General features: G+C 40.0%; 13 protein-coding genes and 1 long non-coding RNA gene across 16 annotated transcripts; 6 read left to right on the top strand and 8 right to left on the bottom strand.

Annotated features, from left to right (window-relative positions):
• Positions 1-8,205: 8,205 nt before the first annotated feature.
• On the top strand, positions 8,206-30,608 carry LOC124143023 (cytochrome P450 3A24-like). Its single transcript, XM_046511805.2, has 14 exons — positions 8,206-8,541; positions 13,296-13,392; positions 14,798-14,847; positions 15,126-15,222; positions 17,215-17,331; positions 19,091-19,179; positions 20,902-21,053; positions 21,565-21,701; positions 22,647-22,728; positions 24,791-24,948; positions 27,821-27,909; positions 29,075-29,212; positions 29,768-29,924; positions 30,387-30,608. Exons 1-14 carry the CDS (start codon positions 8,471-8,473, stop codon positions 30,462-30,464), a joined length of 1,512 nt encoding a protein of 503 aa, XP_046367761.1. The 5' UTR covers positions 8,206-8,470; the 3' UTR covers positions 30,465-30,608.
• Positions 30,609-33,255: 2,647 nt separating this feature from the next.
• Positions 33,256-43,013, bottom strand: LOC124143026. Its single transcript, XM_046511808.2, has 5 exons — positions 42,877-43,013; positions 38,654-38,819; positions 35,583-35,716; positions 34,539-34,671; positions 33,256-33,649 (listed from the first exon to the last, which is right to left on the bottom strand). Exons 1-5 carry the CDS (start codon positions 42,920-42,922, stop codon positions 33,460-33,462), a joined length of 669 nt encoding a protein of 222 aa, XP_046367764.2. The 5' UTR covers positions 42,923-43,013; the 3' UTR covers positions 33,256-33,459.
• A 2,810-nt stretch (positions 43,014-45,823) lies between these two features.
• LOC124143063 (nematocyst expressed protein 4-like) lies at positions 45,824-50,269 on the top strand. Its single transcript, XM_046511858.2, has 2 exons — positions 45,824-45,957; positions 49,616-50,269. The coding sequence occupies exons 1-2, from the start codon at positions 45,915-45,917 to the stop codon at positions 50,146-50,148; spliced, it is 576 nt and encodes a 191-aa protein (XP_046367814.2). The 5' UTR covers positions 45,824-45,914; the 3' UTR covers positions 50,149-50,269.
• Positions 50,270-71,237: 20,968 nt separating this feature from the next.
• On the top strand, positions 71,238-73,814 carry LOC124143062. The gene is made up of 3 exons (XM_046511857.2): positions 71,238-71,331; positions 72,347-72,724; positions 73,356-73,814. The coding sequence occupies exons 1-3, from the start codon at positions 71,307-71,309 to the stop codon at positions 73,508-73,510; spliced, it is 558 nt and encodes a 185-aa protein (XP_046367813.1). The 5' UTR covers positions 71,238-71,306; the 3' UTR covers positions 73,511-73,814.
• A 2,567-nt stretch (positions 73,815-76,381) lies between these two features.
• Positions 76,382-81,512, bottom strand: LOC124143021. Its single transcript, XR_006862238.2, has 4 exons — positions 81,433-81,512; positions 81,299-81,324; positions 77,647-77,702; positions 76,382-77,139 (listed from the first exon to the last, which is right to left on the bottom strand). It is a non-coding gene; the product is annotated as an uncharacterized LOC124143021 (long non-coding RNA).
• Positions 81,513-83,507: 1,995 nt separating this feature from the next.
• Positions 83,508-106,835, top strand: LOC124143020 (transcription initiation factor TFIID subunit 5-like). Its single transcript, XM_046511803.2, has 19 exons — positions 83,508-83,627; positions 84,885-84,997; positions 87,166-87,244; positions 88,450-88,528; positions 89,236-89,359; positions 89,801-89,919; positions 91,285-91,362; positions 93,318-93,421; positions 93,724-93,815; positions 94,045-94,164; positions 96,539-96,684; positions 97,427-97,564; positions 99,949-100,030; positions 100,876-100,987; positions 101,858-101,971; positions 102,198-102,252; positions 104,047-104,169; positions 104,820-104,916; positions 105,446-106,835. The coding sequence occupies exons 1-19, from the start codon at positions 83,529-83,531 to the stop codon at positions 105,561-105,563; spliced, it is 1,992 nt and encodes a 663-aa protein (XP_046367759.1). The 5' UTR covers positions 83,508-83,528; the 3' UTR covers positions 105,564-106,835.
• Positions 106,836-108,189: 1,354 nt separating this feature from the next.
• LOC124143072 lies at positions 108,190-110,096 on the bottom strand. Its single transcript, XM_046511865.2, has 4 exons — positions 109,905-110,096; positions 109,600-109,716; positions 109,300-109,348; positions 108,190-109,054 (listed from the first exon to the last, which is right to left on the bottom strand). Exons 2-4 carry the CDS (start codon positions 109,706-109,708, stop codon positions 108,409-108,411), a joined length of 804 nt encoding a protein of 267 aa, XP_046367821.2. The 5' UTR covers positions 109,709-109,716; positions 109,905-110,096; the 3' UTR covers positions 108,190-108,408.
• A 6,045-nt stretch (positions 110,097-116,141) lies between these two features.
• LOC124143061 lies at positions 116,142-120,664 on the top strand. The gene is made up of 2 exons (XM_046511856.2): positions 116,142-116,666; positions 120,224-120,664. The coding sequence occupies exons 1-2, from the start codon at positions 116,405-116,407 to the stop codon at positions 120,589-120,591; spliced, it is 630 nt and encodes a 209-aa protein (XP_046367812.2). The 5' UTR covers positions 116,142-116,404; the 3' UTR covers positions 120,592-120,664.
• An 11,411-nt stretch (positions 120,665-132,075) lies between these two features.
• On the top strand, positions 132,076-162,166 carry LOC124143059. The gene is made up of 21 exons (XM_046511855.2): positions 132,076-132,182; positions 132,987-133,092; positions 133,724-133,862; positions 138,707-138,902; positions 139,637-139,715; positions 140,080-140,206; positions 144,200-144,395; positions 144,848-144,923; positions 145,163-145,295; positions 146,712-146,907; positions 149,556-149,643; positions 150,835-150,973; positions 152,531-152,732; positions 153,704-153,779; positions 154,171-154,309; positions 154,938-155,133; positions 157,920-157,995; positions 158,727-158,865; positions 159,484-159,673; positions 160,705-160,794; positions 162,058-162,166. The coding sequence occupies exons 1-21, from the start codon at positions 132,099-132,101 to the stop codon at positions 162,109-162,111; spliced, it is 2,721 nt and encodes a 906-aa protein (XP_046367811.2). The 5' UTR covers positions 132,076-132,098; the 3' UTR covers positions 162,112-162,166.
• Positions 162,167-168,167: 6,001 nt separating this feature from the next.
• Positions 168,168-176,607, bottom strand: LOC124143019 (N-lysine methyltransferase KMT5A-like). Its single transcript, XM_046511801.2, has 5 exons — positions 176,286-176,607; positions 174,900-175,008; positions 173,444-173,582; positions 170,928-171,123; positions 168,168-169,244 (listed from the first exon to the last, which is right to left on the bottom strand). The coding sequence occupies exons 1-5, from the start codon at positions 176,397-176,399 to the stop codon at positions 169,209-169,211; spliced, it is 594 nt and encodes a 197-aa protein (XP_046367757.2). The 5' UTR covers positions 176,400-176,607; the 3' UTR covers positions 168,168-169,208.
• A 1,806-nt stretch (positions 176,608-178,413) lies between these two features.
• LOC124143018 (N-lysine methyltransferase KMT5A-like) lies at positions 178,414-184,511 on the bottom strand. Its single transcript, XM_046511799.2, has 5 exons — positions 184,113-184,511; positions 181,540-181,648; positions 180,967-181,105; positions 180,299-180,497; positions 178,414-178,930 (listed from the first exon to the last, which is right to left on the bottom strand). Exons 1-5 carry the CDS (start codon positions 184,191-184,193, stop codon positions 178,919-178,921), a joined length of 540 nt encoding a protein of 179 aa, XP_046367755.2. The 5' UTR covers positions 184,194-184,511; the 3' UTR covers positions 178,414-178,918.
• Positions 184,512-186,712: 2,201 nt separating this feature from the next.
• On the bottom strand, positions 186,713-193,977 carry LOC124143016. 3 transcript variants are annotated; one of them, XM_046511797.2, is made up of 9 exons: positions 193,835-193,977; positions 191,374-191,467; positions 190,532-190,676; positions 189,934-190,129; positions 189,647-189,743; positions 188,801-188,945; positions 188,360-188,555; positions 188,127-188,204; positions 186,713-187,355 (listed from the first exon to the last, which is right to left on the bottom strand). In XM_046511797.2, exons 1-9 carry the CDS (start codon positions 193,913-193,915, stop codon positions 187,248-187,250), a joined length of 1,140 nt encoding a protein of 379 aa, XP_046367753.2. In that variant the 5' UTR covers positions 193,916-193,977; the 3' UTR covers positions 186,713-187,247. The 3 variants fall into 3 exon arrangements, 2 of the variants coding, with proteins under 2 accessions (XP_046367753.2, XP_046367754.2); XM_046511798.2 differs by having other exon boundaries at positions 188,127-188,201; XR_006862237.2 differs by having other exon boundaries at positions 187,298-187,355; positions 188,343-188,555.
• A 29,796-nt stretch (positions 193,978-223,773) lies between these two features.
• Positions 223,774-231,722, bottom strand: LOC124143057 (N-lysine methyltransferase KMT5A-like). Its single transcript, XM_046511854.2, has 5 exons — positions 231,629-231,722; positions 227,622-227,718; positions 226,706-226,838; positions 226,097-226,289; positions 223,774-223,872 (listed from the first exon to the last, which is right to left on the bottom strand). The coding sequence occupies exons 1-5, from the start codon at positions 231,707-231,709 to the stop codon at positions 223,774-223,776; spliced, it is 603 nt and encodes a 200-aa protein (XP_046367810.2). The 5' UTR covers positions 231,710-231,722.
• A 15,003-nt stretch (positions 231,723-246,725) lies between these two features.
• LOC125371618 (N-lysine methyltransferase KMT5A-like) lies at positions 246,726-260,715 on the bottom strand. Its single transcript, XM_046511853.2, has 5 exons — positions 260,593-260,715; positions 250,812-250,908; positions 249,913-250,045; positions 249,321-249,513; positions 246,726-246,872 (listed from the first exon to the last, which is right to left on the bottom strand). Exons 1-5 carry the CDS (start codon positions 260,671-260,673, stop codon positions 246,774-246,776), a joined length of 603 nt encoding a protein of 200 aa, XP_046367809.2. The 5' UTR covers positions 260,674-260,715; the 3' UTR covers positions 246,726-246,773.
• Positions 260,716-262,433: the final 1,718 nt, after the last annotated feature.

Raw genomic sequence — 262,433 nt, 5'->3', positions numbered from 1 at the left:
CTTCAATATGCCTAAGGGGGCACGGGTGGCCCAGTCGACTAAGGCGCCGCGATTCGCTGTGCAGAGTTGCGTCCTTTGGGCACGCCAGAAACCTATGATTGTGGGTTCGAATCCAGGTTCGCCCCAATTATGTTTCTAGGTTTGTCAGCACCATACCCGTGCTCGTGGGTTTCACCGAAGTGGTAAACGTCTTAGACCTGCATCACTTCGGGCTTTCCTCCAACATAAAGCTGACACGCTGCGATATAACTGGAATACTGTTAAAAGCGGCGTTAAACCCAACTCACTCACTCACTCACTCCAAAGATTAAGTATCTCGGTGAAGCTCCGAGGTGGATGGCAATGGGCCTAATTTTCTTTCGGGGATGATTGATAAGTTCTGAGCCTCACATAGAAAAACATTGCGGGATAGTGAAACCGTTTGTCATTATATACTGAACAGCATTGAAAACGCACCAGCAATAAATCTTGAAATATTACAAAAACAACTTGAGCAATGATCGATTTTAATTAGAACAGACATAGAAGGATTATTAAGAAAGACGACAAAGGAAACAGGAATACCACACAGTAATTACATTTACGTCATCAGTGTGAGGAAGACACAAAGGGTTAAAATGAAAAGTCAATACCTGGTATGTCCGCCATTTGCAGCAACACAGGCCATGCAACGTCTTTTCATTGATCGAATAAGTCTGCGAATAGTGTTCTGTGGGATAGCATTCCACTCTTGACGTAGTGTATCTTCAAGTTCTCTCAGGTTCCGTACTTGCGGACTACGTGAGAGGCGTTGACCCAGGTAATCACATAGATGTTCAATTGGCAATAGATCGGGTGACAGGGCTGGCCATGGAAGCAGAGGCACATTATTGTTCGCTAGGTACTGTGTTGAAACACGTGCCGCGTGCGCTCTTGCATTATCTTGCTGGAAGGTGTGCATATCCTGGTGCTGATGAAAGAATGGGATGACGTGATTTGGCAATATGTTATTCCTGTAGTAAAGGGCATTAACTCTTCCACGACAAACATGGAGCTCTGTTCGATGGTTATGACACTGATGCCGCCCCACACCATGACACCCCCCCACCCCCACCCACCCCCACCACCCCCCCCCCCCCCCCCACCCCCCACCCCCATCGATCTGTCTGTACAATGCAGTCATTGTGGTAACGTTCTCCACGTCGACGCCACACTCGCAGTCGACCGTCAGCATTCCGTAAATGAAAACGGGACTCATCAGAGAACAGCACACCATGCCACTGCCGCAATCTCCAATGACGATGCCTTTCGGCCTAACGCAGACGTTCATTTCGATGTCGATCAGTGAGTATGGGTCCAACATATGGACGTCGAGCACGTAGACCAGCTGAGCGGAGACGTCGATGTACGGTGTCAACGCTGATCAAACCCCGTCGGCCTTTCACGGTTGCTGCAGTCCTGGGAACCGGAAGTGTACGATCACGAAGATGCCAACGAACAATATGGCGATCCTGACGTGGTGTAGTTACACGACGTTGACCCGGACGTGGTCCATCTCTGGTGGTTCCTGTCTGCTGGTATCTGCTCAGTAGCCTGAGGACTGTTGAATGATGGCATTGAAACCGTTGTGCAACGACTCTACTTGACGTACCAACTTGAAGCATGCCCAAGGCACGTTCACGTTCCTCTGCTGTTAATCTTGGCATTTCTTGTGTCGGTACCCTTTACGTCTGCAGCAAAAAGTGATGTGGCTTTTAAAAGTATGTCTTTTATAGCCCTATTCTGCATGCTTCCCGTGAAACAAAACACGTTTTCCATGATGCGCACGCAATTTGTTGCGTTTTGGCGTTGTCGCTCACAAAACAATTAGGAATGTGGTTTGACGAGCTGTTCTTCTTCATGCTTCGTCCAGAACGTCGTATATTACTCATTCAATTATATAGTTTCATATGACATAAGCCCGGATAAAAATACATCCATTTTCATGGTGGTGCGTTTTCAATGCTGTTCAGTATATGATGTCATATAGGTATATCCACAAACACGTGAGTCAGTTGAACAAATTGTTAGGTTGATAAAAGTCAGTAAATAAGCGGGGTTTTGTGACCTTTGGAAAACGAACACACTTGGGGAACTTGCACTGACCAAGTACTTGCTGAAAAACAGCTTAATACCAAAAGCCACCCACGAAGATATGAGTACAACACAGAGTTTAGGCGTGGAAGGGAGTGCCTTGAAGACGACCCCGTCATGGAAGGCCATTTACGACAGCAATACCAGAAATAATCCAGAGATTCCACGATATAGTGATGACTAACCGGCGAATGACTGAGCATCATATTGCCAGTTCAGTAGGCATTTCCAGGTAGAACGTATATTTCATTATCACAGAAACTTTGGCAGTGAATCAACACTTTGGGTTCCAAACGCACCAGGCACAACAAGTTTCGTGTTATTCTGGCTCTGTTTAAAGCTGATCCAGAAAGGTTCTTGCAACGATTTGTGACTGTGGATGAAACCTGGCTTCACCACTTCCAGCCCAAGTGGTCCAACCAACAGTGGAAGCCTGTGTAATCCCAACCACTTCACAAAGGCAAAGCCTGTCCCATCAGCTGTAAACAGATATGGACTCTGTGTTCTGACATGTAGGGAATGTCATCACTTGGGCGATCTTCCAAAAAGCCAGTTAATAAACGGAGCATTTTATGCCGCACTATTCGTGCAATTACTGTATGACGTGGGAAGCTGTGAAAAGATGTGCACTTCCATCAGGACCTTGCCCTTGAGTGCTACAATCTACGAGTGTTGCTTTGAACTCCTTCATCACCCACTTTATGCTCATCACATTCCCATCTGTTCCCAAACGTGAAGGGAGCTCTAGCAGGAATCCATGTCGACTCGAACGTTAACATCATAGGAGCTGTGGCGAACATTTTGGACAGCCACAAGAAGGACTCCTAGGAAACAAGGAAAGCGTCCTTCCAACATATTTGGTAAACGTTTATCAATGTGGGGAGGATTATGTGAGGCTGATAACTTATGAATCTCTTCCCTCTTCGATCACTCAATCGACTGCTTCTTCAATACAAATCATTTTGTCAATACTAACATAGGTTACCACATGTAGCATTGGAAAAAGTTAGTGGAAGGTCAGGCCTTTACGTACTTAGGTGCAGGTTAGGGACAAACTCTAGAATGATGGAGTTCAGAGCTGAACGTCAAGATAAACTCAAAGCCATAAATACTTATGCTGTACCCGTCCTTTCATATTCTTTTGGTGTTGCTGTTTGGATGAAACAAGAAATTCAGGGTATTGACAAACTAACACGAATTATCATGTCAGACAATAGATCCCTCCACCCTCGCTTTTCACTCAATTGCTTATATTTACCAATCATAATTGGAGAACGTGGAGGCTCTTCATGATAGCCTTGTATGGTGCACTTTTGCACACACTTATTTGTCTGATGATCCTCTTGTGAGGCATGTAAAGACTCATGATGAAAACAAGGCATTCCACAATTTCCTTAAACGAGCCAATGATGAAGGACATAATGTCAATGTTGATTTTGTTGATGGGTCTGTAGTGCTGGACGGTACAGAAATGAGCGTCAACCAAGCGAAGTGCCATATCAAATCGGCCCAGTCTTTCAAGGAGAGGCTATCTGAACGACCACTGCATCGAGTTTATGTGCAGTGTGTTAAGAAGTCAAGCTACTCTGCAGATTCCTTCGCTTGGATAATTTAGGCGGGCCTGAAAAGTGAAGCAAAAGACTTTCTGTTTGCTACTCAGGAGCAGTCACTTCCCACTTGAAACCGTCAATGTGTGATTTTGTATCAAAATGTAAATATGACATGTAGAATATGCAATGAATTTAATGAGACTGTCCAACACATTGTCAGTGGATTCCCAGCTTTGGCACAAACACAACATCCTAAGCGACATGATGGAGTGACTCGATCCTTTTATTACCGTCTTTGCCATGCTTGTGGCACACCGGCGTATGCTCTTAGCGTACACAAATTGCAGGACTGGCGATATCAGTTTACTATGAAAGCGCTTTGAACCAGAACGTTAGAGTCAAAGGGGATAGCACTGGAAGTGAAGTGTTTTAAGCTCAGACTTGAATGACTGAAGTGTTGGTGCTGATTGCAGTATGAGAGGGAGTGAGTTCCACGAGGAAGCGACAGCAACGCTGAAGGATCTGGAGCTGAAGGTCTCTTTGAATTTGAACCTTGAATTTGGAACATGCAGCAGGAATGAACCCATAGACAATGAGCACAGATGAACCAATCTGTAGCAATGTTTAAATATTTTCATATTTTATAAAAATCCATTCTTGAACCGAAATGATTACGATCACAAATGACAATACATTGTCAGCAGCAGCATATAACATATCCTGTATTACATGTCAGTGCACTCACGAATGTCCAGTATTTGTCACGTCCAATATCTTGAAACATGACTGTCTCTGTTCCAGAATCAGGGATAATGTTTTGCAGTTGGCAGGAAGTCGGTGTTTTTAGACAAATATCCCGTCCGCACTTGGAAAGTCAGGTCGTAAACAAATATGTCTTCAGGTCTCAGAGTCAAATCTGATGCATGGTTAAAGCTGATGTCTTACTCACTTCACATACTGGCATTGTTTGATATATCACTAACACCAAGTTCTTCAGCTGTCTGTTTTGCCCTCTGTCTGATTGTGGGTTAAATAAGTTGCAGCAGCAGTATATAACATATTCTTTATTATATGTCAGTGCGCTCACGAATGTCCAGTGTTTGTCACTGTCCAATATCTTGAAACATGGCTGTCTCTGTTCTATAAGTTGGAAGGAAGTCGGTGATTTCAGACAGATATCCCGTCCGCACTTGGACAGAGCTCGAATGGTTCTCGTGTCGCTATGATACAGCTACAGTCAGCTTTATTAATACGAACCAAAGCACCCTTGCTTTATTATTTGATGGTGAAGACATTTCTTCGAACAGATGTGTACGTCATAGGGAAGGAACACTGTAGAACATTCAACTATCATATCGTGCCAACGTAACTATTATCGGAAGAAATAAGTAGTCCCAGAAAATGCTAGAAAAAATTATTATCTGTTGAACAATAACAGAACTTGTCTGCCACAAAACATGCATTGTTCAAGATGGGTGCTGTTTTGCCTCAAAACAATATACGCTCATGAATGTAATTAATTTTTATTTATTTTTGCAGCTGCAGCTGAAGAATCATCTTTTTTTTCCATACAAATAATTTCAAAACAAATGAATAATTGTTTCAACTGATATATGGGTTTCTGTTCATTCATTGCGAAACCCTTATTGTTCCTCTAGATGTTCAATAGTTTAGGACTATTTTTTTCAATATTTGTCATATACACCTTCTCTCGGGCCTGATTTTGTCATTCGTTTAAGCACCGCTGTTAATTGTAACACACATGTCTTGGTACCCTCACCACTGAAATGACTGTGGTCAAAGACTGCTGTTACTTGTAACCAATGTACCTTGCTACCCACATCACTGAACTGCCTGTGGTTAAACACCGCTGTTACTTGCAACGTATATGTCTTGCTACCCACACCCATGAACTGTATGTACTTAAAACAACGCTGTTACTTATAACATACATGTCTTGATGCCCTCACCACTGAACTGTCTGTAGTTAAACACCGCTGTTACGTGTAACATATATGTGTTGATGCCCTCACCACTGAACTGTCTGTAGTTAAACACCGCTGTTACGTGTAACATATATGTGTTGATGCCCTCACCACTGAACTGTCTATAGTTAAACACCGCTGTTACGTGTAACATATATGTGTTGATGCCCTCACCACTGAACTGTCTGTAGTTAAACACCGCTGTTACGTGTAACATATATGTGTTGATGCCCTCACCACTGAACTGTCTGTAGTTAAACACCGCTGTTACGTGTAAGATATATGTATTGATGCCCTCACCACTGAACTGTCTGTAGTTAAACACCGCTGTTACGTGTAAGATATATGTGTTGATGCCCTCACCACTGAACTGTCTGTAGTTAAACACCGCTGTTACGTGTAACATATATGTCTTGATGCCCTCGCCACTGAACTGTCTGTAGTTAAACACCGCTGTTACTTGTAACATATATGTGTTGATGCCCTCACCACTGAACTGTCTGTAGTTAAACACCGCTGTTACTTGTAACATATATGTATTGATGCCCTCACCACTGAACTGTCTGCAGTTAAACACCGCTGTTACTTGTAACATATATGTGTTGATGCCCTCACCACTGAACTGTCTGTAGTTAAACACCGCTGTTACGTGTAACATATATGTGTTGATGCCCTCACCACTGAACTGTCGATAGTTAAACACCGCTGTTACTTGCAACATATATATCTTGCTACCCTCACCACTGAACTGTCTGTAGTTAAACACCGCTGTTCCTAATAACATATATGTATTGATGCCCTCACCACTGAACTGTCTGTAGTTAAACACCGCTGTTACTTGCAACATATATGCCTTGCTACCTTCACCACTGAACTTTCTGTAGTTAAACAACGCTGTTACTTGCAACATATATGTCTTGATGCCCTCACCACTGAACTGTCTGTAGTTAAACACCGCTGTTCCTAATAACATATATGTATTGATGCCCTCACCACTGAACTGTCTGTAGTTAAACACCGCTGTTACTTGTAAGGATGTAGTATTGTTTACTTTTTCATCATTTCAAGTGACATTGTTCTCTTAACTGTATCATTAAAGATATATTACAGCCGTTTTAATCAGCACCACCAACCAATGTTTCACAACTGACTCCCATGATAGGATTTATCTTCCTGAAAGTGAAACAACCAACGTCCGAGAATTGTTATGATGTTCTATTACTGAATAGTTGTTTGAGGAATTAGCTGATAGTGACATTACAGAATAGTTGTTTGAGGAATTAGCTGATAGTGACATTACTGAATAGTTGTTTGAGGAATTAGCTGATAGTGACATAACTGAATAGTTGTTGGGGGAATTAGTTGAAAGTGACATTACTGAATAGTTGTTTGAGGAATTAGTTGATAGTGACATTACTGAATAGTTGTTGGGGGAATAAGTTGATAGTGACATAACGGCAGCTACACATAGATTATCGGATATCGTTTTCTACTGTGGCAGTGAAATGTTTCTGCAAGACAAGAAGAAGCGTTACTTTTGGACAACAACCTATGTGGTTTGATGAACAGTGCGATATAGAAAAGAGGGTAAACTATAGGCACTTAAATCAATACAGGAAATACGAATGTATTAACAATTTACAGAAATACTTCCATGCAAAAACCAACATGAAGGAGTGTTGTAAACATGAAACATGTAAACAGGAAGGGAAAACACACGGTATTAACTCCACTCGCCTCGAATTCTTTGTGTGAATATAAAGAAAGTGAGACAGGGACTTGGTGGTACATTCGCTAGACCCAGCAATATCGCTCACTCAGTAAGGATGTTTATGGAGCTGTGGAATCCAGTACAGGAGATGAATGGACATGTGTTCAAGTCTTAGAGTTAAGTGTGATGCATGGTTTAGGCTGATTTCTTACTCAGTTCACATACTGGCATTGTTTGATATGTCACTAACACCAAGTTCTCCAGCTGTCTTTTTTTGCCCACGGTCTGATTGTAATACCCTGTACAGAACGTGTGAAACGTGTTTAAATGCGTTTCATTGTAATATTACAATGACAATCAGCTTATGATACACACAGGAAGATATATGTTTAATATTTAGTTTAAGAAATAAATTGCGTATTGTGTTGATTTGCTGGAGCAGGAACACATTTGAACCGTGCAAGTGAACAAAGCGTTCATGCTCCAGTAAACCAGCACAATATAAAATTTATGGGTTTTTTAAATTAAGGGGATGCCAAGTTTAACGTCACACACAATTTATGCGATTTACGTTACCAGTTTCATTGGAATGCTGTGACCCAGTTGCGGGAATATTTTTCAAACTTATGCAATACACGATCGCGGTAAACAAGGGATTCCCCATGAAAAGTAGTTCCATTCAAAATCACGTAAACGTCAAAAGGTGATGTGTTATCTTTGTAAACGTCACTTTAGATGAACGTATTACATAAAACGCACAAATACAGTTTTGAGACGACCCCTAAAATTCAGTCGACAGGGACAAAGGCGGATTCACAGCGAAAGATTTACTCAGCATTGTCAGCCTGCCAGCCACCACACACTCACCGCATACAAGGTGACTTTGTTAGTGAAGCCATTCTCAGTCTGGACTGATCTATCTCACCTCACATTAACTTTTACAAAGGCTTTACACTGTGTTTTCATAACATACATAGTTAAAGTTTTGAGACGACCCCTTAAAGGTCAGTCGACAGAGCCAGGACGGGTTCACAGCCACAGTCAGCGGAAGGTCCGTCGCACTTCGGATTTACTTAGCCGTGAGGACAGTAGACAACCACACATTCACCACAATGGAGCTTCTGGGTGTTGACCTATCACTGACCCTGACTCTACTCGCAGGATTCCTGGCCTTGGTCTACATGTAAGTCGCCTCGTCATGCAACACTGATACGTCCAAGATATACACATGTAGCTTTTTCGGCGGTATCGTCTTCGTCAAGAATAAGGTCAAGTGTAGCCTGCAATGCTGTGCCTGGATTTAGTTGTTGATTACGATATCGCACAGTCGTTTGATAAATATTTTTTGTTGATTATGAAAAGTTTATTATTTTGCTTTATTTCAATATGTCCTAGAAAATTTATAGACTTCTCGGTAAAAAAAATAATCTTGTTCTCTTAGTTTTAGTATCATCGGCTTTGGTGAATGCAGCATGTATTCAAGGCTGGGCTGAATAAAAAAGTGTACACTCGAGGCCGAGTTATAGTGTCATGTATTCAAGGCTGGGCTGTTTAAAAAGTGTACACTCGAGGTCAAGTTAAAGTGTCATGTTTTCAAGGCTAAGCTGATTGTAGTGTATAACTGAGGTCGGATTATAGAGTCCTGTATTCAGATTCAGATTCTTTATTACAGTATAAAGGCCAAAGGCCCATAATACATGCTTGATTTTATATTTTTTTGTAGTGTACAATTGAGGCCGGGTTATAGTGTCCTGTTTTCAAGGCTGAGCTGATTGTAGTGTTCAACTGAGGCCAAGTTTTAGTGTCATGTATTCAAGGCGGGGCTGGTTGTAGTGTATAACTGAGGTCGGGTTATAGTGTCATGTATTCAAGGCTGAGCTGATTGTAGTGTACAACTGAGGCCGGGTTATAGTGTCCTGTATTCAAGGCTGAACTGATTGTAGTGTATAACTGAGGTCGGGTTATAGTGTCCTGTATTCAAGGCTGAGCTGGTTGTAGTTAATAACTGAGGTCGGGTTATAGTGTCATGTATTCAAGGCTGAGATGATTGTAGTGTACAACTGAGGCCGGGTTATAGTGTCATGTATTCAAGGCTGAACTGATTGTAGTGTATAACTGAGGTCGGGTTATAGTGTCCTGTATTCAAGGCTGAGCTGGTTGTAGTTAATAACTGAGGTCGGGTTATAGTGTCCTGTATTCAAAGCTTAGCTGGTTGTAGTGTACAACTGAGGCCGGGTTATAGTGTCCTGTATTCAAGGCTGAACTGATTGTAGTGTATAACTGAGGTCGGGTTATAGTGTCCTGTATTCAAGGCTGAGCTGGTTGTAGTGTATAACTGAGGTCGGGTTATAGTGTCATGTATTCAAGGCTGAGCTGATTGTAGTGTACAACTGAGGCCGGGTTATAGTGTCCTGTATTCAAGGCTGAACTGATTGTAGTGTATAACTGAGGTCGGGTTATAGTGTCCTGTATTCAAGGCTGAGCTGGTTGTAGTTAATAACTGAGGTCGGGTTATAGTGTCATGTATTCAAGGCTGAGATGATTGTAGTGTACAACTGAGGCCGGGTTATAGTGTCATGTATTCAAGGCTGAACTGATTGTAGTGTATAACTGAGGTCGGGTTATAGTGTCCTGTATTCAAGGCTGAGCTGGTTGTAGTTAATAACTGAGGTCGGGTTATAGTGTCCTGTATTCAAAGCTTAGCTGGTTGTAGTGTATAACTAAGGTCGGATCATAGTGTCCTGTATTCAGATTCAGATTCTTTATTACAGTATAAAGGCCAAAGGCCCATAATACATGCTTGATTTTATTAACATGTACTGCGCTTACGCTAATATAAAGGCAGATGTACAATCATATGCAAGAAAGCGGGTACATGTTTCAAATGTTGCCAACAGTTGTTTAACATTTAGACATTATGTTTCATTGAACTATAAGTATCACTCATCATTTAAGAGTGCAGTTCCGTGTTTATAAACTTTATGTAAATACTGACAAGTATCATGAATAACATAATTATCTGATGACCTAATACTTTTGCAAGAAAGTGTGGTACATGCTGTTTAACATTATAAATAGTGTGTTAGAATGAACTATAAATATCACACATCCTTTAAAAGTGCAGTTCTGTGCTTATAAACTTTATGTAAATACTGACAAGTATCATGAATAACATAATTATCTGATGACCTAATACTTTTGCAAGAAAATGTGGTACATGTTTCAAATATTGCCAACAGTTGTTTAACATTATAAATATTATGTTTGAATGAACTATAAATATCACTCATCCTTTAAGAGTACAGTTCTGTTTTTATTAACTTTATGTAAATACTGACAAATATCAATAATAACATTATAGTTATCTGATGACTTAATATTTTTGCAAGAAAGTGTGGTACATGTTTCAAATAATACCAACAGTTGTTTAACATTATAAATAGTATGTTTGAGTGAACTGTACATGAATAACATAATTATATGATGACAGAATACTTATGCAAGAAAGTGTGGTACATGTTTCAAATGTTGACAACAGTTGTTTAACATTGATCATTATGTTAAAATTAACTATAAATATCACTCTTTCTTTAAGAATGCAATTCTGTGTTTATAAACATTATGTAAATACTGACAAGTATCATGAATAACATTATAATTATCTGATGACATAATACTTATAAACGCCTGTAATGTGGCTGAGCTAAAGTGCCTAACAATGTACATACTTCTTAAGGTATCATACCGTTTACACACAAGTAATACATGATGTTCATCTTCAGTAGATGAAATGCCTTCCTTGAGACAAAAAGGGCACAATAGTATTAAGTATTCAATATTATTATAACGTCCCGTTTCTATTGCAAGTCCATAATTACCACATCTAAATCTTGACATGGTTGTCCTGATAGATAAAGGTAGATTATAGGATAGATTCAAGGCTGAGCTGATTGTAGTGTATAACTGAGGCCGGGTTATAGTGTCCTGTATTCAAAGCTGAGCTGATTGTGGTGTACGACTGAGGCCGAGTTATATTGTCATGTATTCAAGGCTAGGCTGGTTGTAGTGTTCAACTGAGGCCGGGTTACAGTGTCCTGTATTCAAGGCTGAGCTGATTGTAGTGTATAACTGAGGCCGGGTTATTGTGTCCTTTATTCAAGGCTAGGCTGGTTGTAGTGTACAACTGAGGCCGGATTATTGTGTCCTGTATTCAAGGCTAGGCTGGTTGTAGTGTTCAACTGAGGCCGAGGTGTAGTGCCATGTCTTCAAGGCTGAGCTATTTGCAATGTACACCCAAGGCCAAGATATAGTGTCATGCATTCAAGTTTTGGCCGGTTGTAGTGTACACTAGAGGAATTGTTATATTGACGTGTATTTAAGGTTGTTCTTGGGTTTGTGTAACTTGGGCGTCATACGGCTTTTTCAGGTGAAGAATTGATTAGCTTTAGCATGTGTTTGAGACGTCTTTTGTCGCTTCTATTGTAGTGTAGAGGCCAGTGGTCAAGTATTCAAGGCCAGGTACACATTGGTGGCTTGAAATACTGTGTCAAGTCTACTGGTAGCTACTCATATGTAAATGGTACCAGACAAATGTGTACATTGACCTGTTTGTTTGTTGTTTAGATTGCAAGTCTTGCAACTGTCACCAAATAACTCTATGTGAACAAAGATGATTGCATATGTGATGTCTATATTATTATGTGGACGGCGGGGTAGCTTTGTGGGTAAGTGTTCGCTCGTCACGCCGAAGGCCTGGGTTCGATGAATACGGTGTGTGAGACCCATTGCTGTTGTCTCACATTGTGATGGAATATTGTAAAACTTCACTCATTCACTCACTGATTAATTATGAAAAGAATTAAAGAAAACAGTAATATGCAATATTGTACAATACTACTAAAAGTTTGCTAAGGATCACCACTTTAATATCTTGAAATAGCCAAAGACAATATTATGTGAAGATATGTTTAATGAACAAAAGTCATGTGCCACACAATGCCAACAAACAACATGTGCCAATAATTAGTCAGATCACCTGTCAACATGAGAGTATCTGACCATTCTGAAACGTCAACAATTCACGAAAACAAATTGATTGTCCGATAAACACCCCAGTAGCGAATATATGCTTCACGTGAAGCGATCACAGCCTGTCACCTTCGGCTCCTGCTCTCAATAAGTGTTAGGATGGTTGCCTAGGGATGACTGTTCCACTCTTCAGTGAGATCATTGCCGGGTTGCGGGAAGTATAGGGCGTCGTGGTCTCGACAATGGTCTCCTGCTTTAAGTAGGCATCAACGATCGTGGCACGAGGAGATATTGCGTTTTCGGCAATGAGGATGAAATCCGGTCCGGTTTCACCAGCATAGGTCTCACGTACACATCCAGAGTGGTATCCCTTTAGCGCACACCTGTCATCGTGCCCCGCTATTGGACATAGAGCTCTACTGATACCACCACAAATCATGATTGAACACCCTCCATAGCAGTCATGTTCGGCTAATTTGGGATCCTGAAATCTTTCTCCTTGTCTACGCCAAATTCGGGCACGACGATATGTGAAGTCCAGGCAGTATTTTGAATCATCAGTGAAAGGTACTGGAGCCCAGTCCTCGTATGCCTAATTGTCGTGACCTTTAGCCCAATCCAAACGTGCCCGCATGTGATGTCGGGTCAGTGGGAGTAGAAACGTTAATGCAAACGGCGTTCCACAGGTCATTTCTGAGAGTGATGGCAGTCACGAAGTGATGACGTCTTGCTGCAATGAGGAGAAACCTGTCTTCCCGCTGTGCGGTGGAACGCTGTCGACCACCTGCAAGTCGCTGGGTAGCTGATCCAAACGTCTGGTATTGATTCCATACCCTACTGATCACATTTTCGCTGATACCAAACCCGCTGATCCCCTGCGCTGATACTGATCCTTCTTGTTTTCTCCAGATATGGTAAATGGCGGTTCCGCTTGATGAAAGACGCTGGTATTCCAGGCCCAGAACCCGATGTCTACCTCGGAGATTTTCGGCACGTTATAAGAGATGTAGGTAATAAGACATTGCTCTTCGGTCTGGCGACAATATCAAGACCAGGTCTCTTCGTTGTTATAAATGTGTGAACTGTGTGACATTTTATATGTAGAAGTAGGGCTGTTAAGTAGGTCATCAACGTGTCGTCCATTCATCGGACCTCCAATGTAAACATTTGTTTTGAGACAGCTGTAATTCATCTGCCTACAGGAATGGGCAACATTTTATCAAGAGGTACGAAAACACACAATTACAACCACCCCGCTTATACTTCAAAGCCAATTAATAACCCAAAGAGCGTCCATCCTCCATTGAGGAGCGTCAAAGGGTCTTATTATGATCAGCACTCTCAATTCAAAACCCGTGTTCTATTGTACTTGGTTCCAAAGGTCCATAAACTCAGTACAAAGAGACATATGTTGCAAGGTCCAGCAAAGGTACCACCAAATCCTTGTCTTAAAGATTAACCATAATCCTTAATCCAATCAAGGAAGGACTTTCTTTATCCACACATAAGGTATTTATTAGGTATTAGGTAAGACACAGGCATCCCCATGAGCGCCTACTGTTATATTGTGCATATGAATCAGAACTTCTGCTCGGATTGGCAAAATCCCCGAAAAAGGAATTGGCCAAGAAGTTTATCTTAGACTTCAAGCGTATCAATGATCTGATATCGTTCAATATTGGTTGAATAGCCTATAAGCTGCGACTGATTACAACCATAACTAGAAATACAAGAGACCAGTGAGCCAGCCTCATCTATGTCATACTTAGGTTTGTGCTTACAAATTCAGAGTGACAGAAGACTATCCACAAGTCTGTATGACGAAAGGGATGACCTCAAGTTTCCAATAGTAAACTTTCCCTTTATGTCGAGCAACATTTTACTGTTTGATAGTGATTCATAAACATATGTATGTATATGATATAGTCGGAACACTGGAGTCTGCGTTCAGTAAGGATTTCCTACAATTATTGAAATGGTTTTGCTGCTTAAATTTCCATATGACATTTTCGAAATTTATCGCTTAACTCAACGGCGTTGCAAACAGATCACCAAAAAGCAAAATATGTGTGGGCTCTTCATACTGAATTTTACTTCAGTGTACATAATATACCTGCATTTTGATCAGTGTAGCATATCTCGATTTAACCTCCCTATGATCAGAGAATGAACCAGACTGTTAAAATTATATCCTTTGATATTGGAACTTTTCGATTAGACGGTCCTTAGTGGGTGTACATTATTCACAAGCATTTACTGCACTTACCCGTTCAGTAGAGTGGCGAATTAGCGTTGATGGCAAACTATTGGTTATCAGTTTTACAGCATTTGTCAATTAATGTTAAATTAACATTTCTATTTTTTATATGCATATACGTTCTTGCTCATTGCAATTGTTATTTTATATTCAGGGTATAGATCTTAACAACAAGATGGGCAAGCAGTATGGAGACGTATTTGGGTATTGTATCAATTGTTAATCATAAATGAAATTCATATACTGTATATTAATCTACAGTTCCTGTGTGATTTGACATTGAGTGAAAAGGAATGGTACATAAAATGTAAAGATAAGATAATTAATACTAATTCTTTCATGATACCTATATTACCTATAAAATGCTTAAAACGCTTTAATCATTGTGATGGTTATTTCATATGATACGATGATTTCGATTCGAGAAACGAATGCATTTGTAGATAGTAGGTCAGGTGAAATGATACTGATGATTCTTTCAGAACGTGGCTGGGGGGTATTCCCATAGTGAATGTGTTTGACGTCGACATCATTAAGGAGGTTCTGATAAAAGACTTTAAGAACTTCACTGACAGACTGGTAAGTGGCTGACATTCGGTGCCAAATTTCAAAAGCAAATTGAAGAAGTCTCTTTAGATAGAGACCATGTGTCGTGACAAATAATAATTTTGTCGGTATATTTAGCAGCTATATTTAGCAATTACATAATAGCATCGCTCCATATATACTGACACACTATAAACACAAGTTTTGTTCAGGATATTTTTTTCGACATGTAACAAATGTTAATGAGCATCTGAAAAGCAAAATCAGGCCGGGCCCGTTATCTGAGTTCAAATCCCGTTTGGTGTTTCTGGAAGCGGACAAGATCACGAACACATCATCCCTCATCAAAATTGCCAGAGCAAACTGTTCCTCAAAGTGCAAATACACTGCAATCCAAGGAGTCGAGTGCATAAATGACATGGGCATCAAGATGACAGCAATGATTTGGAACGATGAAGTGTCTGAGTTGACAAGAAAGAGAACTTTCTCTTTGGCTGCTCGAGACAGGAACTTTGCAGACAGCCGTTGCCAGATGGCTCCACGTCAACCAGTCAACCCTAAGCCGTCCCTTTAGTCGCAACAAGCAACAAGAAGTGTTGCGGAGCGACCTCGACCTGGACAACTTCTGGTTACAACAGCCATACAAGACCGACAGATTCGATTGGCACAGCTCCGAGATCGGTTCAGAACGGCACAGTCAGTAGACATGGGAACAAATTCACTCAATTACAATCATTCTACGTCTGAGACAAGCTGGGATACGCTGATGACGTCCTTACCGTGGTCTAGTGTTGCAGCCCCGACACAGTCAAGCCCGACGTTAATTTGCCCAACAGTATGGACGACAAACACAGCTCTTCTTCAGTAGAATTGTGTTTTCTGAAGAGTCACGATATTGCATTTAACTTGTGGATGTTACAAAACGTGTGTATCCACGACGTCGTGAACGTTGCACCAATGCATGTGTCATACAGTGAGATTGGTGGCAGTGTCATGGTTTGGGGAGCAATAAACGCATGTTTCAGGAGTGACATTTCATGTAATTGATGGTAATCTCACAGCACAGCGCTTTTTAGACGAAATTCTAAGGCATGAAGTCGTTCCATTGTTGCGACGTCAGCCTAACCCCAACATCCTAATGCACGTCCCCGTGCATCAGGAGTGACACAGGCCTTCACGCAACAAGCTGGAATCAGTGTGATGGACTGGCCGGCCTATTCACCAGATTTGAACCCCATTGAACATTTGTTGGATGACCTCGGCCTTGCAGCAAGTGTGGAGGAACATTTCTATGGCATTTACCACTCGTCTCTCTGGCTCTATGCCCAAACGTATCCATGCCTGTGCCAGGGCCGATGGAGGCCACACAAGATACTGACTGTGCACCCATTTTGGTCTCTTGTTCTTTTTCTTCCACACCAAAATAGATTATCTATCCCATAAGAAAGAAATACGTAAGCTTGTGGACTTGCATATTCCATCGTTGAATTCGAGTTTAAATGAGTGCTATGCGAGTTGTAAATTTCTTTTTTTTTCTAATTTGATGAAATCATCGGGGAAGAATGAATAAGTTAGCATGGTTTAACGCTTCTTTGAACAATGTTTCAGTTACGACCAAACAATGCCCTTTGGAAATTGGTGAAATGTAACATATGTTATATGTTGATGTACACTTTCATAGTAAAGTACTAATTTGAGTCATGTTTTAGTTCCATCAAGGCGTGCCGGCTTGATGTGGGAGGGAAGGCTAAGGTGATGCCCCTCTTAGACGTGTACCACTTTGGTGAAACCAAAGAGCAATGGTGTAGTCCTTGAACATAATCAGTGGGCACCATGGATTCGAACTCACGACTCTAGGTTTCTGGCCACCAGTGCCCCTCTAGGATCGGGGGAAATACATCAACATAGTGGTCATATGAGTTGTTCATGTGTCAGTTGTAGCAACTGACATCGTGCATACCAATTTCCTTGCCTGCATATACCCCATAAATAGGATATATATTTTATATTATTATGTCCTTTCAGGTTTTTGAACTCGACGACTTCCCCTTCTCCACCAATCTTTTCAATTCGAGGGGGGAAACATGGAGGAGACTACGAAACATCATAAGCCCTACCTTCAGCGGTGTCAAGCTCCGACGGGTACGTCACAACACTACATGAATCAACAGTTCTGGTATTAATTGATGACACAAGGTCACGAACAGTCAAAAGTGTCGAAGTCTTACTGACTAGGATATTCAAGGAACGCTTTCAGTAATAACTCATTTCTAAATTGGTATTTGCAAGGCGAGTGGCACTTGATCCCTTTAACTGATTGTTTGCTTCTTTGTTTTAAAAACAACACAAGTATGCAAGATTCTATCATGGTTGAGGCGAGATCAAATGCACCGTCCATCTTAAATAAGACAACAGGCAACGGTGCCATATTTTGTTGGGTGAACAAGCCCCTCAGTAAGAGCGTGATCAGGGACATATTTATCGCAGCGGGAAACAGATATCAGTGTTCGAACACTTACTTCTGGCACTATCATGAACATGTGTTTATGAATCACTATCAAATAGTGATGATACCAGGTGTTCGCTAACAGGTAATCGTATTCTGCTCCACCGGGGCACCCGCCACAATCACATGCAGAGCAAAGTCAATTGTACATCTGTAAAAAATACGTGAACATATATTGCAAGTCAAAATAGGGAATTGCGTCGGACATCATTCTTTTTTTACTGATGCGTCAAATTTGAAAATGTCCTCCACATGTCTAAGATGAAACCTGTTGATGTTGTAACCTTGATCAAACAACTTCTGAGCTAGAGAAGTATGAAATCTTGGTAGGTAGAGCATGCTCGACTGTACCTCAAAAGTTGTGAAATGTAGACACCAAGGGCTGGAGTTGTAGGAATATTGCTCAGCATGTAGGGAAAATTGACTATTTGAAAGTTGATGTCATCCCTCTTGTCATACAGTCTTGTGGAGAGTGTTTTGTCCCTCTGAATATGTATGCATAGATCTAAATATGAAACAGATGAAACGGTCTCACTGGTCTCCTTCATTTCTAGTTCAGGTAGGTAGGGTGGAAGAGATTTGGCTGTTTGATGGTTATTGAACGATATCAGATACGCCTGAAGCTGAGGTGAAACGTCTAAGCCAGATTACCCTTTTTTGACTTTGCCAATCCGAGCAGAAAATCCGGTTTTTTATCCACAAAGAAACAGATCCGCAAGAAGGAGAGCACAACTGGTGCCCAAGGGTATGCCTGCTTCTTGCCTAAATTACTAACCCCACCTTTTACCAAGTTATTTGATCAAACAATTAATGTAGTAAATAATGTAGCTTACATATTATAGTTATGTTATTTGAGGCCTTGTAAATAAGCACATACATATGATTGCAGCATTTGTAAGTATTCTGTATTTGTGGAAAATTATAAAATTTACCTCAGGTTTTACCATCCAAAAACTAATTACATGGAAGGCATCTTTGAGACACCTGCTCGTGGCTATTTTGAGTAATTTTAGAATTGGGTTAGTTTGGTTAACGCAACTGTGAACAGTATTTTAGATATATCACTAGTGTCAGCTTGATGTGGGAGGATCGCCAACCGAGTCCCTATCAAAAAACATGTTGATCTTATTCTCTATATAATGACTGAAGATTCAACCCTCGTTACTAGCCTTAGCTCATATGATTTATCTGTAACTAAATCAGTTGGGAATCGTTTAGTTTGCGCTATCTGTGTCTGAACCATTGTGGTGTAGTAGCAGGTAAATTTGAAGCTACGTCTTCTTGTGTTAACAGTTCGTCCTCACAATTTGACTGTGTGTACATTTGTTCGAGTCGTATGCGTCATATCATGTACTTTTGATTTGGACTAATAGTTCGAAATATATTTCGTTTCAGATGTGTGAGGGACTTAACACATGTGCTGGAAAACTAACGGAGAACTTTGCTGGTGCTGCTGAGAAAGGAGAAATTGTAGTCGTGGAAGAGTAAGACATTAATCCGAGCGTCTTAAGGAACGTTTAATACAGAAAGATCTATTTTTGTCCCAATTTAAAAGTGACAATCTGACCTTCGTTCACAAAGGGAGGTTATATGGTAATCGCCAATTTAGGTTATCAATCATCGAACTAACCACCAGTTAACATGAACATACTGATGGGGTTGTATATCTTTTAAAACGGGTTGCCTGGAGGAGGAGCGACATAACTAACATTGCCAAATGACGTTCGGCTTTCTGACAGCATCACAATGGGTCGTTTTCAGCAGCTCCATAGTCTATATTTTGGGCTGGTGAGCCCTGTTGTTTACAATTGCCTTTATGGTCTACATAGTGTCAAGTGTCTAAATCTTGAGTAAGAAAAACTATTTATTATTTCACACTTTTTATATGCAAAAATATTTTATGTCTTATATAGAAAGTGTAAAAGTACCAAATGAATTTTGAAGTAAACATTATCAATTAAACGTTTACCGTGAAAAATGGGATTTAGAAGAAAAAAACCAGGGAATTTTGAACAATTTTCAACATATGTTAAGGTTTAACGACGGTTAAAACCGCATGGGGACCTCATTTATTATGTCATTTCTGATATCGCGCTACGCTCGACAAACGGAGGTAGGATAATATCCAGGGCCCACTTGGAATGTCAAATGTGAAATATTGGTATGATAAATATCAGACATGTTCAAATGGCTGACAACCAGGCGTGTATTGGCTGACCTGACTGAAAGTCGACACTTCAAATACAATAACACTGGACTACCTGGGGTATTCAAAGGCCACATGTCGTAGCGGTTGTCCGTCCTTCTGTCCTTAACCGACATCTCAATGGAGCTGAAACATACTATCGATCATTCCAGCAGCGGTGTCTCTAAGACGTTGCTAACAAAATACCAATCCAATTAAAAACGTGGCCGCTATGGCGGCCATATTGAAAATGTCATTTTGCCCATTCCTCTGCCATTTCTGCATGTATCATCATAACACACCCAGTATGTGGAATCTACGTTATAACATAATTACTATGCCCTTATTTGGAATATTTGGATTTTTCATCAAGCCTTTGAGTTCAAGATTAGATAATTTTCAGCTACAGCTACAAAACCAGATATTTTTGTTACTAAAAAATATTAACCTGAATGGTTTTTTGAAAAACACTTTGCAACAATGTAGTTTTTGTGGCAGGCAATTTCATTTTTTTTCAACAGTCTGAAGCATAATTGATTTTGTTCGTTAAATTCACAGCACACTACTGCAGCATAAGGGCTCCAAATGAAGTGACAAATATGGAGACCATAACTGTTTGGTACTTTGAGGTTCTTTGCACTGTTCCTATTATACAATTGTCCGGCTGTCCGTTCGCCCGTATTGATAGTTTATCATGTATATTTGCACTGACATGTACATCGGCCGATGGCCTATACACACTGAATAAAACATCCACATATAGCTGAATAATACAGAGGTTAAACCTTGTTCTCAGTTTTACACGCAATCATACATTCTTCACTGGATCTTGCCTTTTTTCTGAGACATAATGTAATGGGACCAAAACAGGTGATATGCTCTACCTTTTGGAGTACAACGTGTATGATTACAATACCACTTTCGTGAACTTGTCCAGTGGTTTCATGCAGCCATTTGTCTAAAGGCTACTATAATAACCACCTCAGTGCCACATATGTCTTTGTGTATATTATTGTTCCAGTTACTTTGGTGCTTTCACCATGGACTCCATCGCCAACACTGCTTTTGGCATCGACACCGACTCCCAAAATGACTTTGAGAACAATTTCATTACAGAAGTCAAGAAATTATTTGATAAAAATATTATCGGAAACCCCGTGTTGTTCCTCATACGTGAGTTTCACAATATTCAATGTTTCGATAATAAGTATATTGCTAAATTTATTTAAGAAGAAAATCCCAATGAATATTCAAGTACTAGAATTATAGCTTGTCTGGTATTGTATACTAACTGTACAAATGAACCACGCGTCTTTTAGTTGTTATTACATCAGTATTCTATGGTGATGTGCTGAATTGCTTCCCTTAATTACCAGTATCCTCTGATCTTGGCTTCGCCCTGATTATGATCCTCAGTTACTATAAGGATAAATGTCTACGACCTGCGCCATGTATGGCCATCCTCTCACATAAACCTGAAACCCATTGATGAAACTGACATATTATTCTTAGGAGTCTATACTCCAACTCCCAAACAAGATATGCTTACCTTTTTGCGAACACCTGGTGTCATCAATGATTTTCAGTGATCAATTCATATAATTGTCGCCGCTATTTTACCTTTAACGGATAATCGAGACTGGCTATTCTCTGGCGTTGACGTTTTAAATTCACTCAATTTCAGTGCTTTTCCCTAGTTTGCAACCACTAGTTACGAAACTAGGGTTTTCAACAATACCGCGGTCAGCCAAAACGTTTTTTGAGAACTGTGTGAAGGAGATGATAAAACAAAGGAGGGAAGAACCGGATGCTGATCGACAGGTAGGTGACATGAAACTTCCGGTTCTCCGAGGTGTATATAATATTCAGCCGGTGCTCCCTGGATGTAAGGCACACATAATCACCGAGCCTGGTGGTAAGTTGTAAGTTGTAAGTCTGAGAGGGGGTGCAGAGCAAGGTGTGACTGTGTTGTGAAACATTTGACTAGTGCACCACTTTGCAAATGTAATCACATTTAATTGTCACAAGCTAACCAAAACATTAGCCATGTATACAAATTCGTTCTTTAAATATTCTGTTATTTACCAAATGAGTATACAATATTGGTATAGTTAATTGGCATTAATGCTGTATGTCTTAAAGATATGCCGAAAAAGTAAGAAATGCATATTCTTTTCATTTTGTTCACACTTTAGGATTATCTAAATCACAACAAATAGTCTACTAAATTATGGTTATTTTCTTTTAAGATTTAGTGTCGGGTAAATACATTCCAAAGTGTTCATTTTTCTTTATATATTTATAGATTGGGTCATATTCAAACGAGATATACCAGAATTTCATTCCTCCATGGCAGCCATATTGCATTTGGCAGCCATATAGGATGTTTTTAGGTGGCACCATATCTGAAAAAATTTGGAATGTCGTTACATTCATTTTAGTTTTAAGCTTTTATCACAAAGTGCACAATTTTTCACGAAACGTCTTCACTACACGGCAATTGTAGCGCTAAGGTCGCTTTGTTGAACGGGCCCTGGTCACAGTAATCTTAGTATATTATCAGGAGATAAAGATACCGCCGTATGCAAATAACGTTCGGATTCGCCTTAAATTGTTGTCAGAGGCAGTACCATGGTAGTCTGACATTGCCCGTATGTCCACCTAACGTATTGGTCACTCGTCCTCCGTCTCTTACTGACAATCGACCTCCGTCTGTACTGACAATCGGCAACACAGTTCTTGACTTTCCTTTCTCATCCCTTGCAGCGGAGGGGAGACTTCCTCCAGCTGCTGCTGAACGCTGAGAATGACGTCACGCAAGACGGAAACAGTGACCAATCACATAAGAGTATGTACATGGCCTTGACGAATTTATATATGAGTATGTTAATGTGTAGGATTTAGATGTAAATAGATATAACTAACCACCAGCATAATGAATGCACCAGGTGTCCATTGCATTGTGTAAGAAATTGTTTATATACAATACAGGAGTGAGTAAGTTGCCTGATAGCTGGTTCGGCTGCCAGGTTCATCCAACTTATGAACTGTTAAATCCAAAGAAATGATATACGCCATAATGGAATCCAGCTGATGTAGATTTGCCCAGGTTACCTCTGTGTGTGGTAGGGGGCACGGGTGGCCCAGTCGTCTAAGGCGCCGCGATTCGCTGTGCAGAGTTGCGTCCCTTGGGCACGCCAGAAACCTATGATTGTGGGTTCGAATCCCGGTTCGCCCCGATTATGTTTCTAGGTTTTTCAGCACCATACCCGTGCTCCTGGGTTTCACCGAAGTGGTAAACGTCTGAGACCTGCATCACTTCGGACTTTCCTCCCACATTAAACTGACACGCCGTGATATAACTGGAATACTGTTAAAAGCGGCGTAAAACCCAACTCACTCACTCACACTGAAGGATGTGTGGAGGTATAGACATATCTATTCGTTTTGATCTATTTCTCAAATAGTAACCATAGCCCTTAATGCAATCAATAAGGACTTTCGTTTTATTCACAGAAAGTTTTTTAGAAGGATTTGATTAAATGTTTGCAATCTCAATAAAGAACCAAAAAATACTTATGTCGTAACATTTGATGTTTCGACTTTGTACACCTCTATCCCACATGACAAACTCAAAGAACAACGTCGTTCCTTGGTCCATGGGGAATTTTGTCACTTAGTGTGGTAACCATATTATATCGTTGCATTGCGGCCTTTTCGTGATATGACACGAATACTGTTCAAAGCGGCGTTAAACCCAACTCCCTCACTCCCCATCGATAACATATATGCGAAATTTGGGGGTAAGACATTTAAGGCAAGACGTAGGCATCCCCACGGACACAAATCGTGCTCCTCTTCTTGTTGATTCGGTTTCTTTATACATATGAATCGGAAATTCTCCTCGGATTGGTAAAGTCAAAACAATGGCATGTGGCCAGGGAGTTTAACGACAATCTGATGTCGTTCAATAACCGACAAATAGCCAATTCCCTTCAATTGATTTACCCACCTGAACTAGAAGTAAAACTGGCCACTGAAACCGCCTCAACTATTTTATATTCATATCTATGCATAAAGATTCAGAGTGACAAAAGACGAGAGGGATGAACTTCAAACAGTCAACTTTCCCTATATGTTGAGTAATATTCTAGCAATTCCAGCCTTTGATGTCAACATTTGAGGTACAATCGAGTATACTCTTTCTCAAAAAGCGTCATATGACATCTTGCTCAAACGTTGTTTTGAGCAGGGTTGCACCATTCAAGGCCTTAGGAAATATTTCTAAATATTTCATGGTAGGTATGCGCAGGACAATTCGAATTTTGACATATCAGTGACAAGAATAACGCTTTGCACATGGCCCTGGGTGGTGTGGAAGTATGCGCAATATAAATAGCCTATTATTTCAGAATGTGTCCGATGCAATTCCCTGTTTTGATTTGTACCATATGTTCCCGTGAATGTTCCATATGTTTCAGCTGAACAATTGACTTTACTTTGCATGTGTTTGCAACGGATTATGGAAATATTTTTTGTTGCTTTCATTTACCGATATCTTTGCTGGGATGTATTGTTTAGCCTCGATATTCTAGGTAGCCAGTGGCATATGTGTCGCTTGATATTACCGTATGACATATGACCAAGATAATAAGCAACTAAAACAAAAACAATTTTTACATTTTAAAGAGGTTCTGTTGTACAACGCTGACATACATCTACCTGTTTACATAGATTCGGTCCATGGATTGAATGCGCTCCTCGTATTTGAAATAAATACGTTGGCTTATTGTTAATCTGCAGCAGAACTGCAACTGCATGTTTTAAATAGCTTTACGATGTATCTGTTCAGAATGGTATTTAGAATATATTTCCCAACTTTTTTCTTTTCTTTCTTAAACCTTTTCAAGGAATGTCAATCGATGAAGTTGTTGGCCAAGCATTCGTCTTCTTTCTGGCCGGATATGGGACTACCGCGAACACCCTCCAGTACCTTGCACACGTTCTGGCAACTCACCCCGACATTCAGCAGAAGCTGTCTGAAGAGATAGATTCAGTCCTTGGGGATGTATGTGTATTATGTCATCATTTTGCCTTTATGTTATCATCAGGTAACTTTTTACATGACGCATAATTAACCTTTTAAGATTGTTTTGGTATGTTAAAGTTTTTTTTAAATTTGGTATTATACCATTACAGTTACGGAAAGAAGGGAGTGCATGTATCAGTTATATCTGTTAAAACAGATTTTTCAACTTTGTACACCACTATCCCACATGATAATTGATCCACTGGTCTTTTGTTACAAAATGTGGTGTACACAGATATAGTTACGTATCTGTATTCAGACATTTCGGACAATTTGTGAAAAATGAAAGCAAATGCCATCTCATGTTTACTGAGAAAACACTTTGTGAAATGAGGGACTTCCTCACTGAAAACATCTACCTAAAATTGGGGGATGGGCATTAGGCAGGAAGTATGCATCCCCATGGAAACCAATTGCGCTCACCTTCTCGTGGATCTGTTTCTTTATGCATATGACATGGAATTTTTGTTTGGATTGGCAAAGTCAAAACAAAGTAATTTGATCAAGAAGTTTAACTTGAGCTTCAGGTATATCGATGATCTGATATCATTCAATAACAATCAAATAGCCAATTCACTTCCACTGCTTTACCCACCTGTACTGGACATAAAGTAGAGCAGTGGGACCGCCTCATCTCTTTCATATTTAGATATATGCATAGAGATTCAGAGTGACAAAACACTCTCCACTAAACTGTATGACAAGAGGGATGACATCAACTTTCCAATAGTCAACTTTACCTTCATGTCGAGCAATATTCCTGCAGCTCCAGCCCTTGGTGTTTACATTTCACAACATTTGAGATATAATCGAGCATGCTCTCTCTACCAAGATTTCAAAGAGCGTCATACGACGCTTGCTCGGGAGTTGTATGATCAAGGTTACAACATTCAAGGCCTCAGTAAAGCTTTCAAAAACTTTTATGGTAGACATGTGGAGGATATGTCCAAATTTGACGCATCAGTGACAAAAATGTCCTATGCAATTCCCTATTTTGACTTGTACCACGTGTTCCCGTGTTTTTTTCCGTTGAGCAATTGACTTGCATTTGCATGTGTTTGTGACGGGTGCCACCCGTGGGACAGGATACGCTCACCTTTTCGCAAACACCTGGTATCATTAGATATGGAGAGGGTTTTGTCGCTAGATAGAAATAACGAAGCGCATAAAAGGAAATCCTCTTATCTGATCATCAAAGCAAATTACCGTATTTCTTTATTGAGAGTCAGCACCTTCAGTCTAATTCTTGTATCGGTCCATAGTGGAGGTCGGTTCTTAGTAAAGGTTTTGTTCCGTTTGTATTTGTGACACGAAGGGTGTCTTAGTTTAGTAAAATTAAAGGCATTCATATTCAAATTTTTAGCTGCAGCTGATCCGGCCAGTATTAGAAACTCATCTCATATGTCAAAACCTACCACAATACTCGACCCTAAAGAGTCGGTACTTATCATAAACAGTAACAATTAAAGTAGTTTTGTTATTCTTATTTCATTTAAGTGATCAATATGTATGACCTAGAATTTGTAAGAACAACTAACCCCATTGTCAACAATAGACAGTTCAGTGACGGGACACTGTTTATCTGCGAGTGAATATTGCAGCTATGCCACGGCGTGTCAGCTTAATGTCTGAGGAAAACCTTATATAATGCAGGTCTTAGACATTTACCACATTGGTGACACCCAAGAGCACGGCTATGGCGCTGACAAACCTGGAAACATCATCAGGGCGAATAACGTGTGTTTATTCATGTATGGGAGGCCATAGGCCCATGTACATTTCAGTTATATATAGTAATATACAATTGAGACAATTTACATTGCAAACAATCTTAAGGGTATAATATTAGGACTTGGTACGTAATAATAGGGCTTCCTTCACATACTTAGCTAAATTTCTGAGTATACAGTCATTTTTGCTATTTAAGAGATTACTAAAAGTCTTAATACATGGATTGTTATAGAATCTTACAGGAATATACTTTTGTCTTATTGTTGCGTAAAACGGGCAGACAAACACAAAATGGACTTCGTCCTCAATACAAACCATTGTTACATAGCCGACAAAAGCGTTGTGAAGAATCAATATCCTCTCTTCTGCCCAGATTACTCCGTATAGGCAATTCACTTAATCGCAACAGGCACATCATACGTCTATGGTCTCTATTTCTGAAAGCTGTAACATAATATTCCATATCCAATAATATCTTGACGTTTGAATAATACCTTAATTTACGAGACTCATAAATTTTCATCTGTATACTCTGTTTGTTGCAATCCAACAAACGTTGTCTAAATAGCTGCAAGAAACACTTAACATCACCAATATTCTGTTCGTACCACACATTACCAAATCAGGGAATCGAACCCACGAATGTCACTGGGCATAGTATCAGCGACTTTCGCATACCGCATATATTGGGTATTTCCCAGAGGGGAACATAGAAAGGTAAAGGACTTGACACGATTGTATCAAATGTATCCATTAACGTGGCACCAAACCTCTATAATTTCATATGGCATTAGATTGAGCTGTATCAATATTTTAATGACCTTGGGTTTATTAACTGATCATTAACTAAACACATGTTCAATAGTCATATGGCTACAAACGTAATGGTTGAACTCAAAGGAACACGTGAAGGCGTTAGAATTGATGATGGACTTTCATACAGCCGTTCCTAAAATGTCATTTACTTATGATGAATTAAGAATGTAATGAACTGTAACAGTTTGATATAGCCATTAGTTACAGATGGTTTGATACAACCGTGGTTCTGGTTATGTAGAAAGGTCATGGTACAATAGCTGAGCATATATGGATATTTCAATGCTTACTCTTTAATTTTTAGAAAGACCCGGACTATGACAGCATCCATGAATTGGTGTACATGGATCTCGTGGTCACAGAGACGCTGAGACTGTACCCAATTGTACCGGAGTAGGTTATTCTCTGCTTTTCCGTTCGAATTTGCTTCAACGTAAAACACAGTTTCATTCGGGAAAGCTCGATCCATCCTGAGTGAAAAACGTTAATAGTAGTTTTACATGCTCGCTTTTACTATGTTCAGTGCCCCATCCAAAACCATGCTCGCCTTTACTATGCTCAGTGTTCCATCCCAAACAAAGCTCGCCTTTACTATGCTCAGTGTCCCATCTCAAACCATGCTCGCCTTTACTATGCTCAATGTTCCATCCCAAACAATGCTCGCCTTAACTATGCTCAGTGTCCCATCCCAAACCATGCTCGCCTTTACTATGTTCAGTGCCCCATCCCAAACAATGTTCGCCTTTACTATGTTCACTGCCCCATCCCAAACCATGCTCGCCTTTACTATGTTCAGTGCCCCATCTCAAACTATGTTCGCCTTTACTATGTTCAGTGCCCCATCTCAAACCATGCTCGCCTTTACTATGTTCAGTGCCCCATCTCAAACCATACTCGCCTTTACTATGCTCAGTGTCCCATCCCAAACCATGCTCGCCTTTACTATGTTCACTGCCCCATCCCAAACCATGCTCGCCTTTACTATGTTCAGTGCCCCATTCCAAACCATGCTCGCCTTTCCTATGTTCAGTGCCCCATCTCAAACCATGCTCGCCTTTAATTTGTTCAGTGCCCCATCTCAAACCATGCTCGCCTTTACTATGTTCAGTGCCCCATCTCAAACCATGCTCGCCTTTACTATGCTCAGTGCTCCATCTTAAACCATGCTCGCCTTTACTATGTTCAGTGCCCCATCCCAAACCATGCTCGCCTTTACTATGTTCAGTGCCCCATCCCAAACCATGCTCGCCTTTACTATGTTCAGTGCCCCATCTTAAACCATGCTCGCCTTTACTATGTTCAGTGCCCCATCTCAAACCATGCTCGCCTTTACTATGTTCAGTACTCGATCTCAAACCATGCTCGCCTATACTATGCTCAGAACTCGATATCAAACCATGCTAGCCTTTACTGTGCTCAGTACTCGATCCCAAACCATGCTCGCCTTTACTATGCTCAGTACTTGATCCCAAACCATTCTCGCCTTTACTATGCTCAGTATTCCATCTCAAACCTTGCTCTCCGGGACTATCACTATCACTGTTTATATTGTTTGCAGTATAACTCGCTACGTGTCTGAAACAACAACGATCAAAGGATGGACGTTCCCTAAGGGTGTCTACATCGACATCCCCGTTGTCAAACTGCACAGGAACCCTGACATTTACCCAGAACCCTTGAAGTTCAAACCTGAAAGGTCCGGTTACGTCTTTGTTAGCTCTGCAGGAACGTATAAGCAGCATATAATATCTACATATTGCATGTATATATCTTCGTTTATATTTTGTTAAAAGTTGGTTGGTATGACCATGGTAGCAGTTGTTAGTGTTCACGATTTTCAAAGTAATGCAAAGTGCATTCAAAACATGCACTACTCGTCAAAACAAACTTCCCTTCGATCGCGAGGCAATAAGTTAATCAAAGTAACCGTCAATACGATTCTACGACTGTAAGACACATCTCGCTAGATGACGATATTATCAATGGGTTAACAATCATATTGCCCATTCAGGTGTGTACATGATGTAACATCAGTTATGTAATCAAACCGAAGATAATTGCCTGTTCATTTATCCAATGAAAACGCCAGGTGACCCGGTCATTATATAATCCTCTCCAGATGACATGTTTCAATTATTCATTTTTTATTCGTTTTGCATTGTTCACTGAAATGTATCATTGTTCATCGGAATTCAAACGGCAAAAAAACACCAAAAACATCATAAAGTATATGATTTACGTATATTTACAGATGGGAGAAGAAATCGGAAATCAACCCGATGTATTATTTGCCATTCGGCCATGGTCCACGTCATTGTGTGGGAATGAGGCTTGCCCTGGTGGAGATCAAGGTCGCACTGGCTCACCTGCTCAAGAAACTCCACTTTGTTCGACTGGCTGATACCCCGGTAGGATTACAAGTGATGAGCTCATAACACTTGCATGGTATAATCACCAAACCGTTACTGGAGGACTTTAACTAGAACCGTTAATATAGGAAAAAACTGTACTGTTCTGCAATACAAGGTTTTATCTTACACGACAGTATTTCAGTTGTAGCAGGGCTTAGCTTGATGAGGGAGGAAAGTTAGAAACGATGGCGGCCATAGATCTTTACCACTTTAAACCCACGGGTATGGTGCTGACAAACCTCGAAACGATTACTGGTTTCTGGCACGCCTAAGGGACGCAACTCTTCACAACGACATGCAGATCCTTGGACTACTGGGCCTCATCACCCGGATGTAACCAAACTTGATGAAACAAGCACTTCGACGCAAAATAACTGTGATCATCTACTCATTATAGAATTCAATACGTTTCTTAAATTGACGTAAATAGTGTTATGATTTGTAATTTCTCTTTTATAGGATGTGCTGACGGAGTTCAAGATCTTGGATGTGTTTGTGCCGAAGAAGCCGATTCAGTTGAAAGTGAAATTCCGTTGAGTGAAAAGACATGTGCGATTGAAGATGAAATCTGTAGAAGACTGCAACGCACAGGTGTATGTGTGTTCGGTGGTCCTGAAGCCACCTGTATACATTTATGTAATCATTGTGCTTATACCTGGATTGTGTTACGGATGCAGAGTTTAGTCACCAAGAGAAAATATTATTGGTTTAGTTCAGGGGTCTGCCGTGAGAAAATACTGAAACAGTTCATGTCATCAATCAATCCCGATAGCAATACTTCCAGGGAGCAAAATAATGAACTGATTGTGGTCTAAAAGATATTGTTCACGAACAAATTCCAAAAGATATTGAAGTTCGGGATATAAGAAAGGCGTAGTGCTTATTTTTTTCCAGTTGTATAGATTAAATAGTAACATTAACCTCTCTTATTTAATTCCAACTCCATAAAGGTCCCGAAAGTGACCAATGATGTATTCCCATTCACTTCATTATGACATACCGATGCACACAAGTGGTGCGTAAAGTAAATAGACAGCTATATTCATCGGCATGGAAATACTATAAAGAAATTTGTGTAACTAAATCACAGCATTATCGATCAGTTTGGGAAGGAAAACTTGTGTCTTCTTTAGGAATAAGTAATAATAAGATATTTTGGTCTTTAGTCTCAAAAAGGACTTGTGCCCCTTTGAAACATATATATGTTAATCACTGGATTAAACATTTGGAGTCAGTGTTTCAAGGTAGCCGAGAAGGTGCAGATTTTGTAAATTGATAAATTTGTAGATGACTGTGTCAACTCCATTGATGATGAGTTGATAGATAATACAGTAGCTCCCGAAAGTGAGCTAGACCCTGTAATTACTTTAGAGGAATTAATACGAGCCCTTTTGATATGAAGTTTGCTATAGCTCCTGGTTATAGTGTGATAGAGGATTTCTTTATAGAATGCCCCGACAAAAAGTCTGGACATGTTATTACAATTATTTAATGCAGTATTCACAAGTGGCTCTTATCCAGATCAGTGGTCTTATGGCGTTATACTTCCTATCTTTAACTAACGAGCAAGCGGGTTTTAGAAAGGGTTTCCAATCTGCCGACAATATCTTTATTGTTAATACTTTATCAGATAAATATCTGTCTAAAAACGTGGCAGGATGTATGGTGCCTTTATAGTTTTGAAAGGGGTGTTAGACTGTGTATAGTAATGGCTTACTCTTTAATTTGTGGAAAGGAGGTATTAATGGTCGAATGTTTAGATTAATTCTAAAAATATTTAGATCTGTAAAGTTCTGTATTCCTCCAGAAGGCGGATATACACAGTTCACGAGTGCTACTCTGGTGTTAGACAGGGATGCCAACTGTTGCCTTTTTTGTTCTCATGTCTATCAATGATATTGTGTAATTTTTTAATTGTGAGGGAGCTCATGAGTGAGTGTGTAACTTTAAGTCCATTGGAATTATTTATTTCATTGTTTGCAGATGACATAATCTTGTTAGATGTAACAGCTAATGGCCTACAAAAACGTCTTGGCCAACACTCTTTATATTGTGATACGGAAATTGACTAATAATATTAAAAAAAGCTAAGTGATTGTATTCAGGAATGGAGGCAAACTTAGATCTTATGAAAAGTTTAGGATTGGAGATTCTGTCATTGAAATAGCCACTAGTTATAAATATCTAGGTGTGCAGTTATCATCCTCTAGTTCTTGGTATCTTGCTCAAAAGACTTTGGTACAACATGCATGGAAAGTAGTTTGAATACTACTATCAACACTGGGAAAATTCTGTTTTCTTATTTTTTATGTAAAAGTATTGCCAATATTAAATTATGGAGCAGAGGTTTGGGGATTTCATCCTTCACCCGATACTGAAAATGTACACGATCGTTTCTGTAAACTTGTTCTGAGCTTGAATAGAAACACCCCTAACATAATTGCAAGAGGTATTGTTAATAGAACGTCAATAGGTTTTGCATTATATAAAAGTTATAAAATTCTGGTTAAGGTAATTGTCACAAGAGGTTAATGTTATTATGAAAGGTTCTTATGATCTCAGTATAGAAGGGCAGAAAATGGTATAGCCTGTTGGGCTACTAATGTTAAATCTTTGCTGTATACATATGGTTTTGGCGAAGTTTGGTTACAGCAGGGTGTTGGAAATATGTGGTATAAATTGTGTTTTAAGCAAAGATGTAAAGATATCTGCCAAAAAACATGGAATAAAATTCTAGAATGTTATTCTCAGTTGGAATACTTTTGCTCTGTCAAAGAAAATTTTAATTATGACCATCTGACCAATTGCATTGATGTAGCCATCTATCAAACAACACTTGTTAGGTTTATCTGTTCTGGTCATACTTTATAGGTAGAAGCAGGTAGGCATTATAAAGAACCAAGGCCAGAACGCCTATGCCCCTTTTGTGCCCTTTATAAAAGCTGAATTCCACTTTTGTCTCGAGTGCCCATTCTGCTCAAATTTGAGGGGACATGTACTTCCTAAATATTATTACATATGTCCAACTCTTGATAAACCTAAACAATTATATAGCTGCAACCTCTATGTTATAAGAAGATTTGCAAAGTATGTATTTCTCGCTCTCAAGAAAAGGAACACCCCTTCTTATAGATGTGCCAGTTTTGTAGTACTATGCCATTGTAACAATGTGAGACTGATTGTTGCCACTGTGTGTAACATGTGTTGGGACCCGATACACGGGGTGTCGGTAGGTTATGATCGGTCTCAGTAACCGTTTGTGCATCCTTCTCAGCACTCCGATGAGTGGATGAGGAATCGACTATGTAATGTTTAATCTATTTCGCAATGATATTTTGTATCGTCTTTAATAACAAAAGATTTGATCATGTGTACATTAAAAAGTGAAAATTAAAATGTTTAAACTGGACAGGAAATTTTGTTGGCTTGGTTTTTCTTTTTATATACAAAGTCGATTGCGGGAGACAATTATAATTATGTAAAGATATGTGCACACAACGCTTGTGTACTGTTATTTGCCTGGTGTGGCTCCTTAGGGTTGTGACTTGATGTAGGTGGTAGCTAGGTCCACCTTTGGTCGTTCCTTCAGGATCCTATAGAGGGTCAAGTGGTCACATGTTGTCGGCATCAGCATCTCAACAAAGGAGTAATATCTCTCCCCTGTTGATACCGGACAGCCGGACAGCGCTTTTTTCATACATTTCATCTCCTCCTTCAGAAACCTACAAAAAAATATCGGAACATTCTTCAATGCTATTTGTGTTGAACAACATTGTTAAAGAATTAGCGCTAATGCTGAACAACAAGCAGATCCAAGCTGGACTTGGGGCACAATTTTACATAACAAGTTAGAAATTTTCTTCACAATGTAACAATCTAAAAATGGATGGAAGTTAAGTGACGTTGTGTCAAGCTGATTGGAAATCGTGTTGCCATCTCTTCCCATGAATCCTGACAAAACCTTTTCTGCCCCACAATCCTCACGAGACCCTTACTGCCAAGGAATCCATGAAGGACCTGTTCTGCTCTGGAATCCAGACGGGATCTATTCTGCTCCAAAATCCATAAGGTATGCTATTCTACTATATTGAACCGGAATACATAATGGACTTATTTGTCTCCGGAATCCACAAACGTCCTATTCTGATCCGGATTTCATAAGGTCCTTTTTCTTCTCCGGAACCCATGAGGGATCCATTCTGCTCCAGAATCCATTAGGGGCTTATTCTGCTCCGGAATCCATTAGGGACATATTCTTCATCGGGATCCATAACGTCACGCCGAAAACACGGGTTCGATTCCCCATATGGGTACAATGTGTAAAGCCAATGTCTGGTGTCCACCGCCGTGATTTTGCTGGAATGTGGCTAAAAGCGGCGTTAAATGATAATCACTGACTCACTCGGACCTATTCGTCTCTGGAATCCACCAATATCCCATTCTGATCCGGATTCCAATGGGATCAATTCTGCTCCAGAATCCAAAACGGACCCTTTTCTTTTCCGGAGTCAATAAAGGGACTATACTGCTCCGGAATCTATTAGGGGCCTATTCTGCTTCAGATTCAAGAAGGGGAGCATGGTAAACCTTAGGAAATATTGAGTCCCCTACCCGCACATCTCTTCCTCTGTACTCTTCCTCTGCACTTCCCCTGTGAGGATCTTGAGACTCCTTTCCTGTTCCTTCTTTATATAGCAAACCAAAGTGTCTTTGTCTACGTCCTTCACACAGGAGTCATTCAGTGCTGAAGAAGAAGTACGGGTGTATTTTCATTAATATAACAGCCATTAAGGGTGATTTGTATGTTGGTGTCATCAACATTTAAACTAAAATAATTTCAAATAAAACGCACATCTTCATGCTGCAGCTTCTGATCTCCTTGATATCCAATAAGCGTGACTTATTTGCACAACGAAAGGCACCGAGTGATAGAATAGCATGTCTAGAATCGTTCAATACATCGTTTTTTTATTCATTCTTACAGTGAACAGAGATTGTTCATAATCAACAGACACACCTAACAGAACACGTTCTAAGAACACCATGCACGCATTTACTGTATTTACATTTACTGTTGGGTGTTGAAAGTACCCACAGAGGCCCTATATGCATGTCCACATTGGGCACAACGAGTATTGGGCGTTATTGAGGCTGACATGACGGCAACGCGAGTGGCGAGAGGTGTTCAGGCTCTTCATACAACGATCTACCATCTTATTGCTCTAATGCAGAGACAAGCAGTGCGCAGGATCGCCCAACAAGACTTAGCGTGACGATGTTACTGGGTTATCGTCAGTTCTTAGCCGCGCCAACGCCACCTACCATGGTATACCACGTACAACAACTGGATATTATCATATATGTACAACTTTACAAGATTGTATGTCTGCCATACTCACTTTAGGAAACAAGTTTTAGGATTGCAATAGTTGCAACACTATAACACACACACTTAGCTATCCCCATTCTATTAGCGTAAATACCCTGGACTCAATCGCCCCCACCATAGCCTCGTTTTGAACCGGTTCGAATTCACCACCAAAAGTGACTACTGTCTTGGTGTACGACTCGCCCAGCTGCTTGCCTCTCAATACAACTGGGAACGCCGGGTAGGCGGAGATGTCAGGGTTTTGTCAGTTAGAACTTTTATCTTACCGTCTTCGTCCTGACAGGCGAACACTAAGGCCTTTTTAATCTGAGGATAACTTGCAAACATTCGTCTTATGTTCAGGCAGGTTCCATAGAAGTCAAACATGCAGTTGATACCATATGCCATGTCATCTGTGTGGCTGGAAGAAAGAGTAGACTGGTTGGTTTGATGTAATGACGACTGTTGATTCATTAATGTTGTCCTTACGTGATATAGCGAGTGGGTGTGTGGAGCTGGAATAAGCCGCTATAAGCAGTGATACAATCGAAATACTGCCTACAGCTGTTCCACTGACTCACGTTTCTTGTGGTACGAACTTCCGCGGTTCCGTTTCAAGTTCCCTCTAGTTTTCAGTAAGGGTATCAAGAACTACCCTATGGTGTTCAGGAAGGACATCAATAACTACCCTATGGTTTCAGTAAGGACATCAAGAACGTCACTTTGGTGTTCAGTAAGGGTATCAAGAACGTCACTATGGTGTTCTGTAAAGGGTATCAAGAACGTCACTATGGTGTTCAGTAAGGGTATCAAGAACGTCATTATGGTGTTCAGTAAGGGTATCAAGAACTACATAATGGTGTTCAGTAAGGGTATCAAGAACGTCACTATGGTGTTCAGTAAGGGTATCAAGAACGTCACAATGGTGTTCAGTAAGGGGTATCAAGAACGTCACTATGGTGTTCAGTAAGGGTATCAAGAACGTCATTATGGTGTTCAGTAAGGGTATCAAGAACTACATAATGTTGTTCAGTAAGGGTATCAAGAACGTCACTATGGTGTTCTGTAAAGGGTATCAAGAACGTCACTATGGTGTTCAGTAAGGATGTCAAGAACGTCACTATGGTGTTCAGTTAGGGTATCAAGAACGTCACTGTCGTGTTCAGTAAGGGTATCAAGCACGTCACTATGGTGTTCAGTAAGGGTATCAAGAACGTCACTATGGTGTTCTGTAAAGGGTATCAAGAACGTCACTATGGTGTTCTGTAAAGGGTTTCAAGAACGTCAGTATGGTGTTCTGTAAAGGGTATCAAGAACGTCACTGTCGTGTTCAGTAAGGGTATCAAGAACGTCATTATGGTGCTCAGTAAGGGGTATCAAGAACGTCACTATGGTGTTCAGTAAGGGTATCAAGAACGTCATTATGGTGTTCAGTAAGGGTATCAAGAACTACATAATGGTGTTCAGTAAGGGTATCAAGAACGTCACAATGGTGTTCAGTAAGGGTATCAAGAACGTCACTATGGTGTTCAGTAAGGGTATCAAGAACGTCATTATGGTGTTCAGTAAGGGTATCAAGAACTACATAATGTTGTTCAGTAAGGGTATCAAGAACGTCACTATGGTGTTCTGTAAAGGGTATCAAGAACGTCACTATGGTGTTCAGTAAGGATGTCAAGAACGTCACTATGGTGTTCAGTTAGGGTATCAAGAACGTCACTGTCGTGTTCAGTAAGGGTATCAAGCACGTCACTATGGTGTTCAGTAAGGGTATCAAGAACGTCACTATGGTGTTCTGTAAAGGGTATCAAGAACGTCACTATGGTTTTCTGTAAAGGGTTTCAAGAACGTCAGTATGGTGTTCTGTAAAGGGTATCAAGAACGTCACTATGGTGTTCAGTAAGGGTAACAAGAACGTCATTATGGTGTTCAGTAAGGGGTATCAAGAACGTCAATATGGTGTTCAGTAAGGGTATCACGAACGTCATTATGATGTTCAGTAAGGGTATCAAGAACGTCACTATGGTGTTCAGAAAGGGTATCAAGAACGTCATTATGGTGTTCTGTAAAGGGTATCAAGAACGTCACTATGGTGTTCTGTAAAGGGTATCAAGAACGTCACTATGGTGTTCAGTAAGGGTATCAAGAACGTCACTATGGTGTTCAGAAAGTGTATCAAGTACGTCACTATGGTGTTCTGTAAAGGGTATCAAGAACTACATAATGGTGTTCAGTAAGGGGTATCAAGAACGTCACTATGGTGTTCAGAAAGTGTATCAAGTACGTCACTATGGTGTTCTGTAAAGGGTATCAAGAACTACATAATGGTGTTCAGTAAGGGGTATCAAGAACGTCACTATGGTGTTCAGTAAGGGGTATCAAGAACGTCACTATGGTGTTCAGTAAGGTGTATCAAGAACGCCACCATGGTGTTCAGTAAGGACATCAAGAACTACACTATGGTGTTCAGTAAGGGGTATCAAGAACGTCACTATGGTGTTCAGTAAGGGTATCAAGAACGTCACTATGGTGTTCAGTAAGGGGTATCAAGAACGTCACTATGGTGTTCAGTAAGGGGTATCAAGAACGTCACTATGGTGTTCAGTAAGGACATCAAGAACTACACTATGGTGTTCAGTAAGGGGTATCAAGAACGTCACTATGGTGTTCAGTAAGGACATCAAGAACTACACTATGGTGTTCAGTAAGGGGTATCAAGAACGTCACTATGGTGTTCAGTAAGGGGTATCAAGAACGTCACTATGGTGTTCAGTAAGGACATCAAGAACTACACTATGGTGTTCAGTAAGGACATCAAGAACGTCACTATGGTGTTCAGTAAGGACATCAAGAAATACACTATGGTGTTCAGTAAAGGGTATCAAGAACGTCACTATGGTGTTCAGTAAGGGTATCAAGAACGTCACTATGGTGTTCAGGAAGGGGTATCAAGAACGTCACTATGGTGTTCAGTAAGGGTATCAAGAACGTCACTATGGTCTTAAGCGTTGGTTTCAAGTAATAATCATGATGCTGGTCGTCAGGGCACTGGTAGCCCAGTTTTATATGTCTCTTTCGCTATACACAGTTGCCTCCCCTATGCGTGTCAGAAACATATGACCGTTGTTCGAGAGTTTCACAAAATAAGGCGGCGTAAGACACTCACTCTGTACTGGTTGGGTTTTTAAAGGTCATATAATTTCCAGTGTCCAGAGGTTGGATTTCAACCACGGACCTTCTAATCCGATGTCGGAAGCCTTGTCCACTTGACCAGAGGTATTCCCCGTTAGCAAGGCACAATGTAGGTAAATCTTTGAAGCAGATCAATCGTTATTTCCCTGTCATATTTATAACTCACCTGCATACGTTTGGCCCTGAGAAAAACTTTGACATTTGACCTAGTGACCCCCCTTGTTTTGTTGGGTCAAGGTTGATCAAGTTCTCCCGTCCCAAGCCGGCAAAACACTCCCTCGTCTTCCTTGCAACAACATCAGCCTGCATGCACGGAAGTCCAATGTCAGCAGCTGAAATGATGATATGGTCATCTGCAAACGTTACTGTATAAATGGGTCAGTCTCCGAACGTCATACGGGGAAAATGCAAATACCCCCATAAGTGCGAGTGTGGGTGCGTGTCTGTGTGAGTGAGTGAGCGTGCGTGCGAGTGTGGGTGCGTGTCTGTGTGAGTGAGCGTGCGTGCGTGCGTGCGTGCGTGCGTGCGTGCGTGCGTGCGTGCGTGCGTGCGTGCGTGCGTGTGAATAATCGAGTCTGGGCCAGACAATCCAGTGATTGGTTAAAATGCAATGCAAGACCAGACCGTATTCATTATGCAGTATGATTATTCATCCACCTCTGTAGCTGTATTCATCAACATGTTCAAGCTTAGACTTTATGACTGCAAATATTAACTCAACCATTTTGCCTTTTAAAATGTCTTGTTTTTCACTATTTGACTATTTTATTATGTAAATGTATGCTGCGCGGGGAAAGTTGGGGAGCCCCCGAATCTTTCTTGTGACTTTGGTTGATCCGTCATGCCATGACATAGTGACTATAGTCTTCATGTGTTGCTTGTTATAATTAATGTGGTCTCTCCGGTGAATTTAAGTTAAAGTTTAAGGTCATATTCTTTGAGAGAAAGTACCATAGGCGAACGCATTTCGCCTACATTTTTTGGGGGTGAACAAGGTGCTTTGGGACAGCATGTGTTCAGGATGCAACAGGGGAATTAAATTCCAAATGAAGTTAAGGGGAGTGTATTCGTCGGTGCGTCGCGTGATCTGCCCACGAACAAGTCTGTGCTTACCGCGCGGATTATAGAGATCCGCGGTTACGAGTGTCAGGTTCAGCAGTTGCCGCTCATTTACTTCACCTCTTGCTAACGTTCAACATTTACTGTTGTCATAACGCTGACAAACATCATTGTCACGGTCGCTTACCACTGAGGTGGTCGAGAGGATCACCACCTGCTTATGTCATTAAAGAATGTGTCGGGTATCTGAGTGATTATAAGAGGGGTGTTCATTAAAGATTTTCCCTGACCCACTTCCGAGTGGAATGAAACTTGGCATAGGTATTAGTCTTTCTCCACAGAGGAACCACCAAGAGTTACACACTTCTCCCATCGTTTTATGCCACTATGGAGACCTCGCTTGTAAAAGCCATCATTTTGCGTCTCAAACCAGGACTTGACTTCAGAAATCAGTGTTGCATCATCTGTGAAACGTTTTCCCTTCAAAAATGACTTCATGGTTGGAAGATGGAGCAAGTCAGATGGTGCAAGGTCAGGAGAGTAAGGAGGATGTGGAAGGATTTCATAGCCACAGGACCGCGCTTCTGTCTGGGCAACATGAGAGTTGTGTACTGGAGCATTGTCTTGCAGGATACGGACACCCTTGGTCAGCATGCCACGACTCCTAAGCTTGATAGCGTCCCGCAATTTCCGCAGCAGTGAAGCATAATAAGCTCCTGTAATTGTGGTACCCTTTGCCAAGTAATCCATCATCACTACTCCGTGCTGGTCCCAAAACACCGTGAGCATGACCTTGCCTGCAGAGGGTTGGACACGTGCCTTCTTTGGGGGTGGTGACTCCACATGCTTCAATTGGATCCACTGAACTTTAGTCTCAGGATCATAGTGATGGACCCATATTTCATCCTGTGTGATAAGTCTGTCAATAAAGTTTGCCTGTTTTTTTTGGCACATGTCCAAAAGATCCTTTGAGCAATTGACTCGTTCCTGTTTTTGGAAAGGTGTGAGCAACCCGGGAATCCATCGTGCAGACACCTTATGCATGTTCAAATTGTCATGGATGATTTTTTCCACAGACCCTACACTGATCTTGACATGTTGTGCTAACTGGCGAACAGTTATACGTCGGTCTGCCAAGATGGCGGTCTCCACTTGATGGATAGTGTCCTGATGGAGAACGTGCACTCCCTGGATCCCTATGAGAATTTTAGCCATAAATTATCTTCTCCAGACTTATCGAGAACAGTAACGTCAAATAATTTCAAGGACTCTTTTTTGTCGAAAATACCCACTCCGCCAGAACCCCTCTTTGCATTCATATGTCTACTGAATCTGTTTCTGCCATGCCAAATAAAATCATTGGGACATCATCATTACTTAAAAAAGTTTCACATACAGCAAATACATCACAGTAAAGATTGTTAAGAAAGCTTAGCCTAAAATTAGAGTTGTCATTGTCTTTCCGTGAAAAACCTCCCACGTTCCAAAACCCTAGACGGGCACACCTATAACTTTTCTGTCGGCTCTCATTGCTTAGTTTTTCTTTCTGCCTTGCAGAGTGAAGTTTTTGTCTTTTCCGATTTCCTTCAAAACTGTTCTCCATTTTGCGTCAGCCTTGCGTTTGTCACTAAGAATGGCATGTTCAATGTATACACCGTTCTAATGTTTACAGTCTTTCAACTTAAGCTTACTTTCCATCCTCTTCGTTCCCGGAACAGCCGATTGTAGAGTTACAATAACCACCCCAGGGTAGTTTCCATGCTTGATCTTCCTTGAATCTTGAGTTACAAACACATCTTTCAAGTGGCGCTCGTCTCTAAGAAGGCTGATTTCTTTGCCTTTTGTGACAGAACTGTCTGGTTGCTCTCTGAGGTCCTCGCTTAAGTTCTGCTTTTCCCGCCATTTTCATAACATCAGAGTAAGAGGTCTCCATCTTGGATATGTTAGCGGATTTTTTTTGTCGTTCACTGTCTTGAACATGACTCTCATATCAGCCGACAAGAAATTAAACAAGTTCAGGGCCTCAAGTACTTTAAACACATTATTTTCGATTGTATCGACAGAAACGTTCTCATAACCCACATTGTCCTGCATGGTTGAGTGATCAATGTCTGAGCGTCTCGCTCTAATTGCGCAAACACCTCGGCTTCAGCATACTAATCCCTAAGTTTTATCTCACTGCTAAACTCGCCTTTGTCGCCCCAACTACGTATTCTGCGAGTATCCGCATTCATATTTCACTTTAAAACAGTAAAAAGTTGCGATCGGTTTCTTAAGACACGTTTAAAAGTCAGTTGTTTGTTACAGTCAAGTCCCGTTAATCCGACTTGGGTGGTTACATTTGGTTACATGTAGAAAACTGAAATGCGCATACTTGCTGAAGGACCCATACAATTAGTATACATGTGGCCATAGGCCCATGGGGAAAATAACCTTCCCAACCAATATCTTGGTGTACTGACGAGGCATTGTTTTTGTAGATTATCCTGGTGATGACTCAAGAACACCGTGTTGTTTTCTGTAGTATTCCCCAGGGTATTCTGTAGGAATGCCCGAATTTCCCAGAGGTTGCATATTTGATAACATCTTTTTAAAATGTATCCAAGAATGATTTTTAGTTCGTTAGAAAATACAATTTGTTTCACATGAAAATTCCAACTAGCTTATATAACTAAACATGATATTGATATCGCAGGTTCCATAAAGCATCAATATCATGTTTAGTTATATAAGCTAGTTGCCACTCCTCCTCGGGCCTTTACACATGCTCAGACACAAACGAAGAACGTTTTTTAGCCGACACTAAGGTTCCTGATGACGTCTCGTAACTTGATTGGGTAGATTTTGTTTTCAATATTATTCTAAAAACAATACTTTATCAATATTTAAACTGTTATTGTGAGTGGGAGTGAAAACATATTTAATGAAAATGTAACTTGTTATTTCGGTACCTAAATCTATTTTTGTCTTTTTTTTCAGGTGACTTGAGAAGCCAACTGTAACAGGCAGTACAAGAGTTACCTCCCTTTTACTCACTTGCCAGATAATTCTCAACACCTATCAAAGTCATTTTTACCGGAATGCGTGTACATTTTGATATATGTTTTAAATGAAACCTTTTTGCAACGGTAGATCTACTAATGTTTCTCATATTATTCTTCAGCAGGAAACTCTAAACAATCGTCTAGGATCCCTAACCTCACAACTTCAGACATTTGCTTCACTGGGTGTGTTCTGTACTTCGGCTGTCGCGGTTAGAACGATGACTTAGAACAGGTTAGCTTACATAGTAACTATGTCATATCATGGTACTATAGATCTCCAACTCACCCGCCACAGCAACCAGAAGGGCTGCAACAAATAAACAAGACGCCATGTTGGTATTCCCGTACAAGACAAGACGAACCCGGATATCCGGGATCTATTTCGGGTAAACGCAGAAGGGTGTGCTTTTTGTTTGTGTGTGAGTGTGTGTGGTACCGAGCATTCGATGGCTTAGACGGGGTCAGGAGTTATGTCCCTTACCTGCAGCCAGGCGTTTTCATGCCCGTTTGATGTTGTGTTGTACCTGTACACATGTACCTGTGTGTAGTATTGTACCTGTACACATGTACCTGTGTGTAGTGTTGTACCTGTACACATGTACCTGTGTGTGTAGTGTTGTACCTGTACACGTGTTTCTGTGTGTTGTGTTATACCTGTACACATGTACCTGTGTGTTGTGTTGTACCTGTGTGTTGTGCTGTACCTGTACACATGTACCTGTTTGTTGTGTTGTACCTGTACACCTGTACCTGTGTGTGTGGTGTTGTACCTGTACACGTGTACCTGTGTGTTGTACCTGTACACATGTACCTGTGTGTGTTGTGTTGTACCTGTACACATGTACCTGTGTGTGGTGTTGTACCTGTACACATGTACCTGTGTGTAGTGTTGTACCTGTACACATGTACCTGTGTTTGGTGTTGTACCTGTATACATGTACCTGTGTGTAGTGTTGTACCTGTACACATGTACCTGTGTGTTGTGTTGTACCTGTACACATGTACCTGTGTGTGTGGTGTTGTACCCGTACACGTGTACCTGTGTGTGTGGTGTTGTACCTGTACACATGTCCCTGTGTGTGTGGTGTTGTACCTGTACACGTGTACCTGTGTGTGTGGTGTTGTACCTGTACACATGTCCCTGTGTGTGTGGTGTTGTACCTGTACACATGTACCTGTGTGTGTGGTGTTGTACCTGTGTGTGTGGTGTTGTACCTGTACACGTGTTTCTGTGTGTTGTGTTGTACCTGTACACATGTACATGTGTGTTTGGTGTTGTACCTGTACACATGTACCTGTGTGTGTGGTGTTGTACCTGTACACGTGTACCTGTGTGTTGTGTTATACCTGTACCTGTGTGTGTTGTGTTGTACCTCTACACATGTACATGTGTGTGTGGTGTTGTACCTGTACACATGTACCTGTGTTTGGTGTTGTACCTGTACACATGTACCTGTGTGTGTGGTGTTGTACCTGTACACATGTACCTGTGTGTGTAGTGTTGTACCTGTACACATGTACCTGTGTGTGTTGTGTTGTACCTGTACACATGTACCTGTGTGTGTGGTGTTGTACCTGTACACCTGTACCTGTGTGTGTAGTGTTGTACCTGTACACGTGTACCTGTGTGTTGTGTTATACCTGTACACATGTACCTGTGTGTGGTGTTGTACCTGTACACTTGTACCTGTGTGTTGTGTTGTACCTGTACACATGTACCTGTGTGTAGTGTTGTACCTGTACACTTGTACCTGTGTGTTGTGTTGTACCTGTACACATGTTCCTGTGTGTGTTGTGTTGTACCTGTACACATGTACCTGTGTGTTGTGTTGTTCCTGTACACGTGTACCTGTGTGTGGTGTTGTACCTGTACACATATACTTGTGTGTGTTGTGTTGTACCTGTACACATGTACATGTGTGTTGTGTTGTACCTGTACACATGTACCTGTGTGTGGTGTTGTACCTGTACACATATACTTGTGTGTGTGGTGTTGTACCTGTACACATGTACCTGTGTGTTGTGTTGTACCTGTACACATGTCCCTGTGTGTGTGGTGTTGTACCTGTACACATATACTTGTGTGTGTTGTGTTGTACCTGTACACATGTTCATGTGTGTGTAGTGTTGTACCCGTACACGTGTGCCTGTGTGTTGTACCTGTACACATGTACCTGTGTGTGTAGTGTTGTACCTGTACACTTGTACCTGTGTGTTGTGTTGTACCTGTACACATGTACCTGTGTGTGGTGTTGTACCTGTACACTTGTACCTGTGTGTTGTGTTGTACCTGTACACATGTACCTGTGTGTAGTGTTGTACCTGTACACTTGTACCTGTGTGTTGTGTTGTACCTGTACACATGTACCTGTGTGTGGTGTTGTACCTGTACACTTGTACCTGTGTGTTGTGTTGTACCTGTACACATGTACCTGTGTTGTGTTGTACCTGTACACATGTACCTGTTTGTTGTGTCGTTCCTGTATACATGTAATTTATGATCAGTTGGTGATGACGCTAATGAGAGAAAGCCCTACAGAATGTCAGACACCTAAGGAATACTGAGCCCCCGGTACCCGCTTTGTTATCACGAAACTTGATAAAATAACTTTTCATTGTGTCCCGACCCGTGAAGATCCGGGGTAGAATAGGTCTTTAGCAACCCATGCTTGCCGAAAAGGCGACTATGCTTGTTGTAAGAGGCGACTAAAGGGATCAAGTGGTCAGGTTCGCTGACTTGATGCATGTCATCGTATCCCAAATGCGTGGATCGATGTTCATGATGTCAGTCACTGGATTGTCTGGTTCAGACTCGATTATTTACAGACCGCCGTCATATAGCTGGAATATTGCTGAGTGCGGCGTTAAACAACAAACACAGAAGACATTGTGTATCGACCCTCCAAATAAATGTCCTAAAACCATGTGAAGGCGCACGTCTATTGCCGCGCTGACCGATACACATGCGCCGTCCTCTCCTGCGTTTCAAGTGCAAGTCATCTGAATTAAGAGACAATTTCGTTCACTTTCGAGATCTATTGTGAAGTGTCACAATGACAGTCGACTGGTCCCTCGGGCGTACCGGAAATGGCAGCCATGTTATCAACAATGAGTCCGTGACTAGTGACTAGTTAACGCTTCAGTTTAAATGTGTTGGTTTTGTTCCACACGTGTTTGGAGACGAGTTACGATTACCAGACGGCCCGTACGCATGTAAATGTTTTGTAAACAAGTTCCTGTTTGGCGCAATATATAGAAGAGCTCTGTCCGACAGAGGCCATAAAAATATTTTATGGTTTCTGGTCCGACGAATAGTACATTAATATGACCATGGAAGTCTACCTTGTGCTGGTGTTGGCACTGACTGGTAAGTACATTTGGTTCTTCAGTTTATGTTTTAGTAGGCGTAAGGGGTCGATGATTTAATATTCTGCTCCGAAATATTGGAGGAAAAGATCATTTGGCCTCCAGTTTTTCTCCCGAAAAGTATAACGTTCCTTGGAAGTGTTGGAGTGAGTGAGTTAAGTTTTAAGTCACATCGGCAATATTTCAGCCATATCGTGACTATCAATGGTGAAGTATAATACATATATTGAAGCTTATGTAAAAACCTGCCAATGAGGGACAGTAAAATAACTAGACTTATCACAGAAATAAATGTAAAACTAGTATTTAATCATAAAATCAATAGCACTATACAAAACATGACAGTATAAAAACGGGCTATAGATCGCCAGCAACTGAAGGGAGACCACCATGCTAGGGTCCATGGGGACTTACAGTACTTTTGCTACCTGCATGGACCCCAGCCGGATTGACATCATCCCTTCAGCTGTTGGCGATTATGACAAATTTAGCCAATGGTAAACGAACATATATACTACTATTAAAAATGTGGCCAATATAAATATACTTTGAAAGACGTGGTCTTACATACCCTCTCAGGGGGTGGAAGTGTTGGATGTTCTGAAACACATTGTCCAAACATTCAGAGAGAAAAATGGTAGACCTTGAAACAATATTATGTCTTACACGTAGTCGTAGGAGAAGTTGTGGAAAAGGCATGTAGTACTAATGGTAGTATTAGTGGTACTTGTGGTAGAAGTACTAGTAGTAGTAATGGTGTTGCTGTAGTAGTAGTAGAAGTAGTAGTGGTTGCCGTCCTCCTTTTCTTTGACATCTGATGAAATATGTGTGTTGGGGAGGGGAGGGGGGACCTTGTGGTTCGCTCGTCACACCATAGACCCATGTTCGATGCCCTGTATGTGAAACCCTTTCTTGGTTCCCCGAAGTAATGAAGTAATATGGCTGAAATACTACTGAAAGCGGCGTCAAACTATACTCAATCACACGTGACCCTTATCCTTTCAGTCCGATGTAATTAGATTTCCCATTATTCAGTGAGCGAGTGAGTGAGTATGGTTTTACGCCGCTTTTAGCAATATTCCAGCAATATCACGGCGGGGGACACCAGACATGGGCTTCACACATTGTACCCATGTCGGGAATCGAATCCGGGTCTTCGGCGTGACGAGCTAACGCTTTAACCACTAGGCTACCCGACCGCCCCCATTATTCAGACTATACTGAACAACAAAAGTTCCTGTGACTTTGAATAAGATTTAATGCTAAAGTTATGTTTTTTACCAAATCTGAAACAATTTCGGTTAACAACAGATAATAGACTCCTGTAAGTGTTCAAATGGTTTCTTTTACCATACTGACTTCAGAAAATGCGTGATTTCATAAAAAAAAACATAAACATGCCAAAATGTCAATTTACAAATCAATAGCGTGTGTGTCCACCTCTGGGTGCGATGCAAGCAACAAATTTTCGTCTCATGGAATGTCCTCTGGGATATCTGTCCATATCTGATGGAGCATGTTTCGAAGTTCCTGGAGTGTCTGTGGAACACGTGGTTGACGTCGAAGGCGCCGATCCATCTCATCCCACATGTGCTCGATTGGTGAGAGATCAGGGGAGCGAGCCGGCCAGGGGATGACATTCACGTTGTTTTGTCGAAGAGAATCCTGAACAAGTCGAGCAATATGAGGCCGGGCGTTGTCATGTTGAAAGGTAATGCCTGGGCCATGACGACGCAAAACGGTAGAACAAGAGGGCCGGTTATCTCGTCGCGGTAGCGCTGTCCATTGAGATTTCCCTCTACCACTATCAAACGGGTCCTCTGTCTTGCTGTAATCCCACCCTATACCATAACGCTGCCGCCCCCGAACCGATCTTCTTCCATGACACAATGATTGACGTAACGTTCACTTCGACGTTGGTACACTCGAATCCGTCAATCGTTGTGGCTGAGGTGACAACGAGACTCGTCAGTGAATATAACTTGTCCCCACTGCATGGCCGTCCACTGTAGACGTGCTTGACGGTGGTTTCCTGTCAAAATGGGACGTCTGGCGGGTCTCCTGGCGACAATCCCTTCACATCTGAGGGGACGTCGTACGGTTTGTGAAGATATTCGTCGAAGACCAGGGATGCTTCTTGCAATCACTGTTGTTGACTGGAATCGATTTCGTAGGTGTGATGTTCGAATCCAGTTGTCTTGTCGATTATTGGTTACGCGTGGCCTGCCACTCCGAGGATGGTCTCTGACTGCATTCATCTGTTGCCAACGTTGCCGTAAACACCAAATGGTGTTTCTGTGGACGTTAAATTGTCTTGCAACATCACGTTGACTCGATCCTGCTTCATGCTTACCAATGGCTCACAGACGCTCATTTTCGGACAGGCGTGGCATTTCGTAATGTTGTATAATTGCGTAATTTTGTTGATTTTCTGAGTGGTTGTTGTCAGCACGATGCTAAACAATGCATATCGAAACCCGTTAACGCACTTGTTTTTATACCCATTCTTGAGTAGTGAAATGCATGGGGCTTGCATAAAAGTCAACTTTTGCATGGAATGCATGCTTTTCTGTAGCAGTTGCGTTTTTGTGACTTGATTCCATACATGTACTACAATATTGAAAACCAAACTTTACTTGTTTGAAAAATACACTAAAGTATTGGTGTCACAGGAACTTTTGTTGTTGAGTATATTTACTATTATTGTAAATAACACTGGGCTCTTTAACGATTTTCTGGCTGGGAAGGGATTTCACAAGAAGATTTAATGTTACCAGGATCCTTTTCCTCCGGCACATCACTCATATATACTCATAAACAAAGTAAAACACATGCGGATTTTTATTCTCTGAAATACTAGTATATAAATACATGAATGTCACCAAACAACTTGAGGAATTAGCACAGGGGTTAACACGGGACGAAATGGCACCGGTGTCCATGCTAGGGGAACTGGAACGGGTGTGAGCACAGATGTCAGTTTCCACCCTGCCGAACAACTTGGCTGGAATTTCGTGGCTCGGTCGTAGCGCCACCAGTGGTTATTATGAGTTATGTCCCTTCTCATGACCAGTCAGATTTCATCTCTCATATCCCTTGCATTTGTTTCACACAAAATGGCGGCGACCAGTCAAGACGATCTGATCGATAATGAAAATCGTCCAAAAAAAGGGTCTTATCTCGCGAAGTGCATCAAATCATTTGAACACTTTGATTCAAATCATGAAAAGATTTCGAACATATTTGTCGACGCCCAGTTGACGGTGCACATACATTGCAAAACCTGCAATCGACCGAAATCTGCAGGTCAGTCTTCGTGCTATTTTCATTGCACGTTTGTAATTGGACTATGCAAAGACTCGTTAGTCCAACCAAAACTCCAAAATTCCAGTCTAGTTCGGCAAAGGTGGAAAGTGGACTTTTATATTCAGTTAACTGACTTGCCTCAGGAAGATGGATTGAACAATGTACGTTTCACAATGTATTGGTCAGTTTGTGGTTCACGAACAATGTATTTTACACTTGATTTAGATTATTGTGCATATGTTCTTATATGTGTGGTGAATAACATTCCGCTTATGCTTAACGTTTGGTTATGAGAATATATAGTTTGAATCGAATAGATAAGAAGCTTAACTCTTGTGTTTCTTGTGTTTCAGTGTTTCAGTCATGTTCTGCTTTTCGCTGTCCGATGCCCACCGGGAACTTCCCCATGATAGAGTCGGAGAGCTGTGAGGTGTACTGGCAGTGCAGGAACGGCATGCTGGTGGCCGCTCAGTGCGCAGGCGCACATCAGTTCCACTACAAGGCGCGCAAATGTCTGCATGGGAGCATCGTCAGTTGTATCATGCAGAGAAAGCAGTACAAACAAGCCCACATGCCACACAGGGCCATGCCACACAAACCAATGCCTATGCCGATGCCCATGCCGATGACTCCAAAACCGAGACCACCAAAACCCATCTACATTCCGTTTCCCGTACCTGTTCATCCTCAACATCCGGTTCCGCCTTGCGCAGCGCCACCATGTGGGAAACCGATTCCGGTTCCTGCTTCGCCGCCATGTGACATTCCTTCGTGCGGGAAACCGGTTGCAGTGCCAGGAAAACCTGGATTAATCCCCTTCCCCCAAAACGGACAGATACCGCCTTATATAGTACAGATGTGGCGGAATGTTTTCGGACGGGGATGAATGACTGAAATTAATTAACTTGAGTTAAAGTTTGATTGATAACAAATCGTGAAGCTGCATAATGACTGTAACATCTGTAGTATGGTAATAAAATAATTATGGGACTATGAAGCATGCTCCAATTAATGGAATTATCCAGTTACCTTACTGTTAAAGGTAGCCATCGATCGTTTGTTCAGATCGCTGCTTAATCCCACAACGGTGCTCACATTATCTCAATTTTATGCATCACTGGTTTTACAAATACATGAGTCGTGTCTGGTAGTACTTATGTCGTGTGCTGAAAGGGGATTCCATTGTGACGTTTTAAGTGCATTATTGGATCTTTCAGTCTTATCGTTGGATGTCTTTCTTTAAAACATATCACCACGTCATCCGGAAAGTGTTAGTCACCACATCAGTTGCATTATCTGATTTGCCACTGCCCAAAATATACCCGTCTGAACAGTTAACGCCCGATATATTTTGGATTTGAAGCCACGATTCGTCGCGATAATGATTCTTGGTTTGCAAGGACCTGACTCGTGCTCTTTGGTTTTCGAAAAATCTCTCACCTGCAGAACAATTAGTAGTTTTCAGATACAGCTGACTTCCACTTTACATGGGCGCTATACCCAACATACATCGTCTAGATGTGTAGAGACCTGGCAGTCTTGTGTGTCTATTTACATGGGCGCTACACCCACCATGAACGACCCGCTCATTTTATATCGTGTCACTGTGTTGGAGGCGATGGCAGGTCAGAGGACAGTTGCGTTATCTTGGTGTTCAGAAGCCGAGATCAAGGCTTCGAGTCCAAGAGTCGCCCTGACTCGGTTTCCATGGTCGTCACCAACAGCTCGTGGGTTTCACCAAAGTGGGACATTTCGAACACCGGCCAACTGCCAGCCCACATCAAGCTGACACGCGGTCATGCAGCTGAAATACTGTTTAAAGCGGCGTTAAACGAAACCCACTCACGGACCCGTCCGACCATCAGATCAACGCGATGACGCCGTTTCCGGCCAACCGGTACCCGCCGGTATACTGCGTTCCTGAAAAAACAATTCTAAGAGTTAGTATAAGGTATTATAGCAACCTTAAAATGGCCAAGGAAACCACATTATACATTGTACCAATGTTAGGAATCGAACGGCGTGACGAGCGAGCATTTGAACTACTGACATATATACTTTATTTTCCTTGAAAGTATTAGAAGCTGTTCAAGTATAGTGGCCGAGTCAGCATTATATAAGAACACAGAAGCTGTGGTTCATGTCTGAAGGGTTACAAAAACAGATACACCCCAGTAAACTTGAGAGAAAAGATGGCTTTTTCCTGTTCGTTGTTTACGCCGTAATCATTAGTTTTCCAGCTATATGATAGCGGTCTGTAAATAATTGAGCCTGGACCTGACAATGTAGTTACAAACATCATGAGCATCGTATACGATGACATGCATCAATTAAGTCCGTAAGCCTGACTACCCAACCCCATTAGTGGCCTATTTTCGACAAGCATAGGCTGCTGAAGACCAATTCTAACCCGGATCTTCACGGGGGCCAAGCCTGGGCTGCTGAAGACCAGTTCTAACCCGGATCTTCACGGGGGACAAGCCTGGGCTGCTGAAGACCAATTCTAACCCGGATCTTCATTGGGGGCAAACACGTGTTGCTGAAGACCGATTCTAACCCGGATCTTCATTGGGGGCAAACACGTGTTGCTGAAGACCAATTCTAACCCGGATCTTCATTGGGGGCAAACACGTGTTGCTGAAGACCGATTCTAACCCGGATCGTCATGGGGGGCAAACACGTGTTGCTGAAGACCGATTCTAACCCGGATCTTCATTGGGGGCAAACACGTGTTGCTGAAGACCGATTCTAACCCGGATCGTCATGGGGGGCAAACACGTGTTGCTGAAGACCGATTCTAACCCGGATCGTCATGGGGGGCAAACACGTGTTGCTGAAGACCGATTCTAACCCGGATCTTCATTGGGGGCAAACACGTGTTGCTAAAGACCAATTCTAACCCGGATCGTCATGGGGGGCAAACACGTGTTGCTGAAGACCGATTCTAACCCGGATCGTCATGGGGGGCAAACACGTGTTGCTGAAGACCGATTCTAACCCGGATCGTCATGGGGGGCAAACACGTGTTGCTGAAGACCGATTCTAACCCGGATCGTCATGGGGGGCAAACACGTGTTGCTGAAGACCGATTCTAACCCGGATCGTCATTGGGGGCAAACACGTGTTGCTGAAGACCGATTCTAACCCGGATCTTCATTGGGGGCAAACACGTGTTGCTGAAGACCGATTCTAACCCGGATCTTCATGGGGGGCAAACACGTGTTGCTGAAGACCGATTCTAACCCGGATCGTCATGGGGGGCAAACACGTGTTGCTGAAGACCGATTCTAACCCGGATCTTCATTGGGGGCAAACACGTGTTGCTGAAGACCAATTCTAACCCGGATCGTCATGGGGGGCAAACACGTGTTGCTGAAGACCGATTCTAACCCGGATCGTCATGGGGGGCAAACACGTGTTGCTGAAGACCGATTCTAACCCGGATCGTCATGGGGGGCAAACACGTGTTGCTGAAGACCGATTCTAACCCGGATCGTCATTGGGGGCAAACACGTGTTGCTGAAGACCGATTCTAACCCGGATCGTCATGGGGGGCAAACACGTGTTGCTGAAGACCGATTCTAACCCGGATCTTCATGGGGGGCAAACACGTGTTGCTGAAGACCGATTCTAACCCGGATCTTCATGGGGGGCAAACACGTGTTGCTGAAGACCGATTCTAACCCGGATCGTCATGGGGGGCAAACACGTGTTGCTGAAGACCGATTCTAACCCGGATCTTCATGGGGGGCAAACACGTGTTGCTGAAGACCGGTTCTAACCCGGATCGTCATGGGGGGCAAACACGTGTTGCTGAAGACCAATTCTAACCCGGATCTTCATGGGGGGCAAACACGTGTTGCTGAAGACCGGTTCTAACCTGTCGTATCAGGTCAATGTAAACAGTTACATAAAAACACTTGCAAACCCGAGAGTGAGTGAGTTGGGTTTTACGCCGCTTTTAACAATATTCTAGTAATATCGCGGCGTGTCAGCTTAATGTGGAAGGAAAGCCCGAAGTGATGCAGGTCTCAGACGTTTACCACTTCGGTGAAACCCACGAGCACGGGTATGGTGCTGACAAGCTTAGAAACATAATCGGGGCGAACCGGGATTCGAACCCACAATCCTAGGTTTCTGACGTGTCCAAGGGACGCAACTCTGCACAGCGAATCGCGGCGCCTTCGACGAGTGGGCCACCCGTGCCCCCTGCAAACCTATGAGATATAATGGAAGAACTATCAGAGTTGTAACAACCAATACTGACAATATCAACACAAATTCGGATATGACACAACATCACAATAAGCATCGCTACAAACAATGGTGAAGTAGTTGTAATCAACAGTTTGGTATAACGGACTGATCTCATATTTGCTCGCTGACACCCGGAGTTAAATCGGCAAGATATGTTAATCACGTGTGTAAGTCGCTAAGATTTGTTAAAAAATGGTAAGATGCGGGCAATAATGATTCTGATAGTACAAGAAATAAAATCACTAGCTTCTGTTTTGTTTGTGACTATGGCCTGTGATGCTTACACGTGTATATATACTACTCAAAAGAAGTTAAGGACCGCCCTGTCAATGTATGACAGATAACATAGTAATAGGAAATAATAGGGTTGGTCCTTAACCTCTTTTGAGCAGTATATCATCTTCCCGAGGCAAGAGAGTTAACTGACTTTAAAAGTCCAGTTTCCACCCTTGCCGAACTAGACTGGAATTCCTGGGCTCGATCGTAGCGCCACCAGTGGCTACTACCAGTTACGTCCCTTCTAAGCCTCTCCTATGGACCAATCAGATGCCACCTCTCGTATCACTTGCGTTTGCTTTAAACCAAATGGCGGCTCATAGTCCAAACGAGCTGATCGATCAAGATCTATATTGTGATAAAACGGGTCTCACCTAGCGAAGTTCATCAAATCACGTGAGCACCTTGATTAAAAACATGAAAAGACTCGAAAAGAATCTGTTGACAACGAGTTGGCGGTGCTTTGCAAATCCTGCAATCGACAGAAATCTGCACGACATTTTACGAACCGGATTTCGATTTCGGTGCGCGATTTTGATTGGACTATGCATAGACTCGTTAGTCCAGCCAAACTGTAACTCCATAATACCAGCCTAGTTCGGCAAGGGTAGAAACTGGACTTTTATAGTCAGTTAACACTCTTGTCACGGGAAGATGGCAGTATATATGAGAGAGTAAGTATGTGGTATTACAGCAACATTCCCTCAATAATAGGGCTAGGGAAACAACGATAGGTGTTCTACAATGTACCTATGTTGGGACCGCCTCCGTGGTCTTGTGGTAGAGCGTCCGCCCGGAGAGCGGAAGGTCCGGGGTTCGATCCCGGGCCGCGTCATACAAAAAGACGTTAAAAGATTGTACTTGTTGTTACCCTGTCTGGCGCTCGGCATTAAGGGGCTAAAACAAGGACTGGTCGGCTCGGAGTCAGTATACTGTGTCTGAGTGGGGTATTCATGTTAAACTGCGGCATGGTATCTCAGTGAGCTAGCACTATAAATCGGCATCAGTCCGGACTAGTACAAGCAGCCACACACACGCATACACGTGCATGCACTTCGCTATATAAGTGCAATAATCTTGGACGCGACGTTAAACCCAATTTCACCTCACCTCACCTATGTTGGGATCATAAATATGTATAACAATCATTACCTACTACTTGCTGGAGATTTCAATGCAAGGATGCGTACATTTCTGGATTATATCCCAGCTGATGATCTCAACTTCATTCATGAGAACAGTGAGGACTATCCAACTGATGGGTTCGATATTCCCCGTAAAACAAAGGATAACACTCGATACAACAGTTATGGTGTCAAACTAGCAGAATTATGTTGCACACATGATGTCCATGTACTAAACGGGCGGCTATTTGATTATATGGATGGGAACTTTACTTGTATCACTCACAATGGTGCCAGTGTGGTGGACTATTTTCTGGCAAGTACAGATTTATTTCCACATTTTAGCTCCTTTGGTGTTCATGAGAGAGATGAATTTAATCACTTCCCTCTTTACTGTACTATTGACTTTCCACTTAATTATTCTGAGGAATCCAACAGCAACCCCAATGTTTTTTAATAATAGTCATATTGGTAATGAAGCCTATCAAGATTCAGCTCAGCAAGAAAGATGGACCAAGAATACATGGTGCCCATATAACAGTCAATCATTTATGATGAATTTCGAAGGTCTCTTTTTAACATATTGTGACAGTTTATACAAACAGATTGAAGAAAATGTAGAAGACAGTGTAGATACTTCAACAGACCTTTACCATAGTGCTGCAGAAGAGTTTTATAAAGTGTACAAAGGTAGTAAGTTAACTGACATATCACCACAGCCACCTTGGTGGGATGATCAGCTGGAAGTATTAAAACAAAAGAAATATACAGCTCTAAGGCTCCATAGGAAATATGGACAGGTTATTGCTATATATATAGAATGTAAAAGGAAATTTAAAGAAACATTATATTTGAAAAAGGAAGATTATTGCCATAAACAGAGGGAAATTCTCAGTGCATCCAGACATGATTCAAAATCTTTTTGGAAAGTGTAAAAATCCTGCAGAGTAAATCATAAGAATCCTTCCAACAGAACAGTAGATCAGTGGTTTGAACATTTTAATAACCTGTTGAACTGTAATTCTGACTGCAGCTATGATTACAGTGACCGAATATGGGAATACACAGATGCAGATGACAGTGACTATTTATGTGAATTAAATTACCCTTTTACACAAGAGGAAATTAATGCGAGTTTGAAATTGCTCAAAACAAGCAAATCTCCTGGCCCAGATGGCATAGTTAACGAATTCTTTAAAGCAACTAAGAACTATATCTCACCATTATTAAAAAACTGTTCAATAAACTTTATGACAGTGGTATATTTCCTAGTAGCAGGGGCAAGAGTATTATTTGTCCCCTACACAAATCAGGCAGCTTCTCAGACCCAAATAATTACAGAGGCATTTCCTTGATAAATTCACTGTGTAAAGTTCTTACAACAGTAGTTAACAACAGACTTCAACATTGGTGTGATAAAAACAATATTATATCTGAATTTCAAGCTGGCTTCAGAAAACAATATTCCACTATTGACCAGATATTTACCCTACAAGCTATGGTCAACAAATATTTATCAAAGAGAAATGGAAGGTTTTATTGTCTTTTTATAGACTTTTTAAAAGCTTTTGACAGTGTGAACCACAAAATGTTATTTAACAGACTCATTCAACTGGGAGTTAAAGGTAAATTTCTCAAGTTTGTAATTTTTTGATGCTATGATTTCACCAATCCTATGTTATGGATCAGAGATCTGGGGAACCAGCTACTGTAACATTATTGAGAGTGTCCATAACAGATTCTGCAAATCCTTTTTTAAAGTAAATAAGTTCACCAACAACAACATGGTTCTAGGAGACTGTGGTAGGATCCCCCTACAGTATAACTACATGTCAAGGGCAGTCAAGTACTGGTGCAGACTAATTCAGATGGAACAACACAGGCTACCCATCCAAGCTTATTATATACTAAAATCTCTTGATGATAATGGTAAAATTACATGGGCATCACATATTAGAATGATTTTATTCCAGTTTGGATTTGGTTTTGTTTGGCTAAGCCAAGACATTGGTAATATTCAACATTTCATGACAGATTTTAAACGAAGATTTTACGACTGCCTCACTCAAAATTGGCACTTTTCCCTGACATCATCAACGAAATGCAATTACTACTCACAGTTCAAGTCATTACTAAATGTGGAATCATATATTACTTGTGATATGTCTTCTTACCAACGTAGACTTATAGCCATGTTCCGGTGTAATAATTACAGACTTGCTGTTGAATTGGGGCGTCACAACAACATCCCATATAATGAACGTGTCTGCACTGTCTGTTTTTCAAAGGGACATAACCATGTTGAAGTTGAATTCCATGTTCTTATGATTTGTGACCAGTATTCTAGAGCAAGAAGAAACTCTAAGACTTATGTCAGCTGAAAACGAACAAATTATAAAAGGCTTAGGTAAATTTCTCTCCCAAGTCATTAACATCGAACGGAAACACAGAGTTGAATGGTGATTTATTATTAAATCTACTCAGCATGCAAATATATATACCGTATATTTCCATTGTATTATGGGCCGGTGGCCTGAAGTACCGAATAAATTTGTCTGTCTGTCTGTCTGTCCTATGTTGAGAATGGAACTACTCAGCTACCCTACTTTGTCCGAATGTTTTAGTGAGTGAGTATGGTTTTACGCCGCTTTTAGCAATATTCCAGCAATATCACGGCGGGGGACACCAGAAATGGGCTTCACACATTGTACCCATGTCGGGAATCGAACCCGGGTCTTCGGCGTCACGAGCGAACGCTAACCCCCCCCCCCCCCCCCCCCCCCCCCCCCGGAAAGTTTTAGAGTAAGTGAGTATGGTTTTACGCATCTTTTAGCATCTTTTTTCGGCGGGGGACATGGGAGAGAGGCTTTAACTGATTGTACCCATGTGGGGAATCGAAACCGGGCCTCCGCGTGACGGTATTAGAGGCAGTTCAAGTATAGTGGTCGATTCAGCATTATTTAGAACACAGAAACTGGGGTCCATGTTTGAAGGTTTATGGTAATGTTTACCTGGCAATTCTTCAGCTAATCAAACGTGTACTTACATGTTACAGATGCAGGTGACAACGTCCTGGCAGAGAGGAAAATGAGGACGCCCCCTCCTCCTCAACACATACAGATGCCCCAGTGCAGTGCCTCGTGGCTTCTGTTCAGTCTTCTCAGATTGTTTGTTTGCTTGTTGGTTGTCTAACGCCGCACTTAGCAATGTTCCAGCTTTATGACAGCGGTCTGTGTAAATAATCGAGTCTGGACCAGACAATCCGGTTATTGACAGCATGAGCATCGATCTACGCAATTGTGATACGATGACATATCAATCAAGTCTGACTACCCGATCCCGTTAGTCGCCTCTTACGACAAGCACAGTAGCCGTTTAAGGCAAGCATGGGTTGCTGAAGACCTAGTCTAACCTGGATCTTCACGGGTACTTCTCAGATTGACGCTTCGTTTGACAATGCGCCTGCTGCAGGCGTGTTTCATGCGATGTCTCAACGAATTCACAACGTCGGGTGACATCGACGAAATTGACAGCTTCTCCTGGATGGCCCTGTGTTTTTCGCGCCTCTCTTCTACCAAACTATGGAATATACTGAGCTAGCCGAACCCGCTTTCACGAAAGTCACAAAAGTAATGAAATTTTTATCACTATTCTTACTTGTGAATAACACGTCCTGTGAACTTGTGAAAGTGTACGCTTACAGCGTGGACCGATACACGTTTACGTGGCTCTTTCATCCATTTCTGTTAAGCGAGGACAAAAGACCTATGTGATTCTGAATTAAGAAGCAACTTGTTTGGATTTTTGTTGATTTTTTAATTTGTTTGTTGTTGAAAGCCGCACTCGGCAATATCCTAGCTATTAGACGGCGGTCTGTAAATAAGGAGCAGCTTCGTGCACTCTGTAAAGCGTGGCAACGCCATCTAGATCATCCCTCAGGCCTACCGGAAATGGCAGTCATGTTATCAACAATGAGTCCGTGACTAGTGACTAGTTAACGCTTCTGTCTAAATGTGTTGGTTTTGTTCAACACATGATTGGAAACGTTAACCAGGAGGCTCATATGCATGTAATTGTTTTGTGACATCTTTCTGTCTGGGGCAATAAATAGAAGAGCGTCTGTGCGAAGCATCATACAAGAACATGACCATGAACGTCTATGTTGTACTGGTCTTGGCATTGACTGGTAAGTACCTGTTGTTCGTCAATAACGCTTTTGTAGGCGTAATGGGTTGATCATTAATATTCTGTTCCCGAAATACTTGGGAAACAGGTCATTTGTCATCGGGTTTTCCTTTTTTGACATAAGATGAAATATATGTCACCATTGCGGGAGGTGGTGGAACCTCGTGGTTCGCTCCGTGATCCCGTGTTCGAAGCCCTGTGTGAGAAACACCTCCTTGGTGTCACCTTAAGTTATATGGCTGTAATATTGCTGAAATATGGCTGTAATATTGCTGAAAGCGGTGTCGAACTCCACTCAATCACTAACTTGATTTAAGTGTAATTAAGTGCCCCTTCATTTTGATAACCTTACTATCATTGCAAATAAACATTTGACTTTTTAACGGTTTCTATGGTGGGATGGGTTTTCACTGGACGAATACATGTTACAAGAATATTTCTCCTCACACACCATATATTCATAACTCATACTCTTACCTCATGACCAAAACTTAAGAAAAGGAAGACATTCATCCCCAGAAATATATAAATACATGTCGCACAAATACACTGGAGGAACTTGGCCCGTGAAGATCTGGGGTAGAATAGGTCTTCAGCAACCCATGCTTGTCGTAAAAGGCGACTATGCTTGTCCTCGGAGGCGACTAACGGGATCGGGTGGTCAGACTCGCTGACTTGGTTGATGCATGTTATGACATCTCAATAACATCGATCGATGCTCATGATATCAATCACTGGATTGTTTGGTCCAGATTCGATTATTTACAGACCGCCGTCAAATAGCTGGAATATTGCTGAGTGCAGCGTTAAACAACAAACAAACAAACTGGAGGAACTGGTACACTTTTCGTACTGTTACGTGAAGATCGTGCATGATTGAACAATGTTTCTCAAAGTACTGGTCAGTGTTTGGATCATGAACAATGAAATTTACATACAGCACATGTTTTTGATTACTGTGTAAATGTTTTCACAGTGGTGATTGAAAGTCCGCCTCAGCTTAACATTTGGTTATAAGTGATGTACACTGAGGGAAAGACGAACTATACCTCTCCGTTTATTGTATCATAGTTTACAACATTTCAAACATAGTGTGAGTCATGTGGTTGCAAATACATTTCTTACACCAGTCTTCATTGAAGCAATTTTATTTTTACAACAAATTACCCAGGATCAGATAAATTTTAACAAACAGATGGAGGAATGGGTGATGTTAAATAGACATAATCAATTTTAACAACAGTTTTTCCAGTTAAACTACATAAAAACAAACTCGGTATACTTTCTTACATCTTCCCGAGGCAAGGGAGTTAACTGACTGTAAAAGTCCAGTTTCCACCCTTGCCAAACTAGGCGTGATTCGATCGTAGCGCCCCCAGTGGCTATTCCGAGTTATGCCCCTTCTATGTCTCTCCTATTGACCAATCAGATTCCACCTCTCATATCACTTGTATTTGCTTTAAACAAAATGGCGGCGCCCAGCCAAGACGATTAGATCGATAATCAACATCTATATTGAAATAAAACGGGTCTTTCTTTGCGACGTGCATCAAATCACGTGAGCACTTTGATAAGAAACACGGAAGGATTTGGAAAATATCTGTTGGCGATTCACTTGTTTTACAAATCCTGCAATCGACAGAAATCTGCACGGCAGCTGACGCACCGGATGTCGATTTCGTTAAGCGATGCTGACTGGACTGTCCATACATTCGTAAATCCAGCCAAAATATCCAAAATATCCAAAATTTTCGCCTAGTTCGGCAAGAGTGGGAACTGGACTTTCTTAGTCAGTTAATTCCCTTGCCTCTGGAAGATGACTATCTTAATTTTGCTCCTCAGTTTAGTTTGAATCGACTCGGCTGGTGTAGATAAGAAGCTAAACCCTTGTGTTGTTTCAGTGTTTCAGTGTTCCGCTTTTCGCTGTCCGATACCCAACGGAAACTTCCCCATGATAGAGTCGGAGAGCTGTGAGGTGTACTGGCAGTGCAGGAACGGCATCCTGGTGGCCGCCCAGTGCGCAGGCGCACATCAGTTCCACTACAAGGAGCGCAAATGTCTGCATGGGAGCATCGTCAGTTGTATCGCGCAGAGAAAGCAATACATTGCGGAAATATTGAAACATGTTTAGCTTCTGAATGTGAATTCTTACCTTCAGGACATCGGCTACATTTGACGAAAACGGGAACAAACATACTTTACCAGTCATTCATACCTATTACTGTTAATATACGCAATCAGGATTACATGTACACCTTAACGAATTAATTACCTGCCTATCAACTATTGTATAAAATGTTATCAAATACTCTGTGATATATATCTATTATGTATTGTATTAATCATGTTTTGTTTATTCGCTTCTGAGATTCTTGTGATAGAAGACCGAATTCCCTCGGGATAATAAAGTCTTATCCTTACTTTTCTTATCTTATCTTACACCAGCACCACCAAAACCATCTACATTCCGTTTCCCTTACCTGTTAGTCCTCAACTTCGTGTTCCGACCTGTGCAGCGCCACCATGTGGGAAACCGAATCCGGTTCCTCGATCGACGCCATTTGACACTCCTTCGAGCGGAAACCGGTTGCAGTGCAAGGAAAACCTGGATTTTTACACTTCCCCCAACATGGACAAATTCCGCCATATACAGTACATGTGTGGCGGAATGTGGATGTTGGACGAATGCCCGAAATTTATAAACTTGAGTTTGATTGATAACAAATCGTGAAGCTGCATAATGACTGTAACATCTGTAGTATGGTAATAAATTAATTATGGGACTATGAAGCATGCTCCAATTAATGAAATTATCCAGTCACCTTACTGTTAAAGGTAGCAATCGACCGTTGGTTCCGATCGCTGCTTAATCCCACAACGGTGCTCACATTATCGTCCTATGTTCTGAGTCACTGGTTTTGTGGAGTTCTAACTGGTAGCACGTGTGCCGTGTGCAGAAAGGGGGTTCCATTGTGATGTTTCAGTCATGTGCATCTTTAGGTCTTCCTTTCTTATCGTTCGATGGCTTCTATTAAACATAGCACCGCGTAGTACAAACTTTGCTTGTCACAGCAGTTGCATTATCAGATCAGCCACTGCCTAACATTTACAAACTGGCATCGTATTTGTCTGAACAGTTAACGTGCGGTAGATTTTGAGTTTGAATCCAAGACTCGTCCCGATTATGACCCTTGCAAGGACATGACTCGTGCTCTTTGGTTTTAAAATTTTCTGAAACTGACTTCCATATTTACATGGGCGCTATACCTACATGAACGACCCGCTCATTTCATATGATGTCACCGTGTAAGAGACCCAGGTAGGCCTTGTATGTCAACCGACCCACATGGAGCGGGGCAATGTACAGAAGTGATGTGGACTCAAGCCTGCAACACAGAGGTATATCAATCACAGGTGTATACTCCATTCACTCAACCTGGTTTTGAAAAGAAAATGCATTGAATAACCTTAATAAGTCAGACTGGCACATGTATAGCCCAGTCGTCCTAAAGAGGCGGAATTTGTTGTGCAGAGTTGTGTCCCTTATGCATTTCTTCAAAACTTATTTCGTATACACTCAGTCGGTGTCGTTTTCATGAATCAAGATTTTGATTTATTCCGGTTATCAACAGCTAAATGAGGGAGCAAGGTTGGCAAATCGCAAAGGGGGCAAGTCCCGATTGCGTCACCTTCGCGTTTCAGAAACCTAGACCATGGCTTCGAATTCGCACTGATAATGTTTCCATGTTTGTCATCAACATGTCCGTGCTCGTGGTTCAATTGTATGACATGTTGTTATACAATTGAAATTGTTTGTTTGTTTGTTGTTTAACGCCGCACTCAGCAATATTCCAGCTATATGACGGCGGTCTGTAAATACAGATGCAGGTGACAACGTCCTGGCAGAGAGGAAAATGAGGACGCCCCCTCCTCCTCAACACATACAGATGCCCCAGTGCAGTGCCTAGTGGCTTCTGTTCAGTCTTCTCGGGTTGTTTGTTTGCTTGTTGGTTGTCTAACGCCGCACTTAGCAATATTCCAGCTTTATGACAGCGGTCTGTGTAAATAATCGAGTCTGGGCCAGGCAATCCATTGATTGATATCATGAGCATCGATATATGCAGTTGGGATACGATGATATGCATCAACAGAGCCTGACCGACAAGCATGGGTTGCTGAAGACAGTTTATCGCGGCGTAAATCCAAAACCACTCCCTAACTCATTCGAATATATTTATATACTTTTATTCCTCCCTAGTCCTGAGGATTACCAGGTTTAGCATTAAGAATAATTACATGATATATAAACAGTATATAACAAAATATAACTATTTCCGCCTCTGCAACAGTCAGTCGTGACAACTCGATTTATTCCGGGACAAGCCGAGGTTGCATGCGGAAAGGTGTGAGTGGTGCTGTGTATACGCCAGTAAGCCAGGAAGTCAGCCGGACAACACGTACACGCGCGTACACTGAGTGTTTGTTGTTTAACGCCGCACTCAGCAACATACCAGCTATATGACGGTGGTCTGTGAACAATCGAGTCTGGGCCAGACAACCCAGTGGCTGACATACCTACGCAATTGGGATACAATGACGCATCAACCAAGTCAGCGAGCTTGACCATCCGCGCAGCAGTGTCATAAAAACTAATTTAAACAATAAAAGTGATATATATAACACAACAATAATCATTGGTACAAGTGGTTGTAGCAAACTTAACGTGAGGCATATTTAAAGGGGTTTGCTGTGACCCGGAGTTGGTTCTTAAATCGGTAAGATGTGTTACTTGCTAAGATACGTAAAGTAATACGATGTGTAATTCACTAAGATGTGTTACTTGCTAAGATACGTAAAGTAATACGATGTGTAATTAACTAAGATGTGTAATTCACTAAGATGTGTTACTTGCTAAGATACGTAAAGTAATACGATGTGTAATTAACTAAGATGTGTAATTCACTAAGATGTGTTACTTGCTAAGATACGTAAAGAAATACGATGTGCAATTAACTAAGATGTGTAATTCACTAAGATGTATTACTTGCTAAGATACGTAAAGTAATACGATGTGTAATTAACTAAGATGTGTAATTAACTAAGATATGTTACTTGCTAAGATACGTAAAGTAATACGATGTGTAATTAACTAAGATGTGTTACTTGCTAAGATACGTAAAGTAATACGATGTGTAATTAACTAAGGTGTGTCATTAACTAAGATGTGTTACTTGCTAAGATACGTAAAGTAATACGATGTGTAATTCACTAAGATGTGTTACTTGCTAAGATACGTAAAGTAATACGATGTGTAATTAACTAAGGTGTGTAATTCACTAAGTTGTGTTACTTGCAAAGATACGTAAAGTAATACGATGTGTAATTAACTAAGATGTGTAATTCACTAAGATGTGTTACTTGCAAAGATACGTAAAGTAATACGATGTGTAATTCACTAAGATGTGTTACTTGCTAAGATACGTAAAGTAATACGATGTGTAATTAACTAAGATGTGTAATTCACTAAGATGTGTTACTTGCTAAGATACGTAAAGTAATACGATGTGTAATTAACTAAGATGTGTAATTCACTAAGATGTGTTACTTGCTAAGATACGTAAAGTAATACGATGTGTAATTAACTAAGATGTGTAATTCACTAAGATGTGTTACTTGCTAAGATACGTAAAGTAATACGATGTGTAATTAACTAAGATGTGTTACTTGCTAAGATACGTAAAGTAATACGATGTGTAATTAACTAAGATGTGTAATTCACTAAGATGTGTTACTTGCTAAGATACGTAAAGAAATACGATGTGTAATTAACTAAGATGTGTAATTCACTGAGATGTGTTACTTGCTCAGATACGTAAAGTAATACGATGTGTAATTAACTAAGGTGTGTCATTAACTAAGATGTGTTACTTGGTAAGATACGTAAAGTAATACGATATGTAATTCACTAAGATGTGTTACTTGCTAAGATACGTAAAGTAATACGATGTGTAATTAACTAAGATGTGTAATTCACTAAGATGTGTTACTTGCTAAGATACGTAAAGTAATACGATGTGTAATTAACTAAGATGTGTAATTCACTAAGATGTGTTACTTGCTAAGATACGTAAAGTAATACGATGTGTAATTCACTAAGATGTGTTACTTGCTAAGATACGTAAAGTAATACGATGTGTAATTAACTAAGATGTGTAATTCACTAAGATGTGTTACTTGCTAAGATACGTAAAGTAATACGATGTGTAATTAACTAAGATGTGTAATTCACTAAGATGTGTTACTTGCTAAGATACGTAAAGTAATACGATGTGTAATTAACTAAGATGTGTAATTCACTAAGATGTGTTACTTGCTAAGATACGTAAAGTAATACGATGTGTAATTAACTAAGATGTGTTACTTGCTAAGATACGTAAAGTAATACGATGTGTAATTAACTAAGATGTGTAATTCACTAAGATGTGTTACTTGCTAAGATACGTAAAGTAATACGATGTGTAATTAACTAAGATGTGTAATTCACTAAGATGTGTTACTTGCTAAGATACGTAAAGAAATACGATGTGTAATTAACTAAGATGTGTAATTCACTAAGATGTATTACTTGTTAAGATACGTAAAGTAATACGATGTGTAATTAACTAAGATGTGTAATTAACTAAGATATGTTACTTGCTAAGATACGTAAAGTAATACGATGTGTAATTAACTAAGATGTGTTACTTGCTAAGATACGTAAAGTAATACGATGTGTAATTAACTAAGGTGTGTCATTAACTAAGATGTGTTACTTGCTAAGATACGTAAAGTAATACGATGTGTAATTCACTAAGATGTGTTACTTGCTAAGATACGTAAAGTAATACGATGTGTAATTAACTAAGGTGTGTAATTCACTAAGTTGTGTTACTTGCAAAGATACGTAAAGTAATACGATGTGTAATTAACTAAGATGTGTAATTCACTAAGATGTGTTACTTGCAAAGATACGTAAAGTAATACGATGTGTAATTCACTAAGATGTGTTACTTGCTAAGATACGTAAAGTAATACGATGTGTAATTAACTAAGATGTGTAATTCACTAAGATGTGTTACTTGCTAAGATACGTAAAGTAATACGATGTGTAATTAACTAAGATGTGTAATTCACTAAGATGTGTTACTTGCTAAGATACGTAAAGTAATACGATGTGTAATTAACTAAGATGTGTAATTCACTAAGATGTGTTACTTGCTAAGATACGTAAAGTAATACGATGTGTAATTAACTAAGATGTGTTACTTGCTAAGATACGTAAAGTAATACGATGTGTAATTAACTAAGATGTGTAATTCACTAAGATGTGTTACTTGCTAAGATACGTAAAGAAATACGATGTGTAATTAACTAAGATGTGTAATTCACTGAGATGTGTTACTTGCTCAGATACGTAAAGTAATACGATGTGTAATTAACTAAGGTGTGTCATTAACTAAGATGTGTTACTTGCTAAGATACGTAAAGTAATACGATATGTAATTCACTAAGATGTGTTACTTGCTAAGATACGTAAAGTAATACGATGTGTAATTAACTAAGATGTGTAATTCACTAAGATGTGTTACTTGCTAAGATACGTAAAGTAATACGATGTGTAATTAACTAAGATGTGTAATTCACTAAGATGTGTTACTTGCTAAGATACGTAAAGTAATACGATGTGTAATTCACTAAGATGTGTTACTTGCTAAGATACGTAAAGTAATACGATGTGTAATTAACTAAGATGTGTAATTCACTAAGATGTGTTACTTGCTAAGATACGTAAAGTAATACGATGTGTAATTAACTAAGATGTGTAATTCACTAAGATGTGTTACTTGCTAAGATACGTAAAGTAATACGATGTGTAATTAACTAAGATGTGTAATTCACTAAGATGTGTTACTTGCTAAGATACGTAAAGTAATACGATGTGTAATTAACTAAGATGTGTTACTTGCTAAGATACGTAAAGTAATACGATGTGTAATTAACTAAGATGTGTAATTCACTAAGATGTGTTACTTGCTAAGATACGTAAAGTAATACGATGTGTAATTAACTAAGATGTGTAATTCACTAAGATGTGTTACTTGCTAAGATACGTAAAGAAATACGATGTGTAATTAACTAAGATGTGTAATTCACTAAGATGTATTACTTGCTAAGATACGTAAAGTAATACGATGTGTAATTAACTAAGATGTGTAATTAACTAAGATATGTTACTTGCTAAGATACGTAAAGTAATACGATGTGTAATTAACTAAGATGTGTTACTTGCTAAGATACGTAAAGTAATACGATGTGTAATTAACTAAGGTGTGTCATTAACTAAGATGTGTTACTTGCTAAGATACGTAAAGTAATACGATGTGTAATTCACTAAGATGTGTTACTTGCTAAGATACGTAAAGTAATACGATGTGTAATTAACTAAGGTGTGTAATTCACTAAGTTGTGTTACTTGCAAAGATACGTAAAGTAATACGATGTGTAATTAACTAAGATGTGTAATTCACTAAGATGTGTTACTTGCAAAGATACGTAAAGTAATACGATGTGTAATTCACTAAGATGTGTTACTTGCTAAGATACGTAAAGTAATACGATGTGTAATTAACTAAGATGTGTAATTCACTAAGATGTGTTACTTGCTAAGATACGTAAAGTAATACGATGTGTAATTAACTAAGATGTGTAATTCACTAAGATGTGTTACTTGCTAAGATACGTAAAGTAATACGATGTGTAATTAACTAAGATGTGTAATTCACTAAGATGTGTTACTTGCTAAGATACGTAAAGTAATACGATGTGTAATTAACTAAGATGTGTTACTTGCTAAGATACGTAAAGTAATACGATGTGTAATTAACTAAGGTGTGTCATTAACTAAGATGTGTTACTGCTAAGATACGTAAAGTAATACGATGTGTAATTCACTAAGAAGTGTTACTTGCTAAGATACGTAAAGTAATACGATGTGTAATTAACTACGGTGTGTAATTCACTGAGATGTGTTACTTGCTAAGATACGTAAAGTAATACGATGTGTAATTAACTAAGATGTGTAATTCACTAAGATGTGTTACTTGCTAAGATACGTAAAGTAATACGATGTGTAATTAACTAAGATGTGTAATTCACTAAGATGTGTTACTTGCAAAGATACGTAAAGTAATACAATGTGTAATTAACTAAGATGTGTAATTAACTGAGATGTGTTACTTGCTAAGATACGTAAAGTAATACGATGTGTAATTAACTAAGATGTGTTAATTGCTAAAATACGTAAAGTAATACGATCTGTAATTAACTAAGATGTGTAATTCACTAAGATGTGTAATTCACTAAGATGTGTTACTTGATAAGATACGTAAAGTAATACGATGTGTTATTCACTAAGATGTGTTACTTGCTAAGATACGTAAAGTTATACGATGTGTAATTAACTAAGGTGTGTAATTCACTAAGATGTGTTACTTGCTAAGATACGTAAAGTAATACGATGTGTAATTAACTAAGGTGTGTAATTCACTAAGATGTGTTACTTGCTAAGATACGTAAAGTAATACGATGTGTAATTAACTAAGATGTGTAATTCACTGAGATGTGTTACTTGCTAAGATACGTAAAGTAATACGATGTGTAATTAACTAAGATGTGTTACTTGCTAAAATACGTAAAGTAATGCGATGTGTAATTAACTAAGATGTGTAATTCAACTGAGATGTGTAATTAACTAAGATGTGTAATTAACTACGATGTGTAATTAACTAAGATGTGTAATTAACTGAGATGTGTTACTTGCAAAGATACGTAAAGTAATACGATGTGTAATTAACTAAGATGTGTTACTTGCTAAAATACGTAAAGTAATGCGATGTGTAATTAACTAAGATGTGTAATTCACTGAGATGTGTAATTAACTAAGATGCGTAATTCACTGAGATGTGTTACTTGCTAAGATACGTAAAGTGATACGATGTGTAATTAACTAAGATGTGTAATTAACTTAGATGTGTTACTTGCTAAGATACGTAAAGTAATACGATGTGTAATTAACTAAGATGTGTTACTTGCTAAAATACGTAAAGTAATGCGATGTGTAATTAACTAAGATGTGTAATTCACTGAGATGTGTAATTAACTAAGATGTGTAATTAACTAAGATGTGTTACTTGCTAAGATACGTAAAGTAATACGATGTGTAATTAACTAAGATGTGTAATTCACTGAGATGTGTTACTTGCTAAGATACGTAAAGTAATACGATGTGTAATTAACTAAGATGTGTAATTCACTGAGATGTGTTACTTGCTAAGATACGTAAAGTGATACGATGTGTAATTTACTAAGATGTGTAATTAACTAAGATGTTCTATTTGCTAAAATGCGTCAATTGTTAAGATGTGTAATTTGCGCAGATAAACTGAATTGCAAAAGACAGCATACAGTTTTTATTCAATTGAAAATTGAAAGAACTATCAAATTTAATTGTGTCCATCAGTCAATCCTGTAACAGTTTGTAAACACGGGTTGCCCAGTCGTCTCAGGCGCCGCGAGGTGCAGAGTTGCGTCCCTTGGGCACGCCAGAAACATATGCTTTTGGGTTCGAATCCCGGTTCGCCCCGATTATGTTTCTAGGTTTGTCAGCAACATACACGTGCTAATGGGTTTCACCGAAGTGGTAAACGTCTGAGACCTGCATCACTTCAGGCTTTCCTCCAACATTAAGCTGACACGCCGTGATATGACTGGAATACTGTTAAAAACGGTGTTTAAAACCCAACTCAATTGTAATTGCCTGGGTAATTTCGTTGGACAATAAATTGGTTAAATGAAGACCGGGGTAAGAAGCGAATTTGCAACGACATGACCTCTACCATGTTTGAAATGTAAATTTACATGTACATGTACATTTGTACAGAAAACACACATTTATAGGTTTTCAATGATATGTTTTCTACAGATACCATCAGCAGTAGTGTATTGATTGATACACGTTTCAAATCAAATTGTTATTAAAAAAATGTACGACTTGTTCTTTGACTGCTGACAAAGCGACTGTACATTACATTGTTTGGAGATAATGTCATCTCTATACAATTTCAATTGAAAAATCAAACATATGGTAAAACCAACTGAGAGGCATAGTTTCCTTTTCTCTTCAGTTTATGTGAATTGCTGAGATGTGTAGGTCGGTAGGATGTGTGCTATAATGATTGCGATCGTATAAGACAAGTAATCACCAAGCCCCCGAGCGAGCAGTAGCAGTGATATATTCTGTATTTTCTGTGGCTATGACGTGTGATGCTTACACGTGTATACATATATATGAGAGAGTAAGTATGTGGTATTACAGCAACATTCCCTCAACAATAGGGCTAAGGAAACTACGACAGGTGTTCTACAATGTACCTATGTTGGGAATGGAACTACTCAGCTACCCTTCTGTCCCTCAAAGTATTAGAAGAAGTTCAAGTATAGAGGCCAAGTTAGCGGCTATCCATGTTTGAAGGTTTACGGTAGTGTTTACCCAGCACAATCTTCGGCTAACGAACGTGGACTTACATGTCACAGATGCTGGTGAGAAACGTCCTGGCTGGGGGGAAAATGAGGACGCCCATCCTGATGAAAACAGTTGCCCCGGTGCAGTGCCCCGTGGTTCCTGTCCAGTCTTCTCAGATTGACGTTCGTTTGACCATGCGCCTGCTGCAGGCGTGTTTAACCGCCGGAATTGGATTATTACATCTGTTTGTTCCACGCCGCGTGATTCTGTTGGTGTCATTATAATCTCCTTTGTTTCCTTGATAATCGTCTCTCGATACATGACCTATGGCAGTACTGCAACGTTTAGAAAAATGTCTGTTTCCTACTTACACTAGAAATATACATTTACGCAACATTTGAACCCCACAACGCCTACTTCGATTGCTCAGTTTCCTTGATACGATACGAGGAAATGCCACCGATGTAGGGAAGAGCCTGATGCATCAAACGCCGTTCTCCAGGTGCAGTCATGATTGCGGTTTGTCAAGTATTCAATTCCGTGTTCACTTTTTTTACATCAAGCTAAGTATATATACACGGTAAATGTGACGTTAAGTCAGTATTCCCTGACCAGTGGCTGAAGTGGATATCAAAGAGGAACATGATTGCTAAAGTTCTGTTTGCAGGTACGGTACAGTTGAAATTCCTGTTGTTTAGAGTTAGTGGAAAATTTATTACTTAAGATTACTGACAGAGGGATGTTCTTCGTTCATGTGGCCATGCAGCCAAGAGTGCAAGAGCGCCATACAGATGCACTATTTGAATATATGTATTGTACATGAATTATTATTAAGTGATTAAGGTTTTTGTGGATATGAATTTCGCTTAATCGTTTATGAAGGTTGCATGATATGGTTTATCCTATCTACATTACGACCCGTGAAGCTCCAGGTTAGAATAGGTCTTCGGCCCATGCTTGCCTTAAGAGGTGACTATGCTTGTCGTAAGAGGCGACTAACGGGATCGGGTGGTCAGACTCGCTGACTTGGTTGATGTATGTCATCGTATCCCAAATGCGTAGATCGATGCTCATGATATCAATCACTGGATTGTCTAGTCCAGATTTAATTATTTACAGACCCCCGTTATATAACTTTAGTTGGAATAGTGCAGGGTCTTGCGTTGAACAACAAACAAACAAAACCATCTATGTAACTGTAACAACACGAAGTGAAGAATATGTGGGCGTGCGGATAGCCAAGAGGTTAAAGTATTAGTTCGCCGAAGGCCGAGGTTCGATTCCCCACATTGTTACAATGTGTGAAGCCCATTTATGGTGTCCCAAACATGAATGCGCGCTAATTGATTGCAAATGTTTTTGTTCTTTGCCCTTTTCTTTTGCTTAGGGTGTCATAAAAATAAACAAACCTAATTTACAACGTATGATATCTCAATTCAATACGCCCTAGTACTGCGAAATGGGTTAAGTTGAATCTTACCTGTATCTGTATACAAATGTACATATTGTCTGTTAAAACACATTTCATTGTAATTTATATAGCTCTAAAGCTCTAAAATTCGCTGGGTCTCTAGCCATTCTCTTCTTTAAATAACAAGTGTCGCGTTGTCATATATGGTACTGCGACATGGTGTATTCTTAGAGTCATCCGAATGTTCAAAATGTCTCCTTTTTTTATCCAGTTGGCGTAATGGCCTCTTTGGCCTGTGGACAAAACGTCACCAGTAGTCCCTACGCGTGTACAACAGCCAACGGCACCGCCCCTGACATCACCGACAACGACTGCACACGTTACTGGTCATGCCTTGACTTTAACATCACGCTTCTCACATGCCCGGATGGCGAGGCATATAGCTGGTTCAATGGCACATGCGTCAACGAGAGTCGGGTACCGTGCGAGGCTCAGAACGAGGCTTTCAACCAGACGCTGGCCAATTACACACAAGCTGGGCGACAGAAGAGAGCTGCCACGTATGGTCTCCCGCAGTTTCTTGCTCCGTCGTCTGGCAACGCAACCAGCAACAGCTCAAACACATCAGAAGTTCAGATTGGAACGCTAGGTAAGTAGACACACAGTGGTGAAATTAAAGCGGTTCTTTTTAACAAAAAAATTATTTGCAGATAGATAGCCACGATATACACATGTAAACCCTAGATCGGTACATGACCAGGGGATGTTGGAAATTTTTCAATCATTTGAAATAGAATTAGGCGATATTATACATTATTAAAAAGAGGGGGAAAATTATAGTTTATAGGACCTCATTTTAACTTCATTTAATTAAAAATTTGGTTTCAAAATTTAATAACTAACGTCAGTACAATTAACCCTTTTGGGAAAATATCCCTACAGTATTGCCCTTGTCTTTGATCCATGTTGGCCCAATGTCGTTGAATTACTTCCCTTAACTAACCAGGATCCGCTGATCATGGGTTTGAATGCAAGATTTGCCTCGATTATGATCTTTGTTCTTTCTGTGGGTTTCACCAAAACCGTAATAGTGTTGTTGGGTGCATTGTACATCAAGTTTATTCGTCATTATAATCACTTGGAGACGGGGAATTACGGCACCTTAGACTAGGACCCCTTTCCACATAACAACAAATAGTAAGATATAGCCTCAGAGAAGTACCTGCTTCAGTAAAAGCCTCATTTCAAGATACATGAATATGTCTTCTTTTGTTTCACAGAACCAATCACTGTGACCCTTGGCCGGGAAACTTGCAGCCACATCGGTAACAACATCCGCGCCGCTGAGAGGGTGGTGAACAACGCCCTTCATTTGTTTACCCATTGTGTATTTGACCGCTGTAATATTGAGCCGCTCCAGTTCGTGTGTCCCTAGAGACTATAGGAGTAATCAGCAGCATCTGTACCATCATAAAACTGTTATATATAGCTGTAGACTACACGTGTATATACTTAAAAGATGCTGATTTCTGTCGTGACAGATCTGCCTTTTATCTTTTCGCTGCTAGTTCGTGTCTGCTTGTGCTCGGTTTCATGACTTTATATACCTGTCGAGTATGTTAAGATTTGCCATATCTATAGCTGATAACGAGACGCCTCTATGAAATAATGTCTTTCATGCCTTTCAAATGTTCACTGTATTTTTGTAGAAAAGCAAATAAATCCGTCCTAGACTGAAAGAATGTGTTGCTGTTTACATGAGAACGTGGACGAGACTGTTTCTGGATTCAGTTCCTTTGTGGGCGGTGGGGTAGCTCAGTGATTATAGCGTTCGCTCGTCCCGGGTTCCATTCCCTACATGTACAATGTGAGAAGCCCATTTCTGGTGTCGACCGCCGTGATATTCCTGGAATATTATTAAAAGCGGAGTAAAAGCATACTGACTCACTCAGTTCCTTTGTCAGAGAGACTGTAGACCGATGGGTCAGAATTGGTCCCCAGCATCCCAAATGTGGATGAAAATGAGGATTTGCCCACCACACACTGACATTGCTACTTGTGCCCTCCTGACTGATGTGCGAAATGTTGCTGATGCCACTGCTTGTCCCACATTATGTACAGGCAGCCCTGAAATCGCTGCATTGTAGACCGCGGCGTTAAACTTCAGTCACTAACTATGTTGATGAAAACGGCTGGATTTTATTAAAAAAACCATTTGATTGTTGCAATGTGGGTTTTTTAGAAAACTATATTTTGGCTCATTGTCTAAATATATAAAAAATATCTGGTTGCGCAGCTGTCGTTGACAAAATATCGGGTCTCAATACAAAATCCCATCCCTCCTCCCTATTTCCTGATATAATTGCCTCCTGTGTACAGCGGCTTTGTGCTAACGTCCCATCAGATATCATGAGACTTGTAGAAGCACAAAATCGGTGCCATATGTTGACATTTTCGAACAATACACGGTTCCAATGATTTGATTGGATTGGATTGTTGTTGGTTGGTGTGTTGTTTTACGCCGCACTCAGCAATATTCCAGCTATATGACGGCGGTCTGTAAATAATCGAGTCTGGACCAGACAATCCAGTGATTAATATCATGAGCATCGATCCACGCAATTGGGATCGATGGCATGCATCAACCAAGTCAGCGAGCCTGACCACCCGATCCCGTTAGTCGCCTTTTACGACAAGCATGGGTTGCTGAAGACCTATTCTACCCCGGAATACGGTTCCAATGACCACAAGCATGAAATACTCCTATATCCCACCAATATATGTTATGTCCGGTTGTGTGCAGGGCAAGAAATACTGTACGGTTTTCTAGGAAACTAGCACTATCGACATTTTCAGTCTATGTCAAAGTCGTTACTGTGAAAACTCGAAAAAAAATTTTTTTTAAATCCCAAACTATCAACGGCATCAGTTCACCACAAGGGCTATCTATATGCCAAGTTTGGTGAAGAAATAATTTACGGTTTTCAATATCTGCTCGGGAGAGGAGCACTACCGCAATTTTCAGTCTAAGTCAGCTGTTGCCATGGAAACCCCTATAAATATTTATTTTTTTAAAACCTTAACTATCAAAAGGCACCAGTCCACCGCTAGACCTATTTATATGCCACCACGCGAGCGACCGACGGACGGGCTGCACCCATTTCTATATCCCCCTTCCACTTCGTGGCGGGGATAAAAAAAATCTTGGTGCTGAACATTGTGTATATAAACTGGAGGATAAGTAACCGATTAGGATCTATGTGATGTTCAGAACTTTCCCTGGAAGGATACTTGTGTTTTAATTGGGTTGAAGACTGAACCAAAGGTGTTTTTTCATTCAAAGACAAATTGAAACATTCACTTTGTGCCTCTCACAGAAGCAACTTGAAACGGCAGTTAAATGTCGCGTTATTTCATTCCCCATTAGAACTTTTCAGTATATATCTGCAGGAATCAATGTTCTATTGTAGAAACTTGCAATACAGAACTGTCGAGTAGATTTTACAGTTTCTACACTGAGCGTCAAACTTGGAGAATATTTTACTAATGCAATACACATTTCGAGCAATGTCAAAAAGGCCATAATCTTAAATATAGCAAAAACATGTGGAGCCTCACTACCGACTACGTCTACCAAATTTCATTTCATTTTGATGACAAAAACGGTTGAAAAAGTGTCCTAAGTTCAAAGCTTTCCGCATGGTCTGAGTGGGACCAAGTCTAAAATATGGCCCAAAACTGAGCATACACTGATCCCACTATTCTAACTACAAATGTACCAACTTTACTTATAATTTGTACACAAATGTCAAGAAGTTTTTCAACCAAGTCTGCCACATCAAAATCCCTTGAATAAATTTGGGCGTCATCGATGGTACAAGCATGTTAAGTTGTTTTCTTTAAGTCCACTGGTGTCAAAGGAGACGAACGAGTTACAGTAAAAGTCACTTTGACTTTCCGTCAGGTGAGCTAAAAAGAGCAAACAGATCTGAATCCAGAATCGATTTCTAGGGACTAACCATTTGATTTTCTATTTTAAAACCATGAGCCTGAATATTTTAAAACAAACACCTTGCCAGCATGCAATTTCATATTTTTTCAACAGTGTGAAGCATAATTATATGTATCAAAGATATTCAGCAACAATTTCTTTTGGATACAATCCTGTCCTTTTGATGGATTGTGAAAATTGGGTCACCGGCGTCACAATGACAATAGATATCTAAAATATATGTGGTATGACGCTCTGGTGTAGCCAGACAAAACATGTTGAGCTGGTCCCGTAACAAACCAAAACAAGAGAAACTGCACAGATTTAACATTTATTTTAGCTAGTATCTGTACATGTTTTTTTTTCCCTGATGCAACCACACAAACTCCCTGCAATGATGAATAATCACAAAACTGAGTTCCAAACAATTGTGAATAGAGGGGGTGTCATGCCTGCCAGTCATACAACCAACACGCACTGACATTCATCATCATCATCATCATCATCATCAAAGTGTACCCCTCTATCCACAAGGCCCCTGGACTACAAGCTAAAGTGTCTCCTTGGCAACGGGAGCCTATGCTGAACCTGGGGAGTCACTCCCACGCTCAAACACCCTAGACTGATGGTATTGTCCTTCACAAGCAGAATCAAGCCATGCTCCTTCAGAGCCCAGTCTTCCTCCAGTGACAATCTCATTTCTCTGGCCCCGTAGCTACAGAGACGTGTTGTTGCTGTTGCTGTTTTCTGTTGCTGCTGATGCTGTAGAGGTAAGGGAAGTCACTTGTAGAACAGGGGCCAGTGCTGGACCTGTACAAGAATATCTGCACACGCCACAACACCAAGATGCAAAACCTGGAGAATGTCCACGCTTTAACATAATCTTCTTCCTCTTCTCGTCTCTTCCTCTCCCGCTGCCCTGCTCCATTCAAGATGGAGTCAGAAGCTGATATGATAGTCTGGTGGTGTCAGTCTGGAACCCAGTAGTGCGACGTGGAGATGAAGGGTGGTCGATGGGACACTGATGGAAGTCTGTACAGCCATCAGGGCAGGATGAGGGCATCTACTTTGACCTGAAACATTGTTGGTGGATTAGAAAACCAATTCGGAGTTGTTGACACATAGGTATTTCAAGAAAAAAACATGAAAATAAAGGCCTATCTGCAACACCCCCTTGTCAATACTTAATGGGTTCTTGTACACAGTTCATTCTCCTTTTAACATATCACCACTTTACAGCGCAATCCCAAATAATTCAAGCAAGAGGGAAGCAAAGAGTACGATGACCAATAAGCATTCAGATTATATTGATGAACTGGTTTCTTGATTGACATGTGTCACAATGTTACTGCTGTCTATACACACTGCATCAATGGGAATGCTCAGTAAAAACATTTTCATTTCATAGCCTACTACAAATTGACACACACTGCCAACACTGCATAGCAGGTCTCCATGAGTGACGATTCAATGGAATGCACATGACGCCTTGAAGATTGACATGGAGGCCTAGTCTGATCCTGAGATTTCATACCCTGCTTCAAACTTTGTCAGTCAAAATATTAACAGTAAGTCCATACCTTGCCCTCATCTTCCTCCTTTTACGCTTGAGCCTTCGCATACGCTTCTTTCTCCACTGTAAATTGAAAGAAGAAATATAGATAAACCATTGCAAACCAGCCTGATTAACTAGTTAATGCATGTTTGTGGGCATACGACATCTCAGTTTATAGTAAAGATCACAGACAATCATTCCGCTGAATTGCCATCATTGATGTCGGTTGTATTTCAACATGCAAATAGAAGCAACTTCATTTTCATTGAAAGCTTTAATAAGTCATGAACAGTATAATTTTACTTTGGCTTCAGACAATTTTCTACAGTATCAGAATGAACTAAACTGTTCAGCCAAATGCCAACACTATGTTTTGTAACTAGGACAAGGAGCTAGAGTTAGGATTGACAGTATTTCAGTTGTCAAAGCATCCCAGTCTAATGTTGGGGAAAACCAAGTGATGCAGGTATTGCACTTCTCTTGTTAAATCGATAAGAACTTAGTATATGGCATCTCCGACTACTAGCCACACTGGTGACTAATGGGATAAAGAAAGCCTGCAGCAAGTTCTAACCACTAAGATATGTACAAATGCATAAGGACAGGTCACTAGTTATCATGAAATCAATACACAGTTAAACAGTTGAGATGGCAACAGTTATACTTTGATCAGATAGTTATTAAAAAGACAGCATTATCTGAGGAATCAAGTCAAACTTGGTGATCAGTTCGTGAATAAGGATATAAACAACATCTCAGTTGACTGTTTGATATCACAGAAAATCATTCCGCTGAATTACACATCATTGATGTCTGCCTTATGCTTTTCGAGTTTGATTGCAATGGGGTTTCCTCCGATGCTTGGAAATTGCCGGCCTCGAGATATTCTTTATATTTTTACATTACAAGCTGATTGACATAGGGGTTTACCTTAATTGACATTGCATGTTGATCTGATTACCCCTGACAAGAAGAGTCCCAGAGCGAGACTGTTCAGCCATCAATTACTGACCATCAAGACTAGATGGGAGTGCATGGACTGTCCATAACTGTGCATACCTATTTCCCTGTCTGAAAATCAGACTGATATAGGACCCCTAGTAATTGACCTTATTTAACTTCTCTGTGCTGAGTTAGGCAGTAATTGAGCTGTATTTGGGTTTTTTACATCATGAGCATCCCTTTTCAAAATTGTTCTTAAATCAAATTATTCAAATTTAATCCCATTATGATTATTGTTATTGTACTGTTTGGCTGTACCATTTCATAACTATTCGCAGAAGAATGTGTGAATTAAGTTCAATGTTTGCATCAATCAAGATTAAGATGCTTCGAACTAATGTATTTTTTTCAATGACAAACTTTTCAAAGTTTCATAAGCCACAAGACATATGGTTAGCACAAGTGTTCAACAAGACATTAATCAGCAACCAATCTTAGGTTACCGTTGTTTACCAAAATGTTTAAATCCGAGTTGACCAGTTTGAAGATCTCAGCAAATAGGTTTGATTTCAGTGGAAATCATAACGAGGAGATACCATCACAGATCATCAACATGATGTAACCTTTTTAAGGGTAGATTCACATGGGCTGTGGCACATGTAAAGTGCCTCTTGTCTGCCTCTAAAGAACTTGATCCATTTTCCCATACTGTTCACCCACTGCGACACAAGTTAACAATAATTTTGTCCACTGAACATTCAAAACAACTACTGTTGGTTTGCAATCATTTTAAGGTCAAAGTATTTAAAGCGATCAATTAAGTTAAGATGAAAGAGAAGCAAATATCACTGCATAATGAAGTACGTTTAGCATGTTCAAATTTTAGTGTACTTGACATGTAGTTAAAAGCCATTGCGGGGAAATCTACACCAAAGTGTAAAAAGTATTTCAGTTGTCAAAGCATCCCAGTCTAATATTGGGTAAAACCAAGTGATGCAGGTATTGCACTTCACTCTTGTTAAATCGATAAGAACTTAGTATATGGCATCTCCGACTACTAGCCACACTGGTGACTAATGGGATAAAGAAAGCCTGCAGCAAGTTCTAACCACTAAGATATGTACAAATGCATAAGGACAGGTCACTAGTTATCGTGAAATCAATAAACAGTTAAACTAACAGTTGAGATGGCAACAGTTTTACTTTGATCAGATTGTTATTAAAATAACAACATTATCTGAGAAATCCAGTCAAACATGGAGATCAGTTTGTGAATACGGAAAAAAACGACATCTCAGTTGACTGTTTGATATCACAGAAAATCATTCCGCTGAATTACACATCATTGATGTCGTTGCCTTATGCTTTTTTAGTTTGATTGCAATGGGGTTCCCTCCGATGCTTGGAAATCGTCGGCCTCGAGATATTCTTTATATTTTTACATTACACGCTGATTTGACGTAGGGGTATACCTTAATTGACATTGCATGTTGATCTGTTTTCCCCTGACAATAAGAGTCCCAGAGTGAGACTGTTCAGCCATCAATTACTGACCATCAAGACTACATTGGGAGTGTATGGACTGTCCATAACTGTGCATACCTATTTTCCTGTCTGAAAATCAGACTGATATAGGACCCCTAGTAATTGACCTTATTTAACGCTGTGCTGAGTTAGGCAGTAATTGAGTTGTATTTGGGTTTTTTACATCATGAGCATCCCTTTTCAAAATTGTTCTTAAATCAAATTATTCAAATTTAATCCCATTATGATTATGGTTATTGTACTGTTTGGCTGTAACATTCATAACTATTCGCAGAAGTGTGAATTAAGTTCAATGTTTGCATCAATCAAGATTAGGATGCTTCGAACTAATGTATTTTTTCAATGACAAACTTTTCAAAGTTTCATAAGCCTCAAGACATATGGTTAGCACAAGTGTTCAACAAGACAATCAGCAACCAATCTTAGGTTACCGTTGTTTACCAAAATATTTAAATCTGAGTTGACCAGTATGAAGATCTCAGCAAATAGGTTTGATTTCAGTGGAAATCATAACGAGGAGATACCATCACAGATCTTCAACATGATGTAACCTTTTGAAGGGGAGATTCACATGGGCCGTGGCACAAGTAAAGTGCCTCTTGCCTGCCTCTAAAGAACTTGATCCATTTTCCTATTTTCCCATACTGTTCGACCACTGCGACAAGTTTACAATAAGTTTGTCCACTGAACATTCAAAACTACTGTTGGTTTGCAATCATTTTAAGGTCAAAGTATTTAAAGGGATCAATTAAGTTAAGATGAAAGAGAAGCAAATATCACTGCATCATGGAGCACGTTTTGCATGTTCCAATTTTAGTGTACTTGACGTAGTTAAAAACCATTGCGGAGAAAACATCACCAAAGTGTAAAAGGGAATAGAATTATTATATTCCTTTTATATAGCCACTAATAACAATAAATTGTCTCATGTCTGCATGGTCTGAGCATACACGTTTTGACAAGGCTGCGCACATCTCACGAAGATCAGACTTTCATACGCTAAATTTCAGAAAAAGCCAACAAAGTGCACACTGTATAATGAAGTAATTGAAACTCCTGCATAACTACTTAACTGTGTCATGATAGGCCACATGGGTAGATCAACTGCTAAAGTTTCTAACCTCGTGTTGACAAATGTCCACTAAAGAACATGTACAATATTCATCTTAAATGCTTGAAAACAAAATTACCTTGGCTCTCATCGTGGAAGAAAAGTCTGAAAAGACATAAAGAATTAACTTTATTTACATGTCACTACAAAATAATGCAAGATTGATCAGATATTGAACGGATTTTACGATGAGTGCACAAAAAGACATGCTACCTTCTTAGATGCTGCAAAGGAAAGAGGAAGTGACGTAGCGGATTTTCTCCGCGTGAGCGAAATATACTGCATTCTATACAACTAGTATTGCATGAAGTTCATGTCAACTGATTTTAACCGTTTTAAAGTCCCTGAGGGATGAAAACATGAACTGTTAAAAATTAATGTAAATGCATCCATTCTACTTATTTAGTCATGCTCACGTCGAGATGAAACTAAATCGGCACCTTATTTGGTTGGAGAGAACGGCACTCGGCCACAAATGTTACAGGATATATATATAAATAATATATTTATGAGGCGCCGTTTTACTATTTTTTCACATTTTATTATATCCGAAATTCATTTATTCATATCACAAAGTAGATTTTGATTTACAGATACCACACAATTCATATTTGAGATACCAGTTAATATACCGATACATTTTTAGATATCACTATTAAATAAAGTTTGAGATACAAAACATTTATTGATATTTGAATTCGATTTTACGATAGCATAATATACTTTTAAGATATTACAAAAAAACAACATTTTAGATATCAAAGATATGTTTAGTCATATGTAAAAATCGGACATGAGATATTAATGCATAGTTTATGAAATAAAATCGAATTATTTCATTCATTTATTATGACACAAGCTACAACCATCTCTGTCACAAGAGAAATTCATTCATTTTAGTATAAAACAGTTTTCTTTATACAGTTTCAGTAACAAACATTAGAATATTTATTCTCAGCTTACACAGTCCAAACCTTAAAAGGCGACTATGCTTGTCGTAAGAGGCGACTAACGGGATCGGGTGGTCAGGCTCACTGACTTGGCTGATGCAGGTCATCGATCCAATTTGCGTAGATGGATGCTCATGATATTAATCAATGGATTGTCTGGTCCAGATTCGACCGCCGTCATATAGCTTGAATATTCCTGAGTGCGGCGTTAAACAACAAACCAACCAGCCAACCAACTACACAGTCCAAAGGCCTCTCTCGTACGAATACTTTCCTGTGGCTGGTTGTATGTAGGTAGATGTCCCATAAATATATCTTGTATATCATTTCTATGTTTTTCCACAAACAAGCTATCTCTCTCTCTCTCTCTCTCTCTCTCTCTCTCTCTCTCTCTCTCTTTTAAACAAGCCAACAAGGTAAAATAAATGACATACCAAACAAAACAAATATATATTGTTTTGAAATGCACCTACAAACACAACTCCAGTCCCCCCACACGTCTCCACATTACATATTGAATAACGCTATGGTGCTTCCTTCATTCATCCGGGACATGGGTGGCCCAGTAGAACAAGGCCCCGCACAGTCGATGTGCAGAGTTGCGTCTCTTAGACGTGCCAGAAACCTGTGATCGTGGGTTCGAATCTGAGATTATGTTTCTTGGTTTGTCAGCACCATTCACCCACAGGAACTCGTTATTGGTCAGTAAATAAAAATATATACCCCCTCTATGTAAGAAGGGAATAGGGGGTATATATTTTTATTTACCGACCAATAACGAGTTCCCGTGCATTCACACCCTCCCCAACAACGGTCGGTGTTTAAGTATAATCTCAAAAACTAAAACGATCCTTTCACACAACCAGAGATCAGTTATGGTATGGGACAACTTGTGGCAATTTGCTGACCTATAAGTTTTAGTGATTTAGATTTCACGCTTGATGTACAGACATTTGAGTTTTATCCCGGTGTGGAAGGGAAATCCAAAGTAACTCAAATCATCCCCAACACTAACAAACAAAGAATCGTAATCAACCTTTAAATAATAAATCCTGACACGACAACTGTTCCATCCATCGATTTGTAACTCAGGATTGTTTGTATATACAGAGACCATATACCGATATATCGGTAAATGGTCTCTGGTATATATAATAGTATGTGTTTGGAAAATATGATATCCAATTTCCAGCGTTTATTTTTGGAATTTTAAAAAACTTGAAATAATCACTACGTCCATTTAGTTTATTTAAAATAGGCAATGCAGATATTAGGATGGCAATTCTATTCGCCCTCAAATACAAACACGCACGTTTGTATTTACTCCGTACCGACCGGAAGTAAAAGAGTGCTTACCAAATGGCGGACCCGGCAAGTATGGAGGACGCTAAAGTTGATATATCCGAAAAACAGACGTTACTCGCAGTGTTGCAATTTCTCAAGAAACACAATCTAAAGGTATATATTATCTTTCAAATGTTAGGTATTTTTTTGCATGCTCTGTTTACCATTATGTGCCCGTAAGAGCAAGTTACATTCGCTAATATGTAGCCTACTTCCGACAAAACACCAGTCTTTTGAGAACAAGGACACTATGATCAGCTGACATGTCGAGGTTGTGGCGCGCATACAACGGAATAAATGTTGATGTCGGGTATGACAGCTTTCTAAACTGTTATGCTGTCTATCAGACTCATTTATGTGCTATGTGGTCCCATCTTGCGACTGTCATGTCGATAATCCTTATTAATCATAATGATTTTATGTCTATGATCAAGTCGGGACGCCACACTAGATTTCAATGCTGCACTCAGAGTACTGGGCGTTTGTCATGTGTACCGCTACTGTCTTGTATCGTAATGATTTGCTATTGGTTTTGAACACGTCCATACAACTTGTATATCGACAAAACATCTCAAAGTTTTTCACCTAATGTAGTTTGGAATTCATTGACATGAACATGATGAAAGGATCTAACCCACTCGGCCAAAAGCTATGGGAGCCGTGCCCATTTACAATTGTCAGAGGGGTACACAAAGTCTGTGATCTAGACTACCAGTTGTCAGACTTTCACTTTTGTGGAAGCCTCGGTGACTGATGGTTTAGATCACTGACTTTGTGTGCTGGTGATTAGGTGTCTCACTCTGGAGTGTGGGTCTAATCCTGAAAGGGACTCAACCTGAAACGTACTACAATCTGTACTTTACTAAGAAAGTTTAATCCCAAATATAGCATTTGTTACATTTGACCACTGTTTATAGGTTGTTTCAATAATAGAACATTGCCCAATTTCACAAAGTGATTGTAGTTCCACAAATGGGCTCACTCTAATACCCTACATAGATCTGCCACAGTCGTAGAGCTGCTACTGCTATGGTCACTTTGTGAAACAGGTCCAGTACTACATACACCAGTAGTCCTTATGCAAAGATAACTTCATGATATATTATGTTTAATATAACTATTCATTTGTGAGGCATTGATATCCAGTTAACATGGTTAACTAGTGCTTTGTTAACTAGTGTAATCAGTGCTTTGAGTCTGAGTAATGTCATGACAGACAAATTGATCAAATCTCTCCACGTCATAGGCCTACTCAAAAAGATGTGTTTTCAGTTTATTCTTAGAGTTTGCAAGTTCCTGAATTGAGCAAATATTCAAAGGTAGATTATTCCACAGATATGGGTTGGGTATCTAATTTATGTCTTGTTCTAGGAAACAGAGACTTTGCTAAAGAAAGAAGCCAAAGTCAGTGATGAAGAGTACAAGACAGAAGACAGTGGGCCAAGCGCTTCAGAAGTCTCTCATGCTTTAGCAGCTTACAAGAGGTTGGTAGTTTTTTCCATTCATTCATTTCAAATTTGTATGTGCTATACCAATATATGTACAGTTTAGTCTCTCTTAAAACGTGTACATAATACGTGATCAGTTTGATATAGTATTAAGCATGCTGATAGGAACTGTGTTGACAATTCTCGCTATTCCATCAATGATCATACTTCACTTGAAGCAACTGATGACATTGTGTCAGTGTATAGTTTTTAAGTTTGAGTGATTTGCCTTCATGCTGAACTTTTAAGTAACACTATCCATGATCGTGATAGTAACTGTGTTTACAGTTTGTTTTAATGGGATAGAAATAGGTTTTAAACCAACATGCATTATTATCAAAATGTAGAATATAGATGGGAATGTCGGACACTGTCACACAGTCATTGAAGGAAATACTGGTTCAGTCGTGCCCCGCTTATACAGTCTTCAGATATCCGGATTTTCATTTCAAAATGAAATAATTACTATATAAATTTACCCGTATATATACGGAAATTCAGTTTCCGGAACCGGATGGTCATTTTCATACACAAAACACTGAAATGCACACAAAACTGTCTCACTTACCCGGACAATACACTTCCGCTGGTGGTAATCCTTCCGCTGGTTGAATCCTTTGATTCGTGAGAAGTCAATTAACCAAGTGACACTGAGTTACGTTTGAGACGAGCTTGTTTATTGTACATGTAATCCCTTTCGATAAATATGGCGTCTGTGGAGGTCAGAGGTCAAAGTTGTGACTTCAAATTGTGAGTATGGCCTGTCAACCAGCGAAACGTAAGTTACAGCACACGAAAAAAGGGAAATTTGTCTGTTTAAGGAAAAACACCCGTCAGCAAGTTTTGAAACCATCAGTAAGCATTATGGCACTGAATTTGGACATACCATAGGAAAATCGACAATTGGTGACATTTTAAAAGACAAACAGAAGTGGCTAAATCTCCCGGAAAATTCAAATGACTTATCACGAACCCATGTAGCAAAACACCAGAAGATGGAAGATGCATTATATCTTTGGTTGTGTGACATGACAAGTCGTAATGTCCCCGTTAATGAATAAAGATTGAGTGGATGTATCTGTTTGCTCTGTCATCTGTCATGAGTTGCATAATTGAAGGGAAGTAACTCTTCCAGTAAGAAGCTGGTTTCAGTTATATGGAAATTCGTTTATACGGATGAATTGTGAAATGACGCAAGTGTCCGTATAAACGAGGCACGACTGTATAATCATTCCCTTAAAGGCCCAAGTAATTCACCCATGGGAGAATATTGTTAGCCTAGCCCATGCCTACCAAGTGGAGGGGTGACTGCAATAGGAGCCTGGTAGAGATCTGTGCTTTGGCCATGTGGCTGTGTAGGCATGTGCCGTTTGTCATCGAATGGCACTTCTAATGTAAGTTTAGTGGAGTAAAGAAATGATAAAAAAATTGTGCAGGATATTTTCCTAACAATGGTTGAAAAAACATTCAAATAATTGGATATTGTCAATAACTACAAAATATCTACATTACACTCTAACAATAAACTTTGAGTATGTATTTTCTTTTACTATATCAAATCTGCTTTAGAATCCCAGTATTTGAATGTTGAATCTATTTAACTTCTATTACATTCTTTTCATTTCTTCATTTTTATAACTATCTTGCATGCATTCTGTATATTAATGTAGGACATCTGTCTACATTACCCTCCAAGACACGGCTGTGTTTACAGTCCTTGGCTACATCCTTCACCCCTCCCAACTTTTATTGATGGACTCGTCAAACATCAGAAAGTTTGAATTTCTTGAGAAATTTCAAATTACTTTTCAATATATCTATTCATGATTGCTATTTGAAAATTCTACTTATAGGCTGATTTACTCTCTGAAATCCCTGGAATAAATGATGCAGTTTAATCAGTTTTGTTTTGCTTCGCATACTAGCATCTCAAAGGGCATATATAAACATCCTTAGGAGCTCCCTATGGCACACTTGAAAAAAACTACTTGTCTCTCCCTGTGATGATATTTATCCTAGTGATGACGATCCCAGCATCTATGAAGATCTGTACACTCATGTTACATTTGATGATGTAAATTACTTGTTTTAGTGATGACGATCCCAGCATCTATGAAGATCTGTACACTCATGTTACATTTGATGATGTAAATTACTTGTTTCAGTGATGACGATCCCAGCATCTATGAAGATCTGTACACTGATATCAAAGCCTTCATTGATTCTTGTCTTGATGTACACAAGGTAACATTCTGCTGTTAGTTTCGTGGGATTACTGTAAATCTTGAAATGAATGCATCTCCAAATGAATGCGACCACCCAGCCAGCCCCAGTGGAATTACTAGTGTATATAGAGGAAATGGCTTCTGTGCTGTTTACAGAATCCTTACCTTAATCCAACCTAATCCCATCCTTACCTTAATTCAATCAAACAGCTGATAGCACCGCTTGTTAGCGCTGTGTATAGTACTTCCGTAAAAACAATACATAGTGTTTTCCTAACAGATAATTTTTTGTTAATTCTGACTGGCATTAAGGAAGTTAAAGGGACATAACTCTTGACCCCAGCAGTGACAATTCACAGGTTGTCCATTATGTAAGTTCTAGTGTTTCAATGGCATTGTTATATACTTGTTACAAGTGAAGTGAGGCCGTCTTATTGTTTCATAGTCATTTTGAGATATAAATGGGATGTTTAATCAACGCGAGCAAAGACCACTCACTTTTTTCGCACTTAATTCACCTCACAGTATTTGTTTCATTTGGGTCATTATTTGGGGGTCAGTTTTCTTTTAGTGAAATCATGCAGGTTGTTGGAGAGGATTTGGACATTGTCCCAGATGATATTGTGATTAGGACAGTTGCTGATATGGTCCCAGATGACTGATTTACTGTCTGATTTGATGGCTGTCAAGGCTATTTCATCCCATCCGCCTGCTAAGAACTCATTAAGCAATAATCACTTATCCTGTTTAATTGGCTTCCACCTATGTGTTCTCTGTCCATCGTGTTGTGACAGTATTATCCTTCTGTTGTCATTACCTACTCATGTTATCCCACTCATGTATACAATTGTTGTTATTGTTAATCCTCTACTGTTAATAATCAACCTACTATAAATGTTCTGTACAATGTCCCTCATTCAACCTTGCTTGACAACGGTATAAGGATCTGTACTGAAACGTTGCTATTACAGTATTAAAGAAGTTGTTATCCATAAATTGTGTCTACTCTGTCGTCCTTCAACTTCTTACTAATGCCTATCAAACAATTCATTCACAAAGTGTGTAAGAATTATGTATTACCCTCACTCTCTCTTGGGAAATACAAGAATTCTATCACTCGTTTCGTACAATCAGAATGACACACATGCGAGTGTAATAAGCTCTTTCTTTATATGTCCATAATGTCTGCAGTGTTTTTTAGTTGCTGTATGTTTATGTTTTCAGGTGGAGTTGGCAACCATCTTGTATCCAGTATTTGTACACATGTATCTGGAGCTTGTCTACAATGACCATGAACGTTTGGGTAGGCTTGTGGTTATCTCCCCTTAGTTTAACTGGCAAATTGCAGCTGTGTCGGTTGTGGTTCAGTCTCATTAAAATCAGGTCTTAGTTATCGCTAACGCTAAACAAAGAACTGAGGATGTCCAATCTTTCCATTACGGGTCACGCCAGAGTGGTAAAAATCTATGACCTGAGACACAGTCAGCTTCCCTGATACATCAACTAAAACACTGTTATAGGTGCCTTAACACTTGTCGTTAATGATAGCTGACTACTGATGTCCTTGGCCCTATCCCACAAACCGATATTAGCGTGAACAGCTATACTTTAACATCAATTTATAGCAGTTGTAGTGCCACGATCACTTTGTGGAACAGGGCCTAGTACCACTGTTTGAGGGATCAGCTTCTAGTACATGAACAGAAGCATGATCTGTATTTGCCTCTTAACCTTATCTTAATCCACTGTTTAAGATCCAGGTTAGAATAGGTCTTCAGCAGCCCATGCTTGCTGTAAGAGATGACCATGCTGGTTGTAAGAGGCAACTAATGGGATCAGGCAGTCAGACCCCCTGACTTGATTGATTGTATCTCATTTGCGTGGGTCGATGCTTACGATATCAATCACTTTATTGTCTGGTCCAGCCTCAATTATTTACAGACCAACATTGTTGAGATTGGCCTTATACAACAAACAAACAACCTAATTGGAAATATCTTTGTAATTCAGCGAAGAACTTCTTTGGAAAGTTCTCGCTGGACCAGGAGGAGTATTACAAGGAGGACCTGATGAAGCTGTCTACTGTGTACAAGAAGGAGCACATGGCCGGCAACCAGCTGATGGATAACTTCAAGTATGTTGCCGGCCTCCATTTTATGTGTTGTACAGTTTTATTTGTAAACTTGTAAGGGTGTGACCATCATATCCAGGTTAGAACAGGCCCTTGCATTCTACGTTGGTCCTAGGAGGCAGCCTGATAATTCAGGTGTTCAGACTCTTTGACTTTGTTGATGGAGTGTCGTATTGGCCCCGTCGGCAAGGATCGTTGCTCATAATGTCAATCACTGGATTGTCTGGCCCAAACTTAATTATTTCCAGGCCACTGTCATATAGCTTGAATATTGCTGAGTATGGCATTAAACAACAAGTAAAGATAGATAGTGTCTATACCAAATGTATGGCTAAATGGTTACTTGGTTGGTGGTTATATGTGCCTTCAAATATTACCAGGCTTAGAAGTTTAACAAAAATGCAAATTCATTTGTAAATGAGATGTTGCAAATGTGTGACACAGATCCAGCAAGTTCGTCATCCGGATGTCACGTGACTCCTACACACACCTCAAGCGCCACCTACAGGAGAAACAACTCTCTCGGCTTCTCAACATCATCCAGGAACATCTCTTCATAGACGGTCAGCTACCTACCTTCTGTTCTGGCTAAATATTTGACAAAACACCATTAAAGGGGGACTAGGCACAGTGGATGTCAAGCAAGTTTCATTCAAGTCATTCAAACATCACTTTCGTTGTTGTCATGAACATTTTTAATTATGGGATGTAAATCAATCTAGCTGAATCTTATTACAAGGAGAAAATGTCTGAATTCCACACCCGGCTCTAATTACAACATCTTGACCTGGACTTCAGATTGAATCAGAGCATGGGGCATTGTCAATATCAAGTGTCTGACCAAATGGAAATACTGTAAATCATGAAATAAGTGCAAGCATGAAATTTATACAAAATGTGTGAGTGTCCCTTGTTAGCATAAATAAAGTGACACAGTATTATCTGGACATATTGGAGTTTATGATCACATCAAGTTCCCTCAACATGTCGGAAACACTGACTTTCTTAACAAAGCTCCCAGTAATGTTTTTGAGCTCTAGATTTAGTGCTTCTAACCAAATATTTCTTTAATTGTGGTAAGTTTGTGATATATGTTGATCAAGCAGTTTATACATTTATTAATATAAGATGTAGATCCATCTCATTCTACCGTAACCGTGTAGGACGACATCTGTCTTGGTAACCTTATAATTACAAGCATAACAATACACTGCTCGCCCCTGTAGTAAACATGCCCGGTACAGTAACAGCAGTTGAGGTGAATACAATAAACTGCTCAGTTATGTTCAGAGGATTGTGTGAAATCAAGCAGGAGAACTTAAGCTTGTGGAGAAAACAAACAATATTATTCAATCAAACTGTAACACTTTAAACAGGAAGACATGTATTTACAACTGCCAATAAATTTTGAAAATGTTGACAAATTCTGACATGCAGCGCACCAAGCAAGCAAGATGGTTAATGAAAATGTGCTTATTTAGTGCTTTTGCTATACTTTTGTATTTTTTCTGATTGAAGAATTATTGTCTATAGATCCCTGAACATGCTGATTGTTAATCTCACTGTCATGGTTATTACTTAACACTTCACATATTCAATGATGAAGGTTCTTCAATTATTTTGTTATTTATTGAAATTGTGATAGCTAAAGCTCTACCATTTATCTTAAGTAATTTAGTCATTTCCCTCAAAGTGATGATTTTGAGTTTTTAGGGGATTTATGACAGAAGTATTTCATCTGCAGAAGTGATGTTCTCAAGGTTAAGAAATCGGAATAAGCTTGAAGAAGGGAGACAACTCATGCTGGCTAAAGTTGACTGTTGATCTCTTCATGACAAAAAATATGTAGAACTTGTGTGGAGGTGCTCACGATCAGCCAGAGTGATGTTATTGTTGTCGACAGTGTATGATTTACTGCCTTGTTTCAGTGTTTGATGGGATCCCCCGCAACAAGCAGCAGATTGATGCGTCCAGTGGGGGTCTGCTGGGGGAGTCGGACCGGGAAGGTTGGTCATTCTCACTGTACTGATACTCACAAATGGGATGAATCCAACATGTATTCAGTAACAGTAACCCCAGGGGATTCCAGGAGCAGATGGGTGCTCATGCAGTCGACCACCATGTTCATAATTACATTGAAACCTTTTTAAACTTGAACCCTGTTAACTTGATGTTCAAGACAATGCAACCTTTGTAACAAATTTTATCTTGTATGTATAACTCACTGTGTTTTGATGGCCCAAATGATTTCTAGTTTTCTCTGCACTGTATAGGGGCGGTCGGGTAGCCTAGTGGTTAAAGCGTTCGCTCGTCACGCCGAAAACCCGGGTTCGATTCCCGATATGGGTACAATGTGTGAAGCCCATTTCTGGTGTCCCCCGCCGTGATATTGCTGGAATATTGCTAAAAGCGTATCATGTATCACTGTATCATGATGTGAACACTGTATCAAGACGTTGACACTGCTAAAAGCGGCGTAAAACCATACTCACTCACTCACTCTCCACTGTATCTTGATGTTATCACTGTGTCTTGATGTTAACACTGTATCATGACGTTGACACTGTATCATGATGTCAGCACTGTATCTTGATGTTAACACTGTATCAAGACGTTGACACTGTATCATGATGTCAGCACTGTATCTTGATGTTAACACTGTATCAAGACGTTGACAATGTATCTTGATGTTAACACTGTATCAAGACATTGAGACAGTATCATGATGTCAGCACTGTATCTTGATGGTAACACTGTGTCTTGATGTTAACACTGTATCATGACGTTGACACTGTATCATGATGTCAGCACTGTATCTTGATGTTAACACTGTATCAAGACGTTGACACTGTATCATGATGTCAGCACTGTATCTTGATGTTAACACTGTATGTTGATGGTAACACTGTATCAAGACGTTGACACTGTATCATGATGTCAGCACTGTATCTTGATGTTAACACTGTATCGTGATGTCAGCACTGTATCCAGATGTCAGCACTGTATCTTGATGTTAATACTGTACCAAGATGTTGACACTGTGTCATGATGTCAGCACTGTATCTTGATGTTAGCACTGTATCTTGATGTTAATACTGTACCAAGATGTTGACACTGTGTCATGATGTCAGCACTGTATCTTGATGTTAATACTGTACCAAGATGTTGACACTGTGTCATGATGTCAGCACTGTATCTTGATGTCAGGACTGTATCTTGATGTCAGCACTGTATCTTGATGTTAACACTGTATCAAGACGTTGACACTGTATCATGATGTCAGCACTGTATCTTGATGTTAACACTGTATGTTGATGGTAACACTGTATCAAGACGTTGACACTGTATCATGATGTCAGCACTGTATCCAGATGTCAGCACTGTATCTTGATGTTAATACTGTACCAAGATGTTGACACTGTGTCATGATATCAGCACTGTATCTTGATGTCAGCACTGTATCTTGATGTCAGCACTGTATCTTGATGTTAATACTGTACCAAGATGTTGACACTGTGTCATGATATCAGCACTGTATCTTGATGTCAGCACTGTATCTTGATGTTAATACTGTACCAAGATGTTGACACTGTGTCATGATATCAGCACTGTATCTTGATGTCAGCACTGTATCTTGATGTTAATACTGTACCAAGATGTTGACACTGTGTCATGATATCAGCACTGTATCTTGATGTCAGCACTGTATCTTGATGTTAATACTGTACCAAGATGTTGACACTGTATCATGATGTCAGCACTGTTCCTTGATGTTAATACTGTACCAAGATGTTGACACTGTATCATGATGTCAGCACTGTATCTTGATGTCAGCACTGTATCTTGATGTTAATACTGTACCAAGATGTTGACACTGTATCTTGATGTCAGCACTGTATCTTGATGTTAATACTGTACCAAGATGTCGACACTGTGTCATTACTCCCCTCTGATGCTCCAGCCAACAAGGTCAAGGTGTACTATGGGTTGCTGAAGGAGCCAGATCTCAACATCCCCCTGGAAGAGGACGAGGACACCACAGAGGGGGAGGGGGACAAGCCAAAGGTAGGATGCATACATTCTTTGTTTTGTATAACTCTTATAATCATTATAAGGCTGCATCCGATTGGTTGTCTTGTAACTTTTAGGGCATGTGGGAAACACAGCACATTGATCTATTAAACCCTGTACTCTTAGTGCAGCAATTGCATCATGCCAGTAAAGAATTCCTGTACCTCGGGCTTGTATTCAAGATTTACCCTCATTACGATCAACTGTATATATGTCAGCGCTTTACCAGCGTGTTACAGTTTTATTCTGAAATTCATGTAAGATGTGAAACTTAAAGGGATTATTCATTTTTTCAGAAAAAGAAACCAAAAAAAGACCCTCTGTTGATGAAGAAGTCCAAAAATGATCCCAATGCTCCATCCAACACAAGAATACCACTGCCCGAACTGTAAGTTTAATGTTACGTAAACCTTCATTTTTGCCTACTTCCTTTTAGTTATTTTCAGTTCCGTGATAAAAGAGTATAAACCTTTTGATCATGTTGATACATTTGAATCATATATTTTTTATATATACAGAGAGTTATGAGCTGTTTGTCAGGATATGTATGAATCTGGTGTTGTTGGTGATAAGAAAAAAATAAGAAAAAGATGTGACTTTGTGTTTCTCTCTTTCAGAAAAGACATGGATAAGATCGAGAAAATCAATGCATTCCGAGAAGCCATGAAGAGAGTGAAAGTAGATCGAGACCATATGCCGTCAGTGTGTTTCTATACACTGCTCAACTCCTGTCAGGGGTAAGTGACCTCCTAGCCCAGTAGTACAGCCGGACACAGTAGGAAGTAGATCTAGGCAATGTTGGTATAACATGTGATGTAATGATATAGAGAAACTCACCCAAGTGTCTTTTTACATTAAATATATCAACGTGAGTCAATAAAAGAGGTTTGCTGAGGAGTTTAAGACTTTTACCAATGACTGTTGATATATTGCACATAAAAAAAGAGACACCTGTGTGAGATTATGTTTATCATCCAAAATCATTCCTTTTCAATCAACTTTTTCAGTTTGTAAACTGTAAGAATCAGTGTCTTGGTTGTAAAAACTACAGCTAACCAGCTTCAGTGGCAGAAAGATGAGTAATGTAATTTGATAATGACGTCATGGTAACCGAGGTATCACTTGATATTACTCAAGCTGTATTTCCTGTTGAAGCCAGTTTGGAATGGTAATGATAAGTACCATGCATCCGGAAGACTGGGGGGATTCAGGGTTTTGAAGATTTGAAGGTTTTTACAAGGGGGTCGCCTTACAGGTGGGGTGCTCTATAGACGACGATATACAGTACCTTGTGTTTGCGTAAGAGTCAAGTAACATAAGGTTCTAGTGGTGATGTTCTGTGACCTGTTTGGTTGTAAAGTGTGATTGCTTGTTTCCATGCTTCTACTTCCAGTAATTGGTTGGCCTTGCCCAGTTGTGAAATGTCTGACTATGGTGTTAGCAGCATTCACAAACACACACCTGGACAACAGTAGCCCAACAAGCGCACCCTTTGCAATGTTCGAAATAAGAAGGAAAGTCAATGTGTCATTGAAATAGGCCTAAGGCTTAGACTAAAAAAGTAATTTAATGGGTTCCTAGATTCAAATATAGCCGGGTGGTCCAGAACCCTAGCGTCCCCCTTGAATTTTCTCCTGTTGGGATTCTAGGTTAGAATGGTGTGTTATACAATGTGACTTGATGGATCGGGTGGTCAGGCTGGCTTACTTTGTTGATTGCATATACTCGCTCCCCGACTACGTGGTTATTTACAGCCTACAGACATGAAGTCTGAATATGTTGTGTGTGATGTAAAACAACAGACAAGACTTATCTTTGTGTACACCCAGGGTGTAATGACATCAACTACTGCATGTGCATATTCCCCATTGCCTTGTGAGTTGTCAGTTCAACCATGTCCCAGTTTGTAATGATAACATCAGTAAATATAAGGTGTAGGGCTAACACCCAAGAGTAATCTCTATTAGCAGTGACTAGTTTCGAGCTGGATCACTCTCATCAGACTCTTGTGTAAACAAGACGGCACTTCTGCATTAGACTCAAAGAACACTTTGCCGACATCAACTACCAAAGAGACAAATCTGTCGCTAATCATTTCAACTCATTAGGACACTCCACTACAATATCAAATAGAGACCTACAATATCAAAAAGAGACCTACAATATCAAATAGAGACCTACAATATCAAATAGAGACCAACAATATCAAATAGAGACCAACAATATCAAATAGTGACCAACAATATCAAATAGAGACCTACAATATCAAATAGAGACCTACAATATCAAATAGAGACCAACAATATCAAATAGAGACCTACAATATCAAATAGGGACCTACAATATCAAATAGAGGCCTACAATATCAAATAGAGACCAACAATATCAAATAGAGACCTACAATATCAAATAGGGACCTACAATATCAAATAGAGGCCTACAATATCAAATAGAGACCTACAATATCAAATACAGACCTACAATATCAAATAGAGACCAACAATATCAAATAGAGACCAACAATATCAAATAGAAACCAACAATATCAAATAGAGACCTACAATATCAAATAGAGGCCTACAATATCAATTCCTACAACAGCTGAAAACGGACCCTGAGTCAGATCTGAGCCAGCTAGATGCTGATCCACCGAACTAAAATGGTTCTTTGATCTCAAAACTATCCACCCACTCTTTCACTGTGCATGCTTTTAGTAAGTTAAACTTGTTCGACTGCTTGTTTGGACAGTGTGAGCTTTGTGTTTTTAGCCAACAGGCGGAAGACACAAAATAAGGTACAGTCCTTAATTATAAATATCAGAAAACATGCCTACATCTCAAGAGTTTGGGGCGATACAATTATTACAAACTTCTCTGGTGTTTGTACTCTTTTAGTTTGGCAAGAGTGATTCTACTCTTACAAACAAAATATTGCACAGTTTGATTTGGTATAATGCTGAGGACAAATTAATACTACTGTAAATTGTTTACTGTTCAGTGTTGTCCAATCACAGCTTTCAACCACTGTTTGTCTAATCATTTAGGCAGACAGGGTCCCAGTCAGTGTGTCAGTATACTCTGTGTGTATGCTTGTCATCCCTGTGTTGTGCAGTGTGACGTGTATTGAGGTGTCAGAAGACTCCAGTCTCATCAGTGTGGGCTTCAATGATTCCTTCATCCGAGTTTGGTCCATCACGCCTGACAAACTCCGCTCTCTGAAGACTCCCACGGAACTCGAGATCATAGACAAGGAGGCTGGTAAGTGGGGAATGGAATTATAATAATTTATTTAAAACTGTTTGATTTAGCCCTTATTTGTTTGTATGTAGCTCATTTCTTTGTAGAGGATCTAGAAACAGGCTTTCATCCCTCACTCCATATGTCTATCATGTTCTTTCCAGAGCTTGAACTGGTGCCTTTTGTTAATCAGGATGGTTTGTAATTATTTTTTTTGTGTTTCCAAGGAAACAAATTGGACTTGGGTTCAAACAAGGGCTGAGTTTGTTACCATGCTCTAACTCTTAAACCGTTCTATATGTATTGATTCAGTGGATTGTCTTCTCCAGACTCAATTACTTCAGGCTGCCATACCGGTAATATAGCTGAAACATTGCTTAGTGCTTTGTTAATTAACATACAAACATATTTAAAAGAGGTGTGGATGTCAATGACTTTATCATCTTGCTTTTACATTGGTTTGGAATGGTTTAAATGAAGGTCATTGTCATATTTATAATTTAGAAAAATTACATTTGGAATTCTATTTTCATCTATTGAGGATGATAATTTTTATTTAATTGACTTGATAATTAAGTTTGAGGTTGAGTTTGTTTTGTCAAATGCATAAAGGTTAATTTGTTCTTGAAATTTTGAGCTTTATCATTCAATTTTTGAGTAGCCTATCTTTCATCTATAATTAGCAGCATCTTTTATACATGCTGGGTAGGTTTCTGAATGTACCGTTTAGTTGTGTATGTGACCATGCTGTGTGTTTGTACAGATGATGTGCTGGAACGTATGATGGACGAGCGGTCAGCGACAGAGATCAAGACCCTATGTGGTCACAATGGCCCTGTCTACTCCATCAGCTTCAGCCCAGACAAACACAACCTTGTCTCCGCCTCTGCTGATGGAACCAGTGAGTACCCCCAACCCCTTCCCTGCCAGCTCTTGCAGCTGATTGTAGCAGGAAGTAACACAAGTACAGACACACCCACACCCACACCCACACCCACACCCACACCCACACCCACACCCACACCCACACCCACACACAACCTTGTCTCCGCCTCTGCTGATGGAACCAGTGAGTACCCCCAACCCCCTCCCTGCCAGCTCTTGCAGCTGATTGTAGCAGGAAGTAACACAAGTACAGACACACCCACACCCACACCCACACCCACACCCACACCCACACCCACACACAACCTTGTCTCCGCCTCTGCTGATAAACCAGTGAGTACCCCCAACCCCCTCCCTGCCAGCTCTTGCAGCTGATTGTAGCAGGAAGTAACACAAGTACAGACACACCCACACCCACACCCACACCCACACCCACACACAACCTTGTCTCCGCCTCTGCTGATGGAACCAGTGAGTACCCCCAACCCCCTCCCTGCCAGCTCTTGCAGCTGATTGTAGCAGGAAGTAACACAAGTACAGACACACCCACACCCACACACAACCTTGTCTCCGCCTCTGCTGATGGAACCAGTGAGTACCCCAAACCCCTTCCCTGCCAGCCCTTGCAGCTGATTGTAGCAGGAAGTAACACAAGTACAGACACACCCACACACAGCTTGTCTCCACCTCTGCTGATGGAACCAGTGAGTACCCCAAACCCCTTCCCTGCCAGCCCTTGCAGCTGATTGTAGCAGGAAGTAACACAAGTACAGACACACCCACACACAGCTTGTCTCCGCCTCTGCTGATGGAACCAGTGTGCACCCCAACCGCTTTCTCTGCCAGCCCTTGCAGATGATTGTAGCAGGAAGTGACACAAACACAGACACACCCACACACACCCACACACCCACCCACCCACACACAGCTTGTCTACTTCCAAGTTTATTGTATAGATTCAGTTTGTTTCTATGGTTCTAAGTTTGCTGAAATACTACTTATTACACCCTTACTTTACTTGGATTCATTTTATGTAGATGCCCTGTACTTACTGCATCCTCAATATCTCTGTGAAGATCTGGTATAGAATTTGTCTTCATCAACCCATGCTTGTCTCTTTCCGTGAAGATCTGGGTTAGAGATTGGTCTTCACCAACCCATGCTGGTCTCTTTCCGTGAAGATCTGGTATAGAATTTGTCTTCATCAACCCATGCTTGTCTCTTTCCGTGAAGATCTGGTATAGAATTTGTCTTCATCAACCCATGCTTGTCTCTTTCCGTGAAGATCTGGGTTAGAGATTGGTCTTCACCAACCCATGCTGGTCTCTTTCCGTGAAGATCTGGTATAGAATTTGTCTTCATCAACCCATGCTTGTCTCTTTCCGTGAAGATCTGGTATAGAATTTGTCTTCATCAACCCATGCTTGTCTCTTTCCGTGAAGATCTGGGTTAGAGATTGGTCTTCACCAACCCATGCTGGTCTCTTTCCGTGAAGATCCTGGTTAGAGATTGGTCTTCACCAACTCATACTTGTCTCTTTCCGTGAAGATCCGGGTTAGAATTGGTCTTCACCAACCCATGCTTGTCTCTTTCCGTGAAGATCCTGGTTAGAGATTGGTCTTCACCAACCCATGCTGGTCTCTTTCCGTGAAGATCCTGGTTAGAGATTGGTCTTCACCAACCCATGCTGGTCTCTTTCCGTGAAGATCCGGGTTAGAGATTGGTCTTCACCAACCCATGCTGGTCTCTTTCCGTGAAGATCCTGGTTAGAGATTGGTCTTCACCAACCCATGCTGGTCTCTTTCCGTGAAGATCCTGGTTAGAGATTGGTCTTCACCAACCCATGCTGGTCTCTTTCCGTGAAGATCCGGGTTAGAGATTGGTCTTCACCAACCCATGCTGGTCTCTTTCCGTGAAGATCCTGGTTAGAGATTGGTCTTCACCAACCCATGCTGGTCTCTTTCCGTGAAGATCCTGGTTAGAGATTGGTCTTCACCAACCCATGCTGGTCTCTTTCCGTGAAGATCCGGGTTAGAGATTGGTCTTCACCAACCCATGTTTGTTGTAAGTGGCGACCTACAAGATCGGGTGGTCAGGCTCGCTGACATCGTTGATGCATGACATCATATTCAAATTGCGTGGATCAATGCTCATGATGTCTATCACTTGATTGTCTGGTCCATACTTGATTGTTTGCAGATTGACAGCCTTTGGCTGGAATATCGCTGGGTGTGGCGTTGGAACAACAAACAAACAAACAAACAAAACATCTTTCTGTACTTGAATTCATTTTATGTAATTGGATAGCTACAACAAAGTAGAATTTGTCATCTTTTGCAATAAATACATTATATATTTACATTATACATTATATGCATGTTGTTGCACTACCATTTTCAGTTCGCCTGTGGAGTTTGCAGACATGGACCAACCTGGTGTGTTACAAGGGCCACAACTACCCTGTGTGGGATGTGAAGTTCAGGTAGGCAATCTGCTCACATTCACCTGTAATGGTATTTAACCTCTAGCACAATGCCAAAGTAAATTGTCAAATCTGCTGATGAAATCTTAACTTCACAAGAAATATTTTCCACAGAAATATGTTGGCAATAATTTTGAAATAACAAGAGTCAACATGACTATGCCTTATGAACTTATAACAGTGTATAATTTGTATAGTTTGTCGTTTAGCACTGCACAGCAGAATGATGTCAGACCGTAAATAATCCACAACTGTGAACAGTGATCAACAACTGACCACCCAATCCATGAAATGCCTCTTTTGATCAACATAGGTTGCTAGGAACCAATTCTAACCCAGAAAGTTTTCAAAAATTGTCGCCTATTGTTGTGACACATTCTAAGTTAATAATGCACAGTTATGTTGACTGGGGATTTGTTTTAGGTAAAACAATATGCATTGTAAAGAATACCTGGGACATTTATGAAGATCATTCAAGTACACAGTCAGAAACCAACCCCACCCAATGGGGACCAGGGGTAGAATGTGGATTACAGGGTCATAATCAGTCCCCAGCACCCTATGCTGGTCGTAAGAGGCGACTTTATGATTCGGGTGGTCAGACTTGGTGAATTGGTGAAGTGTGTGCAAACTACCCCAATGGTGTGGATCATTGCTCATGATATCAATGACTGGATGTTTCTGGATTAAAACAGGCTGTTGTCAAGTTGCTGGAAGAATGCTTAGTGCAGAGCTGAACACACACATACATGAGAACACATATGGTCCAGTTGCTGGAATATTGATCTTTATTTATGCTTCCTGTTTTGTGTTTTGTCTGACAGTGTTGGTGTTTTGTTTTCCAGTCCCCATGGCCACTACTTCGTGTCCTGTGGACATGACCGGACAGCCAGGCTCTGGTCAACTGACCACTACCAGCCTCTCAGGGTATTCGCAGGCCACCTCTCTGATGTGGATGTAAGATCAGCTTGCTTGCTTGTATACACTAGATATGAGTGTCTATACAGGCATTAATGCACCAAGACGTGGGGTCATAGAGATCCTGCAGATAACAACCTAAAATGGCATTTGACCTATTGCACACATCTCATATGGTGAATAAAATGTTATTTATCCAGTCAAGTAAATCTATATTTCAAGTTTTCATTGGTTCAAAACTCTTACAATTACGCTACATTTTGTAGAATAGTCCAATAGTTACCTTGGTGCATCACTGTCAGTGTTTGAAATGAAAGTTAAGCATGTAAAGGGGTCCTTTTCTTTACCCTAATGTTAACAGTTAAGATTTCGGGGTCCTAGATTCAAATACCATGAGAGACCACAAGGACCCCAGGACTCTGACTCTGAGAGACCCGTGAAGGTCCAGGGTAGAATAGGTCTTCACCCAAACCCATGCTTGCTGTAATAGGGGACTATGCTTGTCGTAAGAGGCGACTAACGGGATCGGTAGGTCAGGCTCGCTGACTTAGTTGATGCATGTCATATCCCAATTGCGTGGATCAATGCTCATGATGTCAATCACTGGATTGTCTGGTCCAGACTCGATTATTTTCAAACCAATCTGACTCGGAAAAGAGCCATTGTGTTTGTTACAGTAACTGGAGAAAAAAAAGGTTCCCAATACCCAGTAGTTGTGTAAAGGGTGTTTAAGATCAGTTTTGAGTGATCAACATGGTGGCTCTCATGTTTCCTGTCTGATTCTGTGTCACTGTGCTCTGTTGCTCTCACTATCATCCACTTGTTGGTGTGGCCAGTGTGGTACAGGCCACATGATGTCCCTGTATTATCGCCAACAACATTCTCTCACTTCCATGCTGACTATTACAGAGTGTCCAGTTTCACCCAAACTCCAACTACGTTGCCACGGGCAGCAGTGACAAGATGGTGCGGCTCTGGGACGTCCAGAGTGGAAACTGTGTCAGAGTCATGTCAGGCCACAAGGTAAGCACAATCTGTCTCTCTGTCTCAGTCTAATATATAACTGTTGTCTTGATAAACCGTCACAGAAAATAGTTTTGATACTCTTGTGGACAACAGCTCTTGGATTTAGTGTGCAGTACCTTTTACCAGTATTAGTTTGTAATAAGTGCCTTGGTACCGTTTATTAATTCATTGCACTCATATGAAAGTTTTGTGTACAAGATCCCGGTCTGTTTTCTCGTTCCAGGGAGCAGTGCATTGCCTGTGTTTCTCCCCTGATGGTCGCACTTTGGCTTCATCAGGTAAGCAAATAGAACATTACAGCAAAAATTCTTCTCGATTAATTTCTGCATTCTCGAACTATGCGAATGGCAGTCGGAGGAAACATGTCTCCAATACAGTGTTTGAGATTGCTGCCCACCATCTTCTTTTCCACCTTATGTCACTTTATTATTGAAGCTGTGTGTGCTCATCTACATTTTTGCATTGATTCCAAATCTGTCCTTGCTTCATTGTGAGGCTTGAAATATCATGCATCTGACGCTTCCTTCATTTTAAACATCATTGTGAAGCAACCATGCCCAACTTTACAATCCCTACAACGGACAAGGGATCATGTGTTTGGTCACATTGAGAGTACAACTTTGAAATATTGGTATTAATGTTATGAGACATGTTCAATGTGTTCAAATGCCTGACAGATGTACATGGCTGTAACCATGGTAATGAGTGAAGAAGGCAGTTGTGTCCATCAAGATGAAATCTAGCTATAAGGAAATCTGTGATCCAAGCTGAGTTGTTCACCATGTGTTTGTTGATTCCCAAGTTGACATGCTAAGGTTAACCCAGAAATCAGTACGAACAGAACTATATTGTGAAATCAGTAAACAACCTCACGTGATCAATGGATAATTAAGACATTTTTATTTAAACACACTAGATCAGGTCAAACATGTGCCAGCAGCAATGTGTAACAGGCTCTGTTACAAAAGTCAGTACACACACGAATGTCCAGAGTTTGTCACGGTCGAATGTCTTGAATGAGACATGTGCTCTGTTCTTGAATCCAGTAAACGTCTGAAAACCGTCAAAATGATTTGTTACAGTTTTGTTCATTTCTTAAATTATGAATATTGTGTGTGGCAAAAATCGCCCTTGTCATACCTTGTCCCAACTGTACACCTCCTTTGTAGATGAGAGTAGTTATTTCTTTACCATGAAGGATTCTGGATGGGAACAGAGACTAAGCACCATCTAGACCTGCTCAGAGGCCGATGTCTGCAGCAATGTCTGCAGCAAATATTATTTAGAATTCCCAAATTGTAATGACAAAAATCCTGTTATTGTAGTGATATCACTAATAATTGGTATTATGGTTTAACAGGGGAGACTTGTATTTCACTGATAACTTTTGTTTTTTGATTTATGCCACACTGAGCAATATTCTACCTTTATGGCAGTAATTGAGTCTGGACCTTACGATGTAGTGATTATCCTTCTAAGCACTTGGGATGCACTGACATGAGGCAACCAAGTCAGCAAGCTTGACCACCCGATCCCATTAGTCTCCTCTTACAAGCATGGATTGCAAAAGACCAATTCTTACCTGGATCTTCATAAGGCCACTGATAACTGGGCTAATAAATATGATGAAGAGGAATTACAGACTATTGAATCGAATGCAATGTTAAAATACCTCTGAATTTAAGAATATATTATAAAATATCCAGTTCATAAACAACATAGCGTCGACTGATTTTGGTCGACTGCAGGATTTGCAGAGCATGTGAGCCGTCAACTGGGCATCGACAGATATTTTTCAAATATTTTCATGTCTTTAATAAAGGTGCTTAAGTTGATGCACTTCATGAGATAAGACCCATTGTAGAATGATAACAGTCTTGAATATCGATCAGATCGTCTTGACAGGGTGCCGCCATCCTGTTTGAACCTGATTGGCCATTAGGAAGAACATAGAAGGGACATAACTCATCCTAATAACCCTAGTTCGGTAAGGGTGGAAACTGGACTTTTACAGTCAGTTAACGACCTTGCCTCGGGAAGATGGATCAATCCCTGACCTTTGTGTGTTGTAGGTGTGGACCAGGTGGTGACACTGTGGGAGCTGGCTAGTGGCACGATGCTGGCACAGATGAAGGGGCACACAGACAGTGTGTATTGCCTCTGCTTCAGCAGGGACGGGGGCATCCTCTCATCAGGTGAGTTGTGGAGAAAATATGCTGTATCAGGAACTTCCTGTCTGTGCTTTTTGTGTGCACTGGTGTGACCACTGGTGACCATAGGTTCATAAAACAAACATGGCAACACCAGTGTTAGATGACCTGCCACAGTGTTTACCTCTACCGAATGGTAATAGTGGTCATCCACAAAGAATCTCGTCTGTCCTTCCTAAATTGTACTATCAGATTTATGTTCATTTCAAATTGACCATACTATATAAGTCATCATGATATGAACAGTTAGAGTCTGTGTGTAAGCTCTCTTGTTGGGGGCACGGGTGGCCCAGGTGTCTAAGACGCCACAATTTGGTGTGCAGATTTACGTCCTTTGGGCATGCCAGAAAGCTATGATTGTGGGTTTGAATCCGGGGTTTGCCCCAAAATGTTTCTAGGTTTGTCAGCTCCTGCCTGTGCCTGGTAAATGTCAAAGACCTGCATCACTTCGGGTCTTCCTCCCACATTACGCTGACACATCGTGATATAACTGGAATATTGTTAAAAGCGTCTAACACACTCACACAAACTCTCATGCTCTTCCCAGTAGGTGCTCCTGTTCTTATTCTAAGCCAGATTCATAACATAGTATCTCTATGTGCTGCTCCGTGGTAACATGATGATGTTATTTGCAGGTAGTCTAGACAACACTGTACGAGTGTGGGACATCAAGAAGGTCTACGAGGAGCTGGACTCTGACTCAGACGCTAACATTCCAAGCACATTGCATGTGTACGTCCCACTTCAATACCAATTTTTTGATACAGTATATATTTATACACACAACTTTCCAAACAGAGATTAATTTACTTGTCCTATTAGCAGTTTATTTTCCCAATAACATGTTGAAGTTGTAATAGATTATCTCATAAACTGTGACCCTTGTTGTCTGATAACTTTGATAAATGTTGATCGATTTGGACCTCCATAATTCCAATTTACCTGTTACCACAGCTCATTGTTAATGATGTGATCACCTTTTTGAGCAGGATATCCTCTATTGAGACCATTTAACTGTCATATACCTTTTTGTTGCTGTGCAGCCTTAGCCTTGAATGTGCCAATTTTGAATTAGAAGTTTTGGGATGGTAGGGTAGCCTTGGGATTAAAGTGTTCGTTTGTCTCCTCGGAAACCCTTGTGTACAATGTGTGAAGCCTCCTCGTGTTGTGACCTGCTGTGATATTGAGGGAATATTACTGAAAGCTGTTAATCTCTCACAAGTACTCACTCACTCACTCTCTCTCTCACTCTCTGTTTCAGCAATGACAGCCCAAGTCTACTTATAACTACCTACAAGACAAAGAGCACACCCGTGTTGACCCTCCACTTCACTCGACGCAACTTGCTGCTAGGCAGTGGGGCATTCTCCATCACTTGAACCTGGGCACACAAGGGTCTTCTGATGTCTCATGATGGAGGATTGTCTGATTGCTACTGTGATGGTCTGGTAAAATAGGGCTCCACAAGAGTCAACCCAAAGAATCAGTTGGTCAAACTCAGTGACTTGGTTGATTTCATGGATCATAACCGATAGCATGGATCATTGCTCACAATATGGATCAATGGATTGTCTGCTTCAGACTTGATTACATACAGGCTGCATCATATAGCTAGAAATATTGCTCACTGCAGCGTTAAACAACAGACAAATACTTTGATGGCTATTCGTTGAGCAGTCTTTGTCTTGGATCGGAATAAAAACCAAAGTAGATAGAAGGAGGAATCATCACAGGATCTGTCACCTGAACACAGCTGGAGATGCTGGTCATCTCTTGCATGGTCTCCGAGGTAGCCAAGTGGGTCAAGCGTTCACTCATTTAGCATTTAGCTAATGGTGTGGGTTCTATTCCCATAATAGGTAGAATGTGTGAAGCCAATATTGAAATTTCACTTACTAAGCTGATAGTGCTGGTTCTATTCCCATAATGGGTAGAATTTGTGAAGTCCATGTTGTTGCAAAAGGGGCACAACTTGAATGGATGCAATGTATGTGTTGTCACTCACTCTCACGCTGTTGACTCAAAAATAGAATCATCCCAGGCCCTGAGAAGGGGTGTAGAATGTATGGTCTGAAAGTCTGAATGGTTACGCATGGGAAGTGCTATTTCATGTAGATCGACTGAAAGAATGCAAGGACTGTTGTGTATGATGAACTATTTGATGCTGAAGTGTTGAGGATCTCCAGGCTGCACACTTCCAGGTACATTTTACAAGAAGGAACATTGAGGAACGTGTAGTGCTGCTTCACCAGCAACAGAGATTGTTTGTGGGTTGGAAAATTTCTGTGAAATTATTCAATCTACCTTGTGACCTGAGATCCTCCACTGTCATTTCAACTAAGCAGTCTTGGTGCTGAGATGATCGTATTTTAACATAGACTTACGGGGAAACATTGATCTTCGTAGCACGAAGATCATTTTGCGGAACAGTGCTCTAATATGTTTCAACATTTGTCACCTCGGTACCAAGCAATATTGTAATGCAGTAGGAAATCAACAGGACTTCCTTAAGTTCGCGATGATTGTGTGTATCTCCACATTATGGCCTGATGTAGAATGTCTGGGAGATATTGCCATACCCTCATTGTTCATGTGAAGTACATATATTGGTGAAACTGCCTATTGACATACGAATAAATATTTATATAAAATCTTGTTTTGTATCATTGATACCAGCATACATTTGTGGTTCATGGTAAGAAAAAATGTCCATTTTACAATTCTGGTCTAAAACCCGGATTACGTGGGAAGATCATGTGGACACTCCTGCACTGTCTGCTCCAGGGCCCATCGGTCCCCAACGAAGTCTGCGGGCAAATTATCAACATTCTACGGTAAAATGACCAAAATTCTGAGGCTAAAATGTCAAAACTCTACTGATAAATACATGACCATTTCCCCCTCAAAATACGAACTCACTTTTTGAAAAGTTGAATCCAAGTGCAAAATTCGATAGAAAAGCGATTATACCAATAATGAAAATTAGTGTATTGACTCATAAAAAGGGGCAAATTCCGCAATTTTTCTGCAATTCTGCGGTAACATTTGTGAAAATCTTTCTGAGATCGCAGTTTAATTGCTGTTGGCATCTTATAACATCTGTTATCTGATATTTTGAGAAAGTAAGAGTTGCTAAATGTGTAAAACCCCACACCTATGTCTAATAAAAGAGGCCATGGAGTGTTACCGGAAGGCTGGACTACCTAAAGTAACGTGTGACTTGAATATGTCACAGAGGAATGGTCTTTTAGCACTCGACACACAGTGTTATAACTACCACTAAAACACCTTGCTTGATTCAATGCAAATCTCTCAAAGCATTAACTTCTGGGTAGTAATCTCTTACATTAAAAAAGTACAGAAATAAATGTCTCCGCTTGCAGAAAGCAGTGCTTGGAATGATTGCTCGATGATTTTTACTCCCCAGCTTTAGTCTAACATTTAGTCCCAGAAAAAAAGTTTTCTAATTTAAATATATATATATACAAGATATAAAAAAAATCAAAATGAAGCCCAGAACAATCCTTCAATAATGTCAAGAGCTGAGGCAATCTGGACTTGCCAGATCATCATGATCACTCTAGACTTCAGTTGGATTCAAATTTAATTCATTCTCTCTGGTCTGGGAGGCGGAGCACACAGCTTGGACAGGAATGTTTGAAGGATGAACACAAAACTAGTATGGATGGCTGTGGCTGTAAGACTTCTTCTTTGTGACATCACTGAAGCTCAGGTGTCATGTTTGTGAGGCGACATTTTCTACTTGTTTGGAGGCCTGATGGGACATTGGTTCTTCAGCCTGTCCTGCCCATAGAGCTTACACTAGTACAATTGAAGTACTGTTCAAAGAAGCGTGGGAACCGGTGATCCAGTTGACTATGACACTGCAGTTTGCTTTGCAGAGTTGCGTCTGTTAGGAGCGACATGGCACCTTTCATCCTGGGTTCAAGTCCTAGATTCGCCTTATGATAATTGATGTTGAAATGTAACAGACATTAAAGATTATTGAGATTTTTTATTTCGAAAACAAGAAAGTTACAAATGATCTGAGAGGCAATATATACAATAAATAATGGTTATAATACTGCAGTGATTGTTTGTAGCATCTGTAGTGAGGTGGCTGATATGCCCACATCGTGCATAGAGACAGCACGCAGAGGGACTATCACAGACCGGCTCTCCTCATTAGGAAGAACCCAGTACATAGCCCATGTTTTGTTTCAGCTAATCCCTTCTTTGTCTTGAGGTCTTACTCTCTATTGGAGGGAGAACTACCTTGGACCTGAGTCGTCTTCTACTCTGTTTTATCTCAACCCCAGTTGCAGCCATTGCCCAGACAGGTTCACCGTTGGAAATGCCTGACCCTGTGGAAATCACTGGAAGTGTGATGGGTGTAGGTTTCTTAACCGTTTTCAAGGTCTTATGGTTCTTTGTCGGAGGTTCAGCAGAGGGAATGATTATGGGTGTATTCTTCGACTTGACCACCATCTCCTTCCTAAGATGTTTGATGTCTGGAGACACCGCCTTCTGTTGCCTGCCAACTCTCTTGGGAACTAACTGAAGCTTTCTCAGCTCTTCCTCTTTCTTCCTCTCTAGTTCTACGGTTTGCCTCTGTTCCCCCAGCTCTCTCTTCAGGCGAGCCTGATACCCACTCAGGTATTTTGTTGCCTTATGTGCCTGGGACACAAGTGGACGGTCTTCCGTTAGATCAGCTGGCAAGTCCCTGAACCAGCCCAGCCTGTTGCATTCCCCTTCTCTAGGGTGTCCACCAATCTTGCTCTTTCTCTTTGTTTCCTGGCGGTGTGTCAGAATTTTGTCCCGACTGGTCTTACTGAGTTGGTAGTATTCTATTGGCAGTCTCTCCAACACACTGCAAGGAAGACTAGCTGTAGTATGTCATGCTGTGTACACTAACCGTTTCTTAATCAATTACCACAAAATGAACCATTATCGAAGAGAAATGAAAACTGTAATTCAGTTTAAATTAGTTACACCTGTGAATAAATTATTACAGATATAATGATAACATACACATTTATCAGCTACACTTGTGCAAATATTTTGTTATAGGGTACACATTAAGGAGGTCACCATCCAGAGACAATCTGTATATACCTGACTTTGTTGTCTTTTGTTTCAGAATTAAATTCTTGGAACTGATCATCTGAAAGGAAGAATGGATAAGGATAGAGTATACGATTTTATATGTTTATACCACAAGGAAATATCTTGCCTCAGTCAAGTTTAAAGTATTCCTTACTACGCACATTCCATTTGGTTTATTACTTATTGTAATCCAAGAACTTCCATTGGACAGTGTGTACATATTTTAATCTATTTCACTATACAAGCATTTCTAAACGACTAAACATTACATTTTTATTATTGAAATGTGTTTACCCTCTCTCAACTTACACTGTCTCCGTCTCGGGGGCAAGCGGTCACGTGGCCATTTCTGTCCACGGACGTCTTGTTCGAGGAAATCAGATCCCCGATCTGTTGGCTGGTCCGTTCTCCGTGACATTCTGGTTACTGTGAAGATGATTCATTGTTTATATCATACAGGAAATTAAGCTTACTCTTGAAATGTTCTGGATCACGATTATGATTCTGCGATATTTATTTAGATTTAATGTCAGTATTAATTTGATGGTAATTATTGGCGTTATTTGTGTACACTGCAAGTGCAGTTGTAAAATTATCTTTGAAGGAGCACATACCTTGAGATATCTTGACAATGAAAGCTTTACTTTAAACCGTTGATGACGCTCTGAATGCAACAATAAAAGCTTTACTTTAAATCGTTGATGACGCTCTGAATACAACAATGAAAGCTTTACTTTAAATCGTTGATGACGCTCTGAATGCCAGTATACAACAGCGCACGACGACGTCTTGCTATCGACTGGTGCAAAACTCTAGGGTGTCGTGATGGTCCATTCTATGACGTCATTGACATTGTTCTTGTCTGTGACGTCATGCACTCCGTTCCAGTGCGCATCACTCGGGTCAACTCGGGATTTTCCGCTATCTACAAAGGGGCCTGAGGCGAGCCGAGCGTGTGCGCCTAAGCTGATATCAAGTCATACTTCGTTATGGCGATCCATGAAGACCCTGTTAGAATAGGTCTTCAGCAGCCGACGCTTGCCGTAAAAGGCGACTATTCATGTCGTAAGAGGCTAATACTGGGATCTGGTGGCCGGCTAACTTGGTTGAAGAATCGTATGCCAATTACGAAGATCGATGCTCATGATGTCAATCACTGGATTGCCTGGTAAGGCGCGATTATTTAAACAACAAACAAATAAAACACACCTTCATTGTGGCTTCCCCAAACCCGTACATTGTATCAATACCCTCGTTTTTTAAATATTGTTATGCTAAAATATGTTTTCTTTTAAATATAACTTTGTATTTATGACATGCTTGTAGATATAACAACTTGTTTCGTTCACTATATATATGACTGAAATAATGTCGATACGACGTTAAATTTGGGATTTTGTATCGATACTAGATGTCTTTTACAGCTTCAAATGCAAAACCAGAAAAACACAGTCCTATACCCCGACGGCCCGGCACGTAGCTCATAATATTAAACACGGTTTTGCCTGACCCAGACTCGAATGTTTACTGGCCCCTGTGATACAGCGTGAAAATTGCTGACTGTGGCATAAATAAAACAACACCCAAATAATCATGGGTATAATCAATGATGCCGTTCCAACAGTGAGTACAACAGTCATACGTTTTATGACCCCTGTAACCTACGATACAGGCCTCGTGGGATATCTAGGTAATTAAAATATATTTGTATTTGTGTACATTTACAAAATCATGTAGTTAGGGCGAGCGGTCGGAATAAAAAAATATTGTTGTTGTAAAAATACATCTGAAAAGGTGTCTGTTATATATCAAGACAGGGGCGGTGGGGTAGCCCAGTTGTTAAAGAGTTCGCTCGTCACGCCGAAGACCCGGGTTACCCACATGGGTTCAATGTATGAAGCCCGATTCTGATGTTCCCCGCCGTGATATTGCTAAAGTATTGCTAAAAGCGGCGTAGAACCATACTCACTCACTCACTCACTCACTCACTATACTACAGACGTGTAAGACTGGTTCACAATCTGAATATTGACCTCCAGGGCTATACTTTGTGTACATGTTTCGAAAGTACTTGTGCGACACGGCAACGTGATTGTGTTATATTCTTCGTCCATTCCATTTAAAACTATGTCAAAATACTCTTCTTTATATGCAAAGTACTTTTTCTCCTTTCAGGAGTTCATGGGCGCATAACTTCATAGTGACAAAAACATATTTTTATTTGTTGTAAAAGGCCCGTCTGAAGATGAGATAAACATAGAATAATCCCGACGACACAACGTGTGGCTGTGGTATATTAGGCATATCACCGCCCCGAAACCCGTGAAGATCCGCGGTAGATAGGTCTTCAGCAATGATATCGATGCTCATGATATCAATCACTGGATTGTCTGGTCCAGACTCGATTATTTACAGACCGCCGTCATATAGCTGGAATGTTAGTGAGTGCGGCGTTAAACAGCAAACCAACCAACCAAAGGACGCCGTGAAAAAATCTATAAAATATTATTCATTCACTATACAACGCCTCGAAGTGTAATGTATGTTTTCTACACCACATGGTAATGCTGGTACAGGTCATCTGGTTCGCCAATTCTGATGTTAGTAGTAGGTGCATGTCTGTTTCCTGGGGATCAAGTGAGGAAACATACACTGAAGCTGTGGGGATCAAGGTACCAACAGCACAGGAGGCTTAGCACTTACACAAGCGTTTCTCACATTCAGATCTACTCCATATTGCACGGTAGGTCCCCGCCGATATTTTGCAACACTTTGCTGAAGTGTCTGACACGGTCTTCACATTCCCGCCATGTTTGGGAAGGACTCCAGATATTGCCACAACCCTTACTTTGCAGAGGTTATACAGACCGGACAGAGTGAAAAAAGTATACTATTTGCACCTGCAGGAATGAGCGAGATGAGAAGGACGACTAAAGACATGAAAGGTGATACGAATTCTGGAGACGCACCACGATCATCTCTCCGCCTGCGCTTGATCACTCCTAGATGACACTCGATCTTCATTGACGTGCAGGAATTGTAACAATTTCCCTTCATTTACACGAGATCGGGGACTACTGTTTATCTCAGATAGATCTAGAACAGGTAAATTACCTTCAGAGGTTTGTCAAGAGTTAACCCCATTAATCCCAAATCACCGGATAATCAAATTTCCGGATTAATGAATATCCATGCACATGGTTCTCTGTATCGATATTTCTCGTTTAAATTGAAAGGATATTTGATAAGAATTGTTTGTTTGTTGTTTAACGCCGCACTCAGCAATATTCTAGCTACATGACGGGGGTCTGTAAATAATCGAGTATGGACCCGCCAATCAGTCGCCACTTACGACAAGCATACTCGCCTGTCAAGCATGGGTTGCTGAAGACTTCATGTATTCTACCCCGGGTCTTCACGGGTCTTGATAAGAAATGTACAGAATAGTATATATACAAGGTGAACGTGTTCAAATACATCACATGTATCACTAAATACGTCATCTATATTACATAAATATAGTGCTTAAATCCCACGGTACATTAAAACAATGTGAAAACTTAAAGTATAGCATTCCTTGTAGAACCCTACAAAAGCCTCGGATAACTCAATACTATTGATGTTATTTACGTATTAGCAATAGTTTATTTATTTTCTTTGTTTGTTGTTTAACGCCGCATTCAGCAATATTCCAGCTACATGTTTGTAAATAATCAAATCTGGAACAGACATTCCAGTGATTGACATAATGAGCATCGATCCATGCAACTGGGATACGATGATATGCATCAACTAAGTCAGCGAGAATGACCACCTGATTCCGTTTGTCGCCTCTTACGAGAAGCATGGGTTGCTGAGGCACAGAACAGCGCGACCTTTGATCTCTGTACTCAGGATAACGAAATTTAGAAAAATAATATTATAAATAATATTATTTTATTTTAGGAAGTATAAACAAGGACTCCTTTGACGAGACAAAATCCGGCGATATCAAGAAGACACACACCTTCCTGTAAGGGCAGGTTTTTGTGCTCCGTCAGCTAAGTTGCCAGCCGCCAAACGTTTGGCAGAACAATGTGAGTCCCAGCAAGAGAACGACATTTTCGAATTTTGTTTTGACTTGAAAGTTTCAATGACATGAGAAGTACTTTACAGTTCCATGTCGACTTAGCCCAGTGAGTGCTGCAGGAATGTCATTGAGGTGGCGCCTCACAATCATCTGCGGTAAGACAAAGGGCCCCGACATGTAGCTACAGGATGCGCGTTATGTGTTCCGGTGGATGTAGTCACATGCAGTCCCCGCCATCCGTCACCCCGGGTCATGTTCGGATCGACAGACATACGTACGTTGACTGTGATCAATGTTTGCACTTGTCTTTGAAATTATAAATATTAATGTTTATCATTTAACTTAAGCATTTATCCATGACATAAGCTTATGACATAAAAACATGTATGTCATACCCCAATGACATAAGTATGCAAATTAGATATGCAAATTAGATAACCGGAAGAGCGAGCGGTTTGATTTGAAACTATATATTATAAGTGAAGTTACAACAGAGATATAATCAGATTACACAGAATCGTTGTTGTTACCGTTATTAAAGTTTCAATTATTCTGCAAAAGTCTGTTCAAGTATTTTGTTTAAAATAATCCGAGGAACTTTTTTTCTCAGCGAATTGTTTATTTTGGTTTACATGGCTATGGAAAACATGTATCACTACGCACGATCTATACGTAAGATTTCGACAAGTTGCTGATGTTAATGTTTAATGCAATTATTCCTTAATTTGGAAGCAAAAATGTGAAAATGATAAATAGAATTCATCACTCGTGTTTTTTAATATGGGAAATATCAACCTCGTCCCGTTAATCGGTATTTGCCTCGCCAAAGGCTCGGCAAATACCGATTAACTAAGACTCGGTTGATATTTCCCATATTAAAAAACACTCGTGATGAATCCTCTATATATTATATAGTATTGGTTACCATGACGTCACAATCAAATGACATCACTATCTACAAACTGAAAAAGTTGGAAGAATGATGTTGGATGATAAATAAAATCTCACCCTCGTGTCTTTTGATATGAAATATATCAACACTTGTTGATAAAAGTGGAAAAAATCCTCGGCAAGCCTCGGAGTTTTCCCACTTTTTTCAACTAGTGTTGTTATATTTGATATCAAAAGACACGAGGGTGAGATTATATATAGATTATATATATATGTTAAGTGTGTGTGTGTGTGTGTGTGTGTGAGTGTGTGTGTGTGTGTGTGTGAGTGAGTGAGTGAGTGAGTGAGTGAGTGAGTGAGTGAGTGAGTGTGTGTGTGTGTGTGTGTGTGTGTGTGTGTGTGTGTGTGTGTGTGTGTGTGTGTGTGTGTGTGTGTGTGTGTGTGTGAGTGAGTGAGTGAGTGAGTGAGTGTGTGTGTGTGTGTGTGTGTGTGTGTGTGTGTGTGTGAGTGTGTGTGTGTGTGTGTGTGTGTGTGTGTGGAGAAGTCTTATTTATCTTCTCCCTCAGGATAAAGTTGAAACATGTAGGAGAACAATCCATGTTGTGTAATTATTTTGTGAATTTCGTTTTATATGTAGCTATGTGCTACTGTACATATATATGTTAGAATAGTTGAGGGTTGAAGGGACAACTAACTTCTATATATCTGCAGGATTTAAATTCATAACATGCTTAATATAACTCGGAAATCCCTTTAATACGTTCGGCTTGCAAGAAAAACAGTGACAGCACACATGCGCTGTAAGATCAATTTGGTGCTTTCGTCAGTAGTTCAAACAGAACTGCGCCATCAAATTTACTAACACGTTTACAAATGTCTCACAAACTCCAACTCACACTTATTCTTTTTTGCGGATATGAAATATCTCTTTTATCTTAACAAAACCGATTTGTTGTTTTTCAAAGGGAGCTAATATCCACAAGTTCTGGTTAATGGGAAGGGGAATTTGCCGTTGTGTGTTTTGTTTGTTTGTTTGTTGTTTAACGCCGCACGCAGCAATATTCCAGCTATATGACGGCGGTCTGTAAATAATCGAGTCTGGACCAGACAATCCAGTGATTCCGCCGTGAGTGCGATCAAGACAATCACCAAACAACGCAATATAGGCGCCATGTTTAGCCCATAATATCTTATTTAAGGATTGAGCAAAACCTTAGAAGTATTCATGAATGAGAACTAGAATTTGTTCCTTCCAACGTTCATGTTTGGGAGTTAGTACAACACTAAATATATGGGTGGGTATAACATGTGTCAGGGGCTGATTGTTAAGGTTCTCATGAAGCGTTTCTAATATTTCAACAAGAGCAAACATCTTTTCATCGAAGTACATAAAACATTACAAACATATGGTAAAAAACATCTCGGGTCTCGGACCTGTTCCTAATTAGATTTCCAATGGAAGTTCTGAAAATCTGCCTTTTTCGCATATATTAGGAACATTTGTGCATTTCAACAGGATTAACGCGGTTGTACTCTAAAGAACCATTCTGCGTCGGGTTTAATAAATTAGCACGATGGATCCGTAACAATTATCACAATCTCGTTGGTGGAACTTCCGCATTTGCCAACATCCGCAAAGTTCATCCTAAACGAGATCATCGCTATTTCTACCTGTGCTGTTAAAATATATCCTGTCGCATGTTTGACAGCATCCTCATCGTGTTAATTCTCTTGGTTAGCATGGTTCAATCAAATACAAAAATCTGAACGGGAAGCCTTCGAAAGATCGTCCGTGTTTACACTGCTTCGAGGCTCAGCGAATATTTTCTCCCCCTAACCTTTAATTGATCTGAGTCAACACAATCCGGTTGCATCCAAACATACGTTCACGTGTCTACAAATTTCAATGGTGATTCGATGTGGGCTTAGAACTTGAGATGTTTGCACCACACAGGGGCTTGTGTCGTACTGTTACTCACGTTGCCAGTGATGTGTACACAATCGTCGTCAGTGGACGATACAAAATATGTTAACGAGAATTGGGATCAGTTGTAGGCGACACGAAGCTGAATGGTGTGGGTCTCTCGCAACCTGCTCGACACAGGCGAAGACGATTAATCACTGAGAACCATTTAGCACAGCATAAATCTCATAATGGCTCTTTCAATGTGCAGGGTGTTTCAGCTGCAAGTGGTTCTGTGCTTGAAGTTCATTATTCATGGCAGTTGTGAGAATCAAGAACTTTGCACGGAGACTTTTCGTCAAGACAAGGCCGATCTTGATCCGTACCGTTTCCAAGGTTACTGGTTCGCCACGCACTTTTTCTGGAGTGGCTTGCGGTGGGTGCACGTGTTTGACGTGCAATCCATGTATATATACACCCCTGGCACGCCCAGCACGTGGACAGTGGCAGTAGGTGAGTGTGACCGTGTGTATCATATTCTCACTGATAAAAGTGACTTATTGGTGTAAGTGGTTGGTTGGTTTGTTGTTTTAGGCCGCACTCAGCAATATTCCAGCTATATGACGGCGGTCTGTAAATAATCGAGTCTGGACCAGACAATCCAGTGATTGACATCATGACCATCGATCCACGCAATTGGGATCGATGACATGCTTCAACCAAGTCAGCGAGACTGACCACCCGATCCCGTTAGTCGCCTTTTACGACAAGCATTGTCGCCTTTTACGACAAGCATGGGTTGCTGAAGATCTATTCTACCCCGGATCTTCACGGGTCTGGTGTAAGTGAATATATTAGTTATATCACGGCGTGTCAGCTTCATGTTTCGGGTAAGACTAAATATTTACCATTTGATCCAGAGACATTTTTGGTATTTACTTGTACAGTAAACTACGGTTATAACGAACTCAAAGGGACCACTAATTTTAGTTCGTTATAACCGTAGTTCGTTATAAGCATATTCAGCATATGTACAGCAAATGGTCGGGACAAAAAACATATGTTCCTGATATCCGTTAGTTCCTTATTAGCGCGTTCGTTATTAACGTAGTTTCCTGTTTATCATAAGGAATAAAGGCCGACTTGAACCTTAATCCATACTTGTTCAACCGTGGGGATTCCAGGGTACACTAGTACCCCATGCTTGTCATAAGATGGGTGACCCCCTCCGTGGTGTAGCGTATGGAGCGTTTCCCGCAGAGCGGAAGATGGGTGGTTGGATCTACTGGTAGCGTCATACCAAAAGACGTTAAAAGATGGTACTTTTTGTTACCCTGCCTGGCGCTCGGCATTATGGGGATAAAATAAGGACTAGTCGGCTCGGAGTCTATACACTGCCTCTAAGTGGGGTATTCATGTTAAACTGCGGAATGGTATCTCAGTGGGTTGACACTGTAAAACCGGCATAAGACTAGTACAAGCAACCAAACACGCTTGTGATAGGGGTAGCCAAGCGTTCATTTGCCATGCCATAGAACCCACATGGGTTCAGTATGTGGGGCCCATTCTTTGGCCGTGATCTTATTGGAATATTTCTAGAAGCAGCTTAAAATTACATGCTACTAACTCACACCCCGAGAGTCTGTTTCTTCTGTATATGACGTTAGTATGCTGCATGTTGTATATCGCCTACAGAAGGTTTGCTAGGTGTCTACGTAAGGGGGCGGTGGGGTGGCCTAGTGGTTCAAGCGTTCATGAATCGCGCTGAAGACCCGGGTTCGATTCCCAACATGGGTATAATGTGTGAAGCCAATATCTGATGTCCCCGCCATGACATTGCTGGAATATTGTTAACAGCGGCGAAAAACCATACACACGCACTCATTCTACGTAAGTTGTTCACACTGCTAAGCATACAACGTGTTTCTACGCAAGGCGCATACCAATGTTAATTCAGATGTACGATTATCAGATTTGGGGCCATACATCCTCAATTCTAGTTGGCTTGGGCAAGACGGTTGCTTACTAATGCTATGACCAAATACAAATATTGATAACAATGGATTCGAAATACGATGTCGTAAATACAAAAAACAAATTATCACTTCATTAGCTCAAAATAAGGTGACCAATGTAAAAGGTCAACCCCAGAATAACCAGTCTCGGTTATCAGATTCCATTGGGCGTAAAAGGCAAAGTGGCGGTGACAACTGTAGCAATGGATCACTGCAAATCCGTCATGACAAATGATGTCCGACACAATTCCCTAATTTGACTTCCCGTGTTTTTTCAGGTGAACATTTGACTTGCATTTGCATGTGTTTGTGACGGATGCTAAAGGTGGGGCTGGATACGCTTATCTATTTATTTAACAGTGATTCATAAACACATGCGTATGATATACCGGGAATCGTAGGATGGAATCTGCTAAAGGCAGAGATTTTAGATAGTTATTTTGTAATTGAATATTTCGTGGAAACCCATTTCTCTATCCAGCTTACTGTATGCCTGTGTATGCCATTGAAGTTATTGACATGTGTGAAACTGAGACGTAAATATTACACAGTTTTGAAACTGTGACGTAAATATTACACAGTGTGAAACTTGGACGTAATGATTCCAGTGTGAAACTGAGACGTAAGTATTACACTGTGTGAAACTGAGACGTAATTATCACACAGTGTGAAACTGAGACGTAATTATTCCAGTGTGTGAAACTGAGACGTTATTATTCCAGTGTGTGAAACTGAGACGTAATTATTCCAGTGTGTGAAACTGAGACGTAAGTATTACACTGTGTGAAACTGAGACGTAATTATTCCAGTGTGTGAAACTGAGACGTAATTATTCCAGTGTGTGAAACCGAGACGTAATTATTCAACAGTGTGAAACTGAGACGTAAGTATTACACAGTGTGAAACAGACGTAATTATTCCACAGTGTGAAACTGAGACGTTATTACTGCAGTGTGTGAAACTAAGACAAGTATTACACTGTGTGAAACTGAGACGTAATTATCACACAGTGTGAAACTGAGACGTAATTATTCAACAGTGTGAAACGGAAACGTTATTATTCCACAGTATGAAACCGAGACGTAATTATCACACAGTGTGAAACTGAGACGTTATTATCACACAGTGTTAAACTGAGACGTAATTATCACACAGTGTGAAACTGAGACGCAATTATTCCACAGTGTGAAATTGAGACGTAACTATTACAGTGTGTGAAACTGAGACGCAATTATCATAAAGTGTGAAACTGAGACGTAATTATTCCACAGTGTGAAACCGAGACGTAATTATCACATAGTGTGAAACTGAGACGTAATTATCACACAGTGTTAAACTGAGACGTAATTATCACACAGTGTGAAACTGAGACGTAATTATCACAAAGTGTGAAACTGAGACGCAATTATTCCACAGTGTGAAACTGAGACGTAACTATTACAGTGTGTGAAACTGAGACGCAATTATCATGCAGTGTGAAACTGAGACGTAATTATTCCACAGTGTGAAACTGAGACGTAATTATTACACTGCGTGAAACACAGACATTGTTTGTGTACTTAGGATAATCAATAACTTAGATTGGCGGGATAAAATAGGCCTTCAGCAACCCATGCTTGCCGTAAAAGGCGACTAACGGGATCGGGTGGCCAGGCTCGTTGACTTGGATGATGCATGTCACCATATCCTAATTGCGTAGATCGATGCCCCTAATATTAATCACTGGATTGTCTGGTCCAGACTCGATGATTTAAAGACCGCTGTCATATAGCGTGGATATTGCTGAGTGCGGCAACAAACAAAAAACAAACATATCAACGAAACTATCCTAGATTAAATACATGATACTTAAACTCTTAGAAAAAATGGAGTTGGAGGGACTTGAACCATGTTTACAGAGACTGCCACATAGACAGAACTAAGCAGCTCTTTAAGAATGGAGAGGGGTGTTCTTCCAAATATGTCAGGTCAGGGAAAGAGGGGGAAAAAGACAAATATATGTTCGCCGAGAGCTATCGTGACATGATGTAAAACATCACTCACTCACTGTTTCAGGTGTTCACAGAAACGAAGATCAGTGCATCCGCCGACTCTTCAACATAAGCGTTCCTTCAACCGGAAGTAACGTGTTCCGCGATGCCGGGTACTATCACCATGTGATCGACACCGACTACATGAACTACGCCGTTGTGCTGTTCTGCTACAACGTCAGGAAGGGCGGGAGGTGCGACTTCTCCAACATACAGACGGTCATACTGAGTCGGACACCGGACGGCCTTGAGGAACAGGATGTCTGGACAGCGGTCAAGGAGAAGGTCCGATTATGCACGGACCCCACGAGACTCAAGGTCATTAAACAGCGCAAAAGGTGTGTGTGTTCTTTGGAAGACTTTGAAGACGGGACTGGACCGGTGTGCGAATAAATATCTCGTGCCAGTTGTTTTTAAACATATGTTTGTATATACGTGTATATATGTATAAATATGTAAATATGTTTGTACATTCATAATAAAATGAAACAAGTTATGAAAATGTATGTAGTTATGTATTTCTGTCCTCTTGACACTGAACGCGAAATAATGTAATACCCCGGTGGGAAGTCCGGTTTAGATTTGGTCCCCAGCGAAATATGCTGATCGTAAGAGGCGAATTTACGTATCGGGTGGTCAGGCTTGGTGACTTGCATAGTATTGTACCCCTACGACCTTGGTTGGTTGGTTTGTTGTTTAACGCCGCACTCAGCAATATTCCAGCTATATGACGGCGGTCTGTAAATAATCGAGTCTGGACCTGGCAATCCAGTGATTAATATCATGAGCATCGATCCACGCAATTGGGATCGATGACATGCATCAACCGAGTCAGCGAGCTTGACCACCCGATCCCGTTAGCCGCCTCTTACGACAAGCACTGTCGCCTTTTACGGCAAGCATGGCTTGCTGAAGACCTATTCTACCCCGGATCTACACGGGTCCCCTACGACGTGGATCATTGCCTGTAATATCAATCATTGAATTATATACAGGCTGCCGCTATATTGCTGGAACATTGCTGAGTGCGGCTTCAGCAACTCACACACACTGATATAGACCCATAACTTGATAATTAATACTTAAAGAAACAGTCAGGCACGGTTTGCGCCCCTTTGTCTTTCCAGGATCTGCTGCCCGTTGGTTCTAATTATCCCTGATTAAGTTTGAGACATGCGTCACGTCTTGATGTTCATGAAGCGGAAGGCTGTACACTATCTGAACAATGACAACCCTACCGTTGCCTGTTACTAAAGCTGTGTGTGAAGTCAACACCCACAAGGCTGAAAACAACCCATGCTTGTCGTCAGAGGCGACTAACGGGATCGGGTTGTCAGGCTCGCTGACTTGGTTGATGCATGTCGTCGTATCCCAAATTGGTAGATCGATGCTCATAATGTTTATCACTGGCTTGTCTGGTCCAGATTTTATTATTTGCAGACCGCCGTCATATAGCTGGAATGTTGCAGAATGCGGCGTTAAACAACAAACAACCAAAAACAAAACCATGCTGAAGCAGGTGTTGCACGAGAAATACTGCCGTTTGAGCGCTCATTGGTCAGAGCACTCGATAGTTTCCTACTCCCTGTAACCAGGCCGTGGTTTGATTCGTTGGTTGAAAATAGTGACAACACCGTCAGGTGGCGTGTGTCTTCACTCAGGGGCGGGTCCTCCGGTCCTTGTTTTCGCATATTGACCTCGTCAAGAGTAATTATTTGTATAATACTTACGGTTCTTACGGATATTATGTGACGTGGGAACTACGTGGAATATGAATATTTATATACAATCAATATCATATGACTACGCGTAACCCGTTACTAATAGAGTCATGGAGGTAACGTGTATGTGTGATTGATGAATACGAAGAGATCCTGAATGCTTGTAGATATGGTTACAGCACCTGGGATGTATTAGTTACAAACTATGCATGATCCTGTTGGAGATAGGATATAAAACTGACATTTTCATCCTGATTGTGATAAATTGGACAGTTATAATGAATAAAAGCGCCAAAACCATTTCCGTAACCATAAGATTGTACGATTTCCTCCTCATGTCTGTCATAAACATTTTGAAGCTTTACCGAGGCCTTGAATGTTGTAACCTTGATCCAACAACTTTTGAGCACGAATCGTGCTTTCTGAGTACTTGCGCTTTTGTTTGTGACTTTGAGAGCAGACCTCCCATGAATATTATATAGCTTCTCCTTCAGATCTTTGTAATTACACCACCGAAATATATAAACTACCCATGTTTATTTCATGATCGTCTGTCCGAATCATCGTTGCGTTTTGAGTCTGACAGACCAGTAACTGGCCTTCTGAGTTGAAATCTCAAACTCAGACAAATATTTAGAAATATCCTTATTTTGTATACTCAAGATTTATTCACGACATTGGCAATGGAGATGTTTGTCTTCTGTATGGAAACCCGCCAAAGTAACCCTACAAAGATTACACCTTATCCACAACGAACCTGAAATCCTCCGTCAAACGGATCTATCTTTCTGTGGCGCACGTTGACAATGCAACGTGGTCGAAAAGAATCGAATACTATGTATACATACAAACCCGACATACTCTGACAGAATAGACTCATGTGTTTGCAGGAAGACTAGTATATTGTCTCTCTGTGGTGGATAGGAAGTAGAGTAATGAACGTTTATATCGAACTGACGGATGTTTTAGTCCCGGACATCAGCTCTATATATGCTGAATATATGACTAAAACGAAGTACGGTGATAACAGACTAAAATTCCCTTTGATTTCGTTATAACCGTAGGTTGCTGTACTGCGAAAGATCACTAAGAGTTATACAAAGGGAAGTGTGTGTGTGTGTGTGTGTGTGTAACATAGATATATCTGATGTAATTTATGATTTCATCTAGAAACAAGGGCATGGGTTCTAGGTACGAATAGCGGAATGTTGCGGGTATTCAGTGATCGATGTATTCATTTAATGCATGACGGTACCATAAATGATATGGAATACAAAAGTATCAAATAAGCATTGACAAACCAGTTTACTAGTACTGAACTGGATCTATATGCTACTGTTTTAAGTTTGAGGACCGAAGGATGCCGCGATGTGTTTGCAATGAAAGCGAGTGAGTGAATATTGTCCTGGCATTAGTCAGTAGTGTTTCAGATCGAGGTTAGACCAGAAATGCTAACAACGTTTGCAACGATTTTCGCCAAATTGATACGATGACACACGATGAGGTCACACATTTCTGTCGTATCTCACGACAATCATGACGTACTGGTGACCTTGATTATCTGCTGTGTAAACATCAGTGAAGATGTGCTGACTCTGCAACTGTCTCATTAAAATGAAAGCAATCCCAGAATCTAGAAATAATAATAATATCCGAGGTATATTTGTTTCCTCATCCTTGGTGTGTTCCGAATGCATGAAATCTTTGGAAGCATTTTAACAATTTGAAACAATGTTTCAAATCTGTTTTTGTTTGCTTGTTTGTCAATTAAACATAAATATAAACAGTCAAGCTTTCAGCCTCTCGAAGTCAGTTACACAATGGTTGAAAAAAGTTCTCGAATGATGTAGAACGACCCCAACAGAGTGTGCCTGCTGAAGGCCGAGGGCCCGAAAGCTTGAGGGGGTGTATTTTGATGTATGTATTTGATTTCCCTATGGGAATAAACACAAAAGAAGAATGTCTATTTAAGTTGTTTTTTTAATACCTTATTTACATGATTTTATAATATACTGCTCCACTCTACTGTCTCATTTGCTCGCGTTCTGCCACGCATTTCACTCATGTTTTCTCCTCAGTTCTGTCTATGATGGACAGCCTCCGTGGTCTAGTGGTAGAGCGTCCGCCCGGAGAGCGGAAGGTCCGGGGCTCGATCCCCGACCGCGTCATACCAAAAGACGTTAAAAGATGGTACTTGTTGTTACCCTGTCTGGCGCTCGGCATTAAGGGGCTAAAACAAGGACTGGTCGGCTCGGAGTCAGTATACTGTGTCTGAGTGGGGTATTCATGTTAAACTGTGGCATGGTATCTCAGTGAGCTAGCACTACAAATCGGCATCAGTCCGGACTAGTACAAGCAGCCACACACACACACACACACGTGCATGCACGTCGCTATATAAGTGCAATAATCTTGGACGCGACGTTAAACCCCATTTCACCTCACCTCACCTGTCTACGATGGCAATTGGTCAGCTGGCTAAAGCACCATGCCGTATCCCCTTCTACCCCAGCAACACGGCAATAGAAATGGTCGAAATAAAATCCAAATGTAATCAATGCTTAAACAAACCAGGTATTTCTAGGCTTAAAGAAATATGCACAGTTTCGTCATATGAAATGACACATATGAAAACCTCCTGGGCGCATATTTGTCAAATTGTGTTGTGAACCGGTGACATTTTTACCCGTAGAAAACCTTCGATTATATGTATCTCTCTGTTCTATCAATGCATTGTGACGCAAATGACACTATGTTAAATGCACGGGAGTCAGATCCTAGCAATGGTAACCTGCTCCTCGGTATTCCCTGTGATTCATGTACAGCCAACAAACGCTGGGAATGACGGCGTCTCAAGGTATTATCGGAAATCAATTCCCTGCAATACCGAAGCTGCTGTTGTTTTCCATTGTCCGTAATACACAACGAATGTTTGATCAACAAACACTGGTTCGACCCTGATCCAGGCCACGATCGCTCCTGTTTGACCTGAATGTTTGTCTTGGCCAGGGAAATACACTTTGCTGATTTCTTTGATCAGTAAGTTAAGCCAACCTTCGCAGTGCATATCCTAATTAAGATGACCTTTCTGTGTACATTTTTACGTTATGGTGCTGCCGTAACCAGCAATTCAACTTGAGTGAGTGAGTGAGTGAGTATGTTTTTACGCCGCTTTTAGCAATATTCCAGCAATATCACGGCGGGGGACACCAGAAATGGGCTTCACACATTGTACCCATGACGGGAACCGAACCCGGGTCTTCGGCATGACGAGCGAACGCTTTTACCACTAGGCTACCCGACCGCCCCCAATTCAACTTGAAACAAAATGGACAGACGTTTTGTCAATGTACTACTCTGACATTATAAGAGCCGTCTTGAAAAGAAGCACCAATCATAAGAAGACATGTTGATTTCAACATATGCTGGTGCATCATCCCATTCATTTCCTGTTACACTTTTCTCTTGAGTGAGTGAGTGAGTGAGTGAGTGAGTGAGTTGGGTTTAACGCCGCTTTTAACAGTGTTCCAGTTATTTCGCGGCGTGTCAGCTTAATATGGGAGGAAAGCCCGAAGTGACGCAGGTTTCAGACGTTTACCACTTCGGTGAAACCCACGAGCACGGGTATGGTGCTGACAAACCTAGAAACATAATTGGGGCGAACCGGGATTCGAACCCATTTTCTTTTGAGACTCCGATGACGAATGTAAAATACATCAGATCTACCCTGAGTGAGTGAGTGAGTATGGTTATACACCGCTTTTAGCAATATTCCTGCAATATCACGGCCGAGGTCACCAGAAATGGGACCGCCTCCGTGGTCTAATGGTAGAGCGTCCGCCCGGAGAGCAGAAGATCCGGGGTTCGTTCCCCGGCCGCGTCATACCAAAAGACGTTAAAAGATGGTACTTGTTGTTACCCTGTCTGGCGCTCGGCATTAAGGGGCTAAAACAAGGACTGGTCGGCTCGGAGTCAGTATACTGTGTCTGAGTGGGGTATTCATGTTAAACTGCGGCATGGTATCTCAGTGACCTAGCACTATAAATCGGCATCAGTCCGGACTAGTACAAGCAGCCACACAAACACGCACACGTCCATGCACGTCGCTATATAAGTGCAATAATCTTGGACGCGACGTTAAACCCCATTTCACCTCACCTCACCTTACCAGAAATCATTTTCCCGAGGCAAGTGAGTTAACTGACTATAAAAGTCCAGTTTCCACCCTTGCCGAACTAGGCTGGTATTATGGAGTTACATTTTGGCTATGTATAGTCCAATCAAAATCGCACACCGAAATCGAAATCCGGTTCGTAAACTGTCCTGCAGATTTCGGTCGATTGCAGGATTTGCAAAGCATGTGCACCGATAACTCGATGTCAGCAGATATTTTCCAAATCTTTTCATGTTTTTAATCAAGGTGCTCACGTGATTAGATGCATTTCGCGATGTAAGACCCGTTTTATCACAATATAGATCTTGATTATCGATCAGATCGCCCTGACTGGGCGCCACCATTTTGGGAGAAGCAAACGCAAGTGATACGAGAGGTGGAGTCTCATTGGTCCATAGGAGAGGCTTAGAGGGGACATAACTGGTAATAGCCACTGGTGGCGCTACGATCGAGCCCAGTAAATCCAACCAAGTTCGGCAAGGGTGGAAACTGGACTTTTAAAGTCAGTTAACTCTCTTGCTTCGGGAAGATGACCAGAAATGGGCTTCACACATTGTTACCATGTAGGGAAACAAACCCGGACGCTGTGCCACCCTACCGCCCCGTGTCACATTGAAGAAAGCCTGATCAATCCATACACATGATGTTGACCAACGGTATCAGTATGGATATGTGGCTAAACAATTTATTGCGTAAATACACATAGAATCACTATCCCTGTTGTTAGAGGCCCAGTAGGACATATGTGATGCTTCGTTGGTAAAATGCAGACTAAATAACTCCTATAATGACATCCCGTAGCCTTACTCAACCAATTATCGAACTCCAAAATTCTGAATAGCCACTGAGGCACACATGGTAAACCTACTTAGCATTTATCGAAATCCTGCAACAGCCGATCAAGCACAAATGGTTAAACTGCATATTTTATAGAGCGCTCTTATCTTAAGGTGTGGCCAATAGAAGACACAGTAAAATCCTCTGAGCGATACTTGTGCAAGCGGTCTACCTTCTCATGTGCAAGAGAATGCTATTCTTAAATAATGAAAACGTCTTTTCATAAAGCAGGTATTGCACATGATAAACTGCCCGTGTCAACAAGGTTTCGTTGCTTGTAGGTTCTTAGGCATACGAATACTGAGAAGCTACGCGGTGGTGAACCCACGACGCATCCATGGTTACAAATCGCTCAACAAAATCAGCTGGGTCTTCATCAATACCATATAATTTTACACGATATACGGCTTTTCCATTGGACGAGATGTCGGTCACTTGACCGCGAAACTGAAGGTCATTTAAGGATTGACTGTGGATTTGTTTTAGGTTCATTGAGGTATGAATAAAAAAACCGATGTGCAAACTGTATGAACCCGCGTAGCGGATACTTACAAAAGTTTGTACATCGGGACAATTATTTGTTTAATTTTAGAGTCGAGAAGGGTATTGTGTAATATAAGATTTCATAGACTAAATAATAGTCTTCTAAATGTCCTGTAATATTGGGATTCCCCAGATATTTCCTACGGAAGATGTATGTATTATGTATGTATTGACTGTACTTAACTAATCACTACCCATGATGAATGCTTGTATATCAATGCCTATCATTACATTAATGTGTGATGAATGCTTGTATGTCAATGCCTATTATTACATTAAATGTGTGATGAATGCTTGTATATCAATGCCTATCATTACATTAATGTGTGATGAATGCTTGTATATCAATGCCTATTATTACATTAAATGTGCATATATTATAATTCGAGGTGTTAGTCACTTCCGGAGAATGTGTTTAGTCTGTTAAACCCCATTTGAAACTTTACGCTAGGAGTGCAGGTATTTGAGAAGTATCTTATTAAGTCTTTGAATGGAATTTAGAAGTGATAGTACATTCTAAATGTACACCAGTCAGTACATGTGTATAAGGAAGCGAAATTATGGATATCAACTTCTTTATTATGAGAAACACACTTACTCCTTATTCCTAACCATCTTCCCGAGTTTAACTGGACTTTTATTGTCAGTTAACTCACTTGCCTCGGGAAGATGATTCCTAACTTGTTTATTCAACTATTTAAACCAGCATCTCATCTATTACAACCAGCATCAGTCAGTATTAAAAAATTGGAATTTATAAATCGGCCAGTGTAAACTAGTCCAAGGATACAGAAAAGATAAAACATCACAGACACCTGTGGCAACTTGATGTCCCTCTGCTAGTCCATCACACTCTGGCTAGCCCATCACACGCACATGTCGATAGTAACAGATGTTCTATTGATGTTCCATTGATGTTTTGCAGTTGAATTGTTTAAACTCACGTTGACTAAATATATCAATAAATGAATATGGTCTTTGAAAGGCATTTAGAAGTGATACGCACATGGAAGAGCTGATGAAGAAGTAAGCATATACTCCGGAACCTTGTGTTCCTCATAATAAAGAAGCTGGCATCCATACATTCTCTTCCTAAATGAATATGATTTAACGTCTCTTTGACTGATATTTCATTAATATCGCCCGCGACCATATGAAGTTGACAGACCAATGAACACGGGATTCGAACCATTACCAGGTGATATCTGGTTCTGGGATATACGACTAACAGATGCATGGTTAATGGGTGAAAGTTTAAGTTGCGTAGCCTGGGCTGCCACTCCTTCCCCAAAGAGTAAAAACAACAACTGTCGAGCAAGAGAATGCATTCATATGGAAAATGGATTTGGGCTGCCAAGAAATTGTTCACTGCGACAGTGCTATTTACACGAACCCAGAATCTGTAGTTAATAGAGATTATTACACGAGTATGAGTGTCATACTGATTTTACGAAATGAGTGTTAGGTTTCTTGTATACCCCGAGCGAGGGCGAGGGTAGTACATGGATTCTCAACGAGACGTAACACAATCATAATCCTGACAAGTCACCGGTGGCAAGGTGCCCCCTAGCACAACCACTGCCCACTGAACCACCCTGAAGTATGTCTGACTGCCGCTGTATTTAGCTGAAGACAAGACTACCTTGCCCTGCACGAGAGCTGTTCAATTTTGTGACACACCTGTTAGTGTGTCTTTCACTTAACTGTGTTCTGAAATAGATTTCATCATTTTGGATAAGCTGTTGTGTGTTATCGACAACCATTGCTATACGCTTCGATGTAGGCTATCGATGTCACAAGTGTTGTGCTCATTTTGTATTTATATTGATTTAAATCGTAATATGCTGGAGACGTTTATCAGCGTAGACTCAAGAGATATGGTCATTAAAACAACGGTTATCAGGGTAAAATCGAAACATAACGTCATTTAAACAAGGTTATCAGGGTACATTCGAGAGATGTGGTTATTTACACACCATGTATCAGGATACAGTCGAGATATATGGTTATTTACACACCAGATATCAGGGTACAGTCGAGATATATGGTTATTTACACACCAGATATCAGGGTACAGACGAGAGATATCGTTATTTACACACCATGTATCAGGATACAGTCGAGAGATATGGTTATTTACACACCATGTATCAGGGTTCAGACGAGAGATGTGGTTATTTACACACCATGTATCAGGGTACAGACGAGAGATATCGTTATTTACACACCATGTATCAGGGTACAGACGAGAGATGTGGTTATTTACACACCAGGTATCAGGGTACAGTCGAGAGATAGGGTCATCTACACACCACGAATCAGGGTACAGTCGAGAGATATGGTTATTTACACACCATGTATCAGGGTACAGTCGAGATATATGGTTATTTACACACTATGTATCAGGATACAGTCGATATATATGTTTATTTACACACCATGTATCAGGGTACAGTCGAGAGATATGTTTATTTACACACCATGTACCAGGGTACAGTCGAGATATGTGGTTATTTACACACCATGTATCAGGATACAGTCGAGATATATGGTTATTTACACACCATGTATCAGGATACAGTCGAGATATATGGTTATTTACACACCAGATATCAGGGTACAGTCGAGATATATGGTTATTTACACACCAGATATCAGGGTACAGACGAGAGATATCGTTATTTACACACCATGTATCAGGATACAGTCGAGAGATATGGTTATTTACACACCATGTATCAGGGTACAGACGAGAGATGTGGTTATTTACACACCATGTATCAGGGTACAGACGAGAGATATCGTTATTTACACACCATGTATCAGGGTACAGACGAGAGATGTGGTTATTTACACACCAGGTATCAGGGTACAGTCGAGAGATAGGGTCATCTACACACCACGAATCAGGGTACAGTCGAGAGATATGGTTATTTACACACCATGTATCAGGGTACAGTCGAGATATATGGTTATTTACACACTATGTATCAGGATACAGTCGATATATATGTTTATTTACACACCATGTATCAGGGTACAGTCGAGAGATATGTTCATTTACACACCATGTACCAGGGTACAGTCGAGAGATATGGTTATTTACACACCATGTATCAGGGTACAGTCGAGAGATATGGTTATTTACACACCAGGTATCAGGGTACAGTCGAGAGATATGGTTATTTACACACCATGTATCAGGGTACAGTCGAGAGATATGGTTATTTACACACCAGGTATCAGGGTACAGTCGAGAGATATGGTTATTTACACACCAGGTATCAGGATACAGTCGAGATATATGGTTATTTACACACCAGGTATCAGGGTACAGTCGAGAGATATGTTTATTTACACACCATGTACCAGGGTACAGTCGAGCGATATGGTTATTTACACACCAGGTATCAGGGTACAGTCGAGAGATATGGTTATTTACACACCATGTATCAGGGTACAGTCGAGATATATGGTCGTTTATACAAGGGTTATCAGCGTAGAATCGAGAGATAGGGTCATTTACACAACGTTTATCAGGGTACGGTCGAGAGATATGTTCATTTAAACAACGGCTATCACGAATTCTGTGATGTTCTGTGTAAGATATGGCTGATACATGATTTATGAAGCAGTACAATTATAAACTTCTGATTTCAATCAATATTCATTGATTTTGTGTGGTATGCATTTAGTTCTAAGTAAAAATACTAAAACGCGTTGTTCAGCTACCGTATTTGGTGAACTAACGCATTCAGTAATTTAGTAATTGGGTGAGTGAGTGAGTGAGTATATATAGTATATATAATAATTTAAAGATTGGGGAAGGCTGTGCGTGAGTGAGTGAGTTTTAAGATAGGGGAAGTCTCCGAGGGAGTGAGTCTAAAAACGGGGGAAGGCACAAAGTGAAAGAAATTATGGATGTTTACAAACGAAACACCAGCGACACACAGATCAAGGGAGAATCCAGGATCCGTCCAGCGATAACCAGATCATGTCAGAGACTCGTGCGGGAATGTTCCTACCAGAGTCGACCGCCTCCGTGGTCTAGTGGAAGAGCGTCAGCCCGGAGAGCGGAAGGTCCGGGGTTCGATCCCCGGTCGCGTCATACCAAAAGACGTTAAAAGATGGTACTTGTTGTTACCCTGTCTGGCGCTCGGCATTAAGGGGCTAAAACAAGGACTGGTCGGCTCGGAGTCAGTATACTGTGTCTGAGTGGGGTATTCATGTTAAACTGCGGCATGGTATCTCAGTGACCTAGCACTATAAATCGGCATCAGTCCGGACTAGTACAAGCAGCCACACAAACACACACACGTGCATGCACATCGCTATATAAGTGCAATAATCTTGGACGCGACGTTAAACCCAATTTCACCTCACCTCCTACCAGAGTCGGCGAGAGTATTTGACACTATAGTGCTGCCAAACCATTAATCATAAACTGGGGGCTCTGGAATTTGAACCCACGATCGACAGATGAATTGTGAATCGGCTAAGGGAAGCAACTTCTTAATGTAGAGTATTTACGGTAACTGATGTGCAGTTGGTCGATATAAAGTCCGACCCAGACGCTTACAGCAGACAGCTGTGTTCATCTGTACTACCGTCATAGGGACTTGAGGATGTTCACTGTGTATATCTGGTTAGTCATCCTTGTCGACATCCCAACCTTGAGTTCCGGGTGTTCCGCGAAACAGATATATGAGGTTTGTGATTAGTCTGATTATATCTTCACGTGATGATGTTTACGTAGATACTGTGAATAATTAATAACTTCAACTCTTGGACGTTCCTTCCCTTTTCTTTCAAATGCGAGAGAAATACCAGATACTTTAAAGGAACACCCCTGACAACGAATTTTCGCTTGAGATTCTCGACAGTAATTCATTCTGGTAATGACCAAACAAGGGCCTTGTGCTCAGGCTCCGTGGCTTCGTACCTCGGTGGCATGGGTCGTTGCGCTTTAAAGCCTCTGGTTTGTCTGGTCGAGACTGTTATATTTACAGGCAACAGTGATATAGACTCAACGAATTCGGTCAATCCCATGAGCATGGGTATGATGATGGGAACAAACAATATCATAATCAAGGATTCGGACCTATTACCAATGACTGATAAAACAAATCTGCTCAAAGTGTTGTAGTCTTAGATGACCGGACCACTTTTTCGAAAAGGTAACACCCTGAAATATATTGGCGAAAGATACCTTGCGCTACTCTTGCTACTTCTAGACATCACAACTCAGCTTTCTTTAACATGCAATAGTAAAAGTCAGTGAGTGAGTGAGTTTGGTTTTACGTCGCATTGAATAGCATTGGTATAGCAGTCTGATGTGGGGGCAAAGCTCAAAATGACGCAGATTTTAGAGGCGTGTCACTGTGTGAACCACACGTGTGAATATCGACACTCGTTTGTGTCGAAGTACGGATGAGATATTGTCAATGTTGCCAAGTACGTCGAGATAACGAGGTTTCAATGTATACAGGACACGTATATGCCTTCATTTTCAGCAATTATTCCTTGAGAAGAGTCAAAGGGCATCAGCTATAGCAGCGATGCGCCGGCGAGATGCGGCTCCTGCTTATCTGATTGTGGTCAGCTTTGGTGATACGAAAGGTACACGTGTTCCTAAAGTTTCTTCTCTTTGCCGCGGCGGCCATTACATTACAGCGACTGGGTTGAAACTTTCATAAACCTTCTCACGCTGTGGTTCTATAGGTTCAATAGATCCATAGGCGTTATTGTTTTCGTAAGCGGCCACTAAATTTGATCGGGTTGTCTGGCTCACTTACTTGGTCATTGCACGTCCTTGTACCTTGATGGAATATTGCTGATGCGGCTTAAAACAACATCTACTCACTCACTCTATAATATCAACCACTGGCTTGCCGGATCAGTTTATGTACAAGCTGTGAAGAAGCTTGAATGTTGCTGACTGTCTTGAAGTCAGAGTGTCCCACACAGTGATAGGTCAGAACAGATCCCCAACAACCAATGCCGGTCGTCGGAGGCGACTTAACGGATCGTGTAATAAGACATGGGGACTTTGTTTATTACGTTTCATCGTGCCCCGACGGTGTGGACCCTTTACTGGCCGCCCCTACAGAGCTGGAATAGTGCTGAGTGTGGCCTTACAAACAAACAGACCGGTTTCGGAATAGATAGTGCATTTCTTGAAAAAAATATTATAAAAAAAACTAATACACTATCCGCTATTAATATATTTATTTGTTTTAATTGGCTTCAGGAAGAGGTGTAGTAGCGGATAGAGACTTTCAACCTGGGGATTTTATAACGTATTATCATGGCAAGTTCTTCACACAGAAACCGGACGGTGCCAATAGTGCCTATCTGTTTGAAGTGAACGACTCCGGCGAGTCAACATGGTAAGTACTCCCTACAATGTGTCTGTGAGGTATCAGGCCATGGTCGTTTGGTAGTAATGCACGTATATCAACCTCAAGTGAACTCATCCTATTGTTATTAGGTTCTTCTTCCCTCAGGTTAAGCTAATCTCCTGGCAGCCCAAATAGTTTCAATAGAATACTTCAGGGACTCCTGGGGTAGATTGTACCTCGTCCCAGGAACATTCTTTCAAAATATTCTACAGACAATTCCCCTGTCACTAATTATTTACTTTGCACTTGAACACTTCTCCATATAGCCTGCAACCTCGGGATATCGCGGTACTTGTCATGTACGCTGAACGGAACAAAATGCACTCACTAACCGTTATGATTATTCGTGTTCTCCATATCAGATATCATTTATTTTATCAAACAATGCATATTTTACTGATAAAAGTTCATTATTTACTCCGAGTAAAAGCCGGGTCTCGCGCTCAGTTTGACAAGGGAGAGAACTCCATCGTATCGCGGTACAGAGAAAAGTTGTGTGTGGAGGTCCGAATGGACAAAAAGAGGCAGATATCAGTGATTTGTCCAGACAAGTGCAAGGCAGCACAAGTAAAATTCGAAATGTGTTATCTGTAATAGGTATTCAATGCATGTTTACAGAAAAGTAAGAGAAATGTATTTTAAAAATCAAAACAAAATATCAGAAATGATATTCTAAGATCGTTTATAAAAAAAATTGGATGACAATAATTTGTCACATAATGGAAAAATGTTAAACGTTAACAATAAATATTTTAAAAAAACACTCCTAGTATGCCCAAAGTATATATTTATCTTTTGGCTACTAGTGAAGAACGTATTTCTAAGTTTGGCATTATGGCCCTTATGATCTCCCAATAGATTCTGGACACAGAGCGGGAAAATATGTGCGGACTACGTAACTTCCGTTACCTTATTAGTCGCCATGAATATGCAGATGATCTAGTTCAGGTCGATAGAGAAAGTTTACTTGTGAACTGCGGGGTGTCCCGTGTCCCGCGTGAACTACCGGAAATCACAAATGCCGCGATACGATGAATGCCGCGGTACCACGGGGTCCGAGTATAAAACACATTACAATGCTAACTCAATGCAAAACGACAAATAGTATTTACCTTTCAGTGGGATCAAACCTGTAGCTTTCGTAACCTTCGGCGCCACTGTAGCCTAAAGTGCTTCGCTGGCCACAGTGGCGCTGATAACCTACAATGATTTAAAGAATCTCTTTTTTAAGATTACCTGTGCGCCAGCAAGATATATTTTACGTCCGTTTCCCCAAGTTCATTGTGTTGGAAACATAAAATTGTTGTTTGAGATATTTTTATTCCGGCCAATAATTCCATCGGATTTTGTTTAATATATAAACACTGGTGGTCGGTGATGAAAGATGGTTCAGTTGTCTGCATTCTGCACTCGGTTTTTCGCTCGGACGCTGTCGTTCTTATCTCACCTTGATTTATTAAACCCCTTGCGAACTCTTTCAAAAACATATATACAAAGGGTCACACAGCGGCGCAGTAGTGACTGAGCATGACACTACTGCCACAACTAATTTGCATATGACGTGACAGGGCGTTTATGTTCTTTATAAACGAGCGCGTCTATTCTGAAAACAGAACATACTTGTCTAATGCAAGGATTTCGATGCGCTTAACATATTTTTTGGCAAATTATATAGATTTGCTACTGCACCTGTGACAGTGAGGCACATGGCAATATAGCTTTACACATCAAAGTGACCGTATCGCAAGCTCTCCGTGTGGCCTCGATGAAAGCACGTTGAGCCGTATAGCCAATGTAAACAAAGGATAACTACGCCTATGGATAATGGTCTTTTTAAGATGTGACGAAGTCTGTGGCATAGATACAATGCTGGCCGCATGGAACTCTGGGTAGAAGTGTGCATTTTGAACCGAAAACATCCCTGAAATGGCCTGGATAGAGGGAGATAATACACGAAAGGGGAGATAAGAATTGATTGGAGAAGACAAAACCTTTACGCCATTGATTCACTATTAGGTATCCTATTATGTGCATGGGCGGATACAGCTTTTTTGAAAAGGGGGGGGACGCACAATTAAGATCTATTTATTGTCTTTGGTGGTAATTTATACAGAAATAAAGTTTTTTTTCGAAATAAAAAGGGGTGGGGGTGCGCACCCCCGCAACCCCCCTCTGTATCCGCCCATGATGTGACAAATAAAACACACATCCTCGAATGTTTAACTTGATGTTCAATATGGCAATTATATGTTATGTGTAAATCGACTGATACAAACAGCGCCGCGATTTGCTGTGCAGTGTTACGTCACTTTGGGCACGCCAGAAACTTATGATTGTGGGTTCGTATCCCGGTTCGCCCCAATTATGTTTCTAGGTTTGTCAGCACCATACCCGTGCTCGTGGGTTTCACCGAAGTGGTAAACGTCTGAGACCTACATCACTTCGGGCTTTCCTCCCACATTAAGCTGACACGACGTGATATAACTGGAATAATGTTAAAAGCGGCGTTAAACCCAACTCACTCACTCACTCACTAAACACGCGATAAAACAGAATTGGAATAAACCCATACTGTCTCAGCCAGCTGTCATCCAACTTGAAACGTGGTTCATTCTGCATTCTATATGTTATATCTGCTCGGATTGGTAAACTATGAGGGGAATTTGGCCGAGACGTTTATCTTAATCTTCAGGCTTATCGATGGTCTGATATCCTTCAATAATTGTCAACGCACAATTCCATTTCAGATGAACCATTGACTTGCCTTTGCATGTGTTTGTGACGATGACACCGGTGGGGCAGGATACGTTCACGTTTTCTCGAACACTTTGTATCATCCCTATTTGATGTCTTGATTCATAAAAAAATGCTCATGATACAGCCGGAATTTTACAATCGACTTGCTGTTAGAGAAATTTCTTGTGACTATGGTCGCGTATATTTCCACTGATTTGTCCACCTGAAATACAAATACAAGAGGCCAGTGAAAAAGTGGCATCTGTTTGATATTTAGATCCATGCATAAAGGTTCTGAATGACAAAACTTCTCGACAAGACCGTACGACAAGAAGGATGAATTTTCATTGGCGGGTGATACCGATAGGGCAGGGCTTACCCTTTTCGCGAACACCTGGCGTCATCACTGATTTTCATTGGTCCATACACATAACCTTCACAGCTATTTTCCCCTTTACACCAAAAGTAATCTTTTTTAGCGGATAATCAAGACTGGTTGGTCTCTTGCATAGACGTTTTATATTCAACTTTCAAGTAGAAGTAGGAGATCATGCACCAGGGTTTCAGGTACTGTCAAGGGAGGCTGGCCTGGAAGACTGATGCAGCAAAAGAAACAGTTCATCCAGCAATGATCTTCGTTTTTCCACAGCTGTAATGGTAGTATGTTTCCTGCTGAACGTAGAGCCCTTATACCTTTCCTGACCTGGAACGAAGCATGTGTCTCTAAATTTGCTGTCTGTAATCTGAATGGAGAAATGCTGGCGTACATCTACACGATGTGGATATTTTGCGTCGACACAAGGTGGAGATATCGCTACGTTCAGCAGGAAACCTGTCATCAGTATCGTAAGTACAACGTGTGTCGAAGACGTCATGGTGGCGCGTGCGTCGATGGCATCATGAACCAACTACATATCTCAACCGCCACTCACCATGAGATTGAAACTACACGTGTGCAACATCTCACAGCTCGCCCACCTTCCGTTGCGCATGTGCTAAACAGATGACCTTAGTTATCTCGAGTGTCCTATGGTTAGCGTGACAGTGTCTGGTGTTGACGGACATCGACATCGTCATGACTGTTCTCATCTCTTCCGTTAATGTGACAAATGTGATCATCTGAAATGTGACGTTATACTAAGGAAACCGTTGGCGTGAACTGATAACCTGCCTTTGCAGTCGGAACATTGCCACGGAAGCATGATGTCATCATACCCATATTGCATGTCATGGCGCGCTCGTTTATCTTTGACATCAGAACACGCGCATCCATTTATGACTTCTTCAAGAGAGCAGCTCTAACGACGCAATTGTGGACGAAAATTAGGTTGAGATGCAATCCTCCCTCAGAAAGTTGGCCTCATGAAAGACAAGAGGTGAGGTGAGGTGAAATGGGGTTTGAAGTCGCGTTAAAAGATTATTGCACTTACATATAGCGACTTGAAATACAAGATAGGACAGGATGGCGTTGACATCTCTCGGCCAGCTACTCAGCAGCAGCAGCAACAACAACGTCACCACCAATGGCTTCAAGACTCCTCCAACATTGGACGATCCATCTTCCCAAGCCTAGATCTTGTGAGCAACTGTCAGCAAAAAAGGAACCCACACCCCACTATTTCATCGCCCGTTTTTAAGGCCATCTCACTATCTAATTTTTACCACGTTTACCTACTGTTTTCCAGCTCGCCCGAACGCTTCGCCTGCCTCCTTTCTTTTCCACTTTCCTCCGCGCATGCGCCCCAAATCCGATCCCGCCACCTCTCGTGATCAAGTCACTACATTTCCATGATGGCGGCACTTCCGGTTCCGGTATACTCTTGCATAAAACGGAACCGGAAAGTGTCACCATCGTAGAAAACCCACCACAGTGAGCCCTTGACTGTAAACTCGTGTATCTAAGCACTTCCATATCATAGGTTCACATGTTCAATATAGCAAGGATTTTAATATATCCATACTGATAGAGTATATTTGAAATGACACATTTTCTCATTCCGATATGACAATGAGAAATTAAATGAAACGGCAAACTTAAACTGCTGTACGTGAAGAATGGCGCGTTGCTTTATGTATGCGTGAAATAATGTTTCCAGGATTGATGCCAGTGATGAAGACGGGTCCTACGGGCGCCTGATCAACGACGACTGGAGAAGCCCCACTGCCGCGTATGAGGTCCTTAGGGTGGACGGACAGCCTCGCGTTGCTTTCTTTGCGACCAAGGACATTCAGCGTGGTGAGGAGATCACGTACAACTATGGAGAGGACATGTCACTCCCGTGGCGGAAACAGGTACAGAGGATAACGACAAATATTAACTGTAACATCGAGACATTTTCCCACAACTAAATCAGATAAAGCTGTATTTTTTTCTGAAGAGTTCTATTTTTGGTATTATGTGTTATCGAGTTATGTGTTTTATTATTCCCCGGTTGAAATTTTATCATTTTCCCGAAGACATAATGTTCGATATCAGATAACGCTCCAGTTTAAAATATACATTTTTAAAGTAGAGAACAAATAAACCCCAAGAGAGGTCTCCTTTTGGCTTCTCTTCTTCCTCCCTCCTCCTGTTACCTCCCTTTTCCTGTTACCTCCCTCGCTGTGCCCTGCTAATGTACTACTAGTATTCCTACTGTTAACATTTCTACTACCGCTACTACTACTACTACTACTACTACTACTACTACTGGTAATGCTAAACTACTACTACGTTCCTAGTACAGCTGCTGCTTCTTCTACTACTACTACTGCTACTACTACTACTACTACTACTACTGCTGCTTCTACTGCTACTATTACTACAACTTCTACTGCTTCTACTTCTACTATTACTACTACTACTTCTACTACTACTACTACTACTACTACTACTACTGCGGGTACTACTACTGCTACATATAATACAAACGTGCCTTAGATAAGAAAAGGAAAATATAATTGCAAACATTGTCATAAGTCATGTTTTGTCATTATATGTCAATGGAAACATTGTATATTGAGAAAATATCCTGTTTATCTTACAGACATTAGTGACAGAAGCCATAAGATGCCTAGTAATTGCTCCGGAGTATCTACTGTTAGCTGACTTTGGACCTCCTAAGGGTAGGTGACTGCTTACATTACAAGGTACTGATTGTTTAACCATACTAACATGCATGCATCCAACTATCGCCTGTGTTATACTAGATCTCTGTCTACGAAACCCGTTAGGGATGAAGAAGGAGTTGTACATCACACTTGTTGCTTGACTAACATGCTACACAACCGATGTGTTGATCGTTGTTCATGCTATCAACCACTGGTTTGTCTGAACCAGACAGAGGTACATGTAGGTTGCCGTGATATCGATGTAATTACTGTTGTTTCAGGTGTAAAACAAAATTCACTCGCCCACTCTTTATATTAGAAGACTTGTTTGACTTCTTCTCCTTTCAATATGAACAGAGATATTAAACTGGCATTTCAGGGAGAGGAATAATTGCCGACAAGGACTTCAAGGAAGGAGAGTTCATCACATTCTATGATGGGAAACCGATTTCAGAAGACATTCCACATGGCGGCCCGTATCCCTTCAAACATACACCCAATGAGTGGTCAGTTGTAACTGTAATGAGGTTGTAGCAGTATCACTCGGGGTACATGTGGTTTTATGCGTCCCACGTTAGTTTTTATACCATTCGTCCCCGCAACGCATAAGACCACATATACCACAAGTGATACTGCAACAAGAATTTATCGTGTTATATGGCAGTGTAAGTTATTGTTAAACAATGACTGCAACTATATTACATTGTTTCTGTTGAGATTCAGTCGAAGTGCATTGCAATGTATTTGGACAAATGATTATTTGTCAGGAATGTAGTACTAATTAATGTAAGCAGTGGTGAGGAAGTTATTATATTTAGATGACTGATTTATCTGCAAACTTCCGGAATGGCATGGGTGTATGTCAAGCATTATAGAAACATGTGACATATTCTGTGATGTTCAAGTGACACTGGACTGGTCTAGCAATGTGTGGAAAGTGCTAGTTCTAAGAGTGTTAGACTATATAAGTGGAGCGGAAGCTTCTCTATCTGATCTCACATTACATCAAGACCAGCTGTGGCGTGAAGATCACATTTCACCCTGGATTTCTAGCCTAGGCCTATCTCAGAAGCTTGACCGTTGTTGCAGCGAGGTGAATATTATTCTCGTCATTATCATTTCCACTGCTCTCACATTTTATACTGCCATTGAATATAGTACCACCACTCCATTGTGTAGTGCCATTGTAATTGCCGGCAGTAATTTGTATTGATTGTAAACCTAGTTACTATTGTAATACAACTATTGATTGTAAGGCATTTGTTGTTTGTTTGTTGGCTTTACACTAATTATTTTATGTACAGAGTTCTGGGTTAGCATATTGTTTCTATTTTGGGAAACGACAAATAACAATCTGACAATCAATGTTCTATTCTGCCATTGTAAAAGATTTAAATAAATTCAAAATTGATAGAAAACAGCTGATCGATTGAGCTGAGGTTAAATTGTGCTATGTCACGTGCCGTTCTTTGACTGAGGGATATATTATCAGGGATTTATCCACGTGCAGCCTGTCTTCTTCCGGGGTAGAAGGGATTTATTCTCCCGCTCAGCAATCGAGATCACGCGAACCAATCAGATATCATCATCCTGACATGGACATATGATAAAGCATTTTGTCAAGATCCCGTAAACCAATGGTGACATAGTGGAACTGAAGATGGTAAGATAGTGGATCTGTAGATGGTGAGATTGTTGAGCGGTAGATGGTGAGATTGTGGAATTATAGATGGTGATAGAGTGGATCTGTAGATGGTGATATAGTGGAGCTGTAGATGGCGATAGAGTGGAACTGTAGATGGTGAGATTGTGGAGCTGTAGATGGTGAGATAGTGGAACTGTAGATGGTGATAGAGTGGAACTGTAGATGGTGAGATTGTGGAACTGTAGATGGTGAGATAGTGGAACTGTAGATGGTGATATAGTGGAGCTGTAGATGGTGATATAGTGGAGCTGTAGATGGTGATGTAGTGGAACTGTAGATGGTGATATAGTGCAACTGTAGATGGTCATATAGTGGAGCTGTAGATGGTCATATAGTGGAACTGTAGATGGTGATACAGTGGAGCTGTAGATGGTCATATAGTGGAGCTGTAGATGGTCATATAGTGGATCTGTAGATGGTGATAGAGTGGATCTGTAGATGGTGAGATTGTGGATCTGTAGATGGTCATATAGTGGAACTGTAGATGGTTAGACTGTGGAACTGTAGATTGTGATATAGCGGATCTGTAGATGGTGATAGAGTGGAGCTGTTGATGGTGATATAGGGGAACTGTGGTTATAGAAAGCGAAGGAAAACTAAACCGAATCAACATCGGATATGACAAAGTGACTTTAAAGACCACGTTCAAATTGTTTTAGGACTGATTTAAGAATTGTGTAATTGTATAAACAAAAGGTTTATCCAGAAATCTGTACGTGAAAGTAGCAATTCAGAGAGAAACCAACAATTTTAAACAACCAACAAATGGTATATTATCAACAATTGTATTACAATATTTACTAGGTTTACAAATCAATACAGATTACTGCAGAGCAAGTACAATGACAGTACACAAAAGAATAAAAACATATTCATATGAGAAACTGTGTCCATTTTGTCATCCGTCTGCTTCTAATCAATGCCTATCAAACAATACATTAAGATGAGATTGAAGTTGTGGCAGTCAGTGATAATGTATTTACCTAGCAACAAATTAGCAGTGGTCAAGCTTCCACGATAGGCTGAGACTGAAGTCAGGGTGAAAAGTGATCTTCACACAAAAGCTGGTCTCCATGTAATGTCAGATGAAATGTGAGATCAAAATTGAATCTCAAAATAAACAAATTATGTAATACAGTTACAGTCATTGTTTAACAATAAAATACGCTGCCATATAACAATATATTATAACACGCACTGATTTTTATGGGTTGAATGGATTCTTATAACGGCATCTTGACCTGGTCGATGCCTTCGGTAAAATACGTAAGGAATGTGGCATCATTCTGATTGTCATCATGTGCTCAGTGAAATATATGCTGTTAAAAGGACTGGGCGTCTGACTTAATGTGAATACAAGGTATAGAACCATTTCCATAACCATCTGCCGAAAGTAGAGTCCGTTGTACTATTCCGATTATATCATTGGCATGTATTTATGAATCGGACAATAAGAAGTGATACTGGGTGTTCTAGAATAGGTGAGCGTATCCTGCCCCACCGGTGACACACGGCTGTTAAATGAAATAGAATATTAAAGGAATACTGCCTGGGAGAAGTAAACTTTTGAGTGAACAATGCCTGTGGGAAAAAAACTGTTGAGGGGACAATGCAAGCGGGAATTCTACTGTTAACGAGGTAATGTCTGTAGGAATTATACTGATAACGGGTCAGTGTCTGTTGGAATTACACTTTTAACGGGGCAATGTCTGTAGGAATTATACTGTTAACGAGGTAATGTCTGTAGGAATTATACTGATAACGGGTCAGTGTCTGTTGGAATTACACTTTTAACGGGGCAATGTCTGTAGGAATTATACTGTTAACGAGGTAATGTCTGTAGGAATTATACTGACAACGGGTCAGTGTCTGTTGGAATTATACTTTAACGGGGCAATGTCTGTAGGAATTATACTGTTAACGAGGTAATGTCTGTAGGAATTATACTGATAACGGGTCAGTGTCTGTAGGTATTGAACTGTTTACGGTTCAATGTCTGTAGGAACTATACTGTTAACGGGGCAAAGTATACTGGAAATGCACGGCTAAGTAGATACTGCATGTGGGAAATATAATGTCAAAGGTGTTATGTATATGGGAAATATTAATTTGAAAGGACAATACCTGTGGGAAATATATATTGTTTCAGGTATTTAGGAGATATATATTTATAGGGACAATGCCTGTGTCAAATATGCTGTAAATGAACAATGCATGCAGAAAAAAGCATTTAAAAAGGCAATATCTGTATGAAACGTTACTGTAAAAGGGACACTGCCTGTGGATATGATACATGTAAAGGGACAAAAGCTGTGTGAAATATACTGTTAAATAGACAATGTATGTGGGAGGTTTACAGTTATAGGGGCAACGCCTGTTGCAAATACACAATTCCGACTGTAAACATGTAGGAACACACTGAGTAACAGGGTATCAACCTTTCTATCTTAGGCTATTATATTTGTAGTTGTTGGAACCTGGATTTTGTTGTACACAAGTCGGTGGAGGAAAACAATACCATTAAGCTCAACTATTGATTTTCGATCTCTGTAACAGCGGGATAGGTCCATCTTGCTCGATTGAGTTTATTTCGGCAAGATACAGACCAGATTCATCTACGATTGATTTTTTTCTGGCGAAATACGTTATGACAGACATATCATAGCTTGTGACGAGGTAAAACATTTTCCTGTTCTAGAAGTGGATAATTTCCTCTCAACTTTTTTATGAATATTGGTCCGTCGTCCTAACTTCTGAAATAATGGCCGCAGTGACCATGTTTCAATCGTTGTAGGATCGATGCTTCCGAGGTTGATGGATCCTATGGAAGGTTGCTAAACGATGAGTGGAAACATCCAAATGCCAGACCGGAAGTAGCTGACGTTGATAGACAACATTATATAGCTTTCTACGCATCTCGTCCAATACAACGTGGGGAAGAAATAACTTTTTCATACAACAATAATATTGGTTTTCCTTGGCGAAAAAAGGTGCAGTAAAAGTAAATGTTTACCATAGTTGGTGTTCAGAGATACAGCTTCCTATCTATATGCTGAGTGGGCAATTATAAATATTCCGAATCCTTAATTGGTTATATACAATATCTTTGGTTGCTGGCGATCTATAGCCCTTTGTTTATTCTGCTGTTAATTACTATATTCTTTTACATGCTCTAAAACTAGTTTTATATACAATCTGTGATACTCTAGTTATTGTACTGTCCTTCGATGACAGGATTTCATACACTCTGAATTTAATGGTTGTTAATGTATACTTTTGTCTCGTCACGATATGGCTGGAATGTTGCAGATATGACGTAAAAATTTAATTCACTCGCTCACTGATTTATTGGAAAGCATGTATCAATTCATTATGTTTTGTTTCGGCGGAACACACAATTCCACGTTTCAATGCATCCTAATGTATAAGTTTGTTTTTTTAGGATGCAGAAGAAGCTATCCGCGAATTAGATATTTCTCCCGAACATCTACGTGTGGTTGACTTTGGTTTTCCAAAAGGTTTGTGGGATTCAATTTCTTCATATACAGAGAAATCTTCAATGTTCTCAATGGCCCTGACATCTTACTTTGAAAACATTTTGAGGCTAACAAAACAGTATGGTTTAATTTGGGCCATGCCGCTGGTTACAATTAACCCGCCGCCCTGACACATGGAATATTGCATTAAATTGTATATGAAATATTGCATTATAAATATACACTCACTCACTCACCTTTAATCTGTCGTATCTCAACAGGGAGAGGGGTTGTCACTGATGTGGACATTGAGCAAGATGGCTTCATAACCTTTTTCCATGGGAATTGTGTGACGGAAGACCCACGGAACGCTACATATTCACTAAAGATAGACGCAAATGACAAACATATCTGGTAAGGTGGCATGCATATAAAGTTATATTACATAGGCTATATAGTACCTAGTTTAGATCAGGGTTTACCTTGGAAGATCAGAAACGTGTAATTCTTAGCTTCGAGTTTCTCGAGCAATCATAGTCCATACATCTTTGAAATGTCACAATGAACCTTGCTTGTCATGTTTGTCTCATCCCCTGAAAAGTAATATGACGGCAATCTCGGCCGATTGGCATCATGAGCATCGATTTACGCAATTGGGATACTATGACATGCATCAACCAAATAAGCGAGACCGACTCACGGTGGTCACCTCTTACGAGAAGCGTCTCATGGGACAATCATGGGTTGCTGAAGACCAATTCTCACCCAATTCTTGACGGGGACAAGCATGGGTACCTGAAGACCAATTCTAACCCAATTTTTGATGGGGACAAGCATGGGTTACTAAATACCAATTCTAACCTGATTCTTGACGGGGACAAGCATGAGATGCTGAAGACTAATTCTAACCCGATTCTTGACGGGGACAAGTATGGGTTGCTAAAGACCAATTCTAAACTGAACTGAATCTGATTCTTCACCGACATTAAGTTGGCTCGCCGTGATATCACGTAACTATCCATACCTAAATACTAGGTCAAGAGGATTCTGTCCAAACCGGTCCAAAGTTACGGTCCCGAATTTCGATCTAGCTTATCCCAATGCAGTTCCGGACTGAAATTGTGTGACATGGACTAACGTACTATGAACTTGAACCTACCAAATTCAATACATGCAGCATGCTTGAACTGAATTTCCTTTTCGTGGTGGCATCCTCAATTTTTGTAAAGTTTTGTGTGCGTGTGTGTGCCTGCGTGCGTGCGTGCGTGCGAGTGAGTGAGTGAGTGAGTGAGTGAGTGAGTGAGTGAGTGAGTGAGTGAGTGAGTGAGTGAGTGAGTGAGTGAGCGAGCGAGTTGTTGTTGCTACCGGTAGGGCAGGACATGCTTACCCTTTTGGCGAACACCTGTTGTCATCACAGATTTTCAGTGAAGCATCCATATATTTGCTACCGCTAGTTTGCCTTTTACTCAAAATAGCATCTGTTTCGAGGGATAATCCAGACTGGTTATGCTACGGCGGGGACGTAGTGTATTTCTCTGTGATAATCAACATGAACATCGTTACGTGAATTCATGACCCGGAAACATTTGGACTTTCTGACTTCCATTTGAATACAACCCGAGAATATCGGGAAATAAGTCAAACAGTGACAAGGCTAATAATATTGTCTAAAATCAGTACAATCTCAAACTCACGTGGCACAACTCAAATATAACAAATATTCAAGTATTCTTGTTTAAGGTCTATTTGAAATATAAATTGTTAACGTGTATCTGAAACTTATGATTAAAGAGTTGTTAATAATTGTGTATCTCAAACATATGATCAAAGGATCGATGCCACCAAGGAAGACGGTTCCTATGGGCGACTAATAAATGATGACTGGAGGCAGCCTAATGCAAGAACAGAAACAGTTACCATTGATGAAGAAACACATGTCATCTTCTTAGCTAATCGTCCAATAGAACGAGGGGAAGAGATCATGTACAGCTACAACGCTAGCTCTGAACTCCCATGGCGTATCAAGGTAAACGAGCATCACTGTGCTGGGTTGCGAGAGAGGGAGTAAATGTTGTTTAACGCCACAGTCAGAAGTATTCCGACATGACGGCGGATGTAAATAATCGAGTCTTCATAGGAAAACCAGTGATTGATTCCTATTTTTATGTCGCCGATAAGCTAATAGCGTATTGCATCCTAAAAACTATTTTCTGCATAAGGTCCCACTGTAGTCGACATATATTTAAACACGGGAGTCAAAATACTCTTTATTGTTGTTCCTGACATTGATAGGAGGAAAAAATGCACAGAAGTTTTCCCGCTCGTTTCATTAGGCTTGCATTGCAGGTCAGGTAAACCCGGCTACGACGTAGCAAGAACAAAATGATGGCGTTTCAAGCGAATCTTTAATAAACACCGCCGTGATATTGCTGGAATATTGCTAAAAGCTGCATAAAACCATACTCATTCACCCTTTTTGATAAACAAATAAAGGTAATACCTAAAAACAAATATTTTTAAAAGTTATCAAACTTACAATTAAGTTGCCATTTCGGTCTTTTCGTGGTTCACGTAATGTAAGTCAAAGGACATCTCGGCTTTTGTCGCCTCGATTTTTTGTTTTATGGCAAAATATGTGCATGAAAATTCTTTGTCACAGGGCGTAACATAGCACGATACGTCCACGAATTTCATATTGTAAATATAGGTCGCGTGTTTCTGCTTAAAACGTTCAGACTAACCAAAACCGTTCGTTTGAATCTGAATTTATTAATCGCGAGGACGATATCCATTGCCGTAATTTGATTGGCTGCCTAAGGTCACGCCTTGAATTTGAACAATAACAATCCTTATAGCAGATTACGGCAAAAAAGAGCGTCGTTAGAAACCAATCTCTCTCCAATAAAATCGTATGTTACAACTACTCCTGGCGAGGTTGCTGTTTGATGTTTTCAGCTTCCTAACGAAACTAATTAGTTCTAAATGAATTATTTAAATAATGTGATTAAAATAACCTTCATATCTATAAACAGAAGGATCGGACATTTAAAATGGTGTATGAAGTGTAGTAGCAAAGATGTTTGTCAAGCTGATATTTTCCTTGATAAATGTAGGCTTCATCTATAACCAAGGCCCCAGAGTCTCTGGGAATTCGATGTCACAGCAGTAACAGCTTCTGGTTGACTGGTGTTGAAAGAACTCTGTTCTAGATTAAACGGCTTATATTATTGTTATTACCCACGTGGTGAAGATACTAAATCAGTACGTCACACGTGTGTCGTACAAGGTTGACCTTGTTTTATTCGTTTTGATTGGATAACCGTGACCTCTGCCACACCGGGACTTCTTTATTTATTCATTAAAAAAAAAAACAAGATAGTCACACGCATGAAATTCGGTTTGCGTTCTAATTTATATAAGTTATGCATAGAGCCTCTACAGACATTATATGATCGAGCTATATCCATTTTCAATGTACGACTACCGATCAATAGATCTGGGGTCCCAATGAACGTTAGCACCCGACCACTTTCGCAACTTTCAATTTGATTTAACGTAAAAGGATAAGCGTGGTGAAATTGAGCCAGTTTAAACTATCTGGACAGATATCTGGACTTACTTGGGATGATCCGGCTGTGCCGTCAGTGTCCCCTCTGAAAGGTATTTTGTGGCACTGTTTCGGGAGTTTTTTGTTCACGACTGCACGACCAGACCACTCAAAGTGAACATTTCAGATACAAACCATTCGAAAACTCCTTAGAAGTGTGCCTGACTTCTGATTATGTGGCCCAAAATATCTTAAAGGTGAACAATAACATTCCTATCTCTAGAGTAAAGCGCTGTGAGTAGATCACGGTTGTCTTTTCTTATTCCGGTGGTGACCTTGCCCTTCGATCATTCGAAGCTGTCACTGACATGCAAGAGTTTGTTGATTTTCACCTCTTCAGTATAGGGTGGTACAGTTAACATGAACGTCTTTGGCATACACTCCCTCATCCAAAATGGCACGGACATGATATAAACTCAGCTGATAGATCAAGTATACCGAACCATTTTGATTGCACAGGCAGGACCCCGGCAGTGCGAGTGACAGACTGTTGGTCCGATATTCAAAGCTCGGCGCTAATCTGACTTTCCAAATTTTCTTATAGCTGTCCTGCGTACTAACAACACGGCGCTTGAATTACCTACCATAAGTTGAAGAAATTCTTCGAAAAGGATATTGAGCGTCGGTACTATTTTATTTGCAAACACAATTACGATCCTCGTGATATCAATCACTGGATTGTCTGGCCCAGACAGGTCCAGACTCGATTATTGACAACAAACAAACAAACAAATACTTACTGGTACCTTCATTTACAGCATTATTCTTTATAACTATGTGTCTTAATGTACTTTGGCACTGGTATTGCGGATTCTAAACTCGCCTACGGTGTTTAGTCCGGCGATTAAGGGGCGGTCGGGTAGCCTAGTGGTTAAAAGCGTTCGCTCGTCACGCCGAAGACCCGGGTTCGATTCCCGACATGGGTACAATGTGTGAAGCCCCCGCCGTGATATTGCTGGAATATTGCTAAAAGCGGCGTAAAACCATACTCACTCACTCACTAGTCCGGCGATTATGATTTTTGCTGACAGTTCTAGCTGTGGTATATTTTCTAATTTCCCAAACAGACGCCATGGGAGGAAGCTGAAGATGCCATCCGGAGCGCAGATGCGGCGCCCTCCTCTCTCCTGGTCGTTGACTTTGGTCACCCGAAAGGTACAACGCTAATTATCAAATAAATGCATCTCATTTTAGAAGTAAGTGAGTTGGTTTTAACGCTGCATTGACAAGCATAACAGTTATATCACGGCTTGTCAGTTTAACGTGGGAGGAGACCCCGAAGTTATGCAGGTCTAAGACGTTTACCTCTTTGGTGAATTCCACGAGCACAGATATGGTGATGACAAACCCAGAAACATAATCTGGCAAACCGGGATTTGAACCACCGATCCTATGTTTCTGTGTGCCAAAGGGACACAACTCTGCACACCGAATGGCAGCGCCTTAGACAACTTGGCTACCCATGCCCCCGTTATTTTATAAGAAGAACTTACTTAATGATTATTTTAAGTTATGCAATATTCACAAATTATACAGAATATCTTAAGTTCAGTATTGCGTGCTTCAAAAATTATGCAGAAGAAAAACACAGCATTTTGAACAGTTAAAAGATACTGTTATCGATTGACGATATCTTCCAAACGCCTTCATGTCATTGTAGAGTATTAATGTCCATTTTAGAAATTGTAAAATGAATATGAGTGCCCTGATTGGTTGAATTGGATGTCCCAGGAAATATCCACTGCATATGAATACTTTTCTTAATTAGTATCTTGTTTTCAATCCACAACATATCAAGTTTGATTAATGTTTATCAGTAGCAACAACGATGTAGTTGTTAGAGAAGCGTATGATGTCATCCAGAATTCCGGGCATCAAATACACAATACCACTCTCAAATCTGAAAACGCTTTGACATTAACGTTAAGCCTCTTTTGCTAAGAACCTCCTAGGTTTGGCTTCATGTTTTGTCGACATGTATCATACTATGACGATAATGTTGAATAGGATCTGTTGGGACATGAGCATTAGTAAGTGAGTGAGTTGTGTTTGACTCCGCTTTTAACAGTATTCAAGTTATATCGCGGCGTGTCAGCTTAATGTGGGAGGAAAGCCCGAAGTGATGCAGGTCTCAGACGTTTACCACTTCGGTGAAACCCACGGATATGGTGCTGACAAACCTAGAAACATAATCGGGGCGAACCGGGATTCGAACCCACAACCATAGGTTTCTGGCGTGCCCAAGGGACGCAACTCTGCACAGCGAATCGCGACGCCTTAGACGAATGGGTCCCCCGTGCCCCCGGGACATGAGCATTAAGAGCACACATATTTTATATGTTACAGGAAGGGGCGTGGTTGCTGCCAGGGATTTTAAAGAGGGGGATTACCTGACATATTACCATGGCCATCATTCCCTAGAAGAGCCAAGTAATGACGATAAAACCTACCGCTTTCGAATTATCAAAGATGGTAACACCTCTTGGTAAGTTCCAGTACGATTTGTACGACATGTCATTTATAGGCAACGTTCATGGCCCTTACATGGAGAAAACGTGTATAAGTGTCATGGGTAAGAGTGATGAATGATATTCAGAGCATATGTAGAATGGTATATACTCAAACGTTAATAAACTCGATTGACATAGGCTGACGACCAAAAGAAACTTGACCACTTCAAAAGTGGTCAGGAGAGAACACCACTGGTCATATGAAACGGAAGTTTGACAGGTCAGCGTTACATGGATGTCAATCTTCGTACGATTGTCCTACCATTTCTACAACAGATGCCACGTGGTGTCCTATATCAGCGTGACAACCCATGCAGCCCGAATCGTACAGAAATTCTTTGCAGCCAACAACGTCAACGTGTTGCCGTGGCCTGCACGCTCCCCAGACATGTCCCCCATAGAACACCTCTGGGATGTCATGGATCGTCGTGTTCGACAGTGACCACATCCTCCAGCCAACCGACAAGAACTGATCCAGGCCCTCCAAGAAGAATGGCGACGTATCCCACGTGACCTCATCAGACGACTGACCTTTTCTGCGCGCCTGAGAATATGTGCGTGTCTTGTAGCAGGGGGTGGTCACGCTATTATTGTGACGTGTCATTAAACTTCAGCGATTTTAGATGTGTGTGCCCTGTGTCCATTACGTCGAAATCTTGTTTATGCTACCCCACCTCAATTCGAGCAACTGTCATCCCAATATCGGATGATGTATGACTATCATTTTAACTGTTGAATTCGTTGAGATTTTGATCTTTTCGATACAATTTACTTCATGCATCTATCTTTTGTGTTTTTTTAAACTAGAGGGATTTAAAAGTATGGTTAAGTTTCTTTTGGAGTTGGAGTTGAGGTTGAAATAGGTAAAATGCCTTCAGATGACCCAGAATCCCTGAGGTGAGGTGAGGATTGAACGTCGCGTTAAATACTAATTTACTACAATAACATTAACATGTTTTATCCATTAATAACGGGGGCCCGGCAGGTTAACAGCACGTGCTATCTTTCAACGTTCTTTTGTATGATGCGACCGGGGATCGAACCAACATATTTCCGCTCTCCGGACAGACACTCTATTCACTCTAATCTCCAAAAGACAGGGGTTGCGGGCGGCCCGGGTGTATTAGGCGCCGCCATTCAATATACAGGGTTGTGTCCTTTAGCTGTGCCGGGATCTGCTGACCAGTCCGGGATCCTTTTCTAGTCTTGATCCGTCTGCACTCCTGCTGATCCGTGAAGATCCGGGTTAGAATTGGACTTCAGCAACCCATGCTTGTCGTAAGAGGTGCCTTAGGGGATCGGGTTGTCAGTTTCGCTTACTTGATGCGTGTCATCGTATCCCAATTGTGGCTGAATTAGATACGACGTTCTTGTGTTTGTTCAGGTAAACACTTGCATGTGTTTGTGGCGGGTGCTACCGGTAGATCAGGACTCGCTCACTAATTGATAGTGATTCACAAACAGATTTATGGTGTCCGGCTAGAATTTTGTGGCCTATATTTAAACATTTATTGTCGTGCGTTTCTTCGAAGGACCGACGCCTTTATGGAGGATGGCTCATATGGGCGACTAATCAATGACGAATGGAGGGCCGCATTGTCAAATGCTGCTAAAACAATAATAGTTGTGGATGGACAACAACTGGTAGCATTCTTTGCTTCTCGAGCTATACCACGAGGGGAGGAGCTCTTGTACAGTTATAACGACGGGATGGAATTTCCGTGGAGAAAGACGGTATAGTGACACACATTAACTTGGCCAACAGGTATCGGTGTGATGTAGTGTTTAACCCCAAAACGCCCTGGCATACATTTTTAAAGTCATAATAGTTTGTATTATTTCTAAAATATTAATTGTCAGCTTCGGCCGAAGGGACCGTAGATTACACTCACTGATGACGACCAGTTAACATCCCACAGTCTCTAAGGACCATACCATTTAGCCATAGAAGCAGGTTCTTGCTGATATGAAAGCTTTCTATTGGAAAAAATCCAATATTGCCAAGAATTATTTGTGATATAACTGATGATTTGATTAAACTCCTCGATTCGTAAATATTGAATATCCAAAGTGTTCTTTGTCTCAAGGGCGTGAATAAGGTGCACCATCTTTTTACAGTCCTTTTTCATTTTCTTTAAGAAATGGTTTCATCTAAATGTTTTACATAGACGTATGCTTGGAAATGCTTTACATGCTTTGTAAAACAGAATAAGCCACATAAAGACCCTGGAACTGCAGTGTGACAGACTATAGTCGGTACATCAAAGAAGCACATGCTGATCAGAACATGTCGGCACATGAGACGAGCCCATCATGGCACTGAAATAAAGCATCGGCTCACAATCTGCCATTTTCACTCAGACATGGCATGGTGAAATCTCATCAAAACAACCACTTCTCCTTTTCTGCACATCCGGAGATTACTGAGCTTGGCAACGATATGGATATCTGGCTTCAAGAACGCTTGAAACAATCTCCTTTGCAATTGAATATTCGTTATTTCATGCAAAACATGCAATACCAGCCACATTTGCTTGGTTGCTAATTACTTCGAGCTGTTTTGAAAACATTTCCCTGGATCATTCCCCATACTATATATGTAAAGGTTGGGAAGGGAAGAAATCCACGTCCCGTTAACCTTGTCTTTTGAGTATATTTCGCTTAAATATGTTTTAGCCAAAGTATTTGTGTTTATTTATGATCAGGAGGTTGTTGAAGCAGTGCGACGTTCAGACAGTGCCCCGGATTATCTTGCTGTTGTCGACTTTGGTCAGCCTAAAGGTAATCATCTTCTCTTTACGCGGCATTCCGTGCATACCTTCTTAAGCTGCTTCGTTCCAATGATGATCCTTGGTATGTCACTTCATGGGTTTCACAAATGTGGTAAATCCGACATTATGTTACACTCTGTGAATTGACTGAAACACTGTTAGAAGCGGTGTTCAAGACAAGCCATTCACTCATTAATATGTTAATGAATTCTACACTGTATTTATCAACCGTATCATAACGTTTTATATGATATCATGTGTAGTTAATATGTTCTGCGCTCAAATTTGGTTATAGTCCCGTTTAAGGAAATTGCCGCCACATAATACACTTAGTTCTACTCGTAAACTGTAAACTACAGGTTTGGCCTCTAAAGGTGTATCAGATCATCTTTAAATTACAGGTAAAGGAATTGTTGCCGGGAAGAATTTTGAAACTGATGATTTTATTACGTTCTACGCTGGGGAACGCGTGTTCGACGAGTCTGCAGTCGTCAATGCAACGCATCTGCACCACATCCAACAGGATGACGGCGATATTTGGTAAGTTACCTACTTACTTGACCCGTGAAGGTTCTGGGTAGAATAGGTCTTCAGCAACCCATGCTTGCCGTAAGAGGCGAATAGAGGGATCGGTAGGTCAGGCTCGCTGACTTGGTTGATGCATGTCATCGTATCCCAATTGTGTGGATCGATGCTCATGATATTAATCACTGGATTGTCTGGTCCATATAGCTGGAATATTGCGGTAAGCGGTTGCAGTGTCTGATTTGTGTGTGTTTAGGTTTTCATAATATTCAAAAGAATAGGCGTCACTCACTAGCCGAAAATTGTTTCCTGATTGGCTAATGATAGAACGGGTGGAGCTGGTGTTGCTACGCGGCTTCACACAGTAAACACAATGGTCTTTACCTATATGCACCTATACATAACATATTGAAGTTAAATCTTAAATAATCATACCTCTACAAATAATACTATCACAACTACGAAATTTTTTATACGTCTACGACTTTCATAATGGCCGGATTTTTTCTCCCACATTGAGCAGACTCATTTGAAATACTGAAATGCTGCTCTATAATTGTTTAACCAAACTCACAGTGAATATTAGATGATAAACTACCTGTTCTTGTTCCACTGTGGTGCTGATCACGTGTGTATCCCACAGGATCGATGCCTCCAAGGATGACGGGTCCTATGGCAGACTCTTGAATGATGACTGGAGAAAACCCAACGCCAGACCAGAAAGTGTAACCGTTGATGGAGTCCTTCACATTGCATTTTTCGCTAATCGTCCAATTCACCAAGGCGATGAAATCATGTTCAGCTATGGCAGTAGTATGGACTCTCCGTGGCGTAAGAAGGTGAACAGGAGAATATAGTACTTGTGTCATATTTATTTATTGACATCTTTGTATGCACCTTTCTCTTCACCATTGGTTGATTCCAGCTGCTAGGTTTCTTATATATTCAACACTTGTCCCTCCAAGCCATCTTTTCTGGTATGTTTTATTTCATGCTCTCCGTCACAATATCGAAATTGATAGTTATTGAATGCATTACTTTTACGTTAATGAGTTGTGTGACGTCTCATAAAATTGATGAAGTGACGCCCCTGCTCACATCACTCTTGTGAAAGCCCACCAAACGATCATTTTATATTTTCTTCTATCTGAATAATATCTGAACCTCGGGATTGATATTTCATCTATTCTCTCCATCCTCTTCTTGAAGTGCATGACACCCTCCACGTTACATCCATCCATCCAACTTGACGAATCCCTCCCAATCCGGAACTTAATCCTTTCATTCGTCACACACAGAGAATATCATATAGTATATCGTCAATTCATATATTCATCCACCTTGTTACGTCACTTAATCAGTATATCATCCATTCACCCACCTTGATTCGCCACTCAATATATCTTTCATCCAGTCATTCATCCATTCATCCACCTTGATACGCCACTCAATATATCTTTCATCCAGTCATTCATCCATTCATCCACCTTGATACGCCACTCAATATATCTTCCATCCACGCATTCATCCATTCATCCACCTTGATTCGACACTCAATATATCTTTCATCCAGTCATTCATCCATTCACCCACCTTGATTCGCCACTCAATATATCTTTGATCCAGTCATTCATCCATTCACCCACCTTGATTCGCCGCTCAATATATCTTTGATCCAGTCATTCATTCATTCATCCACCTTGATTCGCCACTCAATATATCTTTCATCCAGTCATTCATCCATTCATCCACCTTGATACGCCACTCAATATATCTTTCATCAAGCCATTCATCCATTCACCCACCTTGATACGCCACTCAGTATATCTTTCATCCAGTCATTCATCCATTCACCCACCTTGATTCGCCACTCAATATATCTTTCATCCAGTCATTCATCCATTCATCCACCTTGATACGCCACTCAATATATCTTTCATTCAGTCATTCATCCATTCACCCACCTTGATTTGCCACTCAATATATCTTTGATCCAGTCATTCATTCATTCATCCACCTTGATTCGCCACTCAATATATCTTTCATCCAGTCATTCATCCATTCATCCACCTTGATACGCCACTCAATATATCTTTCATCCAGCCATTCATCCATTCACCCACCTTGATTCGCCACTCAATATATCTTTCATCCAGTCATTCATCCATTCACCCACCTTGATTCGCCACTTAATATATCTTTCATCCAGTCATTCATCCATCCATCCACTTGTACCGAAACTGTGTAACCCCTAACATTTGAAAAAAACAATTATGTCATCTACCTTTTAATCCAATAAACTGTCTTCACTCAAAATTTTGTCAATCTTGCCCTATTAGGATTTCTTGTCTTTACTGTTGAAAATAAATAACATGCATACTGCATACTCGACTTGCGTTTCTTTCGCGTGTGAGTATATCTTTCATCCAGTCATTCATCAATTCATCCACCTTGATACGCCACCCAGTATATCTTTCATCCAGTCATTCATACATTCATCCACCTTGATACGCCACTCAATATAACTTTCATCCAGTCATTCATCCATTCATCCACCTTGATACGCCACTCAGTATATCTTTCATCCAGTCATTCATCCATTCACCCACCTTGATACGCCACTCAATATATCTTTCATCCAGTCATTCATTCATTCATCCACCTTGATTCGCCACTCAATATATCTTTCATCCAGTCATTCATCCATTCATCCACCTTGATACGCCACTCAATATATCTTTCATCCAGCCATTCATCCATTCACCCACCTTGATTCGCCACTCAATATATCTTTCATCCAGTCATTCATCCATTCACCCACCTTGATTCGCCACTTAATATATCTTTCATCCAGTCATTCATCCATCCATCCACTTGTACCGAAACTGTGTAACCCCTAACATTTGAAAAAAACAATTATGTCATCTACCTTTTAATCCAATAAACTGTCTTCACTCAAAATTTTGTCAATCTTGCCCTATTAGGATTTCTTGTCTTTACTGTTGAAAATAAATAACATGCATACTGCATACTCGACTTGCGTTTCTTTCGCGTGTGAGTATATCTTTCATCCAGTCATTCATCAATTCATCCACCTTGATACGCCACCCAGTATATCTTTCATCCAGTCATTCATACATTCATCCACCTTGATACGCCACTCAATATAACTTTCATCCAGTCATTCATCCATTCATCCACCTTGATACGCCACTCAGTATATCTTTCATCCAGTCATTCATCCATTCATCCACCTTGATACGCCACTCAGTATATCTTTCATCCAGTCATTCATCAATTCATCCACCTTGATACGCCACTCAATATAACTTTCATCCAGTCATTCATACATACATCCACCTTGATACGCCACTCAATATATCTTTCATCCAGTCATTCATCCATTCACCCACCTTGATACGCCACTCAATATATCTTTCATCCAGTCATTCATCCATTCATCCACCTTGATACGCCACTCAGTATATCTTTCATCCAGTCATTCATCCATTCATCCACCTTGATACGCCACTCGCTTTCTTTCACCCGTCCGTTCATGTATTCATCCATATTGATACTTCACTCACCCAGTACTTCAACAATCATTTCTGTCTGTTTAATTCAGGAGGCAGAGGTTGCTATCCGAAGTAAAGACATCGCACCATCGTATCTCATTATTGTGGACTTCGGCCAAGTCAAAGGTCAGCTGTTTACAAATTAATTTAATTATTGTTCATGGTTAATTGCATAATAGTAATACTCATAAACACCTGTGTATAGGACTATGCTTTAGTATGCTTTAAGCTACGAATAGTATACTTACGTTTTGAGAGATAACTACAAGTGGGTAAGAGAAAAACATTATGTGACAATCCTGTTCGAAGTAAACATTATGTTGATATAATTTTGTCTCGGATGAGAATGATATGGAAATAATCAAGATGGGAATAATGTTCAGAAACATGTAACTCCTTTCAAGACAAAAATAATAAGACAACCTTGTGCAAGATTAGAATGATGTTTGTATTGAGATGAAAATTATGTTGAGATACTCGCGGCATTGCTTAAAATCTAAGTAATGTCGAGACACTCGCAGCATTGCTGAAAAATCTAAGTTATGTCGTAATACTCGCGGCTTTGCTCAAAATCTAAGTAATGTCGAGACACTCGCAGCATTGCTCAAAATCTAAGTAATGTCGAGACACTCGCAGCATTGCTCAAACTATATGTTATGTCGAGATACACGCGGCATTGCTCAAAATCTAAGTAATGTCGAGATAATCGTTTCGTCGCGAGGTATCGGAGTAAGAGATATTTTAATGAGGTGCAGAGGCCCCATTAGGAAAACTGTTTATTCAGAACATGCCGAGGGGGGAAGATCATTTGCCTCTGTGGAGGATTTACATCAAATCATTTTGATTTTGTCTTTTAGGCAGAGGTGTAGTAGCTGCGAAGGACTTTGCATCTGGTGACTTCATTGCGTATCTGATTGGTCAGCGTCTGTCCGAACTAGCCCCGGACACGGACAAATCCTTTCTGATTGAAATTGAAACGGGCGGTAGATTTGTATTGTATGTTCATCAGTTAGAACCCGAACATCTCTTAAAGTTAACTAACATTATTATGTTCAGGACACGATAACCATTTTACTGTGGTATTTAGTTTCATTTACCTTTTTGCATAAGTTTTGAAGCGATTTTGTTCAAGAAATACAAACTTGATTTTTAATATGTATCTATCTCTTCACTTATCTCTGTTGTTGAACTTCTTTGAAGATGTATCACGTTGTGATACTCTAGTGTTGAAAGTACGTCTTGTAATTAATACTGGGATCAATATGAAGAAGCAAATTCCTGAGCCCATCAGGACCGGAGGTTGTCATCTTGGTCTTCCCAAAATAGATTAATCTGGAACAATTCTTCAGATCCATCTAAATTTGCTCTTGGCATTAATTGAAGTTATGTTTTTTTAATTTAATAGTATTAAGCAATGTATTCACTATGATGTTTATAATAGTCCGCTTGTAAGCGAATAACTCGTTACATGACGTATGCTGCAAGCGTTCAATTATTAATTTATTACACAGGTCAGTGGATCAGTATGCACTCGATGTTTCGTTCTCAGCTCCCTGGGGAATGTGTCATCATGTTTTGAAAGGTACCACAACCCATGTCTTGTTATGTTCCCAGGGTGGATTTTTCTTGTGACAAAGTCTCCTCCGGACGGCTGATTAATGATGACTGGGTGAATCCGAATGCTGACATGTATGCGATACACGTTGATGGGGAGATGTATATCACTTTTTTTGCCATCCGCGATATACAACGAGGCGACGAGATCACATACGACTACCGAAGCGACAACTATTGGCGAAAACAGGTATCCAATAGCACACGTTCATATCAAATTGAAACCTGGAGATGATGATGGCGGTTGACGGAGAATGTCAGTAATTGATGATTCATGTCAAGTTGAAAATGTTCCTTGACAACTTTTATCTAAAGATGAGTGAGTGAGTGAGTGAGTGAGTGAGTGCATAGCATTTAGCATTATGCAAGCCATATGAAGACGGGCGAAACCCAAACTGGAATATGACATTGTATTAATAAGGTGCATGAGACACGGGTCCCCGCTGCCTACCCTTCACCATTGACATACTATTAGGTTTTTTTAATAACAGTAGCCGATTGACCTCGAAGGCGGATGAGAAATATTGGCGAATAGATCAGTGGTACCCCTCACAAACACATGCGAAGGCAAGTCAATTGGTCACTTTACACTTGTTGAATGTTGTAACCTTCATCCAACAAGTTTTCAGCAAGAGTCGTATGAAGTCGTCGGTCTTGTCATCCAGTCTTGTGGGTAGTTGTTTTGTCACACTGAATCTTAATGCATAGTTATATGAGTAAATATGAAACGGATTATATTATCACTGGTTCCCTTTATGTCTATTTCAGGTGGGTAAACAAATGGAAGGGGAACTGGCTAATTATATGTCATTTAAGAATAGGTCTAAGATTTGTTTGTTTGTTGCTTAACGCCACACTCAGCAGTGTTCCAGCTAGATGACGGTTCTTGCGACAAGCATACGTTGCCAAAGAAAAGGTCTAACCCGGGGTTAAAGAAAATCCATTTGAACATGACCGATGTAGTCAACTGAAATGTCACAACACCGACCAAACAATGAGTTAAAAATATGGAACCAGCCTTTCTTGTTCTCTCTGCTGTGATATGATATTTATTTCTCTTTTCTGTTTTTGGGGTGTGCTTTATGTGGGGTGTGTCTGTGTGTTGTCTTTGGTGAAGTGACTTCGTGTCACTACTCACTATATAAAATATGTTATTTAACGCAAAATCTCAAATAACATTCGCTGTTTTACTGCTGTCATAGTGTGTGTATTATCTTTCAGGATGGCCTTAAAGAGGTTGATTGGACGGCTACAGAAGCATGTAGAAAGATCAAATCCCGAACCAGAAAATACAACAAAGCAGTTAGACAGGTAATGGGTGCTAAATCTCACCCGATTTTTTCCACTTTTATCAACGAGTGTTGATATATTTGATGTCAATAGACACGAGGGTGAGATTTTATTTATCATCCAACATCATTCTTCCAACTTTTTCAGTTTGTAGACAGTAATAAGCAGTGTCTTAAGTGTAAAAAGTACTGCTAACAGCTTTAGTAGTAGAGCCATTAGTGATGTCATTTGATTGTGACGTCATGGTAACAATGACGTCACAATGGTCTGCAAAGCATTGTGATGCAATGTCATTGCAGCGATATCTACAGTGTAGATATCGCTTGATCTCACCCAAGCGATATCTCCTGTGGGTGCCAGTTTTGGATGATAAATAGAGAACCTCACCCGAGTGTCTTTTGACATCAAATATATCAACACAAGTTGATAAAAATGGAGAAAAAAAATTCCGAGGCTTGCCGAGGCTTTTTGCCACTTTTATCAACGAGTGTTGATATATTTGATATCAAAAGACACGAGGGTGAGATTTTATTTATCATCCAATATCATTCTTCCAACCTTTTCAATTTGTAGACAGTAATAAGCAGTGTCTTAAGTGTAAAAAGTACTGCTAATAGCTTCAGTAGCAGAGCCATTAGTGATGTCATTTGATTGTGACGTCATGGTAACCAGTGACGTCACAATGGTCTGCAAAGCATTGTGATGTAATTTCATTGCAGCGATATCTACAGTGTAGATATCGCTTGATCTCATCCAAGCGATATCTCCAGTGTGAGCCAGTTTTGGATGATAAACATCCTTCTTGTTCAAGCATTACTTTTATCATAGGGTATTCCGTATAACACTCAGTCTGGCTTTAAGGCACCAATACATGAAGTGTTGCGTGTCGGTTCCCAAATTGAAACAATGTGTTAACCTAGAAATCTGTCCAAATACAATGCAATGAGCTGCTACTGAATTTGAACAGAAACAATGTAATACAATTACAATCTATCTTTAACAATAAACTTCACTGCTATATAACATAAGCAACAGTATTACATACAATTAGCAAGCTGAATTAATGTAGGTAGATTATATTCCAAAATCGTACTATTTCAATGTTTTGAAACACGAAATTAGGAAACATACTTATTGTAAACTAAGGATTCTATAATATTTTAATATATGTATGTGAAAGGAAAGGAAAACTTGGTTAATGCGCATAGAGTTACTTTGTATTAATCAACAAACCACATTGTACTTCGCGACCGTCTGAATCAGAGATTTCACTTTTTTTTGCAGGTTAGAGGACAAGAAGAAAACCAATGTGTGAAAGAACAATGTCAGAATTCTTAAAACAAAATACAAACATGCTGTAGAATAGAACATATTGTAATAATATCGATAACAAAATGCTTTTCTTTTGTTTTATTTGAGCTTAATTTGTACTCTGCAGCAAGGCGTAAACATGTACGCCACAGATAAACATTCTGAAAGAGAGTCTGCACTGCGGTTAACTTATAATTAACAAATCAGCATATTATGGTTCGAAGGATAGTATTGCCTAAAAATGGTCACTGCCTTTGTTTTCGAACCGTACGTGGAACTCGGGACAGAATAGGCCAGTATTCGATAGTAAGATTAAATTGTGAATCGAATGCTCATTGTGTATCATGGTATGACATACTGTTTGTCATCATACCAATTCTGGTCATCGTGTACCATCGTATCCAGCCGATGTGTCATACTTTTTTTCAATCTCAGAACAGAACCAAGTTCAATTCTGTCAAAACATTTGACTTTTCAACTTTGTACACCACTATCCTACATGACAAACGTAAGGAAAAACTTAATTCTTTATCCATGGGGCATTTGTTACAAAACATGGTGACCATAGATGCAGTTACATGCCGATCTTCAGGGGTTCAGTGCAATTTGTTAGAAATGAAAGCACATGCCATCTGCAGTATACTGTGAAAACTATTGGAGATACTGGATTTACTCCTTGATAACCTATATTTAAACATTGGGTTGGAAGTTCGACATTTAGGCAAGAATAAAGCCATCCTCATGGGCACCAACTGGGCTCACCTCCTCGCTGATCTGTTTCTTTATACACATGAATCGGAATTATCGCTCGGTCTTTCCACCAACTATTCAGAGAGCGTCATACGGCTCTTGCTCAAAAGTTGTTTGATCAAGGTTACAACATTCAAGGCCCCCGTGAAGCTTTCAAAATGTTTTATGGTTGACATGTGGATGACATATCCAAATTTGAGGCACAGTAACAAATGTATTGTACGATGCAATTTTCTAGTTGGACCTGTGCCATATGGTCCCGTGTCTTTTTATGAAAACATTTGACTTGCCTTTGCCTGTGTTTGTGACTGGTGCTACCTTAGCGAACACCTGGTTTCATCACTATTTGATAGTGATTTATTTACATGATTCATGCTCTAGTCATGATCGCAAGCGAACTAACGACTCTGCTTTTAGCAGATATTTCCTATGAATATGGAAAGGGTTTTGGCGCTTTTATTATTAATGGTATATGTGAACTATTTCCTAAATACGCTTAGAAGCACACATAATCTAAAGTTATTTGTATCAGTCACAGTTCATTGTTTGTGAAACGCAATAATAATGCAAAGTGACCAATTCTCATGAAAATAAGAATTTTCAAACATGATATTGAAGATCTGTTCAAGATAAGGAACCCAATATGTCTGATGAAATTTTGAAAAATTCTGAAATGACTTTATCCGAACCCGATGCATTATTGTTCTTTAAGTTGATTAATACTGTCAAATATTTATTTGTTCGTATTTGGAGAATCATCGAAAATGTCTGTTGTCACCCCGCTGAAATGATTGTCATAGAAGTCGAAAGTAGACATATCAAAATAATCTTTGTTTCAATCATCAGAATCATTTTTGAAATGTAGAAACCAATGTTCGATTGCAATCTTGTTCTGAGGCTGTCAATGTGAACGGAGACATTTTTGTAGACCAGAACTGTTCATAATAATTATTGTTAATACTCCCCTCCACAATTTCTTGTTTGCGTTTGTAATATTCACCTTTTTGCCTTCACAATCTCTTGTATCCTTTCCTAGAAAAGTTGTAGTTATTCAATGATTTAATGTATTTATTGCTACTAAACTGATTCAAACATCTACATCGTTCTGTTATCGGGAATCGGCATTCTCTATCAACCCATTGCAGATGAGATTTCTTATTGGAATTATGTTGTTCATACATGAAGCAGCTAGCATAACGCATCTTCGATATATCTTTTGCTATCCTTAAAGATATCAAATGCTTAGTCAGCTGCCTTCTCCAGTAAATCCCGGGTCGTGTTCGAAAATAAGTTATTTCTAAATTAGTAGCGGTCAGGGTAGCCTAGTGGTTAAAGCGTTCGCTCGTCACGCCGAAGACCCGGGTTCGATTCCCGACATGGGTACAATGTGTGAAGCCCATTTCTGGTGTCCCGCCGTGTTATTGCTGGAATATTGCTAAAAGCGGCGTAAAACCATACTCACTCACTCTAAATTGATCAACCTTATTTTCTACCAAAACAAAGTTGAATGAGGTGTTGCTGATTCATCATCAAGTTCGTGAAGCGTACGTAATCCAACAAGACTGGACTGACGACTCGGCGAGAGACCGTCTTTTAAGCTTTCGCATTTATCAAACAAGTCAGTTTAACTGATGACATAGCTGACCACACCGGCGCCCTGGTTTCCAATACAGGTGAAATCTCCAATACCCGTGTCTGTACCACATCTTCCATTCATAATATGTATATTCAGAACAGTATCTGACAAACATTTGCCCAAATAATTTACACCCGACCCTGCAGAAAATCTTCTTAATTTGAAATGATCAAGTAAAAAGTTCCACGTGTAATTACCACGACCCTCTAAGAAATCAAGAATATTATCTTCTTCAAAATGAGCTTATGTGCTGGTACGGGTGAGGGAGTGAGTATAGTTTTACGCCGCCTTAGCAATATTCCAGCAATATCACGGCGGGGGACACCTGAAATATACTTCACACATTGTACCCATGTGGAACGAACCCGAGTCTTCGGCGTGGTGGTACGAGGATTAACGTCGCCGCCAAATATTATGTAAACATCGTTACACTGATAGAGGATATCAAGAAAATCATTCTGCAGGAGAATTATACCATTACTGCCCTTTCTTGTAGGATCATTACACCGGGTTTAAAACCGGACGAATATACGCACATGCATATAATATATCTTACTAAGAAATTAAATAGTTTCTTGTCAAAAAGAACAGATATACCACCATCATTTTCTTGTGACCATTTCACAAACTTTATCAGCTGTTTTTAAGAGACTCAGTAGAGTTACACCTGACAGTCGCCAAGAGGTATTTCCTTTCTGCTTCTTGGTTAGTAATGTCATCCATGTTTCTGTCGGTTCTATTACATGAAAGGAAGCTAAAATGTCAATAAACTCTAGGTCAATTAAGTTTACTCTAAGCCCAGACACATTCCAAAATATTGCATTAAAATGCCATCATCTGTTAACTTTGGGTTTGTTGGGTACAATTGTGTGAAGCGCTCTATAATCACCGAAGCCCTGCCTGCTTCCCTACTGTCTTAGTGATGCCCCGGGACTGAGACTGTGAGATTTATTTCTCACTCCTTCTCTGGACATCTAGACCTCTTCTAGTATCACTCCTGGTTTCTACTTGTTCACTCCTATCACTATCGCCTCTCTGTGTATTGCTGATACTTACTGCCTCTCGTCTCATGTCTTCGACAACTTTACCTGCTTAAATGAAAAATCTTTTGTCTGGATTTTCAGAACGCAGTTTGTTAAGCTCTTGCTTTGAGAGTAAGTTAGGTCATTAGCGACACCATAATCCATATCGTTAATGTATCCCTCAATCTAACTGTCTGAATCTTGTCCTATTAGTGTGACATTTTCAATATTAGGGGTCTGATCATGATTTTTATCATTTCTTGTAGATGATCTGTGGACTCGTTCAATATCCATCCCTCAGTCCCAGTGAAGGTGGTTTCTAGTCCTAATCTCCAGCTCTGTTCAAGACACCTAATGCCTTTTTTGCAGATATTGTAGGATTCCCTGTCCCCCTCTGGAACGCCGTATAGTATAACGCTGTTTCTTCTGCGTCGACTCTCTTGATTCTATACTCTAGATTGTAAATATAAAACATCCGTGCAAGAGGGAAAAGCCAGTCTTGATTATTCGCCGAAATAAATTCTATTTGGTGTATTGGGCAGAATAGCTTTGAAAATTATATGAAGGGACCACGGCAAATCAGCGATGACACCATGTGTTCGCGAAAAGGGTAAGCATTTCCAGCCCTACTGGTAGCACCCGCCACTGACACGATAATTATAAGAAAGTAAGTATTTATTGCCTGACGCCGATGCTAGTTAAATCACCCTCTATGTCATCCATCCTGTTAGATAAAGGATGATATTAGGTCTTACTGTAGCCTGCTCTTCTCCGCTATTGTTCACATAACACCTTAAGTCACGAACCTCTGTCTTGATAGACTGCATCTCATCCTTAACAGAACTACTGTCCTTGGTGAGTTTATACTCTGAGTCCACAATTCGTTGATTTATATCCGATATTAATATCCGCAATAATTTCTTCACCTGTGGATATAGTTTATTGTCTTCAACTAGATTTAGAAGTTTCACAAACGGATGACTCTCAATGGCATGTTACTTGTCCAGTTTTCGCCATGTAAACAATGTTCCCTGTACATCCATACTTCCACAAATCTCCAATCTTCAAACACAACGATGGTTGTATATCTGTTGTGGGTAATGAGGATCCTATCATTAATGCAGTGAGTGTACACGAACACCATGCACTCAGACAGAGCGTCGTACACAGTAACTAGAGGTAAGCCATGGACGTACCTGCATCCAGTCAGACAGAGCGTCGTACACAGTAACTAGAGGTAAGCCATGGACGTACCTGCATCCAGTCAGACAGTGTCGTACACAGTAACTAGAGGTAAGCCATGGACGTACCTGCATCCAGTCAGACAGAGCGTCGTACACAGTAACTAGAGGTAAGCCATGGACGTACCTGCATCCAGTCAGACAGAGTGTCGTACACAGTAACTAGAGATAAGCCATGGACGTACCTGCATCCAGTCAGACAGAGCGTCGTACACAGTAACTAGAGGTAAGCCATGGACGTACCTGCATCCAGTCAGACAGAGCGTCGTACACAGTAACTAGAGGTAAGCCATGGACGTACCTGCATCCAGTCAGACATTGTCGTACACAGTACCTAGAGGTAAGCCATGGACGTACCTGCATCCAGTCAGACAGAGCGTCGTACACAGTAACTAGAGGTAAGCCATGGACGTACCTGCATCCAGTCAGACAGAGTGTCGTACACAGTAACTAGAGGTAAGCCATGGACGTACCTGCATCCAGTCAGACAGAGCGTCGTACACAGTAACAAGCAGTAAGCCATGGACGTACCTGCATCCAGTCAGACAGAGTGTCGTACACAGTAACTTGAGGTAAGCCATGGACGTACCTGCATCCAGTCAGACAGAGTGTTGAACACAGTAACTAGAGGTAAGCCATGGACGTACCTGCATCCAGTCAGACAGAGTGTCGTACACAGTAACTAGAGGTAAGCCATGGACGTACCTGCATCCAGTCAGACAGAGTGTCGTACACAGTAACTAGAGGTAAGCCATGGACGTACCTGCATCCAGTCAGACAGAGCGTCGTACACAGTAACAAGCAGTAAGCCATGGACGTACCTGCATCCAGTCAGACAGAGTGTCGTACACAGTACCTAGAGGTAAGCCATGGACGTACCTGCATCCAGTCAGACAGAGTGTCGTACACAGTAACTAGAGGTAAGCCATGGACGTACCTGCATCCAGTCAGACATCGGTGTGTAGGGTGGAACTGTTTCCACTTGCCTGTGGCCTCTACGGCTGACAAAAGTACCGATTCTCGACCTCCATGCCTCAACAGCTATACCCAATTTACTGTGGTTGTCTTTTGTGTTTTTATATATTTTCAGCAAAATACCAGTAAAACATGATTTTATAGAATTAAATACAATAAAAGATTTAAAGATTTAAAACAATGAAAAGCATCTTTTATTCTGAAATCTTTGGAGAACTAATACCAGTATCAGGTTGAGAAAATTAAACCGCAGGTCACATTCCTGCATTTCAGATATTGAAAACATTTATGGACACATACGAGCTAGCTACGCGATTAATCGCTAAGAATAATGAAGAACGAAGCGTGGTTTATTGAACGATAAAACATTGCTATGTCATGACGTCATTTCTGAAGATTCGAATATGCGCTCGCAACTTCATGACGTCATATATTGGACGACGTTAGTTTTGAGAGGGAAGTGTCTAGGAAGTTGTTCCGCATAGATGTAGCTGGGCTACGCAGATAAACGCAGTTTCCGAACGATCGCATCCAAAAGTGGGAGAGATATGACAATCGGTCTTGGGAGAAAAGGTACAGATAATAGACATGAACATTGTTGGAATATGCGGAAAAGACCAACTATAACCCCGCTGTTCATAAAATGGACTTTTCCAACATTGACGAGGTCGGATTCTATCCAGGGAGCCATCAGTATTTAGGTACGGGTAATATTTGTGAAGCTTGTACATTACAATTAACATCCTTAAAAAGGCTGCGCCCATCACGAATTATTCTCCCTGTAGTGTTTTATTGTACGATAAACAACTCCCACTTGTCGTTTATTTCTTAAACATTCTTCCATCATGTTACAAACGTTCAACGAGGTCAATAACTTGCTTGTGACTGAATAAGGCTGTGCCCACCCTTCCCATCCCTGCTAGAAGTGGTCAGAGATATCAAAGATATCGTTTACGTTCCGTATCGATTCGATTTGATTAATATGGTATTCGACGGTTTTGTTAGGTTTAGTGAAACATGCCAAACTGAAAAAAGGAATCGGACATCTGCGGCATATCTCGAAGTGGTAGGTATTCGTGGTGTACTTTTGTTGTTGGTTGGTTAACGCCGCATGCAGCAATATTCCAGTTATATGAAGGCGGCCTGTAAATAATCGATGCAATTGGGATACAATGGCATGCTCCAACAAAGTCAGCGGACCCTGGCCATATGGCGCACTACGTGGATATGCACATGTATCGGTTACTAGTAGATCATAAACGTGGCAACACAAATAGTAGTAATGTGAAGCAACATTCTCCGTTCAATCCATCAGCACTTCGCGACCATTCGGGTTTAATTGGTGCATTCCGCTTCTTCATTCAGACCATCTCGATTTATCACCAATATCCATATATCACCAATATTGCTGTTGTTCAGTACATAGTGTGTCTCGTGCTCTGTGTTGGCGATGCAACTGACGTGTTCACAAAACTCAAATATTCAAATTTGTCCCAGATATCAAGGCGTCTGAAGGTGATTCGCTTCATCTAATTCCTGAAACAGTAAACATGGAACCCAGTTTACAACCCGCACAATGGTATGTTCAGAACGATAGATAGTGAAGTAAGAACCATATGAGGTGAGGTGAGGTGAGGTGAGGTGAGGTGAGGTGATATATGATTAAACGTCGCGTTCAAGATTATTTCACTTACAGCGAAGAGTGCGCACGCGTGCGTGCGAGTGTGTGTGTGTGTGTGTGTGTGTGTGTGTGTGTGTGTGTGTGTGTGTCTGAGAGAGAGAGAGAGAGAGAGACTGGCTGCTTGTTATACTAATGCCGACTGTATAGTGCTAGCCCACTGTGGTACCATGCCACAATTTAACAATAATACCCCACCAGACACATTATACTGACGCGGAGCATTACAAACCGGGCAGACGCTCTATCCACTGGACCACGGTGACTTATATACGGGCAAGCAGGTTTCTCGTGGTGGAATATGTGTGCTAGCCCGGCGGTCACATTATTTTAGGGCAGATTACTGGGAGCACTATAAGTGTGACAATAGTATTGTTTATAGTTCCAGACACCATCTTGCAATATAGGTACAACTACTGAAATGGTAATATGATAGTTTGATAACTACATGTACATCAGACAAAGTCCATTTCCTTCCAGTAGTTTACATGACAACAAAACCTTTAGTCCACTAAGTCCTAAATACAATAGATTGTCAGGGAAGGGAAGAACCTCTGGTTATTGTCTCAGCTTTTTTATACTTCTCTTCAAGCAAGGCATATATGTATATATGAATCAAAATGAAAAGTAAATAACAGTATTACATTAATTTTCTGTCATGTGTGCAGAGGGCATCGATCCCTATTATTGCATTTCAACTGTCAACGACGTATTGCCACATCACCATGAACACCTGCCATCGATAGTGGTAATTCAATCAATCGATGCATCCCTAACTTTCAACAAATGCTTGTCCGTCGAATATTTACAAGATTATATAACTGGAATATTGCTGTTGTTTCGGGAATGAAATTTGAACTTTCAGCCACGACATCCCCAATGACATGTTGACATCACCTGCTGAGATATGCGGCCTAAGAGCATTGGTCTTTAGTTTATAGTCTACAAGCTTGCACATTTTCTACAATATTTTTTTATATGTGTTGACACGCTACTAATTCACATATAGCTGGCATAAATAAACTATCATGTGTGTTATAAGTAGATAGATATATTTGGATATGAGTTATGCATATGTTATAGAGGACTCACGACAGAACTTTTAAGAATTATTAAGATACAGTTAAGAAGTCCAGGTGCGGGGCGAAGCTATAACGGGTCTTCCTTCCAGCATAGTGTACACCAGGATACTGGAGTCCCACGAATAGTACATAGCGTATAATATGATCTGGTGGCGCAAACTTCCCAGGCGTCTTTATAAATCTCGAGGTATGTGCAGCTCGAGCATCACTATTGTATCGGACCTTAATTGTACAAATGACAAACATCTATTGCGTAAGAGCGTTTGTCTGAGCTTCAGTGTATCAGCTGAATTCTGGTTGGTTTACATATCATTTAAATTGTATAAGACCAGTACATCCCGTAGGTGTCGAAAAGCTTTCATACGGGGAGTTGAGTACAATGTGTGATCAGTCAATGTTGATAATTTCCCATGCTACTGACCACGGGTTTGCCTTGTCCAGATTCGATCACTGACGTACCTGTTTCCTCCACGGGAGATCATTAGTGCCACCATAATCGAATAGGATTTCTTGACCAGCATGTATTGATCCCAAGGCGAAAAAGGCGATACGTGGTTCACCGTCTACAAAGACAACCCGTGGCTGTGTATTTGGGTGCCCCCATGCATCGTTGATGAGTCTCCCATACGAACCATCCTCTTCTTCCGCATCAAACCTTTCATTGAACCCAACACAATAAATAATCACAACATTCTCTGCCTACACAACCCACTGAACATCAATTTATTATAAGAAAGACTAAATAAATATTTTGCGATGGCAATTCATAAAATTCAGCGTGTGTTCTTATAATGTTATTGTAAAAATATATGTTAATGAATCCCCTCTATGGTACAAACACAATACATGTACACCAATCTCTCAACAAACTGCATGGAAATATGTGATTCTGGGTCCGAATCTCAGATAGACCCTGATTAAACATTATACCCATGCTCGTGGATTTCACCTAAAGTGGTAACGTCTAGGACTGTGAAACGCATGACTTCCTGTTTTCCTCTCACAAAAAAATGACACGCAACGAGGAAGGTGAGTAGAGATGAGTAATACATTATGTGATTTGGGAATTCGCGAGTAGTGCAGCATCTTTAAGCATTTAGTGCAAAAAAAACCCTGAGGTAATGTGTTTAACAGTGGTGAAGTATATTGCATTTAGATATGATGGTGCCCATAGCTCGAGGTTTTTGTCTATTTGGCTACATGGAATGATCGCCAGTTTAAACAGGAACTTTATTTGGTCAAAATATCTCTACCACCCACAATTGAGAGGTGCTTCTAATTCTAACCTATAGACAGACGTATATTGGTATGTGTATGGTAACATTGTCGGTGTGAGACAACTACCCGTGGGTGATAGCATTAGTAAGGATCAACGTCGTTCACAGCAATTCTAAAAGAAGTAGTTAATCAACATTAAGGTCTACACATACAGTTCTACTCAAGCGTTTCTACACATACACTTACATTTGCAGTTCTACACGTAAATATATGTCTCCATAGAGACAATCATACAATCCCAGAGAACAGTTTTACACATATATGGTTGCACAGGGAGGTCAACACATTAAGTCCTACAGAACAGCTGTACACATATATGTCTGCACTTAGAGGTGAACACATTCAACCCTACAGAACAGTTCTACATATATATTCCAGCACAGAGAGGTCCACAATACAATCATACAAAGTTCTACACATATATTCCAGCTCAGTTAGGTCCACAATACAATCATACAAAGTTCTACACATATATTCCAGCTCAGTTAGGTCAACACATACAATCATACAAAGTTCTACACATATATTCCAGCTCAGTTAGGTCAACACATACAATCATACACAGTTCTACACATATATTCCAGCTCAGTTAGGTCAACACATACAATCATACAAAGTTCTACACATATATTCCAGCTCAGTTAGGTCAACACATACAATCATACACAGTTCTACACATATATTCCAGCTCAGTTAGGTCCACAATACAATCATACAAAGTTCTACACATATATTCCAGCTCAGTTAGGTCAACACATACAATCATACACAGTTCTACACATATATTCCAGCTCAGTTAGGTCAACACATACAATCATACAAAGTTCTACACATATATTCCAGCTCAGTTAGGTCAACACATACAATCATACACAGTTCTACACATATATTCCAGCTCAGTTAGGTCCACAATACAATCATACAAAGTTCTACACATATATTCCAGCTCAGTTAGGTCAACACATACAATCATACACAGTTCTACACATATATTCCAGCTCAGTTAGGTCAACACATACAATCATACAAAGTTCTACACATATATTCCAGCTCAGTTAGGTCAACACATACAATCATACACAGTTCTACACATATATTCCAGCTCAGTTAGGTCCACAATACAATCATACAAAGTTCTACACATATATTCCAGCTCAGTTAGGTCAACACATACAATCATACACAGTTCTACACATATATTCCAGCTCAGTTAGGTCAACACACACAATCATACAAAGTTCTACACATATATTCCAGCACAGAGAGGTCCACAATACAATCATACAAAGTTCTACACATATATTCCAGCTCAGTTAGGTCAACACATACAATCATACAAAGTTCTACACATATATTCCAGCTCAGTTAGGTCAACACATACAATCATACACAGTTCTACACATATATTCCAGCTCAGTTAGGTCAACACACACAATCATACAAAGTTCTACACATATATTCCAGCACAGAGAGGTCCACAATACAATCATACAAAGTTCTACACATATATTCCAGCACAGAGAGGTCCACAATACAATCATACAAAGTTCTACACATATATTCCAGCTCAGTTAGGTCCACAATACAATCATACAAAGTTCTACACATATATTCCAGCACAGAGAGGTCAACACATACCATCTTACAGAACAGTTATACACTTGCAAGTGACACAAAAGTAGAAAATAGATACTTACCAAAATCGCATTTTACGGTAACTAATTTGAAAGGTATGAACATCGTCGCTTGTGTCTGGTTCTATAACATCCCACTTTCCTGCATAATACAGCATATATTCACCATGAGCAAATTCCTTGTCTGCGACTATGCCCCTCCCTGAAAGTAAGAAAGAATGATAGAAATAAGCGATCATTTTAAACATAAAAAAACAAGGGAATTTGGACAGGAAGTTTAACTTAACCTTTATGGATATTGATGACCTGATATCGTTCAATAACTGCCTTCCACTGATTTACCCACCTGAACCAGAAAAAGAGTCCAATGAGGCCGCCTCATCAAATTTAGATCTATGCATAAAGATTTAGAGTGACACCTGGTATCAGAAACACATGTTCTTAATATAGTCGTAAACATTCAGTTAGCTCTGCTTTAAGAAGAGATATCTTATAGATATGGAAAGGGTGTTGCATCTTATTTGTAAAACCATTTCATTAGATAAAATGATATGTTTGTGTGGAATGAACATGTGTTTATGAATCACTATCAAATAGTGACGGCAGTTTTCGCGTAAAGGTGAGCATATCCTGCTCCATCCGTGGCACCCGTCACAAACACATGCAAAGGCATGACAGTTGTTCACCTGACAAAACATAGGAACACATGGGACAAGTCAAAATAGAGAATTGCATCAGACAGTTTTTGTCACTGATGCAACGATTTATGAATGTCCTCCACCTGTCCACCATAAACGTTCAGATTTACTGAGGCCTTGAATGTTGCAACGCTGTGCAACAGCCTCCGGCAAGAATTGTATGACGTTTTGAAATCTTCTTTTACAGTGCTGTCCACGATTGTACTCCAAAGGTGGTGAAATTAGACTTCAATGGTTGCTGGAGTATTGATCGCCATAAAGGGAAAGTTGACTACTGGGAAGTTGAATAATAAATCAAAGCGACAAACCCTTTCCATATCCAAGAGAAATCCATTGTACGATTCCGACTGGACCGTGAGCAAGAGTGGATGAATCACCATCAAATAGTGATCTTACCAGGTGTTCGCGAAAAGGTATACGCATTCTGCCCCACCGGTGGCATCCGTCACAAACACATGCACAGACAAAGCAATTGTTGAAGTCACCCTTCTTGGCCTACACTCACATGGATAGTGTTTTGCTTTTTCGATGGTCCTGGGATTTCAATTTAAATAAGAATATCTGTATGTATGTAAGCACACACCCCTCCTTTAGCACATATGAATCGTGCTTAAAAGGAGCCACTAGACAAACAGCTTGGCAATATATATCATAAACATCACGGTTAAAGAAGTATAGAAATATTGTAGAGAGACACAGTGCATGGACAAAGTAACCCTTTGGGCACAAACATGACTAGATATTTACATCTTAGAAGCTCGTCGAATGAAACGAATGTCAATGACATACTGGTGAGGAAACTATTGTATGAATAAACAGACCTCTGGGGCGTCCGAAATCAACAACACGGAAATGTTTTGGAGACATGTCAGAACGTCGGATGGCTCCTTTTGCTGCTGCAAGTTCTTGATTCCGTGGACACAGTGTCCCCTGTGAGGCAAATAAAGACACAGATTGACATGTACAGAACGCTTCACGTAATGCTGAGGTCATGATAAACAAGCATGTTGAGGACATGTCATTTAATGTAAAGGCATCAAACGCATTGAGACTCAAACATGTAGATATTGATTACTCGTCATTTAGTGTAGAGGCCGTGAGAAGCCAACAGGTGGGCATTGATGGCTTGTTGTTTAATGTAGAGGTATTGAGACGCAAACATGTAGGTATTGAGGACACGTCACGTAATGTAGAGCTTTTGAGAAGCAAACATGTAGGTATTTAGGACTCGTCGCTATTGTAGAAGTATCGAGAAGAAAGCGTTGGTATTGAGGACTTGTCACTTAATGTAGGAGTATGGAGAAGCAAACATGCAGGTGTTAAGGACAGATACAGGTTTGTTTTGGTGGCACTTTGATTCCACCTTGCAATAACAATGTGAGGAGAAAAAGAACACACATGCTGAGTGCAGATGTGTACCATAAAGGAAAGACTTAGTCTATATTTAAGTAATATGCTCTACCCCATGTGAAGTGTCAAAAAGTATAGTTTTGAAGCTCGTATACGGTGAGAGGAAGTCGGTAGTTCGCTCCCTTGGGTGCAGCATTAAAAAACCGGGTAAATGATGGTACTTGTTGATACCCTGCCTGGCGCTCAGCATTAAAGGGATGAAATAAGGACTACTCGGCTCGAAGCCAGTAAATTGTGTGGTATCCATGTTAAACTGCGGAGAGCAATATCAATCCGCCATCAGCCACACAGACTCGTTCCTACATAAGTGCAACCTGTTTTAACATTACGTTATCCCCAAGTACCCCCCCCCCCCCCCCCCTCCCCCGAACCTTACCTATTCTAGCGACATAAGTAATCGCTATATGTCTGTATATTAACATAAACACTTGTGAATTTAACATTGTGTTAAAATCCCATAGAATAAGGGTTTTAATGTAAGTTGCGAATTTCAGTAGAATATGTGTAACAAATATGGAATAGTCACCATCAAAGATAATAGTCAAGCTCTGTCCTGTTCTTGTAAGTCCACAAGCCTCCACCCACAAACTCCCTCACCGATAAAGAAAATGAAATGATTGACCCCCTTATCAATCTTGCCGAATACAAGGGATGGATAACAACAACTCAAATATCATCCTGTCTTCAAGGTGATAATAAAAAGGCATGTTTCCTGATGTTTACATAAGGAAACTGACCAATCATGGGTGTTATCAATCGTAATATTAATAAATACAAATATATGTTTCAAGACAAGCCTGAAAGTCATTCCTCGCTTGGCATCCTCCAAGATCCACAATGATCCAGCACACGGTAAGAGACTTGAGTAGAATGTTCATAGCTATGCAGAAAGAATGCAGCTTCGCCTGCATGTTGTCATGGACAGATGATTCTGCCTAATGATGAATTCTGTGTTCTCTACATGTAAACATATTCTAGATGTTCAAATAGTGATGCCTAAAGTGAATCCCATGCAGTTTTGTTCAGTGCCGTACACACAAACTAAACTACAAGCTCCTGGCTGGCACATATACAAGGTGACACCGACGCTTGGCAGTTGACCTGTGGCAGATGCCGTGTTGTAGGACTATGTTGGTAACATGTGCAATATGGAGTACAATAACTGCATTGTTGCATTTGTTTAGCGCGGCGTGTAATAGCTGGAGTCTTTCTATCGGTGGAATATGTACATTTAATGACATAAATTGCATATTGCAGTGTTAAGTAATCATAGCAATATATATAATACGGGACTGGGTCCAAGCTTACAATGTCCTACGCCAGACATTGATTCCTCATATACCACTAGGACTAGAATTCCTAGGCGGTCACCATCACACCTAGAAATGTTGTCCAGGGTATGCATATGGCCGATGTTTGTTGTTATACAACAAAAGGCGCCAACAGGTGCGATGTATATAGTCGTGTGAATCGATCGATAAGAGTGACACTAAATATCAGTAGAACATTGCCGTGTAGAACTTAATCGAAATTATTGATCGATACAGATTCCATTGGGCGTAAAAGACAAAATAGTGGTGGCTTTTGTATGGGTCACCTATAATCAGTGATGACACCAGGTTTTCGCGAAAAGCGAGCAATGACTGTTGAAATGGTCGTCTCTACATAGGTTAATATACAACGTCACCGCCTGAGAATATCTAGTTTTGATTATCCGCCGAAACAGTTTCCATTGGTCGTAAAAGGCAATTAGCGGTGATAATTAGATGAACAGATCACTGAAAATCAGTGATGAGACCAGTTTTTCGCGAAAAGAAACGTCGATACGACGTTTGATTGTAACTCATCATCATCAACAACCATTTTGAATGTACCAGACAACCACAGCTTCAACGCATTTCAAGCCATCCCGGATCCAGGAGGATAACTCTTGTATCGTCATCACAATTCGAGGAAGCAGTGATACTTCATTTTGTAATTTAAATGCAAATAAGTGACGATACTCTCTCACGGGAGGCCACACTCACAGATATGGCATTTTTCTTTTCTTGCCAAAAGTTCATCATCATCACGTGAACTGACACAGCTGAACACGGCAACGCTTTTAGGTCATGAGAGGGGAATAACATGTTATGTTTCAGGTCATTTGATGGGAATAACATGTTATGTTTCAGGTCATGAGATGGGAATAACATGTTATGTTTCAGGTCATGAGATGGGAATACCATGTTATGTTTCAGGTCATGAGATGGGAATAACATATTATGTTTCAGGTCATGAGACTGGAATGCCATGTTATGTTTCAGGTCATGAGAAGGGTAAAACATGTTACTTTTTGTTGTTTCAGGCAAAACTCACAGATATGGCATTTTCCTTTTCTTGCCAAATGTTAATCATCATCACGTTAACTGACACAGCTAAACACGGCAACATTTTTAGGTCATGAGATGCGAATAACATGTTATGTTTCAGGTCATTTGATTGGAATAACATGTTATGTTTCAGGTCATGAGATGGGCAAAACATGTTATGTTTCAGGTCATGAGATGGGCAAAACACGTTATGTTTTAAGTAATGAGATGGGCAAAACATGTTCTTTCATCAGGTATTTCTTTACTGAGCTCAGTCCTTGAGGCGGAATGAAATTAGTACCGACAATGTGAACTCAAGTGAAACATCGCTATCATTTACTTTCTAAGTGAATACTTTACAATTCACCATAAAAAATATTAAATGGAGACATTAATTTGGCGTCCTCAACTGGTATACTGTCATCCCTGATTTTCAGTGACCCAATCATATATATTTTACCGCTGTTGTCCCTTTTACGCCCAATGGAATCTGTATCGGGATAATCGAGACGGATTATTCTCTGGCGTTGGTGTTTCATATGTGACACAGCAAAGACTCCATAACCAATGACGGTTCCATTCAAAATGCTTTTATTCAACCATGTACCGTTCGTTCACAATAGGGTCTAGATACCTGTGGTCTTTGATTCAAATGGTATCTTAACAAAGACAGTCCCATAATTATACAGTGTATGCTGTCGAACGCTAATTAATCGTGAATGTATTTGTAATGCTTGTTGTGGTTTAAAAAAAGAAAAAGTAAATTGTTTTCGTTTTGGAGCTGCTGCACATCTCTGTTTGGACCGAAGAGGACCAGTCATGTCATCTTCACATTGAAGAACCATTGCCGGGTGGATCCGGAATTTGAAATTTTGGATATGACATCTTAAATACAATTGAACTCTCTATGGATTGTATGCTTTTTGTTATGATGCACATTGTATGTTTTGTTGTCAAGGCTAGTTTTAACATGAATTCACGATGGGCAGATATCAACGTGAGACGGGTCCATCCAAGCTGTAAGTTGGCCTGGATATTTTTCGGAGAAGGTTAAACCAGGATGTCACTTGATCGTTTTGTTAAATCACATCCTGAAACAGTAAATAACATATAAAGCACACGGCATGTGCACTGCAACACAAGTATCGCGTCCTATATATATAATCCAGGAAATATACTGCTCAGCTTTGTTTCTCATTCTGACAATATTTCTTTATTGGAACGACAAATCATATTCTTTTGGAAACTCTTTTGTTTTGACGACATATTCATTTCGGTCACTGCATCAAATTCTTTTTTCTCAAGCATTTTTTTGTGTGTGTTCTGAAAAATAGGTACATCGTCGTTGAGGAAGATGTATCAAAAGAAGTTATAGCTACATGTATCTAAGGAAAAGGGTACATATTGTCTCCAACACAACATTTAGATTTATACTGCTAAGGTAATCTAAAAGATAATGTAAATCGTGAAATTAATGCGTCTCCAAAAGAATGCGACCACTGGACCCTAGACCCTAGACTCAACATGAATGCGACACCCCCTCCTCTCAAGCATCAGTGGATTTCTATCTAAAGATGTCCTCAGCCAGGTTTAGAATCCTCACCTTAATCCAACCTTACATTAATCCAAACACACGCCAAAAAGCACCGCTTATTACATGGAAATATCTTGAAGAAAAAAATAAGTTACCATACAATGGGTACAGTATTCATTGGACAATATGACTTCAGCGAGGCACAGGAGGCCCAGTTGCCAAAGGCGCGCCCTTAATCGTGTCAGAAACGTGATCTTAGGTTCAAATCCAATATACACACTGTTTGTGTTAATATGTTTGTCAAAGACGCCGAGTTTCGCTATGCAGAGTTGTCTCCCTTAAGTGAGTGAGTATGGTTTAACGCCACTTTTAACAGTATTCCAGCAATATCACGGCGGGGGACGCCAGAAATGGGCTTCACACATTGTACCCATGTCGGGATTCGAACCCGGGTCTTCGGCGTGACGAGCGAACGCTTTAACCACTAGGCTACCCGACCGCCCCGTCTCCCTTAAGCGTGTCAGGAACTTGATATTAGGATTCGATGCCAGATACATGCCAGATGTTTATAGGTTTGTCGAAGGTCCCGCATTTCGCTGAGCAGAGTTGACTCACTCAAGCGTGCCATAAGCCTGATCTTAGGTTCGGGTCCCCGATATACTGCTTGTGTTTCTATGTTTGTGGGCAATACACCAAAGTGATACACGTCCTGCATAATTCCGGCCTTGACACGCCGTGGAGAACTGTTCAAAGCGGAGATAACCTTGACTCACTAAATATGACATAAGCGATCATTAACAAAGCAATGCCTGGAAATGCCTCAGATAATGTCGAGAGTTGTCGGCCCTTGTCGTGACTCATTACTTGAGTTGGAAAGTATGGGGGCTGAAATAAGAAAACGTGAACAATAGCAACAGGTACATACCTGTTTTCTCCATGGAAGAAAATTCTCACTGCCCCCATAATCATAATGGATTTCTTCACCGGCAATTATTGATCTCAATGCAAAGAAACTAACGTGAGGTTCCCCGTCCACAAAGATCGTCCTTGACCTTATATTTGGGATTCTCCATTCATCGTTGATAAGTCTCCCATAAGAACCATCTTCGTCTGACGCATCAACCCTTGGAATATAAAATAGGGCGGAAATATTTGAGAATTAACTTCACTTTGTGTGTGTTCACTGGAGTATGAAACTTCATGTGTTGGCATGGCTGGTCGATGGTATACCATTCGCCAACCTCAAACACAGTGCCTGATCCACCATTCTATTGACACTTTCGGTTCACAGTAAATACACATTTGTTTTCAGTTAGGTTTTTTCAGTGAAATGCTTACGCCTACAATAAAGCTGGGTATTTAATATGTGTTTTTCCTTTCATATATCCAGTCGAGACAGTCATCTAAAACATTGTGAACATGATTCACTTTCTGCGAAAACAAAATTGAACTACTGGATTCGTAACTGTATCGTATTCACGTCATAAATTGTAATTATAACAAGTCTCTTTACGGGATCTTCATGGTTAAGTTAGCGGGACGTTTAGGACAGAAACCATGCCAACTCGCAATGCTCCTAATTAGAACACTTACCAGAACCGTGTACTGCGATGGATTATTTGAAATGTGTAGGTGTTGTCGTCTATATCTGGTTCTATGATGTCCCGTATTCCATTGTAATACGTTACGTATTCGCCTCGAGCAATGTAAGTATTTGCAACTATTCCTCTCCCTGTGAAGTAAAAGATGAAATTAAAATGACAAAACGTAAATTTGTTCTAAAAATTAAGAGAAAATGTCATCATTTGCATTTTCTAACTCTAACGCATTGGTGAATGCGTTTAGTTAGGGCAACCTTGAAAAGCATTTCGGCTTGAAGTGAAACCCACGATCACAGGTATAGAGCTGACAAACCAAGCGTAGCGGGATTCGAACTCACTATCTAAAGTCTATCCGAAAAGTTCTGGGTGGATTCGACTAGCCAGCGCTGTTACGACGTAAATTGTAATAACGCTGCAAATTTTCTGGGCTGCGTGTAGAGGGGACAAGGGCCCTCAACTGACAATGTGCCTAACCAGCTCGACTGTGCCAGGATCACCCACAGCCTCTTTGCTGCATTTATATAATTAAATCTGTAAGAAGAAGAAGAAGCAGAAAAACCCATACCTTTAGGGCGTCCAAAATGAACAACACGAAGATACTCGGGAGACATGTCAGAACGTCGAATGGCTGCCTTTGCTGCTGCTAGTTGTTGCTGCCATGGACATAGTTTTCCCTGAGGAGCAAACATGTACGTATATAAGTAAGGATAAGATTTATCCAACTTCTAAAAGCCTCTCAAAGAAGTTATGTACGTATGCATTGAAGGCCTGTCTTGAAATAGAGGAGTCAGGAGAAGGACGGAAAATATGTAGGTATTCTAGGTAGAAGGGACCCGTTTATAACTGCAGGGGCCTTGAGAAGGAAACGTTTAGATTGTAGGGACCCGTCTATAACTGCAGAGGCCTTGTGAAGGAAACGTTTTGATTGTAGGGACCCGTCTCTAACTGCAGAGGCCTTGTGAAGGAAACGTTTAGATTGTAGGGACCCGTCTATAACTGCAGGGGCCTTGTGAAGGAAACGTTTAGATTGTAGGGACCCGTCTATAACTGCAGGGGCCTTGTGAAGGAAACGTTTAGATTGTAGGGACCCGTCTATAACTGCAGAGGCCTTGTGAAGGAAACGTTTTGATTGTAGGGACCTGTCTATAACTGCAGGGGCCTTGTGAAGGAAACGTTTAGATTGTAGGGACCCGTCTATAACTGCAGGGGCCTTGTGAAGGAAACGTTTAGATTGTAGGGACCCGTCTATAACTGCAGAGGCCTTGTGAAGGAAACGTTTTGATTGTAGGGACCCGTCTATAACTGCAGGGGCCTTGTGAAGGAAACGTTTAGATTGTAGGGACCCGTCTATAACTGCAGAGGCCTTGAGAAGGAAACGTTTAGATTGTAGGGACCCGTCTCTAACTGCAGATGCCTTGAGAAGGAAACGTTTAGATTGTAGGGACCCGTCTATAACTGCAATTGCCTTGAGAAGGAAACGTTTAGATTGTAGGGACCCGTCTCTAACTGCAGAGGCCTTGTGAAGGAAACGTTTAGATTGTAGGGACCCGTCTCTAACTGCAGAGGTCTTGTGAAGGAAACGTTTTGATTGTAGGGACCCGTCTATAACTGCAGGGGCCTTGAGAAGGAAACGTTTAGATTGTAGGGACCCGTCTATAACTGCAGGGGCCTTGAGAAGGAAACGTTTTGATTGTAGGGACCCGTCTATAACTGCAGAAGCCTTGTGAAGGAAACGTTTAGATTGTAGGGACCCGTCTCTAACTGCAGAGGCCTTGTGAAGGAAACGTTTTGATTGTAGGGACCCGTCTATAACTGCAGGGGCCTTGAGAAGGAAACGTTTAGATTGTAGGGACCCGTCTCTAACTGCAGAGGCCTTGTGAAGGAAACGTTTTGATTGTAGGGACCCGTCTATAACTGCAGGGGCCTTGAGAAGGAAACGTTTAGATTGTAGGGACCCGTCTATAACTGCAGAGGCCTTGTGAAGGAAACGTTTTGATTGTAGGGACCCGTCTATAACTGCAGGGGCCTTGTGAAGGAAACGTTTTGATTGTAGGGACCCGTCTATAACTGCAGAGGCCTTGTGAAGGAAACGTTTAGATTGTAGGGACCCGTCTCTAACTGCAGAGGCCTTGTGAAGGAAACGTTTAGATTGTAGGGACCCGTCTCTAACTGCAGAGGCCTTGTGAAGGAAACGTTTAGATTGTAGGGACCCGTCTATAACTGCAGGGGCCTTGAGAAGGAAACGTTTTGATTGTAGGGACCCGTCTATAACTGCAGGGGCCTTGTGAAGGAAACGTTTTGATTGTAGGGACCCGTCTATAACTGCAGGGGCCTTGAGAAGGAAACGTTTAGATTGTAGGGACCCGTCTATAACTGCAGAGGCCTTGTGAAGGAAACGTTTAGATTGTAGGGACCCGTCTATAACTGCAGAAGCCTTGTGAAGGAAACGTTTAGATTGTAGGGACCCGTCTCTAACTGCAGAGGCCTTGAGAAGGAAACGTTTAGATTGTAGGGACCCGTCTCTAACTGCAGATGCCTTGAGAAACAAAAACATGTATGTAGTGAGGGTTCTTGAGAAGGAAACGTGTATGCATGTGTCCTGAGAAGCTATGTACGTATAGCGACCCGGGGGCCTTGAGAAGCAAGAATTGTAGGTATTGAGCACCCATCATGTCAATAAGAGCAACAAACCTCTTTCCAAAATAAGGACAAAAGAGCCCATCGTACGACTTCGAACATATTATTAGCACATGTTTATGAATCATTATCAGATAGTGATATAAAACAGGTGTTCGTGAAAAGGTGAGCGTATCCTGCCCAGCCCGTGTCACTCGTCACAAACAGATGCAGAAACAATACAACAATACTATTATTTATCTTCTTCTTCCACTGAACAGTAACGACACTGATGTATTGTTCTGGAAAATAAGCAAATAATTATCTAATGTTCATTCACTGGTTTTCCTCACGAGAATTTCTTCTTATTGCACAGTTAACACGCATAATTTAATACAATAAAACGACAAGCCCTTTCTCCATATTCCAATGATGTATAATACGAGCTCCCAGATGTATTAATCGCATCACTTTCGCAACTCGAAACAGATCAACCAAGAAAACTTAGCGTGTAAAGCAAACCTCAAAACTATTCCTCGCTTGGCATCCACCAAGCTCCAAAATAATCCAGAAAGTGGTTAGATATGTGGCCAATCTTCTCATTTCCCACAGCTGGAATACACAACGGCCTTTACATCTGACATGTATATTGACATGCAGAAGACAGGCAGCGTTACCGTACAGATTATGAGAACAAACTTCAGTGCTGTGAAACTCTCATAGAGTGTAAGTTCAAGCTTCTCGTCATCTTATGTTATTTGCTTGCAGCAAAATTAGCATTGAAAATCCTTCTCTGTCTGGTTTTGTCGTCTTCGCTATTACTCGCTAATCACTCCCCGTGTTATTTATTATCTGGAATGCGGTACCGAGGAACAAATCCGATTTGTTTCTTGATACAGTCCAGGCTGACATGTTTCCACAATGGAGTTATCGACACTGGAACGCAGTGATGCTGCAGCTGTTGCATTGCGGCCTGTTGTACCAAGTATACGTCTCAAGTCGTTCAATAAGTGATTATTATTTCTATAGCATTCCATTTGTTCCTTGTGTCCTTAGTATAATGTAGGTATTATTAGGTATCGACAATACATACGAAATGCAACGCGGGGGCTTTCCTTGAACTGAACTATCTTATGTCTGACATCAAACACAAACATGCTTTTCTCTTCAACAATCTGATTTCTTTTCTGCAGAAAGATTTAACAGCAATTCATTTGGATTATGTCTGAGCGTACTCAGATCTCTAGAACAGCGATCCAATAACACAATGTTGCTTCTGCACATGGGTGTTGAGGATTTCGCAGCTTGAACGTGTAAACCAGCAATATCACGGCGGGGGACACCGGGCTTCACACATTGTGACCATGTCGGGAGTTCTTATAAGAGTTCTTGTACAAGTGTGCCTTTGAAACTAGAAGCAAATCGTATTACCCATAGTTCGATGGAGAATATTTTTGTGTCACACAAACGGTCAAAAAGGGTAGATCGGACAAATACACCTTAAAGATGACGCAAAGCAAATACTGCAAGGAATAAGTCTAAATATGAGGCTTCATTGCAGCCAGTTGCGCACTAGTTATTCAGCTAGTTAGGCTCTTGGTCTCATATAAACTGTCGGACAAACGAAAGTATACGCTTGTACGCTTGAAAATTGGATTTGACAAAATATAAACAAAAGTTATCGAAACGTTACTAGGGGGAAAACAGTCGCCGAAACACTGGAAACTTGAGGTCCAAAACACAACTGTGATACCTGTGTCACATGGTCCGGTAGTTTAGAGGACATCACGAAATCACAGTGGTACCACATACAGTCGAACCCTGTATTCTCGAACCTAGAGGGGCCGTATTGTAACTTCGAGGTATTCGGACATTCGAGATAAGGAGGCCTTACCATCCAAACAGATCAAGTAACAGTATTATAGATACAAATAATACGATTGCATACAAGGAATTACGAGCCCCGCACGTTTATGCGATGGCAATTTCGTCGCCAATAGTCAATAACATTTGTGACAAATAGTGTATTTTATTAGGCACAGCAGCAATCGCTATTTAGCCTGTCCATTTGGCAAAAACAACAAAATGCTACTCTCGCGTCAAGCTTGTTCATTCATAACATGGATATTGCTTCACGCGGCTTTGATTGCTTTAATCCTCTTTTGATTTATACTTTTTGACTGAAACCAGGAAGGGCCGTCATGCATGTTTTCACTCATGTCGACTCACGATGTTTTATTTGTTGATAAAGATTAACATTACTATTGGATTAAAAGATAAATACACAAGTGGTTGAACGAAGGTTTAAATTGCACTGTACTTTTACAGCGATGTTACATGCCAGCTTCGAGATAAAGGAACAGAATTCTAATGTAATGTCAAAGTTGTGACCGAGTCCAAGGTTCGAGATAGCGCTATGTATTTTTATCTCGAACTCGAGATATGCGGTCAAATTTATATGCATTTATGTAGTGAAGCGGGACTGAGATTAGTGCCGGAAAACATGTTCAAGATATATCGGTACATTCGTAATAACGGTGCTCGAGATAACGATGTTCGACTGTAGATAGGATTGATGTAATTTAACTCGATTGTATTGCACTTGTTAACGGTAAGTATTATATAATGTATTGAAACGTAAATGTTTCTTTTCATCAATTTCTACATAATTGCTACTGATTTTTGTATTGTGTGTCAGTCGGGCATTTTGTCACTTTTCTGATAACTATCGAATTCTAACTTCGACCCTGTGCAAACCATATACAGTGACTGAGTTGTGATTACCAAGGCTTTGATCGTGTGGCAGCTAGTATGTGTCGAAGCCCAAGTGTGGGGTATGTCACAGATGTTTCTGACAAACTGTGTACAGTATGGTTCTGACAAACTATAACTAATTATCAGGGCGAATATGAACAAACCCTGGCAGGGACCAGGGACACAACAAAGCGAACTACAGCACAAAAGTCCATTGTTCACACCTGTCTCACAGATTGATTGTTGATTGTCTACACATGCATAGTGGAACAAGGACTTATGTCGGGAAACTTCCGGAGTTGGTACATTTTGCTCACATTCACTTTGGATAAGTACATACAAAGAAAACACAAACAAGAGCATGCATATTTACTCGATGTGGGTCCATGAGTGGGTGTATTATCATTCCTATTACTTCATAGAGGTAAAGTATTGTAAGGTACATGTATCTGGTTTTGTAATAAATCTTTTTCAAATTCGATCTAACATGACAAGAAGTATATTTTGAAAGGCTAACATTTATTCAGAAATTGTTTAAAAGAATTACATGTAACCAATGATATTCAAATTCAGACCGCATTTAGGTTTTCATTATTCACAATGAAAGTTGAATCTGAGATTACATCCTGCTAGCTTCACGATCACGGAGAATCAGGGACACTAACAGACGTCAGATAGACAGACTTTGTGCCGTATTTTAGAAACCACACACTTGTGTATTAGAGAATGGTAATTCCAGGTCCTCCAATGGTCGACTACCTTATTCAGGTTCGCTATTCTCCATTTTAAAGAAGTTTAGAACATTCAGTAACCGACTCTCGTACTTCTTTGAGAAAGATCACACGTCTGATCGTGACTTGGAGCAGATCTCCTGGAGCATCAAGTTGGGAGGGACTCCAAGAGTCACTGGTTGTCCTCATTTTCCAATTGGCATGTCGGCATGAATACTGTCTTCAGAAGATCTAACCACGTTCTTCTCTTTGACTGAGGATGCGTCCATGTTTTCTGTGACTGAAAGGTACAACATAGCTATCAACTGAAATATAGCAGATGTTGTCATTATCTGAGCCCCGATGAAGCATGGACAGGGATAATAAATGTATATGTACGATTCAGACTATACCATTAGCATCTGTTTATGATTCACTATCAAAAAGTGATGATACCAGGTGTTCGCGAAAAGGTGAGCGTATACTGTTCTACCGCTGACACCCCTCACAAACACATGCAAAGACAAGTCAATTGTTTACCTGAAAAATCTCGGGAACATATGTCACAAGTCAAAATATGGAATTGCCGCGGTACAAGTATGGTACTAGAAGAATATGCATTAATAACGCCAAAGCGGAATTGACTGTGTCATAATACCGGATCACATACATATTAGTACATCACGTACAACCTTGCACTTAGGTCCGAGATATAATAAAGAATAATGCATGCATTTTATTAAACATAATCAAATCCCTATGCATTGTAAGGTACAAAACTTTAAACAAAAGAGCATCCATAATCATGGTATTCTAACTCGAATCGTATGAACCTTCTTTGGCCCTTAGATGGAAGTCCCTAGTACTTTATTGTTTGCCATAAGAAGCTATTAGATAGGATCTTGTGGACAAGATGGTGGTCCTGTTGACTGCATGTCATCGGATCCCAACGGCTTTGGACATTGCTCAAAATCACCCACTGAATTTGTTTCTGATTCGACTATTTCCAGGGCGCCGTGGTATGGCAGGAATAGCAAACTCAACAAATTAAATGAAATTTTTGATCACATACTTTTTCATGGAGGTATGAAGGGGGTATGTCAGAACTTCGGTTGGCTTCTCTGTCCTCTGTTTTCAGTTGCTTCTTCTTCTGCGGGAAAGACATTTATAAAATACACTGTCGGGGTTTCAAACCATGGAATAGATACAATTAAAAGAAAATATGAAAGAGAAGTTTGACATTTCTATTGATCCCGTTAAGGTTTTAAGTAAACATTCGACCACTGACCATTTTTCATAACGAACCTGTCGCCATGGGAAGGTAGTAGCCCCGTGTTTGTAATTGAATCGGATCTCTTCACCAGCTTTTATGAATCTGCGGGCAAGAAAGGCTATGTGTGCTTCTCCATCAACAAAGAAAACTCTTGGTCGTGCATTTGGGGTAATCCATTCATCATTCAAAAGTCGTCCATAAGACCCATCCTCTTCGGAAGCATCAATCCTTTTAGAGTAAAACATGTTATTGTCAAATAAATACACGAACTGAAATATGTTTTTATTAAAGTTGTATTCTCCAAATATACGGGGGAGTGTATGTTTGTGGGGTGGGTGGGGTGTATTCTTTAGATGTCCCCTTGGATTAAAGGCATGTATTCATAGTACGCTTCCGACACCTCAAACAAAAAGACACATGAAGTCTTGAAACACTTATCGTGAGCATTTATGGATAGTTAAGCAGAAACTTACCAAAAACTTTTGCGATAATGGTTCAGTTTAAAGAGATAATCGTGGTCAAAATCATTCAGGTCTGGTTTCTCTGAACTGTGTATACCATGGTAATAGGTGATAAAATCACCAGGAGAAAACTCCTTGCCCGCAACTATTCCCCTTCCTGAAATCGAGACGGAAACATAATCATTATCAATAGAAACAGGGGTGTTTAACCTTGAAAAGCTGTGTTTAATCCGAGAACCATCCTTCCAACAGAGGGCACTTGGTCTTTTATCCGGCCTTGACGGAAATAGCCGAACGTGAGATTGTCCGAATACTAATGTCACTTATGCGACATGTGTGATTCATAGTTCCAAAAATAATTGCTTGTCCGTTATCCCGGGACTAGCAATTTGTTTGTCGAATCAGGAATTTCCAACTCTGTTTTTTTGGTGGCCCAATCCCCAAAGACACTATGCTATCAAATGGCATGCCAAAATCCAAAATCGTGGTTTCGAACACCAGCATCGTTCACGACCCACATCACTTCGGGCTTTCCTCCCACATTAAGCTGCCAGAGTGTGATATAACTGAGATATATCTTGAACGATGGTATTAGTATGATGACATGGAGGTTTAAACAATTCGTATTTAAGTTACAGATTTTTAAGGGATAATTTAACATTTACAAGATGCGACCAAACCTAGCATCAGGTGTACGTCTAATAACAATATATGGTTGTCATGTGCTTTCCAAAGAAAGCAAATATGTTATATTCAGCAACCTTCTCATTGCTCAACCATTGAACTGATTACTCAGGTAGGTGTTCAACAGCCATGTCTTCACTGCACATGTGCCAACAATATGCAGTGTATCACAACCTTTGTGAGGTCCGAAGTCCACTACGCGGAGGTATGACGGTGACATATCTGAATTGCGGATGGCTTCTCTTGCTTCTGCAAACGGATGCTTCTTCGGCTGTGGTAAAAAAGAAAAGCCAGAGATAACCAGTCTCGTCTATCTGCACAAACACATTCCACTGGGCGTAAAAGACCAACTAGTGGTGAACATTATCTGAATGAGTATGGGATATATACAAATACTATAACAGATTTCTGTTGATTAGGTTCAGAATGAAGTTAACTTTCGACTATTTGTTATAACGAACCTGTCGCCATGGGAAGGTAGTAGCCCCGTGTTTGTAGTTGAATCGGATCTCTTCACCAGCTTTTATGAATCTGCGGGCAAGAAAGGCTATGTGTGCCTGACCATCAACAAAGAACACCCTTGTTCTTGCATTTGGAGTCTTCCAATCATCATTCAAAAATCGTCCATAAGACCCATCCTCTTCGGAAGCATCGATCCTTTCAGAATTATATATGGTATTGCCTTTTAATGAGGTATTGATTACATTTACTAGCAAGTTGTAAAAATGGTCATCAAATCTCGTGATGCACAGAATTATTTCGTGATGATTCTTAATACTGGAATTTAAGACCACACACAAAAACACGTCAACCAAAGAGAATAACCAGTCTTGATAATCCCCCGACACAGATTCCATTTGGCGTACCAAAAAAGTAAATAACGGTAAAGATTCTATGAATGGATCACTACAATCAGTGATGAACCAGGTGCTCGTGTATAGGTCATACACGACAAGAGTTATGGAACATTCTCTATATACGTTGTAGTTTATTCTGCAGTGTTATATGACAATCGATCTTCTTGGTTTGATCAAGAGAATGGAAATTGCAATCATTTACCAGAAGGTGTTGTGGTAATAGTTCAGCTTAAATAGAAAGTCGTAGTCAGGATCATTGAGCTCTGGTTGCTGCGCACTGTGTATGCCATGATAATAGGTGATAAAATCACCAGGAGAAAAGTCTTTGCCTGCTACTATTCCCTTTCCTGTAAATCAAAGCGGAAATTGTTTCTTCATTTTCATCTTAAAACAACAGGGAGCACGGGTGGCCCAGTCGTCTAAAGCGTTGCGATTCGCTGTTCAGAGGGTACACCAGACACCGATGATTGTCGGTTCAAATCCTGCTTCGCCAAGATTATGTTTCTAGGTTTGTCATCACCATACCAGTGCTCATGGGTTTCACCGAAGTGGTATACGTCTGAGACCTGCATCACTTCGGGCTTTTCAACCACATTAAGCTGACGTGCCGTGATATACTTTTAAAAGCGGCGTTAAACCCAACTCACTCACTCACTTAAAACAACATTGGCTCTGATTAATGGAGGAAATTCTACTTCTGTACCTCTCACACACTATTAAACAATACGAATTTAATTTCAATATTTCTCTTGTACAAAAATGTATCTAGTTCTACATGAAATATTTTAATTTTGAAGAGTGAGAGAGTTAAAATTTAACTTCACATAGGCAATATTTCAGCCATGTCATGACGATAATTTTGAAGAAAAAACATCGCGGACAACAACTATTGAACGGCGATGATTGTAATCATCGTTTATGTTTTCATATTAATATACGCACATGTTGCCCCCATCATGAAGGCTATCTCTAACATACCAATACTCTTTGACCTGAACAGTATTCCAGTTATGTCACAGCGTACTAAAGGTATAATTACTGTACCAGTTGGAGGTCCAAAATCCACCAGGTGGAGGTAGGAAGGTGCCTTGTCCAGACTGCGGATAGCTTCTCTTGCTACTGCGAATGGATGTTTTGGCTATGGAAGATGAAAAGTGAAGTGAAGTGAAGTGAAGTGAAGTGAAGTGAAGTGAAGTGAAGTGGAGTGGAGTGGAGTGGAGTGGAGTGGAGTGGAGTGGAGTGGAGTGGAGTGGAGTGGAGTGGAGTGGAGTGGAGTGGAGTGGAGTGGAGTGGAGTGAGTGAGTGAGTGAGTGACGATACAATGAAGAGTGTTTGGCCCCAATTTTAAACATTTGATTGAACCCCCCAGTGCGGGCGTGTTGCTAATAAAACAGTGAAAATCAAGGCGAATCGGACGTAATTAGAAAGGCAGTGTGTGTATAAAACCGTCTTTCGAAAGTTAAGGCTTGGCACCAAGAGGCAACCTTAGGAAAAACAAACATACTTGTTTTCTAAAATGGTTCTACTGTACTTACACAAGTGTACTTCGAACCGTATAGGTGTAGCAATTGCGCCCAGCGTCCATTGTTCATTAATGACTGCGCGGTTCACAACGTTGTTGTCTCATACGTTAAGGTACTCAAGCGGTCGAATTTAAAGCAAGTAAACCGAACGCATGAACATCGGCCCTTGTTGTCCGAGTGCGATCACACATCGAGTTCAATCAGTCAAATTGCAGTTACGAGTTTGTAATAGAATTTAAGAATTTACCTTGATGTGTGAAACAGCACATACTTCAGTCATGTAGATTATATAATTGAGAGTGTGTCAAATATGTGTGTATTTCGCACGTTGATCAGTGATAGTTAAGAGTTTATCGTGTCTGAGTGTATAACACATGTCGGTCAGTAATAGTTGAGAGTTTATCGTCTCTGAGTGTATACCACATGTCCGTCAGTAATAGTTGAGAGTTTATCGTCTCTGAGTGTATACCACATGTCCGTCAGTAATAGTTGAGAGTTTATCGTCTCTGAGTGTATACCACATGTCAGTCAGTAATAGTTGAGAGTTTATCGTCTCTGAGTGTATACCACATGTCCGTCAGTAATAGTTGAGAGTTTATCGTCTCTGAGTGTATACCACATGTCCGTCAGTAATAGTTGAGAGTTTATCGTGTCTGAGTGTATACCACATGTCGGTCAGTAATAGTTGAGAGTTTATCGTGTCTGAGTGTATACCACATGTCCGTCAGGAATAATTGAGAGTTTATCGTCTCTGAGTGTATACCACATGTCAGTCAGTAATAGTTGAGAGTTTATCGTCTCTGAGTGTATACCACATGTCCGTCAGTAATAGTTGAGAGTTTATCGTCTCTGAGTGTATACCACATGTCGGTCAGTAATAATTGAGAGTTTATCGTCTCTGAGTGTATACCACATGTCAGTCAGTAATAGTTGAGAGTTTATCGTCTCTGAGTGTATACCACATGTCCGTCAGTAATAGTTGAGAGTTTATCGTCTCTGAGTGTATACCACATGTCCGTCAGTAATAATTGAGAGTTTATCGTCTCTGAGTGTATACCACATGTCAGTCAGTAATAGTTGAGAGTTTATCGTCTCTGAGTGTATACCACATGTCAGTCAGTAATAAGTGAGAGTTTATCGTCTCTGAGTGTATACCACATGTCCGTCAGTAATAGTTGAGAGTTTATCGTCTCTGAGTGTATACCACATGCCGGTCAGTAATAATTGAGAGTTGATCGTGTCTGTGTGTATACCACATGTCCGTCAGTAATAGTTGAGAGTTTATCGTGTCTGAGTGTATACCACATGTCGGTCAGTAATAGTTGAGAGTTTATCGTGTCTGAGTGTATACCACATGTCCGTCAGGAATAATTGAGAGTTTATCGTCTCTGAGTGTATACCACGTGTCCGTCAGTAATAGTTGAGAGTTTATCGTCTCTGAGTGTATACCACATGTCCGTCAGTAATAGTTGAGAGTTTATCGTCTCTGAGTGTATACCACATGTCCGTCAGTAATAGTTGAGAGTTTATCGTCTCTGAGTGTATACCACATGTCAGTCAGTAATAATTGAGAGTTTATCGTGTCTGAGTGTATACCACATGTCGGTCAGTAATAGTTGAGAGTTTATCGTGTCTGAGTGTATACCACATGTCAGTCAGTAATAGTTGAGAGTTTATCGTGTCTGAGTGTATACCACATGTCGGTCAGTAATAGTTGAGAGTTTATCGTGTCTGAGTGTATACCACATGTCAGTCAGTAATAGTTGAGAGTTTATCGTGTCTGAGTGTATACCACATGTCAGGCAGTAATAGTTTAGAGTTCGACAGGTGAGAGTTTCGGTGGCGGTAGAACGAGGACACACCAATCACTCCACCTGAATGCACACGGCTCACACACTGATATTACTATAGCATTAGCCACATAGAGTACATTACACGTCATAGACATCAACCTACCGCTACCCTTCACCAGTAACACAAACCTCTGCAGCCTCAAGCGTCGCATATTCATCCGGAATCCAACACATACAGTAAATCGCCACAAAAACAGATAAACCCTGCATCTCGTCAAATGACAACCAGCATCAACTCAAAAGAAAGACATAGGACGGTAAGGAAAGACCTGGTTATACTTTCATAACTACCGTATTTCCTGTATTTATGTGCACTTCATAATGGGTTTTATTTTACAAGATGTATTTGCATATCTCATTGACAACATAAAGCACGCGGTGAAGAGCCGTGTGAGGTAACAGCTAAAGTGAGTGAGTGAGTGAGTATGTTTTTACGCCGCTTTTAGCAATATTCCAGCAATATCACGGCGGGGGACACCAGAAATAGGCTTCACACATTGTACCCATGTCGGGAATCGAACCCGGGTCATCGGCGTGACGAGCGAACGCTTTAACCACTGGGCTACCCGACCGCCCCGGTAACAGCTAAAGCGTGTGCAGGACATTAAACAAAAGGCGACAAAAACATTCTGTATGTACATGTGTAACTTTCCTTGTGTACAACGTGTAACCAAAAACCTAACGAAAAACGTCATCCTTTATCCGATGCGATTCCTTTTTTGACTTGAACCATACGTTCTGTGTTTGTTCAGATGATAATAACCTTGAACTGCTCCGTAGAGGAAATGTGTCGCGAATCTCGACTCCCCTGGCAACACTGCAGCCATCTTGTACACACAATCTTCACATTAACTGCCTTTTGCGACATCAAGAAACAAGAGTGAGTGAGTGAGTGAGTATGGTTTTACGCCGCTTTTAGCAATATTCCAGCAATATCACGGCGGGGGACTCAAGAAACAAGAAACGTGGAACCTACACTGACAATTTAAAGATCGGAGTTGTATTTCTCCGAAAGGTACATGCTGTTTAATATCTAAAGATAGAAGATGACCACGCGATAAATCACAAAGAACAATGAGGAACGAAGCGAGGTTTATTTCACGATAAAACATTATTCTATCATGACGTCATTTCTGGAGATTCGAATATGCGCTGGCAAATTCATGACCGCAAATATATTGGACGACGTTATTTTTGAGAGGGAAGTGTCTAGTGGGTTGTTCCCACAGATGTAGCTGGACTACGCAGTTAAACGCAGTGTACGAGCGATTGCATCCAAAAGTGGGAGAGATATGACAATAGGTATGAGGAGAAAAGGTACAGATAATCGACGTGAGGATTTCAAGAAAATGCTGGAAATACAAAACTTAACCCACCTGTTCGTAAAATGGGCTTGTCCGACATTTCCGAGGTCGGATTCAATTCAGGGTATCATACTTTTCAGAATTTGGGTAAATATGTTTAAATCCTCATTGTTTATTCTCCCTGCAGTGTTTTATTGTACGATAATCAACGACCACGAGACGTTTATTTCTTAATTTATTACACGCATAAGGCTTTTTTTAGGTGTGTCATTACATCATACGAAAATATGGCTCATTATCGGGGAACTTTGTAGAAATGTGGGTGGCAACCTGGTGACAGGAAGCAATATCCTTAAACGTGTCGTTCCAAATGGCTTATCATAAAAAAAAGATAATAACATATTTCATAGTTATGACTGCAAGCAAGTTTTTATTTGTAAGAATGTAATATACTGCGATGTACTGATGCGATATATACTGGTTTCTGTTGACGCTAATAACGTGGTGTTTACGGTATTGACAGGACGTTTCGTGTCGAAGGATTCATTGCTATACAACTACCCGTTATTGTTCGCGGTAAAATGGGACCGCTGCCAGCTCTTGGCGACCTACACAACTTAAACCAGGCTCCTCGCCTTTGTGCCGCTTGTGTGCGGAGTTGTGTGCAGTGCGTGTCGGTTGGTGGGCGTGTCTTTGTTGTATGTGTCTAGCTGACAGTCATTCACAACCCAGGCATATTTACAGTCGCTTGTTTGCTAAGCCCCACTCCGACTCGATTTTGTACAGGCTACTGTCATATAGCTGGAATATTGCTGAGTGCCGCAATAAACAACAACTGACACACTAGTTTCTCTAGTGCACCTGCCAATCTCGTTACACGGCACAATACGTGTTCTTCCAATTCCATGTCCGTCTACACTCGGGCGGGGTCAATCCCATAATCAGTCTTAGCCAGCAGTGGGAAGACACAATATTGGAACTAGGTTCATTAGTTCCACTAGGTCTGTGAACATTTCATTCAACAACACAATCAGACCCTTGTACTGTGAGTCGATAACTAATTGATCATAAAAAAGAGCTTCTTTCACAATTGACTGTCATGATTCCGAACAATTTGCGAAGGCGTCAATTAGTGTGCGGTTTTCAGCGAATGCTACAATACCACTACTCCCTTGCTGCTTAAGGTATTCTGAAGGTAAGGTAATATAAGTGGAATGTTTCATTGTCTTCCTTTGTCATGAACTGTTAGTTACTGAACCTGATCTGCTGGTACATTAATACCTTATATTCGCACATGAAGTAACATTAATTATAGACTAAAGTCAAACATCCTATTACAAAAAGTTGTGTATCAAACAACAACTCAAGCAATTCCCATTTTACGACAATCAACCTATTGCTCACAGAAATGCGAATAAAAGTGGATACCTGGATATAACTACAGAAATATGAAGTTAAAGAACTCTCACACTTTATATTATCCCCTAAGTGCCGGTCGACATGGAAAATCAGAACTTTCAAGATTATAGGTGAAACGAATTTCTTGACCTGTTTTAATTAACCAATTAACAATCATCGTTGCTTTCGTATTTGGGTTACGCCATTCGTCATTAATAAGACGACAATAGGATCCATCTTCTTGGGATGCATAGATCCTTTAAATATGAAAAATAACAATATATTACTGCTTCGAACATTAATATTGGGAAGCACGGATCCTTCAAATATGAAAACTCAAACTAAAATAGCGCTGTGAAGATATTTGGGCAGGATCGATGTTTTGAATATGAAAATATGTACAATATCACAGCCGAGGCAGGAAACGCATGATCTGAGATGCTCTATTAACGTACACTGTACAAATGGACATCCCTTGAGAACCTTACCTGACAATACATACTCTCCAAAAATAGTAGGGGATATTCGAGAATAGCAGATGATTACAGAAATGCAAAGATTTATCTAATGACGGTAATAGATGGATCAGAACAAAGGGAGAACCAGGTGTAACATGACAATGATCAGAACATGTTGGCGGTGGATTGTAGAGGTGCAAACAACTACGAAAGATGACAGGGGTGTCCTCCCAAAACGCCTTCATGCCAAAACACCTACAGCTTATAACAACAAAGTTCACAGTTGTATGCATAGCTAGTCTCCTGCCTGTTCATCTGTAATAGCCGTATCGTGACGAGAAGTTATCCATTTACAATAAGTACATTACGACTCAATAGAAACATGTCATCGATCGACAGTGCAATAGCTAGATTATCATAGATTGTGTTTAAAACTAGTTTGAATAAACTATTATTTCTAATAATAACTACATATTTGTAGATCGCTAGAATCCAGCGAGTATTAAGTTGGGATTCAGTTTGAGTGCGTGCGTGCGTGCGTGCGAGTGTGTGAATACCCATCTAATACACAGTATACTGACTCTGAGCCGACTAGGCCTTGTTTTAGCCCCTTTATGCCGAGCGCCAGGCAGGGTTACAACAAGTAGCATCTTTTAACGTCTTTTGGTATGACGCTGCCGGCGATCGAACCCCGGACCTACCGTTCTCTGGGTAGCTCTACCACTAGTTCACAGAGGCGATCTTTTCTGTCCCGAGTGAATTAATGTTGAAAGTCCCCAGTCAAAGCTCGGAAAGTAAACATTAATTCACTGGGACAAATAATCCGTAATTCCTTGGTGCTTTTAGCGTATTCTCTAAATATGATTTTTCAGTGGTGGTGGAAAGGTGAGATGAAGACATATACTCATTTATCTTGTTATTGTTGACAGAAATGAGGTCAAATCTTTAATTCTACTGAAGTTGTAAAAAACAATCCGGTTCGTATGTGAAGAGCAACCGATTAGCTAGGAGAGGGGCACACCGTGGGACACCTCCTAATTGTCCAAACGTTCTATTCCCATAATTGATAAAAGATACTGTCAATCAGGAAGTCCAGGAAGTCACTACATATTTGGGTATCTTAATATATTTTAGTAGAGTTGCTTTAGAATTACTTAAAATCGTCATAATCATCATTACATATTTACAATCGTTGTAATCTTTCTTCCAACTGTTTCAGTTTGAAACTAGTACTAACCAGTGTCCGACATTGTCCAGCAGACCAGCAGGTACAGAGGCAGGTATTAATGATGCCGTTTGATTGTGACACAATGCTAACCGAAACGTCACAATGGTCAACAAAGCTGCAATCTCAGTGTAGAGATGTCTCCGAGTGTGTGAGACCAAGCGTTATCGCCCGTAGAGGCCAGTTGTGTGTCGTATTTATAGCATTGGAGTCGGTGCTGAGGAAAATATCACACATTAAAAGAACACGACCTGTCATAAATGTTAACATCTGAAGTGATATTGAAAGACTATTGCCACATCAACATTAGACATTCTTACAATCAGAACAACGACACAAAGAACGAACTAGTTCAGTCTTGAACTGATTTAATAACACAGTAAACAAATCCAGAGAATTACAATTAACTGTGTCCTATGTATATCAGATAACTTTCTCAATCTTCTTTATCGATTTTGCAAACCGGCATAAAGGTCGTCTCCAGGAGGTTCAACCACGTCCTTGGCATACAAAGAAAGTTGGGTTGCACTTTTGATGCCTGAAATATTAATATATTAATTATGAAATATCAATTGGGGATATTATGTCAAGCAAATATAAATGTACGAAACAACATGGGACAATTAAACGTGATATGGAAAGCAACGTGATATTAATCCATAGTTATACGCACGCACGCACGCACTCATATTGTTACTAAGCATATTCTATATCAATGAGCTGGATTTATTTAGGCTAATACACTCCCTGCAAACCCATCCAGTAGCTATCTTGGCGAGCATTGAAAGGGTAAGGTGAAGGTTTGAATCTTACTGCGATGTTGGTCGATATAAAACAAATTAAGCTTTTTTAATGTTAATCATCACAAAACCTTTTCTCAAATGACACTCATGATGTTCGATCTATAAGCGGTATGTTGGATCAGTTGGTATGTTGTTTACGGTGAATCCTACAATATCACTACTCCTTTGCTGCTCAACTGGAACCGGATTCTATTATATTGTAAATTGTTTAACAAGGTGTGAGGTGAGGTGAAATTGGGTTTAACGTCGCGTCCAAGATTATTGCACTTATATAGCGACGTGCATGCACGTGTATGTGTGTGTGTGGCTGCTTGTACTAGTCCGGACTGATGCCGATTTATAGTGCTAGCTCACTGAGATACCATGCCGCAGTTTAACATGAATACCCCACTCAGACACAGTATACTGACTCCGAGCCTACCAGTCCTTGTTTTAGCCCCTTAATGCCGAGCGCCAGACGTAATCTTTTAACGTCTTTTTGTATGACGCGGCCCGGGATCGAACCCTGGACCTTTCGCTCTCCGGGCGGACGCTCTACCACAAGACCACGGAGGCGGTCTTGTTTAACAAGGGAAAATCTTTTTACATGCGTTTGGATCTAGATAGTTTATTAAATGCATTTTATATTTATTAAGTTAGAATAGCAGATAGGCACGATCTCCCTGATTCAATAAGGTTTACAATTTACAGCTAAGAAACGCAAAATATCCTTTCCAGTGCCAATTTCATATTTGAAATGCATTCATACAACAAATTCCTACTCTTTTTTATTGATATATATATATTCCCTTACAATATAATAGAATCCGGTTCCAGGTGGAGCGAGACTGCATGTCAGAAGATACATATTTGTATTCAAATTAAAGTAATTTAAGAACTGATTGGAACCTGTGTCTTATGCAGTTTTTACTATTTAAAAGAATTATAAGAATGATTTCATGTGTTGGTTTCTTTATTATCGACATGTGCTTGCCTCTTTTATCCTTTTCCACAATTGGTTTTCATATCAGTTTTTGGGGTTCCATTTTCTGACATAGTCGACCAGACATATGTTTATATAGTCAAATATTCGGCATACATCGTAAAAGCCCTTTGTTTAACATTGTTAGCTTTGATATATATATATATATATATATATATATATATATATATATATATTGGTTGTTGATATCAGTCGATTTTCCCCGATTAACGGACATAGGACAACGACAGTCACCTTAGTGAAAGAAAATACATCTTACAGATGTCACGCAGAATTCCAGAACTATTTAATATTATAATCACTGATTCAACTTAGAATTCTGCAAAGAAATATTTGAATGTCTTGCTTCTTCTTGTAATGAGACAGTAGATCGAAGTACGCACTGGTGTATACTTAAACAGTGATAACTGCCCGTCAAGGTGTGACTACCCTGACGGTTTCGTTTAAACAAATATTTGTATGAAGTACGAAATAACAAAATATACGTACAAATACACGATATAATAGTAAATGTTATCAAATTTGCTCATTGCAAATATACCAGGCGTACAGGATGAGGAAGGGAAGCTTGGACAGGATGTGATGGTTCAGAGTCAAGCTTTTTGAGGTACAAAGTCACTTTAACTCTCTTAGTAGGTAGTAGGCCGGAGGTTTTCAAAATTGTCATGTCTACTTTAACGAACAAGGTTGCACCACTTCACAAAGTTGTCATTGTCGCAGATGCTTTCTTAAATATCAAAACCGTTCCCTGCTTTATATGTGAACTATCGTGGAAGCGAATTCTATATATCGCAACACAGAAATAAATGCAGCAAAGAGTTGCTTCCACTCAAGTTTTAACTGTTCACTTTAAGAACGCATACTGTCATTTATATATACGAACGTGGTTTTCAAAACACATTTTAATTGTGAACTTGATACTTATTTTAAGAAGCAAGATACAAATACAGATGGACGGCGGATAATTACGGGCGCATATATAATTATTAGACATGTCGTTGTGTTACAAATTAAAGTTTGATCGTAAAATGCTAACAATGATGGTTTTCTCTTCAAAATAATTTTCCCATACACCTCAACGGTGAAAGTATTAATATGTTGCTAGGTAAAACCCACAAATTACCTGTCGCCATGGAAAATCACCATCATTATTATAGTTATAACAAATTTCTTGACCAGTTTTGATGAATCTGTGAGCAAAAAAGGCAATGTGAGGTCGCCCGTCCGCAAAAATTAACCTCGCTATTGCGTTTGGGTAACGCCACTCATCATTCAAGAGACGACCATAGGATCCATCATCTTGGGAAGCATCGATCCTTTCCATATGAAAATACAAAAAATATTACAGCTTGAAAAATGGTATTAGGAAGCAATGATCCTTCAAATATGGAAACACACAAACAGTAATAGCGTGGTAAATGAATTGTGGCAGCATGAATTTTGAATACGAAAATTCACAAAATATCTTCGGCCAGACAAGAAACAGTTCTTCAAATTCTACTACACACAGTTTTGCATCGGGTATCATAGATAACAAACAAATTAAAACACATAATCTGAGACGCTCTAGGAATATACATTCGACAAATTGACATCCCTTATTTGGCTTACCTTTCAACATATAATGTAGAGCTGATGCATATACTGCCTTGCTTTGATACAATCAATCTAAGGGCATTTTAAACTGAGATTTGTATTGCCAGTTTTCAGAGGGGAAAGGCAACTCCGATGCTTACCAAAAATTGTTGCTACCCCAAGACAGTTTAAAGGTGTACTCGTCTATTCTTGGCTCCTTTACACAATATTTTCCATGGTAGTAGGTAATAAAATCGCCTGGAGCGAAATCCTTGCCAGCAACTATCCCCCTTCCTGAGAGCAAACAATAAAACTGTGTAGTGTAACATTTACTTCATCAGTTGACATACGATGGAGGCTTTCTCATTAGATACTAATGACATAACATTATCTTCGCACGCTTGTAACATTACGTTTTCAAATCCGTGGACAAATGACAATGAGACATGATTACATAGAGTTGTAAATAGTTCTTGAATAGAGATGTAAATAGTTCATTAAGATACACAACGCTACTAGTTCAGTAGGGCTATATTATTCGCCCCCAAGACCACTCAATGCAAAGTCTTGTGGTTGTCTTTTGGAAGACAGTAGGAAGATGCATATTTTGATATACTGATATATAGTACAATAGCATCAGTAGCCAAATAAATAATATTTCTAGCAAGTCGTACACCATAATGGTACTGGAAAATACATGGAAGCATTTCGGAACAAGCATTACAATTGACCTCAGGTCAACGTATGATGGCACAGCTATAATTGCAGTAGTTACGACACAGGTATAGGCTTAACATAGCTTATCACTTTATTGCTTGGTGAATTAAACATCTCCCTATAGCTGTGACGCTACCTGTTATGGTTTATTATGTAATGCTGCAGTTGTATAATGGTGGGCCCTTTACCGAATAAAGTATTAATTCAGTCGGCACAATAAGGTATAGTTTCAGTAGTCACAGGAAAATACCTAGTGACAGTTTTTTACGACAAACGCTGGGAAGCGTACACCACAAAACCAAGCTACTGCAATGAAATACACTACCAATCGGATGTCCAAGGTGTGTAATGCGAAGGTATGAAGGCGACATGTCGGATCGTCGGATAGCTGCCCCTGCTTCCTTGATCTGCTGTCTTGTATGCTGGGAGGAAGAACGACAAGGATAATGCTTGTATTTATTACTTCAGGTCAAGCTAAGTTCAGATTCAAGTTATCAGTTTTACAGGAGTGAGTGAGTGAGTATGGTTTTACGCCGTCTTTAGCAATATTCAAGCAATATCACGGCGGGGGACAACAGAAATGGGCTTCACACATCGTACGCATGTCGGGAATCGAACCCGGGTCTTGGGCGTGACGAGCGAATGCTTTAACCACTATGCTACCCGACCGCCCCAGGTTTACAGGAAGAAACATAAGCACAAAGTAGTTTTAGGATGATATGAAATAGGGTAATATTGCAACTAGTTATAATGACAATCAGAAGATTCTGCAATGTACCCCTTGAAAGATGCTCATGGGCTATGGATATTTATGAACGGAACGATTTCATCATCTTCATATAGTCCCAAGGTGAGCTATGCGAAGGTACGAAGGCGACATGTCTGATCGTTAATCAGCTGTCTTGTATGCTGGGAGGAGAAACAGATAACGATAAAATGTGTATTACTTCAGTTCAGATTTAAGTCATCAGTTTCGACATGGATATAGTTTTACAGAAAGAAATATATGTTAGCACTGCCAATTTATAAGATGCTACAGAAAGTACATCAAGAATTATGAATAAGTTCTATTTCTTTTAAAAAGTATGATATTAAATGAGAATTACCATTAATAAGAAGGTCTCTGACTGTGTTTACACTGACATATTTATCCCTTGGGATTGAAAATTCAACACAGTCAAGCAGGACATCCTTTCATCACAAGCGATACAAAACGGTGGATTCTCACCTTTCAATAAATATCCATGGGTATATCTGCTGTGGCCAATAGAACATCGTCGCATTAGACCTCATCAAACCTGGACTTACAAACCAAGTAGGTGTAACCGATAGTTGGTTTAATTTGATGTGATTTATTTATACTAACTTGGGTGTCCCACTTTTTTTGCATAAGATCATTGATGTACTTATGTAACATCTGATCAAAGGTTTGTAATCGTTGTATGGAATTGGAAGTGGTGTCACAGATTTGTTGAGTGTTTTGTAGCTGCAGCATCAGCCATTGTGTTACCAATGATACCAACATGGCTGGGTAACCAACACAAAACGATGTCGCATTGGTCAGTAGCAAGAACATTTAGTAATTCAATAATTTCAATTAAGAGTGAATGTTTACAAGACTGATTTTTAATTGCCTGAAGCCAGGAAAGAGAATGATAAATTGTTTATGTTTGGATTCTTTACTGATGAACCTTAATGCTGTTAATATGGCCTTTGATTAGAACCGTAAAAATGGAACAGTTATCTGGAAGATATTGTCTTGGATCCAATTATGGTGGCGCTGGCAACTGCGTCACCATCCTTTGATCAATCTGTAAATATAGATTTAAAAGTATCATATTTGTGTCTAAATTAATTATATACTTGTTCATAAATAAGTTGATTTGTTTCAGATTTCTTTAATTTAGTTAATGATAGATCAACCTGAGGCGTTACCAATTGCCATGGCGGAGAAGTTCTGTGGGTGCTATATTTTTTAGATTTATTTTAGCAGCAGAAATATGAGGTTTTATTCTGATTCCAAGGGATGGTGAAAGAGATTATTGTTAATTGTAGAATTATTCATAGAGGGGATTAAAACACAACCGAAGACTAGATTGGAGTTATTGGAATGCAATTTAGAAATATACTGTTAAGGTAACTTAATGTGACGTTGTTTAAGTGATGGCTCATCAGTCTCCAGATACAGGCTATTAATCGGAGAGGTTCTAAAGGCTCCAATGCAAAGCCCAAGGCCCTGATGATGAATGGAATCATTTTTTTTTCAAATTGCTTTTACATGCTCCACAATAGATAATGGAGACGTAATCAAGTTTATAGCAGATAAGCGCTCAAGCAGTTGGAGGAGGGTTTTGTGATGCCCTCCCCATTTTGAATTTGAAACTACTTTTTAAAAATGCAAAGCTTTCAGGTATTTAGTCTTTAAATAATTTATGTGTAGCAGAAAGATCAAGTGCTGGTAAAAAATAATACCAAGAAACTTGGCCTCTTTTAGAACTTTGATAGGAGCAGCATTCAAAACTAAATCAGGTGTTTCCATGTAGTGTCATATGCTTTTTCGAGATGTAGACACTGCATGTTGTTTGTTTAATATGACATCTTTAACGAATGATTCTAAACGTAATGGTTTCTAAGCACCAAACTAGTAGATTATGTATCATGCGTTCCATGGTTTTGCAAACGCAGCTTGTCAATTAAATTGGTCGATAATTTGATGGATCGGTGTGATCACGTCCTGGTTTTGGTATTGGAACAACAATGACATCACGCCAAGAAGGTGGAAATCGCCCTGGCGTCCGAATATCACCAAATATATTTAACAGTGATGATAAACATGATCCTTGTAAGTGCTTCAGGAGCTGATAATATATGTTACCGGGTCCAGTAGCAGCATCGTGAGCTTGTCCGAGCATATAGTTCATGAATAGAGAATATTTTATTGTAATCTTCCCCATGAGCTGAATTAAAATTAATAGCTTTCTTTTTCTGCTGTTTTTGATACTTTTAGAATTGAGGTACATAATTTGAAGAGGAAGAATACTAAGCCAAAGTTTCACCCAGTTTAATAGTAATATCTGTTTTATCAGTGAACAAAACATTCCCATTTTGATATCAGATTCAGATCCCTTACCTTTGATTCTTTTATTCATGTTCCGTACCTTCGACATGAGCGTACGTGAATTTACATTTGAAACGTAAGCTTGCCAAGACATGCGTGTATTTTGCTCAAACGCACGCCGTGCTTAAGCATTTACAATTTTGAATTTATTTAAATTATGTATCATAGGATGGTGACGGAAATACGTGTCAGCTTTCTTCCGTGCCTTCATAGCTTGTTTTCATGTATCATTAAACCATGGTTTACGGATGTGTGGATTGGCAGAGGACTTGGAATACATTGAACAGCTATTTTATTTAGTTCATCAGAAAACACTTGTATTGAATGAGGAACGTCAATAAAACGATCAGGATGTAAATTGCTTTCACAGAGTAATTCGAACAAAGACCAGTCAGCTTAAGTGAAGTTCCATCTTAATGAAAAAGGATGGAGTTATTAGTTGGCAAATGTTAACTTCTACAGAGGTTGTCATGAACTGACCAATCAATTTATTTAGAAGTCCAGAGTTTTTGAGTGATAAATCAAGAGATGAATATGTGCCTGTCCCGGGATGTAAATAGGTTTTAGAGTTATCATTAAAAATGCATGAGTCATTGTTAGAAATAGAGTCTTCTAATATCTTCCCTTTACTGTTTGTAGTAGCACCACCCCAAAGTGGATTATGCCCATGAAGGGCTCCCATAATGATACATGGCTTTGGGAGCTGGTCATATAGTGCCTGAAGATCAGTTCATGACGAGTGGAAGATGGAGGTAACATTCATGTTAAAACAATGTTTAATGTTACGGTGAGTGAGTGAGTTTGGTTTAACACCGCTTTGAACAGTATTCCAGTCATATCGCGGCGTGTCAGCTTAATGTGGGAGGAAAGCCCGAAGTGATGCAGGTCCCAGACGTTTACCACTTCGGTGAAACCCACGAGCACGGGTATGGTGCTGACAAACCTAGAAACATAATCGGGGCGAACCGGGATTCGAACCCACAATCATAGGTTTCTGGCGTGCCCAAGGGACGCAACTCTGCACAGCGGATCGCGGCGCCTAAGACGACTGGGCCACCCGTGTCCCCTTAAAGATACAGCAACAGCTTGAGGTGGCGAGCTGTGTATAATACCCTGACTCACCACGACAGAAGAACATCCAGTGGCTTTAGCATTTGGAGGTGAATAGAAATGACATTGATCATACTTTCTGATGTCAATTAAATCAGTACTTTTAAAGTAAGTTCCTTGTATGCATAGTGCTGATGGTTAATAATCCTGAATTAATAATTGTAAATCATAGCAATTCCATTGGATAATATGAGAAGAGCAACTCATGATGGCTCAACAGGAGAACGTGAGCGGGAGAGTGGTCCATCCCCATGGAGTGGGGCTTCAAAAGGATTATGAACCTCTATCGTGGCTGGTGTAGGAGAAGCCATTTCTAAATGCTGGAGTGCCCTTGCTTTTCTCCTCAATTGTTTTTTTGTCGTCTTTTTGACATTTTGAATTTCAGTGATTGTTTCTGGTTTTGATAGTGTTGAAAGAGTATCTGTTTGGGAAGTTGATGTTGTTATGGTCGGGACATTTTGAGATGTTGTGCGGGTTTCATCTACATTAATCTGTTTATCCTGTATCCAACATAGATATCAGTTTGTGTTGAGGCCGTTGATACTTTCACAACTTGGGCTGTTGTAGAGCACACAGAAGCCCAATATGTTTTGGCAGAAGGAGTTTCCAACGGAAGTAACCTTTTGGCTTCTGTGTAAGTTATGTTGTTTGTAACTTTTATTTTTAATATGTTTTTATCTTTACAGCAGTGACGTCTTGTTTTTTTAATTCAGCTGCTTCATCGTCTTCAGTCACGTCTGACAGACAGTGAGCACGATCCCTCACAATGCCTCTGCTAGAATTCAGTGTCTTGTGCACTGAGACAACCACATTTGTGTTGACAAACTGCTGGAGACCCAGCAAATTAACGGATTGTTGTCTCCTCACATTCAAGAAGGACTGAGCCAGAACGAAGACGAGTGACATTCTTAACTTCCCCACAGGTACTTTGGATTCCCTTGAAGATGTCAAAAGGATTCAGCTTTAAAGGAGTCATCAGTGTATGAAATGACGATTGACCTAGGCCAAGAATCAGCCACTTGTGAACAGACATGTTGCAAGTGTATGTTTCAGCACCCCTGATCCCTACCCAACAACGAGTGTCAACAAGGACCGTGTGCAGTGGAAGCCAGGCTACAGCAACAGGGTTACAGGGATGTTATCCTCTTGAAATAAAGACTTGAAAAGCTATGAAAACTAAAAGAAGTAATGCCAGGCTGGTTCGGCCCATGACATAATTCCATAGAACCCAGATTTCAGAGATGCGTATTACCAGATTGGCCCATGAGCCACCGCCTTCTCGCATATGCCTCGAGGCAAAATATAAAAGTTGATAATATTTCGTCACCAAAGTGTGTTTGACATATTGGTAAATTCATCATGCACAGGACATGGTGTGACCAGCCGATTGATAGAATCAGGTCTAGGTGAAGTAAGGGTCGAAGTGGTGTGTTGGGCAAAAGGAACACCGGTTCCTGGCTTCAGTGCCCTCAATCACCAGAATCCCGTCCTCCACCGACACAGAGGCACAACCCACAGCAAACGGGTTGCCCAATTCGGTCGCCTTTTACGAACAGCAATGGGGTGCTGAGGACACATTCCTGAATACCCCGGGTCCCCATGGAGGGGATGGGTGGGAGTTGTATCAGGAGAAAAGGTGCTGATAACTGACGTCAAAATTGTGAGAATACAAAACTTAACCCCACTGTACTATATAAAATAGACTTGCCCAACATTGCGAGGTCGGATTGTAATCAGGTAGTCATCATTATTTACAAACATGTAAATGTTTTTAAAGCTTGTACATTTTATTGACATCCTTGAAAGGCTGTACAAAATGTTGATATCTCATTTTGTTTTTCGGACAATAAAACTGCGCATTGAGAATAAACCACTCTGGGGCACCGTCCCTCATTGTTTATAAACCCTGCAGTGTTTTAGTGTATAATAAACAACTTCAACTCGTTGTTTATTTCTTAATTAAAATGAAACTCGGAAGATTCTACCGTGTTCCCCTTGGAATATGCTCATTGTCTCTCGTATTAATATTTATATTGAGAACGGTTTCAACCTCTCTATGTAAGTAGTCCCTCGGCTGTGATAGAAATAAAGAATAAAACCTAAATTAATTCCGAAAATTCTCTCAGCAAGATACTTCGTGAACAGTACAAAGTGAACACAGTCTACTGCACAGAGGGATTTCGCTCATCTAGATCTCATGCTCACAACAATGAAGTCAATGTAACCGTTACAAAACAGATACCAAACGTACCTCATCCACCGTCAGTGCCATACATTCATCCTTATTCCAAATTGTGAAGAAAACCGTCACCAAAATATACAGATACCAAACATACCTCAGCCACCGTCAGTGCCATACATTCATCCTTATTCCAAATTGTGAAGAAAACCGTCACCAAAATATAAAGCCTATACATTTCCAGCTGTGAACGCAAAGATGCTGCAAGCTCAGTAGCGAAATACTAGTAGAATAGAATTTTGACGCATTGCCCATGCATTAAATATAAAATTCGCCTTTGTTATATTCTTGCGCACAGCCGGTAGTTAAAAGATAAAAGTCATTGTGACCCTTCCCTTACATAACAGCTCAGTAAATTTCATGATGAATAGATGGTGCACGGTAACACACATATAACAAAACTTGTGCACGAATAGTTCTGCTACATGTTTACGTTCAGAAATAATTAAATTTACGTTGTGTTCACTGTGCTGCATTCTGACTAGCTGAAGTTGGTCACGTTGTTTGTTATTACATTTATACCCAATAAATATGAAACATTAAGCTTTCTACATTCACCACTACGGAATGTCGGAGAATCCCATTTACAGTCGAGGGAATGAATACCTTGTTTCTGCTCACCTGAACTATCATGCACAGGACGTTTCAGCGAAATGCATGAATATTCATCATGCAAACCGCCTTTCGAGTCCCTCGCTCGCCTGGGCTCCACAAATTACATGACTTCGGTTTCATATCTTACTCGTATGTTTCCAAACTGTGTCTTCCCGTTGCCAAGGAACTGATGTTTGAACAGCCGCCTTCTCCCTGACATATTTGTTCCAGTTTGTTACAGTTTTTCTCACCTCTTGCCTTGGCTGACAGGTCTCATGAAGTTTGATTGATGCTACGCTCAGTTAATTGGCTACTGACTTTGTGTCAAGTTGTGTGCATAAATTAAATGTATGTTTTCAAACGCCGGGAATGTTTATCAATCTCATTCATTTTTATCTGCTTTGATTTGTATAATTGATTTTGATTATCTATAATAATAATAATAATAATAATAATAATAATAATATAAAAAAATGTTTTTGGTGTAAAAATTAATTATAATGAGAGACTGTGTAATTTTGTCGGTATGAATCGAAAAACCTGTGTTCAAACAATACATGGCCAATCCTTAGCGATTACAGTTATAACATCCTTTAATTATGACGTCACAGTGCAACTGTACACAAATACCGTGACATCACGATGATTGGCAGCTTTGCAATGACAGTGGCAAAACTAGTTACTGCGTTTGACAATTACATCTGTAGGTTCATGTAATACTGAATTGATAGTTTCTAAATTTGAAACCGAACGCGTAGAGATTATCAATAAGTCTAACATTCATCTACTTTTGAAGCACAGTACGTTTATTTCCATTCTAACATGACCGATCTAAAAATTGAAATCCTCCGTTTGGCGTAAGACAGTGTGTAATCTGGCATGGTACAAGAGGCAAATTGAGCTCGTTTGTGAAAGGGGTAGAAGGTTTCCTGGGTGGGTGGTTGTGTATTTTTTAAACATTGTAACTAAACAATATTTCTGATGATTTCATGTGCATCTATCCCGAAATGCAAAAAAGAGTGACAGTAGTGGCCTTAGCGCAATGATTTTTGTACATGCGACTAACTTGGGATTTCTTGAAAATTATTTTCATCAATTTATCGTCAAATAGCGTTGTTTTTCATTCCCCCTGCGACCGAAGTTCAAAGTTAAATGTAAATCAGATTTTTCTTTGCAATTTACTTTATTTTATTTTCCAAAGCATGCCTAAGAAAAATTAATTGGCTATGGAACTGAATATCCTGCAAAATATTGATATTTCTCTCAAATGGTGGAAACCTCCAGGGTCTAAAACTTGGCGTTAATTAGAAACTTTAACGAGACTATCCTGTAAGTTGAAGTTTCTTTGGGATTCTGCTACGTCCCAGGAATGCTGAAGGTTTGCATGAGATTGGGCACTGCTATTTCCCGTCAGTCTTTAACACAAGATTGTCATCAATTTGAAAAAAGAAAACCAACAATAGGTGGGAAGAGTAGGGCATGTATAACTGAGACCGTCATTATACAGTGCTTGAAGAAAGCATAGAACATTGTTTACATTGGTTTGAAGGGGATTGGTGTCTCTTTGGCCACAGAAAAGCATCCACTTGTTGAGATGGCTTGAATAATGAGCATGTGTGGCTTATCTCCAAGACTGTATGATGATTTCTCGAGTTTTGTTAGAATGTTTCGCAGTGTGAGGGCTTCCTAGATAAGCGACATGCCATGGGGCAAATCCGTTTCCTTAAGGGCTGCAGATCGCCGTTTAGAGGTAGAACCAGAATATCCATTCTCATAAGCAGAATCCCTCGGTAGTCCATTACCATGGTTATGAGTGGCGTATACCAGAGTTGTGTTGGCCAGTTTGATCCAATGAGAACCGCCTCTCGCCCTTCCTTCTCCAGCTTCTAGAGACACTGGCTGATTAACCTGAAAGGAGGCAACATATCTAATACATGTTTAAATGATAAATGCATCGACACCTATTGATGTAGTTTCAGGTCGCCAGGAGACGTTCTTGTCCAGTTGCTTATTGAATCTGGACACACAAAAAGTTATCTTCTGGCAAACCTCAGATGTAAACTAATTCCTTATATACCTCTCTACTCAACATCTACATAGTTCTGTGTTTGAAAACCCAAGGCTCGACAACTGTGTCCTGTGGGTTGTGCTTACCCAAATAGCTCTGTCAATGCAGCAATTTCATAACTTCCTACTGACTTGGTTGCAACCCAGAAACATCGCGCCTCCCATGCAACTACTGTATGAGACGGCACTGACATTGCCAATGTGTAGCTGTACTTGGCAATTTCATTTATCAACGCAGAGTGACCCAAGATTATTTTGATAACATTGGTTCCACCCAGCATTAGTCCTGGGTCCATTCTCAAAGCATATTCTCCAGCCCGAATGGGACACATCTGAGTTGGTAGACATATATGGGACTCGAACAGTAACATTTTTCCTAGCCCTAAACTCATTTTGTATCCACCACACAAGATAATTTATCATTACAGAGTTGATACACACTTTGGCTCAAAAGTTGCCTTTTGCTAAAAATTCAGGGCGTGTGATGGTCCACATTTCACTCCTGGAAAACTGCTAACAAGCAGGCCAACAACATGTGCGACTTCCTGAACGGTCGCTTTGGTTTTAGTCTCATAGCAGGCATTGTGAAAAGCTAATGCATTCCTATCTCAGTAAGTCGAACTGTCATGTAAGTGGCATTCAGAATAAATCAGAGAAATTCTTTATAAATTAATTTTGACTAACAGAGTGGAAAATAAACCCAATCTCTTGCAACTGTGAAGTTGTCACAGACACATTGTCAGAGCATTCCTGAGTAGCGCCACCCTGAAGGTAAGAATCATCCTAGTAGGGAACTACTGTGCAGCCTCTGTCTCAGAGATATATGCACTGGCTTCAGCAATTCAGTGATTTTTTCGGTGCACATGCTAAGTCATTTGGCAGGCGAGTGTATTCGTATAATTAACCTGTCCAATCAATATGGTTTCATAAGTTGGACTGATGAAGCTACTAAATCAATCTTAATGTGCTCATACTTGATGTTTTTGTGAAACTCTTAAAGATTCAGAATAAGCCTATAAGAGTTATCCCTCTGTTTCTTCACAAAATGGAGGATATACATTCTCCTTCACACGGAAAAGCCTCAAATGTTTCCTATTGGTCAAGAAGTAGAGAATCCACAGTTTCTCTATGTACATAATAATTTCTGTATTGCAATTCCCTTAATTTGGAATCTCTGTCTCCGAAGTTCATACAGTTTGGCCCTCGCTCTATGAGGGTTCATACTCAAATGAACTCACACAACGTGAATTTATAAGTATAGTAACATCACTGTCAGAAACGAAAGCAAATGTCATCAGAGTCTACTGATTACACGATGCGTGGTATGCTGGACATACATATGGAATTGGGCAAGAAGAAGACATTCTTATGGGCACCAGATGTGCTCTCTTCCTTGTTTGATCTGTTTCCTCATCCATGTAAACAGCAATTCCATCAAATTTAAACCAATTGGCCAAGAAGTTGAACATATGTGTTGGTAATCTGATATCTTTAATAATGGCCACATGGTCAATTCCGTTACACAGATTTACCCACATGAATTAGAAGTACAAGAAGCCGATGATGAAGGTGTTTCGTATTTAGATCTATGCATAAAGATTCAGTTGGTTGGTTTGTTTGTTGTTTAACGCCGCACTCAGCAATATTTCAGCTATATGACGGCGGTCTGTAAATAATCGAGTCTGGACCAGACAGGGATTAAAATCATGAGCATCGATCCACGCAATTGGGATCGATAGCATGCATCAACCAAGTCAGCGAGCCTGACCACCCGATTCCGTTAGTCGCCTTTTACGACAAGCATAGTCACCTTTTACGGCAAGCATGGCTTGCTGAAGACCTATTATACCTCGGAATCTTCACGGGTACAATAAGATTCAGAGTGACAATAAAGCATCCAAAAGACATTAAAGCTCAAACGTGTACAGTTACAGCTGGTGTCCGATTGCAATCCCCTTTTTCGACTTGTGCCACATGTTTTCATGTTTGTTCAGGTGAATATTTTGCATTTGCATGTGTTGAGTTCGCCTTTTCGCGAACATCTGGTAAAATCATCAGTTGAAAGTTGCTTGTGATAACAGATATTTCTTATGAGTTTGTGATGTGTACTACCGGTGGTGCATTATACGTTCACCTTTTTCCTAACACCTGGTAACATCACTGTGTGATAGTTCTTCATAATCACATGCTCATGATATAGTAAGTATCATAAAATCTGCTCTGCTTTGGGCAGAATTTTCTCAGGAATGTGAAAAGGGTATTGTCGATTTTATTTATTACTACGATAATGGAAATGCAAATATTATTGATTAATATCTAATAAAACCACTCAAGAACCATGACACACAGTATGTTAATATCGCTTACCAAGATCAATAAGAGTTCCCACTAACATCAGAATACTCAATCTCGATTATCTACCAAAACAGATTCTATATGGAGTAGAATCAAATGTGCAACAAATTGATGGTTCTTGCGAAAAGGGTAAGCATGTTCTGCCCAACCACTATTACCGGCCACTCACACAATTTTCATGTAAAAGGTAAGGGTTATGGATATGGAAAGCGTTTTGTCGCTTTGTTATTATTGTGTTGACTACACTGCACCCAGCAATACTCCTGCCATCACTGAACGGCCTTTGAACAATCCAGTGTTGTTAAGACAATCCAGTGATCAGTGTCATGAGCAGCGATCTGCGTCATCTTGATACGATGTCAACCAAGTCACGAATCATGACCACTAGATCCATTAAGTAAGTGCCATTGAGATTAAGTGAGGTGAGGTGAAATGTGGATTAACACCATGTTCAAGATTATTGCACTTATTCCTCGCCATCAGGATACGATGCCACGCTGTCATCCAAGTCGCCAGTCATGTCCATCTTTCCATTAAACATAAAACGACAAGGCTACAGAATAACCAGTGTCGGTTTTTCTCAGAAACAGATTCCAGTGGGTGGAGAAGGCAAAATAGAACAGCGGTGAAACTTATATTAATGGATCACTAAAAACAGGTGTTCACGAAAATGGTAAGAATGTCCTGCCCTGCCGGTAAAACCCACTACTCATTCAGATTTCGTAAGAAAGCATGTGTTTGTTGTCTGACACAAAATAGCAGTACACCTGCCATGCGACTGTAGCATGATCACTAAATGTGTGTGAAAATTGAATTGAGTTGAAGGCATCGTGTCCACAGAGGCTGTCCTGTAAGTAAAGAGGCGTAAAAACTCCCAGTAAAAGGACATAGTATTCGATAGCACAGATGTAAGCTAAATGTGTGTTTCCATGAAATATGAAACATGCTCCTGCTCTTTAGCGACTGGAAAATGTCGACACCATGAGATGGAACAGGTGGTATATTGTGCTAAGGAAATTCACAAAAGGGATCGGAATAATACCGCTTGCCATACAGCTTGGTGCAGTGTTTGCCATTATTTGAAATTCTTTTCGCGAGCACCTTGTGTCATCACTGATTTTCAGTGCAAAGGTAGGTTGACGACACAAGCTCATTTATCCTGTTATTGTTGGCAGAAATGAGGTCAAATCTTTAATTCAACTAAAGTAGTAAAAACAATCCGGTTTGTATGCAAATAGAGACAGATCAGCTGGGAGACGGGGCACACTTCCACAACCCGGATGGTACTTTCTACTTGTCTAAATGGTCTATTCCCATAGTTATTTTCAATCAGGAGGCCCAGGACTGAGTGAGTTAAGGTTTATAGGAACATCGGCAATATTGCAGCCTTATCGTGGCTAAATCAAGTGATACTGGAGTATATAAATGATACACAAATGTAGACTACAAAACCCGTCGACAAAGGACAGTAAAAGAACTCGATTATCACAGATGTAGATTTAAAACTAGCATGTAACCATAACAATTGGACTATTCGGCTATAGATTGCCAGCAACAGAGGGTAGATCATCATACCAGGGAGTAGAGGGACTTACAGTACTTGTGCTTCCTGTATGGACCCAAGCAGGATTTACATCATCCTTTCTGGTGTTGGCGATTAGTGACAAATTTAGTCGAATTAAAAGAACACATATTCTGCTATTAAAACCGTGGCAGTAATAAATATACTTTCACCATCGATTACAAGGGGATGCTTACATGATATATTTTTTATAGCCTGAAGACACGAGTATGAGTCCGAAAACAATATGAATTGCATTTGCTCAGATTGTGTCACCATCCTTGGATCCATCTTTTAATATAGATTTATAATTGTTTATGTGTTCCTCATCTGATTATATTCTTTTTGGTAAAATAGTTGGTTTGAATCTGATTTCTTAAGTTAAGTTAATGACAGGTCAACCTCTGGCCGTACCAACTGCCATGGGGAAGAAGACAAAAGCTGAGTTGGAGCTATATTTTGAAGAGTGATATTGGCAGCAGAAATGGCAGGTTTGATTCTTATTCCAAGTGGCGGAATGAGGGATGACTTTTTATGGTACATGTCCTCATAAAGAGGGTTACACAATCATATGCAGGATTAGTTGGATTTGAATCGAACTTTGTGAGATATTGTTATGAGAGTTTTATCTGTCGTTGTTATAGTGGTGGCTCATCAGCTTCCATATACAGACTAATGATAGGGGGTTTCTGAAGGCATCACGGCAAAGCCTCAGGCCTTGATGATGAATACAATCGAATAAATTAGCCATAATCCAGTTTAGAGCGAATAAGTGCCCTGTACATTTGGTCAAGGGCCTTCAGACATTTATTTTCAAAATATTTTTCGGTGGTAAAAAGGTTAAATGGTGATAAAAAAATAATACCAAAGAACGTGGCCTCATTTACAACTTTTATCAGAGTGCTATCTAAAACTAAATCAGGGTCTTTATGAGGTTTGTATTTCCTGCAAAAATGTATACAATAATTTTTGGATTTGGAAAAACAATTTATCTTATTTTGTCACAGTTGTAATTGTCTTATCCAAACATAATTGGAGTTGCCTTTCAATAGTATGAATGTTTTTACTACTACGCGATATGTTAAAATCATCCACAAAGAGTGATTCATCATATGAATCGTTTGAAACGTTTGAAAGACTATAAATGTTTATGCCGAACAATGTACCAACTAAAATACTGCCCTGTGGAACACCCTGATCCTGATCATACTGATCACACATTAAAAATTATTTTTAAAAATTGGATACAAATTGAAACAAACGGCCTCACCACCCAAAGTCCTGTAAGTCGTTTAAAATACTGTTCTTGCATATATAGTCATATGCTTTTTCTTAATCGAAAATGATAGGCACTGCATGTCGTTTGTTTATAATGGTTTTCTTAACGAATGACTGCAAGGGAACTAAAGGGGCAATGGTACTGCGATTTGTACGAAAATTACATTAAATATTGGTTATTTGATTCTAAGTAATATGATAATGTATTATTAAAAATGCATTCCATGGTTTTGCATACACATCTGATCAATGAAATAGGTTGATAATTGGAAACATCAGTATGATCACGTTCTGGCTTAGGTACAGGAACAGTTATACCTTCTCGCCATGAAGAAGGAAATTCTCCCGATGTCCAGATTTTATCAAAGATTATCAAAAAAGCTTCCAAACAGGATTGTGTTAAATGTTTTAAGAGTTGATAATGTATATTATCATACCCTGAAGCAGTATCATGAGGAGTTCATGAATGGAAAAGACTTCATTATAATCTTCCCCCTTATCTGATTTAAAACATATATTTTTCTATTCCTGCTGCTTTTGGTATTTCTCAAAATCAGGGGTACTTTTAGACGAGGAAGAATGTTCAGCAAGAGTTTCACCAAGCATATTGGCAATATCTGATTTATCAGTTAACAATTTCCCCATTTTTAAGATGGTGTATGCCTGATTAAGTACCACACCTTTGATTTTTTAATCATGTTTCATACCCTGGGAATAGGCGTCCATGAATACATGTTGGATACACGATGCCAAGATTTGGTGTCGGGCTTTAGCATTTATAATAAATATATTTAAAATTTTATATAAATATAACTTCATTGGAGAAAAGTTGTATGGGGCCGGGAACATCAATAAACACTTTAGGTCTCAGTTTGTTTGTGCAAAGGATGTCATATAACGCCCAGTTGGCTTTAGTAAAAATCCATCGTCATGACGGAGGAACAGATGATGTCACAGATTTTAAAAGGTAGATGCGTGTGAGAACCATCATTAAATTGCATCAATCGTGATTGAGGACAAAAATCCTCTAGTAAGTTTCCTTTAGTATTGGTGTCATTACTACCCCAAAGAGGGTCATGACCAAACATATCTCCCACGATGATACATGGTTGAGGGGGCTGATCATACAGTGCCTATACATCAGATTGTTGAAGAGAATAGGGTGGTGGTACATGCAAAGAACATACAGTAAAAACAATATTCAATGTTAGACATACTGCAAGAGCCTGAAAAGGGGTATTGAGGTTAAAAGCAATGGTAAGAATCATGCTGTCTGAAATCAAATTTATCAGTAGTTTTAAGGAATGTTTCTTGTAAACAAAATGCCGACGGTTTAAAATCTTCAATACAGAGCTGAAGTTCATAACATTGTTCTCGAAGTCCTCTACAATTCCATTATATTTCAAGGAACATTAAGTAAAAACAATATTCAATGTTACACATACTGCAACAGCCTGAAAAGGGGTATTGAGAGGAACATGGCATTGAATAATGCCTTCCTCGCCATAACAGAAGATCCTACAGTTGCTTTATCACCTGGAGGGGAAAGCAATGGTAGGACTCATGCTCTCTTAAATCAAAATGCCGATGTTTTAAAATCTTCAATTAGGAGCTGACGGTCATTGACATTGATCCGAAGTCCTCCACAATTCCATTGTATTTAATAGGGAGTGCAAATCGTTGAGGCTCAATTAGAGATCGTGAGCGTGGGGGAAGGTCCTCTACGCTGTGATACCAGCGATGGAGTGACCTCCATAACTAGAGATTCAAAAGGGTTATGAACCCCAAGAGGGCCTGTCAATGGTGAAGGTACCTCAATATGTTTTAGGGCCTTGGAGCCTGTTTTTCCTTTGCTGTTTCCTTTTTGTGGTGCATTTCTTTTCATTTGATTTACTGGATCAGGTTGAGTTTCAGGTTCAGGGATAGTGACTGAGTGAGCTTCAGGTAGAGGTTCTGTTTGTGAAGATGAGGAAGCTTATTTCGATGAAGTGCTGGTGTCGTCATCATTAATTTGATATAGCATTGTCTGTTCACTTGACACCCTAATAGTTGTTTGGCATCTGGTATCAACTTTGACAGATGAGGCGACTGCAAGTAAAGTAGGTCAGGAATGAGGTGGTAGTGGCTGATTCGCTTTTGAACAGATTTTTACCCTTTGAGACTGAGATATCATTAGTATTAATTTTCAGGGCTTTAGTCTGTGTCACAAAAGAGGGGCATGCTGTCGAAGAGAACATGTGGTCACTGCTGCAGTCTTCACATTTGATGTTATCTGTGCAGTCATGCTTACTGCAGCAGGAGCAAATTGCTGAGTTGTGACAGGACTCGTCAGCTCTGCTGCAATTTCCTCTTCTGACGTGTCTTGAAGACACATAGCATGGTCGCGTACAATGCCTCGACATGAATTGAGAGTTTTGTGCACTGAGACAACAATCTCAGTATTTGCGAAATGATGTGCTTGGAGACGATTTAGAGATTGTTGTCGCTTTACAGACTTCACAAGCAGTGAAACAGACAGGGCTAAAGAAGTTTGTAAATAGTGATATTGTGAATATGTTTATGAAATTTGACATTATTGGGTTGTATGAAACTTTTAGTAGATCAGAAACTGAATTCTCAGACTTATTACCTGGTTATTCTCACTATGGAGCTGCAAGGGAGTACTCAGGTTCAGGGCGTGTAGCTGGGGGAATATGTGTATATGTTCGGAAAAAACATTGCCCATTTGTTCCAGAGAATATGCTCAAATTATGCAAATGAAATATTCTTATTGTTTGATGGGACCACTTGTACATTTGACATGAAAACAGTATTGTGTTTCAATTATATCCCTCCAGAAAGTTCAACGTATTACAGGACTGTAGATGAGACAAATGGGATTGAGAGCCTCCGGAGTCAACTAATGACTGTCATATCTGAGTATGGTGACAATATACAGTTTACTGTAATAGGTGATTTGAATGCGAGGGTTGGACTTGAGCAAGATTTTATAATTGATGATGACATCACATACCTGGATGCAGAATATGATACTGACTGTTTTAACATTAGAAGAATATCCAAGGATAATGTTGTGAATTTATTTGGACGATCACTACTATCGCTATGTCGAGTGATGGGGCTATCTGGAGGAGACAGCTGTGGTAATTTCACTTTCATCTCACATACTGGAAAGAGTGTAATAGATTATGTCTTGGTTTCTACAAGTTTGTACAAAAGTGTTTCAGATTTTGACATTCTTGCCATACCAGAATCAGATCACCTACGAGTGACATGTAGACTTACTTTAATCCCTCAAGTTAATCCACACAAGACAGGACAGCAGTTAAAGTCATGGAATTGGCTAAATTGGAAACCAAACTCCAGCCAGCTATATGTTGACCAACTTGTAAATGAAGCATGCAACAGCGAGCTGCAAATGACATTTGTAAAGAATCTGGATGATAATGACATTAATGCGGCAGTAAGCAATGTGCTATTTTAAGTGGTATGAAATCAAATAAGGGGTCTGAGGGGCGCTTCCCTAGTCAGCCCAAGCGGTGGGACCATGAATGTGAGATTCTCAAAGGTGAAAAATATAAGTGTTTAGACAAGTTTAGATTATCTGGTTCTAACATTAACTTCAAGAATTACATTTTATCAAGAAATAAATTTAAGAATGCATTTAAACAAAAAAACAACAGATATGACATGGCGGATAAACCAGATGTAATGCGGGTGATAAATAATGAGGGTGTGACCACACGGGACTTATGGAAATTCCTCAAACGCAAAAACAGGCAAGGGAGGTCTGGCAGTGAAGCAATTTCACCAGAGGAATGGTATGATCATTTTTCATCACTGCTCAACAGAAGTAACTTTGATACTGACTCTGACTTCTGTGAACATGTACATAAATTTATCAGGGATAATGAAGATCACACAGCCTGTTGTGACAATGTTGAGGGTGTACAAGTTTTAGATAAGACTATTACTATGGAGGAAATTAGATCTGTAATTAATTATCTCCCCAACGGCAAAGCGCCAGGACCTGATGGAATTTTAAATGAACATTTAAAAAGTGTATCTCATATACTTTTACCATATATCCACAGGTTATTTAACAAAATATTATCTGTTGGAGTTTACCCATCACAATGGACAGAGGCAATAATATTTCCTATTCATAAAAAAGGTGAAAAAACAGATCCTAATAATTATAGGGGAATATCTTTGTTATCAGTAATTGGAAAGGCCTTTACCAAAATACTAAGTAATAGACTTGTTGGCTGGTGTGAAGAAAAAGAAAAGCTGTATGAGGAACAAGCTGGCTACAGAAATGGATATAGCACCATAGACAATATATTTGTATTACAATCAGTTATTCAGAAATACCTCTCCAAGTCAAAAGGGCGCAGCTATTGTATATTCATAGACTTTTCGAAGGCATTCGACAGCGTCCAGCACCATTTATTGAAATATGTACTTTTACAAAAAGGTGTAAAAGGTAAATTTTTCACAGTTATCCTCACTGTCTGAGTTCTTTGAGTGTACAATAGGAACCAGGCAAGGTTGTATGATAAGCCCACTGTTATTGACTCTGTTTCTGAATGAGCTAGTAGATAATTACAGGTTTAATGATGGCAAGGGTATTTTTGTCAATGAGTATGCTGAAAACATCACTTTGATAATGTTTGCAGATGATATTGCTAATGTTGGAGATTCTGTTAGAAGGTTACAGCACCACATAGATTGTCTCGCAGGATTTTGCAGTCAGTATGGGATGAGGGTTAATTTGGCGAAAACGAAAGTCATGGTATTCCGTAAAGGTGGTAGAGTAACAAAAAAGGAAAAGTGGTATTATGATGGTATTCCTCTGGAAGCAGTATCCGCTTATAAGTATCTTTGTGTGTTTTTCACTCCTAAGCTCTCATGGAGTTTGGCAAGACGTACCCTGGCACAACAAGAAGAAAAAGCTCTGTATAGTTTGTTTGGATTCTTGAAAAAGTCTAAGCTTAACATTAAAGAGTCCTTGTTTCTATTTGATAGGATGTTTTCTCCAGTCTTATGTTATGCACCATGTGTGTGGGGATTTGAAAGTGTTCAAGGTATAGAAAATGTGCACTGCAAATTTCTTAGAAAAGTTCTCCATGTTAATGCAAACACTCCAGCAGCAGTCTTGAATGGGGAGCTAGGACGGTATCCATTACATGTAACAACCATGTTCAATTCAATTAAGTATTGGCTGAAAATATTAATCATGTCATCAAATAGGTATCCTAAGGCTTGCTATCTGATGTTATATCAGTTAGATTGGGCTGGTAGAGCCACATGGGCAACTAGAATAAAATATCTGTTAAACATACTTGGATTTGGTCTAGTTTGGTTTGAACAGGGTGTTGGTGACATAACCCATTTCCTTAGCATTTGTAGGGAAAGGTTGCAGGATTGTTGGAAACAAACATGGGCACTATCTATAAGTGAAACAAGTAAGCTTAATAATTATTCCATTATCAAATCAGTGTTGGAGCCTGAAAGGTATTTGCACAATATGAAGAGTAAAAATTTAAGAATTGCTCTTAGTCGATTCAGATGTGGTAACCACTAACTGGCTGTTGAAATTGGGTGGTGGGGAGGAGTTGCTAGAGATGATAGAGCATGTTAATATGAAGTTCATTTTATAACATCATGTTACTTGTATAACAAATTCAGAAATATGCTTTTGCCAAGTATTTGCACTAGTAATCTTTGTACTCTCGACAAATTTGAGAAAGTTATGACAGATAATTCTTTGTCAGAATCTTTAGCACTGTATATTGTTAAATGCACGCAGGCAAGGCAGGTTTATCTCAGATGTTAAAGGGAGACAACTGTATATATAGTTTACGAGTGCTTCACTTTCTTTTGATGATTACAGTAGATCTTTTCTTAATAATTGTAATCGTTGTTTGTAATTTAAAATTGTTGTGACTTGATTATATACACATGTACTCTGTGCTGGAGGCCTTTATTACAGAATAAAAGAGTCTTGAAGTCTTGAAGTCTTGAAACAGACAGGAGATGAGTAGCCTTTTTGACAGTACCACATATTCCTTGAATATATTTGGAAACTACGGGATTGATTTTAAGGGGTTCTGCATCAACACCTTCAGCAACCAGAAATCGTGGCCAAGAGTCGATATTGAATATAGATTCCTCATCAAAAGATAGACCAGTGTCTGTGTCAATATTTTGTACGAGAACCAGTGAATTGTGAGTTAGCCATATGGAAAAGGAAATATATTCAACATCCCTGCTCCCATCCCGCCATGAGTGTCAACAATGACGGTGTTAAAGGGGAAAGGAAACCCACTACAAACACCAGGACCACAGAGGTGCTATACTCCAGCAAAAAGGATACAGGTAGCTATTGTTGTCAAACAAGGTAACGGTCATGCTTGTTCTGCCCTTGACAGTCACCTGAAGACAAATAGAACCCGGACTGGCCCATGAGCTACCACCTTCTGGCATAGACAAAATTAAATGAATTATATAACATGGTACATAAACTCACAATATGTCACGTTCAAAACCATTGCTTTAACATTGTTTTGTAAGTCAAGTTGTCCATGCACAGTGCATGGCCTGACCAGCCGATTGATAGAAACGGGCCCATTCTACCACCAGTCCAGATGAAGTTAGGGTCAAAGTGGTGTGTGGGGCAAAAGGAACAATGTTCCTGGCTCCAGTGCCCTCAACCACCAGAATTCCGTCCTCTGCCGACAGAGAGGCGCAAACTATGGCAAACGGGTTGCCAAATGGAGTGCTAAGACACATTCTACCCCAGGAACCCACGGTGTAGGAAGCCCAGGAACTCATAACATATTTGGGTATCTAAATATATCTTAGTAGAGTTACTTCATAATTATTCAAAATCGTTAAAATCTTCATTACATAATCGTTAAAGTCATTCTTCAAACTGTTTCAGTTTGAAGCTAGTACTTACCAGTGTCTTAAGTGTACAATGTACAGCTAACCAACTACAGTGACAGGTATTATTGATGCCATTTGATTGTGAAATCATGGTAACCGATACGTCACAATGGTCAGCAAAGCTGCGATCTCAGTGTAGCGATGTCTCCGAGTGAATGAGATCAAGCGTTATCTCCTGAAGAAGCGAGTTGTGTGTCGTATTTATAGCATTGCAGTCGGTGCTGAAGAAAATACACCGACACAGGACATTCATACAAGCAGAACAACGACACTAGGAACGAAATATTTCAGTGTTGATACTGATTTAATAAAACAGGAAACAAATATGGAAAATTACAATTCTTTATCCATTTTGCAAACCGGCAAGAAGGTCGTCTGGAGGAGGTCCAACCATGTCCTTTGAAAACAAAGGTTTGTTTGCACTTTCGATGCCTGAAATATTAATATAATCATTATAAAATATCAATTGATGATATAAAGGCAAACAAATACTAAAGTACAAAAATATATATGAAGATTAAACGCAAAAATGCAACGAGATATTAATCCATAGTTATACTATATATATTGAGCCTTTCTCCCTTCTGTATTTGGTATCGTCGCCTCTTATCGTTACTTGTAGAGTTGTGTCTCCTGTTAAATCGCCAGAACCATATGATTGTTGGTTCGAATCCTGGTTGCCCCGACTTTGTTTCTAGTTTTGTCAGCACCATACCCGTATCCGCGGGTTTTACCGAAGTTGTAAACGTTTAAGGCCTTCATCACTTTGGGCCTCCCTCCAACATTGAGCTGATACGTCCCGACAAAACTCGAATAATGCTCAAAGTGTTAAATCAAACTCACTGACTCTTATTGTCACTTAGCATACTCTACATGCATGAGCTGGCTTTAGTTCGGATAAAACACTCCCTCGACGAACATCCAATAGCTATATTGGCGAACATTGGGAGGACAAGGTGACAGTTGTGACCCTTACTGCGATGTTGGTTGTTGTCAAAATTATAACCTAATTTATGTTAATTATCACAAAAACCTTTCTCACTGACGGTCATGATGTTCACACTACAAGTGGAGGCATCAGTTGGTATGCGGTCTACAGTGAGTCCCACAATAACACTATTCCGTTGCTACTTCATTTTGTGACGATAACCAAATAAGCCGAGTAGAGTCCAATGCTTCCTTTGTTGCCTTTGTTATAAGCTGAAGGTGACTGAACCTCACACATCAAACTACACATTGGTATTAGGAGGGTTGCTGGTATGTTATTACATTTGGAGTTTTAAGGATATAGTCCATCTGACGTGATAGTAATTATAGACTAACATCCTGATAAAAAGTGTTGTATATCAAACAACATTTCAAGCAATTCCCATTTTACGATAATCCATTTATTGCTTACGTACGGGACACGAACGAGAGTGGCCACTGACGTGAGAACACTGTACAAACATACATAAACTGTCCTGTGTTATTGGTTTCCTTACATATTGTAGTGGGTTGCCAAGGGATGCCGGGGAGGGGGATGATTGGCGGATGCGCAAACATTTAAACAGTAAAAATACAATAGGAGCTTCCCTTTTGCTGAAGGTGGTCAAAGCTAACAATGTGAAACCAAAGGACTTTAACCATGTGTGCCAAATATTTGACTAATTAAACATATGTCTGGCTAAACTCAAATTTAAACACCTGTCGGAAAAGGATCTAAGAGGAAAGCACATACTGTAACATTCTTTCCCTTTAAGTCTTTGAAAGGAAGTTAAAAGTGATATCATTTCAACTTGTGAAGGAGTAAGCATATATTCCGAAACGTTGTGTTCCTCATAATAAAGAAGTTTACATCCATAAATTCTCTTCCTCTCATCCTCTTCAGTTTATTTTTATAACTGACACGCAGTCTCGGGCGACCTGGAACCGGATACTATTGTATTGAAAATCTTTTTACACCGGATTTGATATTGATAGATTATTAAATATTTTTTATATTTATTCAATTAGAAAGTTACAACTTTACAACTAAGAACCACAAATCTCACAGATGTCACGCAAATTTCAGAACTATTCAATATTTCAAGCACTGATTCAACTTGGGTTTCTGCAAAACAATTTATGAATCAGAATTTCTTACATCTTCTTGTAAGAAGACAATAGATAGAAGTATGCACTGGTGTATATTTTAACAGTGATAACTGCCCGGTAAGTTCTGACTACCCTAACGGTTTTGGTTTTATATATTTGTATGAATAACTAAATAACAAAATATACGTACAAATAGGCAAAATCATAGTGAATGTTATCAAATTGGCTCATTGCAGGTACACCACGGGTATAGGTTGATGAAGGTAAACTTGGACAGCATGAGTCAGGCTTTTTAACTTTAACGCTCTTATCGCTCAGGGAGTCACCAAAGGTAGTAGTACGGTTTTCAAAAGTGGAAGTGAGTTATGTCTACTTTATGAGAAACACGACAAAGAAATAGCACATTAATGATTATTTAACATGATAGTAAATGCTTGGGTTTTTTACAAATACAAATTTTTATTCACACGCGGCAATGTATTTTTAAACGTTAAATGTTATAAAGGATGGTTTTCATTTCAAAATGATTTTCCCTCAATGGTGAAAGTATTAATTGGCCAACAAAATAGCCACAAATTACCTGTCGCCATGGAAAATCACTATTATAATTATAGTTGAAACGAATTTCTTGACCAGTTTTGATGAATCTGTGAGCGAAATAAGCAACGTGAGGTCGCCCGTCCACAAAAATTAACCTCGCCATCGCGTTTGGGAAACGCCACTCATCATTCAAGAGACGACCATATGATCCATCATCTTGGGAAGCATCGATCCTTTTAACATGAAAATGCACAAAATATTACAGCTTGAAAAATGATACTAGGAAGCACTGATCCTTCCAATATGAAAACACACAAACAGTAATAGCGTGGTGAATGAATTGTGGAAGCATCAATTTTGAATTTGAAAATATACAAAATATCTTAAGCCGGACAATACACTTACACACTTTTGCATCGGATATTTTGATAACAAAAAAATTCAAACACATGATCTGAGACTATCTGGATCTGGAATATATATTCTCCAAATGTACAACCCTTATTAGACTTACTTTTCAAAATACAATGTAGAGCTCATACATTAAACTGGTTCGATTGCCTTGCTTTGATACAATCCATCTAGAGGCATTTTAAAATGGGATCTGTATTACCAGTTTCCAGTGGGGAAAGACAGCTCCTATACTTACCAAAAAGTGCGACCGTCGCAAGGCAGTTCGAACGTGTACTCGTCTATTATTGGCTTCTCTACACAATATTTACCATGGTAGTAGGTAATATAATCGCCTGGACCAAAATCCTTGTCAGCAACTATCCCCCTTCCTGAGAACAAACAATCAATTGTGTAGTGTAACATTAAATGTTACTTCATTAGTTGATATACGATGGAGGCTTGTTTATCAGATACTGATCACATAACATAATTATCTTCTCCTGCCTTCTGTCATTACGTTTTCAAATCCGTGGACACGGGACAATGAGTCTTTAAGAGACATGATTGCATAGTGTTGTAAATAGTACTTGGACAGAGTTAATAGTGTAAATAGTCCATTAAGATACACAGCGCTACCAGTTCAGCAGGGCAAAATCGTATTCCCCTCCTAAAACCACTCAATGCAAAGAATTGTGGTTGCTCTTTGAAGACAGTAGGAAGATGCATACTTTGATAGTTATATATGTTCCAAAATAGTCTAAGTACTCCAATAATTAATATTTCTAGCAAGTCTTATACCATAATGGTACTGGAAAACACATGGTAGCATTTTGGTGGAACAAGTATATTTACAATTATGGCTTGACCTCAGGTCAAGGTATGGTGGTCAAGCTATATAATTGCACTGGTTACGACAATATGTAATTACTGTAGTTACGACATAGGTACAATGGCAGTGTAGTTTATCACCGTATTGCTAGGTGAATTAAACAGGACCCTGTAGCTGTGACGTTCCGTTGTAAAATTGTGAACCCTTTAATGAATAACGTATTCATTTATTCAGTAGGCACAACTTAAGTATAGTTTCAGTAGTCACAGCAAAGGCATAATGACAGGTTTTTACGGCAAAAGCGTACACCACAAAACCAAGCTACTGCAATGAAATACACTACCAATCGGCTGTCCAAGGTGTGTAATGCGAAGGTATGAAGGCGACATGTCGGATCGTCGGATAGCTGCCCTTGCTTCCTTGATCTGCTGTCTTGTATGCTGGGAGGAAGAAAGACAAGGATAATACTTGTAATACTTCAGGTCAAGCTAAGTTCAGATTCAAGTAATCAGGTTTACAGGACGAAACATGAGCACAAAACACAGTAGTTGTAGGATTATATGAACTAGGGTAATATTGCAACTAGATATAATGACAATCAGAAGATTCTGCAATGTTCCCCTTGAAGGATGTTCATGGGCTCTGGTGTGGATATTTATGAACGGAACGATTTTGAGCATCTTTATATAGTCCCAAGGCGAGCTATGCGAAGGTATAAAGGCGACATGTCTGATCGTGAATCAGCTGTCTGGTATGCTGGGAGGAGAAACAGATAACGAAAAAATGTGTATTACTTCAGTTCCGATTCAAGTTATCAGTTTCGATGTGGATATAGTTTTACAGAAAGAAATATCTGTACATATCACGGTAGTTGTAGGATCTTTGCAATGAAATAGGGTAATGTTGAGTCTGAAATATAAGATAGTTAGGCGATAAATCGCAAAAAACAACAATAAAAAACCAAGCGTGGTTTATTTCATGATAAAATATTGTTCTATCATTTCCGGAGATTCGAAACCGCTCGCAACTAGATGACGTCTCCATTGGACGACGTTATTTTTTAGAGGGAAGTGTCTAGTGAGTAGTTCCCCATAGATGTAGCTGGGCCACGAAGATATACGCTATGGTCGAAACGATCGCATTCAAAAGTGAGCGAGATCCGACAATCGCTATTGGGAGAAAAGGTGCAGATAATGACATGAAAATTGTGAGAATACAAAAAAACCTGTACATAAAATGGACATGTCCGACACAGTGTTTAACTGTAGGATAAACAACTCCCACTCGTCGTTTATTCCGTAATTAAAATGACACTCGGGAGATTCTGCCATGTTCCCCTTTGAATATGCTCATTGTCTCTCGCATTAATATCATTGATGAGTACGGTTTCAACCTCTATATAAGTAAGACTAAAACCTCAATTAATTCCAAAATTTCTCGCAACAAGGTACTTCTTCTTTAAACAAAGTAAACACTGTTTACTGTGCAGGGGAATTTCACTCATCCACATCTCATGCTCACATCAATGAAGTCAATGCAAACATAAAAATACAGATAACAAACATACCTCAGCCACCGTCAGTGCCACACATTCATCCTTATTCCAAATTGTGAAGATAACCGTCACCTAAATATACAGCCTATACATTTCCAATCGTGACCTCAAAGATGCTGCAAGCTCAATTGCGAAATACTGGTAGAGTAGGATAAATATTGATGCAATGCATATCTAACATGTTGACCAAACAATGTCATAGTATTCGCCTTTGTTATATTCTTGCGCACAGCCGGTAGCTAATATAGAAACACACCAAATCAATGTGGCCCTTATGCAACAGCAAATACACAAATACTGTTACGTGGAGTTACCATGACGTAACATTGGCAGCTTTACAATGACAGTGGCAAAACTAGTTACTGCATTTGACAATTAGGTTCATGTAATACTGAATTGATAGTTCTAAATTTGAAACCGAACGCGTAGAGATTATCAATTAGTTTAACATTAATCTACTTTTGAAGCACAGTACGTTTATTTCCATTCTAACATGACCGATCTAAAAATTGAAATCCTTCGTTTGGCGTAAGACAGTGTGTAATCTGGTATGGTACAAGAGGCAAATTGAGCTCGTTTGTGAAAGGGGTAGAAGGTTTCCTGGGTGGGTGGTTGTGTATTTTTTAAACATTGAACTAAACAATATTTCTGATGATTTCATGTGCATCTATCCCGAAATGCAAACAAGAGTGTCAGTGGTGGCCTTAGTGCAATGATTTTTGTACATGCGACTAACTTGGGATTTCTTGAAAATTATTTTCATCATTTGATCGTCAAATAGCGTTGTTTTTCATTCCCCCTGCGACCGAAGTTCAAAGTTAAATCAAATCAGACTTTTCTTTGCAATTTACTTATCTTTTATTTTCCAAAGCATGCCTAAGAAAAAATAATTGGCGCTATGGACCTGAATATCCTGCAAAATATTGATATTTCTCTCAAATGGTGGAAACCTCCAGGGTCACGTTGTTTGTTATTACATTTATACCCAATAAATATGAAACATTAAGCTTTCTACATTCACCACTACGGAATGTCGGAGAATCCCATTTACAGTCGAGGAAATGAATACCTTGTTTCTGCTCACCTGAACTATCATGCACAGGACGTTTTAGCGAAATGCATGAATATTCATCATGCAAACCGCCCTTCGAGGCCCTCGCTCGCCTTGGCTCCACAAATTACATGACTTCGGTTTCATATCTTACTCATATGTTTCCAAACTGTGTCTTCCCGTTGCCAAGGAACTGATGTTTGAACAGCCGCCTTCTCCCTGACATATTTGTTCCTGTTTTTCTCACCTCTTGCCTTGGCTGACAGGTCTCATGAAGTTTGATTGATGCTACGCTCAGTTACTTGGCTACTGACTTTGTTTCAAGTTGTGTGCATAAATTAAATGTATGTTTTCAAACGCCGGGAATGTTTATCAATCTCATTCATTTTTATCTGCTTTGATTTGTATAATTGTTTTTGATTATCTATAATAATAATAATAATAACAACAACAACAACAACAACAACAACAATAATAATAATAATAATAATAAATGTTTTCGTTGTAAAAATTAATTATAATGAGAGACTGTGTAATTTTGTCGGTATGAATCGAAAAACCTGTGTTCAAACAATACATGGCCAATCCTAAGCGATTACAGTTATAACATCCTTTTATTATGACGTCACAATGCAACTGTACACAAATACTGTGACATCACGATGATTGGCAGCTTTACAATGACAGTGGCAAAACTAGTTACTGCGTTTGACAATTAGGTTCATGTAATACTGAATTGATAGTTTCTAAATTTGAAACCGAACGCGTAGAGATTATCAATTTGTCTAACATTAATCTACTTTTGAAGCACAGTACGTTTATTTCCATTCTAACATGACCGATCTAAAAATTGAAAGCCTTCGTTTCACGGAAGACAGTGTGTAATCTGGCATGGTACGAGAGGCAAATTGAGCTCGTTTGTGAAAGGGGTACTCGTAGTTGTAGGATGATATGACATACGGTAATATTGCAACTAGTTCTAATAACAATCAGAAGATTCTGCAATGTTCCCCTTGAAGGATGCTCATGGTCTGTGGTATGGATTTATGGACAGAAAGACATCATAATGTTTATATTAGTGGTCCCAGGGGGCGCTATGCGAAGGGAAAAGGTGACATGTCTGATCGTCGGATAGACGCCCTTGCTTCCTTAATGTGCTGTCTGGTATGTCATGAGAAGAAACAGATGAAGATAATATTGGTATTACTTCAGTTCAGATTCAAGTAATCAGTTTCGATATGGATATAGTTTTACATAAAGAAATATCTGTACAGAACTCGGTAGTTGTAGGATCTTTGAAATGAAATAAGGTTATGTTGAATCTGAAATATAAGATAGCTAGGTGAAAAATCACAATCACATCCTTGAAAAGACTTACAACATGTTGATATCTCAAAGATTCAGTGGACACAGTGTTTTACTGTACGATAAACAACTCCCACTCTTCGTTTGTTTCTTAATATTAAAATGACACTCGGCAGATTCTACCATGTTCCCCTTTGAATATGCTCATTGTCTCTCGTATTAATATTTATGATGAGAACGATTTGTACATCTATATATAAGTTGTCCATCGGGTGTGACAGGGATACAGACTAAAACCTAAATTAAATCCGAAAACTCTCTCAACAAGGTACTTCGTCTTTAAACAAAGTGAACACACTTTACTGTGTTTCACTCATCCACATCTCATGCTCACATCAATGAAGTCAATGTAAACGTTAAAAAAAGGAAACAAACATACCTCAGCCACCGTCAGTGCCATACATTCATCCTTATTCCAAATTGTGAAAGAAGCCGTCACCAAAATACACAGCCTATACATTTCCAGATGTGAACGCAAAGGTGCTGCACAGCTCAATGGCCAAATACTCGTGGAGAAGGTAAAATGCTGCATTGTGTATCTAAGATATTGATGAACAATGGCATAGTATTCGCCTTTGTTAAATTCTTGCACACAGCCGGTAGTTAATCAAGAAAAGTACAAAGTCATTGTGGCAACAGCTTAGTACACGCACGCACTAATGATACGACATAAATTGTTCTCCTACATGTTTACGTTCATCGGGAGAAATAATTAAATTTACGTTGTGTTCATTGTACTATATTCTGACAAGCTAAATTTGGTCACGTTGGTTGTTACTGCACTAATTCCCAATAAATGTAAAAAAATAAGCCTTCTACATTCACCACTACGGAATGTCGAAGAATTCCAATTACAGTCGGGGGAATTCCCTGTTTCTGGTCACCTGTACCATCATGCATAGAAAGTCTTTCTCGAAATGCATTTATTTTCATTGCGCAAACCACCCTTCAAGGCCGAAGGCCGGGAAGGAATGAAACAGCAAACGTACAGGCTCGCTCGCCTGGGTTCCACAAATTTCATGACTTCGCGTTCATTTCTTACATGTTTGTTTCCATACTGTGTCTTCCCGTTGCCAAAGAACTAATGTTTGAACAGCCGCCTTCTCCCTGACATATTGTTCCAGTTCTTCTCACCTATTGCCTTGATTGACAGGTCCTATGAACTTTGTTTGATGCTACGCTCAGTTAATTGGCTACTGACTTTGTGTCAAGTTGTGTTCAAGAAAAGTATCACCTGATTCATGTCACGACACAGCACGTATTCAAACGCCGGGAATGTTTATCAATCTCTTCATTTTTATCTGCTTTGATTTATGTAATTGTTGTGGATTAATCTTTATTAATAATAATGCATGTTTTCGTAACAATGACCAACTGTGTATAATTCTGTCGGTTCATTGAGGTATGAATCGAAAAACCTGTGTTCAAACAATACACGGCCAATCCTAAGTGATTTAAGTTATAACATCGCTATATTATGACGTCACAATGCAACTGTACACAAATACTGTGACGTCACTATGACGTCACATTGGCAGCTTTACTATGACAGTGGCAAAATTAGTTACTGTTTGAAAATTAGATAAATGTCATACTGATTTGATTTGAAACTCGCAGAGACTATCAAGTCAGTCTAATATTAATCATAATTTGAAACACAGTATGTTTATTTCCAGTTTTCCATGACTGATTTAAAACTCCTTGTCTCTGCGTAATCCGGTGTCACGAAATATATTCGCCCCAGAATAAAATCTCCCCCCGGCGAATTTATACCGGCACATTTCTGCCTCCCTCGAAATAACCCCCCCCCCCCCCCCCCCAGAATATCCCCCCAGAAGGCAGCTTTGCAATGACAGTGGCAAAACTAGTTACTGCGTTTGACAATTACATATGTAGGTTCATGTAATACTGAATTGATAGTTTCTAAATTTGAAACCGAACGCGTAGAGATTATCAATAAGTCTAACATTCATCTACTTTTGAAGCACAGTACGTTTATTTCCATTCTAACATGACCGATCTAAAAATTGAAATCCTTCGTTTGGCGTAAGACAGTGTGTAATCTGGCATGGTACAAGAGGCAAATTGAGCTCGTTTGTGAAAGGGGTAGAAGGTTTCCTGGGTGGGTGGTTGTGTATTTTTTAAACATTGTAACTAAACAATATTTCTGATGATTTCATGTGCATCTATCCCGAAATGCAAAAAAGAGTGACAGTAGTGGCCTTAGCGCAATGATTTTTCTACATGCGACTAACTTGGGATTTCTTGAAAATTATTTTCATCATTTGATCGTCAAAAAGCGTTGTTTTTCATTTCCCCTGCGACCGAAGTTCAAAGTTAAATCAAATCAGACTTTTCTTTGCAATTTACTTATCTTTTATTTTCCTAAGCATGCCTTAGAAAAATTAATTGGCTATGGAACTGAATATCCTGTAAAATATTGATATTTCTCTCAAATGGTGGAAACCTCCAAGGTCTAAAACTTGGCATTAATTAGAACTTTTAACGAGACTATCCTGTAAGTTGAAGTTTCTCTGGGATTCTGCTACGTCACTGGAATTCTGAAGGTTTGCATGAGATTAGGCACTGCTATTTCCCGTCAGTCTTTAACACAAGATTGTCATCAATTTGAAAAAAGAAAACCAACAATAGGTGGGAAGAGTAGGGCATGTATAACTGAGACCGTCATTATACAGTGCTTGAACAAAGCATAGAACCTTGTTTACATTGGTTTGAAGGGGATTGGTGTCTCTTTGACCACAGAAAAGCATCCACTTGTTGAGATGGCTTGAGTAATGAGCATGTGTGGCTTATCTCCAAGACTGTATGATGATTTCTCGAGTTTTGTTAGAATGTTTCGCAGTGTGAGGGCTTCCTAGATAAGCGGCATGCCATGGGGCAAATCCGTTTCCTTAAGGGCTGCAGATCGCCGTTTTGAGGTATAATCAGAATATCCATTCTCATAAGCAGAATCCCGCGGTAGTCCATTACCATGGTCATGAGTGGCGTATACCAGAGTTGTGTTGGCCAGTTTGATGCAATGAGAACCGCCTCTCGCCCTTCCTTCTCCAGCTTCTAGAGACACTGGCTGATCAAGCTGAAAGGAGGCACCAATCTGCATACATGTTTAAATGATAAATGCATCGACACCCATTGATGTAGTTTCAGGTCGCCAGGAGACGTTCTTGTCCAGATGCTTATTGAATATCTGCAATGTGGGTTGTGCTTACCCAAATAGCTCTGTCAATGCAGCAATTTCATAACTTCCTACTGACTTGGTTGCAACCCAGAAACATCGCGCCTCCCATGCAACTACTGTATGAAACGGCACTGACATTGCCAATGTGTAGCTGTACGTGGCAATTTCATTTATCAACGCAGAGTGACCTAAGTTTATTTTGCTAATATTGGTTCCACCCAGCATTAGTCCTGGGTCCATTCTCAAAGCATATTCTCCAGCCCGAATGGGACACATCTGAGTTGGTAGACATATATGGGACTAGAACAGTAACATTTTTCCTAGCCCTAAACACATTTTATATCCACCACACAAGATAATTTCTCATTACAGAGGCCGAGATAGTATTTAGCATTTTCTTAATTTCTGTCGTGTGATGGTCCAAATTTCACTCCTGGAAAACTGCTAACAAGCAGGCCAACAACATGTGCGACTTCCTGAACGGTTTCTTTGGTTTTAGTCCCAGAGCAGCCATTGTGAACAGCTAATGCATTCCTATCTCAGTAAGTCGAACTGTCATGTTAGTGGCATTCAGAATAAATCAGAGAAATTCTTTATAAATTAATTTAGACCAATTAGAGTGGAAAATGAACTCCAGCTCTTGCAACTGTGAAGATGTCACAGACACATTGACAGAGCATTCCTGAGTAGTGCCACCCTGAAGGTAAGAATCATCCTACTAGGGAACTACTGTGCAGCCTTTGTCTCAGATATATATGCACTGGCTTCAGCAATTCAGTGATTTTTTCGGTGCCCATGCTAAGTCATTTGGCAGGCAAGTTTATTCGTATAATTAACCTGTCCAATCAATATGGTTTCATAAGTTGGACTGATGAAGCTACTAAATCCATCTTAATGTGCTCATACTTGATGTTTTTGTGAAATTCTTAAAGATTTAAAATGAGCCTATAAGAGTTATCCCTCTGTTTCTTAAAAAAATGGAGGATATACATTCTCCTTTACACGGAATAGCCTCCAATGTTTCCTATTGGTCAAGAAGAAGAGAATCCACAGTTTCTCTATGTACATAATAATTTCTGTATTGCAATTCCCTTAATTTGGAATCTCTGTCTCCGAAGTTCATACAGTTTGGCCCTCGCTCTATGAGGGTTCATACTCAAATGAACTCACACAACGTGAATTTATAAGTATAGTAACATCACTGTCAGAAACGAAAGCCAATGTCATCAGAGTCTACTGATTACACGATGTGTGGTATGCTGGACATACATATGGAATTGGGCAAGAAGAAGACATTCTTATGGGCACCAGATGTGCTCTCTTCCTTGTTTGATCTGCTTCCTCATCCATGTAAACAGCAATTCCATCAAATTTAAACCAATTGGCCAAGAAGTTGAACATATGTGTTGGTAATCTGATATCTTTAATAATGGCCACATGGTCAATTCCGTTACACAGATTTACCCACATGAATTAGAAGTACAAGAAGCCGATGATGAAGGTGTTTCGTATTTAGATCTATGCATAAAGATTCAGTTGGTTGGTTTGTTTGTTGTTTAACGCCGCACTCAGCAATATTTCAGCTATATGACGGCGGTCTGTAAATAATCGAGTCTGGACCAGACAGGGATTAAAATCATGAGCATCGATCCACGCAATTGGGATCGATAGCATGCATCAACCAAGTCAGCGAGCCTGACCACCCGATTCCGTTAGTCGCCTTTTACGACAAGCATAGTCACCTTTTACGGCAAGCATGGCTTGCTGAAGACCTATTATACCTCGGAATCTTCACGGGTACAATAAGATTCAGAGTGACAATAAAGCATCCAAAAGACATTAAAGCTCAAACGTGTACAGTTACAGCTGGTGTCCGATTGCAATCCCCTTTTTCGACTTGTGCCACATGTTTTCATGTTTGTTCAGGTGAATATTTTGCATTTGCATGTGTTGAGTTCGCCTTTTCGCGAACATCTGGTAAAATCATCAGTTGAAAGTTGCTTGTGATAACAGATATTTCTTATGAGTTTGTGATGTGTACTACCGGTGGTGCATTATACGTTCACCTTTTTCCTAACACCTGGTAACATCACTGTGTGATAGTTCTTCATAATCACATGCTCATGATATAGTAAGTATCATAAAATCTGCTCTGCTTTGGGCAGAATTTTCTCAGGAATGTGAAAAGGGTATTGTCGATTTTATTTATTACTACGATAATGGAAATGCAAATATTATTGATTAATATCTAATAAAACCACTCAAGAACCATGACACACAGTATGTTAATATCGCTTACCAAGATCAATAAGAGTTCCCACTAACATCAGAATACTCAATCTCGATTATCTACCAAAACAGATTCTATATGGAGTAGAATCAAATGTGCAACAAATTGATGGTTCTTGCGAAAAGGGTAAGCATGTTCTGCCCAACCACTATTACCGGCCACTCACACAATTTTCATGTAAAAGGTAAGGGTTATGGATATGGAAAGCGTTTTGTCGCTTTGTTATTATTGTGTTGACTACACTGCACCAAGCAATACTCCTGCCATCACTGAACGGCCTTTGAACAATCCAGTGTTGTTAAGACAATCCAGTGATCAGTGTCATGAGCAGCGATCTGCGTCATCTTGATACGATGTCAACCAAGTCACGAATCATGACCACTAGATCCATTAAGTAAGTGCCATTGAGATTAAGTGAGGTGAGGTGAAATGTGGATTAACACCATGTTCAAGATTATTGCACTTATTCCTCGCCATCAGGATACGATGCCACGCTGTCATCCAAGTCGCCAGTCATGTCCATCTTTCCATTAAACATAAAACGACAAGGCTACAGAATAACCAGTGTCGGTTTTTCTCAGAAACAGATTCCAGTGGGTGGAGAAGGCAAAATAGAACAGCGGTGAAACTTATATTAATGGATCACTAAAAACAGGTGTTCACGAAAATGGTAAGAATGTCCTGCCCTGCCGGTAAAACCCACTACTCATTCAGATTTCGTAAGAAAGCATGTGTTTGTTGTCTGACACAAAATAGCAGTACACCTGCCATGCGACTGTAGCATGATCACTAAATGTGTGTGAAAATTGAATTGAGTTGAAGGCATCGTGTCCACAGAGGCTGTCCTGTAAGTAAAGAGGCGTAAAAACTCCCGGTAAAAGGACATAGTATTCGATAGCACAGATGTAAGCTAAATGTGTGTTTCCATGAAATATGAAACATGCTCCTGCTCTTTAGCGACTGGAAAATGTCGACACCATGAGATGGAACAGGTGGTATATTGTGCTAAGGAAATTCACAAAAGGGATCGGAATAATACCGCTTGCCATACAGCTTGGTGCAGTGTTTGCCATTATTTGAAATTCTTTTCGCGAGCACCTTGTGTCATCACTGATTTTCAGTGCAAAGGTAGGTTGACGACACAAGCTCATTTATCCTGTTATTGTTGGCAGAAATGAGGTCAAATCTTTAATTCAACTAAAGTAGTAAAAACAATCCGGTTTGTATGCAAATAGAGACAGATCAGCTGGGAGACGGGGCACACTTCCACAACCCGGATGGTACTTTCTACTTGTCTAAATGGTCTATTCCCATAGGTATTTTCAATCAGGAGGCCCAGGACTGAGTGAGTTAAGGTTTATAGGAACATCGGCAATATTGCAGCCTTATCGTGGCTAAATCAAGTGATACTGGAGTATATAAATGATACACAAATGTAGACTACAAAACCCGTCGACAAAGGACAGTAAAAGAACTCGATTATCACAGATGTAGATTTAAAACTAGCATGTAACCATAACAATTGGACTATTCGGCTATAGATTGCCAGCAACAGAGGGTAGATCATCATACCAGGGAGTAGAGGGACTTACAGTACTTGTGCTTCCTGTATGGACCCAAGCAGGATTTACATCATCCTTTCTGGTGTTGGCGATTAGTGACAAATTTAGTCGAATTAAAAGAACACATATTCTGCTATTAAAACCGTGGCAGTAATAAATATACTTTCACCATCGATTACAAGGGGATGCTTACATGATATATTTTTTATAGCCTGAAGACACGAGTATGAGTCCGAAAACAATATGAATTGCATTTGCTCAGATTGTGTCACCATCCTTGGATCCATCTTTTAATATAGATTTATAATTGTTTATGTGTTCCTCATCTGATTATATTCTTTTTGGTAAAATAGTTGGTTTGAATCTGATTTCTTAAGTTAAGTTAATGACAGGTCAACCTCTGGCCGTACCAACTGCCATGGGGAAGAAGACAAAAGCTGAGTTGGAGCTATATTTTGAAGAGTGATATTGGCAGCAGAAATGGCAGGTTTGATTCTTATTCCAAGTGGCGGAATGAGGGATGACTTTTTATGGTACATGTCCTCATAAAGAGGGTTACACAATCATATGCAGGATTAGTTGGATTTGAATCGAACTTTGTGAGATATTGTTATGAGAGTTTTATCTGTCGTTGTTATAGTGGTGGCTCATCAGCTTCCATATACAGACTAATGATAGGGGGTTTCTGAAGGCATCACGGCAAAGCCTCAGGCCTTGATGATGAATAGAATCGAATAAATTAGCCATAATCCAGTTTAGAGCGAATAAGTGCCCTGTACATTTGGTCAAGGGCCTTCAGACATTTATTTTCAAAATATTTTATGTGTGGTAAAAAGGTTAAATGGTGATAAAAAAATAATACCAAAGAACGTGGCCTCATTTACAACTTTTATCAGAGTGCTATCTAAAACTAAATCAGGGTCTTTATGAGGTTTGTATTTCCTGCAAAAATGTATACAATAATTTTTGGATTTGGAAAAACAATTTATCTTATTTTGTCACAGTTGTAATTGTCTTATCCAAACATAATTGGAGTTGCCTTTCAATAGTATGAATGTTTTTACTACTACGCGATATGTTAAAATCATCCACAAAGAGTGATTCATCAAATGAATCGTTTGAAACGTTTGAAAGACTATAAATGTTTATGCCGAACAATGTACCAACTAAAATACTGCCCTGTGGAACACCCTGATCCTGATCATACTGATCACACATTAAAAATTATTTTTAAAAATTGGATACAAATTGAAACAAACGGCCTCGCCCCCCAAAGTCCTGTAAGTCGTTTAAAATACTGTTCTTGCATATATAGTCATATGCTTTTTCTTAATCGAAAATGATAGGCACTGCATGTCGTTTGTTTATAATGGTTTTCTTAACGAATGACTGCAAGGGAACTAAAGGGGCAATGGTACTGCGATTTGTACGAAAATTACATTAAATATTGGTTATTTGATTCTAAGTAATATGATAATGTATTATTAAAAATGCATTCCATGGTTTTGCATACACATCTGATCAATGAAATAGGTCGATAATTGGAAACATCAGTATGATCACGTTCTGGCTTAGGTACAGGAACAGTTATACCTTCTCGCCATGAAGAAGGAAATTCTCCCGATGTCCAGATTTTATCAAAGATTATCAAAAAAGCTTCCAAACAGGATTGTGTTAAATGTTTTAAGAGTTGATAATGTATATTATCATACCCTGAAGCAGTATCATGAGGAGTTCATGAATGGAAAAGACTTCATTATAATCTTCCCCCTTATCTGATTTAAAACACATATTTTTCTATTCCTGCTGCTTTTGGTATTTCTCAAAATCAGGGGTACTTTTAGACGAGGAAGAATGTTCAGCAAGAGTTTCACCAAGCATATTGGCAATATCTGATTTATCAGTTAACAATTTCCCCATTTTTAAGATGGTGTATGCCTGATTAAGTACCACACCTTTGATTTTTTAATCATGTTTCATACCCTGGGAATAGGCGTCCATGAATACATGTTGGATACACGATGCCAAGATTTGGTGTCGGGCTTTAGCATTTATAATAAATATATTTAAAATTTTATATAAATATAACTTCATTGGAGAAAAGTTGTATGGGGCCGGGAACATCAATAAACACTTTAGGTCTCAGTTTGTTTGTGCAAAGGATGTCATATAACGCCCAGTTGGCTTTAGTAAAAATCCATCGTCATGACGGAGGAACAGATGATGTCACAGATTTTAAAAGGTAGATGCGTGTGAGAACCATCATTAAATTGCATCAATCGTGATTGAGGACAAAAATCCTCTAGTAAGTTTCCTTTAGTATTGGTGTCATTACTACCCCAAAGAGGGTCATGACCAAACATATCTCCCACGATGATACATGGTTGAGGGGGCTGATCATACAGTGCCTATACATCAGATTGTTGAAGAGAATAGGGTGGTGGTACATGCAAAGAACATACAGTAAAAACAATATTCAATGTTAGACATACTGCAAGAGCCTGAAAAGGGGTATTGAGGTTAAAAGCAATGGTAAGAATCATGCTGTCTGAAATCAAATTTATCAGTAGTTTTAAGGAATGTTTCTTGTAAACAAAATGCCGACGGTTTAAAATCTTCAATAAAGAGCTGAAGTTCATAAACATTGTTCTGGAAATCCTTTTACAATTCCATTGTATTTCAAGGAACATTAAGTAAAAACAATATTCAATGTTACACATACTGCAACAGCCTGAAAAGGGGTATTGAGAGGAACATGGCATTGAATAATGCCTTCCTCGCCATAACAGAAGATCCTACAGTTGCTTTATCACCTGGAGGGGAAAGCAATGGTAGGACTCATGCTCTCTTAAATCAAAATGCCGATGTTTTAAAATCTTCAATTAGGAGCTGACGGTCATTGACATTGATCCGAAGTCCTCCACAATTCCATTGTATTTAATAGGGAGTGCAAATCGTTGAGGCTCAATTAGAGATCGTGAGCGTGGGGGAAGGTCCTCTACGCTGTGATACCAGCGATGGAGTTTTAGGGCCTTGGAGCCTGTGTTTCCTTTGTTGTTTCCTTTTTCTAGTAAGTGGTGCATTTCTTTTCATTTGATTTACTGGATCAGGTTGAGTTTCAGGTTCAGGGATAGTGACTGAGTGAGCTTCAGGTAGAGGTTCTGTTTGTGAAGATGAGGAAGCTTATTTCGATGAAGTGCTGGTGTCGTCATCATTAATTTGATATAGCATTGTCTGTTCACTTGACACCCTAATAGTTGTTTGGCATCTGGTATCAACTTTGACAGATGAGGCGACTGCAAGTAAAGTAGGTCAGGAATGAGGTGGTAGTGGCTGATTCGCTTTTGAACAGATTTTTACCCTTTGAGACTGAGATATCATTAGTATTAATTTTCAGGGCTTTAGTCTGTGTCACAAAAGAGGGGCATGCTGTCGAAGAGAACATGTGGTCACTGCTGCAGTCTTCACATTTGATGTTATCTGTGCAGTCATGCTTACTGCAGCAGGGGCAAATTGCTGAGTTGTGACAGGACTCGTCAGCTCTGCTGCAATTTCCTCTTCTGACGTGTCTTGAAGACACATAGCATGGTCGCGTACAATGCCTCGACATGAATTGAGAGTTTTGTGCACTGAGACAACAATCTCAGTATTTGCGAAATGATGTGCTTGGAGACGATTTAGAGATTGTTGTCGCTTTACAGACTCCACAAACAGTGAAACAGACAGGGCTAAAGAAGTTTGTAAATAGTGATATTGTGAATATGTTTATGAAATTTGACATTATTGGGTTGTATGAAACTTTTAGTAGATCAGAAACTGAATTCTCAGACTTATTACCTGGATATTCTCACTATGGAGCTGCAAGGGAGTACTCAGGTTCAGGGCGTGTAGCTGGGGGAATATGTGTATATGTTCGGAAAAAAACATTGCCCATTTGTTCCAGAGAATATGCTCAAATTATGCAAATGGAATATTCTTATTGTTTGATGGGACCACTTGTACATTTGACATGAAAACAGTATTGTGTTTCAATTATATCCCTCCAGAAAGTTCAACGTATTACAGGACTGTAGATGAGACAAATGGGATTGAGAGCCTCCGGAGTCAACTAATGACTGTCATATCTGAGTATGGTGACAATATACAGTTTACTGTAATAGGTGATTTGAATGCGAGGGTTGGACTTGAGCAAGATTTTATAATTGATGATGACATCACATACCTGGATGCAGAATATGATACTGACTGTTTTAACATTAGAAGAATATCCAAGGATAATGTTGTGAATTTATTTGGACGATCACTACTATCGCTATGTCGAGTGATGGGGCTATCTGGAGGAGATAGCTGTGGTAATTTCACTTTCATCTCACATACTGGAAAGAGTGTAATAGACTATGTCTTGGTTTCTACAAGTTTGTACAAAAGTGTTTCAGATTTTGACATTCTTGCCATACCAGAATCAGATCACCTACGAGTGACATGTAGACTTACTTTAATCCCTCAAGTTAATCCACACAAGACAGGACAGCAGTTAAAGTCATGGAATTGGCTAAATTGGAAACCAAACTCCAGCCAGCTATATGTTGACCAACTTGTAAATGAAGCATGCAACAGCGAGCTGCAAATGACATTTGTAAAGAATCTGGATGATAATGACATTAATGCGGCAGTAAGCAATGTGCTATTTTAAGTGGTATGAAATCAAATAAGGGGTCTGAGGGGCGCTTCCCTAGTCAGCCCAAGTGGTGGGACCATGAATGTGAGATTCTCAAAGGTGAAAAATATAAGTGTTTAGACAAGTTTAGATTATCTGGTTCTAACATTAACTTCAAGAATTATATTTTATCAAGAAATAAATTTAAGAATGCATTTAAACAAAAAAAAGCCAGATATGACATGGCGGATAAACCAGATGTAATGCGGGTGATAAATAATGAGGGTGTGACCACACGGGACTTATGGAAATTCCTCAAACGCAACAACAGGCAAGGGAGGTCTGGCAGTGAAGCAATTTCACCAGAGGAATGGTATGATCATTTTTCATCACTGCTCAACAACAGTAACTTTGATACTGACTCTGACTTCTGTGAACATGTACATAAATTTATCAGGGATAATGAAGATCACACAGCCTGTTGTGACAATGTTGAGGGTGTACAAGTTTTAGATAAGACTATTACTATGGAGGAAATTAGATCTGTAATTAATTATCTCCCCAACGGCAAAGCGCCAGGAACTGAAGGAATTTTAAATGAACATTTAAAAAGTGTATCTCATATACTTTTACCATATATCCACAGGTTATTTAACAAAATATTATCTGTTGGAGTTTACCCATCACAATGGACAGAGGCAATAATATTTCCTATTCATAAAAAGGTAAAAAAAACAGATCCTAATAATTATAGGGGAATATCTTTGTTATCAGTAATTGGAAAGGCCTTTACCAAAATACTAAGTAATAGACTTGTTGGCTGGTGTGAAGAAAAAGAAAAGCTGTATGAGGAACAAGCTGGCTACAGAAATGGATATAGCACCATAGACAATATATTTGTATTACAATCAGTTATTCAGAAATACCTCTCCAAGTCAAAAGGGCGCAGCTATTGTATATTCATAGACTTTTCGAAGGCATTCGACAGCGTCCATCACCATTTATTGAAATATGTACTTTTACAAAAAGGTGTAAAAGGTAAATTTTTCACAGTTATCCTCACTGTCTGAGTTCTTTGAGTGTACAATAGGAACCAGGCAAGGTTGTATGATAAGCCCACTGTTATTGACTCTGTTTCTGAATGAGCTAGTAGATAATTACAGGTTTAATGATGGCAAGGGTATTTTTGTCAATGAGTATGCTGAAAACATCACTTTGATAATGTTTGCAGATGATATTGCTAATGTTGGAGATTCTGTTAGAAGGTTACAGCACCACATAGATTGTCTCGCAGGATTTTGCAGTCAGTATGGGATGAGGGTTAATTTGGCGAAAACGAAAGTCATGGTATTCCGTAGAGGTGGTAGAGTAACAAAAAAGGAAAAGTGGTATTATGATGGTATTCCTCTGGAAGCAGTATCCGCTTATAAGTATCTTTGTGTGTTTTTCACTACTAAGCTCTCATGGAGTTTGGCAAGACGTACCCTGGCACAACAAGAAGAAAAAGCTCTGTATAGTTTGTTTGGATTCTTGAAAAAGTCTAAGCTTAACATTAAAGAGTCCTTGTTTCTATTTGATAGGATGGTTTCTCCAGTCTTATGTTATGCATCATGTGTGTGGGGATTTGAAAGTGTTCAAGGTATAGAAAATGTGCATTGCAAATTTCTTAGAAAAGTTCTCCATGTTAATGCAAACACTCCAGCAGCAGTCTTGAATGGGGAGCTAGGACGGTATCAATTACATGTAACAACCATGTTCAATTCAATTAAGTATTGGCTGAAAATATTAATCATGTCCACAAATAGGTATCCTAAGGCTTGCTATCTGATGTTATATCAGTTAGATTGGGCTGGTAGAGCCACATGGGCAACTAGAATAAAATATCTGTTAAACATACTTGGATTTGGTCTAGTTTGGTTTGAACAGGGTGTTGGTGACATAACCCATTTCCTTAGCATTTGTAGGGAAAGGTTGCAGGATTGTTGGAAACAAACATGGGCACTATCTATAAGTGAAACAAGTAAGCTTAATAATTATTCCATTATCAAATCAGTGTTGGAGCCTGAAAGGTATTTGCACAATATGAAGAGTAAAAATTTAAGAATTGCTCTTAGTCGATTCAGATGTGGTAACCACTAACTGGCTGTTGAAATTGGGTGGTGGGGAGGAGTTGCTAGAGAGGATAGAGTATGTAAATATGAAGTTCATTTTATTACATCAGGTTACTTGTATAACAAATTCAGAAATATGCTTTTGCCAAGTATTTGCACTAGTAATCTTTGTACTCTTGACAAATTTGAGAAAGTTATGACAGATAATTCTTTGTCAGAATCTTTAGCACTGTATATTGTTAAATGCACGCAGGCAAGGCAGGTTTATCTCAGATGTTAAAGGGAGACAACTGTATATATAGTTTACGAGTGCTTCACTTACTTTTGATGATTATAGTAGATCTTTTCTTAATAATTGTAATTGTTGTTTGTAATTTAAAATTGTTGTGACTTGTACATATATACACATGTACTCTGTGCTGGAGGCCTTTATTACAGAATAAAAGAGTCTTGAAGTCTTGAAGTCTTGAAACAGACAGGAGATGAGTAGCCTTTTTGACAGTACCACATATTCCTTGAATATATTTGGAAACTATGGGATTGATTTTAAGGGGTTCTGCATCAACACCTTCAGCAACCAGAAATCGTGGCCAAGAATCGATATTGAATATAGATTCCTCATCAAAAGATAGACCAGTGTCTGTGTCATTATTTGGTACGAGAACCAGTGAATTGTGAGTTAGCCATATGGAAAAGGAAATATATTCAACATCCCTGCTCACATCCCGCCATGAGTGTCAACAATGACGGTGTTAAAGGGGAAAGGAAACCCACTACAAACACCAGGACCACAGAAAAAGGATACAGGTAGCTATTGTTGTCAAACAAGGTAACGGTCATGCTTGTTCTGCCCTTGACAGTCACCTGAAGACAAATAGAACCCGGACTGGCCCATGAGCTACCACCTTCTGGCATAGACAAAATTAAATGAATTATATAACATGGTACATAAACTCACAATATGTCACGTTCAAAACCATTGCTTTAAAATTGTTTTGTAAGTCAAATTGTCCATGCACAGTGCATGGCCTGACCAGCCGATTGATAGAAACGGGCCCATTCTACCACCAGTCCAGATGAAGTTAGGGTCAAAGTGGTGTGTGGGGTGGGGCAAAAGGAAGGCTCCAGTGCCCTCAACCACCAGAATTCCGTCCTCTGCCGACAGAGAGGCCCAAACTATGGCAAACGGGTTGCCAAATGGAGTGCTAAGACACATTCTACCCCCGGAACCCACGGTGTAGGAAGTCCAGGAACTCATAACATATTTGGGTATCTAAATATATCTTAGTAGAGTTACTTCATAATTATTTAAAATCGTTAAAATCATCATTACATAATCGTTAAAGTCATTCTTTAAACTGTTTCAGTTTGAAGCTAGTACTTACCAGTGTCTTAAGTGTACAATGTACAGCTAACCAACTACAGTGACAGGTATTATTGATGCCATTTGATTGTGAAATCATGGTAACCGATACGTCACAATGGTCAGCAAAGCTGCGATCTCAGTGTAGCGATGTCTCCGAGTGAATGAGATCAAGCGTTATCTCCTGAAGAAGCGAGTTGTGTGTCGTATTTATAGCATTGCAGTCGGTGCTGAAGAAAATACACCGACACAGGACATTCATACAAGCAGAACAACGACACTAGGAACGAAATATTTCAGTGTTGATACTGATTTAATAAAACAGGAAACAAATATGGAAAATTACAATTCTTTATCCATTTTGCAAACCGGCAAAAAGGTCGTCTGGAGGAGGTCCAACCATGTCCTTTGAAAACAAAGGTTTGTTTGCACTTTCGATGCCTGAAATATTAATATAATCATTATAAAATATCAATTGATGATATTATGTCAAACAAATACTAAAGTACAAAAATATATATGAAGATTAAACGCAAAAATGCAACGAGATATTAATCCATAGTTATACTATATATATTGAGCCTTTCTCCCTTCTGTATATGGTATCGTCGCCTCTTATCGTTACTTGTAGAGTTGTGTCTCCTGTTAAATCGCCAGAACCATATGATTGTTGGTTCGAATCCTGGTTTCCCCGACTTTGTTTCTAGTTTTGTCAGCACTATACCCGTATCCGCGGGTTTTACCGAAGTTGTAAACGTTTAAGGCCTTCATCACTTTGGGCCTCCCTCCAACATTGAGCTGATACGTCCCGACAAAACTCGAATAATGCTCAAAGTGTTAAATCAAACTCACTGACTCTTATTGTCACTTAGCATATTCTACATGCATGAGCTGACTTTAGTTCGGATAAAACACTCCCTCGACGAACATCCAATAGCTATATTGGCGAACATTGGGAGGACAAGGTGACAGTTGTGACCCTTACTGCGATGTTGGTTGTTGTCAAAATTATAACCTAATTTATGTTAATTATCACAAAAACCTTTCTCCCTGACGGTCATGATGTTCACACTACAAGTGGATGCATCAGTTGGTATGCGGTCTACAGTGAGTCCCACAATAACACTATTCCGTTGCTACTTCATTTTGTGACGATAACCAAATAAGCCGAGTAGAGTCCAATGCTTCCTTTGTTGCCTTTGTTATAAGCTGAAGGTGACTGAACCTCACACATCAAACTACACATTGATATTAGGAGGGTTGCTGGGATGTTATTACATTTAGAGTTTTAAGGATATAGTCCATCTGACGTGATAGTAATTATAGACTAACATCCTGATAAAAAGTGTTGTATATCAAACAACATTTCAAGCAATTCCCATTTTACGATAATCCATTTTATTGCTTACGTACGGGACACGAACGAGAGTGGCCACTGACATGAGAACACTGTACAAACATACATAAACTGTCCTGTGTTATTGGTTTCCTTACATATTGTGGTGGGTTGCCAAGGGATGCCGGGGAGGGGGATGAATGGCTGATGCGCAAACATTTAAACAGTAAAAATACAATAGGAGCTTCCCTTTTGCTGAAGGTGGTCAAAGCTAACAATGTGAAACCAAAGGACTTTAACCATGTGTGCCAAATATTTGACTAATTAAACATATGTCTGGCTAAACTCAAATGTAAACACCTGTCGGAAAAGGATCTAAGAGGAAAGCACATGTAGATAAAAAGCAACCATCACATGAAATCATACTGTAACATTCTTTCCCTTTAAGTCTTTGAAGGAAGTTAAAAGTGATATCATTTCACCTTGCGAAGGAGTAAGCATATATTCCGAAACGTTGTGTTCCTCATAATAAAGAAGTTTACATCCAAAAATTCTCTTCCTCTCATCCTCTTCAGTTTAATTTTATAACTGACATGCAGTCTCGGGCGACCTGGAACCGGATACTATTGTATTGAAAATCTTTTTACACCGGATTTGATATTAATAGATTATTAAATATTTTTTATATTTATTTAAATTAGAATGGCCGATGGACATGATCTCCCTGGTTCAATAAAGTTACAACTTTACAACTAAGAACCACAAAATATCCTTTCCAAAGCGGAGCAGATTTCATATTTGAAAAGCATTCATACAATAGATTCCTACTATATTTACCTGGATATATTTGTCAATCGTTTTTTTTCCGAATTTCACAGATGGACGAAAATAGGATTACGACAGTCAACCTAGTGAAAAATATACATCTCACAGATGTCACGCAAATTTCAGAACTATTCAATATTTCAAGCACTGATTCAACTTGGGTTTCTGCAAAACAATTTATGAATCAGATTGTCTTACATCTTCTTGTAAGAAGACAGTAGATAGAAGTACGCACTGGTGTATATTTTAACAGTGATAACTGCCCGGTAAGTTCTGACTACCCTAACGGTTTTGGTTATATATATTTGTATGAATAACTAAATAACAAAATATGCGTACAAATAGGCGAAATCATATTGAATGTTATCAAATTGGCTCATTGCAGGTACACCACGGGTATAGGTTGATGAAGGTAAACTTGGACAGCATGAGTCAGGCTTTTTAACTTTAACGCTCTTATCGCTCAGGGAGTCACCAAAGGTAGTAGTACGGTTTTCAAAAGTGGTAGTGAGTTATGTCTACTTTATGAGAAACACGACAAAGAAATAGCACATTAATGATTATTAAACATGATAGTAAATGGTTGCGTTTTTTACAAATACAAATTTTATTCACACGCGGCAATGTTTTTTAAACGTTAAATGTTTTAAAGGATGGTTTTCATTTCAAAATGATTTTCCCTCAATGGTGAAAGTATTAATTGGCCCACAAAAATAGCCACAAATTACCTGTCGCCATGGAAAATCACTATTATAATTATAGTTGAAACGAATTTCTTGACCAGTTTTGATGAATCTGTGAGCGAAATAAGCAACGTGAGGTCGCCCGTCCACAAAAATTAACCTCGCCATCGCGTTTGGGAAACGCCACTCATCATTAAAGAGACGACCATATGATCCATCATCTTGGGAAGCATCGATCCTTTTAACATGAAAATGCATAAAATATTACAGCTTGAAAAATGATACTAGGAAGCACTGATCCTTCCAATATGAAAACACACAAACAGTAATAGCGTAGTGAATGAATTGTGGCAGCATCAATTTTGAATTTGAAAATATACAAAATATCTTAAGCCGGACAATACACTTACACACTTTTGCATCGGATATTTTGATAACAGACAAATTCAAACACATGATCTGAGACTATCTGGACCAAATGTACAACCCTTATTAGACTTACTTTTCAAAATATCATCTAGAGCTCATACATTATACTGGTTCAATAGCCTTGCTTTGATACAATCCATCTAGAGGCATTTTAAAATGGGATCTGTATGACCAGTTTCCAGTGGGGAAAGACAGCTCCTATACTTACCAAAAAGTGCGATCGTCGAAATGCATTTCGAATGAGTACTCGTCTATTATTGGCTTCTCTACACAATATTTTCCATGGTAGTAGGTAATATAATCGCCTGGACCAAAATCCTTGTCAGCAACTATCCCCCTTCCTGAGAACAAACAATCAATTGTGTAGTGTAACATTAAATGTTACTTCCTCAGTTGATATACGATGGAGGCTTGTTTATCAGATACTGATCACATAACATAATTATCTTCGCCTGCCTTCTGTCATTACGTTTTCAAATCCGTGGACACAGGACAATGAGTCTTTAAGAGACATGATTGCATAGTGTTGTAAATAGTACTTGGACAGAGTTAATAGTGTAAATAGTCCATTAAGATACACAGCGCTACCAGTTCAGCAGGGCAAAATCGTATTCCCCTCCTAAAACCACTCAATGCAAAGAATTGTGGTTGCTCTTTGAAGACAGTAGGAAGATGCATACTTTGATAGTTATATATGTTCCAAAATAGTCTAAGTACTCCAATAATTAATATTTCTAGCAAGTCTTATACCATAATGGTACTGGAAAATACATGGTAGCATTTTGGTGGAACAAGTATATTTACAATTATGGCTTGACCTCAGGTCAAGGTATGGTGGTCAAGCTATAAAATTGCACTGGTTACGACAATATGTAATTACTGTAGTTACAACATAGGTACAATGACAGTGTAGTTTATCACCGTATTGCTAGGTGAATTAAACAGTACCCTGTAGTTGTGACGTTCCGTTGTAAAATTGTGAACCCTTTAATGAATAACGTATTCATTTATTCAGTAGGCACAACTTAAGTATAGTTTCAGTAGTCACAGCAAAGGCATAATGACAGGTTTTTACGGCAAACGCTGGGAAGCGTACAAATACACTACCAATCGGCTGTCCAAGGTGTGTAATGCGAAGGTATGAAGGCGACATGTCGGATCGTCGGATAGCTGCCCTTGCTTCCTCGATCTGCTGTCTTGTATGCTGGGAGGAAGAAAGACAAGGATAATACTTGTAATACTTCAGGTCAAGCTAAGTTCAGATTCAAGTAATCAGGTTTACAGGACGAAACATGAGCACAAAACACAGTAGTTGTAGGATTATATGAATTAGGGTAAGATAGATATAATGACAATCAGAAGATTCTGCAATGTTCCCCTTGAAGGATGCTCATGGGCTCTGGTATGGATATTTATGAACGGAGCGATTTTTAGCATCTTTATATAGTCCCAAAGCGAGCTATGCGAAGGTATAAAGGCGACATGTCTGATCGTGAATCAGCTGTCTGGTATGCTGGGAGGAGAAACAGATAACGATAAAATGTGTATTACTTCAGTTCAGATTCAAGTTATCAGTTTCGATGTGGATATAGTTTTACAGAAAAAAATATCTGTACATAACACGGTAGTTGTAGGATCTTTGAAATGAAATAGGGTAATGTTGAATCTGAAATATAAGATAGTTAGGCGATAAATCGCAAAAAAACAACAATGAAAAACGAAGCGTGGTTTATTTCACGAAAAAATATTGTTCTATCATTTCCGGAGATTCGAAAACGCTCGCAACTAGATGACGTCTACATTGGACGACGTTACTTTTTAGAGGGAAGTGTCTAGTGAGTTGTTCCCCATAGATGTAGCTGGGCCACGCAGATATACACTACTGCCTAGAAGTTCATTCCCCTTACACGCATGGGCAACGCGTTACGCAACCAGTGTGCATCGGGTTGGTCACGCGTGTGATACCCGTGTGCAACGCGTTGCACACGGGTGTGCACCCCGTCCGCCACTCGTGTGCAACGCGTGACACACTCATTAGAGGGGGAACAAACTTTTGACCAAAGGAGGACCCGTCTTAAGCTGACCCTGGAGGTGGTAACAAGGAGAGAAAATTTTGTTATCCTGACGAAAAATGATAATACACATGTATTTGCTAATGTCTCCTTTCTTTATGTGATTTTGTGGGAATAACATGAATACTGTTGTGTTTAAATAGATCTGTCTTGTTTTATACGACCATTGCTTCTAAATCCGATGGTGTTAAGAGAATACATGGTCCTGGAACATGTTATTGCAATTGAAATGCTTTTATTGTGATTTGACATTAACCGTCTGTAGTACGACTTTCAGTGATAATATGTATGAGGTTTGGCGGCGCATTGTTTTTATTGGACCCTAATTACTTTATGATGACTTGGACTCTTTATCTCAGCTCCATAGCAGTGAGGCTGGGAAAGAGCAGCATGTAATTAATGAGGGTGGGTTATATCATTGAGGATACACTTGAGGGAGAGAATACTAATTACCGTACTACAGGAAGAGACCTGTAGACGTAAGCGCTGGGTTGTGTTTTAGCTGGCCGTTCGATAATGGCCGCCAGGAGAAGTGAGCTTTGACTGCGTCATCTAAAATAAATAGTAAGAAACAGCAGTGTTATTTTCACGGGTCTGTTGAATAAACTCCCAGCGCTACGGTCAATGTATCTTCTACTTGATCCTTGATACATCATTTTGGCATTCACAATATATAGTAATTCAACGTACAAAGGAGCACTGATCTAAAGCAATTCCGCGGGAGTAGTTGTTACCTGTGCATTACTGTATTTTCCCAGTGAGTACCCGGATGATATAGCAGAAATCTAGACTTGTTCGCGACCTGTGCTCGCCATTCGTAAGCGCATTTTTATTGAAAGTAGAAGGACGTATGGTCACATTGATCAACAAAAATGAAATACAGTTTTGGAAATGTAGGTATATTGTGGGGAGCATCGGTAATGGTGATGCAGTTTTGGTAAGTCACTTGCTTGGTAATTGTGCGATCTTTGTGTACACTATTTTGACTTGCAACACAAAGTAAATATTTCATCTGAACATTGCTTATTTTACCGTGTGTATATGTTTACATTCAAAATGTAAACATATTTCACTAAGGAAATTTATTAAACGCCTAAATATTCAGTTTATTTTACAAATTAACTGAAAAATATGTCCATCTTTATTAATATGATAACGAATTCCAAATATTTGTTTATGTTTAATATCATCACCAAGTACAGTTCTGTATTGTTGGGCTTCTTTTCTTAGCATAATTAATATATTGTGATGTGTTTAAGCTCTTTTGATCGTCTTTATCATTTTTAGCCTGTCGGTTAAATAAATGAATGGATTATTCAGTCAATTTGTAAAATGACTGAAATATTTAGATATTTAATAAATTGCCTGAGTGAATCATATTTTACACATTGACTGTAACATATACACGCTTACAAAAGAAAATACTTGTGAAAACAACGTCTATCGCGCATCGAAAAACTTCCCAAACAAACGGAAAGGAACAAGAATGATTCTGTTCAAAGCTGCAGCGAATGAATGAAAACAAAATGCAAATATAATTATTACAACCTACCAAAGTTATAATGTATCCGGGAATATCAACATAAAGGAACAATATCCATTGCGTCTGCAGCTGTACAAAAATACTTATTCGATGTCAAATGTCTATGTGAGAATCAAATACTTTAATAATAATTATTTGGAAACAATATTTGGAATATAGCCTGCAACCTCGGGGTATCGCGGTACTTGTAATGTACGCTATAAGGAACAAAATGCACTCACCAACCTTTATGATTATTCGTGTTCTCTGTATCAGATATCATTCATTTTATCAAACAATGCATATTTTACTGATAAAAGTTAATTATTTACATTAGTAGCTCCGAGTAAAAGCCGGGCCTCGCGCTCTGTTTGACAAGGAAGAGAACTCCATCGTATCGCGGTACAGAGAAAAGTTGTGTATGGAGGTCCGAATTGGACAAAAAGAGGACATAATTCTACCAACCACTTGGTATGATCATGCCAGACATCAGTGATTTGTCCAGACAAGTGCAAAGACGGCACAAGTACAATTCTAAATGTGTTATCAGCAATAGGTATTCAATGCATTTTTCCCGAAAAGTAAGAGAAAAATATTTTTATAAGTCAACAACAAAATATCAGAAATGATATTTTAAGATTGTTTAAAAAAACTTGGATGACAATGACTTGTCACAAAATGGAAAAATGTTAAATGTCAACAATAAATATATAAAAAGCACTCCTAGAATGCCCAAAGTATGTATTTATCTTTTGGTTACTAGTGAAGAACGTATTTCTAAGTTTGGCATTATGGCCCTTATGATCTCCCAATAAATTCTGGGCACAGAGCGGGAAAAAATGTGCGGACTACGTAACTTCCGTTACCTCATTAGTCGCCATGAATATGCAGATGATCTAGTTCAGGTCGATAGAGAAAGTTTACTTGGGGAACTGCTGGTTATATCGTTGGCCATTGATAGATGGGGGTAAAGCAATATTACAACAGATGCCAGAAATATGTATCAACGGATTAATAACTCCTTACTTACAGCAGACGGAACATTCCGAGGAAATTGAAATTGTTTACGAAGTGAGCACTTCCTGGTTACCGTTTTGCATTAATAGACAGCCGCTTACAGGCGTGTCCCGCGGTAACTACCAGAAATCACAAATGCCGCGATACGATGAATGCCGCGGTACCATGGGGTCCGAATATATATGAAATATATTAAAATATTTAAATATATCGTTTTAAACGTTATTTAAATGTATCGAATATTATAACCCGTGTTTGTTTCTTAGCTGATCACTTAGTTTGTTTCAATTGTTTCCCATAGCTGCCAAGTTAGCTGAGAAAGCCCACGTGACAACTATTTTTATAATGTCCTCGGTTCTTAAAAACATACATTGAGTTAGATAACAATGAACAACCAGTCAGTGTAGTATCGGTTACCCTTTGAACAAAGTACGTTGTTTTTACATCTGTACTTCACGCCATGATATGAGTGTATTGCCTAGGTTTAGTAAACCTACCTTCACATGTAAACACTTACTTTTGACATATCCACTGTGCAAGATAACAGTAATTAATCAATCAACGTATTTCCTGTTGATCCTTTGATGTCTGGGAATGATCAGTTGATTTACAAAAAAAAGTAAAGCAACTGACCATACATCTCTTGCTGGGCTGCCACGTGCGTATCACATAACTCACATTCTACCTCACTTCAAACCTGGATTTAGATTGAATAATTACCCCAGGTACAAGAAAGACCAAATTTGAACCTTTATAATCTGAGTGGTGCTACAACTAAGTATACATGTTATAAATTCATTAACTGAGCAGCAAGTGAATTACGACAAATACACAAGTGTAGGGTTATACCAGAAAATGTGGATGACAACAAGGGAGTAGTAATTGTATCATCCACGCAATCCGAAATCCGCAAATGCTTTCACTCAGGGATACTTTTTTATTATTAAACTGTAACCATCAGGGGTATTTCCAAATAACGACATCCGATGAGCTTTCGCCGTTATTTGTCTGTTTGTTTAGGCTGAAGAAATTAATTACCATGCGCCCTTTGTTGAAATCTTCATAGATCACGGGTAACCAATCAGTTTTCAAAAATGCGTAAGCTTATTTAGCTGTCCTTGCAGACTGGTAGCCCAGTCTCTTGTCACGCTCGGTTGCGTTAACGAGCAAATTGACTCACGGCAGCTAGAAAGCCCAAGCGGAAATCCAAAGGTCGTATTACCTGAAGAATCAACCTTCATTTGCGAAATATCTACTGCTCTCAAAATTAAAGTCAGAACTTTCTAACCAAGGATTACCAGTTGAAACAGGTCGATGGCTGAACATTCCCAGGGAAGACAGCCAGTGTCCACTCTGTGAATCTATCGCTATGGGAGATGAATTGCATTAGTTATTCCAATGTGAAGCTTTTCACCAACGGCGATATGAACTCTTAAATAAGCAATATCTTAAGTTTCCAAACATTTAAGAAAATTATGACCATTAACAGTGTAAGAAATCTAAAAGGCCTATCTAAATTCCTTAACAATGTGTACAATACAACTGGTAAATTGTATTAGTATCCACGTATCCTGTTTTTATTATTTTTGTTAAATTGTACATAATAAAAATTGTAGATAATTGTATGTCATGTTATTCTAAGAATAAATGAGTTTGAGTTTGAGTCCGACACCCGAGAAGAAGCCAGAGATTAGTGCCCCTTTGTGAGTGAGTGAGTGAGTATGGTTTTACGCCGCTTTTAGCAATATTCCAGCAATATCACGGCGGGGGACACCAGAAATGGGCTTCACACATTGTACCCATGTCGGGAATCGAACCGGGGTCTTCGGCGTGACGAGCGAACGCTTTAACCACTAGGCTACCCGACCGTCCCGCCCCTTTGTGAATAGTTTACAATCATGTGTTTTAGGGTTAGCTGTGTTGGCTTAAACGTATTTTTATTTCAAAAGAAATCTGGATCGGTAAACAAGCAAAACTTGCTTATGTAATACCACTCCAGGTAACAACTTAACAACAGCTGGATATATATAAGAGAGTGATGAACATAAACATACAAAATGCACAAATGAAATACACGAAGCCAATACACTGAAGCAAGTGGTGTCTGTGAAATAAGGTAATGCAGTTTTCCTTTACTACATGCATAAAATTAAGCTACTCAAACCTTTTGCTTTTGACAATGATGTCGTGAACTGATTTAAGAAGAGTCATGTTTGTAGAACTGCTTAACTACTGCCACGTAATATCATTTTTAGACCATACCCATGTGTGTAGAAATACACAGTGTTTCTGATATTATCGTATTTTTTGACAGTTATAGAAAAAGTGAATTGCATCTTCAAGGTGATATCCACAAGTGCAGTCTGGTATGTCTGATACATGTCGTCTAAACTTATCAGCGTTTAAGTCACTGCAGCCGAGCCTAAGGCGACAGTGGACAATTTGGCATGATCTATGAAAATATTTGAAGTCAAAATTATTAGTAATTGCATCAGAACGATTAATTAATGATTTGATTTCTTTTAATGAGCGAGCATTAGTTACTTCATCCGATAGAGGGTTCCGCAGGTTGATCATATCCAGAAGAAATTATTATTAAGCATAGGTCTGTGTTCTACATTTGATTGTTTGTATGTTGAATCTATTTCTAAGGTTATATTTGCTGTTATCAGAGAATTGAATATACACTTTTCAAATATTTTGGCTGAGCAACTTGTGAGTGCTACAGGTCTATAATTTGAGCATTCATGTTCATCGCTGACACTGACACCGCATCAGCCCGGCAGTGGACTTGACACAGTTATTTGCGCACCGATTATATAACTCCTACAGACAGGGTGGGGTGGTTGTTTAAAGCGAAACGGACGACCCCGTCTGTTATCTAATAAATGCTGTGCAGCGCCTTTGATCTTGCCTCAAAACATACACCTTATAGTAGTAAACGACGATCAGGATGGCCTGGAAATAAACACAATTCTGTCTGCCCAGTGTATCCACAATTAACTAGAATGCTTCATATCCACAAATATATATATAGAAAATAGATATTTGCCCACAGCAAATATTCAATTGCTTAATTGCATCAGTATGGTTTATCAGAACATGTACAATGCTTTCTTACGCTTGGTGAGGCAGACTGAAATTGAACATTAGGATAACGTCAGCAGGGATAAAAGAGGTCATACCAAAGAACTTTAATTACTAGTGGAAAAGTCAGACATTCCGATCAACCACTACCAGGCCCGGCCGGATCACAAGGTTGACCAGATCAACACCCCAAAGGAACATCTCTACGCCAAACAAGGAGTCCCTTTCGTCATGGTGCACAAGAAGGGGGGACAGGACATCGAGTACGACATCACAAACTACACAGACTTGTACTACTTCTTCCAGAGTAGTGGCGTACCGACCTCAAACCACTTCGTCGCCAATACCGCCGCCCTCCTTGCCAAGAGTCTCTACCAGAATCCCAACCCCCAGGATGAGAAGCTGACTAAGAGACTACTAGAAGGATACCGCCGCTAGACTTCTAGCCACACATGTGGGGGGGTTGCACTTCTTTATTTAATCATTACGCTTTTTTACCCTAATAGTATAAGTGCTTCCCCGTGTGCGAGATAGGCTTAAGTCGGAAAGCGCACGTTAAATCTCCGAGGTACCTATCTACCAGAACTTTATTTGCTGTTCTGGTCATACATAAATATATGTAAGTTACGTACATGGGGAGGCTAGATTATTTACAGCTAACAGCAATATAGTGCAAATATTATGTTCAATAAAAGAAAACGTTGATAGATCTATAACACACTTTTTGTACTATTAAACAAACTGTGGACTTTTAAGACATTTTCGCTTATTGTAATAACATCTAGCTAACAAATCATGTCTATCTCTGAAATCCACAAGCATAGTTGCTGTCAAACCTAAAAAACATATTCAGGGAGGTCAGTTTTGACTTGCCAAGCACCTTAAGGTGAGTTTATTTTTAAACTGTCAAAAGCGATTGTCCCTTCAAAACTAGTATATGGCTGGAAGCTGTTTCTCGGACTGTTATGAGTTATGATGTATTTTATGATATTACTGGGGAATGTTCACATTAGTTAATGTCATTTAATCCAACGTTCTAACTGTCAACTGTCTCAACAGGACCATAGGTTTGGTTATATATCTCCTCCCTGTCTCTATGTCTTAAGTTGTTAATCGGTAACTGCGGTCCAAATGTATCAACTTATTCATCTATTGTTGCAAACTTGACTGATTTAAACATATCTAATTGATCATGAACTACTCAGTCAGTCAAGTACCTGTATCAGAAATGTAAAACCAGCCATGTTTCATGTAGTCCCAATATCACTGAAAAATGCCGATGAAACGTGACTTATAAATTTACTCACAGACAATATATTTTTCGTGAGAGTGAAGCACAATTTTATTAAAGTTTTATTAACAATTTCATAAACTATAATAATATTAATATTAAAATTCATCATCACTTGCCAAGTTTATGAACATGTCCCCATTTGGGAGATGTCACATATAAACAAGGATTCGAACTAAGTTTAATCGTCTTTGACACTGAGGTTTATCCCCACTTTGCCAGCAAACTGCAGAAGATTAACAGTGAGTGAGCATCGTTTCTATGTTTATACAAGAAAAGATGTTATGCCAAAAACGCTCACAGTAGTTAGTGAGTAAACTCACGACCTGTCATGACCTGGTTGAGTGACTTCCTCCAATCAACGTGAAAGGATTACCCACAGAGAAAGAAAGGATTAAAGTCACCCATAAATCTTATCCTAACGTAGTACTCCAACTTCTATATGCCTCCCAAAGAAGGATTAAAATCCTAAATATATCATATCTACGTGGTATAGGTACTCACAACCTCTAATAATAAACTGTTACGTTTGGTATCCCCAGCAATACTCACTATGGTCATTGGGCAAATGTAAAAATCACAAACCCTAACGAGATTCTGTCTACATGGTCACACCCGGTGATTGTGAAGATCTCAAATTCTATCAACAGTCAGACAGCATGGCTGTTCATATTCATTTACAACATCCTCTTATAATTAGTATAAAAGTGTCCCACACAAAACCTTCTTTTATTTATTCTTTCAAAATGCAAAACAGAAAGTGGGGTGTGGGGAAATGGGACATATTCCTACGTGAAATAATGAGACATTAGTAGTGGTGACGGCTATATCATAATTGTACTGTCTAAAGTATACATTTGGCGAACGAAAAACGTTATATTTGCAATCAAATGGAATGACTCGTGTGGGCAAATGAATATGTTCGCAAATCCACAAACAATCATTTTATTAATGGCGAACATTTACCAACCCGCGACAATCGTGTCAACACGGGGGTTCCCCTAGCAATAAACTTGCATCTAAATTCACTACTGTTCTACTGTCGGCTAGCCACAATGGCTAGACGGGACCCTAGTGGAATGGTTCATGCCATAAAAGTCTAACAACCGAACACTAATTAAAACGGGCCGACCTTGTATTTACGGTCTGGTGAACACAGCTCAATGGCCGCTCATTAACTCAAATTTCACATCTCACTGTTTTGTTTTATCTCACTATTCATTTGATAATTTTGTCAACTTCAACTGGAACCCGGTCCCGTGTTACACGCGTGGCACACGCGTGTGCAACGGGTTGCACACGCGATGCACACCCGTTGCACACCCGTGTGCAACGGGTGCTCACCCCGTGTGCAACCCGTTGAGCACCCGTGTCACATGCGTGTTACACGCGTTCTCAACGCGTGTTAGGGGAATGAACTTTTAGGCAGTAGTGTACGCTATGGTCGAAACGATCGCATTCAAAAGTGAGCGAGATACGACAATCGCTATTGGGAGAAAAGGTGCAGATAATGACATGAAAATTGTGAGAATACAAAAAATCCTGTACATAAAATGGACATGTCCGACACAGTGTTTAACTGTACGATAAACAACTCCCACTCGTCGTTTATTCCGTAATGAAAATGACACTCGGGAGATTCTGCCATGTTCCCCTTGGAATATGCTAATTGTCTCTCGCATTAATATCATTGATGAGTACGGTTTCAACCTCTATATAAGTAGTCCCTCAAGACTAAAGACTAAAACCTCAATTAATTCCGAAAATTCTCTCAACAAGGTACTTCTTCTTTAAACAAAGTAAACACTGTTTACTGTGCAGGGGAATTTCACTCATCCACATCTCATGCTCACATCAATGAAATCAATGCAAACATAAAAATACAGATAACAAACATACCTCATCCACCGTCAGTGCCACGCATTCATCCTTATTCCAAATTGTGAAGAAAACCGTCACCAAAATATACAGCCTATACATTTCCAGCTGTGAACGCAAAGATGCTGCAAGCTCAGTAGCGAAATACTAGTAGAATAGAATTTTGACGCATTGCACATGCATTAAATATAATATTCGCCTTTGTTATATTCTTGCGCACAGCCGGAAGTTAAAAGATAAAAGTCATTGTGACCCTTCCGTTACGTAACAGCTCAGTAAATTTCATGATGAATAGATGGTGCACGGTAACACACATATAACAAAACTTGTGCACGAATAGTTCTGCTACATGTTTACGTTCATCAGGGAGAAATAATTACATTTACGTTGTGTTCACTGTGCTGCATTCTGACTAGCTGAAGTTGGTCACGTTGTTTGTTATTGCATTTATTCCCAATAAATATGAAACATTAAGCTTTCTAAACTAGTGTCCAAAAGAAACGATACCACCTGTTTGCAACGACATAAAAGAAAAACTAAACAATGCAGAAGTTTAGGATTGGTGTTATGCTTTTGAGAAATCCTTTCACAACATCTGTACAAAAATTTCATTTCAATAAAATCTGTACAACCAATATGACAAGCCTTTAAAGATGGGTGGGGTCGAAAAATGAACATTTCGTTAGAGCACTGATCACAGAAACAACGGAAAATGTCACACCACACGTCTCAAAGTCAAGTCAGTAGCGGGTATGTCCACCGTGAGCATCAATACATGCCAGAACACGCCTACGGACTGATGACGTCAAACGTCTGATGACGTTGGGAGTGATGCGTCGCCATTCCTCGAGGAGACATCGTTCCAAGTCCTGGACGTTGACTGGAGGCACACGGCGACGTCGGATTTGCCGATCGAGGTGGTCCCATAAGTGCTCGATGGGATTCATGTCCGGTGAACATGCGAGCCATGGCAAAACCTGTATGTTGGCGTTGGCAAGGAAGTTCTGTGTCAATCTTGCTGTGTGTGGCCTTGCATTGTCATGTTGGAAAAGGAGTCCACGAGGCTGTTGCTGATTAAAGGGCACCACAACAGGCCGTAGGATGTCATCAAGATAACGCTGTGCATTCAGGTTTCCACGAATTACGACAAGCATCGTTTTGACGTCACCACATATGCCACCCCAAACCATTAACCCTCCACCTCCAAACGGCCGGACCTGTTGGATACAGTTAGGCGCCAAACGTTCACCAAATCGTCGGTATACAAGCTGCCGTCCATCGTTTCTGAAGATGAGGAATCTGCTCTCATCAGAGAACATTACACGTGCCCAGTCCCGCCGTTGCCAACGTCGAACTCGCCTGGCCCAGATCAGTCTGTTGTTTCGGTGTCGAGGCGTCAGGAGCGGTCCGCGGTAGGGATGACGTGGCCGGATACCATACTGCCGTAGTCTCCTGTAGACGGTCTGTCGACTGATCCTGTGTCCGTGGACGTCGCTGTTACGGTGCGGTTCCTCAGGTGTAATACCCGGATGTAACGATCTTCACGGGGCGTGGTTACTCTTCCACTCCTGGGCCTGTCTGACGTCTGACCTGTCTGACGTAACCGCTGCATCAACCTGGTGAAAGTGATGCGTGCGCAGCCCAACCTTCTGGCGACGTCGACGTGTGACGCTCCTTGTTGGCCCATTCCAACGGCTCTCTCTCTCTCTCGATGGCTGTCAAACGTGGCATATCTTGTGTTCTTTTTGTTGCTGTGATATCAACGTGTCTGATCAGCCGTTTTATACAGTTTTTCTGCACGTGCAGAACATGCTAGAGAGGGAAATGTCACTTTCACGAAATTTACGTTTTTTCCCGGAAGT

Source organism: Haliotis rufescens, unplaced genomic scaffold (genome assembly GCF_023055435.1).
Source record: "Haliotis rufescens isolate VD_foot unplaced genomic scaffold, xgHalRufe1.0.p SCAF_4, whole genome shotgun sequence".
Classification (NCBI taxonomy): domain Eukaryota; kingdom Metazoa; phylum Mollusca; class Gastropoda; order Lepetellida; family Haliotidae; genus Haliotis; species Haliotis rufescens.
The sequence above is the reverse complement of the archived record's forward strand: the minus strand, read 5'-3'. Positions and strand labels throughout refer to the sequence as shown.

Bases quoted from the DNA above. Each gene is read 5' to 3' on its own strand.
- LOC124143063 (XM_046511858.2), top strand. From the start codon at position 45,915: ATGACCATGGAAGTCTACCTTGTGCTGGTGTTGGCACTGACTG. The intron at 45,958-49,615 runs GTAAGTACATTT...CTTGTGTTTCAG, and splicing joins GCTGGTGTTGGCACTGACTG to TGTTTCAGTCATGTTCTGCT.
- LOC124143062 (XM_046511857.2), top strand. From the start codon at position 71,307: ATGATTGCTAAAGTTCTGTTTGCAG. The intron at 71,332-72,346 runs GTACGGTACAGT...TTTTTTATCCAG, and splicing joins TGCTAAAGTTCTGTTTGCAG to TTGGCGTAATGGCCTCTTTG. The intron at 72,725-73,355 runs GTAAGTAGACAC...TTTGTTTCACAG, and splicing joins AGTTCAGATTGGAACGCTAG to AACCAATCACTGTGACCCTT.
- LOC124143019 (XM_046511801.2), bottom strand. From the start codon at position 176,399: ATGCAGGCGAAGCTGCATTCTTTCTGCATAGCTATGAACATTCTACTC. The intron at 175,009-176,285 runs GCTTGTCTTGAA...TTTGCCTCACAG, and splicing joins AAGCGAGGAATGACTTTCAG to GGGACACTGTGTCCACGGAA. The intron at 173,583-174,899 runs GTCTGTTTATTC...TCTTACTTTCAG, and splicing joins TGATTTCGGACGCCCCAGAG to GGAGGGGCATAGTCGCAGAC.
- LOC124143016 (XM_046511797.2), bottom strand. From the start codon at position 193,915: ATGCAGGGTTTATCTGTTTTTGTGGCGATTTACTGTATGTGTTGGATT. The intron at 189,744-189,933 runs GTTCGTTATAAC...TTTTTACCACAG, and splicing joins CTACCTTCCCATGGCGACAG to CCGAAGAAGCATCCGTTTGC. The intron at 188,205-188,359 runs GTTCGTTATGAA...TCTTTCCCGCAG, and splicing joins CTACCTTCCCATGGCGACAG to AAGAAGAAGCAACTGAAAAC.
- LOC124143057 (XM_046511854.2), bottom strand. From the start codon at position 231,709: ATGTATAGGCTGTGTATTTTGGTGACGGCTTCTTTCACAATTTGGAAT. The intron at 226,839-227,621 runs GTAGTGTATTTC...GTTTGTTCTCAG, and splicing joins ACACCTTGGACAGCCGATTG to GAAGGGGGATAGTTGCTGAC. The intron at 226,290-226,705 runs GTAAGTATAGGA...TCATGTTAAAAG, and splicing joins TGCGACGGTCGCACTTTTTG to GATCGATGCTTCCCAAGATG.
- LOC124143018 (XM_046511799.2), bottom strand. From the start codon at position 184,193: ATGAGAAGATTGGCCACATATCTAACCACTTTCTGGATTATTTTGGAG. The intron at 181,649-184,112 runs GTTTGCTTTACA...TTTGCTCCTCAG, and splicing joins AAGCGAGGAATAGTTTTGAG to GGAAAACTATGTCCATGGCA. The intron at 181,106-181,539 runs GTATGGGTTTTT...TTTACTTCACAG, and splicing joins TCATTTTGGACGCCCTAAAG to GGAGAGGAATAGTTGCAAAT.
- LOC124143026 (XM_046511808.2), bottom strand. From the start codon at position 42,922: ATGGCGTCTTGTTTATTTGTTGCAGCCCTTCTGGTTGCTGTGGCGG. The intron at 35,717-38,653 runs GTGAGTTATAAA...TCTTTCTTCCAG, and splicing joins TCAGGGCCAAACGTATGCAG to CCACACAGATGACATGGCAT. The intron at 34,672-35,582 runs GTAAGATAAAAG...CTTCTTCTTCAG, and splicing joins CGCCTGTCAGGACGAAGACG to CACTGAATGACTCCTGTGTG.
- LOC124143023 (XM_046511805.2), top strand. From the start codon at position 8,471: ATGGAGCTTCTGGGTGTTGACCTATCACTGACCCTGACTCTACTCGCA. The intron at 22,729-24,790 runs GTATGTACATGG...AACCTTTTCAAG, and splicing joins CAGTGACCAATCACATAAGA to GAATGTCAATCGATGAAGTT. The intron at 27,910-29,074 runs GTAGGTTATTCT...TATTGTTTGCAG, and splicing joins CTGTACCCAATTGTACCGGA to TATAACTCGCTACGTGTCTG.
- LOC124143072 (XM_046511865.2), bottom strand. From the start codon at position 109,708: ATGTCACGGAGAACGGACCAGCCAACAGATCGGGGATCTGATTTCCTC. The intron at 109,349-109,599 runs GTAAGTTGAGAG...TCTTCCTTTCAG, and splicing joins GCCCCCGAGACGGAGACAGT to ATGATCAGTTCCAAGAATTT. The intron at 109,055-109,299 runs GTATATACAGAT...TCTTCCTTGCAG, and splicing joins ACAAAAGACAACAAAGTCAG to TGTGTTGGAGAGACTGCCAA.
- LOC124143020 (XM_046511803.2), top strand. From the start codon at position 83,529: ATGGCGGACCCGGCAAGTATGGAGGACGCTAAAGTTGATATATCCGAA. The intron at 96,685-97,426 runs GTAAGTGGGGAA...GTGTTTGTACAG, and splicing joins GATCATAGACAAGGAGGCTG to ATGATGTGCTGGAACGTATG. The intron at 104,917-105,445 runs GTACGTCCCACT...TCTCTGTTTCAG, and splicing joins ATTCCAAGCACATTGCATGT to CAATGACAGCCCAAGTCTAC.
- LOC124143059 (XM_046511855.2), top strand. From the start codon at position 132,099: ATGTTCACTGTGTATATCTGGTTAGTCATCCTTGTCGACATCCCAACC. The intron at 140,207-144,199 runs GTCAGTTGTAAC...CAATCGTTGTAG, and splicing joins AAACATACACCCAATGAGTG to GATCGATGCTTCCGAGGTTG. The intron at 149,644-150,834 runs GTACAACGCTAA...TATATGTTACAG, and splicing joins TGACTTTGGTCACCCGAAAG to GAAGGGGCGTGGTTGCTGCC.
- LOC124143061 (XM_046511856.2), top strand. From the start codon at position 116,405: ATGGCTCTTTCAATGTGCAGGGTGTTTCAGCTGCAAGTGGTTCTGTGC. The intron at 116,667-120,223 runs GTGAGTGTGACC...TCACTGTTTCAG, and splicing joins CACGTGGACAGTGGCAGTAG to GTGTTCACAGAAACGAAGAT.
- LOC125371618 (XM_046511853.2), bottom strand. From the start codon at position 260,673: ATGTATAGGCTGTATATTTTGGTGACGGTTTTCTTCACAATTTGGAAT. The intron at 250,046-250,811 runs GTAGTGTATTTG...GTTTGTTCTCAG, and splicing joins ACACCTTGGACAGCCGATTG to GAAGGGGGATAGTTGCTGAC. The intron at 246,873-249,320 runs GTAATTTGTGGC...TTAATATTTCAG, and splicing joins GTGATTTTCCATGGCGACAG to GCATCGAAAGTGCAAACAAA.